The sequence below is a fragment of the Leptodactylus fuscus genome, chromosome 1 (genome assembly GCF_031893055.1).
Source record: "Leptodactylus fuscus isolate aLepFus1 chromosome 1, aLepFus1.hap2, whole genome shotgun sequence".
NCBI classification, from domain to species: domain Eukaryota; kingdom Metazoa; phylum Chordata; class Amphibia; order Anura; family Leptodactylidae; genus Leptodactylus; species Leptodactylus fuscus.
The window spans coordinates 308,754,772-309,043,129 of NC_134265.1; the positions used below are offsets into that span (position 1 = coordinate 308,754,772).

Consider the following 288,358-nt stretch of genomic DNA (forward strand, 5'->3'; position numbering starts at 1 on the left):
TTGTACATGACTATTAGGACATTGTTTTGTTTAGTGGCTTAACTAAAGTCTTGTGGGCCCCAATGCAATCTTTTGTCCGGGGCCCCCTACCTCATGCCTACAGTGAATTCTTGATAGTGATGGTTACGGGTGCTAAGTAGAGATGAGCGAACAGTTGTCATGACCTGATTGCGTGTGTGTGTTGGTGTATGTTTCTGTCAGAGATTCGATCCGGGCTTCTGTGATCTGCTGGTGGGTTCCCTACCATTGAGCCATCAGTGTGTACATAGTGTTCTGGCCTTCTGAACACACTTGAGGTTATAAGAGTAAACCTCAGGTGTTATGTATTGCCATCATCCTATGGAAGGAGTCTGGGGCCTTTATTAGGAAGAGGGCTGTCTCCACCAGTTGCCGGTTTTTGTGGTCCCAACCTAGAATTCTTGGCCTTAGGAGGAGGAGGAGTGGTTTGCTTGTGTTACTGACTAGAAAGGAGTTTGAGTGTGGTTTGTGTGTGAGTTTGTTTTTTTCCTCCACACTTCTACTCTGCCCTGCCCTTCACGTCTGTTTGTTTGGCACTATCTGGTTGTTTGAGGTGGGTTCCAGTTTATTTTACCCCAGTCTCGTGTTTACTCTTTCCTCACCTCTCCACTGTCCCTCTCCTCATTTTCTCTGGTTTTGTATTGTGTGCTGCGTGTCCGTTGTCCAGCACATCCCGTCCGCTTTGTTGTCTGCAGCTGCACCTTTATTTCTGTAGGGGTCACCACCATAGTATCCCCAGTCCCTAGCTCTCTTGCAGCTCTTGTCCTATCTGTCTGTTAGGTCTTTGTGCTAGAGAGCCAGGAGTTGTCGGGGCCAAGACCAGCTTGGGGACAGCTGACCACCACCCGTAGGCAGGGCCTAGCTAGCCACCGTAGTGCCAGGGATAGTCTCCTTCCCCTGTTTCCTTAGCGGTGCAATCTTCAGCCCGGAATCTGTGTCTGGACTCTGACACGAATGTGACAACTGTAAAATGCTCGAGGTTCGATATTCGTTTCGAGTAGCCCCTCAATATTCGACTACTCGAATCGAATATCGAACCCTATTATAGTCTATGGGGGGAAAATGCTCGTTTCAGGGGTAGGCAACTTTCGATCAAATTATACTTACCAAGTCCACGAGTGAGGGTCGGGTGAGAAGTCTTCTCCTTGCAGTGTCCCCGCGGCGTCTTCCGGCTCTTCATTCACTCTGCCAGGCATCGGGCCTGGGCAGAGCCAACTGCGCATTCCTGCACTACAAGCGGACATGCGCAGTCGGCTCTGCCCAGGCCTGATGCCTGGCAGAGTGAATGATGAGCTGGAAGACGCAGCGGGGAAGCTGCACGGAGAAGACTTCTAAAGGTAGGAGAAGAACCAGCGTTGATTGGCCGACTGTATAGCATTCAGCCAATCAATGCTGGTTCTGCATCGAACGTTTACATTCGAACAGCGAGTGGTACTCGATCGAGTACGAGTATTTCGAATACCATAGTATTCGATCGAATACCTACTCGCTCATCTCTAGTGCTAAGAAGTGTAATCCACCTTAGTGTGGTTAGGGTAATCTGTGGGTCTCCTTGGTTTATGGGCCAGCTGGAAGCTGCAATCCCAATACTGATGCCAGTGCTTATAGACCCCCTATGGCTCCAAGACCCCGGTGCATCCTCTGCACCCCCTCAAGTTACGCCCCTGCCTTTGTTGTCTTTTTCTAAACTAAATAACTGCAATTTTGATGATCTGGTGGTGCAGATTTCAAAAAGTTAAATTTTTTTTGTGACACGGCTTAATAAATGTAGGCCAATGAATTTAGGGCACAATCTTTGATGTCAGCATATAGCATCAAAGAAAACAGAATGATTGTTTCGCAGGTCACAAATGCTGGACTTGAGAGTTTTCTACGTTTCTATTTTAAGCCCCCTATTCTGTAGTATGTTCATAATACCTGCTGCCACACTAATGGATAAAATCAAATGACATATAATAATTGAAGAATATTGTGCATATTGTGTACAGGAAACAAAGGAAGGCCAACATAGGCCAACACAGGCTTAGCAAAAGAAGGTCAATAATAGGATTAGCATTGACATAGGAACAAAGAAATCTTATTATTATATATAAAAGTTATGTATAGCATGAATGAAAATGGCAGGTTCCTAGAAATACTAAAACTAGGTTATGAATTGTAGACAGGCTCATAATATGGGATATACTGGTCCTGAGAACAGGAGCTTTAAAAGCATTATATATATATATATATATATATATATATATATATATATATATATATATAGTTTGAAATAAGGTCACTGCTATATAGGACAGTAGTTGCACAGGAGCTCAGAGCTAGATTTTAGGGAATCTTTAGGGTATATATGATGTACTTGTTTGCAACAGGCACTGGAACAGGGAAGGTAGCCAAGATTGGGATAATGCATAATGCAATGACTTTAGTTTTATCCAATATACAAGCAGTGGATGTAAAATTGCTGATTTCTTATGTTAGGATTAGAGATGAGCGAACACTAAAATGTTCGAGGTTCGAAATTCGATTCGAACAGCCGCTCAATGTTCGTGTGTTCGAACGGGTTTCGAACCCCATTATAGTCTATGGGGAACAGATACTCGTTAAGGGGGAAACCCAAATCCGTGTCTGGAGGGTCACCAAGTCCACTATGACACCCCAGGAAATGATGCCAACACCTCTGGAATGACACTGGGACAGCAGGGGAAGCATGTCTGGGGGCATCTAACACACCAAAGACCCTCTATTACCCCAACATCACAGCCTAACAACTACACACTTTACACACTCAATACCACCTCTCTGACAGTAGGAAAACACCTTGAAACATGTGTATTTGGCACTTGCAGTGAGGAGAGCTTGTCACCAGCAGTGAATTTGGCCCTTGTAGTAAGTTGAGGTTGGCACCAACATTTGTTTTGAAAATCAGGGTGGATTGAGCCTCTAACCAGCAGAGTTTGGGCAAATTCATGGTGGAGGGAGCCTCTAAAAACCCCAGTTTGGACCAATTCATGGTGGAGGGAGCCTCTAACCAGCCCAGTTTGGGCAAATTCATGGTGGAGGGAGCCTCTAAAAAACCCAGTTTGGACCAATTCATGGTGGAGGGAGCCTCTAACCAGCCCAGTTTGGGCAAATTCATGGTGGAGGGAGCCTCTAACCAGCCCAGTTTGGACCAATTAATGGTGGAGGGAGCCTCTAACCAGCCCAGTTTGGACCAATTAATGGTGGAGGGAGCCTCTAACCACCCCAGTTTGGACCAATTCATGGTGGAGGGAGCCTCTAAACAGCCCAGTTTGGGCAAATTCATGGTGGAGGGAGCCTCTAAAAAACCCAGTTTGGACCAATTCATGGTGGAGGGAGCCTCTAACCAGCCCAGTTTGGACCAATTAATGGTGGAGGGAGCCTCTAAACAGCCAAGTTTGGACCAATTCATGGTGGAGGGAGCCTCTAAAAACCCCAGTTTGGACCAATTCATGGTGGAGGGAGCCTCTAACCAGCCCACTTTGGGCAAATTCATGGTGGAGGGAGCCTCTAAACAGCCCAGTTTGGGCAAATTCATGGTGGAGGGAGCCTCTAACCAGCCCAGTTTGGACCAATTAATGGTGGAGGGAGCCTCTAACCAGCCCAGTTTGGACCAATTAATGGTGGAGGGAGCCTCTAACCAGCCCAGTTTGGACCAATTAATGGTGGAGGGAGCCTCTAACCACCCCAGTTTGGACCAATTCATGGTGGAGGGAGCCTCTAACCAGCCCAGTTTGGACCAATTCATGGTGGAGGGAGCCTCTAAAAAACCCAGTTTGGACCAATTCATGGTGGAGGGAGCCTCTAAACAGCCCAGTTTGGGCAAATTCATGGTGGAGGGAGCCTCTAAAAAACCCAGTTTGGACCAATTCATGGTGGAGGGAGCCTCTAACCAGCCCAGTTTGGACCAATTAATGGTGGAGGGAGCCTCTAAACAGCCAAGTTTGGACCAACTCATGGTGGAGGGAGCCTCTAAAAACCCCAGTTTGGACCAATTCATGGTGGAGGGAGCCTCTAACCAGCCCAGTTTGGACCAATTAATGGTGGAGGGAGCCTCTAACCAGCCCAGTTTGGACCAATTAATGGTGGAGGGAGCCTCTAACCACCCCAGTTTGGACCAATTCATGGTGGAGGGAGCCTCTAAACAGCCAAGTTTGGACCAATTCATGGTGAAGGGAGCCTCTAAAAACCCGTTTGGACCAATTCATGGTGGAGGGAGCCTCTAACCAGCCCAGTTTGGGCAAATTCATGGTGGAGGGAGCCTCTAAACAGCCCAGTTTGGGCAAATTCATGGTGGAGGGAGCCTCTAACCAGCCCAGTTTGGACCAATTAATGGTGGAGGGAGCCTCTAACCAGCCCAGTTTGGACCAATTAATGGTGGAGGGAGCCTCTAACCACCCCAGTTTGGACCAATTCATGGTGGAGGGAGCCTCTAAACAGCCAAGTTTGGACCAATTCATGGTGGAGGGAGCCTCTAAAAACCCCAGTTTGGACCAATTCATGGTGGAGGGAGCCTCTAACCAGCCCAGTTTGGACCAATTAATGGTGGAGGGAGCCTCTAAACAGCCAAGTTTTGGGAAATTCATGGTGGAGGGAGCCTCTAACCAGCCCAGTTTGGACCAATTCATGGTGGAGGGAGCCTCTAAACAGCCCAGTTTGGGCAAATTCATGGTGGAGGGAGCCTCTAAAAAACCCAGTTTGGACCAATTCATGGTGGAGGGAGCCTCTAACCAGCCCAGTTTGGGCAAATTCATGGTGGAGGGAGCCTCTAAACAGCCCAGTTTGGGCAAATTCATGGTGGAGGGAGCCTCTAAAAAACCCAGTTTGGACCAATTCATGGTGGAGGGAGCCTCTAAACAGCCAAGTTTGGACCAATTCATGGTGAAGGGAGCCTCTAAAAACCCGTTTGGACCAATTCATGGTGGAGGGAGCCTCTAACCAGCCCAGTTTGGGCAAATTCATGGTGGAGGGAGCCTCTAAACAGCCCAGTTTGGGCAAATTCATGGTGGAGGGAGCCTCTAACCAGCCCAGTTTGGACCAATTAATGGTGGAGGGAGCCTCTAACCAGCCCAGTTTGGACCAATTAATGGTGGAGGGAGCCTCTAACCAGCCCAGTTTGGACCAATTCATGGTGGAGGGAGCCTCTAAAAACCCCAGTTTGGACCAATTCATGGTGGAGGGAGCCTCTAACCAGCCCAGTTTGGGCAAATTCATGGTGGAGGGAGCCTCTAAACAGCCCAGTTTGGGCAAATTCATGGTGGAGGGAGCCTCTAAAAAACCCAGTTTGGACCAATTCATGGTGGAGGGAGCCTCTAACCAGCCCAGTTTGGACCAATTAATGGTGGAGGGAGCCTCTAAACAGCCAAGTTTGGACCAATTAATGGTGGAGGGAGCCTCTAAAAACCCCAGTTTGGACCAATTCATGGTGGAGGGAGCCTCTAACCAGCCCAGTTTGGGCAAATTCATGGTGGAGGGAGCCTCTAAACAGCCCAGTTTGGGCAAATTCATGGTGGAGGGAGCCTCTAACCAGCCCAGTTTGGACCAATTAATGGTGGAGGGAGCCTCTAACCAGCCCAGTTTGGACCAATTAATGGTGGAGGGAGCCTCTAACCAGCCCAGTTTGGACCAATTAATGGTGGAGGGAGCCTCTAACCACCCCAGTTTGGACCAATTCATGGTGGAGGGAGCCTCTAACCAGCCCAGTTTGGACCAATTCATGGTGGAGGGAGCCTCTAAAAAACCCAGTTTGGACCAATTCATGGTGGAGGGAGCCTCTAAACAGCCCAGTTTGGGCAAATTCATGGTGGAGGGAGCCTCTAAACAGCCCAGTTTGGGCAAATTCATGGTGGAGGGAGCCTCTAACCAGCCCAGTTTGGACCAATTAATGGTGGAGGGAGCCTCTAACCAGCCCAGTTTGGACCAATTCATGGTGGAGGGAGCCTCTAAACAGCCCAGTTTGGGCAAATTCATGGTGGAAGGAGCCTCTAACCAGCAGAGTTGGTGGAAAGCAGGGTGGAGGGAGCCTCTAACCAGCAGAGTTGGGGGAAATCATGTTGGAGGGAGCCTAGTATTAGCAGAATTGTGCAACGCTTATGGTGGATGAGTATGAGGATGCGGAGGAATTGGAGAGGTTGAGTACAGACATGGAGTTTCATGTTGGGGTGCTTTACACAGGTGGGCACAAAAATGAAGGCTCTATCCAGTGGTGGTTCATTTTTATCAAAGTGAGCCGGTCGGCACTCTCAGCTGACAGACGGGTGCGCTTGTCAGTGATGATGCCACCGGCTGCACTGAACACCCTCTCAGATAGGACGCTGGCGGCAGGACAGGACAGCACCTCCAAGGCATATAGGGCAAGTTCAAGCCACAGGTCCAACTTCGACACCCAATACGTGTAGGGCGCAGAGGGGTCGGAGAGGACAGGGCTGTGGTCGGAAAGGTATTCCCGCAACATGCGCCTATACTTCTCACGCCTGGTGACACTAGGACCCTCCGTGGCGGCACTTTGGCGAGGGGGTGCCATCAAGGTGTCCCAGACCTTAGACAGTGTGCCCCTCGTTTGTGTGGACCGGTGAGAACTTGGTTGCCTACTGGAGGAACTGCCCTCCCTGCCGCCAACGTCACATGCTGGAAACATCTCCATCATATTCTGCACCAATTGCCTGTGGCAAGCATTGATGCGATTGGCCCTCCCCTCTACCGGAATAAAAGACGAGATGTTGTTTTTATACCGGGGGTCAAGGATAGCAAAGATCCAGTACTGGTTGTCCTCCATGATTTTGACAATACGCTTGTCGGTTGTAAAGCACCCCAACATGAACTCAGCCATGTCTGCCACAGTGTTAGTTGGCATGACTCCTCTGGCCCCACCGGAAAGTTCAATCTCCATTTCCTCCTCATCCTCCATGTCTACCCATCCGCGCTGCAACAATGGGACGATTCGAAGTTGCCCGGAAGCCTCCTGTATCACCATCACATCATCGGACAACTCTTCTTCCTCCTCCTCCTCCTCCTCCATTAAACGCAGTGAAGCGGACAGATGTGTGGACCTACTCTCCAGCTGTGACGGATCGGATGCTATCCCTAACTCCTCTGTGTGATCTGAGTTATCCCTGATGTCAATCAGGGATTCTCTCAGAACACACAAGAGCGGGATTGTAAGGCTCACCATCGCATCCTCAGAGCTCACCCTCCTTGTGGACTCCTCAAAGACCCGTAGGATGTCACAAAGGTCTCTCATCCATGGCCACTCATGGATGTGAAACTGAGGCAGCTGACTTTGTGGCACCCTAGGGTTTTGTAGCTGGTATTCCATCAAAGGTCTCTGCTGCTCAACCACTCTATTCAACATCTGAAACGTTGAGTTCCAGCGTGTGGGGACGTCGCACAAAAGCCGGTGTTGTGGCACATGCAGGCGTTGCTGGAGAGATTTTAAGCTAGCAGCGGCTACTGTCGACTTGCGAAAGTGGGCGCACATGCGCCGCACTTTCACCAGTAGCTCTGGAACATTGGGGTAGCTCTTTAGGAAACGTTGCACCACTAGGTTGAAGACGTGGGCCAGGCATGGAACATGTTGGAGTCCGGCAAGCTCCAGAGCTGCTACCAGGTTCCGGCCGTTATCACAAACGACCATGCCTGGGCCCAGGTGCAGCGGCTCAAACCATATTGCCGTCTCATCGAGGAGGGCATCCCTCACCTCGGAGGCAGTGTGCTGTCTGTCCCCCAAGCTGATCAGCTTCAGCACAGCCTGCTGACGTCTACCAACGCCAGTGCTGCAACGTTTCCAACTCGTAGCTGGGGTCAATCTAACAGCGGAGGAGGAGGCGGTGGCGGAGGAGGAGGCGGTGGCGGAGGAGGAGGCGGTAGAGGAGGAGGAGGAGGGGGGTGTTCTTCTCGTGTCCCTGCCAGGAATGTTAGGCGGGGAGACGAGGTACACCGGGTCAGTTTGGGAAGCAGTCCCAGCCTCAACTACATTCACCCAGTGTGCCGTCAGTGAAATGTAGCGTCCCTGTCCGCATGCACTTGTCCACGCGTCGGTGGTCAAGTGGACCTTTGTGCAAAGCGCGGAACTAAGGGCCCGCCTGATGTTGAGTGACACGTGCTGGTGCAAGGCGGGGACGGCACACCGGGAGAAGTAGTGACGGCTAGGGACGGCATAGCGAGGTGCCGCAGTTGCCATCAGGTCCAGGAAGGCGGGAGTTTCAACAAGCCGGAACGCCAACATCTCCTGGGCCAGCAGTTTAGCGATGTTGGCGTTCAAGGCTTGCGCGTGTGGGTGGTTAGCAGTGTATTTCTGCCGCCGCTCCAATGTCTGAGAGATGGTGGGTTGTTGTAAAGAAACGCCTGATGGTGCCTTTGATGGTGCAGGAGAAGGAGATAAGACAGGACCAGGGGAGGATGAGGTAGAAGTCAACAAAGTGGCGGAGGCAGATGAAGTGGTGTCCTGGCTCGTCCTCTGGAGTGCATCGCCAGCACAGTCAGCAGTGGCAGTGGCAGAGGCAGAGGCAGTGGCAGAGGCAGTGGCAGTGGCGTGAACGGCAGGCGGCCTTTGTCCTGCCGTTGCTGCCTGCCACTGATTCCAGTGCTTGGATTCCAAATGACGGCGCATTGAAGTGGTGGACAGGTTGCTCTTCTCAGAGCCCCTAATCAATTTCGAGAGGCAAATTGTGCAGACAACACTATATCTGTCCTCGGCGCATTCCTTGAAAAAACTCCACACCTTCGAGAAACGTGCCCTCGAGGTGGGAGTTTTTCGGGGCTGGGTACGAACTGGAACATCTTGGGAGATTCCGGGTGTGGCCTGGCTTCGCCTAAGCTGCTGACCTCTGCCTCTGCCTCTAGCTACCCTTTTTGGTGCTGCACCTGCCTCAACATCCACACTACTTTCCCCGCTTGACATCCCCCCTGTCCAGGTCGGGTCAGTGTCCTCATCATCCACCACTTCCTCTTCCAACTCCTGTCTCATCTCCTCCTCCCGCATAATGCGCCGGTCAACTGGATGCCCTGACGGCAACTGCGTCACATCATCGTCGATGAGGGTGGGTTGCTGGTCATCCACCACCAAATCGAACGGAGATGGAGGAGACTCTAGTGTTTGAGCATCTGGACACAGATGCTCCTCTGTTAGGTTCGTGGAATCGTGACGTGGAGAGGCAGGTTGAGGGACAATGAAAGGAGCGGAGAACAGCTCTGGGGAGCAGGGACAGTTTGGGTTATTGTTCTGTAAAGCTTCGGAATTTTGGGAGGAAGGAAGACAAGACTGTTGGGTAATAGGAGGAGAGGAGGCAGAGTCTGACTGGCTGCTGGACAATGTGCTGTAAGCGTTCTCTGACAGCCATTGCAAGACCTGTTCCTGGTTCTCGGGCCTACTAAGGTTTGTACCCTGCAGTTTAGTTAATGTGGCAAGCAACCCTGTCACTGTGGAGTGGCGCAATGCTTGCTGCCCCACAGGAGTAGGCACGGGACGCCCTGTGGCTTCACTGCTACCTTGCTCCCCAGAACCATTCCCCCGACCTCGCCCACGGCCTCGTCCACGTCCCTTTCCGGGAGCCTTGCGCATTTTGAATTCCTAGTTAGAAATTGGCACTGTATACCAGTAGTAAAAATTGTGGGTGCACGTAACCCCAATATATTCTTTGAATTCCCAGTCAGACACTGGCACTATATGGCAGTAGCAAGAAATGAGGGTATTTATAACCCCAATATATTCTTTGAATTCCCAGTCAGACAATGGCACTGTATACCAGTAGTAAAAATTGTGGGTGCACGTAACCCCAATATATTCTTTGAATTACCAGTCAGAAACTGGCACTATATGGCAGTAGCAAGAAATGAGGGTATTTGTATTCCCAATATACTCTTTGAATTCCCAGTCAGACAATGGCACTGTATACCAGTAGTAAAAATTGTGGGTGCACGTAACCCCAATATATTCTTTGAATTACCAGTCAGAAACTGGCACTATATGGCAGTAGCAAGAAATGAGGGTATTTGTATTCCCAATATACTCTTTGAATTCCCAGTCAGACAATGGCACTGTATACCAGTAGTAAAAATTGTGGGTGCACGTAACCCCAATATATTCTTTGAATTCCCAGTCAGAAACTGGCACTATATGGCAGTAGCAAGAAATGAGGGTATTTGTATTCCCAATATACTCTTTGAATTCCCAGTCAGACAATGGCACTGTATACCAGTAGTAAAAATTTTGGGTGCACGTAACCCCAATATATTCTTTGAATTACCAGTCAGAAACTGGCACTATATGGCAGTAGCAAGAAATGAGGGTATTTATAACCCTAATATATTCTTTGAATTCCCAGTCAGACAATGGCACTGTATACCAGTAGTAAAAATTGTGGGTGCACGTAACCCCAATATATTCTTTGAATTCCCAGTCAGAAACTGGCACTATATGGCAGTAGCAAGAAATGAGGGTATTTGTATTCCCAATATACTCTTTGAATTCCCAGTCAGACAATGGCACTGTATACCAGTAGTAAAAATTGTGGGTGCACGTAACCCCAATATATTCTTTGAATTACCAGTCAGAAACTGGCACTATATGGCAGTAGCAAGAAATGAGGGTATTTATAACCCCAATATATTCTTTGAATTCCCAGTCAGACAATGGCACTGTATACCAGTAGTAAAAATTGTGGGTGCACGTAACCCCAATATATTCTTTGAATTACCAGTCAGAAACTGGCACTATATGGCAGTAGCAAGAAATGAGGGTATTTGTATTCCCAATATACTCTTTGAATTCCCAGTCAGACAATGGCACTGTATACCAGTAGTAAAAATTGTGGGTGCACGTAACCCCAATATATTCTTTGAATTACCAGTCAGAAACTGGCACTATATGGCAGTAGCAAGAAATGAGGGTATTTGTATTCCCAATATACTCTTTGAATTCCCAGTCAGACAATGGCACTGTATACCAGTAGTAAAAATTGTGGGTGCACGTAACCCCAATATATTCTTTGAATTACCAGTCAGAAACTGGCACTATATGGCAGTAGCAAGAAATGAGGGTATTTATAACCCCAATATATTCTTTGAATTCCCAGTCAGACAATGGCACTGTATACCAGTAGTAAAAATTGTGGGTGCACGTAACCCCAATATATTCTTTGAATTCCCAGTCAGAAACTGGCACTATATGGCAGTAGCAAGAAATGAGGGTATTTGTATTCCCAATATACTCTTTGAATTCCCAGTCAAACAATGGCACTGTATACCAGTAGTAAAAATTGTGGGTGCACGTAACCCCAATATATTCTTTGAATTACCAGTCAGAAACTGGCACTATATGGCAGTAGCAAGAAATGAGGGTATTTATAACCCCAATATATTCTTTGAATTCCCAGTCAGACAATGGCACTGTATACCAGTAGTAAAAATTGTGGGTGCACGTAACCCCAATATATTCTTTGAATTCCCAGTCAGACACTGGCACTATATGGCAGTAGCAAGAAATGAGGGTATTTGTATTCCCAATATATTCTTTGAATTCCCAGTCAGACAATGGCACTGTATACCAGTAGTAAAAATTGTGGGTGCACGTAACCCCAATATATTCTTTGAATTACCAGTCAGACACTGGCACTATATGGCAGTAGCAAGAAATGAGGGTATTTGTATTCCCAATATATTCTTTGAATTCCCAGTCAGACAATGGCACTGTATACCAGTAGTAAAAATTGTGGGTGCACGTAACCCCAATATATTCTTTGAATTCCCAGTCAGACACTGGCACTATATGGCAGTAGCAAGAAATGAGGGTATTTGTATTCCCAATATATTCTTTGAATTCCCAGTCAGACAATGGCACTGTATACCAGTAGTAAAAATTGTGGGTGCACGTAACCCCAATATATTCTTTGAATTCCCAGTCAGACACTGGCACTATATGGCAGTAGCAAGAAATGAGGGTATTTGTATTCCCAATATATTCTTTGAATTCCCAGTCAGACAATGGCACTGTATACCAGTAGTAAAAATTGTGGGTGCACGTAACCCCAATATATTCTTTGAATTCCCAGTCAGACACTAGCACTATATGGCAGTAGCAAGAAATGAGGGTATTTGTATTCCCAATATATTCTTTGAATTCCCAGTCAGACAATGGCACTGTATACCAGTAGTAAAAATTGTGGGTGTATATAGCCCCAATTCTATTGCTAGGGGACTTGCAGGGTATTTCTGGGGTGAAGGTGGGGGGGCACACCGTTGGAACGGGTATCGGGGTATATATCGGGTATACGGGAATACACTGACAGTGTATTCCATTCAGGATCCTGGGAAAGCTGGGTTGCGGCGATTGAGCCCGTCAGTGCCACGTTACACTGACAAGCTTCTCCCTGGAATTTAGCTCTTACAAGAGCTGTTGGTTGTCTTCTCCTTCCTATCCTAGCCTGTCCCTGCCTACCCAGAATCTAAGCCCTAGCTAGCTGGACGGAAACCTCCGTCCTCGGTGAATTGCAAGCTCAGAATGACGCGAACCTGGGCGGCGCTGTTCTTTTAAATTAGAGGTCACATGTTTTCGGCAGCCAATGGGTTTTGCCTACTTTTTTCAACGTCACCGGTGTCGTAGTTCCTGTCCCACCTACCCTGCGCTGTTATTGGAGCAAAAAAGGCGCCAGGGAAGGTGGGAGGGGAATCGAGTAATGGCGCACTTTACCACGTGGTGTTCGATTCGATTCGAACATGCCGAACAGCCTAATATCCGATCGAACATGAGTTCGATAGAACACTGTTCGCTCATCTCTAGTTAGGATACGTACGACTTGGCAGCATTGAATTCAATTCAAGTGAGTGAGATGAGTCTTTATTATCCACACTGAGACGTGGTTTATAAAGGGAGAACCATATTAAAGGCTATCTATCTATCTATCTATCTATCTATCTATCTATCTATCTATCTATCTATCTATTTATCTATCTACAGTACCTATCATCTATCTGTCTGTCTGTCTGTCTGTCTGTCTGTCTGCCTGCCTGCCTGCCTGCCTGCCTGCCTGCCTGCCTGCCTGTCTGTCTATCTATCTATCTATCTATCTATCTATCTATCTATCTATCTATCTATCTATCTATCTACAGTATCTATCATCTATCTGTCTGTCTGTCTAGCTATCTATCTATCATCTATCTATCTGTCGGTCTATCTATCTATCTATCTATCTATCTATCTATCTATCTATCTATTTAAATAATACATTCACATTCCTTTACAAGAAACAGACTTGTGGAACCCATGGAAAGCTAAAGCTGAGCCTTAGTGTGTATAATGATTTCCCTCATATGAAATGGGGCACATCAGATATGACATTTATTCCTTCTGACCTCCCTATTCACATTCATACTAGTTTGGCGAACCAAAGGATCAGGCAAGCTGAGATCTGACATGCCCAATTCTTCTGTTCCACAACATCCCTCAGGAGGAGAGTTGGGAGGCCTCCATACATATTGGATGTCCATCTGATCCCACCAAAATCAGCTGACGTTAATCTTAGTATGGCTGACTTAATAAAAATGTTTACTCTTCTTCTTTTCTAAAACACAATACATTTTCACTATCCTGAGGTGAAATCTTTAAATCAGGCAATGATGAAGTACAATAAGCAGTGGTAATCCATGTGCAGTTATCATGGCACCATCACAAAACCTACAGGCACGCTAAAGCTCGGCATACATGGACGAACGATTCCACCATCAACAAAAACAATTAACTGACCAATAATGGCGCCAGTTTAGGGAAAAGCAAAATTATTCCAAGTTTACACAGTATGGCCAATGATCACCCAAATTTCACTGTTCTTATGTTCTTGGCTGTCCAATGGTCAAACATTTCCAACACGTCAGATAAATCTCTGTCACAGATATGTTTTTGTTTTTTTTTAAAGAATTTAGTGTCATTAAAAAATGTGAAAATCATGGATTTCTAGCTTTGTCCCCCAAATAAATGAGTATTTATTGATTGACGAATTGATTTACAAAAATGAGTTTCGGTCATCATAATATACAGAAACATAAATCTATTTAATCCAGTGTCCATGATGTAAAAAAGTGACCATGAATATTTCTTATTGAGTAAAAGTAACGTGTTTCTTCCAGTGGAGAGGCGCAGCAGTTTAGAGTTGCACCACAAGGTGTCGCTGGCGTTCCTCCACCATGGCTGCTGATGTGCTGATCTGGCACAACACTAGATGTCACCTGCAGCTGATTGAACAGTAGAGAAGGAGAGGCGATAGGATGCTATAAAAGTATCATCCCTGACACATGCACATGCAAACTAAAAACTTGGCAGCCAAGCTAAGGATGGCTTCTTTACCACCCTCATGTCAGCACATCCCCCCATCTTCTTTACATTGGGCAACAGGAGACTGGAGGCAAGAAATTAGCTAAAGTCCTCTGTACACCAAGCATCAAACTGTTAACAATCCAGAACTGAAAAAGCCAGGTAATAAGAAGAAAATGCTATTAAATGTAAGTGCATTGAACGGTTCTTTGCATATTCCCAAGGAGCTGGTATTGGATCGTCCTCCTTGGGTGGCCACAGCTCTTGCTGCCATACTTATCTTCACCATCATAATTGATATTTTGGGAAACCTGCTGGTCATCTTGTCTGTGTTCAGAAACAGGAAACTAAGAAATGCAGGTAAGTACCTGACTCCTTCTCCTATAGCAGAAAGTTAGAACTTGAGGCTTGATCCTTCTTTGCAGATAGACTTTACTTAAATAAGTCAATATTTTACTTTCCCAGGTGTCTTGGATCTGAGTGTTCTTAATGTGTTAAGAGTTGTGTGTTCTTGACTTAATACCTGGAAACAGAAATAAGATGAAAACTTTGTGTAACCAGTGGCTGAGCTGTTCTATATGTATAGTCACCTGTAGACACCTCTCTGGAGCTCAGGGATCAGGTCCTTATAGACAGAGACATCCTACAGGTTACAGACTAATGCTATGTCAGCTCCGAACATGTATATAAAGAGGAAAGGAAAGCCACGGATGTATATTATTTAATAGCATTCAATTATTATACCAAGTACAGTGTATGTCTGCTAATATCCTAAGCTGTCTCCTGTATGTGTCATGTACAGTACTACCGTGTAAGTATATCAGTAGACAGCAATAAGTTTATTCCTATGTTTATGGGAATAGGATGTCAACTAAGACACTCCTTCTGTTTATTAATGGCAATAATGAAGACGTACTGTAATAAGTGGAGGATGGGACAATGTATTGTAGACTATTTCATATACACCAGTGCATAATGGATTATATATTCTATGTCTTATTAGAAATTTGTTACTAAATAAATAATTCAAAAATAATAAATATAAAAGCAAACAACTTTAAAGGGGTCGTCCCATAACAGGCACTGACTGCCTATGTAACCAATGTGGATAACTGTCGCCTACATACACACTGTGGAGATTTATCACCTATGTATCCACTCTAGAGATTTATAACCTATGTATCCACTCTAGAGATTTATCATCTGTGTATACACTATGGAGATTTATCACCTATGTATCCATTGTGGATATTTATCACCTATGTATCCATTGTGGATATTTATCACCTATGTATCCACTATGGAGATTTGTCACCTACATTGTGGAACGACCCCTTAATACCGTAATCTGATTGCAGACTGAATGTGTAAATGTACATTTTGATCTGGTTATTCAGTGTCCTATTTAAGACTGCTGTAAACTCTGATATCTTCATGGTTGTCTTAGGTCATAAGGAGAAGTAGAATGTGCATAAACCAGATCACCTGGCTCAGGTATCATCCACTCACTGATAAAAAAAAAGATTCTGCCTCGTATTACATGCACTCTAAGGAATCTACATCAGAGAAATTGGGAAATGGGTTTGATAAAAAATCAACAGTACGTATTAGTGTTTACTGAGTTTACTGAGGCTAGGTTCCCATCTGCGCATGGGTTTCTGTTCTGCTTGGGGACACCCTGAACGGAAACCTAATCCACATAAAAAAGTGGTTACTTTAGGAAACCCACGGACCCCATAGGCTATAATGGGGTCCGCGTGATTTCTGTTCAGGTCCCGCATGAAAAGGGCAAAAAATGCTTAGAAAAAAGTGCTGCTTGCTGCGTTTTTCTCTCCGCATTATTCATCTGGAGTGGTGAATGGAATGCCTATACAGAGACTTGGCGCAGATGGGAACTGAGCCTAAGAAAGATGGATGTCAACCAAAACTCTGACAGGAGTCAACAGGACAACCCCAGCAGTATCCAGTGGAAAGACGAGAACTCAATGAACTTACTGATAATATATTTTGGTGTAAATATTTGCATAATATTTTGCTTTAAAATTCTCTCTATCAATATATGTCCAAATAGGACAGGATGACCTGGCAGCTGGGATTATTCCATTTGGGAACATGACAAACAAGACATGTCTTCCATAGGGATGTGTTGCTAGGAATGGTTGCACTACAATGCCTAGAATGCCTCTACCTTCAGAGAAAAGAGTAGAGAAAGAAGATTGTCATTTCTCAGAGGATCCACACTGCCATAAATCACATTAGCCTGTCAGCAATAAATCCATGAAGAGAGCATGCACTTTATTACTGCTGCTTCAGCAAACTCCATTTTCTGCACTTTAATGCTATAAACCGCCACCGCTAAGTATTTTCTCATGACATCAGAGCTTATAGATGGGAGTTCTTGACAGATGGTAAAATGAAGGTTTCCGATCAAATCAAATGTAAATTTGTGTTTCTCAAATTCAGTTTAGCGCTGGCCATATGACAACTGTGATGCCGCTATTTGGATCACTTAGATCACTTATCGTTCAGAGGGATTGATGGAATTGAGAAACAAGTCACATACTAGCGACAATCACTGAAGCTTGAGGGAAGTCGAGCGAACAGAGATCTTACAGCTCGCTTAATGTCCTGACAACTAGGTTTCAGCTCGGTGTTGAAGTGCAGGTGCCAGGATAAGTTAAATATATGTTAGCCTGTAGGTTAACAAATATTCCAGGGCTACAGGGTAATATACTTCATCCTTAAGAATTGTATGCTTCATATAAACCCTTTCCACATGCCCTATTACAGGATAGTATTCCTAGAAAACTCAGGAAGGTTCCTTTCATTGGGATCACCAGACTGCAGCATGTCAACCCAGCCCCGCAGATAGATAGGTTATGGTCAAAGCCCTTGTTACTCCAAAGAGTTTGTTTGCATATTGACAGATATGGTGATATTTTGGCTGCAGAGGAAAAAGGGTTTGATCCAGGTGACCCTAACCTATCTGGGTTGATATGCTGAGTTCTTATGACCCTTTCATAGGATTTTTAGGATAAATGATCAATTATGAAAAAGTTTTCCAAAGAAAGCAATTGGGTAAGCAAGACCAGCAATATAACTTGAAATAAATGTATAGGTAAATGGGTTGTCCCATGAGCTAGATGTATCGCCTAACCATAGGATCAGTGACAAGTCTTTCAGGGGGTCCCAATACTGGGATGAGAATGTCAGCCAAAAGTCCTCAGTGAATGCAATAGTAGTCGTCCATGTGTCACTGCATTCAAAGTCTATGGGACTGCTGAAGATAGCCAAACTAAGCTACCTCCAGCAATCCCATAGACAATAAATGGAATGGGAGCACGTATGTATGACTACAGATCCACTCAAAGATGGGACACAGGACCCCCAATCTTGTGAACAGTAGAGGTCCCAGCAAAGACCCCAAGCAATCAGATACTTATCATCTATAGTGAAGATAAGACTTGATTATGGAACAACCCAATTAGATTCTATATTACTTTTTTTTCCTTCAGTATATGCAAACATTATTTTTTAATGTGTCTGGTTTAAGAAAAACACTTCTTCCTTCACTTATGAGACGTCTCCTTCCTCCTTCCTAAAATTGGCTGTAACTTTTCAGAATCTGTGAACTGACTGAAAAAAAAAATAAATATATATATATATATATATATATATATATATATATAAAATTATTATTATTATTAATAATAATAATAATAATAATAATAATAATAATAATAATAATAATATTATTATTGCTATTATTATTATTATATATTATATTACATAGAGCAGAGAGCCTGTGCAAGGTATGGGGGATGAATACAGGGTAGAGGGTGACTTGGGATTAAGCAGTCAGGGCACATCTGAATGACAGTCATATAATACTACATATCACCTGCAGCAGCAATGGCAGCTCTGATGTTAGAGGGTTTCCTATGGGAAGATAAACTTTTATTTATTTTATCATATTGGTCCTTTTCATATGGCACATTTCATGTATATCATGGAGGAACTTTATGTATCTTGAACTTGCCGACTCTTGAAAAGAATTATAGAATTGCAAGCCTGCGGTGATGTAAGTAGAGGAGAGGAGGCAGTAGACATATAACTTAGCAAGACAATTCTGATTTTTATGCTTTTAGGCAGTGTAAAAAGTTGGCTGAAAGGCTGTAATGGCTACTATTAGTGGTTGTCACCTTTGGAATCTCAGCATCTGGGATCCTAAATCTGACATGATAAACCATAATGCCTACTATTAGTGGCTGTCACCTTTGGAAACTCTGCATATGCCAACAGTACTTAGAGAAGACAGAAGAGAATATTAAAATATTTTATGCAATAGGTAGGATGAGTCTTGCTACAATAGAGTAGGAGAAATAAGTCATTTGATGGAATACATAGCATATAAGGTAACCTTGAAGTTGCTTTTTCAATTTTTTTCACTATTGTGCAGGGGAAATGTTTGTAGTATATTTTAGCATACAGAAGCTGAGAATATCACCTTTTATATGCTTCCAAAATGGCAGTACTATCTATAATAAAGAAAGAAAAATCACAACTGGCACACTTTAAAGAGGACCATTTCACTACTGACAAATCCGTAAATGAATTAATATCTACTGCTCCACTGTTTCTTGCACAGTTGCAATTTTTTCTGTAGCCCCCACTATTCCCGAGCAATCAATGCTGTTAGATTTGGTACCTGATTTGCTATATAGTCTCTGTACTGTCAGGAAGGAAGTGTCAGGCAGGAGCAGACAAGGGGTGTGACTCTTGAGCTCTGACATTGGTTGCCTCTGATTGGAGCTCTGAATCTCACACCCCCTGCCTGACACCACCATTCTGACATTACAGAGCTTACATATCAGTACAATACATTACATCATCCTTATGTGGCAAAATCACGTAGTTACAAAATGGGCTGACAAAAATTCAGCCACGTTCACACTTAAAAACCAAAGTTTATACAGTAAAAGGCAAAACCTCCATTAATGGCAAAGGACCATTCTACCATTAGGGGGCATTCACACGGAGTAAAGTGGCGCCAATTCTAGCACAATAACTTGCGTAATAATCAGCGCTGAAAAAAGCCTCCCATTGATTTCAATGGATTCTGCGTGGAAAACGGAACCCATTGAAATCAAAGGAAGTCTTTTTATCAGTGCTGATTCTTACGCGAGTTATCGTGCAAGAATCAGCACCACTTTACTCCGTGTGAATGCCCCCTTAAGTAGAAAAAATTCCTTCCTTACCCTACTGGTGATCAGACAGGTCCCTGGAAAATATTCTACATTAATACCAATATCCCTGTATATCGTGGTTTACAAGGAAGATATGTACTATAGTCCTTTTTAGACTCCCACCATACTTTTGCCAGTACCAAATTCTGTGGTTGCATGTTCCATAATTTTACAGTTCAGACAACAAAGTAATGCTCCCAAACTTAAGGACAAACTTTGCACTTACTTTAACTGTAAGCAGTAACAAATAAGGGTATGTTTACATGCGGAAAATGGATTCCGCGTGTGAACATACCGCGTGGCTAGCCATGATGGAATGCCGATGCAGTGCTCCAGCATTCCGTCGCAGCATTTCACTCTGGATTAGGCCTGAATGGGCCTAATCCAGAGTCCGCGGGCGCTGCAGCTGAGTCAGTCGCAGAATTCGAAACTAGATTGGTCATCTCGCTTCTTTTTTCCACTACTAGCTAACGAAAAAAAGAAGCGAGTGGCTCTCATTGAAGTCACTGGGAGCCGTGTTGGCAAGCGGATTTTGAGGTGGATTCCACATCAAAATCCGCTGCCAAAAAATTCTGTGTGAACTAGCCCTTATCCTTCTCTTCACCAGACTAAATAAATGTAATTCACACACTTGACATCTTCCATGCAACGTAATAATTTGGTCACCATTCTCTGAACTCTCTCCGTGCCCTCTGATCTGTTTTTTTCTGATCTTTTTTAATAACTGGTAGCCAAAACTAGATGGTATACTCAAGATGTGATGGCACCAGAGCTTTATAGAGGGGTAAAATAATACTTTATTCTCTAGAAGACCTGCCTTTCCTAATACAGGACAGTATTACATTGACATTGAGGACATTGAACCTCATCAGAGCTTTGTGTTATTTGCAAATAGCAAGAAACTATTGCACCCAATCTCTGCATCATTTATGAATAGGTTAAACAGTAATGGTCCTAGTATAGACTACAGGAACTCCACGTATAATGTTAGTCTAGTCTGGATATGACCCAGTTATGGCTACTCTTTGAACTCTTTTAGGCGAGTTTGGATCCAATTATAAGTGTTATGGTCTAACCCAATGGACCTTCCCTTGTATAGTAACTGTACGTGAGGGAGATTGTCAAATGCTTTAGAATAATACAAGTATATGACATCTAATGGCTGCCACTTCAAGTAAATTGGTTTGACACGACCTTCCCTTAACAAAACCAATGATGCTTACTGGTATAATATTGTATAATCTCTTTCTGTAACTCTCATACATGTGAATGGAGCGACACCTGCTTGTATGTCCCCTCTCCATTCACTATCTAGAACAGACAAGGCTCAGCATCCCAGTCTATTATTTTGTTGACAGGTTCCTTTTCCTTGCATCTGAAATAAAAAGTGATGACATTATGGTCTCCATTTCCCAAACTTTGCTTTATTACAATAATTTATTACTTTATTTTTTTTTCTCCATTTATTACATTACAAATATGATCTATATGATCTACATTGTTAGTTATTAGAAGATGGAGCAAAGCCCTATTTCTAGTTGACTTCTGTACAATACGGTATCATAAAAACATGGCACACTAGACTAAGGGCGTAGAAAATGGTTTGAAGAGGGATTGAAGAGATGTTTTATTGTAACAGTGACATCCCGGATCAAAGTTTAGTTGCTAGCCATCTTTTCACAAGTATAAGTGTACCCCAGACTTTAACCGTGTGTGAACACATAGTAGACTCATTCATTTATACCGCCGTATGATAATACTTCCTTCAGTTCCTTTGAACTTCTCTAGTTAACGTATTCCGTTTTCTCTGTTTGATCTCCCTTCTGTCTGACTGTATGATTCAAGTCACCATGTGCTTCTTAATCCAAAACTATATAGGGAGTTGTGAACATTAAACATGTTAGGAAAGTTAGGGGTTAAATATATCTTTACCTTAGGAAAGTTCATTTTAATGAGGTTTTCCCAGGACATTAAACTGTACCTAGTGTGAGAAGGTGAGAGGCAGAGTGCTGGAGAACAAATATATCAGCCCCAGGTTCCCGACTTATGTGTGGTCCAGGGTGGGTCTGGAGTAGGCCTCAGCCAAGGTGGAGATCCTTGGCTGCATTACTACAATGCAAGAGCTGCAGCCTTTTTCTGGCCCAGTAATGAACCTGGCTGAGGCCTACTCCAGATCCACACTGGACCACACATATGTCAGAAACCTGGGGGAGATACAGTGGGGCAAAAAAGTATTTAGTCAGTCACCAATAGTGCAAGTTCCACCACTTAAAAAGATGAGAGGCGTCTGTAATTTACATCATAGGTAGACCTCAACTATGAGAGACAAAATGAGAAAACAAATCCAGAAAATCACATTGTCTGATTTTGTAAGAATTTATTTGCAAATTATGGTGAAAAATAAGTATTTGGTCAGTAACAAAATTTCATCTCAATACTTTGTTATATATCCTTTGTTGGCAATGACAGATGTCAAACGTTTTCTGTAAGTCTTCACAAGGTTGGCACACACTGTTGTTGGTATGTTGGCCCATTCCTCCATGCAGATCTCCTCTAGAGCAGTGATGTTTTGGGACTGTCGCTTGGCAACACGGACTTTCAACTCCCTCCAAAGGTTTTCTATAGGGTTGAGATCTGGAGACTGGCTAGGCCACTCCAGGACCTTGAAATGCTTCTTACAAAGCCACTCCTTCGTTGCCCTGGCGGTGTGCTTTGGATCATTGTCATGTTGAAAGACCCAGCCACGTTTCATCTTTAATGCCCTTGCTGATGGAAGGAGGTTTGCACTCAAAATCTCACGATACATGGCCCCATTCATTCTTTCATGTACCCGGATCAGTCGTCCTTACCCCTTTGCAGAGAAACAGCCCCAAAGCATGATGTTTCCACCCCCATGCTTTACAGTAGGTATGGTGTTTGATGGATGCAACTCAGTATTCTTTTTCCTCCAAACACGAAAAGTTGTGTTTCTACCAAACAGTTCCAGTTTGGTTTCATCAGACCATAGGACATTCTCCCAATACTCTTCTGGATCATCCAAATGCTCTCTAGCAAACTTCAGATTGGCCCGGACATGTACTGGCTTAAGCAGTGGGACACGTCTGGCACTGCAGGATCTGAGTCCCTGGCGGCGTAGTGTGTTACTGATGGTAGACTTTGTAACATTGGTCCCAGCTCTCTGCAGTTCATTCACTAGGTCCCCCCGCATGGTTCTGGGATTTTTGCTCACCGTTCTTGTGATCATTTTGACCCCACGGGGTGAGATTTTGTGTGGAGCCCCAGATCGAGGGAGATTATCAGTGGTCTTGTATGTCTTCCATTTTCTAATTATTGCTCCCACAGTTGATTTCTTCAATCCAAGCTGGTTGCCTATTGCAGATTCAGTCTTCCCAGCCTGGTGCAGGGCTATAATTTTGTTTCTGGTGTCCTTTGACAGCTCTTTGGTCTTCACCATAGTGGAGTTTGGAGTCTGACTGTTTGAGGGTGTGCACAGGTGTCTTTTTATACTGATAACAAGTTTAAACAGGTGCCATTACTACAGGTAATGAGTGGAGGAAAGAGGAGAATCTTAAAAAAGAAGTTACAGGTCTGTGAGAGCCAGAAATCTTGATTGTTTGTAGGTGACCAAATACTTATTTTCCACCATAATTTGCAAATAAATTCTTACAAAATCAGACAATGTGATTTTCTGGATTTGTTTTCTCATTTTGTCTCTCATAGTTGAGGTCTACCTATGATGTAAATTACAGACGCCTCTCATCTTTTTAAGTGGTGGAACTTGCACTATTGGTGACTGACTAAATACTTTTTTGCCCCACTGTATATCTGGACTCCAGCATTTTGCCTGTCACCTACTCACACTGGGAACAACCCGAATAAATAAGAGCAAAAACGTGTCGTGTTTCTTCAGTATTTTTTTCATTGAGTTTTTGCTGCATTTTTTTCTGCCTTTTTCCTTCCCTTATTAAATATATAGGGAAAATGCTTGGGATTCTGCATCTAAAAGTAACATGCTGCATTTTTAAAACAAAAATGTGTTTCTGGGGCCGCAGCTTATCCACAGTTTTTCTTCCCCACAACATGTGGATAAGGTGAAACTAAATCCCATTCTCTTTTCTGATACTGTAAAATGCAGCATTTTTTCCACTGTGTTTCCACAGCATAGTCAATGTGTTTCCACAATATGGAGTCTTAGGGCAGATTCACATCTGCACCCCGTTTCTGCTTTTAGGTTTCCGTCTTCTGCCCGAGAAACTGAACAGGAGGCGGAAACCTGCATCCATTTTCAAACCCATTCATTTGAATGGGTTTGCAAAGTGTCCGCCCGTAAGTGCCCGTGAGCGTTTTGTGTTCTCCGCGGCGAAACCACACACAAAGTCGGACATACAGGACTTTATGTCCGGTTTAAAAAAAAAAACGGTTTCGCCGTGGAGACCACACGGGCGGACACAGTCTGCGGGGTTTCCGTCTCCTGTCGGCAGAAGACGGAAACCTGAAAGTGGAGACCAGGACGCAGATGTTAACCCACCCTTAGGCTGACAGTATAGTGTTGGTTTATTACCTGAACAGGTTCCCTTTAAGAGATTACAATAATGGAGGTGGATTTTTGTGTATAACCAGGTTGGAGGCATAAGAATTGTAATTAGTATCCATTCACACCATGTACCTCGGATGCCACCAATGAGTATTCATGTAGGATCTGAACCAAGTGAAGAAATGAAATACTGAGCAATGACGGAAATTCCTGCTGTTTTACTCAGGGAATGGCCTCCAGCTAACAGACTGCATACAACAGGCATCTTTCCCATTCATAGCGCCGATTCAGTGATACATTAAAGTCTTTCCTTTTTATAATGGAGCTTGGAGTCATTCTGTATATTCTTCCTCTTCCTTGTAATGTCATCCATGGCAAGGTCATCATCTGTCTATGGGTGGAGAATGCCATTTACCTCTACTCTCCAAGATCTCTTAATTCTTAGACCTGAGCCGCCAGGCAGGGATATCTCCTGTATCTTTACTTTGATTTCCTTTACTTTTTGCACTTTTTTAATTGGAATCATCCTCGAGGATTATTATCCATCCTGATGCAGCTGTCTTAGCAGAGCTCTCTGTAAATTTCAAGCACCTCCACCACTTGAGCAATGCAATACATTTACTCTGCTGGGATATTGTGGTAGATCCATAGAGACACCTGCTGTATCCTGAATATGTCATCTGCAAATTTATTCAGGTTAATCAAAGACTGCGTAGAAAGCCCAAGACCATGTTAAATGCAGGAAGGAAATTCTTAAGGACAACCATCTGGTCTGGAATATGACAGGCTCCTAACATGATGATGTGTGTAGGGCACTTCTTGTGGTTGCCGATGATATCATAATGTTAGATAATAATTATATTAACAAAATTGTTTCCGTAGTGATAGGAATCCCGACTGTTTCTGTAATTGTTATTAACAATTTTTCTGCCCCAAATAATCTTCAAAGAGACTGCTAAGATTACTGGACTGAATTATTAGTGTATATTTACACATTGCAGATTTTATGATAACCTGCTCCATATCTTTGAATGAATTGTTTCTGAACTGAAAAAATTGATTTATTTCCCTACCCAATTTAATTGAATCAGGCAATTGCAGATATTTCTGGAGAAAACTTTCTGCATGAACATCTGCCCTTATAGTATATCAGGTGACTTTATCATGACTACTGTCATCCACGTGGCATTAGAAGACTACATGGTCTATCTAGTCTTTCCATTTGATCTTAGTACAGACATGTGGTTATCCCAGACATGCTTACAATAACTGTACATTTCCCAGCTGCATCTGTTGGACGTTTGTTGCAAACCTCACCCACTCTTTGTGTAAAATTATGTTTCCTAAACATTGGTCCTGAACCCCCAAATAATTTCAGAACATCTTTCAGATTGTCGTTACATGTTTTTATTTTTGTATGTTCTACAGTCATCTGCAGAGATGAAACACATAAAATAAACCATAAACTAAAACAATATTTGACAAGGATAAATAGCTTTATATACCCAACAAGCAGAACAAAACTGACATGAAAGACACTTTTTTAAAGATTTTACTTCCAATGGATAAAATCAGTCCATGATCATGTAATATACAGTCCATGGTCTTGTGATATACAGTCTATGGTCTTGTGATATACAGTCCATGGTCATGTGATATACAGTCCATGGTCATGTGATATACAGTCCATGGTCATGTGATATACAGTCCATGGTCATGTGATATACAGTCCATGGTCATGTGATATACAGTCTATGGTCATGTAATATACAGTCCATGAGCTTGTGATATACAGTCTATGGTCATGTAATATACAGTCCATGGTCATGTGATATACAGTCTATGGTCATATGATATACAGTCCATGGTCATGTAATATACAGTCCATAGTCTTGTGATATACAGTCCATGGTCATGTAATATACAGTCCATGGTCATGTGATATACAGTCTATGGTCATATGATATACAGTCCATGGTCATGTAATATACAGTCCATAGTCATGTGATATACAGTCCATAGTCATGTAATATACAGTCCATGGTCATGTAATATACAGTCCATGGTCATGTAATATACAGCCCATGGTCATGTAATATACAGTCCATGGTCATGTAATATACAGTCCATGGTCTTGTGATATACAGTCCATAGTCATGTAATATACAGTCCATGGTCATGTGATATACAGTCCATGGTCATGTAATATACAGTCTATGGTCTTGTGATATACAGTCCATGGTCATGTGATATACAGTCCATGGTCATGTAATATACAGTCTATGGTCTTGTGATATACAGTCCATGGTCATGTAATATACAGTCCATGGTCATGTGATATACAGTCTATGGTCATGTGATATACAGTCCATGGTCATGTAATATACAGTCTATGGTCTTGTGATATACAGTCCATGGTCATGTGATATACAGTCCATGGTCTTATGATATACAATCCATGGTCATGTGATGAACACACATTTGCACAGCTCATTACCAAGCAGATATCTGATTACCACACTCTGACTATAACGAGCTGTGCACCTGTGTGTGCATCAAATGATCATGGACTGTATATCACATGACCATGGACTGTATATCACATGAGCACGGACTGTATATCACATGACCATGGATTGTATATCCCATGACCATGGATTGTATATCACATGACCATGGACTGATTTTATCCACTGGAAGTAAACAATAAATGACAGCAAACAGATTTAGAAAACTGTGAGGAATTGATACAGAAAGTATATTGGAAAATTGTACAACTTTTCATTATACAAACAAGAACAATATTTGTCTGAAACTGGACAACTCCTTTAAGTCCCTCTAGGGTTCTTGACTTGATTGCTTGCATAATACACTGTGTGCAGTTGTGATTGTCAGCAATGAGGGGGACATAGTACTGGTGGTGGGTCCAAGCAGCTGATAATGGGGGTGCTGGGAGACAGACCCCCATCAGTTTAAGATTAATGATCCACTTTAACAACATCACTAACAATTTACATTAAATATGTCATTGAGTATTTATGTCATCCACCCTGCAATGGCTTTCCTGTATAACTTCATATGTGAGGCCACTCAACTGAACCAGGAATATGTTATTATGGATAAAGCTATTTAATTCTAGTGACAATTATTGGTGCTCTTAGCCCATCTATTCCACTGTTTCCTGTCTTCTTTTTATGAAAATTGAATAATTAGTTGTTTTTACATATGAAAAGGTAAGAGGGTGTCAGAACTCTAAAGTACAGAGCAAGTCATTGTCAGTGAAGATCACGCTTTTGTCAGTAGTGTTTACCACATGACCTGTCTCTTTTCCAAGAGACTCCCTATGGAGTGATAAAGAAATTACTGTTCTTATTAACATACATTTATCTGAGCATTAGCCTGGCTACCAATTAACACCCCAGCTAGTGACAACCAGGGGTGATTGCACTAAAATATGGCTGATATGTCCATAAATTATTATCATTAAAGGGGTTGACCAGATCATTTTTATTGATAACCTATCTTCAGGGTAGGTCATGAATAACAGATCAGTAGGGGTCCATCATGCGGGATCCCTACTGACTTACTGTTTGATGAGGAAGTGGTGCTTTTGTGAGCATCATGACCTCTGCACTGTTTACATTCTACATGGCGTGCAATGTTTTTACAGCCTCGTCCTATAGAAGTAAATGGGACAAGGTTGTCATTACATTGCACATCCACTATGAAATAGATGGTGTTTAATGTCAACAGTGAAGAGGTCACTGCTTTATCCATGCATGGTACACAATCTAACATAGTAGAATCTTAGTGTCTAACAAATACCTGATTATCATCTTGTGGTTCAGATTGTATAGCAGTGTGCATTTTGACATTGTGTTTTATGTGCAAAAAAAAGTCCCTCATTTATGACTTTATTTCTTTCTTCGACATTTTTTTGAGCCAAAGCCAAGAATGGCTACAAAAGGAATTGGTGAATATATAGGAAGTTATTATACTTCTACCTTCTGCTCAATCCACTATAGGATTTGACTCAAAAAAATGCAACAAAATCTGCAGCAACAAAATCTGCAGCAAAAAAAGCTGCGTTTCTGCGACTTGGGGCTTCAGCCTTACAATGCACAGGTTGAAACCTGGGTCACCTGCCTTAGAATCACAAATGAAAGCCCCAGCAAAATGGTATGCCCCAGCAATAATTAGTGATTTGGCAAGTTGCTTGGTGCTTATTGTTACCATAGATTTTGCTCATCAGTTATTGGTAGGGGTGTTTGCATATTGTCACCTGATGGTTGGCATGTCACAGGGTACCATGAGGAACAAACATGTATCTGTACGTTATTGAAATGGTTATCATCCAGTGTAAAAGTCCTATTACAGAAGATCCTGAATGCATTGATTCACAAACCTAGCACTAGACATTTGGAGCTTGTACATCCAAGTTTTACTGAGCATTAATATGGCACTGAAAGAATTTCTCCGAACTCTACTGTTTACCTTATATATATATATAATATATTTAATATTTCTATATATTTGCTTTCTATTTACAATGTTTAGGAATTTTCCAGTGACAAAATTTAACTGCTCACAAAGACCCCTGAGAGACCTGGGTCCCTGTACGTATGGGAAATCAAGACTTCACCTCTGGGGGTGATGCAGTGTTCAGCACATATATTAAAGAGCACAGTAAAACACAAACGGGTATCAGCCGTTTACCATGCCTTGGTACTCTAGATCAGTGGTTTTCAAACACTTCAAGGCAAATACCCTGAGTGAAAAAGTTCCAACTAAGTATACCAACATAACAATCAGTTATACATCTCCATTGATGTTATTTGATGGAATAAATAACACATAATAAATCACTATTATTCCCATCAAAGAAATGGACCCCATCATTAGACTGTTTCAAAGATGGGAATGAAAAAGTATGCCAAGCAAATGTTGTTTGTTTTTTTTTTCCTTCTGAGGGCACCTGTGGCTGTCACACACTGTTATAGGGGCACCAGTAATTGGCATGGGCTGTCATGTAATCATATGTGGATGGCATGTACTGAGATGGTCTCAAGTAGTCCCAAGTCTGAACACAGTGGCATAACTAATGTCTTGTGGGCCCCTGTGCTGCAGCAATATCTTAGATATTTGAAAGGGATAAAGCTTTAGTACCCACAACTGCAGTTATCAAGAATATGGTGAGTGAGCAGCGAAGTGCATGGAATGTAAACAATACTGGGACAGTATAATATGCTCCACAGTGGCCCCCACATAGTATATGCTCCACAGTGGCCCCCACACAGTATAATATGCTCCACAGTGGCCCCCACACAGTATAATATGTTCCTGAATGACCCATACAGTATTATATGCTCCACAGTGGCCCTCACAGTATAATATGCCTCACAGTGGCCCCACAAAGTATTATATTCTTCACAGTGGCCCACACAGTATTATATGCTCCACAGTGGCCCACCCAAAGTATAATTTGAGTCACAGTGGTGCCATATACAGTATACATAAATAACAGTTGAACAGTTATTCTTTGGCAGTGTGGTATGTGCTATTCACTATGTAGGTGCTGGGCAGTAGGTGTATCTTTATATACAATATATATATATATATATATATATATATATATATATATATATATATATATATAGCCTTTAGCTTTATATTTACCACAGTCTATACCAAGATTTGATATACTATACATATGGCCTTTTACTATCATTCATTTTCTGCCTGACCTTAATACCTATTATATACAGTATATGGCCTTTAGCTTTGTATTTACCATAGTCTATACCAAGATTTGATATATTATACAGTACATATGGCCTTTTACAATCATTCATTTTTTGCCTGACCTTTATACCTATTATATACATATTTACTACCACCCACCATAGTGGTTTACTGGCATTGTGACTTCAGTGTCCTTCCCCCTTTCTTATTATATATATGTCTGTTAGATGTTATGTGTATCTGTCTAGTTTTTAACTCTGATACTAATAAAAGTCATTAGTTTAACATACTTTTTTAAGTCCTGTTGTTTCCTATACAACTTTAAAGTTAATGCAGCAACATTGAGACTCACAAGTTGTAATGACCTGACGTGATGATTTCAAAATCATCAAACCATATATGTATGTGCGGCTGTGTGTATATATGCATACCCCTTTATATATAAGCATACACCAATAGAAGTATATAATATATACATACATATATATATATATATATATATATATATATATATATATATATACACAGAGACTAACATGTAGACTGCATGCAGCAACCAGCTGTGAGAGCATGCAGACAAACTGTGAAGGACAGCTGTCAGTGAGACTTGCTACGGTGGAGAACCATCCATCTTTCAGTCCTAATCTTACTTCACTAGTTTAGATTGGAGCCTCTTCTATGAGAGCAGTCTGTCTGCATAGACTGAAGCATCTCATGTAGAAAAACACTGGCTGAGAAGTCTAGACCGCCTTTTATAAAAATGGTCCCGCTGTGTAGAATGGACCGCCACCTGGCTGTGTAGAATGGACCGCCACTTAGTAGGAGGCTTGAGAATACAGATACACAATTTGTGGCAACCAGCTTATTTGTATTGTATTTATGACTAGGTGAAGATGTTGCAGGACAAAGCTTGCTAAGTTAAATCGATGTGCAATTGTTTCGTTTATATGCAAATGTACCAGGAATTTATTACTGATCCTGCTATAGTGAACCTATATGAACCTGTGTCGATTAACGTTGTGACATATATCTTATATTGCAACGCTATTACTATATTTATGTAACTGCGCCATTACAGTCTTGTTATTCTCTGCTGACATATGAACAATGAAAATCATTTGTGTCCAGTTTGGTGCAATGCCATTACTATCAGACATTATACAACCGTATACATATAACCACATCATTACTGTATAGTCTTGTCAGTCTCTGCTGCCATTTTTTTTTTTATTAGGATCATTCATGTGAAAACTGAAGTAATTTGACATTTCCTCTTTCGGAGCACAAAATCCAAACCAAATGCTAGAGATTTTATCTTCTCTTTATAATCCCCACCCGCAAATTCTTAAGCCCTGTTATTTCCTAAGTTATTTCCTGCTTTGACATTTTTGCTTTTAAATCCATATAATGATATTTCAATTATTTATTCTTATCTTCTTGCTCTTCGGGGCCTCACATTGTGGATAGGGGCTGTGTAATGTGAACAAAATAATGCAAAAGTCGATATATAATGGTTTTTTTTTGTTTTTGCTCCATGTGATAACGTACAGATGTCAGTTTTTGTGCTGAAATATCTTAGAGTATCTATTTTTCTATCTATGTAATGTAGACATGTAAAACATAAAAACATGGCTATTCCAGCTAGCTTACTGTATGAATGAAAGCTATATCATCTTTTTACTCTTGTGCACAGAGATCATGTTTGTATATCATATCTACATATATTAATATGTGAACGCTTTGACATTCGAGGTCATCTGAGGTAAAATGCTGTATGTACACCTCAATACAATGCCACCACCAGGTCTCACCTGGGTTCACCGAACAAATACTCTAGCCGTGGGCCAGTGGCCTTGCTTACCGATCTTCGTTCCAGCTCATGGGAACCACCACTTTCTTTTCAGCCTTCCGGGGGCCCCAGCATCTCATATCATATCACCGTCAGCTAAGTCTTGACCTTGTTCAGTGTCAGTGACGTGATATGGGATTCACAGGGCCCCCTGAAGAACAGAAGGGTAAGTAGAGGTGGTCGTGAGGAGGAACGGAGATCGTTAAGTAGGGTTGTTTACCTGCTGGGGTTCCTCTAATCCAATATGTCTGACCTGAGACTGCAATTATTATATCGTGGGGTTTCTTCAAACCCTCTGAGTATAACAATCAGAAGCCCAAGAGGGTGATCAAACATAAACACCAGTGTTACTTATCTCTCTTGCAGTTCGGCGTGGCTCCTTGCTGTCTTTGGGCTTCTTTAGTGTCATTACAGATGTCACGTAGGTCAAGCTACCATCACAACACATTATGACATAGGCTTAACCCATGTCTGTGACGTTATTGAAAAAGGCCAAAGATAGCAGAGAATCGTGCTAGAGCCCAGGAGAGGTAAGTGATGCTGGTGTTTGTTTGCTCACCTTCCCTGGGCCTCTGATCATTATCTTTTCACATCCCAGAGAACAACAAAAGTTGGTAGGTGGTGATCCCCACAAATTTGCAATGAACATTGTAGGGGCCACTGTGGGAAATTATACTGTATGGAGGCAGTGGGACATTATATTGTGTGGAGGGGCCACTATGGGAAATTATGGGAGGCACAAATCAAAACTTTGCTATGGGGCCCAGTTTTTGCTAGCTATTTCCCCGTTTTAAAGCTTTCTTACTTGGTAGCATTTTTCCCACACCTGCTGAAAACCTTTGCCCAACATTTTGTAATACAATCACATACATGTCTTGTAGCACAGTGACATATGGATTTTCTCTGAATTTGGTATATACTATATATAGCCCAGTCACATGCAAATTCTATAACAGCCTCATGCAGGTTTTCTCTATACCTGGCACATACATAAAACAGTTTTTAAATAATGGTCACATGAACATTTTCTTGAAATCCGGCAAATATAATGCATACGTTTTTCTTATCTTCCACAATTATTTAGTATAGGCGCATGCAAATTTAATAGCTCAGTCACATACAGGAATCTTTAAGTACACAGTCACTGTAGTTATGTCACACTGAGAATGCATGCCTTGAAAATACTCGATACCAGTAGGGGTGTACTGTACATTTGTACAAGAAATCATATACCCTACTGTGATTATAAACTAATACTTGAAGTTGAAGACTCTCTACTGAGAAATCTAAACATATCAAAAAATGTCCTTTCCTTTAAATTTAGAATGTTGTTGTTTTTTCTCCATGATTTATCTTTTTACATTTATGGCTGGTCATATAAATAAGGCTGCATACTGTATCATGTTATGGCCGCCTTAAGATTTTTTTCTTAGAGAAATCTCATGATGTTCCTCAATTCAATGTGTATGTTCTTCAAAGTCACATAATCCATTCTGCCATCTGATATTTACATTTCAGCCTCAGGACTGTATTTGACCCTTTTACTAAGTTGCTTTAGAGCTGGCACTGACCCTTGCTTTTAATAATACTTGTCTGTACTAAATCTCACATGTTTCTCTTGTGCTTTTCAGACATATCTATGATTCATATACATTGACATGCAGCTGTTAACCAGTCATTCTGTACAGATGAATCACACTGTTATGAGCTGTCTCTCTATTGATATACCAATATGATTACAAATCAGTCATATTTTTTTACAATGGTAGTATGAGAATTTTTTATGTTAGGTAAGGTGTAGGCTCAGCCAGGGATATTGTGATTGTGGTTGCAGGTGATGTAGCAGCAGTATCCCAGCTTGGAGGGGTAGGGGGTTGCATCACTATATTCTCCTTAGGAGAGCCTTCACACAGAGTAAACGCTCCGCGCATTCTGAACGTAAACTCGTTCAGAGTGAGCGGCGTTAAAACAGATCCCATTGATTTCTATGGGTGCCGGCATACGAGTGTATCACATTCAAAGCAATAGGGGAAAAAGCAGCCCATTCATTTCTATGGGGAGCGCGCGTATGCCGATTCTCATAGAAAGCAATGGGATGTTTTAACGCTGCTGATACGGATCGTGTTACACGTTCCGAATCAGTGAGCGTATACTCTGTGTGAAGGGGCCCTTAGAGGGTTACCTACTATTAACTGTGCTGTTGCACGTCCATGTCTGATGTCTGGCTGCCGGCTGCATAGGTATGTGATCGATGATGATGACGATGACTATTACTGAGTATGAAGTGATGGCTTTGGGTCATGCAGTACATAAAATACTAAGTATAATATAGAAAGCGGACTGATGAACTGCAGCATTTACACTAGACAGCGGACTGATGAACTGCAGCATTTACACTAGACAGCTGACTGATGAACTGCAGCATTTACACTAGACAGCGGACTGATGAACTGCAGCATTTACACTAGACAGCGGACTGATGAACTGCAGCATTTACACTAGACAGCGGACTGATGAACTGCAGCATTTACACTAGACAGCGGACTGATGAACTGCAGCATTTACACTAGACAGCAGACTGATGAACTGCAGCATTTACACTAGACAGTGGACTGATGAACTGCAGCATTTACACTAGACAGCGGACTGATGAACTGCAGCATTTACAGTAGACAGCGGACTGATGAACTGCAGCATTTACACTAAACTGTGTTTACATTAGATTGTGGACTAATCTAATCAGTGACTGCAGCATTAAACTAGACTGTGGACTAATGAACTGAAGAGTTCACACTAAATGGAGGACTGGAAAAGTGCTGCAGTTACATCAGACAGTGGCCAGGTGAACTGTAGCATTTACACTAGACTCTGGACTGATTATAATTCACACTAGACTGTAGACCATAATATGCCTAATACGTCCTATCATATGACAGGTGCCATTGTAAGAGGAAAAAAAAGTTTTTTTTCTATGACCAAAGGCATATTTAAGTTTTTAGACATTTAAATAATTACAAATTTTTTACACAGTTTTAAATTTCCTCTAACCATCGTAGTCAGTGGCGTAACTAGGAATGGGGAGCCCCGGGCCGAACTTTTGACAAGGCCCCCCCCCCCCCCCCAAGAGGGGTATTTGGGCGTGCAGGCTGTATGTGAACAAGAGGGTGATGTGGGGTTCAGGTTATGTATGAACAAGAGGGGGGAATGGGGAGAAAACTGTGTGCAATCAAGAAGGTGATGTGGAGTGGGGAACCTCACATTCCACCACACTCTTGCTCACCCACAGCCTGCACCATCCATTCCCCCTTCTTTCTCACACGCAGCCTGTGCCTCACGTCACCCTCTTTGCTGACACACAGCCTGCACACCCATTCCCTCCTCTTGCTCACATCGGGTGGAATGGGGGGTGCAGGCTGTGTATGAGAAATGGGGAATAGGGGTACAGACTTTCTCATACATAGCCTGCACACCCATGTACCCCTCTTGCTCACAGACAGCCTGTAACCCATTCCTCCTATTGTACACTGACCTGTACAATCCAGATAGAGTTGCCCACACAATATTTTCATTCTATCTTAGTAGGTTAAAGGACCTTTGATGATGTCATGACACAGGTCCTGTAACCCACTAGGATAGATGCCGACACAAGGTATCAGGGCTTGGGGACAGCAGGCAGGAGATAGAAGTTTAACCTGCCCACTGTCATTATGCAAGTGCCTGGAGGCAGGGGCCCGGACAGCAGGTGGTCCCTGCTTGGGTACAGTAGTGAAGCCAGCAATCACTACTGTTAAAAGATGGACTATAGAGGAGGCAGCTCCTCTCTACTCCCCATGCATCTTCAGGCAGCACATGGCGCTGCAGTAAATAGGGCCTTTTACCTGCTGGAGTTATTCCAGCAGGTAACGGCCTATTAAAAAAAATCTGCAGCAATAGCGGCTGCCATTGGGCCCCCTAGTGTCCCGGGGCCCTGTGGCAGCTTCTACAGATGCTACCCTGGTCTTAGTGATAACAGTCTGTAAGGCTATATGCACATGAACATTGAAAAAACATCTGTGAAAAACGAATAGACATGAGTCTAATGACAGATCCATAAAAATAGACAAAATATGACTTATGTCTTATTTTTTAATGATATGCTAAAATGGACCTTCAAAAAACAAGGAAATGTGAATAGCTCTATTAAAATCAAGCGGGCAGATTTATTAAGACTTGTGTATCATCTGTCAGGCTTAATAAAAGTCCCATCTGGCGCAGTGAACAAGTGACTTATGAAGAGGCTTCTGTCCCTGTACCAGAATGGAGATCTATGGCAGTTAGAAATACATATGTTGGGCTGAGGATTCCCTGCCCCGACTGCCCTATTCTGCCCACATCTGCACAATTTGATGAGTGAGGTGCAGAACACGGGCTGTGGTAGGCATTCGGTGCAAGAAAGAGCCTTGTGCCAAATGTGGACCATAATATCATCCCTCTGTGCATGAAAACTGGCGTAGAGGTTTTGATAAATCTCCCCCATTGTGATCTAAAACTGGCTGTATGACGGCTGTCTCAAAAATGGCCATCACATGACTGTTTTTTAATTTCCTTGTGCATGAGGCCTAAGGATCATTGCACGAAGAGACTTATTATTATAGTAATCTTATTTCTATAACTCAATCATGTTCTACATTGCTTTATGAATATAGAGATTACACACAAGTAACAAGGCAAGATTAATAATGACATGAAGGAGAGGTCTCGGCCATAGGAGCTTCCAATCTAAATGATGTACCGTACGGAGCCAAGTGCAGATGTTCAGCCCCATATATACAAACTGCTAGGGACTGGGTCCCTCCCATTTGTGGTAAGAACATTTATGGTACCCTTATATATGCCTAGATATTACTCCCTGAGACTGACGCATTTCACATATGAGCCTTTGGCTAATAGTCACTAGTTACATGGCAATGGCATATATTGTCTACTGTGCCCTGTATCCTGCCCAGCAATATTAAATTACAATAGAAATAATTACAATGTTACATTCCCCAGCAATTTGTTAATTGGTTTATCCTGTCATTTTATTAAAGAGCTTTCATTAGGTTTCCACAAAAACTAATTAAATTGTAGAATTAAGTAAAGCCATAGGGATAAATTGTAGGTTGCACTTTCAGGGTTAATGCTGTCTCACTGCAGAAGAAACAGCTTTATTCAGGCAGGTGTGAAGTATAGCCAAGTGGACGTCAATTCTCAGTTCTAGAAAAGAAACTTCTTCTCCAAAACTTCCTAAAACTAAAGTCTACTGAATTATATGGAGCTTTTATCCACCCTATTCTGTCAATGCACAAAAAAATATCCTCAAGTGACCAGATTAGGCGGGTTCACATCTGTGCCTGGTCTTCGTTTTGTGGGTTTCCGTCTTCTGCCCGAGAAACTGAACAGGAGACGGAAACGTTGCAGTCAGTCTCCACCTGTGAGCGTCTTCTGGTCATGCAGGACTTTGTGTCCGGTTAAAAAAAACACGTTTCGCCGTGGAGACCAGAAGACGCTCACTGTCGCTCACGGGCGGACACTTTGCAAACCCATTCAAATGAATGGGTTTGAAAACTGACTGCCGCTTTCCGTCTCTTGTCCAGTTTCTCGGGCAGAAGACGGAAACCTGCAAAGCGGAGACCGGTCGCCGGTGTGAACCCATCCTCAGGGAGTGTGAAAATGAATTACACTAGGTTCACACTAGCGCCTGGAGTCCGTTCTGAGCTTTCCGTCTTCTGCATGCAGAAGACGGAAAGCTGTCACACCGGGTCCGGCCGTGTGCGCCGGTGAGCGTTTTATGCTCTCCGCCGCGAAACCTTTCTTTTTTAAACCGGACACAGAGTACTGCATGTCCGACTCTGTGTCCGATTTAAAAAAAATAATGCTTTTACGGCGGAGAGCGTAAAACGCTCACCGGCGCTCACGGCCAGACATCTTTCAAACCCATTCAAATTAATGGGTATGAAAGAGTGCTGCAGGTTTCCGTCTCCTGCTCAGTTTTGTGCAGGAAACGGAAACCTGTATGAATGGAGACCGGGCGCAGATTTGAACAAGCCCTTATTAGTACTTGGATTAGGCTAAATTCACACCACACTTGTGATGTAGTATGTGGACTCATTGACCTGACCACATCCTTGCTTTTATTTTGGATTATTCCAATAGGTAATTTCCAATATTATCCTCCCCAATCACCAATGTTTGATCCACCTTAGGCTCACCTCCTGTTCGGATCCCAGCAACACCTTGCATATGTATAAGGCTCTGTAATGCAGCGGAAGGCTAGATTTGATTTTCACTAAGGGGGTATTATACTCTGTGGGGGAATTAAGGGGACATTACACTGTGTGGGGGAAAAGGGGGACATGTATGCTGTTTGTGGGTCAGTAAATAGGCATTATACTGTGCGGGGGCCAGTAAGGGGGCATTACAGTATACACTGTAGAAACACTAAAGGGAAATTTTTCTGTGTGGCGGAGCACTAAATGCTAAGGGTACATTATACAGTACTCTGTGCAGGCACTAAGAGGGCATTATACTGTGTGGGACCCACAATAGACCCTCCTATACTTACACATTATACCACTGTCATAACAAATTTCTGCAATTCTGAAAACCAAAGGAGATGCTATTTGATGGTTGTCTCTAATAAAGTGGCCAGTCGGTGTACAATATTTCCAACACTTTTATGCTCTGTATGGGTTCTTTTCCACAGTTTTCATATGTCTAACCTGGAATTGTCACTACCTTATGGCAATCCATCGGATTGGTAAGAAAGATGGAAGAAATCCCCTCCATTGTCTTCTATTGCCATGAAACTTGAGAGCAGATAGCAAGCCTACACCGGAAGCATGTACTAACATGTATAATATACAGTATATAATGATATAAAGTTCTCTTTACCTCTTTCTTTCTCTCTCCTTTCATTATATCACGTATTACACTGACATTGTTCCTCTATGTCTATCTCACTCTGATATCCCTGTGAAATAATAACTATACTGACTATAATCTGCGGCAATGGCAATATTATTATCTTCAGACAGTGTATCTATCACTGTATCTGGTGCTGACAATGGTTTGCTTTAATACTAATTTACAAGGTCAGTCTTATTGGAGGGGCCCTTCGTCGGAACTGTTATTCTCTATAATTGTCTCGTGTAAAGGTGCCAGTGACCAGACTAATAGATGGCATTCACATCTTTTACACAACACCTAAAATGGTCTTTTGTTGGCAGCCTATTACCTTTTGTAAATAGAGCAATGTGCTGAGGACAATGCACATTGTATAGGGATGAACAATTTGTCTCCTTACAGTAATGATTTCCACATGTGAAAGCAGCAAAGGAGTCTTTATCTCAGTCTGGAGCGATTCCTAGCATGGTCAAGTATGGTCCATAAAACAAGCAGAATATTGCATATGATCAAAAGAACATTCCTTTTAAGATGTTCTTGAAGTCTTGGCTTATCTAATATATGACTTTACAGCCATGTATTACTCTCTTACTACTGCTTCTTCTGCTTACCAAAGAGAGGACATGGAGGAAGTAATACTATAGCAGCAGGGTCAGGCTGCACATTGGTTTGTTGTATTGTGACACACAGGTTTGCTTAGGAGCTGTAGACACCCAATGGTAGGGAATTCATTCAACCTTAGGTGCACCATGCATCAATGGAGACATTAGAAAAGTGCACATATCCTTCATTACCAGGTTAAAAATATACTGGACTTGTTGGAGTCTGAAACTTAACACCCCATCAATTTGCTGTTCTAAGCGACTGTTGCACATCATATGGAGCAGGAAGCAGACAGCTCTGTTCTCTGTGTAGTGGTGAGACATGGTACTGCAGATCAGCGCCAATTCATTTGACTATCACGTAAACTGCAGTGACTCTGTTCAGTCACCACACACAGAATAGAACTGTCTGATTCCTGCTCCATTCTCTGTGTGTCCTCTGCTAATTCGGTTAGGGTGCCAGGTGTCAGATCTCCACAGGTCTGATATTAGTGACCTATATTTAGGATAAGTCACCAATATTTTTAGCCCAGAAATTCCCTTTACTTCTCCCAGCTATCTTTGCTTTTGGGCTGATAAGTTTATTGATTACATCATACACTGTACAAGTTGAGGTTGTTTAGGGTGTTTATGACTCTTCCTGGGGTCAGTGAGTACCTTTGGATTTGGGAAGTCTTCCTAAAAGTATGCTTCTGTATTTCACACAAAAACACCATAAAATGCCTGCAATTGCCCAAAAAGGATGCCTAACCTGACCTGATGCTTATAGGTTGGTTTCATAGCTATGAGGTCCATCCAGATTTCCCCTCACAGTCTGTGTCATGCACACCATTTCCAGAAAATACACGACAACTAATAGCCCATCTCCTGGCTGAGATATTGAATACTAGCCCTATCTTGTAGCCTACACTTAGGGTCAGTGCACGCACAGTTTTTTGGCGTTGATTTCGACGCTGAATCTGCCTAAAAAAATCAGCCTCCAAAACAGCCTCCCAATAGAACTCTATTGATAAATGTACCAAATTGTCAACTCCAACTTCCGTGGTTTAGCCTAGTTAACCCCTTCCCGCCGATGGCATTTTTTGATTTTCGTTTTTCGTTTTTGACTCCCCTCCTTCTAAACCCCATAACTTTTTTATTTCTCCGCTCCCAGAGCCAAATGAGGTCTTAATTTTTGCGGGACAAATTTTTCTTGATGATGCTACCATTAATTATTCTATATAATGTACTGGGAAGCAGGAAAAAAATTCAGAATGGGGTGGATTTGAAGAAAAAATGCATTTCTGCGACTTTCTTACGGGCTTTGGTTTTACGGCGTTCACTGTGCAGCCAAAATGACATGTCCCCTATATTCTGTGTTTTGGTACGGTTCCAGGGATACCAAATTTATATGGTTTTATTTACATTTTGACCCCTAAAAAAAATTCCAAAACGGTGTTAAAATTTTTTTTTTCTAAAAGTCGCCATATTCCGACGGCCGTAACTTTTTTATACATAGGTGTACGGGGATGCATAGGGTGTCTTTTTTTGTGGGGCCGGGTGTACTTTTTAGTTCTACCATTTTCAGGAAATGTTATTGCTTTGATCACTTTTTATTCAAATTTTTATCAGAATCAAAACAGTGAAAAAACGGCGGTTTGGCACTTTTGACTATTTTTCCTGCTACGGCGTTTACCGAACAGGAAAAATATTTTTATAGATTTGTAGAGCGGGCGATTTCGGACGCGGGGATACCTAACATGTATATGTTTCACAGTTTTTAACTACTTTTATATTTGTTCTAGGGAAAGGGGGGTGATTTGAACTTTTAATACTTTTTATTTTTTTTTTGCATTTATTAGACCCCCTAGGGGTGTTGAACCCCAGGGGGTCTGATCACTAGTGCAATGCATTACAATGCTAATGCATTGCAATGCATTGCAAAAAATCATCATCTCTTTTGCAGGCTGCATAGACCAGCCTGCAAAAGAGAGAATTTGCAGACCGGCTGGGAGCCTTTAACAAGGCTCCCAGCTGTCATGGCAACATGACGTCGGCCCTGGAGCATGCTCCAGGAGCCGGCGATCCCTGCCAAAATGGCGGCGCCCATGCGCCGCCGGGAAAATGGCGCCTCCGGCGCCTTTGACAGCAGCGCCGGAGGGGTTAATGCCTCCGATCGGTCCGGGGACCGATCGGAGGCATGAGAGCCGGTTGTCTACTGCTTAAAGCAGTAGACACCCGGCGGCTATGACGGCCGCCTGGCTCCCGGGCGGTCGCCATAGTTACAGACCCGACACGCGCCGTACTATTACGGTGCATGTCGGGAAGGGGTTAAAGTTACAGGAGATCTTAAAACAGCAGATGAAGCAAAATAATCAAAGGGGGTTAATATACTTATTAAATGTAAATTAATTCTATATGTAAAATGGTGATCAAATGTGAACTTACATTTTAAGGTTACATGGTTAAATGTGAACTTACATTTTAAGGTTAATTAGAAGAATTAATGCAAAAAACATGAGTAAATGAGGTGGAAGGAGTGACATATGCATAGTAAAATACTTGAATGAACAGCAGAGAATTTCCTTGCATACAAAATGTAAGACTTGTTAGTAAGCTAACCGGAAATTTATTGCATTTATTAGGCTCAGTTCACATTAGTGCCATGAGTTTGATTCATTATAGAAGCTATAACTGTGTGTATCCATCAAAAAATACCTAAGGCTGCCATTGACTACTATAAAACTGCATGCTGTATTCTTGTGGTCAAAAGTGACATTGGAATGGCAATGTGAACATAACCTTATAGAAGGCCTGCCGGTATTAATGAATACTAGTATGACAATTGTAGAGTATCTGTGGAGAATTGCTCAGGTAGATGCTCGGTAGCAGTGCAGGAAACAGGGATACAGACACTGGATTGCACACAGGTTCAGGCTTTATTCACATGTAACGCATATACTACCTTTGCAGAGGCACAGAATAAACAAAACCTTTCTCGGCTGAGAAACTAACTTAAATGTAAGGAAACTTTTCCCTGACTATACAGGAGACTGGCTACCAGTCTCTCACCTTGGCAATAACAATGGGTGGCACAGTACCTGCTTTGGAGGTCCGGTCTGGACAGGTCAGTTCTGTCAGTGTGGTGCCACCCTGCTAGTCTTCACACTCAGACTAGGGCCTGATTAGTCAGCTGACCTCCCTGGTGTGAATATTTACCAAACACCCTTTAGCTGCCTGGCTGAGACATACCTGTCTTCCCAGACCACACCCTTCACTCTCTCACAATCCATTCTTATAACGCTGAATTGTGCTGTCTCTCTAGTATTCCTCCTCGAAGTGTTTGAATAACTTGACAACTGGGTGTTACTATTCTACCTGTGAGCAGAGTGGGTCCCTATATAGCCAGCAATGGTTGGATAGCGTCAAAGTGGAAATTTATTTCTACATTTCTAGAAGGAATTACAGACAGACAGTATAACCCATTATTGCAATGCATTGTGGTTTTTCCTGCAGCACTGTACACAGACAGTCCGCAGAGGTTTTTTCTGTGGACTTTCTACTTCTATCATACCTATAGGGCAGTGATGGCAAACCTTTTAGAGACCGAGTGCCCAAACTGCAACCCAAAATCTACTAAATTATCACAAAGTGCCAACACGACAATTTAACTTTAATACTGTGCGGTTCCGCAACCGTGGACAATTACTGACCCGCAAAATCTGGTGGTGTGAATGGGACTTGACTGAGCTTTCAATTATACAAACAACCTTATACTTCATTTGCTATAATTTTGAACAAGTAATGTTCACTATTTACATCGCGCAGGATCTGTTTTATAGTGACCGTGTAATGTTATTACCGCCTATACTAATCTCACGTCTGCTATAAAACAGATACTGAGTGATATAAGTAGTGATGGGCTCCACAGTGGCCCCCATACAGTACAATTTGCTCCTCAGTGGCCCCCATACAGTATAATCTGCTGCACAGTGGCCCCCATACAGTACAATTTGCTCCTCAGTGGCCCCCACACAGTATAATCTGCTGCACAGTGGCCCCCACACAGTACAATTTGCTCCTCAGTGGCCCCCACACAGTATAATCTTCTGCACAGTGGCCCCCACACAGTACAATTTGCTCCTCAGTGGCCCCCACACAGTATAATCTGTTCCACATATGAGTGCCCACAGTGAGAGCTCTGAGTGCCACCTCTGGCACCTGTGCCATAGATTTGCCATCACGGCTATAGGGAAACCGCCAGAATTTTCGTAGGTATAATTAATATGCTGCAATTTCCAAAACCGCAAAGGTTTTAGATATCGCAGTGTTTCCGCTGCGCATATTTTCCTGCAAGGTGTGAATGGGATTTTCAGACACTGCTGTCAGGTTAATTGAGTTCCATATAATTGGGACCTAGTGTGTACAAGTGAAGAGAAATGATATTGTGAGTCCATTGAGGTCAGTGACAGGTGTCAGTGTTGTGGATGGACAGTACTAGCACTGAAGGCTACTAAAAGATCTCAGCCACAAGTAACTTTGGATTTCTTTATATGGCTAGAATCCTTACAAAACCCTATTATTCAGGAGAAGCCGTCTAGCTGTGATATGATTAATGGCACGTGATGCTAGAACTTATCCAGGTGTTACAGACTTGTTTGCTTGGTATAAATACAGAATTTAAAGGATCACAACACTGTACTATGACTGGCTATGGTTACATGCTGAGCTATGGAGCATTTATCCTCATAAAGCACTAGTGAATGTGACTAAACAGTAATTTCATGCATGCTAGCTAGGTAAACGTAGTTATTTCTTTTTTTGAATAAGTAAAAAATTTGCAGATTGTCTTGTATATATATGAGGGACAAAAGTAACAAGCAGAGATTTGTTAACCAAAGCCATAATAATAATGTATTCTTTCTTTCAGACTCCATCTACCCAGGTAGCCTGCCTACTATCCATTATAGTCAGTATTTAGGAGTAACAGTTGCATAATCCATCGCTGCACCACAGGATATACCGTCTGTGCTTTCCTTTATGTTTCTATAAAACGTTTATAACCCGGCTATTCTCTATGAGAAGAGGACTGCTGTTACCCCCCATTGTTATTACAGAAGTAGTAAGATCAGTATAGTCTTTTACACAGCTGTACAAGACTGGATGAGAATATTTAACTTCTCAAGGTGTCCAGAATAACACAAGTGCACTTCTTGTAATAATCGTTGTTAGGCTGTAAAGGACATGAGTGCATTCAGTTCAGCATCTTGCATTGTTAGGGTGCATTCACACTACGTAACGCCAGCGTGTATCACAGCCGTACACGCCGGCGTTACAGCAGAGCTGCCGAACACTTCCCATTCATCTCTATGGGAGCCGGCATACGAGCGTTCCCCATAGAAATGAATGGGCTGCTTCTTTCACTGCGAGCAGTCCCATTGAAGTGTATGGGAAGTGCCGGCGTATACGGCAAGCTCTGCTCATGCCGAGCCGTACACGCCGGCACTTCCCATTCACTTCAATGGGACTGCTCGCAGTGAAAGAAGCAGCCCATTCATTTCTATGGGGAGCGCTCGTATGCCGGCTCCCATAGAGATGAATGGAGCTGCTTTATATGCCGCTTATTCTGAACGTGTTTTACGTTCAGAATAAGCTTCAGTATACGTAGTGTGAATGCCCCCCTATAGTTTTTTGCATCATTGTATCTCTGAAACATGTTTCTAGACAGAGGCATTGAGTTGTGTGGAAATTACTTTAAAATTGTAAGATTTTCACAATGCAACTCCAGTATTTTCCCATGGTAAACAAGACAATTGAGGTCATTACAAAAATCCTAGACAGGCCAGAGCCCCATGCGGTGTTTTACAGTCCCTGCAAAGTAGATGGCGAATTCCATCCACACGTTGCATAAAAATATACGTAGTGAAAATGCTATGACTTCCAAAGCTACAAACAAAATTCAGAATGGAGTGGAATTAGAAGAAAATCCAATTATGCCATTTTATTTTGGGTTTCATTTTTATAGTGTTCACTGTACAGGAAGAATGACATATTACCTATTTTTTGCAGCCGATACAATCATGGTCATACCAAATTTATATAGTAGTTTTTTTTTTTTGTGTGTTTTAATACATTTACAGGAATTCAGAGCGTTGTAATACGCCACGGCTTTTGGTATTTTTCAATCACTGTAAAGTATATATAATTGTATAATTGTATAGAAAGTCCACAGGGTTTTACTCTACTTTCTCTGAAAAGCACTGCGGCCTGTTACTTGGGGTCTTAGCCTTAGCTGCTTTTTCCCCCATTTTCAATATGTAGAGAAAAAGCTTCAGATTAGAGATGAGCGAGTAGTGAAATATTCGAGATTCGATATTTGTTTCGAGTAGAGCCTCAATATACGACTACTCGATCGAATATCGAATCCCATTATAGTCTATGGGAAAAAATGCTCGTTTCAGGGGAAACCACTATTCAACTAAAGGAGAGTCACCTAGTCCACGAATAGCAGGAGAGTGTTTAGGAGGAGCTCTGTGCAGTTAAAGGACACAGACCCCATTATAGTCTATAGCAGGGGTAAGGAACGTACGGCTCTCCAGCTGTTGCAAAACTACAACTCCCAGCATGCATACTTGCTCTGGTGTTCTTGGAACTCCCATGGAAGTGAATGGAGCATGCTGGGAGTTGTAGTTTCACAGCAGCTGGAGAGCCAAAGGTTCCCTACCCCTGGTCTATAGGGTCAGTGCGCTTTAACTGCACAGTGCTTGCAGTTGCACTGATAAAAAGTCAGCTCCCTCGTAATAACAAGCTACCAGCTGTCCTGACTAGAAAGGACGAGCCTGCTGCAGAACCAGCGTTGATTTGCTCGTCCTTGTTAGTGAGATTAATGTAATCGCGTTCACTTTGCTGGTACTGTAAAACAGCATTTCGGCTATGTGGTTTACACCCTATGTGGTTTACCAATTAATAGTACTTATACTGTATCCACAGGATAACACAGGATAAGTGTCTGGCCACAGGATGTATGACTACTGAGAACCACAGTAGTCTTGGCAAAGACGGTCCCTAAATTCCTTATGTAAATGGAGTGACTGTCAGAGCAGAGACTGGACCTCCTTGTGCCAAAACACTTCTGCAATCAAAATCATAATAATATCAAAGACATGAAGATGTTGGTTTTAAGGGGGAATTTCAAATGTAAAAAAGAGAGGAGAGTATGGGAGTATAAGCTCATGACCACCTTTGGCACATTCCAGGGGGGGTTAAAGGGATCCTATCACTAAAACTGAATATTTTCTCGCTAATATGTCGGAATAGCCTTAAGAAATGCTATTTTTCTCCTACCTTTAGATGTCTTCTCTGCACCGCCATTCGGTATAAATCCCAGTTTTCGTCGATATGCAAATGAGTTCTCTTGCAGCATTATTATTATTATTTGTGTAACAGTAGTAAGTGCATAGCATTTACTGCTCCTAACATCCCACTTTTATGTCATTACAAATCTAACCCCCCCACCCCAAATCTCTTGTAATTCACAGTACTATGTGTCAGCTCCGTACCACAGTAACTGCAGTAACTGACAACGGACTTTAATATAAAGTGAATACGTTTGGAGACTTCACATCGATAAAGAATACGGATAATTTGTGGCATTGGTTTCATGTAAAAGTAACCAAATTACAGCACAAATAAAAAGTTCCAAAATTATATATTATAAAGTAGTTTGGTTTCAGTTCCTTAAAATTTCTCAGATTTGCTTTCAGTAAGGTGGCGTTCACACTACCATTGGTGTCCGACAGCTAGTGTCCGCTCCGCTGCTAATGTCCATTCAAAATCTTGTGCGGACATTAGCAGCGGACACTAGCTGTGTCCGTGACATTTTGCATTGATTTAAATGGACATCGGGTGCATTCTTTTACTGTCCGTGGGTGTCCTTAAGTGTCTGGTCACAAAGATGTCCGACTTTTCAAGCAGACAGCAAAACCCTACATATCGGGTTTTGCTGTCCACTTGAAAAGTCGTACATCTTTGGGAACGGACAGTTAAAGACAGGTGCGGACAGTAAAAGAAAGCACCCGATGTCGGACACTGACGGTAGTGTGAACACTCCCTAACAACATTTGTGTACAGCTAGTCCAGTATGCACATGCCCAGTATGCTCATTCCTTCTGAAATCATAGATGGCACAAGAAGCATGCGCAGTATTCTCAGCTATAACCCGAAGTGGCAGAGCATACTGCCCATACATGAGTGCCCATACATGAGACAAAGCAGACATCAGAGCGGCTTAGAGATACATGAAGACAAAGGGGGAAGGCTCTAAACTAAGAAGAGGATGGCGCCTAACAAAAATAGGCATAATTCAGCTAGGTACGGCTAGAATAGCCTTTATAAAGGCTACAACACAGTGTGAACAGTTAAAAAAAATTAAAAAATTTACAATGAAAGACTCCCTTTAACTTGACGGAAAAGGGACAAAGTGGTCCATCTGTGGTATAAATTGGGGCTGTATGCCAAATATTCACCACTTTTATGCCACCTGACATTTTGCTACCTCCATGTTTCTCCCTACACTCAGCTCTAGTACTTCAGTGTTTCCCCCCTACAGAGCTCTGCCACCTCCATCATTCCCCCTACACTCATGACTGTCATACTTCCATGTTTCCTCCCAAGTCACTTCCTGTTACCTCCATCTTACATCCACAAACTCACCTCTGCTGCTTTTATGTCCTTCTACAGTTCTGCTACCCTCACAATACTCCATAATCAGCTCTGCTAGATTTATCTTTTCCCATTACACTCAGCTCTGCTACCTCTGTATTCTTTCCCCTGTAGGCAGCCCTGCACAGTAACTACCATAGATAGAGCTATTGAACAACATGCTCAGCCGATGCATGTGACTGATCACGTGCCTCTGATATAATGAAAGTTGCTATTGCCTTGTATGGAAAGCATTGTCTGCAAAATACCGTACGTGACCATCAAGGAAATCTTGATCCACAGATTGGGAGAGAGTGGCCTAGATGATTTTTTACTCTGAACAGAACCACATGTAGGTCAAGGTTAGAGATGAGCGAGTAGTATTTGATCAAATACCTCCCCTGCATAGATATTGGTGTAAAAAAATCGCCAGGGAAGGTGGGAGGGGCTTGGAATTTTTACTGCGTTTACCACGTGGTATTCGACTGAGTACACCAATATCTATGCAGGGGAGGTATTCGATCATATACTACTCGCTCATCTCTAGTCAAGGTTTCAGCCATTGAGTGTAACCTAGGATATTTTCTTTTAATTTCCAGTATACATAGATCTTAAAAATGGGAAGAAACTGGATAACAAAATATGTTACAAAGTGGCAAGAGTTTACTAAAGCTGTTATGTGAGGAAGAAAAAATGTCAATGTAGCGAATCTACTGTAGACTGCCATACAAGTGATCTAAAGATTAAAAATATATAACTGAAAAGTTCACCTTTGTTTCGCCCCCCATAAAAATGTCAATAAAAAGCCATCAAACATCTGAAATGCCATAAATAAGAGATACACTTGGCCACTCATATAGCTATGTGAGCAGAAAAATAAAGGTATGGCTTTGGTAAGGAAGGAATATGGCTGCAGCAGGAAGGAGTCAAGTGGCTCAACTCATATTATGTTGGATTAATCACTATTAGAAATGAGCGAGTACTGTTCGGATCAGCCGATCCGAACAGCATGCACGCATTGAAATGAATGGAAGCACCTGGTACTTCCGCTTTGACGCCGGCCGGCCGCTTAACCCCTCGCGTGCCGGCTACGTCCATTCATTTCAATGCGTGCGTGCTGTTCGGATCGGCTGATCCGAACAGTACTCGCTCATCTCTACTCACTATATACAACTTCTTATCACTGCATAGATGAGGAACTCCAACTTACACCACTCCTTATGTGCCACAGGCTGTAGGTCTTCCCTCTAGTTTGATATTTGTGGACTGTATTTCTGTTAGGGGCCTCTAGTGTAATTGTTGTCTCTAATTCTCACTGGCTGGTGTATTTGATATAATGCTTTTAATCACTGGAATGACATTTTTTTTTTTATTGTTTTCCACTATGTATCCTTCTTGGTGTTTAAAGAGGACCTTTCACCATTTTGCCCACAGGCAGTTCTATATACTGCCAGAAAGCTGACAGTGCGCTGAGTTCAGCGCACTGTCGGCTTTCCCGATCTGGGCCCAGTGTGAAGAGCTTACGGTCCCGGTACCATAGCTCTTCTATGGTCAGAAGGGCATTTCTGACACACAGTCAGAGACGTCCTTCTTCACAGCACAGCCAATCTCGCTGTACAGTGTGAGCGGGGAGGAACGCCCCCTCCCTCTGCTCGCATTACTCATGCGAGTTCCTCCCGACTCTCACAGCACAGCGCGATTGGCTGTGCTGTGAAGAAGGACGTCTCTGACTGAGTGTCAGAAATGCCCTTCTGACCATAGAAGAGCTACGGTACCGGGACCGTAAGCTCTTCACACTGGGCCCAGATCGGGAAAGCTGACAGTGTGCTGAACTCAGCGCACTGTCAGCTTTCCGGCAGTATATAGAACTGCCTATGGGCAAAATGGTGAAAGGTCCTCTTTAACACCCAGTTATCTTTTCAGGTTTTTTCTTCTAGCTTAAAAGATTGATGTCAGGTACTGCACTGTGTGCTTTATCATCATGAACGTTGATACATGTAATTTCTGTGGCTATTTTTGGCAAGTTAAAGTAATACTTTACAAGTAGAGATGAGCGAACAATAAAATGTCCCGAGGTTCGATATTTGTTTCGAGTAGCCCCTCAATATTCGACTACTCATATCGAATATCAAACCCTATTATAGTCTATGGGGGGGAAAATGCTCGTTTCAGGGGTAGGCAACATTCGATCAAATTATACTTACCAAGTCCACGAGTGAGGGTCGGGCTGGATCCTCTGGGAAGTCTTCTCCGTGCAGCGTCCCCACAGCTTCCGGCTCTGAATTTACTCTGCCAAGCACTACAAGCGGACATGCTCAGTCGGCTCTGCCCAGGCCCGATGCCTGGCAGAGTGAATGAAGAGACGGAAAACGCCGCGGGGAAGCTGCACGGAGAAGACTTCTAAAGGTAGGAGAAGAACCAGCGTTGATTGGCCGACTGTATAGCATTCGGCCAATCAATGCTGGTTCTGCATCAAACTTTTACATTCGAACAGCGAGTGGTACTCGATAGAGTACGAGTATTTCGAATGCCGTAGTATTCGATCGAATACCTACTCGATCGAGTACTACTCGCTCATCTCTATTTACAAGCTAAAGTTCCAACTGAATATTAAAAATAAAAATTCATCCCTATTCACTATGTCTCAGCTCTAGTTAGAGACTATGGTCTTTGGATTTTTAGCGGTGGTATTGGCAGTGAAAAATCTGCACCATATTCAGTAGCAACAAAATGTATAAGACCTAATGTGAGTTTGTGACCAGAACTCTGCAAATAGATAGGTTAGGATTAGAGATGAGCGAACAGTGTTCTATCGAACACATGTTCGATCGGATATCAGGGTGTTCGCCATGTTCGAATCGAATCGAACACCACGTGGTAAAGTGCGCCAAAATTCGATTCCCCTCCCACCTTCCCTGGCGCCTTTTTTGCACCAATAACAGCGCAGGGGAGGTGGGACAGGAACTACGACACTGGGGGCATTGAAAAAAATTGGAAAAAGTCATTGGCTGCCGAAATCAGGTGACCTCCATTTTAGACGAATAGTGGATTTCAAATCCGGGTCATATGAGAATGTGAACTTTGTGACTATGAGACAGGGATAGCTGTACAGGCAGGGATAGCTAGGGATAACCTTTATTTAGGGGGGAATGTTATTAAAAATAACTTTTTGGGGCTCTATCGGGTGTGTAATTGTGATTTTTGTGAGATAAACTTTTTCCCATAGGGATGCATTGGCCAGCGCTGATTGGCCGAATTCCGTACTCTGGCCAATCAGTGCTGGCCAATGCATTCTATTAGCTTGATGAAGCAGAGTGTGCACAAGGGTTCAAGCGCACCCTCGGCTCTGATGTAGCAGAGCCGAGGCTGCACAAGGGTTCAAGCGCACCCTCGGCTCTGATGTAGGAGAGCCGAGGGTGCACTTGAACCCTTGTGCACCCTCAGCTCTGCTACATCAGAGCCGAGGGTGCGCTTGAACCCTTGTGCACACTCTGCTTCATCAAGCTAATAGAATGCATTGGCCAGCGCTGATTGGCCAATGTATTCTATTAGCCTGATGAAGTAGAGCTGAATGTGTGTGCTAAGCACACACATTCAGCTCTACTTCATCGGGCTAATAGAATGCATTGGCCAGCGCTGATTGGCCGAATTCCGTACTCTGGCCAATCAGCACTGGCTAATGCATTGTAATGGCGTGATGAAGCAGTGCTGAATGTGTGTGCTTAGCACACACATTCAGCTCTACTTCATCGGGCTAATAGAATGCATTGGCCAGCGCTGATTGGCCAGAGTACGGAATTCGGCCAATCAGCGCTGGCTCTGCTGGAGGAGGCGGAGTCTAAGATCGCTCCACACCAGTCTCCATTCAGGTCCGACCTTAGACTCCGCCTCCTCCAGCAGAGCCAGCGCTGATTGGCCGAATTCCGTACTCTGGCCAATCAGCACTGGCTAATGCATTGTATTGGCGTGATGAAGCAGTGCTGAATGTGTGTGCTTAGCACACACATTCAGCTCTACTTCATCGGGCTAATAGAATGCATTGGCCAGCGCTGATTGGCCGAATTCCGTACTCTGGCCAATCAGCACTGGCTAATGCATTGTATTGGCGTGATGAAGCAGTGCTGAATGAGTGTGCTTAGCACACACATTCAGCTCTACTTCATCGGGCTAATAGAATGCATTGGCCAATCAGCGCTGGCCAATGCATTCTATTAGCGTGAACTGAGTTTGCACAGGGGTTCTAGTGCACCCTCGGCTCCGCTACATCAGATTGCTACATCTGATGTAGCAGTGCCGAGTGTGCATCAGATGTGTAGTTGAGCAAAACTGACTCAGCACTGCTAAGTCTGCATTCGCATAGGAATGCATTGGCCAGCCTTCGGCCAATCAGCGCTGGCTCTGCCGGAGGAGGCGGAGTCTAAGGTCGGACCTGAATGGAGACTGGTGTGGAGCGATCTTAGACTCCGCCTCCTCCAGCAGAGCCTGCGCTGATTGGCCGAATTCCGTACTCTGGCCAATCAGCACTGGCTAATGCATTGTATTGGCGTGATGAAGCAGTGCTGAATGTGTGTGCTTAGCACACACATTCAGCTCTACTTCATCGGGCTAATAGAATGCATTGGCCAGCGCTGATTGGCCGAATTCCGTACTCTGGCCAATCAGCACTGGCTAATGCATTGTATTGGCGTGATGAAGCAGTGCTGAATGTGTGTGCTTAGCACACACATTCAGCTCTACTTCATCGGGCTAATAGAATGCATTGGCCAATCAGCGCTGGCCAATGCATTCTATTAGCGTGAACTGAGTTTGCACAGGGGTTCTAGTGCACCCTCGGCTCTGCTACATCAGATTGCTACATCTGATGTAGCAGTGCCGAGTGTGCATCAGATGTGTAGTTGAGCAAAACTGACTCAGCACTGCTAAGTCTGCATTCGCATAGGAATGCATTGGCCAGCCTTCGGCCAATCAGCGCTGGCTCTGCCGGAGGAGGCGGAGTCTAAGGTCGGACCTGAATGGAGACTGGTGTGGAGCGATCTTAGACTCCGCCTCCTCCAGCAGAGCCAGCGCTGATTGGTCGAGTTCCGTACTCTGGCCAATCAGCACTGGCCAATGCATTTCTATGGGGAAAAGTTAGCTTGCGAAAATCGCAAACTGACAGGGATTTCCATGAAATAAAGTGACTTTTATGCCCCCAGACATGCTTCCCCTGCTGTCCCAGTGTCATTCCAGGGTGTTGGTATCATTTCCTGGGGTGTCATAGTGGACTTGGTGACCCTCCAGACACGAATTTGGGTTTCCCCCTTAACGAGTTTATGTTCCCCATAGACTATAATGGGGTTCGAAACCCATTCGAACACTCGAACAGTGAGCGGCTGTTCGAATCGAATTTCGAACCTCGAACATTTTAGTGTTCGCTCATCTCTAGTTAGGATCATCTGAATCAAATAGTGCTTTACCTTTGAAAACTGGTGCAGCAAAATGGGTTACAATTTAGTAAACAATGACAGGGACATACCGCTGTCTGGAGGACTGCAGCCACTCATTCAGCTGTCTGATATTGATGCTACAACCACAGATAGCCAACAGTATCGAAGTCCTGGAAAACCACTATAACCTGACGCAGATAGATTTTGTTTTTACCAATTCTTATGCTTTAGCAATTAAATGATTTGTCCCTTTAAAAAGTATCATAATGTCCCAATAATAAGAATATCTTCATTTAACAGTGGATTGACTTGTGACTTAATATGTATAGGAAATTTAAAATGAGAAGCTCAAAGGGATTTTTTTCGGCTGTCCCGGAAAGCAGCCCCTTCATTGAAATGCATGAAAGGATAATTCACATCCTCTTCTAAGGAACAGCTTATTTTTGCATTTCAATACTAAGTGGCAGCTGGATTATAGAAGTCACATGATTGTCTGATAGAATAGATGCCAGCATTTCTACTTCCATTGTCTCTGGACCATTTAATATTTGCATATACTTACAGGTATTCAGACAATAAATACAAATGTAAGAGGTAATAAAACTGCTGTAAAATATGGCATTGGCTTATATGATTATTAGACCGAATACAGACTTGTATTTCTTTGGCTGAAAACATTATTAAAGGTGTGAAGATTCTTAGCAGATAGTTATTGGACATGAATAAATACAATGATGCAGCCTCCGTTTGTTTGAGCCTTGCTAGGATATCATGGGTGTGTCGAGGAGTATTAGTATTATATTACTTGATATTACCAGATTAACAAATATATACAAGAGTACCTATATGTGTCTGAATGGTCACTCAATGATGCCAGCATAGACAGGATTGATTGTTGTGAGTGGGATTACCAAAGGGAAAGACTACATTTTCTTATGATTGTTCTCCCTTCTCTCAGGCATTACAGCTACATGTAGTTTATATGTTTATAGTTTAGGTTCTTACTGGCTCATCTGCTTTTTTTTTTTTTTTTTTTTTTTTTGCTGCTCAGCTTGTGAAACATGATCCTCACAGAGACAGAGAATGAGAAGATAGTGAGCAGTGGCAATAACACTCCATTTTTAATAGTGTAATGCAGTGTAATTCAGTGTAGTATAAAGGAACCTGGTTATGAATAGCAATAGGCAACCCTGACAATAATAATAACAATAATAGTAATACATTTTATGTATATAGCACCAACCTATTCTGCAGCACTGTACAATTTGTAGGGCTCAAATATAGACAAAAAGATACATTACAAAGAAATAGTCATTTCACACAATGGGACTGAGGGCCCCACTCGCAAGAGCTTACAATCTATGAGGTAGAGGGGGTGACACAAGAGGTAGCAGGGGCGGCATTGCTCATACAATGGTCAGACAATTTTGTAATAGAGGTTACTGTCATTACACAAACATAAAACTGTATGAACTGTCACCAGTCATGTCCTTTAACATGTGGATGGAGCTTGGACATATAAAGTTATCCTGAAATGGCATCATATCGTGTGGGGTAATGTGGGAGCGTGAACAGAGAAGGATTCATTTTAGGGATTCTAATTACGGTAAAGAAGAGTTTATAATAGGAATTGTGATAGGCCTGTCTGAAAAGATGTGTCTTTAGTTTGCGCTTGAAGCTGTAGAAATTGGGAGTTAATCTGATTGTCCGGGGTAGAGTATTCCAGAGAAGTGGTGCAGCTCAGGAGAAGTCTTGTATACGAGCTTGAGAGGTTCTGATAATAGAGGATGTAAGTGTTAGATCATTGAGTGAACGGAGAGCACGGGTTGGGTGGTATACAGAGATGAGGGAAGAAATGTAGGGAGGTGCAGCATTATGGAGAGCCTTGTGGATGAGAGTGATAACTTTATATTGTGTTCTATAATGAATAGGCAGCCAATGTAGCGACTGGCACAGACCAGAGGCATCGCTGTAGCGTCTAGACTGATAGATGAGCCTGGCAGCTGCATTCAGAATAGATTGTAGAAGGGAGAGTTTAGTAAGGGGAAGACCGATTAGTAAGGAGTTACAGTAGTCAAGGCGAGAATGAATCAGAGAGACAATAATTGTCTTTAGTGTATCTCTGGTAAGGAAAGAGCGTATTCTGGAGATGTTTTTTCAGGTGGGGATGACATAAATGTATGATTGATTGGATATGAGGTGTGAAGGAAAGGTCTGAGTCATACACAACTCCAAGGGCAGTGGGCCTGCTGCTTAGGAGTTATAGTAAGGCCTGAGACTGCAATGGAAATATCAGAGACAGATCTATTAGATGGTGGAAACAGCAGTCGTTCAGTCTTAGAGATTTAGTTTCAGATAGAGTGAGGACATGATATTTGAGACAGCAGAAAGACAGTAACTGGTGCTCTGTATTAGTGCATGGGTGACATCATGGGACGATATGTATAATTGGGTGAAAAAATTTATTTTGCAAATATTTGCAAGGTTAGCCCACAAATTTAAGCTCTCAAACTGGAAGTGCCTATCATAATACTTTGGGGTCTTTTCAGACCCCAGACTATAAAGAGCAAAGGTCTGATCACCACCTGTAGGCTCTTACTACCGCTTTTGTCGCCTTTTCTCCTGGACACCACACACTACAAGGTCACTGGTAAAGCAGCATCATGACATGGCCACACCTCATGTGACCACTCTGGCCCAATTGCAGACCCAGTGACCCTGTGGGTAGCAGCCCTGGATGGGATTTTTTTTTTACTATGGTGGGTCACACCTCAGTGCAAGTGTGAACATTGCATCATTAAACAACTGGCTTCTGGTAGCAGGCGGATAAATAATGGGAAATGTAGCTTGTTCACAGATTTACTGCACGGTAAAAGGAGGAGGAGCAGCAAGTAAAATCAAGTCAAGCAAAGGCTGCACAAGGGAACACTCAGTATTTAGCACTGCTTCACATTTGCAGATAATTTTTGGAAGTTGGATAACCACTTTCATTCCAGAAAACAGATATGAGGAATGAGATGTCAGAAAGTGCAGTACTATAGGGTGAGAGTAAGAGTGAAGTGAAGGAATGAAATATAAATTGTATTCTGTAATAGAAGGGCAGCGGTGTAGTGAAGCAGGGTGGAAACAGCAATGTATCAAGGGAACATAATGTCTGACTGCTGCATTCAGAATAGATTGTACAGAAGAGAAAATCAATTGCTAGTACCTGACAGATAATATTTGTGTAATGGGAATAGGTTTGTAGCGTGTGCTGATCCTAACCTCGCTTTTTAAATAATTACAAAGCAAAGACTCAAAAACAGTTTAGTAATTCACAATACTAAGTGTCAACTCCATACTCCAGCTAGGAAACGCAGTGACTGACAACCGACTGTGATAGAAAGTGAACAAGTTTAGAGACTTTGGATCCATTAAGAACACAGATAGATCATTTGTGACATTAAAGGAATTTTCAGCTTCCTGTAAATCTAACTTGACAGCAAAAAGGAAAAGTTCTAAAACTTTATAATATTTAGTTCTTTTCTTTCAGTTCAATAAAATTTCCAAGACATTAGTTTTCTTTCACGGAACACATTCTGAGGTGTAAACCTATACATAGCTAGTCCTGCTCTCAGGTCTGAAGTGCATACAGTTGTATCCAGTCTCATCCGTGCTCTGTGAGCTGAATACAAGAGCAGCAGTTGCACAAATCTTTCTGATATATTGTTACAATATTTGCTAAATGTCTTATTCTGGAATCTATATAATTTAGCTGACTAGGGCATTGCCTATGCTGGAAACAAATGTATCTGTACCTTTGCACATGTATTTCTGGTCTTCTATGAACTATGTATGGCCCTATACACATCTGGATTCAGGTTTCCGTTCCAGGAGTTCACTTGGGGACCCTCCGAATGAAAACCTATATGCATTAAAAAGCGGTTACCTGGGAAACCCGCAGACCCCATAGACTATAATGTGGTCAGTGTGGTTTCCACACAAAACATGCGGAAAAGGAACTTTTTTATTCAAAATCTTTTTTTATTCACTGTATTGAGCTGTCATCTCCTTTAACACTTAATTTTGGTACTGGAAGGCTGATATACTATGTACAATTGTAAGCCTGGACAGTGGTATCAGGGGCTTTTATACCCGGGGTATACCTCAAATGGAAGCAAAAAGCTAAATATAAATAGAGTTTTATTTTTACTTTTCACTTTTTATGGGTTTAGATTCGTGCGTCAGAATGGCCCATTTGTGATGTAGCAGTGTCCTGTTGAGATGTCACAGTGCTCCTTTAAGATATCATAATACTCCTTGTTATGTCAGAATTCTCCACTGTGATGTCACAGAGCACCCCTGTGATGTTATAAAACACCATTATGATATCACAAAGCACCATTGTAATGTCACAATGTCCTGTTGTCATGATGCAATTGTTCGATCTTGTTTACATTATTTATACACTGTCTACCAATAAGTATTTGGACACCTGTGGTAGAATAGAAAACAACATTTATCCATATTCACTAGTTGGTAGAACCCAGCAGATGCTTCCTTATGGATGATATTGATGGACACAATACTCCCAGATGCCTGGTGAAACTCCTGGTGTATTTGAGCCATCAGTTGGGTGCGGTTTCTCTGTCCAGCACTCGTCGGTCTCTATCTCCCAGTTTCGGGGGTCTCCCGACTCGGGGCACATTCCAACAATCACCGTTCACCTTCCATTTTGTAATCACATAGGCCACTGTCAATTTTGGGTAATTCAGTTCACTTGCTATGTCCCTTAAGGATCGACCATTTCTGTGGTACCCCATAATTACCCCTTTCTCGAAGGCGAACAACTCTGCACTTTATGACATCTTGCATGCGACTAATCCCAATGTACCAATACCAATGCTGTTTCCTATATAACGGTGGAAGGCGTGACGTACATCATGACTGCAGATATCTTCATTTGTATGGGTGTCCAAATACTTATTGGCAGACAGTGTAGTCATGACATTATGATTAGGTGGCACATTCTGAATGGTTAATCTGGACCTAAGTAAATCTTATGCGGTAGCTGTACTTGATATTGTGAAAATGATGAGACCTTTCCCATAACACCTTGTATACTTATTATTTGCTCACCGCTAGGTACATTTATTAGACATGATTCTGGTAAGCAAGTGATTCTTATTTTTTACCATTTTTCTTTGTTTTTTTATATAATTACATCATGTCATCTCACGTTTCAAAGCTGTCATCTAGGAGACAAAATCAATAGTGTGATTCAGTAAAGACATGCTAGAATTTTAGTAAAGAGACAGTCAAATGACTAATGCATATTTAGAAGTGGTCTCTTATTAAGTGTAGAACAGTTTTATCTTTTATTTTATCTGAAATTGATCACCATGTAAATGTAACATTTCAGATGATACCATTCTTTTGACCACATAAACCACTATTAAAGCCATATAGCGGGTAAAATTATTCTAAACATACCCATTTGTATCAACAGTAATAAAACATACCTAAAGATGTCCATTAAGTGCTTTTTCACCAGGTAAGTGTCCTGTAATTTCAGCAGCATTGATGTCTTTGCAGGGGACAGTGTATACAGTTACAAAGCAGGTATTAAAGACATCAATCAGGCCAAGATAGAGTTATTGCCCCCTCATTCAAAGGATACTTGTCTGCTAAGAAAGTCAAGTGGACACTTTGTTTTTCGTGATGTTATCAAATATGAGTAGATTTGGAACAGTTAAAAGTAGGTAAAGTAGAGAGGGAGCAGATGGAAGATAAGTATTCTCGGACAGTATTGGAATATGGAGGCTGGCTGACCATCACAAAAGGATTCTGAGAAGGAGCTTGATGTCTTGGTTGATTTGTCAGATCTTGATCACTTTTAATCTCTATAAGACTGGATAGATTTCTTTGTAAAACTGGAGTTGGAGAAAGAATAACCAAAAGAATATTAAGAATATCTAGTTAGACCACTTCAGAAATGTATCTGATAATGGACTTGTTTTATACAGTTACAGTTTTATACAGTTATTCCTCCAGGGTTACACACTATAATAGTACATCCCTTTAAGTCCCGTCCCCCCAGTTTCCTTCTTTGTGCCGTACACAGTAACAATAACCACTCCTTGGAGCTCTCACAAACACAAATAATTCTCCATTAGTGCCCCCACACACTAATGATGTCCTGCTACAAAATTAGTGCCTATGTTATTGGTGCCATCTCACAGTATTAGTACCCCTGAGTTATGGGGGCAGAGGATGACCCCTACCTATCAGCAAGAGTGTTAGGTGTCCACCTTCCTTCCAGATTTCCTTACCTCTTAATTCTTCCTGTCACCACTACACACAATTTGTACTTCCAAGCTCAGGACCTGTCTTGGTTCTTCTTTCTTTCCTATTTCTGAGCAAAGCCTATGGCTCCCTGATCCATCATATTATTCCATTGTATTTGCATTCTCTGATACAGTCAACAATGGTGCTTGCACAGAGCACCGGCCAGGACACTGGGCTCCCCTGATATGGCTGCATTGACATTAGTTATGCCCTTACTTACACCAAAGAATGCTGTGCTTTAATAGGACCTTAATCTTTCCTTAGAGATGTCTACATGAAAGTAATATAGGCAATGTTCAAATATACAAGATATTTCAATGCACAAATATTGACCTTAAGAATAGAAAATGTTTTGTCTGGAACATCATTCTTGCATCTTTTTTAGAGAGGAGTGAGGATCAGTGTGTTATCTGATCCACTTTGGCCCCAAATTCCGCAATGACTGGGAATAACAACACTTAAAAATATAGTTCCATAAGAAGTCACTAAATCTGACCGTGCAGCCTGTGAGAACCCAGTATTTTGGCAAATGTCCTACCAAGCCATCAATTCAAGACAAGTAGGAATAGAACTGGGTTATTTCAGCTTTTCATAAATATAAGATGACTCTAAAATATGTGCTTTAGCTTCCATGTCATGCCATTCTTTTGTTAAATAATTAACAACCTGTAATATTAACCAAATGCGTTGGAAGATAAGGATAATGTGCAGAAGACCGCTGTGAAATTCTACCACTTTAATTAAGAATTTGCTGCCTTTTCCACCTTTTCTTCTCCGTTGCGACTTTTCGTACATATGACCTTGTAAATGTTTAACAGAATGAGACTATTCTTTAGAATCTCGCTTCAGCAAATGTTGAGTATAGCAGAATATGAATAGCTAAATGAAGTAAAACACCAGTAGCATGTCAAGTGGTTCTTTTCGTCTCTTGAATAGCGTGTTCCTAATAGATATTATCATAACCTATTATGGTCTCTTTTGCTTTCACTGTGTGTAGGTGTGAAGGTAGATTGCATAGGAGTGGCACACCCACTTCTGTCAAGCTTTGTCATCCGTGTTAATGATTTTCTGTCTCCCTAATTAAAATAGTATTCCTTCTATATGAAAAGAATCTCTTTCGATTATTGCTACATAATGAAAGGTAAATAGTGCCTTCACATCGGGCTCATCTAGGGTTGTAGGACTGGAGTACGTCAACTTGTACGTCAACTCTTATTGTCACTGTACGTTATTTAATAATATTACCCCAAGCTGAATTTCTAAGTAGCTCTTGACTTTGGACATATTAGTCTATGAATAGCTCTGAATTAAAACTCTAATGCAGGAACATAGCTACAAGTGATATAAAGTCTCTGAAACAACATCCATATTATATACGGTACATGATAAGTAGGGTCCCTGTCATAGAGTTTGCTTGGAAACTAGGAGATCCAAACTCCTTGGAAACTCAGTGGTGGCAGGCGTGGGTGTAAATAAAAAATGAAGTCATTCTCTCTGTTGTACAGTCCTGGACCCCTTTCACTCCCTTGCTGGTCACTGATATCATTCAGATATGTCCAGTGCTTAAATTGGGCTGGAATGCACTGGAACTCAGTTCCGCATAATTACAAAATATCTTTCAGTGTTCCGTAATAAATAAATGTGTCTGACGTGGAATTTGGAACATAAAAAACAGAGTTACTTACCTCTCCTGGCTCCAGAAGGCTTCAGGCCTACTTAATGACACCCAGACATCACATGGGCCATGGCTTGCGTCCTTATGTGTCACGACGCAAGCCCCTGCTCACATCCCGTACCTCATTAAAGATGGCCGACATCGGTGGGGAGATCTCCCTAAATTTATTTTCCCAATTTAAGCACTGGATATGTCACCAGTATCTCACCAGCGACCACTGAGGCCAATGATTGACTTCAGTGGTAAGATAGCAGGAAAAGTCCCTGCTTAGGAAGGAATGGGGACAAGACTGTACAATAGAGTGCTAGGGTAGATGAGTATGACTATTTTATTTTTTTTTTTTCTACACACAGTCTTGTTGTGATCCCCGTTGTAAAAATAATAATAATAATAATAATAATGTTGTAAAAAATAGAGATGGGTGAGTAGTATTCGATCAAATACTACGGTATTCGAAATATTCATACTCAATCGAATACGGCTAGCTATTCGCAGTAAATATTCAATTCAGAGCCAGCGTTGATTGGCCGAATGCTATACAGTGTGGAGACTGATGTGGTCTGATCTTAGACTCCGCCTCTTCACAGACGAGCCTCCGGCAGAACCAGCATTGATTGGCCGAATGCTGTACACTGGCCAAACAACGCTGGTCTATTCATTCCTATGAGAAAAAGTAAGCTTGCTCGTAACAGCAAGCTGCCAGCTCTCCTGACTAGCAAGGACGAGCCTGCGACAAATCAACGCTGGTACTGCAGCAGGCTCGTCCTTGCTAGTCAGGATAGCTGGCAGCTTGCTGTTATGAGGGAGCTGACTTTTTATCAGCGCAACTGCAAGCGCTGTGCAGTTAAAGCGCACGGACCCCATAGACTATAATGGGATCCTGCGCTTTAACTGCACAGCGCTTGTTCTAAACACTCTCCTCCTGCTATTCGTGGACTTGGTGACTCTCCTTTAGTCGAATAGTGGTTTCCCCTGAAATGAGCATTTTTTCCCATAGACTATAATGGGATTCGATATTCGATTGAGTAGTCGAATATTGAGGCTCTACTCTAACTGAATATCGAATCTCGAATATTTCACTGTTCGTTCATCTCTAGTAAAAAATAATATAATTATTAAACATTCCAAACATTGACTAAATTATTTAGCTTAACTATTATATGGTCAAGAATAGAGTGTAAGGGCCCATTCCCACGGGCACAGAGGGTGTGGATTATGGCACATAATCCATGTCATAATCCGCCCCCTCACAATGGTGGTCTATGTAGACCACCAGGCTACTTTTTTCCATGAGCGGCTGTCCTTTCTTCAGGCGTATTCCGTGGCACGTCAAACTGCGGCATCCGCCTGGCGGCAGCAACCTCCGTACTTGGCCCATTCATTTGAGCCGACTCCGGGGATGGGGGGGGGGAGGAGGGTTCAACTGTCGGAAGCCGTGACCCGAGAATGAGCTCTCCATATAACTTTCAGTGCCAGAATCTGTGCTTCTGCTCCCCGTGTGAGCTTAGCCTAATGATACCGAGAGTCTTCAGATTAAAATTTTTGCAAAAGCAAATATCTGGATAAGGCAACATTCACATCTGCATTAGAGTCTTTGTTGGAGATTTCCAGGCAGATCTGCCAAAAATTGGAGAAAAAAGTCCTGCATGGACTCCATGTGTAACCACAGTTTTAGCGGTCCACCTCTCCGTTGTTCACCCACCATAGTAAGTTGGTACTGGTGACATGATCAGTGCAGGATAGCAACAGGAAAGTTAAGTCAAAAATGTGGAAGAAATTTGATATTGTCAGGGTAAAGTAGCACAAAGTCAATTTAAATTGAGTTTAGGAAGCTGTTGAATAAAAGAGTTATTAGAGAACCAACAGAACATGTAAAGAGGTTGCAATGGTGTGTCCTAAATGATTCGGATATTGTGTCTCTTGGTTGACTTCTCAGGGATGGCAGAAGAAGTCAGGTGGACACAAATGTGAATGGGAGAATTGTAGAACTTTCTCAATAGGAGGTGATGAGCTTGAAACTTGTTACACAACGGTGATGTTTGTTACCCTCATGTGATGTCTGCAACACTTTACTGACATTTGGGACGCAAGCTGGCTCTTGCAACTCAGGATTAGAAGTCTTTATGGCACGCACGGATTAGCTGAAACATCCAATAGCATTAGTAAAAGTAAAAGGCCTCCCCATCTCCGAATGGGGTGGATGTGTGCTGAACCATGTAGTCCACAGTGGTAACAGCCAAGTCCAAACTTGTATTGGAAAGCAACATCACTGAGAACTCAAGTTGCCATAACTGATCAGTCAAACATGAGTCTGAGATGACCATGGTACATGTCAAGCAGCTGCTCAATGGGATAACAATATTGAGAGTCACACTGAAGTACCTAGTGTTTAGCTCCATGCAAGTATTATCTGAACCCCTTTCACCAATTCCTAATACTGTTCTGACACACATTTATCTTAGTAGTAGCTTGTTATCTAGTCCTTGCCTTGGATTCTCAGTACAGCGGCTCCTGTCAGCAGCCTGCTGAGTGGCCTTTGACTAGAACCCTCTTAGATCTGGGAGCCAGAGATTTAGGCTCATACAGTAGCAGGAAGGCCAGACAACCCCTCTAAATTGTAATACTTCAACATGGAACAGTAAATGTATTCTACATTGTCTTCCACACCCTATTAGATTCATAGATTTCACCCAGGTATTAGCTCGTCAGTTACTAGAAAATGCTACATTATGGTGGCTAATTTTTGGCATCACCAGCAGTTGTACCTGTGCCCCCTGCCCTTACTCTACTGGTTTAAATGGGGAAAACAAACCCCTTGATGTCGGGTGTGAATTCAGTTTATCAAGAAAATCCTGGTTTTTGTCTTTACAGTTTATTTAAGGATAAAGTTCTTTTTTGCCTGGAAATACTTTTTCCTAGTGTTAGTTGGAAAAGTTTAGAAATCTTTGTATAATTTCAGTCACTGCTTGTTTTGTGCTGCTCACATTTTGTGAACACGTTTTCCTCAATATAGTTTCATTTGCTCTTGTTACATACACTGGCAAATGTAACTGAAGGAAAAGTTGCTTAAGACAGTGCTTTGTGATATAAGACAACAAAATGAAAGATGATTGATGTGGAATTGACATGCTGTGGATTCAAGTGGTGCAGTTTTTGATGCCTATGCTGCTGTATTCATAGCATTAATAATGCTATGGGTTTGCCATAGGCTCTGACCTATAAATTGTAATAAATGAAATCCATGGTGAAATCTGCAACATACTGTACCTGTCCCTCCTGAACATACCTTAAAGAAGGAATTGTATGGATTTATTTAAGGGATACTAAAGAGGTGTTCCCATGGAGGTGTCAAGTAATATAGAGTGCATACTCTCCTATCTGTCCAGCCAGGGATCCAGCGGGCACTCTCCATTTGGGTCCCCGGTCTTTGTTTGCTTTATGTATGAGGACGATAACCAATCAATGGATGAGTGCCGATACTTTGTTTCAATGTAGCATAGCTGCTCAGTCACTGGTAGGGTTGAGCCGATCTTGAAATTTCAAAATTGTTTTTAAAATTTTATTTCCGATCATTTTCCCTTTGAACCCCATCGCAATTCCAATCCCAATGCAAGTCAATGGGATTTTTTTAATAATCGAAGATCGGATTTTAAAAACGATCCTATTCACTACACAGCATGTATTCCAAAAATTGTTTCAAGTACCCGCCCATACTCTCCTAAACCACAAGACCAGCCTTCTCCCAGCATCTCTATAATACTAGTCTAGGGAGGCGGGGGGCGCAGGGTGCTCAGAAGGCATGTGAAGAAGAGAGGACCGGACCAGAAGAGGGCAGCGGCAGCACTTCTGTGCAGATAAGTTGAGCGAAGTTTGCGAGTAGATACATACTACTGCACATTGACTTCTCTAGTAGATAGATTCTACTGTACATTTACTTGCCTATCTACTCACGAACTTGCCTCGTCATCCTCACAACAGCGCAGCACACAGTGATTTACCGCAGCTTGACACTCTTCTGCTTCGTCCCTGTTTTACCGTATATTCAGCTGAATATACGGTAAAACAGGGACGAAGCAGAAGAGTGGAAGGCTCCGGTAAATCCATAGGGATGAATGGACGCAGCCGGCATGCAGGGCGTTAAGTGGCCGGCCACTTCCATTCATTCCTATGGGTGCTAATCTTTTCCCACAATGTTTGGAAATTTACTCGGTCGCCAATCGGAATTCGAACATTTTCAATCCAGATCGCTCAACCCTAGTCACTGGTTGGCTGACGCACTTGTATTCAGGCCAAAGGTCAAGAAGATCGAGGATGCAGATGCTCCACTGGATGTGCGATGGAACAGGCAGATGAATATGCACTGTTTGTTATCTTAATGTTCCCATGGCTTACAAAAATGAATATGAAGATTCTTTAACTGATGACCATGTTCTCTGGTTCTAGATATGCGTTGGCTAAACATATATACATATTTATTATTAGCATATATAAACAAAAATGTCCACCTGATTATTTCTACTCCTTATAAACCCAACTGAATAAAGCCTCCATATGCCTGAAGTTGGTGGCATACAGAGCTACAGTTCTGCCAGCCAGACTTCTATGGGTGCCATGTTACAGCTCAGTACAACACGTCATATTATGGCCATGTACATGAACTCTGAATCTCTTGGTTCTTGCTTGCTTAGTTCTAGTTCATGCAGCATCTAAACTGGCATTAAATTACAAGTTTATTTATGTGTAGAATCACATGGGCTTACCAGAGAGTGCCGCCTGGAGCTACATCTATACCAGCACTTACTAAGCAAACAAGAATGCTGATGGCACATACAGACCAGCTGGCCCATTAAGCTTTGCAGTGGTCTATTTTTGGCACAGAACGCCGCTCATTCTAGGTATATTTTCAGTTGTATTTGTTCAATTAACCCTTTCAAGACCAAACGTCATTGATGCCCCAATGCCCAGGTCAAATTTAGCACTTTTGTATGCGTTCTTTACACATATCTTTTTAATGGATTTGCATATCTTAACTATTTTTACAACTTTTTTTTTTTTTCAGGACCCATTAGGCTTCAAATAACCAGACTTATTTGTTAAATAAGTGGAATATTTTCTTTCACTAGAAGTAGAAGATTGGTATAAAATGTGAAAAAAAAATAATTTTGTTTCTTTTACCTAATACAAAATTGTTTTGATATATAATATTGCACATACATGTTTTAAAATTTGCTTTCCTAGTTCTTCTGATCACAGGGGCTACACATTTATATAGTTTTTCTATAAAAATGAGGTTTTATATTCATCATGGCTTATTTTCTGGACCTCTAGTTCATGAGTAAATTACCCAGTAGTTTAGAATAGTAGAGGGCTGTGAACTGCTTGTGTAATCTCTTGCTAGGCTCCCTGCTGAAACAGAGCAAACATCCAGGAAGTAGATGATGGGAGGGGGTGGCAGGGGATCAAATTCAGCTAGTACCAAAGTGAATGAAAAGTCTCTTTCGCTTTACTATCATTACTATGAAATTTGGTCCATACATTGGCTGGATTGCATGGGCCAGACCCAATCAGGTATTGGAATTTCTTACATCATAATGATCTATGATACAAGAGTCCCGTGTCCTAACTAGGTTGGAATTGTGAAATCTGGCCAATGTATTGACCAAATTTTCCAATTTGGATTTCTCTTTGTGCATTAGGCCTTTGTGGGATCATGAACATATTCTTCTGTGAAAGTGCAATCTTGCTGCTGAGAAATACAACTTGTATTCCATATACAAATTAGCTTTGGCTAGGACCAAACCAGCTGGAACACCCTTTTCTTTAGTGGTCACTGCAAATGCTGTCCATGTCAGACATTTTGATTTAAGGACAGCACAGGGTGGCTTTCCTGTTGGCTGAACATGGTCAGATATATCGGTTACAAATCAAGATTTTCAAAACAGTATGATTTTGTAATATTCTGTCAAAAGGTCTCTATCTTATATGTGTCTGTGTATGGGTATGGCCATGTTGCTGGCATGTTATATATATATTGTATTGAATTGGTTTCATAAGAAATTGGAGCTAAGGGTAGACATGTCTGCACAATTGTAAGCTTTAATGTGTAGTTATGTCCTGGATAATGGACATTGATGCATTTTGCTAGGTGCCTGTTCATAGATCTTCTTGAATTTTGCTACCATTTATTGTTTTGTGATGTGTTCAAAGGATAGTGAGGATTAAGAGAGCCATATGTCTCTAATGTAAGTGATTATAATAAAGGAAAATATAATAAGCAATCAAGTCAAGCAAGTACAATAAAAAAAGGTGACAAAGAAAGGTCAGTCACCTGGGTAAGCTCATATTTTGTGTGTGCTGACATCTCAAGATATACAAGGCAATTCAAAGATAATAGGATCCATAGACGTCTAAAATCAGATGAGATGCGTATGATTTGCAGTCAGCCCCTCTCCCTAATATAAAGATAAGTATAGACCCTTCCAGAAGTTGATAGAAGTGTCTGTGTTATGTTTATGTCTTATGATCACTGGTTTGGAATGTGAACTTGCACCCCTTTATCACACTGTACTACACAGCTAAAACAAAGCTAGAATTAAAATGGTAAAAGCATTAAGACTAATAGAATTAACCCTTTCCAAAATAGTTATTTTCCATTTTGTACTGTTAGTGACTCCTATCTGCACATATTCCATGGAAGGGAAAATGCTGCTTAGCCTAACACCCGGGCCACATATGGACCATCTGTTCTATGAGCTTCCGGGTGCTAAATGGACAAGCGCCAAGTGTGCAAGTAATAGCCGCTGCTTTGCAGTTCACTGGAGCCACCACTATGCCACCCATCCACTAGCAGATTCTGGCACCCAGAGGCTGTTAGACAGATCATCCTGTGGGTAGGTCATCAGTATGAAAACTTGATTTGGGGCCAGAAAACCCTTTAAGTGTTCATTGTGCTGCATAATTCAGTAGTTTTAGTCTTAAGAATGCAGGAAGATTTTGTACAGTGTAAGAGAAAAAAATTTTTTTACGTAAAAGTAACAAATTATAATATTTTAAGTGTTTCTTATCACATATTAAGCCTTGCTGAAGCAGCACATGCATTGTTCCTCTAACCAGTCTGTGAATGATAACTCACATACAAATTAGCTTTAGTACAACAAAGTCTCATCTACAATACAGAGTTACTGAATATTTTGTATGTAAGTGGTCATTCACAAACTGGTTAGAAGAACAATGTGTGCGCTCTTGGGTAAAAAAAAAACAAAAAAAACAGAGAAATAAATAAACCTGGACTTCAGGGAGAAAATGATCAAAATAAAATACAGCCTTAACTTCAGGCAAAACAAAACAAAATCCTGCTCGTCTGAGCAACTAACTAAACGGTAATATTAACCTAACTATACGTGTGGCTTACTACCAGCCACACAAACAAAACAAGCTCAATATTGTCTCACCGGACTCATGGTTACAGGACAGAACTATACACCTCCTTTCACTTCATGGATCTGCATTGGAGTGCAGAATCTGCAGCCTTTTTCTGGCCCAGTAATGAGCCAAGGACTCACGCCGGGAGCTGAGACCTACTCCAGATCTACCCTGGACCACACATATGTCAGAAACCTGGGAGAGATATAGTGACATAGCGAAATGAGTCTGTATAATTGCAAGATATCCACATCACTGTCTGGTAATATTACTATTCACACTGTACCGCTCACTGCGAGCTGCTTAGCAGTGTAAACATTGTACAAAACAAAGTGGTAAACGGTGCAGAAATTTTTTGGACTATTGCCTTAGTGCTTATTATATAGGCAAAACTTTATTTTTTTCTTTTTTTACGTGGATAGAAATCAAACAAGATAGTGCTAGGTAATCTTAGCCTAGCTTAACTATGTATTCTTCTAGAAAAGTTGGACAATATTTTGGATCCCTTCCCATGTTATTGCAGAGACTCTGACATGTCTACAATTGACAATATGAACATATTGCTCCCATGGACATATATTTAAGGATTTCAGCGCCTTAACATTAATCAGTTTCTGCTTTACAGTCATTGGTCAGCTCAGCCCATTATCTTTGCACCATTCAACCTGTCAGATTTCATTAGCTTTCCGAGACAGAAAAGCTCCCTCTACAACCGATTGCTTGTTAATTCAGATCTCGCAAACACTTCATGATTTTCTTAAAAAGACATTTTAGAAAAAGCTCTTGATTTAAACTTCCTTTGGCACCACTTAGCTGAAGGTTGAACACACGTCACATTTTTACAGCTCTTGGAAGCTTCAAGAGGTTTTCAGTACAGGCTGCAGAATAAATCTATTTAAAACTCTCTGGCAGAAATTTGGATTTTTTTAAAATATATATATAAAAATAAATATTCTATTACTTGGAGAGTTCAGAAGGTCTAAGCAATGTCCTACTTAGTAAGAAGTCCAGCAACTTTCATAAAGTTACGTATCGCGGTAATTATTTTGAGTATAGAATACGACAATAAAAGATACTTTATTAACTGAGCCTTGAACTTTAGACTGAGAACAGAATGATTCAATTTCTAATATCAAATACATTAAATATCTAGAGAACTCTGCGTAACCTAGTAATTGAGTTATCCGATGTTCTTACTGGGACAGGATTTATCTGCAAGATTTATATATGTGCACTGGTATAAATAGACCAAAGAATTTAAAAGGAGTACATGGTACCTGCTGAAATATCAATGTAGATGTTATATTATAGTCTTAAAGCACAATTTCTCTCTCCATACTTGCCAGGTATTGCAGGTTCTTTATAGTAGAATGGATGGGTTGTACTGTGTCTTCCCGTAATGCTCCTCCTCCCCTCTTTGCCTCATTCTGCAACATCGAATTTGTGACTGCAGCTCCATGCCCCTCCTCCCTGTGTTTTATATAGTATTTGAGATTAGATAGACTTTTTTTTCTTTTACTGTGGAAATTTTGGAAAATTCTTATATATTCTATAAACAGCGGCGTTTACGAGCGCTCCCATTGAAGTGAATGAGAAGTGTTCGGCAGCCTGCCGTAGCGCCGGCGTGTATGGCTGTAATACACGCCCGGCGTTACTCCGTGTGAATGCCCCCTTACAAACATATTGTGCTAGAATATGACAATGCAAAGCAATTTTTTTTAAAACCATTTTATTTTTTTAAAGTAGTAAAACATTTGAAAGATGCCATTAGAAAATACAACTTGTCATGCAAGAAGTATGAGGCCGAATCAAATATGAACGGACTTTTGCTTTAGAACACTTATTGGTACATTAAATAACATTTTGAATACACCTTATTTTTCTATATGATCTCCTCTTTTATTCACACATTTTTCCCACCGAATCGGAAGTTTCTTTTAATTCCGTCATCAAAGAATGAATCTGGCTGCATCTGTAACCAATTGCACTCGAACGTTTCTACACCTTCATTGTCGTCAAAGTGATGACCTCCCAGTTCTTCTTTGAATGGCCCAAACGTGGTAGTAACAATATTATCCAATGAATTTTGTCCAATTTTTCTTGGGTTAATGCAGCTGTGTGTGGCCGCACATTGTCATGGAGCAGAATCGCACTTCGAATAGACATGTCTCGCCTTTTTCATCGATAGGCAAGTTTCACTTCATCAAGCAGTTGTCAGTAGTATACAGCATTAATTGTACACAGTATATGGAGAGAATCAATGAGCAATATACCTCTGCAATTCCAAAAAATCGTTGCAAGAACTTTCCCAGCAGAATCATGGGTCTTGGCTTTCTGCGGTGCTGCTTCTCCAGGTTTTCGCCACTCCTTTCTTGCCTGCTTAGACTCCGGGGTGTAATGATGCACCCATGTCTCATCACAGGTGACAATGTGCCTCAAGAAATCATCCCCCTCTGTTCGATATTGTGCCAAAAGGCTTTCACACATGGCAAGACGGTTTGCTTTCTGAACTTCCGTCAAGAGGTGAGGAACCCACCTTGCCGACACTTTTTGGTAACCCAGATCATCAAAAATGATTGATTGGGAACTCCCATATGATATTCCAATGTATGCAGCAATTTCCCATATTGTAAGGCGGCGTTCCCCATCAATCATCTCATGGATCACAAGAAAGTTCATGTCACTGGTGCTTTTCCGCGGTCAGCATTCATGGGTCTCATTTTGCACTGACTCTCGGCCATTGGAAAACATTTTGTGCCAGTCACAGACTGGGTCCTTGAAAGTATTTTTTCAGCGAACTATGGAGTTAGTCGACGCAAAATTTCGGCAGGTTGTACACTCTCCCGCAACAAAACTGTAATAATAATGCATTGCTCAACATAAGTGTACACTTCTTGCTCAGGCATGATGCTACTAACAGCCAATCTGCTCTGGCGAGGCGAACCGATTTACTCCCCTCCACTTTACATCCCCACCCGACATATATCAAGACGCCACGGTACTCACTTCACCTAGAGAGCATTAAAAAGAAAAGTCTGGTTCCTATTTGATTCACCCTCGTAAGTCCTCCTATGTTGACAGAAAAACAAAAAATTGATGGCACTTGGAAGATGGAGAAAAACAAACAAAAAATGAATTTCATCCTGTCCTGATGGGGTTAGTAAAGTTCAAATCCTAAAAAAGATCAATCAGATGTTGTCAAAACTGCTGGGCTTTGCTATATTTCTTTCTGGAAAAAGTAGATTACAACCAATGTGGGTTCCACTATTACCCCATAGGGTTTACCACCCAATTTCCTTAGACGCTTGAAGTGTGTGGATGTCTAATCATACAGTGAAACAAAGTGTATCAATTACATTCAGCAATCTAGGGAAGCAGAGTGGCAATACAAAGGAGTTACTATAATCTGGGTTATATTTGTCCATAAAACAAGGCTAATTCAGAGGCTGCTGAAAAAAAGGTAAATACAGTCCTATGAAAAAGTTTGGGCACCCCTATTAATCTTAATCATTTTTAGTTCTAAATATTTTGGTATTTGCAACAGCCATTTCAGTTTGATATATCTAATAACTGATGGACACAGTAATATTTCAGGATTGAAATGAGGTTTATTGTACTAACAGAAAATGCGCAATATGCATTAAACCAAAATTTGACCGGTGCAAAAGTATGGGTACCTCAACAGAAAAGTGACATTAATATTTAGTACATCCTCCTTTTGCAAAGATAACAGCCTCTAGTCGCTTCCTGTAGCTTTTAATCAGTTCCTGGATCCTGGATAAAGGTATTTTGGACAAACAATTCAAGTTCAGTTAAGTTAGATGGTCGCCGAGCATGGACAGCCCGCTTCAAATCATCCCACAGATGTTCAATGATATTCAGGTCTGGGGACTGGAATGGCCATTCCAGAACATTGTAATTGTTCCTCTGCATGAATGCCTGAGGATTTGGAGCGGTGTTTTGGATCATTGTCTTCCTGAAATATCCATCCCCGGCGTAACTTCAACTTCGTCACTGATTCTTGAACATTATTCTCAAGAATCTGCTGATACTGAGTGGAATCCATGCGACCCTCAACTTTAACAAGATTCCCGATGCCGGCATTGGCCACACAGCCCCAAAGCATGATGGAACCTCCACCAAATTTTACAGTGGGTAGCATGTGTTTTTCTTGGAATGCTGTTTCTTTTTGGACGCCATGCATAACGCCTTTTTTTATAACCAAACAACTCAATTTTTTTTTTTTATTTATTCTTTATTTATATTTATACACAAGAAAGTACAGTGACATTAGGTGTAATCAGTCAAAGATACAAACACCAATGATTTCTTTGAAAATTCAAATAAAACAAGTAAACAGAATCCAACAAATAAGTTGGGTATAATAAAACACATTATGTCAAAAGAACATACAGTTGTGTAGGTCATTCTGTATAAGTATGAAGTAACTACCTGAAAAAAAAAAAAAAAAAAAACTTCAAATACGAGCATAAGAAGGTAAGGGGGGGGGGGGGGGGGGGGGACAAAGAAAGGAGTGAAGAAGCAAGAAAAGAGGACCTGATTCCCAAAAGAAAGAAATCCCAGAAGGAATCACGATACCAGGTTCCACCACTTCTTCCAAACCTTGACATAGCGATCGTGAGATCTATCCTTCCAACTCACTAACTCCTCGAAACGAGCAATTTGGTGAGATTTCTCTAGCCATGCCTGAAAGGTTGGGGGGGAAGAACTTAACCAGTGTAAGGGAATCAGCGACTTTGCTGCGCCAATCAAGTGGAACCACAGCTCTCGTTTATGTGGGCTCAAAGAACCTGCAGGGCCCGTGAGAAAGACTTGATCCGGGAAAAGCACCTGTGATGTTTTGAAAAGTCTGTTAATAAAGTCTGATATCTCTCTCCAAAATGGTTCAATGAGATCACACGACCACCAGATGTGTAACATCGTACCTACTTCAGAATCACAGCGCCAACACTTATTAGAATCTTTAAGGCCATGTCTAAAGAGCCAATCCGGCGTGCGATACCACCTAGTTAAAACTTTATAGTGGAGTTCCTGTAAGCGCACACACCTAGATTGTCCAAAACTACGTTTCAAAATAAAATCTACATCTTCCTCAGAAAAGGTCAAGGCCAATTCTTTCTCCCAAGCAGAGACATAAGGGGGTTTGTCAATGTCAGCATAATCCTCAAGCATTCGTTTACAGCATGAGACCTTTCGTTGGGACGGTAATTTTGCAAGTAGGCCCTTCTCAAAAGCTGTAAGCTTACGACATGGGTTGGCAATTGATAGCAGTTTCTTAATAACACCATAAAATTGCGCGAAATGGAGGAAGTGAGGCTTGACAGAAGGAGCTAATGCATGAAGCTGTGTTTGAGAAATAGGTAAGCCGTCCTCAATTAAATCCTTAAGTCTAACTTCTTTCAAAACATTCCAGATGGAACCACTGAGTAACGGCGCGTTATGGGTTAACAGCGGAAGGAACGGAATGAGGTCTGCAGGCAAAATTGGGGAGGGTGTTGGAGCCAAACGTTCTTTATGTTTAAGCCAAACCTCGCACGGGCCCTTTAATAATAAATTTAGGTCTCCACGACAGTAAGAAGGTGTGGGGAACCAAAGAGGTTTGAAATAAAAGTCATCAAAGAGGCTTTGTGCCAAGTCCGTGACTAAAGAAATCTTATGAGGGAGAGCATAGTACATCCAGCGGGAGAGCTGAATAGCCTCATAACAGATTTGTAGGTCTGGTAGAGCAATTCCACCGTTTTGTCTTCGTTTAACAAGAAGTCTATATGGTAACCTAGGAGGTCTGTGGTTCCAGAGAAAGGCCGAGAAAAGCCGTCGAGTTTGGTGAAAATAAGATCGAGGTACAAAAATGGGTAACATCTGCAATACATATAGCATTTTTGGGACAATATAAACTTGCAAGAGATTTTTCCTGCCTAACCAGGACAAATATGGAAGATTATAATCCTTCAGCAGTGACATGAGTTCAGAGAGCAAGGGAACATAGTTTAGCGAGAAAACATCTTCAATATCAGAGGGCAAATGTACACCAAGATATTTCAAGGACTTAGTTTTCCACTGGTAGGGTGTGGAGCTTTGTAAAACTTTAATCTGGGAAGGTGGTATAGACACATTGAGAATTTCCGATTTCGTGTCATTAATTTTATAATTGGAAAGGGAGCCATAAGTAACTATAAGGGATTGAAGTTCCGGCAGAGACGTTACGGGGTCAGACAGCAGGAACAACACGTCGTCTGCATAAGCCATCGTGTGTATTGATTTATCTGCAAATTGGAAACCTGAAATATTTGGATTTTGTCTCACTGCCTGGAGGAAAGTCTCCAGGGAGAGGACAAATAGGGTAGGGGAGAGAGGGCACCCCTGTCTGGTCCCGTTGGATATATCAAAGCAGCCTGAAAAGGAACCATTAATCTTAATCCGAGCATGAGGTTGGGCATAGAGAGAGAGAACAGCTCTAACAAAAGGAGGTGGAATACCAAAAGCTAGTAAAGTTTCCGACATATAGTTCCAACTTACACGGTCGAATGCCTTCTCGGCGTCTACACTAAATAGAAGTAATGGGCTATTCAATTTTTTTGCCAATGCAATAACATGTAGCAATTTATGCGTGTTTTCTTTACCCTCTCTGCCTTTCACAAAACCGACCTGCTCCTCATGTACTAAAGAGGGAACTATATCTCTCAGTCTCATAGCGAGAACCTTAGCCCAGACTTTCAAATCACAATTCAGCAATGATATAGGTCTATAATTGCAGCATTGCGTCGGGTCTTTGCCCTCTTTGTGAATCAAAGTAATATGTGCCTCCTGCGACTGCCGCACCATAGATGAGCCTTTCAACAAAGAATCACAAAAAGAAGTAAGATGAGGAACTAGCTGAGACTGAAAAGTTTTGTAGTAAAGGGAGGGCAGCCCGTCAGGGCCAGGGCTCTTACCACTAGGAAAACTAGATAAAACCTCTTGTATTTCAGATTCTGTAATTGGTCGAAGCAAAGAGTCACTCATCTCTTCTGTAACAGAAGGCAGTTTAAGAGAGTGAAGGAACTCTCGAATACGTAACGTATCCTCCGTAGTCCTAACTGGACCATGAGGGTTAGTATCCTGTTGCTTTAGGTTATAGAGAGAGGAGTAATAATCTCTAAACTCTTTTGCAATTTCAGAAGTGTCATAAGTCAGAGAGCCATCTGTTTTCTTAATTGCTGCTATATGTGCTCTTGCTCTCTCCTTTCTCAGCATTGCGGTCATAATTTTACCCCCCTTATTTCCATGAGCGTAAATACGGGCTTTAGAGTGTAAGAAAGCCTTAGCTGAGGAAGCATTCAACAAATTTTTCAACTTTTCTCTAAGTAGCAACAGATCCGAGTGGGCAGATAAAAGGGCATTACGTTTCTGCAGTCGCTCAAGGGTGGCAATCTGAGCCATCAGGGAGTCAATCATTTTTTGTTTCTCCTTCTTCAGGGCTGAAGCTTTTGAAATAAAGAGGCCTCGTATAACAGGCTTGTGAGCCTCCCAAACTAATGCCGGAGAAACTTCCGGCGACACATTCAACAGGAAATAAGCAGACAATTCCTTACCTATATGCTCTCTAAACTCAAGACTGTCAAGTAATTGTTCATTAAGGCGCCAGGTCCACTCTCTAGGGGTCAGGTCTGGAAGTGCAAAGGTGGTAGAGACTGGCGCATGGTCCGAAACACTAATAACACCAATTTGGGACTTGGTAATATTATTAGCCAACGACTTGGAGCATAAAATATAATCCAAGCGTTGGTGTGAATTATGTGGCATTGAAAAAAAAGTATAATCTTTCACAGTTGGATTTACCAGTCTCCAGGAGTCTATTAGATTCAATTCCTGCAAAGCAAGGTGTAGTCTTCTAATAGCCTTCTGGGAAAGCGCAGATTTTTGTGAGGAGGAGTCTAAGAGGGGATCTAACAAGACATTAAGATCCCCGCCGATCAAAATTTCGCCCTCTGCAAACTGAGCCAGAGATTTCAGGATCTGTATTAACCAAGAGAGCTGACCATGGTTAGGGGCATAGAGTGAGGCTATAGTTAGTGGTCGGTTAGAAATGCGACCTTTAACAAAAATGGCTCTCCCTTCTACATCAGCATACTGTTGGGTGATAATAAACGGGAGCGTCCTTTTAATGGCGATGGCAACGCCTTTGGAAGAGGACGTCGGATGAGTTGAGTAGTACCATCGATCATATATAGTTTTATAAGGCTTAGGAATCCTGTCTGTTCTAAAATGGGTTTCTTGGAGTAACAAAATATCCGCATTAAACTTTTTTGAAAGGGACATTACCCAATGGCGCTTATTTGGAGAGTTCAACCCCTTTACATTAAAGGATGAGATCGTAAGAGAGGAGGGGGTTACAGAAGCCATAATGGTGAGGTAGGCTAGAAGTAAGAGGATATCTATAAAGAGTATAAACAAGACACGTATCAAATAGGGTGTGGATGCCTTCTACACAAAGAACCCTAGAGGGTATCTCGTAACTATCAGGTAGTAAAAGAATATAAGAGTATGCAGTACCTACACAACTAGAACTAGTCAAGAAGTAACCAAATACTAAACTAGTAGACTGATGGAACGGGGTTTTTCCTGATCGGAATGGGACCCTAAGGGTCGTCCTATAAAGAAAAAAAATTAGCAAGTAAAATACCTGTAGGAGGAACATAGACAGTTAACAACTGAACGAAGTTCGGGAAAACTAAAGAGCACTGTCAGAGTATTGTTGTACCGGTCACACTAAACATCAAGGTGCGATAAAGGATGAGTCCAAAGCCAACACGAGGTGATTATGGTATAAAAGGAAATGTCCCAGCGTCCAACTAAAATATACACAACTAGATAAGGCTAGACTCTTGCTCAAGAGATAGGCAGTGAGCACAATGTAAAGTTACCGGTAGATCCATGAACAGATAACAACCAGGGAAGTCCAGGGCATATTCAGGTAAATTCTTTAGTCCCTGAGAAGGCTCTTCCGAGATTTGGGTGACTTGAATTTATTAGCACCAGGCCCATGCGAGAGAGGTGGCAGTAGTGGTATCGGATCCAAATTCTGAGAGGGTAGCCAAGAGGGGATTTCCAGGGGGGATATATCCAAATATGACCATACAGCTGGTAAGTCCCGTGGAGTATGGACAACAATACGTCGTCCGCCACATAAAATAGCCAGTCCAAAAGGGTATAACCATGCATACTGTATATTCCTTGCTCTCAGTTCATCTAGTAAAGGCTTGAGCAATCTCCTCTTTGCCAATATGGAGGGGGCAATGTCTTGGTACAGAAAAATTTCAACACCCTCAAGCAAAATTTGGTCTTTAGCTTTAGCCGCAGTAAGGATGGCGTGTGTGTCTCTGAAGGAGAGGAGACCACATATTATGTCACGGGGAGGGTCCCCTTGTCTGGGCTTAGGCCGAAGCGATCTATGTATGCGTTCTATGGTCACCTGAGCTGCACGTTCCTGGCCTAACAGATCTGTGAAAATGCTGTTCGCCATTTTGGGCAAGTCCTCTGGGGAGTAAGATTCAGGGACCCCTTTCAAACGGAGATTGCGCCTGCGGTTTCTATTCTCCTGATCTTCTATTAGTAGCAAGGAGCGATCAAGTAGCTCTTCCTGTTGTTGGAGATGGTCTGACACCGCCCCAGCATACTCTCTAATGGACGAGTAAGACTCCTCAAGAGCCTGAACTCTATGAGAAGTAGCTTTAATCTCAGAGGAAATATCCGCCAGTTCAGCTAAAACTGGCGACATCGCATTAGTAATTGCTTTTTCCAAAGTTTTAAGAAAAAATTTCCGTGTGAGTTGCGTGGTATTTGCATCAGAAAGCTCACCTCCCGTTATGCTTCCAACTTCAGAGTCGTCCTCTGAGTCCACTTCCGGCTTAGACTCCGGCGCCATCTTAGGGAGAGTGTGAGGAGAAGTCCCGGCCTTTTTTCTAATAAAACGCTGCAAGTCCACCTGATGTTTGGGCATCCTAGGGGTGCTCGGAGCTTCCCCCTGCTTATCTCTGCCAGATTTGCCCATGTTCACCTCCAGGTAAGGCAAGACGACCGCTCAAAGTCCCCGGTATCACGGAGCTCTAGTGACTCGCGTCCACCATGCTGCGCGGTCAGGCCCCGCCCCCCCAAACAACTCAATTTTTGTTTCCAAAATGAAGCTGCCTTGTCCAAATGTGCTTTTTCATACCTCAGGCAACTCTATTTGTGGCGTACGTGCAGAAACGGCTTCTTTCTCATCACTCTCCCATACAGCTTCTATTTGTGCAAAGTGCGCTGTATAGTTGACCGATGCACAGTGACACCATCTGCAGCAAGATGATGCTGCAGCTCTTTGGAGGTGGTCTGTGGATTGTCCTTAACTGTTCTCACCATTTTTCTTCTCTGCCTTTCTGATATTTTTCTTGGCCTGCCGCTTCTGGGCTTAACAAGAACTGTCCCTGTGGTCTTCCATTTCCTTACTATGTTCCTCACAGTGGAAACTGACAGGTTAAATCTCTGAGACAACTTTTTGTATCCTTCCCCTGAACAACTATGTTGAACAATCTTTGTTTTCAGATCATTTGAGAGTTGTTTTGAGTAGCCCATGATGCCACTCTTCAGAGGAGATTCAAATAGTAGAAACTACAATAGTACAAACTATAGTAACAACTATAAAGAAATAACGAGAATAGTACGAAAGTACTTACCCATACTCTATCAGGATACCATTCTCACAGAAATTTTAAATGAAGGGTGCAAATTTGTTTCTAGGAATGGAAGGTCTTTATCAGACATGCTCTCCCCAAGTAATCTTCCAAAAATAACAACAGACAATAAGGATACATGGCTAACTCATCGGGGCTTCCACAAATGTGGAGCACCACGATGTCAGTCGTGTAAATATGCCAAAAAAGGTAGCTCTTTTGTCAATAAGGTTTCCCAAAAAAATTATACAATACGAAGTTTTTTGAATTGCAAGTCGGACCATGTAGTATATGCTATTTGGTGCAATGCATGTGACATGTATTATGTTGGATGTACCACTCGTATGCTAAAGGTTAGAATAGCTGAGCACATAGCAGATGCAACCAAAATAACTACAGGTAGTATTTCAGGTGCATCCAAACATTTTCACCAACAGCATCAGGGATCCCTGCAAACGTTCCAATTTTGGGCGATAGAACGCGTAGAAAAACCACTGAGAGGGGGGGACTGGAAGAGGAAATTATTAAAAAGAGAATTCTTTTGGATTCTTGAATTAGGAACAAGATTTCCAGCTGGTCTGAATTATAAAACTGACCTGTCATATTTCTATCAATAATAGTAATACATGGTGATATTTTGTAACATAAAAACAAAATAGAATAAAATAACACAAAAATATAAACAATAAAATGTACATCCTCAACAAAAGAGTCAGTACTTGCTTCTAGATGGAAAAGCAGTTAGATATAAAAAAAAAAAAAAAAAAAAGGGATCAGACTAACCTTTGTCAACACACATATTACGGTGGCACCTATTTTTACTTTTGGCATATAACAATAAGCTGTCCTGCAGGTCTCGCGGAGACATCAGAGTCGGTGATTGGTATCAGGATATGAGACATCACATGACTCATGTTTTACATGTTCCCATAACAACCATAGTCACGTACAAACCAAGGGGTAGGATACCACGTGATAGACGCAAAACGTGCTACTATAGCAACTAAATAAACGTCGTGGTAATACATAGTGAAGGACATGGATTGTTTTGCCCAAAGTGAGAGCGTTACTCCCAACAGAGATTCCACTACAGTAAGTAAATATAGCAGTGTAATAATGGAAGATGTAGTTTTTGTAGGTAGATATTTCTTATTTTACATATTCCCGTAATCTTATTTAATGGGGAAAGTCCATAATAACAGTTTTTTCGGCAAGTCCGATATGTAAAGCAGAAGTGTATTTAAAATATTTATATTCAAATGGAACACGGTTAAATTCAAGATATTTTATATGGTTTTTATGTGTATTACATAATTGTATCGATGTTGTATTGTGAAGTGTATATATGTTTTGTGGGTATGTTATTTTGTTGAATGACAACTGTGGCTAGACTACATTACAGCTGTAGCAGATACAGATTAATTAACATCTAACCTAGGAGAGGGTATAAAGCCACAGTTTCCTCATTCAGTCTTTACTTCGCCATGAGGAAGGGGCTTTGACCCTAAAACGCGTAGGCGGCTAAAGTTTTTTTCGTGTATCCATTGTCCTATGTAACCCAAGTATCGTCTATATGTAAGTGCTGTGTCTTTTTGCTATTTTTTACTGGTTTCTGGTGATTGTGGAATTGGATTGGTTGAGAAACTGAAGTCTTTACCCTTAAAGGGGCTCTATCAGCAAAATCATGCTGATAGAGCCCCACATATGCGTGAATAGCCTTTAAAAAGGCTATTCAGGTACCATAAATGTTATATTAAACTACCCCCCCCTCCCGTTTTAAAATAAAACCCTAAAACAGAATGTGATAAACTTACCGAACGTGCACGCTGGGCGGGCATTCAGGGTGCGCCGTCTTCTTAATCCACGCCTCCTCTTCCTCCAATGTCCTCCGGTCCCATCCTCCTCCAGCGCTCGCGAACTAACATTGCTTAAAAAAAATGGCCTGGGCGCCTGCGCAGTAGCCATAGTAGAAGCAGCATGCTACTGCACAAGCGCCCAGGCCATTTTTTTTAAGCAATGTCAGTTCGCGAGTGCCGGAGGAGGAGGGGACCCGAGGACATCGGAGGAAGAGGAGGCGTGGATGAAGAAGATGGCCCACCTTGAATGCCCGCCCACTGTGCACGTTCGGTAAGTGTATCACATTCTGTTTTAGGGTTTTATTTTAAAACTGGGGGGTAGTTTAATATCACATTTATGGTGCCTGAATAGCCTTTTTAAAGCGGCTCTATCAGCAAAATCATGCTGATAGAGCCCCTTTAAGGGTAAAGACTTCAGTTTCTCAACCAATCCAATCCAATATTATTTTCTAAATAAATCTTTGAAAGACTAAATTCACAAAACAACAAATGGGTGTAGCATTTTGCCTTGTGGCACAATATCTTCCCATCCTCCTTCAAGCATGCTGTTATAACTCCGCTATTGAAAAAACCCTCCTTGGACCTGTCCTGTGCTGCTAACTATCGACCCGTCTCTAACCTCCCCTTCATCTCTAAACTCTTGGAACGCCTGGTCTATTCTCGTTTAATCCGCTATCTCTCTGCTAACTCTCTTCTTGACCCCTTACAATCTGGTTTCCGCGCTCTGCACTCTACTGAAACGGCTCTCACAAAAGTCTCCAATGATCTCCTGACAGCTAAATCCAATGGCGATTTCTCTCTTCTTATTCTTCTGGACCTCTCTGCAGCTTTTTACACTGTTGACCATCATCTCCTCCTCACTATGCTCCGCTCAGTCGGCCTCAATGACACTGCGCTCTCCTGGTTCTCATCTTATCTCTCAGACCGCACTTTCAGTGTATCATTTGCGGGCTCTGTTTCCTCCTCTCTTTCCCTTGCTGTTGGGGTTCCTCAGGGCTCGGTCCTAGGCCCCCTGCTCTTTTCTCTCTATACAGCCCCCATTGGACAAACCATCGCCAGATTTGGCTTCAGGTACCATCTTTATGCTGACGACACCCAATTATACACATCTTCCCATGGCATCACCCCTGCACTCATACAGAACACCAGTGACTGTCTCTCTGCTGTCTCTAATATCATGTCCTCGCTCTATCTGAAACTAAATCTCTCTAAGACTGAACTACTACTGTTTCCACCATCTAACAGATCTGTCCCTGATATATCCATTGCAGTCTCAGGCCTTACTATAACTCCTAGGCAGCAGGCCCGCTGCCTCGGGGTCATGTTTGACGCAGACCTTTCTTTCACCCCTCATATTGAATCACTCGCACGTTCATGTCACCTCCACCTCAAAAATATCTCCAGAATACGTCCTTTCCTTACCAGAGATACACTAAAGACACTTATTGTCTCTCTGATTCATTCTCGCCTTGACTACTGTAACTCCTTACTAATCAGTCTTCCCCTCACTAAACTCTCCCCTCTACAATCTATTCTGAATGCAGCGGCCAGGCTCATCTACCAGGCTAGACGCTACAGCGATGCCTCTGGTCTGTGCCAGTCGCTACATTGGCTGCCCATTCAATATAGAATAAAATATAAAGTTATCACTCTCATCCACAAGGCTCTCCATAATGCCACACCTCCCTACATTTCCTCCCTCATCTCTGTCTACCGCCCAACCCGTGCTCTCCGCTCACTCAATGACCTAACACTTACATCCTCTATTATCAGAACCTCCCATGCTCGTATACAAGACTTCTCCCGAGCTGCACCACTTCTCTGGAATGCTCTACCCCGGACAATCAGATTAACTCCCAACTTCTACAGTTTCAAGCGCAAACTAAAAGACGCATTTTTTCAGACAGGCCTATCACAATTCCTAATGCAAACCCTTCTTGATGCCTTTTCAGCCTAACATATTTGTCCATGCTCTATCCACATGTTAAAGGACACTACTAGTGACGGCCCATAAAGCTTTGTTTGTGTAATGGCTGCAACCTCTATTACAAAATTGTCTGAACACTGTATAAGCAATGCCGCCCCTCCTACCTCTTGTGTAATCCTCTCTACCTCATAGATTGTAAGCTCTTGTGAGCAGGGCCCTCAGTCCCATTGTGTGAAATGATGTTCTTTGTTTTGTATCTGTCTGTATCTGAACCCTACAAATTGTACAGTGCTGCGGAATATGTTGGCGCTATATAAATAAAATGTATTATTATTATTATTATTATATTGTAAAATTAATATTGTCTTGAAAAGCTGTACATCTCACGATCCGCTTAATCTGGACATATTCAGCCAAGAGGACAGGTAAGAAAGGACAACTCCGTTTTTTGGAGTGGGTAGAGTGCCCTTTAATTCATGTTACATGGTGTTAAGTATCATGAAAATCTGAGTAGTGGAAGTTTGGGCTTTATATTTTATCAGTATAAGATTTTTAATGATGTACATGTATATAGCAAACCTTCTAAGGATGCTGTGCTCGCATAGAGTAGTATTGTCTCTGTTGATTTTATCAGCCAGTTCCATCACTGGCAGTAAAGAGAACCCCTACCACTTTTTGTTAAATAGCCACTCTAGTTTTATTCATTAGATTTTGTCTTTGGATATTGAGAACATTCACGCTGATTTTTTTGGTAAACTTTTATGTGTGGCAGCTAAAGGAATGACAAGTTAAGGAATAATTCTTCTCAGTGTCTTACTGATGTTCAAACATTGTCTTCAGATCTGCCCTATGGGAAGAGGAAAGTATCAAAAACAGAACCATGGTGACACTTTATGTAACAAAACATTCAATGTGAGTATCATGAAATGTATAATTAATATAATCCTCCAGCTCAACATTCAAAGCATTTTCTATGTCAATCTATTGATTTAAGCAAAAATGAAAACATCTTTATTCGCTCATTTAAATGTTTAATGCGGACCCCCGGCCGCTTCATGTTTGCAGGAAAAGTCTGGCTGAAAAGCCGAAAAGACATAAAACAAATGGTGGCGGCTGATAATACTTGGAGGAGTTCATTTCAGTGCGCTGCATCTTAGTTGATACACCATGGGTTCCACTAATAGCCGTATAAAAGGAGGCTAACTAAGGAAATCGAAATAAAAGCAAAAAATTATCCAGACTATACAGGGATATTTGCCAGCATTTTCTTGTCTGAACATGATTAAAAATTATTCTATAACTGAAGCCAGACTATTGCATAAAATAGCATGTAAGGCCCGGTTCACATCTGCATTCAGTATTCTGTTTGGGGAGTCCGCTTGGGGACCCCCCCAAAATGAATACCAAATGCATTAACAAGTGATGGGCTTAGGAAGAGCCCACAGACCCCATAATGGGGTCCGTGTGTTTTTCGCACAGTGTCCACACAAAAAATACAGAGAGAAAAGCACTTCATGAACTACTTTCCTCTCCACATGACTCGTGCGGACACCATGCGGAAAACACACGGACCCCATTATAGTCTATGGGGTCCATAGGCTTTCATAAGCTCAACGCTTGTCAATGCATTCAGTATTCCGTTCGGGGGGGGGCCCCATGCAGACTCTCCGAATGTTATACCGAACGTAGATGGGAACCAGGCCTAAAAGGGCCCTTGTCTGAACCATGAAATGTATGTAGGGTTTACATTCCTAAATGACAGATTTTATGACAATGACTAAGGTGTCATTCACACATCTATAACTAACACGTCCATGATACTCAAACACGCTACCTAATTTGTGGGTGGTGTGCTGTCTGTGATTCATCCCTTATTCATGTACGTGAATAACAGATGAATTTTTTTTAAAGAATTTCCTATACTTTTCAATTGGGTCTGTGGGCCTGTGATTTTTACAAAACTATAGGCTTTAATAGGACTCTGTGGTCCTCAAAATGGACCAAAGTGGACCAAAGTGGACCAAAGTGGAGCATGTCAGGGAAAAAGAAGACATCTCTGCATGCAATCATTAAAATAAATGGATGTGCATGCAGTCTGGGATTTACCTGGACCTCATACATCCGCAGATTGTGGACATGTGAATAAGGCCTGAATGTGATTGTGATTTTGGACCCACGCATTTTCAACCTTCTAATTTCTTTTAGGGTATATTGATATTTCTGCAGCTGTCCCATTCACCTGAACTTGGACTTGCTGAATCTTGGCTTGCAGAAATTAAATAGCTCAACATTGAACATTTTTTTTCTTACAGAAGTATCTGCACCAAATTTGCCACATTTGAGGATAGAGCTACACAAGTCTCATTAAAAGTTACACACAAGTTTGCTATGTCTGTGCTAGGTTCACACTTACGCCTGCTGTCTACCTGGGGATTCCGTTTCCCATTCCGCTTTAAAAATTTGGAGAGAAAGGTCCTGCGAGCAGTGTTTTTCTTTCTGCATTTTTTGCCCTTTTCTGGTGGAAACCCGGCAGACCCAATGATAGTCTATGGCCCGGGGATTTCTGCAGGTAACCCCATTTTTAAACAGATTAGGTTTCCACTTGGGGGGTACCCCAGCAGAAACCCAAATGGAAACTTCAAAGGATGTGTGAGTCTATCGTAACCTAACATATTGATGAAAAAATAAAGAGAAAAAGTTAAATGAGTAAAAGCTCCAAATGCATTTTTATTCTGATGACCTATGCACAGGATAGAACACCAATAGGTCCAGACCCCGTACAGAGAAGGTTTTTTGGCAGTCTCCGGGTGCCACCAATTACGACAGTGGATATGGGGAAGTTTTCCTATTGAAGTACAATCCCTTTAAGGATTTTCAGCTTCATATCTAACTGAATTGTATGTTCCTTCTTTTTTTGGCAGTTCCATAACAGTGTACATAGTCCTAAGATGTATTGCTGATACCTTGGGGAATAGCAAAAATCCCCTGCATGTTTTCATACAGTATTTCTTTAAAAAAAAAAATTAAAAAATAAAAATTCACACTTTAAATCATCTTATTCACACTGTATCAGACATATGCTGTCCATGGTGATCACAGGCAGCACTTGATCCTCTGGATTTTATGTTTGTGTTCTGTCTTTGGTTTATCCGTTTTTCATTTCTGTGAAAAGTGGATCAATGTTTTGTTTTAAAGTAATTTCTATCTCTTTCAATATCTATTAGTCTGGGGGAAATCCGACAGCACAAAATTGGCTTCCGTGTGCTGTCTGTGATTTTCAAGGACCCATACACTTTAATGGGCATCTTTAGTCTGAAAAATAGACCAAAATAAAGCATGTCTGAATTGCCCTTTAAAACTCTAGGGAACTGTGTGTTCTTATTCCGCATTCTAGTGATCTCTGCAAGCTGGCGCTCAATGAAACCACTCACCTGTCCTGATCATGTAGAGGCTAACCCTGGATGTGTGGGCGTATAACAGCTATCTGTATTCATACATGCGAATTCTGAGCATATGTTGTTTGTGCTTAATACATTTTTTGACTGAGAACAGCAGGGTAGTTTTTTTTGACAGACGCATAGACTCAATGGCAAAGCAAGTGTTTTGTGGGCCTGGTTGCAAACATTCGTCCCGACGAACCTGCTGAGGGCCTGTGATTGGTCCTCAGCGGTCACGATGGGGTGCACTGACGTCATTATGCTGTCACGCCCCATGTGACTGCCGAGGACTAATCACAGGCCTCAGTCACAAGACGGAAGATGCCAGAGAGGACCTTGATCCCAGGAGAGGTGAGTATAACGATTTATTATTTTAAGTCACTTCCCTTGGGCTAGTATGTATAGCGGTCTGAGAACCAGGCATTCCCCAATCACTGTCATAACTGTACAGCGCCATCTCCAGCTGATCGCGGACCCTGTACCTTGCCGGGCCAATCGCGGTTGCACTCCCTGTGGCCATGATTGTTACGCCCCTGCATAGATTTGTATTAATGTGATACATCTGTCGTACATTAGTGAAAAAAAAGTAACCAGTCTGTGTGTTTTGGGTTTTTTGGGGGAATTGATGGTCTATGAAAATTAAGATGTCTGAATGAAGACACTGAAATGAACGAATATTTACATTAAAAGCGGACGTGTGAATAAGCCCTTAGGCTTTGTGTATGTGGGATGTGACAGATAAGTGCCCAGTACCCAGAATGGTGCGGTTTTCCAATGAAGACTGTTTAAAGCACTTTCATTTTTAATGTCACTTCACAAATCTGTCAAGAGCTACATGGTGCGGCCATTAAATATGTAAGATTTTCAGCTTCATTCATTTAAAAACCGTGTCAATCTCCATGTCGACATGTTTTTGGCTGAATCCCAGTCTCTTGTGGGGGTCCGATAACACAATTTTAAGGTAATAACTCAGTGGGCCACATAGATGTCTGCTTAAAATAAAGCATATAAGTAAAGTAAGACAGTCAATGTGTAAAATAGCCATGACAAAGGACATCTTTCTTGGCTGTTTTGCATCTGTGGGCCATAGATTTTGGTAGATCCCCCAAAGATTTGAGTATATTGAAAGATCTGCAAAAAAAAAAAAAAAAAAAAAAATAGAACATGCCTTATTTTTTCATGGTCTGTTAAAAAATATCAGTCATGTTAATAGCCCCATTCACATTAATTCATTTTAATGCAGATGTGCAAAAATGCTCATCTGAATTTACTAATCCCTTCCTCCCCAAATCATCAACCCTGCACCTTTGTTAGGCCGGGTTCACATCTGCGTTTGGTATTCTGTACGGAGAGACCGCTTGGGGACCCCCCGAATGGAATACCGAACGCATTGACAAGTGGTGAGCTTATGAAAGCACACAGAACCCATAGACTATAATGGGGTCCATGTTTTCCGCACACCCAAGTGGACTCCCCCGACGGAATACCGAACGCAGATGTGAACCAGGCCTTAATCTTAAAAGTATGGATTTCACCTTCTGGTATATATAGAAAAAAAGGTTTTAATTTATTAATAGTGAACAAAAATCTAAAAACTAGGAAAGATTTGAAACACAAAGTAAAATTCCAAGTTCCACTATAAGGTAAAATGAATGCCGAAGTAAGATTAGAAACCACTTTAGGACCAATATAACATCTTTGTGTTTCTTCAGTCTCCGGAAGCATTGTCTAACTGAGATTAGAAAATAATACAAAGTCTATAAATATAACCCAGAAACATTATTTACTTTTTGCTCAGCGATTTTTAACTCAAAAGGGATGTTATTTTAAGGTAGAAATATAATAAATTATTCCGTAAAATGGGAAATGCTGGAAATCTGACTTCTATTTGTCACAGGCAAGGAAACACTGAAAAGAGAAATAGCAAGTTGAACTACAGGACAAATTGTGAGAACATAACAGGACACTGAGAAACTAGGACTTTGTATTAACAAATATTAACATCTCCTTTAGTTACAGCCACAAAAATGCATTTTATGTGAGTTTTCATGGTTTCAGGATATTTTTTTCTTGAGTATTTATGTTAGGTATGTACAAAGAATGTGGGAAATAGACTTGGGTTACTCCAGGATATGTGGAGACGAGCTAAGAAAATGACACCACACTAAACCTTTAAAAAGAGGCAGGAATTGGTGACACCTTTAAGCAGGGGTCTCAAAATTGACTGGGCAAAAGGGTCAAACAAAAGCTTTGAACTTGATGGCCCGTATTCTGCACAGTGTTCTTGTACAGTTTAATATCCCCTAGCAGTGGCACTCACAGTTTAATGTTCCTCAGTAGTGACCCAAGACAGTTTCCAAACAGTGGCCCCATAAATTTAATGTTTCCCAGCAGTGCCCCCAATATGTTTTAATGATTAAAGGAGTGAAGTAGAAGAGAGATAAGCACTAACTACCGAGCTGACCGAACATGTAGGCCATAGGCTCAATGTGAGCTGTGGCCTACAGAGTCGAAAACCAGAACCAGGTCAAGATTGTTTTCTCCTGGATTGCTGATGATCTGCTCTAATGGAGGTCTTAATATCTGATATCCAGAGGTTTCCTCACTTCACCAGGCTTATGATGTGCCTCTTATGGTTTTGTCTTCTCTATTGTACGACACAGTGCTTTTCATGACTGAATTATGCTCTCCATGAGCAGTCATCTTCTTCCCCATCTTCTGGCATTCTTAGGCCAAGTTCACTTTTGCACTGGGAGTTCTTCTGATATTACAGATGAGAAAGTCCTGCCAATACAACTTCTTTTTTCCTGGCAATGTCAGTAACATAATAAGGGATATTTGACAGACCCCGTTATATTCAGTGGGGTCTCTTGAGATTGGTTGTTGTCCATGATTAGACAGACCATCTTTCCATTCTTCTAGAATGGAAGGACGCAGAATTACAGAGACAAGGACGAAGATGTGAACGTACCTCAAGAAATAGGACCACTTCACTGGCATAACAGTTTTCTTTTTTTGTATACCAATTTTTTTTTAAGCTGACATCACCAAATCTCTTTACAGAAGAGTTTCTACCTGTATCCAGTATCCGTTGAATATGAACAATATTTAGACTGCAGTTCTTATCTTACTTGATCAAGTTGGACAATGCATGGATTTCTTTTTGCTTCCAAGTGTTCTATTAGATATTTATTTTTCAATATCCTTCATTGAAAGGAATAATATGGATACTGAGCCACAATACTTTCCATTTGTGTGCGCCAAGCCTCCTGGATCATATATTAGATGACTGTTACATTAAAGCCTTTGAAGTGAATTTAGAACTAGATCATGCTGTTCCTAATGTATGTAAAGCTGTCTGTATGAAAAATAACTCTTAACAATAACTTTATTTTATCAGTCCTTCTGTAAGAAGAGAAGTTCACTCTTTATTGTAGGTCTGGCAATACACATTGATTTTTACAGCAAGATTCCCAGCTCGGTTTCTTTGAAGCAAACACCATTTCCCTATAAGCAGGTTGGTCTGAAGCACAAGGTTGTAAATGTATCTTCAAATAATACCTGAATTGCTTTCTATTATAAGAAAATATTGAGGTTGCTACCCAGCAAAAAGTTTTCACATATGGATAATGGTATTCATTAACATGCTAGGAAGTTAAAGTCTATCTCTAAAGTCTACCTCTACAGCACCTACATGGCCCAATAGATTGATTTACATAGGACGAATGGCTGGAGATCATCCACTGCTGTCTTCTCTGCAGCTCAGGCCATTGGTGCTTTGTCAAGAGTCTGGAAATATTGTCTATATAACCAAGATAGACTCATGATGACCCATGTCATACTGCTTGGGAGAAATTCAGCGTCAGCTGGGGCTCACAAGAAGATGTTGGGAATCTCCAGATGAAAGTAGAACCTATAGGAGATCATGTAAGTCAACCCTATAAAATCTGAGCTTAACGTTAAACTGTTGCCTACCAAAATGCTCTCGGTAAATAATTGTACTTCAGTAATTGAATAGATAAGAACTAAACAGTGAATAGAAGTAAATAGTTATTAAAGGGGTTGTCCAATAGCTGATGTAGATCTTGTCCTGGCTGGATTCGAATTCTGGACTCAAGATCTGGAAGACAACAGGGCTAACCATTGAGCCACTGTGCAAGATGAAAGGGCTAAGCTCTAGACCACTGTGCTGCCTGATGTTAATAAGAAATTCCTGTAATGTAATTTTATTTTAGAAACTAAGACTATATCCACACTACCGTGTGCATATGTCCAGTCCGTGGTAAAATGGTATGGATAGCATTCATGTGCCTCCACTGCCTCCACAAACCCATTCACTTCACTAAAGTTAGCCTGGCCACTAAAGGCAAAGGTGTAAGACCTGTCTTGGGTTTTGTCCCAGGCTCACTGCCGCATACATGGGCATGTATATGGGGCCATAGAGATGAGTGGGCCAGTGTGATACATAAAATATAACACGGCTAGCATGTTGTTTTGTTAATAACTATCCTTTTCTTTTGCCACCAATGCAAGGCAAAAATGGCTGTAATTTTCTCCCTTCAACACACGATGGCGAATAAGCCACTTATTTTTTCCCCATTAATAAACGCCAAGAAAAGGCATTCTAACAGATAACTGTGAAGATTAATGCATAACAAATTGCAAAACAATACGTGCCTTATTCAAGTCTTTTCTACCACCTTCCTTAGCACCTGCAGACGTCTCTCCCTGCACTGAGCAAACTGGAAAATGCCTGGCTCCAAGATGGTGGAGGGTATTTATAGGGCTGTGATATAACAGTGCTGGCTGCTGATTGGGTGCATACATGGCATTGTAGGTTTTCCCAGCTTCCCAGAGTTCCTTGCCCCATGTCCTAACAGCAGCCATTTTACGAAAATATGCGATTTGTTACCATTAAACGTGAGGAAATCCGGATTCAATGTGAATCGAATATTTCTTGAAATTCGGATTGAATTCTACTTCGTCAGCTTTGATTCCCTCATCTCTAGTGTTAAGGAGGGCATATTCCTCTATGATATGGACAGAGGAGGTTGTCCTGAGCATTTATGCAGTTTGCTGAGTGACACAGTGCCACGAGGCAGGCATGCAATCCTATTATAAAACTTCACAAAACATACAGTATTGTGCAAAAGTTTTAGGCATTCATGAAAAAATGCTGCAAAGTAAAAATGCTTTAAAAATTAGAAGTGTTAATAGTTTATTTTTGTCAATTAACTCAATGATATCATATTGATATTTATTGTGAGCGCCCATCGCCTTTAAAACTGCATCAGGTCTTCTTGGTACACTTGCACACAATTTTTCAAGGAACTCAACAGGTAGGCTGATCAAAACATGTTAGAGAACTAACCACTGATCTTTGTGGATATAGGCTTGCTGAAATCCTTCTCGCACACTTCCTGTCTTCACCCCAGATAGACCGGTGGAGGATGAGATCAGGACTCCTCCTCCAAAGGGTGAAGGTTGATGTGATTTAGATTTCTCTTATCTTTATTCACTTCATTTTATGATGTAACAAAAATAAACTATTAACACTTCTATTTTTGAAATACATCCTACTATTGCACTCCAAAACAGGGACCGATTCACTAGGGATAATTTATTTGTTGTGTTTATTTCACATAGGGTAATACCCTCTAGACCACTATTTCAAGTTAACATGTGAGGCTGCCGATAGCTATATCATATTTAATAATAGTAAATCTCCTTCCTGTCAGAAGGTTTGGGGCTGTATTTCTAAGGCCCAGGAAGCAGGTAACATATCCAAGGGCCAGCTCAAACCTGATCCTTATTGAAAGCTCTTGAACCAAGATGTTGCTATCAATCTCTATCTATCTATCTATCTATCTATCTATCTATCTATCTATCTATCTATCTATCTATTATCTATCTCCTATCTATCTATCTATCTATCTATCTATCTATCTATCTATCTATCTGTCTATCTCTCTCTATCTATCTCTAATATATTTACTGTCACATTTGAAATAAACCACATCTCCATTTGCTTCAATATCAACTTTACTTTTAACTTTTTTGTTTCTGTTTTTCCAATATTCTCACATAAAATCCGAAGCACACTGCGTGGGCTGATACTCGTTTTTTTTTGGCTATATTAAAAGCAAGATTCCATCTGGGGAAAGTTTTCCTTCTGTTTGGTGCCGTCTATTTTTGTTTGGTCTTCATTGTCTATACATAAATATACAACATTACATTCTGGAAATTTGTTTATTATACACAAATCTAGAATGCTGAGTTTCTTATTGTCATCTGTAGATTTGTCATTGTCTGCTTTGATGACAGCAACAGCAATAATAAAATGCTAAAACATGTATTTGTGTCAATCATGGAATGAACAATGCAGTACTAAAAGTAGGGCAACATGGTGGCTCAGTGGTTAGTACTGCAGCCTTAAAGCACCAAAGTCCTGGGTTTGAATCCTACCAAGGACAACATCTGCAAGGATTTTGTATGTTCTCCCCATGTTTGCATGGATTTCCTCCCATTCTACAAAGACATACTGATAGGAAAAAAAAAAAAAGTACTTTGTGCGTCCTATATAGAACTCACAATCTACATAATAAATAAACTACTAAGAGTGTTCCTGGCTAGAGATGAGTGAACACTATTCGAAACATACTTTGCTGCCGGCCGCTTAACCACCTGCGTGCCGGCTACGTCCATTCATTTCTATGTGAGCGTGCTATTTGAAACGGCTGTTACGAATAGTGTTCGCTCATCTCTAGTCCTGGCAGTAGTAGTAATAATGGATTACTTTAATAGGGAACTACAGCTCATATCAATAGACTTAGAATCAGAGTAAGATCAGATAGTCTAATACTCAGCTGAATAACTTAGTAACTATCCTTCTAGTATATAGTTTCTGAACTGGAACTATTTTGTACGGACTAGTCATATAACATTAATGTGTGATGTCACTGAAGAGTATAATATATTAAAGGGGTTTTACAGCCCCAAATTGAATTTTCATATTAATTAGCTATCCACAGGATAGGTCACCATAATGTGGTCTTTTGTTGTCCGATACCTGAAGCCCACGCAGCTTAGCTGCTGCAGAACCTCCTGCTTCTGAAAGCTTCTTGTGAACAGGTGGTATGTACAGTGCCGCTCCTATACAAGTAATAGGTACGGTGCTGCTGTTCAGTGGAACCACCACTATGTGGTGGATGGGGTCGCTTCTATTACTTGTTTATGAACAACGCTGCGCTTGTCACCCATCCACTAGCAGCTTCCGGATGATCTATGTGGGGTCCGGATGTCGGACCCCAATAAATCACATACTTATGACCTAGATAGGCCTTCAGTATGAAAATTCAATTTGGTGCCGGACAATCCCTTTAAGCAAAGTTACAGATCAGGAACGATACAGTGTTGTGACAGTGTCAGTAATGTCATAGTACAGGGACAATGTACCCAGTGATGCAATAGTACTAACATAATGGACTTAGTGTTGTCACAGCAAAGGGAAAATGGACACAGTGATCCACAGTCAGTTTTCAATGTTATCTTTGTATTACCCATAGTCCATGCCTTGTAAATTAAACATATTAGTGGTAGTACCCATCATCGCAATGCGATAGCTTATTCTATTGAGAGAATACAGGCTGCTTTAAGTAATGTTGGCATTCAGTTATTATAATAATAAATATATTATAATGACAATATATTACAATACTGCTGCCTATGTACCTAGGCAATTCACCTACTAGTATGTTAATGACAATAATAACACATATTACAAAAATTCCCTTATAACCCTTGAGGTGACCTCAAGATGGTGCTTGACTGAAAATAGAATAGTAAAAAAATGCTAAACCTACCATATATGCTAATGATGATGATGTTAAACTTAGATTGTTTCTATTTCTGACTCACCAGATTTAGCGCCCTGTCTCTTGAATCAGATTTATTTTAGTAATACTAAAAATTCAAGTTGTTCAAGCATTATCTCATGCTATTTCCTGCTGCAAATGGATTAACCACCACCATCGGCTGTTAAATCTGATGGGATTAGAACAATTTCCTTCTGAGCCGTAGCGAAAAAAAAAATAAAAATAAACTCCAGTCTAGCGCTATGTAATGAGGGAAATAAATATATATTTTCTGCCATCATCTGCTGTCTTCGTCTATGTAGGATATTTAATTGCTTCTCTGCTGGAGGGCCTACAGTGTACTTCATTTTATCTGGATGCCAATTTATGAATGAATGCATTCTATGATCAAATGTCAAGGAAAATAAAATGCAGCAAGAGAATTTTTTAATGCTTAAGACATAAAATGTAATTTTCTTCTGGCTTGGTTTTCATTCCTTAGTTCTGCTTATGTTCGGAAGAATAATTCAGGGTGATGGCAGTGTACTTCAGGTCTTTACAAAATGTAACAATAGGAGAAGCATCTGGTACTGTGAAACAATCTGTGCTTACTCGGTGACTACGGCCAGAGTTTCTAGATAATCTGTCAGAAACAGGAAGAATATATATTGTTATACATCTGCTTACATAGATAAAGTGCACTTGGGCTTGGATTAACCTGTGTACAGTAAAGCCATTTGCCCAAGATTTTTTGCCAGATAAAACTTATCATGTCAGGCGGAAAAAAATGAAGCACATTTCAAGAGAAATATGCACAAGACATTGTTATGGGCAAATGTATTTGCGTTGCAGTGTCTACATCATCATTCCTTTATCATCGGAGACAGTATTATTTGTAACATTCTCATGGACAAGTCTACGCTACCTTGTCTAAATTCATTTAATACCCCTATCTTCATTGGGGCATAAAGTAGCGGCTCAAGATGACTATATATTTCAATTGTATAAATTTACAATATTTAATACATTTCTAAAATAATCTAACTGTAGAAATGTTACCAGTCATCAAAGTAGAGTTTACAAGTTTGGCCTATGCAAGTTTATAAGGAAATCTTTAACCCATTTCTGACGCATTTTTTGATTTTCAATCTTTGTTTTTGACTCCCCATAACATTTTTATTTTTCCATTCTGTTCATTGTACTTCATAATGGTGCAATTTAATATTCAGTTTGATGTACTAGGAAGCAGGAGAAAAACTGAGAATGAAGTGAAATTGTAGAAAAACTGTGTTTAAGGCTAAGGCCCTTGTGGCGTCCCGCATCGTGGTTCTTCTCACATCGCTTTTGACAGAAAGTTAGCAGTGGTTTCCTCTGAGGACTTTCTGCTTCCGTTATACCTATAGGAAAACCGCCCGCGTTAATGTGGGTATAACTGACATGCTACGATTTCCAAAATCACAAAAGTTTTGGAAATTACCGCATATCCACAATGCATTTTTACTGCAAAGTGGGGATGGGATTCACTAGAATCCTATCCACTTTGCTGTGACTGTAAAATGCAGTTTTATTTACTTTATTTTGGGACCCCATAGGGATATTGAAACCCAGGGGATCTGATCATTAATACAATGCATTGCAAAATTACAGCATTCTATTAAAGGCTGCTGTTATGGTAATGGATTGCTGGATCCGGATCTCCTACTAGAGGTCAAGAACCACCCCAAAATGGTATATGCAGTGATTATGGGCATTGCCACCTTTCCACTGTATAATACAGGAGAGATCCAGCAACTCCTGAGCATCCAGCATGTTTAAATACCCAACATCCACCATACTATTACAGATGTCAGGAAAGGGTAATAAATAGAGATGAGCGAACAGGGAAATATTCGAGATTTGATATTCGTTTTGAGTAGAGCCTCAATATTCGACTACTCGATCGAATATCGAATCTCACTATAGTCTATGGGAAGAAATGCTTGTTTCAGGAGAAACCACTATTCGACTAAAGGAGAGTCACCAAGTCCATGAATAACAGGAGGAGGGTGTTTAGGAGGAGCGCTGTGCAGTTAAAGCGCATGGACCTCATTATAGTCTATGGGGTCCGTGCGCTTTAACTGCACAGCGCTTGCAGTTGCGCTGATAAAAATTCAGCTCCCTCATAACAGCAAACTGCCATCTCTCCTGACTATCAAAGATGAGCCTGCGGCAAATCAACACAGGTTCTGCAGCAGACTCGTCCTTGCTAGTCTGGAGAGCTGGCAGCTTGCTATTACGAGGGAGTTGACTTTTTTGTAATAGGAATGTATTGACCAGCGTTGATTGGCCAGTGTACAGCATTCGGCCAATCAATGCTGGTTCTGCTGGAGGCTCGTCTGTGAGGGGGCGAAGTCTAATATCGGACCACAATGGAGACTGCTGTGAGCAATCTATGAGCACAGTCAGGAAGGTGCTTACTGTTCGTAAATAATATTCCATCTATAATCACACAGCCAGCCAAAAGTAGATAAATGTACCTTTGTAGATTTTTTTTTACATTGTAAGCTGTGAGATGTGCTGAGTGTTCAATGCAGCAATTTGCAGGCATATATGTGTGTTCGAATAGTTAGTTTCTCCCATCTGCATTCACTGTGTGAAAAGACAAGATGCTCCTCCTTTCACTCATTTTCTTAAATAATGTATCTATGGACAGGACTTCCCTAACAACAGAGAATGAACTTAAAGAGGACCTTTCATCAAATCGGGCACATGCAGTTCTATATACTGCTGGAAAGCTGACAGTGCGCTGAATTCAGCGCACTATCGGCTTTCCCAATCCGTGCTTGGTGTAAAGCGCTATCGGTCCTGGGACCGTAGCGCTTTAGTGTCAGAAGGGCGTTTCTGACTGTTAGCCAGGAACGTCCTTCTGCCTCGCGGCGCCTATCGCACTGTACTGTGGAGCGGGGAGGAACTCCCCCCTCCCACTCCTGATAATACTCGTCTATGGACGAGCTGTGTGAGCAAAGGGAGGGGGCGTTCCTCCCCGCTCCACAGTACAGCGCGATAGGCACTGCTGGGCAGAAGGACGTTCCTGGCTAACAGTCAGAAACGCCCTTCTGACACTAAAGCTTGTATCTTGTTGTGAAAATGACATTGAACTCAAAGGGTTTATCAGAACTTTAAAATTGAAGATCCCTAGAGTCCAACAACTCAGAAACCTCATGGATCAGTTAGATTATGCTTCTCAGGCCATGTAACATCACATCCATTGGTTCAGTGACTGGACTGAGCTGTACAAAGTTACAGCATTGTGCTTGGTAACTGCTGAAGAGGCTGCAATGCTCACACGAGCGCTGTAGCCTCATTAAACAGCTGATTGGCAGAAGAAAGGGTATCGGACCCCTGCTGATCTTTAATTGAGGACCTATCCAAAACATAGGTCAATAATAATGTAGCCTGGAAAACCTCTCTGACCAGCACAATCAGACAAGTGAAACTGCAGAAGAATCTAAGACTCTAGATTTCTACTATATTTATTATTAAACTAAGTCTGCCATTATGATTCAACCGTACAACAAAGAAGATGGTCCCCTGCTGTTAACGAAAAACCATGATGGGGTTTTATATTGAAAAATACAGCTTTGGGTCTCTGTAACATTTGTATCTGCAGTAAGATCACAGCGAATGGTGTCAAGGAATGTTTTGCTATGCGACAGCAATTATTTAGGTATCTGAGATACCTAAGCTGATGGTTTGTGGATATATGGAGTATGAAAAATATATCTAAGAAGCAAATCTCTTAATGCCACTAATCTTCCCAGTGTGTATCCAGTTTTACAGAAACTGTGAAAAATAGGAAAAGAAGTAAACACTTTAAGTTTTGTTTTAAAAAATCCAAAATGAAAACGGGTATTAAATGTTAAACATCTAAATTCACATATAGACTTATATTTATAAAGTTATTTTTGCAGTTTTGAAGAATATTATTGGCTTCCTGCATTTTTGTAAGGTTTTACAATTTTCCTTTGTGGTTACGCTTAACACCAAGTGGTCGGGTCCTGGTGGCCGTCGGAGGACCAAAATAATGGACAAATGGAATAACAGACACCAAAGGAGCCCATTGACTATAATTGTATATCAATTCTTTTTGACTGACACCATCAGAGGAAAAAGGAGTCTTTTTCATCCAGTGAGGCACTGCAATGGAGTCTCTGAAGAGAGACTATGACGCAGACGTAACCCTAGCCTTACTTGAGCTTTGCTATCATGGGTTATATTGCATATGTGAAAATAAAAACATTTTTTTGAGGAGTCTTCAGTAGTTGATACCTTTTTTAATGGCTAACTAAAAATGATGATATATTGCAAGCTTTTGGGACTACTAAAAAGGTCCCTTCATCAGGCAGGTCTGATGAAGGGACCTTTTTAGCAGTCCCAAAAGCTCGCAATATGTCATCATTAGAGATGAGCGAACAGTAAAATGTTCGAAGTTCGATATTCGTTTCGAGTAGCCCCTCAATATTCGACTACTCGAATCGAATATTAAACCCTATTATAGCCTATGGGGGGAAAATGCTCGTTTCAGGGGTAGGCAACGTTCGATCAAATTATACTTACCAAGTCCACGAGTGAGGGTTGGGCTGGATCCTCTGTGCAGTGTTCTCCTTGCGGCGTCTTCCGGCTCGTCATTCACTCTGCCAGGCATCGGGCCTGGGCAGAGCCAACTCCGCGCTACAAGCTGACGTGCGCAGTCGGCTCTGCCCAGGCCCGATGCCTGGGCGAGTGAATTAAGAGCCGGAAGACGCCGTGGGGAAGCTGCACAGAGAAGACTTCTAAAGGTAGGAGAAGAACCAGCGTTGATTGGTCGACTGTATAGCATTCGGTCAGTCAATGCTGGTTCTGCATCAAACTTTTACATTCGAACAGCGAGTGGTACTCGATTGAGTATGAGTATTTCGAATATCGTAGTATTCAATCGAATACCTACTCGTTCGAGTACTACTCGCTCATCTCTAGTCATCATTTTTAGTTAGCCGTTAAAAAAGGTATCAACTACTGAAGACTCCTCAAAAAAATGTTTATATTTCATATCCACTGGCTAACACGGTACAAAGATATTTTTCCTTACATGAGAAAATGTGATAAGAGCTACATAATCCAGATCAAAGCCCCAATGCTGGAAATCCTGCCAACCCTATGCTATTTGCTTGAAAGATAGACAATAACCAGACATTAAAGTATCCAAAGATATCTTCATTCTGTCACTTTTGTTCATTTACTAATAATAAAATGTGTTGTAATATATCATGGTGTCCTCAATGTGCTGGGAAACGTTTCTGTCTAACATAACATAACAAGCAGCAGATGTTATAATATACTGGCGTAATATGAATTGAAATTACGTTAAAGCCGAATATTGACCTTAGCTTAAGGAGAGCCTTTCATGGATTTGGGCACAGTCAGTTCTATATACTGCTGGAAAGCCGACATTGCGCTGAATTCAGCACACTGTTGGCTTTCCCAATCTGTGCCCTGGGTAAAGAGCTATCAGTACCGTAGCTCTTTACAGTCAGAAGGGCGTTCCTCACAGTCTGTCAGGAACGTCCTTCTCCACAGCAGCGCCTATAGCACTATACTGTGTGGGTGGAGAGGAACGCCCCCTCCCTCTGCTCACAGTGCTTGTCCATAGATGAGTATTATCAGGAAGGGAGGGGGCATTCCTCCCGGCTCACACAGCACAGCGTGATAGGCGCTGCTGTGGAGAAGGACGTTACTGACTGATTGTCAGGAACGCCCTTCTGACTGTAAAGAGCTACGGTACCGGTACCAATAGCTCTTTACCTGGGGCACAGATTGGGAAAGCCAACAGTGTGCTGAATTCAGCGCACTGTCGACTTTCCAGCAGTATATGGAAGTGCCTGTGCCCCGGACCATGAAAGGTCCTCTTTAAATAAATAGGATGAAATATGGTTTAATGTGATGTCAAAAAAATACAGAGGGAAAGAATTCAGATCAGAAAGTCCTCACTGTTTTCCAATCATAGAGAGAAGTGGCATTGTGAAAGCTTTGATGTAATAATGGGTCATTCCTGTATTGATCCCTTAAAGGCCTTTTACACGGCTCGATAATCAGGGCAATTATTGGGAGCAAGCGTTCCTAGGAATGCTCATTACATGATAATTGCCTTGTCTTAGGCTGCTGCCACACAATGTACTGGATGCAGCCATTCAGTCCTCGCAATGCCATTGCTTTCACTTCTCAGTAATTGAAACACTAGTTATTTTCAGCTATACCTCATTAATGGCCATACCATAACATCAAAACCACACAACCAGTCATGAGACATAACTTAAAATAATCTGTGCTTCACTTCCTAAGAAGTGAACATATCGGCAGCCTAAGGACTGAATGTGGCTATAGTTCCATCTGGTTCAAGATGTGGCAGTAATCTACTTGTACCGCTCATTAGAAATGAGCGAACAGTAAAATATTCAATATTCGTTATTTGTTTCGAATAGCCACTCAATATTCGACTATTCGATCGAATATCGAACCTTATTATAGTCTATAGGGAAAAATGCTTCGTTTCAGGGGAACCCACCATTCGACTCTGGAGGGTCTCCAAGTCCACTATGACACCTCAGCAAATTATGCCAACACCTCTGCAATGCAACTGGGACAGCAGGGGAAGCATGCCTGGGGTCATCTAACAAGCCCAAGTCAAAGTTTTACCCCACCATCACAGCCTATCAACTACAGACTTTCCACACTCAAAAAAAACTCTATCAAAGTGGGAAAATACCTGGAAACCTTCTTTCTTCCCCAAATGGATGGACAGACACCCAAATTTAAGCTAAAGAAACATTAACAAATCACGTTGCCCATGACAACCACAGATGGAATAGGCAATGGGAAATCCAAAAGCCCCCACCTTTAACTGTGATTGTGGATGTGTGTGTGAGATGTGGTAAGACCTTCCAAAATTCATTTTTCTGGCCCTTAATGTGAGCCCTTCCAAATTAAGTTAGAGGCCCTTAAGCTGTGCTACCAGTAGAGATTGAGGCCCTTTAGGATAATGCTTCCAGCTGCTTTTCCAGCAGCTGATCAGCCACTACCTAAAGTCGTGTTCATACCCAAGAGTTTGCCCCTCCTTCCTCCCAACATGCCCAATCTTCCCAAAAGACTCATCCACCCTTGCCCCCTACCAGGATCTCTTTCCGGGTCCTTTTACCATCTCTCCCTCTGTTGAACCACTTCCCGAATCCCAGGAGCTATCAGACAACTTTGTGTGTACTGATGCCCAAACATTGGAGCATCAGCCATCACCTGGCGATTTTGTGGTTGTGGACCCGCAACCAGCATTTTCCATCCTCAGTGATGATGAGACACAGTTGCCATCAAGGCATGCTGTTGTCATGTGCGGTTTGCAGTAAGAGGAGAGTGAGCAATTGGAAGAGGAGTTGGTGGACGACGAGGCCACCGACCCTAAATGGACAGGGGTAATGTATAGAGGGGAAAGCAGTGTAGATGTGGAGGCAAGGTAAGCAGGAAAAAAGGTGGCTACAGGCAGAGGCATGGACCTGGGTGATGTCTAGGGGTGAAAGCAGTGTAGATGTGGATTCAAGCGCAGCAGCAAAAAGGTGGCTAGAGGCAGAGGCATGTCCAGAGGTAGCAAAGCCAAAGATTTTCCGTGTACTAGCCACTCATGCAAAACTCACCCATGTTGCAAGACTAATTCCTCCAACAGGCTAACAACTGCCATCTGGTCCACACCCAGCAGGGGCACACTCTTCAAGGTCTGGGACACGTTAATGGCACCCCCTGGCCAAACTACCGCCACTGAGGGGCCTAGTGTCACCAGGAGGGACAAGTATAGATGCATGTCGCGGGAGTACCTGGCCGACCCCAGCCCTGTCCTCTCCGATCCCTCTGTGCCCTACATTTAGTGGGTCTCCAAGTTGGATTTGTGGCTGGAACTTGTGCTCTACACATTGGAGGTCCTGTCCTGCCTTGATGCCAGCGTGCTTTCGGAAAATGTCTTCAGCGCAGCTGGTGGCATCATCACGGATAAGCACAGCCAGCTGTCAGCTGTCAGTGCTGACCGGCTGATGCTGATGAAAATGAACAGCCACTGGATAGACCCATAATTTTCATGTCCAGCAGTGTCAAGCACCCTGACATGAAGTTTGATGAGTGTGCTCACCCTCTACAATTCTTCCTCCTCCTCATAATCCTCCACCATCAGCGTTGCACAATTCTGCTCCTACTAGGTTCAATTCACACTAATGCCCCCAAACTCTTCTGGTTAGAGGTTCAATCCACCCTGATTCCCCCTACTGTGCTGGTTAGAAGCTCATTATAAGTCATACCAAGTAACACACTGGCACACATGGCTGACTTCATGTTAGGTTGTTTTTCAAGAGACAAAGACATAGTTCACATCATGGAGAGCAAACAATAATGGATTTATGCAATCCTCGACCCCCGGTATAAGTTAAAAAGCTCATCATTTGTTCTGGTACATGAGAGGAAAAAATCGCACAAATGATATGTAAATATGGAGGCAGGCTAAGCAGCAAAAAAGGTGGCTACAGGCAGAGGCATGGACAGGGGTGATGTATAGCGGGGAAAGCAGTGTAGATGTGGAGGCGTGCTAAGCAGGAAAAAAGGTGGCTAGAGGCAGAGGCATGTCCAGAGGCAGCAAGGCCCAAGATTTTCCATGTACTAGCCACTCATGCAAAACTCGTCCATGTTGCCAGACTTATGCGAGATCTCTCTGTGTCTTTGAGGAGTCCACCAAGAGGGTCAGCTTTGATGATGCATTACTGATTTTAACAATCCTGCTCCTGTGTGTGATGCAAGAATCCCTCATTACCACCAGGGATAACGCATTGTACGCTGAGTAGTCAGGCATAGGAGCAGAACAATTCCAGCAGATAGTCAGTGCACACTCCTGTCTGCTTCACAGTGTATATTGATGGAGGAAGAGGAGGATGACAAAGTGGCAGATGATTTCATTGTCACACAGGAGGCTAGCGGCACCCCCTGGCCAAACTACCGCCATTGAGGTGCCTAGTGTCACCAGTTACATGAAAAATTTAGTGCGGTTTGCACACTTTGCAAGTCTATACTGAGTAGGGGCTCTGAAAAGAGCAACCTTATCACCTTTTGCGTGCACTGTCATTTGGAAGGCAAGCCCTGGGCTCAGTGGGAGAGAACAAACGCAGGACAATTGCCCAGCATTGCCGACACTGCCTCTTCCATTGTTTACATATATACAGTCTGGATACCTACACATCTGTCTCTGACACATTGGGGAGATCACCCTCATCCGCCCTTTTGGCCTGCACCATGATGCGCCTCTTCCCAGCTACTCCCCCTCTCCCAGGCGTTTCATTGCAGGCCAAAGTACAGCGCAAGCCACCCACATGCCCAAACCTTTAACGGCCTCATCTAAAAACTGCGGGCCCTGGAGATGTTGGCGTTTATGCTTCTGGATACCCAGGCCTTCCGTCACCAGATGGCAGCTGGGGCACCTCCCTATGCTGGGCCTAGCCATTACTACTTCTCTTGGTGTGCTGTCCCCGCCTTGCGCCTGCACGTGTTCCATAACATCAGTCGGGGACCAGAGTTCCGCGCTTTGCTGCAAGGTCTACTTGACCACCGACGCATCGACAAGTGCCAGCAGTCAGGGTTGCTGCTTATCTTTAATCACAGGCCGGGTGAATGTAGTGGAGTCTGGGCCTGGGGTGCAAACTGGGGTGGCATATCTCCTCTCCCAGACCAAACTTAATGGCAGGGGTTCTCTGAAAGCCTACTCCTTCGCTGCAACCTTCAACCCAACTACGAGCTGAAATTGCTGTACCACTGGCATGGGGAGATGTCAGCAGGCTGTGCTGAAGCTCATCAGCTTGGGGGACAGACAGCACACTGCCTCCAAGGCGAGGGATGCCATCCAGGATGATATGGCAATATGGTTTTCCCCGCTGCACCTGGGCCCACGCATGTTTGCGTATGTGATAATATATAGATATCAGAGGAACCGCACACTAATAAAAATAAGGATATGGGTGCTAGCAGACAAGGGAGTCCTGCGACTCATACATAATGTAAAGAAAAGCTGCTGCACACCGTAAATAGGTGAAAGGGTGAAACAAATTATTTATTTTAAGTACATAAATTTTAGGTACATTAGCGCCACGGATTGATTTGACAAGCATAAGAAGAGTACTAGATCAATAAATCAGCATAACGTTTCGGTCATTGTCGACCTTCATCAGATCAGATCTAGTATCCATAAAGCAGAGTACGCAGCAGGGTCATGGCGTACTCTGCTTTATGGATACTAGATCTGATCTGATGAAGGTCGACAATGACCGAAACGTTATGCTGATTTATTGATCTAGTACTCTTCTTATGCTTGTCAAATCAATCCGTGGCGCTAATGTACCTAAAATTTATGTACTTAAAATAAATAATTTGTTTCACCCTTTCACCTATTTACGGTGTGCAGCAGCTTTTCTTTACATTGCGTATGTGATAATGGCCGGAACCTGGCAGCATATCTGGAGCTTGTCAGACTCAACCACGGTCCACACATCCCCAACGTTTTCAAACCTGCACCATTGTGCTTGATATACTGATGAAAGTGCAGCCATTTTCGTAAGTGAAAAGTAGCCTCTGCTAGGCTGAAAACATTCAGAGCACACTCCTGTCATCTTCGCACCATTGGCTGGTGGAGGAAGACGAGGGGGTTGAAATGGCATTTCATGTCACTGTCCCACACGAGGCTTGAGGGTGAAGTTCAGTGCATCCCATTGCTTCAGCACGGATGGTGTGAAGGGGAGTGGAAAATGGAGGAAATGGAGAGTGACCCTTACAGTTGGGGGCAGCAAAGTCATGCCAAGTAACACACTGGCACACATGACTGACTTCATGTTGGGTTGCTTTTCAAGAGACAAAGGCATAGTTCACATCATGGAGAGCAAACAATACTGGATTGAACAAAAAATTGGATTGAGCTGATATAGTGTGACTGAATTTTTGTGTATCACACTTAGCGTTTGGGGGGTACACCCTTAAAAATTGGATTGACCATACATGGCCTGACTGAATGAACGGCTGTCTCCCACTTAGCTTTGGGGGTAGACCCTTAAAAATTGGATTGACCATATATGGCCTGACTGAATGAACGGCTGTCTCCCACTTAGCTTTGGGGGATAGACCCTTAAAAATTGGATTGACCATACATGGCCTGACTGAATGAACAGCTGTCTCTCACTTAGCTTCGGGGGGTAGACCATTAAAAATTGGATTGAGCTGATGATCTTTTGCACATTTCTTCCTATTTTTCACCATGTGTGTTTTGTATCATGTAAATTGATATTGCTTTTAAGGATCATTAAAGGTTAATTTTTACTGAGCCTGAAGGACTGTGGACCATCTGTCTTTTCAATTTGTCCACATGAGCTTATATAGCCTGATTGAATTGCTGTGTCTCCCACTTAGCTTTGGGGGGGATAGACCCTTAAAAATTGGATTCAACGTACATAGCCTGACTGAATTTCTGTGTCTCCCAGGTAGGTGTTGGGGTTACACACCGTGAAAAACTGGCTTGAGCGTACGTAGTCTGACTGAATTTCTGTCTCTCCCACCTAGGTTTTGGGGGTACACACCCTGGATATCTGGATTGAGCGTACCGAGCCTGACTGAATTTCTGTCTCTCCCACCTAGGTTTTGGTGGTACACACCGTGAAAAACTGGATTGAGTGTGAATAGCCTTACAGAATTTCGGTGTCTCCCACCTAGTTTTTGGGGGTACACACCCTGGATATCTGGATTGAGCATACATAGCTGGACCTAATTGCTCTGTATCCCTGTTTTGGGGTTACACACTGCCTGAAAAGCTAGTTTGCATTTATATATAGCAGGAGGTAACTGCTCTGTATTCCTGCAAATTTGTGTGTTTGGGGGGGACACCCCAAAGAAAAGCTGGTTTGCACGTATATAGCAAGAAGTAACTGCTGTGGATTCCTGCTATTTTGTGGACTATTGCTATTTTGTGGGGGGGACACCCCTAATAAAAACTGGTTTGCACGTATATAGTAGGAGGTAACTGCTCTGTATTCGTGCAAATTTGTGGGAGGGTGGACACCCCAAAGAAAAGTAGTTCATGAAGTACTTTTTTCTCCGCATGACTTGTGCAGAGACTGTGCAGAAAACACATGGATCGCTTTATAGTCTATGGGATGGGTGTGCTTTCATACGCTCATCGCTTCCATTCGGGGGATCCCCATGCAAACTTCCAAAAGTATATTGGAAAATTGTATATCTTTTTATTGTACGTTTGTTTGTCAATATTGGTCTGAAAGTGGCCAACCCCTTTAAGCTATTATATTAAAAGGGAGTATTAAAATAAATAGATATAAAACTGAAATAAATGGAAACAGAACTGGCTGTATACTGATCTAATTTCAATCCCTTGAAGCCTCAGCATATATTTCTGTTATTTTTACTCTGCTTTTGCTCTGTGCTCATCGTTTCCACATAATTTACCATAGACACAACATAGACAATGAAAAGTCTATGGGCACTGTCAGGACCTCATTGGCACAGGGTAAAAATAGATCAATCAAGCTGGATGTTCCCAGGTTATTACTATTGTTTCCTCTCAAGATTAATGTGTCTGGCGTCTACTCAACCCCTGTGCCTTCATAGAGATTAATATGCGCAATAGGCTAAGTGTAAGGACAGATTAGACGTATCCTATAGTGTCCTTGCTACAAATTGTACGTCTTTGATTTCTCTGCTTTTCCATGACTTGCAATTAACTCTATCTAGTTTGAGCTGCCATAACCTTGATCCTGCTTTACTATGTGTAATAAGATTACCATTTGTGATTTGGTCTTTCTAAATATGTTGGAATTCAATTTACACTCTAGAGCAATAGGGTTTAGGTGGTCTTGTCATGTATGTTATTGGGATGAGGATCTGTTCAGGGTTTGGGTACACTATATGTGTTCACTCAAGATGTTGTTCAAGGGAGTCAGCGGGAAAGCAGTATCAATCTAATGACTATATTTTGTAGGGTGGCTTCTACACTTTCCAAGATGTCTTTCTTATTTTGCATTTCATCTGCCATTTTATGATAATCATTTTTTTTTATTTTTGTGCAAATTATCTAAAAAGAGCTTTATTGGGGCATTTCTTCTTCTGTCAGGGCTCCATATAACAACCCTTAGCTATAGACAAAGTGGGAGGTTAGGGATAATTATTTAGAGAAAAGTCTCTTTTCAGCTAAAAGAATAACATTTAGCAAAGCTTCGTACAATATTAGATAATCCTTGCAGTATGCAGCACGGTATGTTCTCATATACTCGTATTGGAGAGCCCAGTGGTGATCCATGTTTAATAATGCTTCTTCAGGTGATCATATCCAGGGATCTGCTGATGCTTGGCATAATGGCTTTCTAATCCATAAGGAATGTGGCTGAGAGCTCCCATATTGTAACTTGCTGTTACAGCAGTATATAGTCAGTGTCACTCAGCTCATTTGTAGTATAATAAATGCATGAAGTACCATATGCTGCCCTCCTCCAGGGAAAGCTCCCATGGTCCAGGGGTATATATGCTGTATATGAGGCAGAATTAATATGCGACACACATTTTATGGTAAATCAAACTAACATGGCACTCCAAAAACAAAGTTTTCAGCACGCAGAAATGGTTAAACGATTGAAAGGTGTAACGTCTCTGCCTGTTCAAGTCTCTGCTCCACCCTCCGCTCGCAATGCTGCGGCGCAGAAGGTGCATTCAGTTTGATTTGTTGCTTAGTGTTTTTCGTTGCACTATGTGAATACTGCTCTATCTCAGTAATTGAATTTTCACCACACCCGTCTTCTGCACCTTGATTCCCTCTCACCATGTAATGGTTAATTCTAGCCTTGTCTGCCTGATTGACAGCTTGTCTACCATTCAGCTCTAGGGCTGGTCCTGGGATTTCTATATACAGGCCATCCGCCCACACAGACTCGATGGCTATTGAGACTCTATCTTGTGACTTTGTCCCTGCTAGGCTCTTCTTCTGATTCTATTGTATTGCTTACCTCTGAGCTCTGGCTTACCCTTGTGATTTCTCTCTTGGATTTTGATTCTGTACTGTGTTGCTTGACTGTTACGGGACCCTTGGCTTATTGACCTCCCGGTGTGTTGTTTGTCTAGTCTTAGGAAGGGCCCGTTGACCAGTTGCCACCTATTGCTTCGGATAGGACTCACAAGCAGGAAGGGACAATGGGGAGTTTCAGCTATGGGCTCACTGTCTTTTGTGCCTCTACCCCCAGGGTTCATCAGCAGCTACCGGGAAATTGCTGCTCTAGCAATTCCCTTACAAAAGGTGAGTTTTATTGCAAAATTAAATCCATGTGAATACAACACACTTTGTAACGTTTCAATCCGTTAAGGACCTTCCTTAGACCACTGGATTTTCAGAATAAGAAAGGGTTGAATGGGTTAGTGAAATGGAAGGTCGGAGCCACTGAGGACTCCTGAGTTACTGAGGACTAAGTATTTGTTAATAGGCGATGCTCCACTGATTCCAGCACAGTTTCTTTTTTTTTTGCTCCCACCATTCTTGAGCAATTATTGAAGTTAATTTTGGTGCCTGGTGTTATACTTATATCTGTACTGCCAGGTGGGCACTGCCAGGCAGGAGAAAGGAAAGGGGCATGAAAACGGGCTTAGTCAGAGTGTCAGAGACAGGGTCAGAGTCATACAACCCCTTGCCTGCTCCTGCTTGACACCACCGACCTGCCAATACAAAACTTACATTTCATCTTGGGCATCAAAATTGACATCACTCAAAATGTGGGAAGCTACAGAAAAAATTCCACCTGTGCCAGAAGCAGTGGAGAAACTCCTATTAAATACTGCAAAGAGCTGGACAACATATTAAACAGATTTCTTAGCTATTTTACCACAATGTTGTATCAATTATTTGCTTTTTGTGCCAAAATAAGAGAGAAGCGATAACAACTATTGTTTGAGAATTGAAAGATGTTGAAGCATTTTATTACATCCACGTGCCCCTCACCTTATTGAGCTGATGAAAATCACAAAGCCACAGTTGACTAATACACACATGAGTGGTTTTCAGATCTTGGCGCTTCTTGCATTTCAATGAATTATTGATATTTTTATATTTCCCATAGGTTTCCTGTAGGATTTCTCCATTGTTCTAAATGACAGAATAAGAAGCAAAAATTGCAGTGCATGTCTTTGATCATCTGTATTGTCTGTTTCTGAAAAAGACTAATTTATCCAATATGTCAAGGATTTTCACTGTTTTCAAGGGTGTATTACTTACACTTTCAAATGGTGTCATTGCCATGCATCTGTGCCTTGAATGTCTTCTAGAACATTATCTTAATTGGGTATGAAGTATTTCAGGATAAGAAGACAGTATTATGGAATGGTATAAGCTTCTATGATATGTTATATATTCCTAATAAGTAAGTGCAAAACTGTTCTACATGAGAAGAGAGAATTTCACGTCTGATCATACTAACCAGTGCTTAGTGGTGGCAGACATGTTTCTTTACTGAGAACAATAATCTCAATTCTGTATTGAGAAATATACAAAACCTAAGCAAATACCGATAGCATAAGTATTAGGGAAAGTTGCAAACAAACCGTACTCTAAGGATAACTAAACTTCTCATTATAACAATTTGCTGCCAGACTAGGACTTTCCGTTGCCTGAAGATCTAAGATTACCATCTGGTAGCTCCTTTTATTTGTCCTAATTTGACAAGCAAAACAGTGGAGTTGAGAATGAGCCTTAAAAAGAGACCCCATTTGGCAGATATGACAGACTATTGAGTGTTAATGATGGTACCGTCTGCTTCAATCATAAGAACAATACTGTTTCCATGGAACACAGAATTATCTTACAGATGGTTATCAGTTCAGGTGGCTTGGTCCCAAAATTGAAGATTCTTTATGTAATTTGTTGTTTCTATGGCAGGAGGAGAGAAATTTATTTTCAGCAATGATTCTCCAAATGTTAAAGGGATCCTATCATACAAATGTTTTTTTTTTCTTAGTAACACGTCAGAATAGCCTTAAGAAAGGCTATTCTTCTACTACCTTTCGTTGTCTTCTCAGCACTAATACTGTGTAAGCGGCCATTTTCTTGTGGCCTGTGGGAATGCGCAGTCTGCTTTCCCGGAGGCCCGAGGCCTAGAAGTCTGAAACCTGCACCGGAAGAAGAGGATGAAGAGGACATTACTGACGAAGATGGAGGTGGCGCTGGAGAGAGGGGACGCCCCCAGTGCTGTTTGAGCACTGGGGCCGACCCCCAGTGCTGCGAGAGAACTCATTTGCATACTGTTAAAAACAACGAAAGGTAGGAGAAGAATAACCTTTCTTAAAGCTATTTCGACATAATCATGAAGAATTGGCCTGGGGTTCCTTGGGTTCTCTAGGGAAAATTATTGAGGGCCCACTATTTAATGTCCTCTTTTTAATGCATTGTAATCTTATCATGTGTAACATATTAAGGGATACAACGGTATTGGATATAGTAGTTTAGAAGGTTTATTCCCATATTAGATATTCTATAAATGTTGGACAAGTGCTTATCCAACTATTTTAGAATGAGGGTCTCCCCAATTCCCGATCTTGCTTGCTACTGTAGCCACTGTGAATGGAATGGATCCTGCAAAAGCTAACTTGAAATCTCCACAAAAGTATCTCCAAATCTCCCATTATAGACAAGTATAAGATATATGCCATAATGTTATCTCAGCAGTGGGATCAAGAAGTCTACTCCTTGCTTTTGTGTATGTCTCCTTTGATTTTCTTTGATGGTGCATTGAAAAAGTTTTGTATTGTGAAGATTTTATTGTGACAACCTTCAATTAGTGTATTGCAACAAAGTGGTGCTTGGATTGGATGTGCAGCCCTTAGAGACTGATGGACGCAACTCTCCCTGTCTAGCTCAGGTGCTCGGGTGAACAATTCATAGAAAAATAAAGAAATTGAGTTTATCACTTTAAGTAACATAGCAAAAATAGGAAATCCATCTTTGGATTGTTCTGCCCATTACCTGCCTCGCTTAACATATTAAGTAACCATGCTTAATTAAGTCTTCAATGCCATATGTGAACATTGGCAGAAGCTTATAATAAGCCTGAATAGCTGTCTAATCCTATTGGCCTCCTATGACGATATCATTAAAACGTACCCTATTGGAGGTACCTAAGCTTTAATTCTGCACTCCAGGATCCAGGCTGCTGCATGTTATTTCCTTTCCATCAAGCAGGAAGGTTAGCCAGAAAAATCAGCAAATATGTTTATGTGTATGTATGCAACTCTGGGATCCATCTTTATCTGCCAAAACTTGTGTAAGTCCAGAATTAGATCCTCAATTCTGCAGTGAACTATAGGATGAGGATCTTACGCATAGTTAGAAACATATGTTTATCTATACCTGTGCAGAAAGGGGGAAAAAAAATCACTGTAAACCTGCATTTTTTTTTTTTTTTAAATGTAGATTGTGAACCCCACATAGAGCTCACAATGTACATTTTTCCCTATCAGTATGTCTTTGGAATATGGGATGGAAATCCATGCAGACACGGGGAGAACATACAAACTCCTTGCAGATGGTTTTATGCCCTTGGTGGGATTTGAACACCAGGACTCCAGCACCATGTGGCCCCTTTTAAACCTGCATTTTAACACACACACACACACACACACACACACACACACACACACACACACACACACACACACACACACACACACACACACACACACACACACACACACACACACACACACACACACACACACACACACACACACACACACACACACACACACACACACACACACACACACACACACACACCATACTTTCACCTTTTCCCGGTGCTCCATTGCCTCCCAGCATGGGCTGGTCCTTCCGGTACATTGTTATCTTCCGTCAGAAGACTGCTGAGGCCAATCAGCTGCCTCAACAAAAGGGCACATGACGCCATTACCTGTGGCTTCTTGGGGTCTCTTCCTGAGGCCACTGAAGTCACTGATTGGGCTCAGCATTCACGTGACCACTGAAGCCACTAATTGGCTTCATCTGAAGGGATTTGGAATGTGAAAACAGCTCAGCAGAAGGATTGGACCTGCCCTGGAAGGACTAGAGAGCAACGGGGACAGGTGAGTATGACTTTTTTTTTTCCACCTCTATTTAAAATATAAAAGGTTTGCCTGGACAACCTCCTTAAATAAACAGCTAGCTTGAAGAACCAATCATGGGTCAGATTTCATTCTCCTACAACACAGTATACATCTGAAAGGGCTGCTGTCTCTGCGCTACCCCACCCTGCGCTGTTTCAGTAAAGCGGAGCACAGTTTTCTAGCCTCTCTCTCTATTTTTTTGTGTACAGTACCCCCTTTAAATAAACTCACTTAGAAAGATTCATGGGTAAACTGGTGTAATGTAATAATAAAAATACATTTTATTTATATAGCCCCAACATATTCCTCAGCACTGTACAATTTGTAGGGTTCAAATACAGACAAAAAAGATACATTACAAAGAAATAGTCACTTCACACAATGGGACTGAGGGCCCTGCTCGCAAGAGCTTACAATCTATGAGTTAGAGGGGGTGACACAAGAGGTAGCAGGTGCGGCATTGCTTATACAGTGGTTAGACAATTTTGTAATAGAGGTGACTGTCATTACACAAACAAAAAAACTGTATGAGCCGTCACCAGTCATGTCCTTTAATGTGCAGATGGTACCTGGACATATAAAGGTAGTTTGAAACAGCGTCATATCATCTGGGGTAATGGTGGAGCGGGAACAGAGGAGGGTTTTAGGGATTCTAATTACGATACGGAAGGGATTACATTGGAATACAATACAATATACAATGTAATATTGAAAGATTTATTGCCATGGTAAATTTGCATAATTTGTAGTAAAAATGTGGCCACCTTGATCCCACTTTCCATACTAGGTTGCCTAGAAACTTTGGTAATCTGAGTGTACAGAATCTTGTAAACTAGCACTCACCAGAACGTTGCAGTCCCTTTAAGGGGTTTTTCCTATTTCAGGAAATTACTGTCAAGATGGGAATTACTGACCAGGAACAGTTGAGCAGTATCGCTCTATTCTGTTCCCATAACTTCCATAGAGGAGAACGGGTCTGTGAAAACTGAGTTACACTGTTACTGTAGCTTTGCCATTATAGAAACAGCATAGGTAGATCTACTACGCTGTTTCCTTTGCTCCTGCTCTCCTCTATACGCTGCTCGGCTGTTTCTATAAGTCTCCCCCTAGGGGTCAGAACAGGAATTAGTTATTCCCATCTCAACAACAATTTGCTGAGAAGAGTAAAACTCTTCCAATAGTTAATGCCAAGTGTCAGACCCCAACTGAACTAAGATTGATGGCATATGCTAAGAATTGAACCACCCAAGGCTAACACCTCACGTAATGAAACACAGCTAAAAAACACTACAAAAGAAATAGAGCAGAAATGCTTGCAATTCCGCAGCTGAAATTTACTTGCCGCATGCATGCTTTCCCACAGCTCTCTTCTTCTACAATGTGTGAATAAGATTAAACAAAATCTCATTCACTTTGCTGGTTTTGAAAAACGTAACATTTCCAAAGTGGTCAAAATCACTAAATTTCTTAGTCTTACGGTTTATTCCCTGAAATGCTACGTAATTTCCACCCTGTAACATTTCACAGTAGCAGTAAAGTGGATGAGAATAGAAGGAAAAATAAAAATGATAACAATGTAACACTAAGTTCACACTAGCGCTGTGGTCTACGTTGTTCCGATGCTCTGGGGAATCCAAACGATGGAGAGTCGGATCCCTAAAACAGCAGTTACATACGGATCTCAGAGACCGGTGGATTCCATTGACTATAATGGGGTCCGCAGGATATCTGTGGGGGTCTCCACCGTTTCAAAACTGAAAGTGGAAAAAAAAATTGTCCCGGCAGGACTTTTCTCTCTGCCGATTTTCCAAAAGAGACTCCGGCACAGATGTCAACCCAGCCTTGGTATTTAGTGGATTAACCTAAGGTGTGGATTTCTTTCATATTTGTGCAAATATTTAGCTAAATATTTCTCTGTAATTTCATTTAAATGGTTTTCAGTATTTCCAATAAAAAAAACACAAAAACAAAATAATGGGGAATTAAATGATTGCTATATGATACCATCCCGGGGTTATAAAACTTAGACCCATCTAAAGCCTGGTTCACATCTGCGTATGTATTTTGTCTGGAAGGAGTCCGCATGGAGACCCCCCGAACGGAATACTAGAACAATTGCAAGCGCTGTGCTGTAAAAGCACACGGACCCCATCATAGTCTATGGGGTCCGTGTGCTTTTATAGCACAGCGCTTGCAATTGCGCTTGTATTCCATTTGGGGGGGGGGGGGGGTCTCCATGCAGACTCTCCCTGGACGGAATACAAATGTTAATGTGAACCAGGGATCAGTGAACAACGTTCAGTTCCTATACTAGACACAATCCCTTAGTGGTGCTTTTTCTAGAAGAAGAGATCCAACATGATTTTATATTCTCTTCTAATTATTTCTATTGATTTAAGACAATTACAATATTGATGTATGTAAAATAATTCTGCGCTTCACTCAGTAAAAAAAAGTTTAACGTCTGCAAGAAAAAAGAACAAAAACCCCTTATGTTAGCCAAATACAAAGCGTGACAAATGAAATCCTCTTACATTGCCATGCTTCTAAATTCTTTTCCTGCATACACTACAAAATTTCAATAAAAAAAAGCAGAAAATGATGTCATTCTGTACAAAACGAAAACGAATAGAGATTTGCTCTTAGCTTTCACTCCCTCGGACTGTCACATTATGAACCGCATCAGAAAAATTAATCCAGCGTTTCAGAATTGATTTGCCTTTGGGAGATTTTGAGATCTACGGCTGTCCAGTGGCAGCAGAATATAGAGAGGCTTCTGCTGTCTAGTACACATTGGTATACACTGACTATGGTCGCTGACTGCTTACAGCAACATTTAGCCCTGGAATATACTTTTAATGAGCAGATTCAGAATGTCATGCACTATATTCTAATGGTATTTTCCTGAATGAATGGGATCTCATGGTTTTTAAGTACGTTAACATCAGCTTCAATCTCAATGTATAACCTTTCTAAAAGTGACAGTAGAATTATAGAAACACTCCAGGCAATACTTAGGGAATGTATGTGCAATGCCTAGTGCAGGGCCTGAGGAGGTGGGGAATGGCACAGGGGTAAAAGACCACCATAGAGTCTCTGCACTGGACGTAGCAGCGTATTAGGTTTGATAGGGTGTTCATTGCATATTATTGGGGATCTTTAAGGTTACATAATGGCAGAGAGAGTAGGGATCCACTATACAGAGAAGGGTCTAGTGGGCTTAGATCCCTTGATCAATATCTATACTAAGAACCTCATGTTCACTTTGTAGAATTTGCTGGGAAGCATAAGATCAGTGTATAATATTGGGATGCGTGATCTATGTCTTTCCGAAAAACGTTGACTTTTATTATACGCTGCCCATGTTAATGTTTAACAGAACCATAGTAGTGACATCCCTGGGAGCCCTCAATAGCCTCCTGGCTGTCATGGCAACTAATTGCCGCCCTTTGATGACATTTTGGGGGCAGCTATGATTGAATATGCCCATATCCATAGCCCCTACTAGGCCAAGGTGCATATTTGTTTACTTTTTACAAACTAAGCAAATATAGATCTTGGCCTAGTAGGGACCAAGTGGACCTTACTGATCAGGCCTGGAGTGGAGAAGATAAGAGGCTTTAAAATTCTAAATTGCACAGGCATTAGCTAGAGCCAGGGACACTTGGTTGCCATCAGTCCCCAAATGAAGTGTGAAATGTGTTCAATGCTGCTAATGCAGCCCTGGTAAGTCACTAGAATGAACGCTGGTACAGAAACATTAGGTGTAGGTTATCTCCAGCATTATTAGGTGTAGTTCAGTCTCAGTATTACACTGGTGGAGTTTAGGTAATGGAGGGAATGTATTGTGTACCCACTGTTGGTGGGCCACCCTATCCCCCTCAGCTGTGGACTCCCTGTAGAAGCCTGATCATGGTATTTAGGATTAGCTATTGTTGCCTAAATATTTAAGGACATTTTTGTTCATTGCCCCAGATTCTCTCATAGAGTAGGCAGCATATATGCTTACATACTGAGGATGCGTGTACCTCTACAGAATGACACTTCTGTACATTAATAGTTTGGCATGTTTGACACATCCCCTGATTCTGTTAAGAATGAATATACTGTATTTCCATTGGCGAATTGTTCCACAAAGAAACAGACCTCAAAGATCCAGACCTTCCAGTGTTAGGGTTTACTGTACATATGATGCATGCATACTAAAGGCCATGTCACAAGTGATGACTATTACCTAGATAACTAGTGATTGTCCTTCTATAGAGCACTTGAGTGTATTTTCCTATAATGAGAGTGAGTAAGGGCTCTTGAACTGTTATATTTGCCGTTTTTACTACTGTGCTCCTTCTGTATTTGTCTTCCTAAGGCTGTTTATACTGTATTCAGGTTGATTTTACAGAAGCTCTGATGAATTATCTTATTCATGTATATAGCCCCTCGCCATATAATCTAATCAGTATGTTTGTTTGGAGTGTGGGAGGAAATCAGAGAATACAGAGGAAACCCTTGTAAGTGGCAGAAGGGATGTTACACTTGATAGGTTTTAGCTACAGTACCACAGCATTGTATGGTAACCGTGCTAACCTCTGACCCACCATTTTGGATAGCATTGATCGGGTGTATAAATGTTTTATAAGAAGGACAAGTTACAAAAGATAGATATTATATTGATATTCATACTATCATATATATATATATATATATATATATATATATATATAAAAAACGTGTGTGTGTGTGTATATATATATATATATATATATATATATATATATATCTCAGGACCAGGGGCAAAGTGGTAGAAGTAGTATACATCTCTCCCAGGTTCCTGTCATCCTGTCATATATGATCTAGATGCAGCTGGGACAGCTGTGTTCTTTGCTGGAGACCTGGTAAAGGTCTGGCTACTGGAGTGGAGAGAATTGGGTGTGTCTGTACTCCATTCAGCCACTCCAGGTTTTTAGACCCCCTCCCCACCTTCCCCAGGGGCTCTCTAATCTCAGGGGGTCTGAACAATAATGCATTGCAATCCATTGTAAAATTGTAGCATTTGTACTACAGGTTGCATAGAGCGGCATACAATACAAATCTATGCCAGAGAAGCATGGAAGCCTTCATTAGGTTCCCAGCTGTTTATTGTAATGGAACGCTATCCCTGGGTAGAATAGAATCAGTTTTTGAGTGGTGAGATTCTTACTGCCAGGACCAGCAGTTTCCCTGTTTTCTCACTCACCATACTTAAACTTGAATAGGACAACAGCTGTAATATTCAATATAGCCACTATTAAAAGTATGGCGAGTGAGTACTATAGATTATATACTGTATATATATATATATATATATATATATATATATATATATATATATATATATGGGAAAACCGCTAATCTCCTTGAAGTCACTATGTGCCCTAAAAACCATGTGGCCAAGTTATCCACCACTGATTTCTATTGCACCATGAAAAGATAATTGTTAAATGCTTGTGGCTTTACAGGTTTGTGGGTAGCCCTGTGTTTTCCACTTGGTCTAACCTTAAACAATGTCAGCTTTCCCACGATGGGGGCTCTGGTATGTGGCATTTAATAACTCATTTATGTCTCCCATAAATTCTGACTCCTAAGTAACTGCAGTATCTACAGTAATTGTATACCTCTAGACCATGTGAGCTTTCCCTGGAGGAAGACAGCATGTGGCAGCTGGTGCACAAACAGTATGATACCATATATGAGCTGAGTGAAACTGACTATATACTGCAGCAATGTTACTGTACACACCAATTTGCATCTGTATAATAGTATATTATATGGGAGCTCTCAGCTGAACTCCCTATGGACTAGACATTATGTCCAGCAGCAGTCACACCCAGGGCATGAGCAATTGGTACAGCAGTATTAAACATGAGTTCCTCTAGGCTCTCCAAAGTAAATGGATTAGAAACTGGAAGATATGTTCGAGATAATTTTACTTTATACCTATACACACTCTGTACTTCTGGACTGTAAGTAGTAAGAACAGACAGCAGGCATTGTGGGAACAAGCAGAAAAGAGGAGACAGGGTCCAGCTTATCCTCCTCCTCCATCTCCACATGGAGGACAGAGCTACTTACTGACCTCTGGGAAGCCTGAGGGAGAAAGGAGTCCTGTCCTGTTCTGTCCGCTCAATAGAAAACTATAAACCTCCATTACTGGCAATATGTACAGTTTGTTGTAGTCTTTGAATAGATTTTTGATAAACAGATAGGAAGTTGAAAGAGAGATCCTCCCAAAGGTGGTATTCTTTGGATTTGGTCTAATGGTAGTCATTTTTTTAAGACTGTGAAATAGACAAAGCCCTTAAAGTTGACATAAGCTGTAACTTTTTGACTAGAATTACCCTTCCGCTGTAAGTCTTGCACGTTATGTATTGACTCTGTTAAAGGGATCCTATCATTAGAATCCCTTTTTTTTTCCATTTTCCATCTTTACGTAAATGAGTTCTCTCGCAGCCCTGGAGGTGGGCCCCAGCACTCAAACAGCACTTGGGGTGAGAGAACTCTCCAGCACCGCCTCCATCTTTTTCAGGAACCGGCCACTACGCGTCGTCTTCCGGCCTGGCTTTCAATCTTCTATGCAGTCAGCTCTGGCAGCGGGCCTCGGGCAGAGCCGACTGCACCTGCGCGCGGCCATTTTTTTGTGGCCACTTACGAGAGCTCTTGTAGTAAAAAAAGATCTATATTTTTTCTATCCAACATACTGTACATTCATATAGTAAGATCTCACTCAGAATACATAGTAAACATTATGTCCCCACTGAACTGTGCAGAATAGACAGCACCTTGCGAGATAATTTACACATTTTGTTGATGAAATTCAGAATGAATGGATTGTTAATACCCAAAGGCGGCCGACTTCACTAGCAAATGCATTGGTAGTAATTTAATGCATTCCCCTAATAAAATGATCCCTTTTATACTTAGGGAATATGAAAACACACCAAAATCTAATTCTATTTTTCATGTCTGTCCAATTGCACATTAATATCAGAATAGAGAAGTGGGTTATGGCGCCAAATCTGTGTATTCCCTGTAGTCTCAGTAAATATACACTAGTTTTGCCTTGTATATAATTGTCTTTTATAGAGTATTTCCTCGTGCAAGTGTTAAAATATGGCACATTTCACCCTGTCACATATTCTAGAAACATTTAGATTGATATTGCCATGTTCTTAGAATATTTTCATAAATAACACCTGCTATTTATTGACTGTAAGCCTAGAAAGGCAGCTGCTTTATTCTACGATTGAAAACATATTGTCATAACAATTCACATATACTGTAGGCTGGTGGAGGCTTTGTGGGTGAGGATAATGCAGTACAATATATCGTTTCATATAAAATAGACTTTGTTTATGTGTATAAGATACACATACATATAAAAGACATACAATGTATTACTTTGTACAGGAATGTACACAGGATTTTTCCTGTTCCTGTTCCACTGTTCCAACGGATTTCAAACCCCATTATAGTCTATGGGGGGAAATGCTCGTTTCATGTGTATGCAAAATTCGATAAAATCATACTTACCAAGCCCACGAGTCATGGTCGGGCTGGATTCTGCTTGAAGTCTTCTCCCGGCGCAGGGTCCCCGCGTCTTCTTCTGGGTGGAATTCACTCTGCCCAGGCCCGATGCCTGAGCAGAGCCGACTGCGAATGCGCGTGCATGCCCGCGCATGTGCAGTTGGCTCTGCCTAGGCCGGATGCCTAGGCAGAGTGAATTCCACCCGGAAGAAGACGCGGGGACTCAGCGCGGAGAAGACTTCGGAAAGGTAAGAGAAGAACCAGCGTTGATTGGCAGAATGTATAGCATTCTGCCAATCAACGCTGGTTCTGCATTGAACCTTAAACTTCGAACAGATAGTAGTGTTCGATTGAGTATGAGTATTTCGAATACCGTAGTATTTGATCAAACACCTACTCGATCGAACACTACTCGCTCATCTCTAATTACAACCACTGTGTGACAACACATTGACATATAGTCATCATCCTTGGTGATGTTATGACATCATGATGCTCTACATAACCATGTGACAGCTATGGTCCAATCACAACCCCCAGCGAAGACCCCGGGTACATGACATCACCAGGAGAGTACTGGACGCTGCGAGGAGGCCCAAAATCAGAAAGGGAAAGTGAGTCTTTAATACTCCTGTATCAGTTGCTTGGTGCTAGCTTTTATTCACTTTGTATGCTAAAAAGGGAATAATCTTCCCATTTACTATACACCCCAACCAACAATTCAGTTGTGTTCTACAATCAATGATTTTTGCTTATTGTACAACTCATTGTTTATTAAGCTTGTATTTATACTTCTGCAAAAAAAAAAAAAAAAGCCAAAAAGCAACATATGAACATGTAAATGCCTCCTCACTGACCCATTTGTGTCATATACCTTCTTAGCCAAATACCTTACCCTTGTAGTACATCACTGATAATAAAAGGAAAAAAAATAGGGAAAAATCTAGTTACACCATACCTTGAATGATACAAAAATGTATTTTTAAAATGCTACAGCGCACAAGACGTGTCCGACTATGATTCTTTTCTTTAGGTTCTTCTTGTTCTGTCTGAATACTGTCCTATTCCCTTACTTCTGTAATTGATTTTCCACTATGCCCATCTCTTTCACCTTGGCTTCCCTCTGCCCTTCTAATAGTTAATCTTAGCACCTCTGTGATTGACAGCCTATCTTCCTATCAAGTCTGGGGTGGGTTTTTCCTTCCTATTTAGTGTTTTCTCACGTTCACCTTGGCACTTGCTATTGCCTTTTGTGTGTGCTGACTTTCTCTGTTTGTAATCTCTATACATATTTCTGACTTCTGGCTTTTCTTGTGACTATTCTCTCTGATTTTGATTATGTACTGCGCTGCTTGACTGGTACTGAACCCTTGGCTTGATGACCTCCAGTTCTGTGTCTTGTCTGCTTTCTGTATCATCACTTATATCATAAGAAGGGACTGTCACCCAGTTGTCTTCTGTCACCTTGGGCAGTGAGGCAAGTAGTCAGTGACAGGGGGGTTCATCTTAGGACTCATAGTCTTGTCGTGCCCCTCACAAGCAGCTACTGGGGAATTGCCCTTCTAGAAGTTCCAGTATAAGTGGCAAGTGTAATTGAGAAAGCAGTGCTGTAGAAAGAGTGACCACTAACTGTAGCTCTACTGTATACCATTTGTAGTATAGCAGACAATTATGACAAGTTCCTAATAGTGAATAAAAGCCCTTTAATACAAACAGGCTTTCATAGGAACACTTATTCCCAATAATTGACCCTTGTCAATGTGCCAGCGATGAAGCCTTTGTGTATCAGATGATCACAATTTTATCATCATTCATTGGCAGTACATTGCCTTGTGTAACATGTGTGCTACCATCATAATGGAACTATATGGAACACAAACAATCAGAGCAGACTGAAGTATGCGAGCGCCAGCTGCAATATCATCGATCGACGCTTGTTCTGTCCAAACTTCAACAGGGCACTTAGTAAGAATATGAGAATATGTTGTATAAACAGAAGAACTTCGCATGAAGAGGCTTCACATTGCTATTGCACATAATGAACACTGTGAAATGTTATCTCTACAGGTATACTATAATAGTGGGTCTATTATACCAGAACATATGTCCGCTTTCTAAGAACGCTCAGATTGTGAGGTGCATAGGTAATGTGATTTGCATTTCATTCCGATCCGTTGTGTAAAGCTGGTTATGTAACATTTTCCTTTCTAATTGTATACTCAAGCATTAAAGTAAAATGTGTGTATGTCAGGATAGGTCAAATCGCTTTCTCATACAGATACAACTTGCGTGTTGCCAGCATTTCTAAGCTCAAAGGCTTTTTCCCTTTTCAGCAGAATGTCTTTGGAAGATATTTTTATTCTATGTAATCATTTAGCGCGGTCATAGTGTTGTAGACTAGAGATGTGGACGTTCTATCTAGCAAGTAGTTTTGTGAAATGTAATGTTGTGAAACTTTGACCTAAATAACAAGTAAACTGTAAGAAAACACTTAAAGTGACACTCCAGCTTTGAAGACATTTGAGTTATGAAGTGACAATTACGCTGTTAGAATAGTTCTGTATATGACACCGGAATAAAACAGGGAAAAGTATTTGAGAGTCCGATTCTTTTGCAGTAACTGTGGGCACAATATAGATTGTGATCCCATTAAGTTCCTTTTTAGATGAGCGAAGAAATGGAAGTCCTGTAGTGCTAAATTGTCCATTGACTGTAAGCACAGGTTGGAGTATGGGCTACTTATATATACTTATAGTTGACCTGCTGGCTCTCTGAAGAGTATTTCGTTCAGTATTCTGTATGCCTTGCAATATCCTGATAGTCTTCCTTTTAACTGGCTTCTTAGTTGTTAGAGATCTACAGAAAATTCACATCTTTTTTGTGTATCTCACATCATTTGTACGGTGCACAATATACAACACCTCCTACAGTGGACAAGCAGGTGAGAAGAAGCTATGTCTTTTTACCTATGATCTGCAGAGGTCCCATCGGTGGACACCTTAATAGCACATCTCAAATACACTTGTCATCTGTAACAATAAGATACAGCTCCATGATTCAGAGACTAAAAGTTGTGAAGAAACCACAAGTGAAATACAAAGAAAAGGTTAAATAGCACACATGGTGGATGACAGAGAATAAGTATGATAGATCAGTCTAAGATGCATGGATCAAAAAGTAAAACATATATAAGGGGCATTGCAAAGAAAGAACCCTGGAGAAATGTGTAATGGCTTCTGTCAAGCATGGCTGAGAAATGTCATAGTTTGGGGCAGCTTTGGTACTGGTAAGGTGTGAGATTTATACAAAGTGTTAAGGATAATGAGCCAGAAAGGTTACCACAAGGTTACTATTTTACAGCACCGTGTCATTCATAGTAGTCAGAATCAAGATGCTATGGGAATGTCAAACAAGACAACCACTAAATTCCTCTTAGCTATGGAGAACTTGGTAAAAAATTACAACGCACATTTCTACCTATAGTCTGCTGACTGGCATCATTTCCAAATCTTTACTCTGTAGAATGACCTTCATAGGGTCAAGGGAAAATTCCAAATGAAGATCTTGTGGTAATTTTTTTTTCTCTATATCCTAGTATCAAATGAGTGTAAACTGTGATGAATAGGAAAGTAACAAACTAAAAATATATTTTCAACAAGCAAAAATATCTTTTTTGCAGTGGCCTTCTGGGGGAGTTGCATACCAGCCAGGGACAGAAATAGACTTGACAGACTGGTTAGAAGGGCCAGCTCTGTCCTGGCGAGCCCCCTGGACCCAATACAGGTGGTGGGTGACAGAAGGATACTGTCCATGGTGAGCTCCATGCTGGAGAAGAACTCCCATCCCATGTATGCAACCATGGTAGCACTGGGCAGTACTGTCAGTGACCGACTGCTTCACCCCAAGTGTGAGTAGGAGCGCTATCAGAGATCCTTCCTCCCAACCGCGGTCTGGCTACATAATCTACATCAGACCAAGCGAAGATCGCACTTTTTTCTTCTTAGTTGCTATGACAGTAGTATCTTTTCTATCTGCTATTTTGAGGTTGTACAGTATGTGTTCTTTTCTGATAATATATTACTGTATTATCCATGCTACGTTACACACTGAATTTCCCTATGGTGGGACTAGTAAAGGATTATCTTATTTTATCTTATCTTATCATCAAGTGCATATGCTTATGTAGGCAATGGATTAAACACAGTTAACCCCTTAACAGTTACATTAAAATTGCAAAAACTCTCCTAACAATGTCACTTTTTTTTTCTTTAGATTTTAAATTTATGGCTCAAGTAAATATGGCTGACATATAACTCTGGTACCTTATGTACACTTATTCCTTTCATGAACAAACACATTTTAGACGTAGAAAGATAGCATTTTATCCCTCTTTGCATTCCGGCTTTCTACGTTTTGTTTCAATGTAGCTTTACAATACCTTGTATTTTGTGGATACATAAGACTTTTTGATCAATTTTTATTACTATTTGCAGCTCCACTTTAACCAGTGATATCCAAGATCCACAGGCATGATCTTGTTCTTATTCTAAAGTTTCAAAGTTAGAGCCATTCAAAGTAACTGCTTCCTTTGCAGTCTCCCTTAAAGAGATATTCCCATCTCAAAGATCCTGGTAACTTATGTAAATAAAATACTTTTCCTAAATATATTGCTTTTGCAGTGCTGCTTTGTTTTCCTGCCATGTGAACTTATTCCTCCCATTGTTTACACTGCGTTATCATAACGCAGGACCTGTGTCATAGGACAAGTCACTCACTGCTATGCCGGCAGGGCAATCAGTTCAGCTAATTGCAGTAAGCCAAGTCTGTTATCTCTGTATGTAAATACACAGATAACACTGAGTCCATTCTCTACAAACTTGTGCATATTATTTGATCTGCATTTATATTAGATTTCTAGTAATCATAAGTATTATAATACCTCATAGTGTCCTGTTCAGCAAGCTGGGAGGATGCAGGAAGTGAGAAGAAGAGACAGTAGGAAAAGCTACTGAAATAAGGAGATGAGAAAACCCCTTTTAATGTATCCTTTTCAGGATAAACTGTGATAAACTTTGCTCAAACCCCAAGAATTGGAGGGGACAGGGGAGGGAATTAAAGTGGTTTTCTGTGATTGTGCTTTTAATAGCCAAAAAAATGTACTGGAATACATTTTTTATCATTGAGACCCTATAAAATGTTATTTTAGAAATGCTTCAAGGGAGTGTCCAGTTTCACCAGATAAATTATATTTATTAATCAAATGAAAAATCAAATAAAAAAAATCTCCAATTTTCCAAAATACTTCCAAAATACTTTCTGTATAAGTTCTTCACAGTTTCTTAGATCTCTGCTTGCTGTCAATTTTTTTTTTTACTTTTAGTGGATAATGTGATGTACATGTGATGTACAGTCTGTGATCATGTGATGGACACACAGGTGCACAGCTCCTTGCCAGGCAGATGTCTGATTACTGTGCTCTGACTGTAATGAGTGAACCTGTGTGTTCATCACATGACCATGGACTGCCTTTTTTTTTTTTTTAAATTGAATCACGGCAAGCAGAAAACTATAATATTGTGAGTGATTGATAGAGAAAGTATATCAGAAAATTGTATAAATAAATTGTATAAAGTTTCATTACACAAACAATAGCATATAAGATAATCCTTTAATAGTCCCACAATGGGGAAATTTCAGTGATACATACTATTTCATGGATGGTACAGTAGTATATTACAAGAGAGAAACACATACAAGCTCATGGCAGATAGAGAAATCCTAGGAATCATAGCAACTAAAAAAGAAAGAAACAGACACACTGCAGGATCATTTAGTTCTCTGTGTGAAGTGATGTTGATAATACAGCTGACTGTGGTTGGAGGACATGAGGAGGGGGTCACAGCATGTAGATATAACAGGTAGGAAGGTTTTTTGCAGAGGTGGGGGATATATGCAGCTATTACGATAACATGTGGTAGTTCTTTGGTAGGTGGCGAGATCTCCTGCTCACAGCTGATAGTTTGGTATCTTGCATCAGCATTATTGTCCATTAACCACAAAAAATGTCCCAAATGTCCTTCATCACAAGCCCCCCTCCTTTCTTCTTACCACTGTGTTCTACTGCCCAAAGAAGTCTGAAGCCATCCAGGTAGACAGGGTTCTGCTCTCTTGCCAAGCTTCCATACACTCATGGGGTAGGTGGGTGATGGTAGGTTCCCAGGCTGTAACAGAGTCCCACGTGTCTACAGTAAAAGAAAGAAATACCAGTCAGCTGCAGACATCTTCACACATCAGCAATAGATGCCAAAAATCATCCCCTTGAAAGAAGAAGTCCACACTTCCATGCAGGTTTCTCCTCCATGCTTTGCCTGCCTCACAGTGACCATGCTGTCCTTAACTTGTGGGGGGATGGTAACAGGCACATGTACACAGGAAATTCCAGCTCATCAGGTCTTGAGTCTTGTCCATGCTTTAAACAATAGAAACAAAAGGAAAAAAAAATACTCCACAGGGTCTTACATTCGATTTATAGCTGCTAATTCATAGTGCTAGTTTTCTTGAGTAGAGGATTCTTGAAGATACAGACAAAAAGAAGGAAAAGATAAAGGTTGCTCTCAGCTTGGAGCTCTGTATCGAGGCTGCCACTCATGCGGCGACATCTTGAAAAAAAAATATGTTTGCTGAAACTGGAAATCCCTTGAAGATAAGTATATGCAGTTTATGAATGAAGTATCTCACATACCATATGTACATAAAAAGGAAAGTTTAATTACATAAAATATTTGTATCCATCACTTGGTGGGTGTCATGGCTCAGTTGTATGATAACATAGGTATTAATCTCCCAAAGGCTGTATTAAAGGATTGTTCTCTATCATAACATATTCAGAGCGGGAACTGTGGCACAATGTGCATAGACTGATAAAACAGATTTGTAAACTGATGGCTGCTCTTCAAGTATTTGCCTTCTAGCTCCAAGAAAATATTGCAACAAGAAACTTTTCTTTTGTATTTGTGAATATAGTATACAGCAATAATATGGCTTGCTGGTTATTGAGAGAACAAGTAAAACCTCAAAAAATAATCATTTATGTTTTTCTCAAAAATTGGATATTACTGTATATCACTTTTGCCTGTTGTGCTCGCTAGATAGTAAAACAGAATAAGAATACAGTTGGAACGCAACGGCGTGCTGTGCCGACAGGAAACAATCTTTGGCTTATATTTATTGAAAAGCATTTTGAGAAGGGACGGTGCATTCTTAAAATTCAATATGTATTAGGGTTATTGAAAAAAACAATATATATAACCCCGAGAGAGGATGAACAGAACACAAAAACACAGAAGAAGACTTTTGCCACTATTTTTTTGGAAATTAGAGAAGTAAAAGGGGTTACAATTATGTATTAATTGGATTGATGACATATAGTAGTAGTTGTCAGGATTACTTCTAGAACCGAACATTAAGGTGGCAAAAAATATTTTAATAAAACTTCAATATTTTATTGGGATACTTTAAAAAACATATATATGACAAACACAAAAGGTTACTTCTGTTGATTTGTATCCCCAACTTAAATTTGGACCGTAAGTCTGGGGAGCACGGAGTTAACACTAATTCATTCCCAAAGTGACCTAAATAAAGTCACACGGAATGCAGATAAAGCAACTCTCAATTGCAGGCATAAACTTATTGAGCATCAGTTAGCATACTGCATTGAATTTCAATCAGCTCACTAATATTATGACTTAGATGTCGGTATTGTGGGAAGAATCCTTGCTATAATAGAGAAATATAGAGTAAATTGGTACACACTTCCCAACCTTTACAGTCTATTAGCTCAGTATTCTTAGTTAAAGGTTGCTTTAGAGAATGTACACAGACCCTCATATGCCACAAGATACATTGTCTGTGCTAGCTTCCTAAATTAATGATACTGATGCTCAATGGGTCACAGCGCCTTTATAGCCCATGGTTGTATGCTGTGTCCCACCAAATATTTACATATAATCAGGGGTCAGAAAAAGACACATTGTTAACATCAAAGTATCGGCGTCCACCATCAGGGCGCAGAGAACTGCGGTTCTAACCGCATTCTTTAATTTTGGGGTTATCTGTTAACAATTATTACTCTCCTGATGACACTAGTGTGAGGAGTACGCTAGACGAAAAGCGTAGAGAGGAAATTTATAGGGCTTCATTAACGATAGGTGGTGTGCTAACTATACTGGGCTGCAATTCATCTAGCTTAGGCTGTGTACCCGAGTTAGACACACCCGGTTAGCCCAATTGAATAGAATAGTGACGCTGTAAGAACAATGTGTCTTTTTCAGATTTGAGCTAAAGCCAAGAGTGGCTTCAAAGGGAACGGAAAATAGAAAGGAAGTGCTAAAGGTTCACACTACTGAATTTTTGCATTGGAATCTGCAGGAAAAACTCTGCCTCACAGATATTTCAATGGGAGACAGATACTTCTTTTAATGCAAGGTGAAAAAATCAGAAAGTGAAAAAAGAAGGAACCTGCCTGATCTTTAGATGGATTCCATTGGAACCTCCTATCGAAATGAATGGGAAAAAGAAATCTACAACATAAACTTACACTTATATTTCTCCCTTCTGATAAATCCACTCCTCCTAGATTTTATTGAAAAAAAAAATGCTGCAATATCTGCAGCTCTTTCCCAATATATGCATTCAGCCTTAAAGATGTTTTTCTCTTAAAGATACATATCCATTATTCCAATAAATAAGAGTATGAGATTACCATTCTGGAAGTCCAGCAGAAGTGAATGAAGTGGTGGTCACAAATGTTTACCACTCACATAGGTCCCTCGGTTGCTCTTGTGGCTCTGACATTTGCTACCTCTGATAGGAGCTCTGAATCACTCCCCCTGTTGGCCTTCTGACATTATAGAGCTAGTACATCAGGCACCAGAACTAACTGCGATTGTTGCTCTGGAATGGTGGGGGCTAAAGAGAAAATTGCAATTTTTCCATGTTTTTGGTTTTGGCTAAATAAATTATATAAGTCATTAGTTCCTGATCATAGTTGACAAAGAACTTACTAAGTGAAACAAAATTGCCTTTAAGGACAAAAGAAATAGCTTTAACAGTGAGGAAAATGTTGTAGAGCGATGATGGAGCTGATCTTTAAAATTTTGCTGGAGATTAAGGGCTCACATACTGTACTGGGCTTTGCTGACTCGAGCCACTGATGTTCAGTAGTCTGATAGGTAGGACCCCTGTAGATCTAATATTCATGGCCTATCCTAAGCATAGACTCTCAACATTTCTTTTAAACCAGGCTTGTGCCATGCGTTAATAGGCTTAGGCAGAGCTGTAGACATTTGTTAGGGTCCAAGTATCTATGATAACCCATCAACAGTCTGTTCTCATGTTGTGTAGTGCTTAATGGCAGATAAGTAAAGTCCAGTTACTCAGTCAAGCTCATTAGATGCCGCAGTTGCTCTTGACTGCAGCATCTAAGAGGTTAAAGAAAAGGGAACAGAGGTTTCTCTGCCTATACACAATACAAGACAGATTTTAGCTTTAGGCCAACTTTACTAAGACCATATTTGTTCCTTTTTTCCAGTAGGAATTCTGATATATTTTTATGTGGAAAAAGAGCAAATTTGAGATGCTAGCAGTCAGCAAATGGGAGAAAGTAAATTTGTGTTTGTGTGGAGTATTTTATAAAATCATGTTACTGTTTCTAAAATTCCAGCACACTTTCAGTGTAGTATTTTAGTGGCATTTTTCATTTAATTTCTGGTCTCCCCATAGGTTTATACAAAAACATATACACTTTTTAACATATATTTCTATAAAATTCTTTCTGGAAAACAGTTTCTTTCTTAACATAACAATGCCTGGACAACCATAGCAGAAAATCTGACCTTTTCACCATGACCATGTGGCTACTACTCTAGAAAGAAACTTATTGAATAATGTATAGCTTCTTGATATTGTTGGTAGTGTTGTGTTACATATTCACAATCCACGTCTGTTTTGTCTTTCCTCTATCTTGGCACATTTTGTTTCTTGGCATAAGATTAATAATTGTTGGTATAAAAACATAAAGCCATGGTAATGAGTAGGCCATTTACTGAGAATTGTTCTATAAAACACTTGTATCTACTTTGTATTGCTGGGAGTCTGGGGATTCAATTGTGAGCGCCACTTACATGACCCATATTTATTCAGTGAAGAGGTGTATTGTACCTTGAATCATTCTTCAGGCAAGAATAATGAAAAGACCTTAAACCTCATGGCACTCCATGCTATATTTATTTTCCTTTCATTGAAAACTTAATGTAACTTTTTCCTGAACTTTAGACTTTATGTACTTTTATAGATATGTAGCAAAGACTTACGCTACACTTACACTTATCCGCATAAATTAAAGGATATGTAAACTTTCAACTCATTTTAATAAATTGACTAGAGAAAGTTTCCAGGGTTTTCCGGGTAGTCAGGAAGATAACCTGGTAGCTACTGCCCTTCTTCAAGAGTTGTGATTAAAACTTTTATATGTGCCCAAAATAGCATAGGATACAATGGGAGAAGATTTAAAGTGGTATAAATTGAGGCAGAGGCCCATAGCATCTAATCCAGCTGTCATATGTCCAAGGCTCTTTTGATATGAGGGTACTAATCTAAATGGTTATTATAGAGAACTGCTCCCATATACCTTCCTATGTAGGATTATGTTACATAGTCACATAGTAGATGAGGATGGATAAAATAAGAGGTCCATCAAGTCCAACCTATAACACTACAGTGTTAATCCATAGGAAGACCATGAGACAATTGTTTTCTTTCCGACACCAGATCTGACAATCAGTATAAAACTCTGGATCATGTAATATTTTTCTATTCAAGAAAGGCATCCAGGTCTTTCTTGTACTTGCACAATGAATCAGTCCAACTCACTGCAATGGGAACTAAACTGATTGACTCTGTCCAACCAATACATAAAGAATGGTGCTGTCCGCTTCCTGCTCCACAGCTGATTGATGGCAAGCCAGGTGTGGGACTCCCAACAAATTTATATTGACCATTTCTTAACATAGGTTATCAATATATTTAACCCGGAAAGCCCCTTGTAACGTCTCCGCCTGTTCTGGTCTCTGCGCCACCCTCCACTCTTATGCTGCGGTGCAGGAGGCGTATCCAATTTAATTCTTTGCTTAATGTTTTTCGTTGAGCAGTGTTCACACTGTGCAATATCTGTAATTGATTTTCCACCACACCCATCTGCCTTCACCTTCATTTCCCTCTGCTCCTCTAATAGTTAAGTTTAGCTTTGTCCTGTGATTGATAGCCTATCCGCCTATCAACTGCAGGGCGGGTTCTTCCTCCCTATTTATTCTTGGCTCTCATTCACATTGGTGCTTGCTATTGCCTTGTGCTTGCCGGCATTTCTCTTGCTGTTTATTTACTTGTATTCTTAATCCTGACCTCTGGCTTTCACTATTGGCTACTCTTTTGGATATCGATTTTGACACTGCATTGCTCGACTGTCACTGGACCCTTGACTAGCTGACCTCTCTTTGTTGTTGTTTGTCTTGTCCACGTTTTGTGTTTCACGTATATAGGAAGGGATTGTCTCCAAGTTGCTGCCTATTGCATAGGATAGGACCAGGCAAGCAGGAAGGGACAGTAGGGGGGCTTAAGCTTAGGGCTCAGTGTCTCTTGTGCCCCTTTCCCAGGGTTTCCAGCAGCTACTGGAGATTTGCTCCTATAGCAATTTCCTTACACCCTTTTATTTTTTTCTACAGGGTACATAAAATCATAGCAGTATCTGGTGTAGTCTTTTAACAGAGTTTGTTGAGTAGAGAGTGGCAGTGGGCCCCCCTTCCTCTCATTGGCCCGACCATCAACAACCCTTCTCCTTCCTGATAATTGTACTGTGAAAATGAAATTAGAAACAAGTTCCGATCATCTTGCTAAAAATCAATAGTTACTTATTATGGACAGAAATCTGCTTTTGTTAATAGACCCCAAGTCAATCTTAAATTGTGGCACCTTTCCTGTAAATACATAGATGCTTATTTTTTTGCATACCATATTTTTTTTAACATGAATTCCATTTTTATTATGCAATATTTTACATCAGCTTACACCTCATATAAAATGCTACACACAATGAATATTCAGTTCTTCGAAAACCAAAGCTGGCAGCTTAATTCTCTAATTAATTTCATAGAGTCATTGTATTAGAATTTACTCCTCCAATATTACCAGGTTCTCTTTCTTCCTTTAATCCTACAAAGCTACACTTCTCAAAAGACAACAATAAATTCTTCGTACAGAGAATTGGTGAGCCTAGGCATGTGTGAAATGGTATTACATCAAACACAAGGGCTAAATAACTGCATTTTGCCAACTGTAATTTTGTGTTTTAACTTAAAAAATAAAAAAAAATTAACTCTTTTGCTGCCAAGGATTTCAAGACACTTTTGAAACACATAAATAAAACTTGCAGAGTTATTTGCAGGATCATAGAAGCGGGGACGCCCTGGGCTGTAGCGTCCTGCATGATGACAATGGGACAAGCCTCCTGAGTATACTTACTTGATGGGTTCAGCCACTGGAGATGTGCGGAGAGGTACGCAACATCATGAGGCCTGCCCCTATTATGTGGTGGGCTCTGATTGGTCCTTCCTCAGTTGTGGTCAGTAAGTGGGCAGTCGCTTACCTGTAGAAGCCGCTCCAAGACCTCAGTTCAGTGATCCGCTATTATCAATGTTGACATGCTGCTAGAGTGTGGCTGTATGATACGGTCTCTAGGTTTGGTGTAGTCTATCTGACCCCCGATTAAACTTTTCGCAGAAAAAGGAACCCATTGAAGTCAATGGCAGGTTTTTTTCAGCGTTGAACTTCCACACCAATTTCCTCACCATTTTCTTCCGTGTGAATGGACCCTTAGGTGGACTTACTTCAGGAGACCTCGTACTTTGGCTGGGAAAGCACCAGTTGGTTAGCATATACTTTGGGCTTATTCTTTGGCTGCCTATGTGCATATGAGAGTCCAGCTCTGCTATATCATAGGACTGGTCTCCTCTGGTAGGTTTTACTATTTTTTCTGACACTTTTGTTTTGAGAACATATCATATTTATGTTTTATTGGTTAATTTGATAAAAGTTATATTTTATTATTTTTGTGACCTATGATTTTAAGACCTATGATTCTATCCTTATGTATTTTGTAAGTCAAACTTTAAGAAAAGTTTGACTTGCAATGCATCTCCCAGAAAAAAAGCTAAATTTATGATATTTACCATATAGTCTTACATGCCGCTGTATGTGCCTACATACACATACAGGTGTAGCAGAGTTAACCCAAACTTCTGCAACTGGTTAAACTGCTGCTAGGGTTGAGCGATCGTGTTCGGAAAAGATCGGATTCCGATTGGCGATTGAGAAAATTTCACGATCGCAATCAGAATTCCGAACACGATCTTTTTATGTGGGATCGAGATCGGTGATCTTTTCCCACAATGCTTTGCTTAGCCTTCACACTGAGTATACGCTGTATACTCAGTGTGAAGGCTCTGCTGCAGTTCCATAGGAATGAATGGAAGCAGCCGACACACAGCCTTAACCCCCTGCGCCCGGCTTCTTCCATTCATTCGAATGGGAGGCTAAACTAAACATCTCTAGCAGCTACTTACCTCTAGAGATGTCTGCTCGGGTTCGAATGAAAAATTATCGGAAATCGGATTTGAAAATCGATCCTGAAAAGTCAAGATCGGCTCAACCCTAACTGCTGCAGCACGATATCTTATCACAGAACACAACAAAAGCCAGTGAAAGTCATTTGGGTTAACTATGCTACATCTGTAACTTGGCATGATCACCAGAAGTGACAGAGCCAGAAATTTGTGTGATCCAGATGCTGGTAAAGTCCACAATTGTTCTAATTAGACTCAGGGGATACCGAAATGTGCAATTGTTCATCTTCTCACCCCATTAGTAGGAAAAAGCCCCTACAGTGTGTATGTGACAATATGAGTGCACATATCCTCACTGATAGGTAAGGAAGGGTGATAATATGAACATAAGTATTACCCTCCTGGGGTCACTAGAAGGTTATACGAGGCTGAGATGACAGTGATGGACTCGAACAGACACTTGTCATACCTCAATAAACAGTTAACTTTCTGTCCCGCATGCTCTTTAATCTGATGCATAATGATGTATTCTTATAGCCCTGTATCGTGTGGAATCGTCGTCATATGTTGGTGTTGAGACTATATCCTATATCATTTTGAGAAGAATATTTTTTCTCCATAGGGATTTTAAAATTGGGTTCAGCTATACATAAGATTGACATTTGGATGCAATGAGTAACCTGAGGGACCCATAGAAGACTTGGAATGGGGCCATACAGAAGAACAGGCATATCCATACCAGCTTTTCTTAGACTTTTATTATTCCGAGCAAACATTTCATTGAGGCATTTCTTTATTTCTCAAAGATGTATTTGATGAAAAATTAAATTCCACTATAAAACTGTCTGCTTGAGACTTTATGAGGAACAGATTTCTCTTTTTTTCTGGGTCATTCCACTCCCAAGAGCTACAAAGAAGATGTGTCTTAGCTGCCAGCACATGAATGAAGACATATTTAAACATTTATATTGTTATGCCAGTCATTCTCACCCCATACTGTGACGGCTAATGAATATTATTATCTAAGTCAATGTAATTAGTTATAGTTGGTATAGTAGAACTGTATGTTTAATACTACATATTGTATATCGGATGAGAAATATACAGGTCATGGCATCTATTAGACAAGGTTGTTATCGCTGTAGTAAGATCTTAGTGATGTAAGGATGAAATAAAACAATAAGGCAGGTTGCACTACTGGCCTTATAGTCTGTTCCTCTTATTTGTCATAGGATTACAGCGGTGGGTTTGAAACTGTGATAGAATATACATTGGTTATGGTTTCCAACATCGGTAATGGTCTGTTGGTACAATGACACTTAGGTTTTCTCGCATACACCTTTTGTGACTCTTACAAGTTACTGTATCAGTTGTGACAGAATGACTGATGCAGACAGAGCCCCCTCCATCTGCCTTTACTGTAATGTAAAATACATTATGCAAGGCGTCTTTAATGGAAGAAAAAGTGCAGTACTTTTTCATTTGTTCCAAAAGTAAACAAACATGACAGTCATTCTATCGTCATTTATGTTTCTTACTCTCAGCCTATGACGGATGAAAGCAATGGACTATAATATCACTAGTGTGAACCTACCCTAAACTTTGCATAATGTTCTAAAAGGTCTAGTAAATACATTCTGCACCACTTGAGGGTAATTTGCATTAAAAGAGTCCAATTGATTCAGCACATAAAACTTAGAAAAAAATTCTTGATATATATTCTAAAAAACTAGAGTGAATAAAAAACACCATAACAAGATATCTTAAAGGGGTTGTCCAGGAAAAAAGTTTTTATTTCCTCTGGAGACTGGGAAAGGTGAAAAATAAAACATACCGTATATACTTGAGGATAAGCCGACTTTTTTAGATTTAGATTTAGTTTTTATGCTGAAAATTCCCCCCTTAGCTTATACTCGAGTCAGGCAGCATAGGACTGCAAGGACATGCATAAATTAAGTGGAGAGGGAGTGTCCTTCAGTGGTTGCTACAGTAATGACATAGGACACACACCCTTCAATAGCAAGAGAGATGAAAGCCCGGGAGGCGGCAGGTCCCTGCTCCTGTGTCTGCATCGAGGAAAGTTCTTACTGTAAAGTGAAAGTAAAACACACAGGTACATACTGGGGTTACAACTCCTATTAATGTCAGGGATTTGTAGTTATTAATTTAGTTTTAGTAACTCCATGTGCTTCACATTAATAGCAGTTAACCCCATCATGTCCCTCACATTAACCCCTGTGTGCCCCATATAAGGGTTACTAATATATGAGACATATGGAGGTAATAATAAAGTGCCTTAATAATGTTTAATAGAATAATTATTACCTTCATGTGTCTCACATATTAGTAACCCTTATTTGAGGCACACAGGGGTTAATGTGAGGGACATGATGGGTTTAACTGCTATTGCTATGAGGCAAATGGAGTTACTAAACTGTAATAAACATGACCAGAAATTTTATCTGCAATGGTGGATAAAATTATGGATTATTTAATTTCAACGGGCCCATACACATAGATGCCGTCGCTTTTGCGGCTGTGTGTCTGGGCCAAATTGAAGAGCTGAAACTTATGGAGCATGTCCTGTATGAGTCCTATACCTTTCCTATATGTGTCTGCATTTGCAGCCCTATCAATTAATTTTTAATGTAAAGATTGGTGATCAGTTAATGTAATTTTATTGGTATCTAAATCTATTTTAATTTATGAAATTTTCCATTAGCTGCTGAATTTTCCCCCCTCGGCTTATACTCAAGTCAATAAGTTTTCCCAGATTTTTGTGGTAAAATTAGGGGCCTCGGCTTATATTCAGGTCGGCTTATATTCGAGTATATATGATAGTCATCTGTTCCAGATGCTATAATGGTGCAGCTTCTCTTTTATTTTTGCTGTATGTCTTCCTAAAGGAACGGAACAGAATTTTTATTGTCAATTGGTTGCATAAGTCATGTGTTCATGGACAGCCTGTCAAAAAAACAAAAACAGATGGACACGCAAATCTTGACATGCTGTTATGGCTCAGTCAGGTGTTTATTAACAAGGTACACAGTACCAGTGGTACTAGAAAAGTGAAAATTGTAAGCAGCAAGAATATTACCGTTTACAGTCTAGTTTTAATCATTTGGAGCAGGCTGAGGCTGCTATAGAATTAAAATCTCCCTTAAGATAAGATAATCCTTTAATAGTCCCACCATGAGGAAATTCAGTGTGTTACAGCAGCATGGATAATACAGTAATAATAAAAAATACAAAAGCTCCACAGTAGAGGCATTACAATGACAGTAGGTACAGATAAAAAAGATAAAGGTAAAAAATAGTAGGAGGGATATCACAACTTAGGAATCTTTCAGTTCTCTGTAAGGAATGATCTCCGCTTAGCTTGATGTTGATTATACAGCCTGACCACGGTTGGGAGGAAGGATCTCCGATAACGTTCCTTCTCACACTTGGGGTGAAGCAGTCGGTCACTGACAGTGCTGCCCAGTGCTGTCGTGGTCTCATACATGGGATGGAAGTTATTCTCCAGCATGGAGCTCACCACAGACAGTATCCTTCTGTCACCCACCACCTGTACTGGGTCCAGGGGGCTCCCCAGGATAGAGCTGGCCCTTCTTACCAGACTGTCAAGTCTTTTGTGTCCCTGGCTGATATGCTGCTCCCCCAGCAAGCCACTCCGAAGAAGATGACTGATACCACTACAGAGTTGAAAAAAGCTCTAACAAGTGCCCCCTGGACTCCAAAGGCCTTCAACCTCCTGAGCAGGTAGAGCCTGCTATGACCCTTTCTGTGCAGCATATCCAGGTGATCTGCCCGGTCCAGCTTATTATTGAAGAGAACATCCAGGTAGTTATAGATGTTGGCTATCTCAGTGCCCGACCCCTGGATGTCCACTGATTTTGGAACACTGCTTGCGAAAGTCCATCTCCTTGGTCTTCCCAGCATTAATCCCAAGGTGGTTCCGCTGGCTCCAATCTACAAAATCCCGGTTCAATTCTCTATACTTACTGTCATAAGAATAGTCATCAGAATACGTCTGTAAATAGCAGCTAGATGAGTTGCACCTAAAATCTGCAGTGCACAGTGTGATGAGGAAAGGGGCAAGAACTGTACCTTGTGGTGCACCTGTACTACAGATCACAGTGTCAGACACAGAGCCCTGGGCTCTCATACACTGAGGTTGGTTTGTGAGGTAATCTAGGATCCAGTTGGACAGGTGATGGTCCAGTCCAACAAGGGCCAGCTTGTCCCTCAGTAACCCTGGCTGTATGGTTTTAAAAGCACTGGAGAAATCAAAGAACATTATTCTCACAGTTTAAGGTGAGAAAGAGCTCTATGTAGAAGGTGAATGATGGCATCCACACCAATGCCTGGCCGATAAGCCAGCTGGAGGGGGTCCATAGCAGAGCTCGCTAGAGGGTGGAGATATGTGAGAACCAATTTCTCTAAGACTTTTATCAAGTGGTCATGGTCAATTATGAAGGATTAAAGGAATTTTGTGGGATTTGACCTAACTGACTAGTCTTTATTCCCATGCAAATCAATGAGACTTGGGTGCCTAAGAGCCTATTCTGTATTGCAGATGCTCCGACCCAGTCATTTGGCTATCATTCTACATATCATGAACTGTCTGTTCACTTCCTTCTTGATATATTCCACCATTTGACATGGACAAGCATAATAGTAATGGGTGATTATGCCTATGGTTTGTGTCATTTTACCAAGAACAGCTCTCAGAAGATCGGAGTGAAAAGTTTTTTGTTTTTTTATAAAAAGCTAAAACCTACCAAATCTGTTCTTAGCTGCCACCATATTGACTGTATAAAAATGTAATTTGTGCATGTAAGCCAGTTGTTTGATCTGGAATTTAAAGTCTACCATTGTTCAAAATATTATAATCCAAACATACCGTAGATCACATCATAACATTTGGTCAAATTTGCAGCATATTGTGCAGGTATACTGTATAGTATGTGTACATCAGCTACAAGAGTAACATACCCTACAGACAACCAGGACAACTCCTCTTTGTAAAAACTTTATGGCAGTGAATTACACAATTGCAGAGAGAAGCTGCGCGGCCCACATGGACGTGACTTCTTTGTCATTGACTCTCCTTTACTCTGTTCCAATCAAATAAGTTTTGGTCTATTTTTATCTTTTTTACAGTTATGGCACATGATTCGGAGATGTCTTGGCTTTTACCTAAAATTAATTCTATAAAAACAATTGAAAGAACTCGGAGTGAGGAGACATTAGGTTAGTCTTTGACAGTGGCTGCAGAATTATAAAAGTTGGTGATTCATAGAAGTGTCCTGTCTTCTCATAGTGTGTCTATAGAACACGTCACTTCCAGGGCAGACACAGTATTAACAAAAGAAACCCTTAACTGCAAGATTTCTATAATACATTTTTTGTAATTAGTTTTTATTATCTGATTGTAGATTTTTTATTCCGTTTGATTATATGGGCATTCTTCTTGCCCAAGCTGCTACTCTGCTGTTATCATCCATAGATACTGTAAGATCTGGTTCACATCTGCGTTCGATATTCTGCTCGGGAAGTCCACTTGGGGATCCCCCCCAAATGGAAAACCAAACGCATTAAAAGTGGTGAGCAATTAAAGCACACAGACCCCTTAGACTATAATGGGGTCCATGTGTTTTCGGCGTGGTGTACGCACAAGTCATCCAGAGAGGAAAGTAGTTTTTAAGTACTTTTCTCTCCAAATGACTCGTGCAGACACCATATGGAAAACACACGGACCCCATTATAGTTTATGGGGTCCGTGTGCTTTTGTTGCTCAACGCTTTTTAATGCATTCAGTATTGTGGTCTGGGGGTCCCCAAACAGACTCCTCGAATGGAATACTGAATGCAGATGTGATCCAGGCCTAAGCTTTACAGCAGCCATATGAACTTAATGAACTGGTGTCTGGATATTGAATATGGGAGAGAATACGAGGCATGCTATGTGACCTGTATAGAGAGGGGGAGAGGGTGACGTGACCATCATCTATTGTCATTGGGGTTTTTCTATTGAAGTTTGCTTTTCTTGTACATCTGCTTGTGATGATAATGAGATTTCATGGATTTCTGGTTGAGGTGTGAATCGGCAGGTCAGGCTGCCAACTACATGACTAGGCAGGGAACCAGTCAGGGACTGAATAAAACGTAAGTGTATTGTCCTTTTACATCAGTATGCCCTGTCCTATAGGACTACGGTATATTAATATTACTGAAGAGGGGCTTTAAGCATTGAAGTGATATAACATTGCTAAGCAGAGTAAAGCAGAGCAATATTACATAACAATAGGATCTATAATGAATATTTAAAGCCTTGAACCGGCAGCATGTTGTATCATCACTTGTTTTCTCCAAGGATAGATGTTATGGAAGTGTTAGAGAAGCATCAAGAGAAATAGCAAAAAAATGAGTGAAATGAATATAACAAGAAAAGTTATGGGAAGAAACAAATATTGATTAAAAAGTTTTATAAGAAGTAGAAATAGACCATAAGTTGTGACTCTCTTGTACAGTGTAATGAATATCATTTATGCATAGCTGGTTATTCTACAGTTCCCTGGTCTGTTAACGTTTGTCCCATAATGTATGCCTAATGATAGTTATAATGAATATAACATGCAGTATAGTAACATACAGTGAAACAAATCAGAGCTGCAGTCTGCTACAGTGCACATAGTGGTCCCCAAAGCAGCTTTAAGTGCTTTGCATATTTTATATTTCTTTAGGAAAACTGGAAATGTCTTCCTATGTATTTCTATTATGAAATCTCTTTCAAATGGCTTCAGACGGAATACTTTTGAAATATATATTAAAAACTACAAAGTCAAATATTACATAGTGTAATGATTTAAAAAACCTTTGGACTGTTCCTTACAGCTTTGTCTAGTACTAATGATGTCTGGGGTAATACATATTTCATTCTATCAGGAAGGAACATCCTGCATATTTTACAAGACATCGGAAACTATCAAGAGACATAAACAAAGAAATTACTTGTAGCCTGGAAATTATTTGATGGCCCCCCAACATTTGTCTCTTTAATTTTTAATATTAAATTTTATGAGAAAATCTTTCCATATAATACCTTTATGCCAATTGTTCTGTAAAATCTTGGACGTTGTACACTACTGAATCAACAGGCTGATTTAAATACATATATGAAGTTTTATAGGGTTTTTCCAGGGACAACACATCCATATACAGTCCTATGAAAAAGTTTGGGCACCCCTATTAATCTTAATCATTTTTAGTTCTAAATATTTTGGTGTTTGCAGCAGCCATTTCAGTTTGATATATCTAATAACTGATGGACACAGTAATATTTCAGGATTGAAATGAGGTTTATTGTACTAACAGAAAATGCGCAATATGCATTAAACCAAAATTTGACCGGTGCAAAAATATGGGCACCTCAACAGAAAAGTGACATTAATATTTAGTACATCCTCCTTTTGCAAAGATAACAGCCTCTAGTCGCTTCCTGTAGCTTTTAATCAGTTCCTGGATCCTGGATGAAGGTATTTTGGACCATTTCTTTCTACAAAACAATTCAAGTTCAGTTAAGTTTGATGGTGGCCGAGCATGGACAGCCCGCTCTCAAATGATCTGAAAACAAAGATTGTTCAACATAGTTGTTCAGGGGCAGGATACAAAACGTTGTCTCAGAGATTTAACCTGTCAGTTTCCACTGTGAGGAACATAGTAAGGAAATGGAAGACCACAGGGACAGTTCTTGTTAAGCCCAGAAGTGGCAGGCCAAGAAAAATATCAGAAAGGCAGAGAAGAAGAATGGTGAGAACAGTCAAGGACAATGCACAGACCACCTCCAAAGAGCTGCAGCATCATCTTGCTGCAGATGGTGTCACTGTGCATCAGTCAGCAATACAGCGCACTTTGCACAAATAGAAGCTGTATGGGAGAGTGATGAGAAAGAAGCCGTTTCTGCACGTACGCCACAAATAGAGTTGCCTGAGGTATGAAAAAGCACATTTGGACAAGGCAGCTTCATTTTGGAAACAAAAATTGAGTTGTTTGGTTATAAAAAAAGGCGTTATGCATGGCGTCCAAAAAGAAACAGCATTCCAAGAAAAACACATGCTACCCACTGTAAAATTTGGTGGAGGTTCCATCATGCTTTGGGGCTGTGTGGCCAATGCCGGCATCGGGAATCTTGTTAAAGTTGAGAGTCGCATGGATTCCACTCAGTATCAGCAGATTCTTGAGAATAATGTTCAAGAATCAGTGACGAAGTTGAAGTCACGCCGGGGATGGATATTTCAGCAAGACAATGATCCAAAAAACCGCTCCAAATCCTCAGGCATTCATGCAGAGGAACAATTACAATGTTCTGGAATGGCCATCCCAGTCCCCAGACCTGAATATCATTGAACATCTGTGGGATGATTTGAAGCGGGCTGTCCATGCTCGGTGACCATCTAACTTAACTGAACTTGAATTGTTTGTCCAAAATGCCTTTATCCAGGATCCAGGAACTGATTAAAAGCTACAGGAAGCGACTAGAGGCTGTTATCTTTGCAAAAGGAGGATGTACTAAATATTAATGTCACTTTTCTGTTGAGGTGCCCATACTTTTGCACCGGTCAAATTTTGGTTTAATGCATATTGCACATTTTCTGTTAGTACAATAAACCTCATTTCAATCCTGAAATATTACTGTGTCCATCAGTTATTAGATATATCAAACTGAAATGGCTGTTGCAAATACCAAAATATTTAGAACTAAAAATGATTAAGATTAATAGGGGTGCCCAAACATTTTCATAGGACTGTATATATGGTCCTTCTCCAATCACTGTATTAGAATGCCAGAGCGCTATACTTAGCTATATGTGTCAGTCCCATAGAAGTGAACGCAGTGATGGTGACACTTGCACAATACCGCTCCATTTAAGCAGAGGCCTTAGAACTAGAGAACTCAGATCAGCTCTTGAGTATAGCTTACTAGGCTGCATTCTTTCTTTAGGCTGAGGCCCCACGTTGCGGAAACGCAGCTTTTTTTTGTTGCAGATTTTGCTGCATTTTTTTTTTTTTAACCAAAGCCAAGAATGTCTACAAAAAGAATGGGAAATATATAGAAGGTTCTTTACTTATATCTTCTCCTAAATATACTCCTGGCTTTGGCTCAAAAAATAGCAGCAAAATTGGACAACACGGTGGCTCAGTGGTTTGCACTGCAGCCTTGCAGTGCTGGAGTCCTGGGTTTGAATCCTGTCAGGAACAACATCTGCAAGGAGTTTGTATGTTCTCCCTGTTTTTGAATGGATTTACTACATACTACAAAGACATACTGATAGGGAAAAAAATGTACATTGTGAACCCCATATAGGGCTCACAATCTACATTTAAAAAAAAAAAAAAAAAAACTGCAGCAAAATCTGCAATAAAAAAAAAAGCTGCGTTTCCGCAACATCGGGCCTCAGTCTTAGGCCGGGGCCCCACCGGTCGGAAACAACGTGATTTGCCCGCGGTGGAATTGCAGCATTTTACAGCAACTGCAGAGTGGATGGGATTCTTGTGAATCCCATGCCCACTTTGCGCTAAAAAACGTGGTGCAGACACGCTGCAATTTCCGAAACAGGCATGGTTTTGGAAATCTCAACATGTCAATCATATCTACGGAAACGCCAGCAGCTTCCCCATAGATATAATTGTAACAGAAAGTCCACGGAGGGAAAACTCCATGAACTTTCGGTTTAAACCAATGCGTTGCTGCCAGGGTTTTTCCCACAGCGCTTTATAGCTGTGTGTCGTACCATGGGACCCTTAGCCTTAAAGGGGTTTTCCAATCTCCCTGTTTCAGCAGTTTTGCCTTCTGTCTCTTCTTCTTACTTCCTATATTCCTTATCAAAAGTAAAAAAAATGGGGTCCACCAGGTGTCTGGGGTTTCCGACGGTTTGATACTGAAACCAGCAGAGAGAAAATTCCTCTGTGCTTGACTTTTCTTTCCAATTTTTGGCGGAATCTGCAACAAAGTCTCTTATAGATATGAATGTAGCCTAAGGTGGAAAATAAGGATTTTATTACCATTTTGAAAATACTGTAATTTTTTAGAATATCTGATAGAAATCCCAAAAGATAACATTATGCATATAATAAGATAACATTATGCATATAATATGTTGTGGCGTAGAGTAATAATTCCCCCTATAGATTTGTTTCTGTGATTAAATATAATACATATGACTAAGTGTATATCTTTTCCTATGTGCAAATACTAAACGTATCTATTTTTATTTTTGCAGGGAACATATTTGTTGTAAGCCTGGCTGTGGCAGACTTGGTGGTGGCCATTTACCCATATCCTTTGGTAGTGACATCAATATTTCGAAAAGGATGGAATCTCGGATACCTTCATTGCCAAATTAGTGGATTCTTGATGGGAATAAGTGTCATAGGATCTATATTCAACATCGCTGGGGTGGCAATTAACCGCTATTGCTACATTTGTCATAGCCTGAAATATGACAAGTTATACAGTGACAAAAATTCATTGTTCTATGTGATTCTGATCTGGGTGCTAACATTCATTGCCATTGTGCCAAATTTATTTGTTGGATCTTTACAGTATGATGCTCGGATCTACTCCTGTACATTCACACAGTCTGTTAGTTCAGCATACACCATAGCAGTGGTGTTTTTCCATTTTATACTCCCAATCACCATAGTAACTTTTTGCTACTTACGCATATGGATCTTGGTGATTCAAGTGAGACGTAGGGTAAAACCAGATAACAAACCCAAACTGAAACCTCATGACTTCAGGAACTTTTTGACAATGTTCGTGGTATTTGTGTTATTTGCCGTCTGCTGGGCTCCACTGAACTTTATAGGCTTGGCTGTTGCTGTGAATCCCGATACGATTCTACCAAGAATCCCAGAATGGTTGTTTGTTGGCAGTTACTATATGGCATATTTCAACAGTTGCCTTAATGCTATTGTATATGGCCTCCTGAACCAAAACTTCAGGAGAGAATACAAGAGAATTATCATCTCCATTTGTACTGCGAAAATATTCTTTCAAGAAAGTTCTAATGATGGAGCAGAGAAGATTAAAAGCAAACCATCACCAATGTTAACAAACAATAATCAAGTCAAGGTTGACTCTGTATAGACGTGGATTGTGTGTATGTATATATGGAAATATTATTAAATGGGAACTCCAGTTACACTTTTTAGGTATACTTTGTGAATGGGACCGTAAACCTATAGTTTTCCCACCATTCTTTAAGGTTTCCTGGTGTACTCAGTCCATAGAATTTGAGTGTAGACATCAACTAGATGTCAACAGCTGCTACATTACACTACTTTGGGGTCTCGTAGGACAAGGGCCACCACTAGAAATTTAAGGGTTTCTCAAGGAAAATGGCTGGGGCTTTCTTCAACTCTGCTTAGCACTGTATTCCTCTATCTGCTCTGTCCTGATCATATCCTGATAGTCAAGATATGATCATGACATGATGCAGATCGTCCCCAATATGTTGTATAGGAGTTCTCATTTAATACATATTTTATAAATCTAGAATTAAGAAGTATTACTTGGCATGAACAGCCAGTAAACCATGTTATCTCTCATAATGCAATACTATACCTCCAATAAAGGATTCAGGGCACGTTAGTAGATGTCTGTACATTTTATTTCTATGTTGTAGTTATGAATTTACCCGTTTACTATTAATATAAAAATGTAATGTATATTTAACTTCACCTAGTTCTATATTTGTACATTCAGTTATTGACACATGAAAATGAACACAGACACAGATGTACGCTATGTGTCAAAGTGCAGATGGAGCAAACTTCAAATGAACATTTGGCATTGGCACTCTATGGCATTAAACGAAATGAGTGATTTTACCAAAATTCTTTACAATTGAATTGGTCTCAAGATTCGATTTGGCACAAATACATTCAGGCTAACTCAAAATTGTCCCAACTGCGCTGAATAGTCATGTATGACACTCTGATATCTCCTAGAACTGTATCCAACCACTTTCTAGCTTTCTAATGCAAAAAACGTAATGTCAAGATATCTGACAATGGGTACACAGATGGTATCTGCAGCTAAAAACACGCAGAGGGCGGGTTCACACCTGTGCCAGGTCTCCTGGACAGGAGATGGAAACCCAGCAGTCAGTGTCTGCCCGTGAGCGTCTTCTGGTCTCCGCGATGAAACAGGTTTTTTTAACCGGACACAAAGTCCTGCATGTATGACTTTGTGCCCGGTTAAAAAAAAAATGGTTTCACCACGGAGGGTAGAAGACACTCATGGTCGGTCACTTTGCAAACCCATTCAAGTGAATGGGTTTGAAAACTGACTGCCGGTTTACATCTCCTGTCCAGTTTCTCGAGCAGAAGACAGAAACCTGAAAAGCGGAGACCGGGCGCTGGTGTGAACCCGCCCTGACCTGTTGGATTTTTTATGGGATTTAAAATTAAAATAACAGTCTGCAAATGATCCCTTTTTGGTTTCAGATATCTGTGGGTGCTTATACATACATGGTGCTAACAGAAAAGAAGCGGCTTTTTAACAAACAGTTTTTGGGGACAGATGTCTGCCCGTTTTTATACATGCAGTGATATTGGAAAAAGCAATGGCCCTTTGACAAGCAGTACAGGGGTGACTAAACTTGGTCGGTGAGGTAATGCATGTTCCTAGGCACATGTACAGCACATGTTGCATCATGTTCATCAACCCCTATCGGCTACTGCTGCTTTTGCTATTTATTTGTTGTATCGCGAGTGTTAATAGCGGTCATGGAGGCAACGGACAACTGTGTCCTGCTAATATCGTCTGGATGGCGGGAGCCGGCAACACTAATCTGCTCTTGCTACTTGCTCTTCAGCTTTACTGGTAGATGATGTGGCATGGGTGTTTCCTCATACATTACCCATCCATTGCCACTCAGACTTCTACCAGACATCTTATTTTTGAAGGTGGCACCTTTGATCCTGTCCTGGTTATTCTGATCCCTAGGCTTTTAGTTATGAATGGAAAGAATTCTGAAGTTATACAGTCTATTTCCTAAAAGTACACTGCATTCTTGTTTGTTGCAGCTTTTACGGTAGAATAAATTGACACTGCGGGTGCCAGTAGTATCAATATAGAATTATATATTACCGGGCAGTAGCAGGTTATCAGCACCTGGCTTTACATTTACAATAAAATGTATTAAAAAATGTTACTTGGGTACAGACTAAAATATAACACTGTACAAATTGTCATTGCAGAACAATATGCCAATTTTTGGTGGCACCTTTAGCTATATGCAAAACAACGATTGATGTTGCATCCATCTTAGAAGATAATGGCATGCTATCAGCACCGAGATTTGGGAATGATGTGATGAAGATTATTCAGTCACAAATTATTGTTACACTAGGTTCATACTAGCATTTGCATTTTCTTTTTTTTTTTTTTTTTTCCTTTTAAATGTAGATTGTGAGCCCCACATAGAGCCCACAATGTGCATTTTTCCCTATCAGTATGTCTTTGGAATATGGGATGGAAATCCATGCAAACATGGGGAGAACATACAAACTCCTTGCAGATGGTTTTCTGCCCTTGGCAGGATTTGAACACCAGGACTCCAGCACTGCAAGGCTGCAGTGCTAACCACTGAGCCACCGTGTGGCCCCTAGCATTTGCATTTTCTGTCCTTCAGGTCCACTTGGGGACCCAAAAGACTGGAAACCCTACCCATTTAAAAAGTGGTTACCTGCGGAAACCCATGGATCCCCTAGAAATAAATAGGGTATTCGAGGTTTCCACTAAAAATGGTGGAGAGTAAAGTCCTGCCTCCTATTTTAAGTGGAATGATGGATGGAATGACTCAGACGATAGTGTGAACCTAGCATAAGACTTGTATGCAGTAGTTACAACGATACTCACTCACAGCAATGGCCGCCTGCCTGCCTATCACACTGACATTGACTGAATTCCATTTCTTAATCTATCAATTTCTTCTACATGTAACTATTCTCTTCAATATGATCATCCTTGCTAACACTAATCAGATATCTATATTCTTTAGTTTCTCTCATTCTCTGCCTGGCATTCTCTCTCTTCCTTCCATACATCCTGGTTGGACTACTCTAAAGCAGCTCCACTGACTAGTCACTGACTAACACCCGGTAGTTCCCCATAATTGGTTATGGTAGAGAAAAGCTGCTTGAAAAGCATTACGAAAAAAAGGCCACTGGTTGGCATGCAAGGTCAGGTGTTCTTAACTATCTTCTTCTGATCTGTAAAATGGTGGCCTGGAATGTGAGCTGTTGGTTCGGGATAACTCCCGTGGCTATTTCACGTGACTTGCCCCATCGGGATGCCAATGCAGTGCATCGGCAACCCGTCATGGCATCCCGCTCCTAATTAGGCCCAGATTAATGGGCCTAATCTGGAGGGAATCTGCAGCCAAAGACGCCGCAGCTGACTCAGCCGCAGAATCCATGTGAAGATAGGGCATATCACATTTTTTCTGCTAGTTGAAAAAAATCACTAGCGGAAAAAAACTGCAAGTGACTCCCATTGAAATGAATGGGAGGTGTTTTTGCAAGCGAATTTTGGTGTGGATTCTGCATCAACATCCGCCTGCAAAAAACTCAGTATGAACATACGCTCATAATACTAAATGAAAATTCTGCAGGCACCCATTGCCGCCTGCCTAGTGTACCACCAAGGTTCATTTGATTCTTGTTACATCTATATACACCCCACTGACACTACGTTTCTTCCATTAGCACCATTGAACTAAAATAGCCATTGTCAATGTGTCTGCTACAAGGGCTACATCTGTGTGTGTGTCTATCATTGTGTGAACCGTCCTGTACAAAACCAGTAGAATGTACTGAACAAAATGCTGGTCTTATGCTAAGCCATGAATATTTATACAAAATTTACATTAACCAAAGTCTATTCTAAGTATTTATTCTGCACTTGATATACAATAGGCAGACTGGAAGAACAATATTATTTTCGTATATGTGTGTAATTCTTTGTTTCACGGAAAGAAAGAAATATCTGAACACTACAACACTGATTGTTGAAATGTATTGACTGTATATATATTTTTTTTCACAGAGGCCTAACCACTGCTTATATGAACTTTACAGACTTTGCACTTTATCTGCTTGGACATATTTTACATAGATACTTGAACATAGGAATAAAATTTGGGCAGCTATGGTACGCTGTAGAGAGAATCATCTTAAAGAACCTATAGGTGCGTGAGGACATTGAGAACTTTTCATAGAAATTTTAGGTATTTTGAAATGCATGCCAATACATTGCCAAGGATCTTACTAATAATAACAACTGTTTACATAGAACACTCAGACATATTGTGTACATAGACTACCATCACGTCAATCTAGAATTGGTTGTCCTCTGCCTTTTCTATACAAGTTCCGACCTTATCATTAGTGCTAAGAATTTGCTTTTCTTGCATTCAAAATTGTAGAATTCCTGCTGTTTTCCATTGTTTAAGTTGTCGATGTTTTGTTTTGGGTCATTTTGCCTTATTTGAGAGAAGATGTTATTCTACGAGTATTGATATTTCTCTGACTCAAGATTTTGGCAGGTTTATATTTACTTGCCTTCAACGACTTCACATTCTCTGTAACAACAAATGTGAAAGCCTTCAAACTGTGATGGAAGTTGACTTTGGAACGGTGTGAGGAATTTTAAGTTGTTTTTGACCTTTTTTTATCAAGTCAAGTGCTGCCATGTATTTTAAAATGCTTTTTATGCAATAAAATGCTTTATCATGCTTCAACCCATGTTATAAGCCTATTTATTGATTTGAGAAATTAAAAAAAAAACATTGAAATATTTATGACTTTTTTATTCTTTCATTTACTGCATTATTTATTGAATTTTTTAAGGTATCATTCACAAAACAGTTGAAAACATCCATATGATGTACCCACTGCATCCATTTTTAAAGTTTAACACTCACATACATGTGGCCTTAATCTTAAAGACCTTTCATGTCCTCAGACACATGCGTATTTATATACCGCTAGAAAGCCAACAGTATGGTGAATTCAACACACTATCAGATTTCTCGTTATGTGCCTCCAGGTCCGTTATAATAGCACCGATTTCTGCCCACTGTCAGAAGGGAGTTCCTAACAGTCTAGCTTGGATTGTGAGGAATGCCCCCCATGACAGTACTTGTCCGTAGCCCTGTACTGTCAGAGGGGGCGTTCCTTACCGCTAAGCGATGATGCTAAGCTGTCAGGAATACCCTTCTCCCCCCAACTGTACTCATCCATAGATTAGTACTGGTGGGCGTTCTTTACAGCTTAGCATACAGAGCTATGAACAGTGATTGTGATTGTGGGGGCCAACATGAAGTCCCGATACTTATCTGCTGTATGGGACTGCTTCTCTTGCTCATACTATACACAACACAGGACTGGAAGCAGTTACCATTCCCTGTATAGTGAAATGCCTCTAAAGTCCATTTAAGCTAATTTGCCTAATGATAAAATGTAAATTTTTATGAAAATGTAACATCAATGCAGAATAAGAGAGTAAAAGCCGCCCTACAGGGTTCTGTCATTAGTTTGATACAGACTCCATGCAAATACATGAATACATTTTACATCCAAACATACAGTATCCATACATACACAAAATGAATGTGATATATTTTTACATCACCTGGGTGCAGTCAGCCTAAGTGAAGGGTCATATTTGGCGTTGAGCTGCTGTTGGATAAGCCTTGTCCGATAACTATGCAGTGCGATCTGCTGTAAACAACCCATAAAATAATCCTCCATTACTAATGTTTGTCATGAAAAAGAAACACCAGATCATGTATAGGGTACAGTTATGGATTGGAATTGAAGGACTGATGTCTTCATCCAACCTCATCTACTATGTAACTATGTAACCAGGAGAGGAATCCAAGTTTAGGAGGGTCAAAAACAATGGAAATTAAGTTAGAAGGAAAAAGATTTGGGTTAAAATAAAATTACTTAAAAAAAAAAAAAATGCTGGAATAATCCTTTAACTTCATCATAAATAAAATGGATGATGATACTTGACAATTTCAAGGAGGTACTGTATTATAATACAGTAATTATATATGGATGTCAAGATAAGCAGCTGTTACTGCACCTTATCTGAAATATTCAATGCAAACCAGTGGCGTAACTACCGGGGTAGCAGGGCTAGCGACTGCCAGAGGGCCCGGGACATTAGGGGTCCGGCGACATCCGCTACCGCTGCGTTTTTTTAATTTTCTTAATAGGCCGTTACCAGCTGGAGTATCTCCAGCTGGTAATGGGCCCCATTTACTTACCGATCCTAGCAGTGGCCGGGATTGGTAAGTGATGCAACGGGCCCCACAAACATCATTATTATACTCAAGGGTCTTTTCAGACCCCCGAGTATAATGATCGGACATCCAGGAGAGATAAGGTAACATAAAAAACATTGTTACTTACCTCTCCAGACAGGCTTCGGGCCTGCTTCAGTGACTCTCCCTGACGTCAAATGACCGGGGCCTACGTCCCAGGTCATGTGGCGTCCCGGAAGTCATTGAAGATTGCTGACACCACTGAGGACTGCAGCAGAGCCGGGGATAGGTAAGTAACATTGTTTTTTATGTTGGTACCCCCCCCCCCCCCCCTTTGGTCTCTGATTATTATATTCTGGGGTCTGAAAAGACCCCAGAGTATAATAATTGTTCATGGGTATCCACAGTGGGGCATAATACTGTGTGCAGGGGCCACTATGGGGGATAATACTGTATGTAAGGAGTCACTATGGGACATAATACTGTGTGTAGAGGCCACTATGGGACATAATACTGTGTGTAGAGGCCACTATGGTACATAATTCTGTGTGTAGGGGCCACTATGGGACATAATACTGTGTGCAGGAGCCACTAAGGGACATAATACTGTGTGCAGGGGCCACTAAGGGACATAATACTGTGTGTAGAGGCCACTATGGGACATAATACTGTGTGTAGAGGCCACTATGGGACATAATACTGTGTGTAGAGGCCACTATGGGACATAATACTGTGTGTAGAGGCCACTATGGGACATAATACTGTGTGTAGGGGCCACCATGGGGCATATTACTGTGTGCAGCGGCCACTATGGGACATAATACTGTGTGCAGGGGCCACTAAGGGACATAATACTGTGTGCAGGGGCCACTAAGGGACATAATACTGTGTGTAGAGGCCACTATGGGACATAATACTGTGTGTAGAGGCCACTATGGGAAATAATACTGTGTGTAGAGGCCACTATGGGACATAATACTGTGTGTAGGGGCCACTATGGGGCATAATACTGTCTGCAGGGGCCACCATGGGGCATATTACTGTGTGCAGTGGCCACTATGGGACATAATACTGTGTGCAGGGGCCACATGTGGCATAATACTGTGTACAGAGACCACCCTGGGGCAAATTAGTGTGTACAGGGGCCACTATGGGGCATAGTACTGTGTGCAGGAGCCACTATGGGCATAATACAGAGCGCAGGAATGCGCGCGGGGGGGGGGGGGGGGATCGGTCAGGGTCTTCAGCAGGCGTCAGTCGGGGGGGCATGTCAAGAGTTCGCCATGGGGCCCCGCTGTTCTTAGTTATGCCACTGACGCAAACTATTGATTTTTAACCTACATTAACTTCCCAGGACTGATCTTTACTTTGTAGTTTTTAGTTAATGTCTAATTTTCCATTTGTATAAGCTGTATAATACATCAGTGTTCGATAGTGCCTCGATCATATAGATTTATGCCTAGAAGTGAAAACTAGGAGGAAGCAGCTGACAATGCTGGATTTTCTTTGGCCTTTGTGACTCAGCAGACTGCAGAAGTGCTGAAGGCCATATAGCAATGATGCACTGGAGGACAGTTGGTGATGATAAGCACTGTCCTCTGGAATTCAATAAAGATATTGCATCCAGACCTATGTAACCAACCCATGAATATAACCATATTGAGATTTGTAGACAATTAAAAGTTGAACATTTTGCAAATATAGTAATTACACATTGCGCAGAGTTTATCTCTAACCATCTTAGTAGTGATATTCTATTGTCTTGATGGTTGCCAGTGGATTCAACCAAGAATTGCAGGAAATCACTATGGACTTGACTTGTCAGAAACCCAGCCATGATTTCCTTATTTTGGTCGGGTTATCTCCTGTAAATGTAGTGACCCTGCCTGATATCCTGTCTATAATAAGGGCATCATGGCTGAGTTTCTGACAAGTTCCAGACCATAGAAAGCTCCTGCATTTATGATTATATTCATTGGCAACCGATCAAGACTAAGATGGTTAAAGCAAGTCTTTAAAACTCTGCAGAATTTTTAATTATATTTTAATTAAATATCAAGATGTAAAAAAGTTTGAATTGTCAATAACTGACAATGATATCACTAGGGATGAGCAAACTGGTTCACAATGAATCAGATTCTACCCAAACTTCACAAAAATTTCTGGCATAGAAAATTAATTATGGGTATTTTTATTACTTGACTAACTAGACAGGGTCTTATATTATTCTTTTGCTCCAAAAGATGGACTAGGGCTAGGGTTGAGCGATCGGGATCAGAAAAGATTAGATCCCAATCGGCGATTGAGTAGATTTCACGATCACGATCGGGTTGCGATCCTGATTAAAAAAAGATCGGGAACGGAATTCCGATCCCGATCGCTCAACTTACCTGCACAGAAGTGCTGCCGCTGCCGCTCCCCATTCTTCTTGCTCCTCTTCTTTCTTCTTCACATGCCTTCAGAGCGCCATGCACGCCCCTGCCTCCCTAGACTAGTGTTAGAGATGCTGGGAGAAGGCAGGGATTGTGGCTTAGGAGAGTGAGGGCGGGTACTGGGAGGGGAGACGTGAGTGATGAAGCCACAACAAGACCTGCCTACTCCCATCATCTCTAACACTAGCCTAGGGAGGTGGGGGCGTGCACGGCGCTCTGAAGGCATGTCTATGAGAGAGGACTGGACCGAGAAGAACGGGGAGTGGCAGCGGCTCTGTGCAGGTAAGTGGACACCAGGGTGGCTAAGTAGCTAATTTAAACAATTTTTGGACTCCATGCTATGTAGTGAATAGGATGGTTTTTAAAATCCGATCTTCAATAATTAAAAAAAATCCCATTGACTTGCATTAGGATCAGAATTGGGATCAGGATCGGGTTCAGATGGAAAATGATCGGAAATCGGATTTTAAAAATGATCCAGAAATTTCAAGAACGGCTCAACCCTATCTAGGGCTTATTTTCAGAGGATGTCTTATTTTTTCCATGAACAACAATCCACAAACCAAACCCCTTTACACCCAAAACAATTAGAGTCAACAAGTGTTAATGGTAGATGGGTTCTCACACACAGATCCGTGGGCTTAGTTTTTTAAGTATACTCCAAAAATGCTGAAAAACCATGATATAGTTTAATTTTATGGTAGGTCTTATTTTAGAAGAAACACAGTATATGGCGACTAGCTGGGGTTGGTGTGCACATGGAGACAATATTTTATGAATGAGGTTAACCAAACTTTTATTTTTTGATTTGCCTAGATCAGCTAAAATGGCTGCTGCCATGTGAAAGCATATGGAAAGCAGAAAAGAAGAATCCCATGACTTCAGGGACCAGACAGGTTTCCTTTTAATGCTTTGCAACCAGCCCTCATGAGAGGAAACAATCAATCATGAAGAACTAGAGATTTTAGGTATGAGTGTAGTATTGGAGAAGAAGAATTGAAAGAGGTAGGAGTCTCTTTGTCACATAAGGTCCTTTCTTGCTCCAAATGTGTGACATATTCCCTGTTTTCTTCCCCACTCACCACTTTCGATGAATGCGGGCAGAGCAGGGCAGGGATGCTTAGGCCAATATATTTATTTTAATTCTCAACAGTTTTCTGACATGAGTTATACTGGAAAAATATGCCATAGATCTCCATTCTGGTGCACAGGCATGACCCTGATTTATTAAAATGCCTCATAAGCCCATTGAGCCCTTTAATAAGACTGTCATACAATCTTATAAATCTGTCATACAATCCAATCTTGATAAATCTTCCCAATTCTGTGCTGTGTCCAAGAACAGATAATTTAGTGATGTCACATGGTATACTTTTTGCAGGGGCGGATCCAGGGCCGGGCGAGCCGGGCAACCGCCCGGGGCCCCGCGCTTAGCGGGGCCCCGCGGCGCAGCCGGGACCTAACAAAATGGTCCCGACCGTCCCGGTCGGCATGTCCCGACTCCAACTGAGCTCAGCGTTAAAGCAGGAGCTGACAGCTCCTGCTTTAAACGCCTATGTATTCGGCTCATCGGCGGTAGGACGGCATGACATTGGGGCAGATGAAGGGGGGAGAACGGCATGACACTGGGGCAGAGACGGGGGGAAATGAAACTGTGGGCAGATAAAGAGGGAGAATGGCATGAAACTGGGGACAGAGATAGAGGGGGGGGACATGAAACTAGGGGTAGATGAAGGGTGTATATGAAAATGGAGGTGGGATATAATTTACGGGTGACTGTAGGAGGATTATACTGTGTGGAATCACATGAAAATTGAATGAGAATGGGTGGAGTGAACATAAAAGTGGGCAGGACCTAATTTGCTGCTCTGCGCGCGCCGCACGTTTTATTCCCTCTTTCTACTCTTCAACTGTTGGGAAGTACAGGTTAGAAGTGCGAGACCCCCAGTAAGTAGGGCCACACCAAAGTCAATTGCCCAGGGCCCCGCAAACCCTGGATCCGCCACTGACTTTTTGTACCTGTTTTGCATAAGTTGTCTTTTTTTCTTACCAAAAGTCAATAGAGTTACACATAGTGCATCTTCAATTGATTGTTTTTCCCTAAAAGTTGTACTATTGAATTTGACCTATTTTTCCTTATTGAACACATACACATTCATACAAAAACAGAGGAACTTGAAAAAGACAAAAATATCACACAGTGCAATGTGTTTTTAAACAGGATATTTCTTATGGGCTGCTGTCACTTTCACATTAGTAAAACTGGATTTTCATTAGAGAACTAGAAATGGATTAGAGTCCTCGAAGCCCTCGGAATATCATATATGACACAAAGTTTTGGTCCGAACCAACGAACACAAACCTGGATCGATCTCAAAAAGGTTCACTCATCAGGCGTTGATTGCATTAAAAGAACTATAAAGAGGTTAGAGTCCTAGGTCACAATTATAAAGCCTGGGAACGAGTGATTATGAAGATAATCTTGTTTCCCTAAGTCCTAACAGCGGCACAATGTGGGGTATTTCTGCCCCTGTGTGCTGGTAGGACAGGCGGATATTTAATTAGCCAATAAGATGCGTGGCAGGCCCTATAAGAGGGCACAAGAACCTCCCCTCTGCGTGTAAATACAAAAGTACCTCCATAATATTTATATACAGCTTTTAGACATAAGATATGATTCCCAGGGTGGGAAATCTTGTGCCGCTGTTAGGACTTAGGGAAACAAGATTATCTTCATAATCACTCGTTCCCTGTCGTCCTCAACAGTGGCACAATGTGGGGATATAGCAAGCAGGTCCCCAGGATGGGTGGGATTAACCCATAACCGAACTTAAAACGGTATGGGCAAAAGCAGTGGAACCTGCCACTTGGTCCTTCAGGCGATAATGCCGGATGAAGGTAGATTCCGACGCCCAGGAGGCCGCTGCACAGATTTGTTCCACCGGCAAGGCACTCTTCTCAGCCTGAGAGGTGGACACTGCCCTGGTTGAGTGGGCATGAAGAAATGCTGGAGCCGACAAACCTTGGGTGGTATAGGCGATCTTAATAGTCTCGGTCACCCACCGGGATATTGTGGCTTTAGCGGCTTTGGCGCCCTTGTTTCTCCCCGAGTAGCTGACCAACAAGTTTTCAGTTCGCCTAAAAGGGCGAGTGCGCTGTAAGTAAATCTGTAGGCATCTGACCACGTCCAGTTTGTGCCATCTCTCTTCTTCAGCAGAAGAAGGGAAAGGAAAAAATACCGGAAGGGAGATTATCTGGTTTCTGTTTACAGCGGATGGAACCTTGGGACGAAAACCCGGGAGGAACCTAAGCTGCACATGGTCAGAGAAAAAGGTGGTATATGGCTCCTCAGCGGACAAGGCTTGCAGTTCACCAACCCGTTTGGCAGTTGTTACTGCCAATAGTAGCGCCATCTTGCCGGTTAATGACTTGAGGGAGCTTTCCTCCAAAGGTTCAAATGGATGAACACATAGAGCGTTTAGGACTGGAATAAGGTCCCATTGGTGGACAGGGGTGTTTACCACCGGTCTCAGCCTAGTTGCCCCTTTAATAAAGGTGCTCACTAAGGAATCTTGAGACAAACGCCTCCCCAGATAGGCGGACAGGGCTGCAACGTGTACTTTGAGTGTGGCCACAGCGAGACCTCTGTCTAGTCCGTCTTGAAGGAAGTCCAGGATCGCCTCCGTAGGGGGATCGGTGGAGTCCACTTGATGCTGCAGACACCAGGCATTAAAGATGTTACTTATTCGACGGTAGTTCTTGTTAGTCGAATCTGCTCTGGCGCTGGATAGGGTCTTCAAGACGGCTTGTGACAGTCCTCTATTTCTCAATAGGGACTGGTCAACCTCCAGGCTGTCAGGTTGAGTCTCCTCAGATCCTGGCATCTCAGCTCTCCTTGGGTTACCAGGTCTGGGAGTGGGGGAAGCCTCCAATATATGCCCTGACTCATTTGTATGAGCTGAGCAAACCAAGCCCTTTTTGGCCAGAACGGGATTATGGCTATTCCCGAGGCTTGGTCCTGTCTTATTTTTATCAATACCTTCGGTATGATTGGAATTGGAGGGAAAATGTAAAACAGCCTGAACCTCCAAGGGATGGACAGGGCATCCACTGCCAAAGGATTGTCCTCCTGGTACAGGGAGCAGAAGGTCCCTACCTTGGCGTTGAGTCGGGTAGCCATAAGATCGACCTCCGGGAGACCCCATCTCTGGACGATCTGTTGAAATACGTCTGGATTGAGAGACCATTCTCCTGATATGGTAATACCCCGACTCAGCTGATCCGCTACTATGTTCAGGGAGCCCTTTATGTGAACAGCGGACAACTGGACCAGATTCTTCTCTGCCCAGGTGAAAATGAGATTCGTCTCTTTCAGCAAGGTTGGTGACCTGGTGCCCCCTTGTTTGTTTATATAAACAACCACCGTCGTATTGTCTGACCGGATCTTGACTGACTTGCCTTTCAATTCCGGGGCAAAGTGTACTAGGGCCAGGTACACTGCTCTGAGTTCCTTGAGATTGGATGACCCCAGCTCCGGACATCTCCATCGTCCTTGTACAGTTTTGTCTTGACAATGGGCTCCCCATCCCCACTGGGATGCATCTGTTGTCAACAGGGTCCACACTGTCGGGACCGTGGACCTTCCGTCTTTCAGGCGTATCCACCATCTGAGGGAAAGACGGGTAGCGGGAGAAAGGCAGATCTTCTTGTGCAGTCCCCGTGGAGACCTGTTCCAGGTTCTCAACACTTCCATCTGTAGGGGATGCAAATGCCATAAAGCCCAAGGGACCGCCCTGGCCGAGGATGACATTAGGCCCAGAACTCTCATGGCGGTGCGGATAGTTACCTGCCGAGTGCGCAATAGGAATCGTGCACTGGCTTGGATCCTTTCTTTTCTCGGACCGGAGAGGAAGATCTGCATCGCTTCTGAATCCACTAAAAAACCGAGGAATTTCCTTCGGGTGGATGGAACGACTTCGGACTTCTCCCAATTGATAATCCATCCTAATTCTTGTAGGAAGTTGATGGCAAGATTGAGCTGCTGGAGGAGGGCAGCAGGGGACTGAGCTTTCAATAGCCAGTCGTCTAGATAAGGGACGATGAAAAGACCCTGAAGTCTGAGGGTCGCAGCGACCGGAGCGATCACCTTGGTGAATACCAGTGGGGCGGATGTGATGCCGAAAGGCAGAGCTGTGAACTGATAGTGCTCCCTGTGGCCTGCCATGGAAACGGCAATCCTGAGGAACTTCCTGTGGGAAGGAGCAATAGGGACATGTAGATAAGCGTCCTTCAAGTCGAGGGTAACCATCACCTCTCCTGGTTGAAGAAAAACAGCTACGGAATCCACGGTCTCCATTCGAAATGACCTCTTTCTGATAAACTGGTTGAGGTACCTCAGGTCTATTATCATTCTCCAGCCCCCGGTGACTTTGGGGACCAGAAAGACGGGGGAGTAAACTCCCAGACCGTGATCTGAGGTTGGTACCTTCTCCAGGGCGCCCTTGGTAACATAATCGGCGACCGAGGCTTCCAGACTGGACTGCTGAGAAGGTGAAAGGATTCGGGTGATGACGAACCGATCTGGAGGAGGAAGGTGAAAATCGATATGATACCCGTGCTGTATAATCTTCAACACCCAAGGGTCTTGAATGTGGGTGGACCATGCTTTGAAAAAGGAGGCGAGACGTCCTCCCACAGGAAGAGGGGCCACAGGGAGCTGCCCCACGTCAAAACTCAGGCTTCCTCTTGGCATCCTCCTTGGGAGCGCCACGTCCGGCACCCCTAGGGCGGTATCTAGAACGCCGCTGCTGAGCCGGGCGTCTATAATTAGAGGAAGAACCTCTGCCTCTAGAGGGAGCACGTCTGCCCCTGGATGCTTGAGGTAGGGACCTTCCCCTACCTTCAGCTAAACCCTCCATAATGGCATCCAAACTTTGGCCAAACACTCTTCCCGGTTCAAAGGGGAGAGCACAGAGAGCTGCCTTAGATGCAAAATCTGCACGCCAAGGCTTTAGCCACAGGGGTCTACGGGCAGCGGTGGATAACGCCATAGATTTGGCGGAGATCTTCAATTGATGGCGGGAAGCTTCCGCCAGATAATCTGCGGCCCTATGAACTCTCTTCATAGAGGACAGAATTTCGTCTCTATCCACGCCCGCATCTATATCCCGCTCCAAGGCGGCTAAACGGTTGCGCAGAAAGTCGCCAACTGTGGAGGAGGCTATGGCCACAGAGGCTTGTGCAGAGGAAGCGGAGTAGATCTTCTTTAGAGCAGAGTCCGCCCTGCGATCCAGAGGGTCTTGAAGATTGGAACCATCTTCTAGGGGCACCAGGGTTCTGCGGGACAGCTTGGCAACGGCCAAATCCACCTTCGGGGGAGGCCCCCAGGAATCCCACTGGGCAGTGTCAACAGGAAACAAAGTCTTGAAAATCCTGGAGAGAGTGTGTCCCTTCTCTGGCTGTTTCCACTGCTGCGCCATAAGGTCGGACAGCGTGGCGTCCGCATGGAAGGCAATATGTCCCCCAGAGGCAGACGTGGAGGCTTCCCCGTCAACATCTCAGCCCACTGTAGACCGGATGGACTTCAGCAGCCTGCCTGTTTGTTCATAGTGGAACACAGGTCTGCCGGAAATTACTGAGTCGTCCTCAGAAGAATCATCCTCTGCCACCCGCAGCAATTCCAAAGGTGGCAGGGAGGAGGAACGGTGCTCAGGGCATGGTCTTTTGGTAAGCTGAGACAAGGTGGCATGAATTCCTTTGAGGGAATCATCCTGCAAAACAAAAGGAGAAAACAAGCAAGGGAAAACCTATTTACCCAAGCGATGCCCAAACTCACCATCTCCTTGACCCAGGCCATCATATCTCTGGGAGAGGGCTCCTCAGGTGGAGGACCTCTACACCCGCGACAACGGGCCCATTCATAGCCTAAAAATAATAGGCAAGTTATAGGACCACAACACATGAAAGGGACCAACCCCTTAAGCCGCTACCTACCATCAGGGAGCGGTGTGTCGCAATTAAAACAGGAAAGGTGTTTCCTCTTGGCAGAGGATTTCCTCCTACCATCCCCAGGAGGGGTAGTAGAGGATGACATATCCTGCAATAAAGAGATAATAGACCATGCAAACTGTCACCATGCATCATACCATTGCACTTTTTTTTTTTTTTTTTTAAAAAAGGGTAGATCTTACCAGGTTCAGAAGACCGGATGAGTAAAGGTGACAGATAATAACCAGACTCAGGTTAACAAACGCAAACGCAATGCCAGTGAGACCAATAACAGACTCACAATAATAGCACAGCCTTCCAGATGCAGCAGGAAGGTACAAGTGACACGGCCGGCCTGACCTTTAACCTGGCCGGCCGGAAATGGGAGGAGCTAACCGCTCCCATCCACTACCCCAAAACAGGGGTTAATAAAGGCTACTATCTCCCCTCCCCAGCAATCCCCAAGCCAGGGGAACACTCACCCTCTCCTCCGCTAGGGCTCCGAACACTGGGAGTGGAGCCTGAAGTGAAGTGAAGGATAGTTTAGCTGGCCGTGCCGCCGGCCGGCCTGACCTCTAACCCGCGCCGCGAACTTCCGGTCAAAACCGGAAGTGAGCGCAAGCAAAGTGCGGCCGCCGCGAATGCAGCCATACAGAGGAGTTCCGGCTGCCGCACGGACCCGCCGTAACCACGGACGCAGTGGCGTGGTGCGGCTCTGAGGATCAGCGCTCAACAGACGCTGAAAGGGTAAGGAGGAGAGGGGAGGGAGCGGGGGAGGAGAAGGAGGATTCAGGGGGAAAAGCCAACGCAGGCTAACCAGCACCCTCTCCATAGGAAGAGGGTGATTTTGACAAAAACATCAAGCTCAACAGCTGAGCCCAGTAAGAGGACACAAGTCCTCACACCTGTCCTCTGTCCACACAGGACAGAAAAAAACACGCAGAGGGGAGGTTCTTGTGCCCTCTTATAGGGCCTGCCACGCATCTTATTGGCTAATTAAATATCCGCCTGTCCTACCAGCACACAGGGGCAGAAATACCCCACATTGTGCCGCTGTTAGGACTTAGGGAAACAAGAAAATACAGCTTTTTTTGTTGCAGATTTTGTTGAACTTTTTTAAACCAAAGCCAAGAATGGCAATAAAAGCAATGTGAAATATATAGGAAATTCTCATACTTCTACTTTTGCTCAATCCACGCAATCCACTTGCTCATAAAAAAGGCAACAAAATCTGCAACAAAAAAAGCTGCATTACCGCAACGTAGGGCCTTAGCTTAAGTGCCAGCATATTTGGAAACACTTAACAAAAAGCATATGGTAATAAAACAAATCATTGCTTCATCTGTACCCTCCAAGAGTAGGAGTGTCTGGAGGGTCCATTGGGTGCAGCAATATGCCATGAATATCTTAATGAATATATATACTAAGGCTGGGCAATTATTAAAAGAATAACCAAAATCAAAAGTCAGCTACATTGATCTTTTTGAACATTGATTATTTCAATTATTTTCCATCTACACCATTCTGTCTCACACTGCCATTGACCAAAGGATATGTCACTAACTGTATGCTATCCCATCACTATCAATGATATGTTAATGTTGCAGGGATATTGTCACTCCATAGGGAGAGACCACCAATTAGGTGTGTGGAGTCTTATTAAGCCATGAGCGCTCCACTGTGCAAAGGAACATGGGAAGAATATGCAAATCTGACTTCTATGATGTAATTAGGAAGCCAGTGCCTCAGGCATGCACACCAATAGAGAGCGCTCATAAGAATGTGCAAGTCTATCTTCCATGATGTAACTAGGTAGACAGAGTCTCAGTCAAGCAAACCAATAGAGGGCGCTCCCTTTAACATCATGCTGACCTTCTCAGAGGCCTTTGTTTGCAATGATGTTGGGATTATACTAGATAGTCTCTCAGCCAAGGACAGCTGTTTCAATGTTCTTGCATCTCATCAGCTTGGTGCAGCGAGGACTGACCTGACAGAGGTGAGAGGCTTAGACAGGGTTGAGGGGATATCGTCACTCCACATGGAGAGACCACCAATTAGGTGTGTGGAGTCTTATTAAGCCATGAGCGCTCCACTGTGCAAAGGAACATGGGAAGAATATGCAAATCTGACTTCCATGATGTAATTAGGAAGCCAGTGCCTCAGGCATGCACACCAATAAAGGGCGCTCACTGAGAATGTGTAAGTCTATCTTCCATGATGTAACTAGGAAGACAGAGTCTCAGTCAAGCAAACCAATAGAGGGCGCTCCCTTTAAAGAGGACCTTTCACCATATCTGGGCACATGCAGTTTTATATACTGCCAGAAAGCTGACAGTGCGCTGAATTCAGCGCACTGTCGGCTTTCCCGATCTGTGCCCGGTGTAAAGCGCTATCGGTCCCGGTACCGTAGCGCTTTACAGTCAGAAGGGCGTTTCTGACCATTAGCCAGGAACGTCCTTCTGCCTCGCGGCGCCTATCGCGCTGTACTGTGGAGCCGGGAGGAATGCCCCCTCCCTCTCCTGATAATGCTCGTCTATGGACGAGCTGTGTGAGCAGAGGGAGGGGGCGTTCCTCCCGGCTCCACAGCACAGCGCGATAGGCGCCGCGAGGCAGAAGGACGTTCCTGGCTAATGGTCAGAAATGCCCTTCTGACCATAGAAGAGCTACGGTACCGGGCCGTAAGCTCTTCACATCGGGCACAGATCGGGAAAGCCGACAGTGCGCTGAATTCAGCACACTGTCAGCTTTCTGGCAGTATATAACACTGCATGTGCCCGGATATGGTGAAAGGTCCTCTTTAACATCATGCTGACCTTCTCAGAGGCCTTTGTTTGCAATGATGTTGGGATTATACCAGGTATAATATGTTAATATGTTAATGACATTTATATCTGTCAACATATAAATAGGGGTTGTGGCATGTAAAATAGGAGTGTCCTAAATAAATGTTCATTAATTGTAATCTAGGAAAAATATTCAATGAATCAAGATTTTGATTTGGGTCATAATCGCCCGGCTCAAAATAAATACATTAATAAATGTATTGTATGCTCCATAATATGATTTAATCCTTTCCCTACATCCTCTGGGTGTCTGGTAAGTGTCTGCTACTTAAAGAGGACCTTTCATGGGTTTGGACACAGGCAGTTCTATATAGTGCTGGAAAGCCGACAGTGCGCTGAATTCAGCGCACTGTCGGCTTTCCCGATCTGTGCCCCGGGTAAAGAGCTATTGGTTCCAGTATGGTAGCTCTTTACAGTCAGAAGGGCGTTCCTGACTGTCAGTCAGGTACATCCTTCTTCACAGCAGCGCCTATCGCGCTGTACAGTGTGAGTGGGGAGGAACGCCCCCTCCCTCTGCTCACAGTACTCATCCATAGACGAGTATTATCAGGAGGGGAGGGGGCGTTCCTCCCCGCTCACACAGCACAGCACGATAGGCACTGCTTTGAAGAAGGACGTACCTGACTAACTGTCAGGAACGCCCTTCTGACTGTAAAGAACTACGGTACCGGCACTGATAGCTCTTTACCCGGGGCACGGATCGGGAAAGCTGACAGTGCGCTGAATTCAGTGCACTGTTGGCTTTCCAGTATATAGAACAGAATATATTTCAAATCAGACCCTTTTCTCTATCAGATATAAAAATAAATAAATAAATAAATAAATAAATAAATAATTTTAAAACTCATACACATTAGGTATACCTGTGTCCGAAAAAAATCAAGAGTCAAAAGCCTTTTTTCTCATTTTGCCTGCCATAAAAATTTAAACGAAAAGTGATCAAAACATCAGATGCTCCACCAAAATGGTATAAAAAAGTACAACTGGCCCCACAATAAAAAGTTTTTTTTAAAAGTTACAGGTGTCAGTATAAGGTGATTTATAGAAATAGATTTTGAAAGGTTTTTTTTTTTTTTAACTATATAAATTTGACATCACTGTAATTTTGCCTACCCTCAGAATTAAGATAACATGTCATTTTGGCTGAAAATGAACACTGTAAAAACAAAGATAGTCGCACAGACACAGTTTTGCTCTAATTCTACTCCATTCAGAATGTGTTTCCTTATTTAACTTCCCAGTACATTCTATGGAATATTAATGGAACCATTATAAAGGAAAATTTGTCTCACAAAAATTAAGACCTGGTATGGGTAATTGAATGGAAAAATAAAAAAAGTGATGGTTTTTGGAGTAAAGTAAGAGAAAAGAGAAAATCAGCTGCAATGGGAAGGGATTAATATAAGCATTTAAGTAAAAGTAGGGTACTATTCCACAAAAAAAGCCTAGGCTGTGGATGTCAGTCCCAGGTAACACAATAAGATACCCTGAACTACTAGGGGCATTGCAACTAATTTACTTTATAAATATTGTGGATAGTGAATTGGTTTCTTATGAAAGGTTACGATGACACTTCCGTATGAAATAAAAGCTCCGCCATTCACCCGCACAAACAAAAGTTTTCACGTTTCCTCCTAAACAGAAGCTTTATATCAGTACATAATATTATTTCTATTCCTCATTCTACTCTTGAAAATACAAATGTTCATCTCAAAGATCATCCAATAATGCTGTTAACCTGGTAGACTCCAACGACATGAAGGAAAAGCCTTGTGTGATCAAGGACGGATTGTTATACATGTGTCCCATTCTTACAGTATTATACCATTGCTGCTTCTGCTCAATCTTAAGTATTGTGTATGGTAAAAAATTCTACTGAACCAAATTCATTTTTTACTTTCAAATAGTAAATCAAGAAATGTACTTAGTGGGTACCGCTGGTTTTGTACAGCCGATCACGTTAAAAGTGAAAGGCAGACATGGCGGTCCAGTTACATATTTAACCTTTTGACATTGAAAGTCTCCTCTGGGAAGAACTCTGAATTAAGGCCTTATTCACACAAAAAATGGCCATGTCGCAGCTGTTGTTAAAACAGCCATGTTTGTATAGGATTACTCCAACACTCTATAGACATACTGATAGGGGATTTAGATTGTGAGCCCAATATGGGACAGTGCTGAGGAATATGTTGCTGCTATATAAGTAAGCTAAATAAACAAAATAATCAATCCTTCTGTTTTTAATGGATATAAATGGATTGTCATCTGTTACGTTTGTTAAAACAGATCAAAAAATTAAATATATTAAATGTATCTGTTATTTTCATTGACAGTTACAAAATTGGTGCAAAATGGATGACAATTGGCCATCAAAAATGTAAAAAGAGAACAGATGTAAAAGATACAGAACAGCAGATAAAAACATCCTGTAGTGAGAATAGGGCCTAGGCAACCAAATCATCTGCTCTCTTGACTACATCCCCAGACTTTATGTTTCACATTTGGTGGAGGAAGCGGTCAACCAGTTTATAACTGAAGACCCAATTTAAAGTCCTACATAAAAGTTATCTTACTATCATCATGTAACGGGAGTCTAGCACTACATCAGATTCCCTATAGGAATATACAGGGCAGCTGTTTCAGAAGTTAAGGTCCTACTAGATCAGTCCATTGTTCCAGAAGTTATGGTCCTATTAGATGATGTAATATTTCTGAATGAGCATTACCAGACTAGAAAATGTCCCGATTGGTGCTTATTCTGATTACACAGGCCAATGCAGAGGACAACCAAGGGGAAAAATCCCCGGCATCTGCTTTCTTTGTTCTTTGGCAGCAGAGCCCTTATTAGACAGGGTGATATGCTGCTATCCGACAGCAGTTTTCTGATATGCTGTAAATAGCCCATCATCTAATCAAATTGCTCATTTATAGGGCGATTGTCATTATTATTCAACAAGTGTTCCTTCCCAGCAATTTGCCTATCTAAAAGGATTTTAAGGCAAGTAAGCAAACACACAACTTGCCAGTCACAGTGTCACCAGGTATTTCAGGTACAACAGTCCTTGTGCGCAGCAGAAGTCATTGATAGCATTCTTAACAGTGGACTATAAAGCAACATAGAATTGCAATCCCGCAGCAGTACACTGCAGCTTTACTTCACGCACAAGACTTGCACAGATCTTGCTACTCTAGGCTCATGCTAAGGGTGGCTCTGCTGGCTTTTGGGTTAGATCCCTTCCTACTGTTGGACATCACAGACAGGTTTCCAGACCAATGACTAACCCCAAAAGGCATGAGGAAATTTTGTTAAAGGTAGAATTTTCCCACCCCCATTCAACAGAAAAGCATCAAGCTGCAGTAGTCTTGTATGATCATAGCAGCAGAAGGCTCCCCTGAACCAGGACGGAGGTCAGCAACTCAGGACACACGGCTCCCCACAACCAGGGGTGAGCATATGCCCAGCAATCTGTTTATATCTTCCCTAAGATCTTTCACTAGACTCCTGATAAATATCCTCTCCTTTAGAAGGATAGGAAACGTTTTGGGAAGGAGTTAAAATATCTACCAGCAAATAATAATGATAGATTGGGACTGTCCATATCAAGAATGGAGTCGTGCTATGGGGTTGTAGAGTAAAATAAGGGTAAGATTTCCTTCCCCCGTGTAGCCTGGTAAGAGAGTTCTTTTTTCAGAGCACTGGTGGGTTGTTTTGAGCACCTATCTATGTTCTTGAGACCACATTTTGGACTTTTATAAGAAGGGGCCGTTCACATAGCGTGAAATAAAGAGGAATTTCCGGAGGATGTCCACCTAAGACTACTCTTCATTTTACAGCTCCATTGCAGCTTTGTGCCACTGGTTAGGTCCAGATGAATGGGCTGAATCGGCAGAGAGTCTTGAGCCGTGGATCACATGGCTAAATGATCTGCGGCATCCGAAGCAAGGTTGAGCAGGATGCTTATTTTTTCCTACTGTGATCTCTGCCTCCTATAAAAGAACAATAGATGTTAAAATCTGGGTGGAATCCGTCCCCAAATCAGTATCAAATTACTACGTTTGAACACACCGTAACAGCTTAGTGGTCCCAAACACCATGACAGATTCTTTTTAAACTATGCTGTCAAAGAAATGAAAGACTTGTCTTCGGTGATAGAACTTACCAAATGCTACAACATATAGTGTAATCTATGAGTTCCACCTCTTGCTTAGGGGAGTCTCCCCTAAGCATCTTCATCAGTCACTACCATGTTACAGAGCACCTTACAGAGATCAACAACATTCATTGGCTATGTATATCGCTGTCATAGATTTGGAGCAAAACTACTTTTAAGTGAAATGCAAATTAGGAAGGTTGTGCTCAGGGGGGCCTTCATCTCCCTGGAGCATTGCCTAAGTTGCCAATTACACCCCTACCTTTGAGCTCCACCACGTGCAATGGAAGTTGATCCTCCCAGTACAAAGACATCACCCACTCAATTTTTATTTTTTTTTTGTAGATTACGAGTCCCATATAGAGCTTGCAATCTACATTTTTCCCTAGCAGTATGTCTTTGGAGTAGGGGAGGAAATCCACGCAAACATGGAGAGAACATACAAACTCCTTGCAGATGTTGTTCTTGGCAGGATGTGAACCAAGGACTCCAGTGCTGCAAGGCTGCAGTGCTAACCACTGAGCCACCGTGTTGCCCAGATCACCTATTCAAGATGAACAGCAAAAGCACTGCCTTCAGAGCCGAAGGCCCCGCCCTCAGTGCACCAAATGTCTAATTTGCATAACATCTATATACTCAAGGAGTCCTTTCTGTTACAAGGTTACTTTCGTATCACGTTTACAAGCCAAATGGAATTTCAGGCAGAATATCTTGAAAGTAAAATGGAATCACTTTCAGTGTAAATGAGACTATGATATTTTACATATATTCTGCCAGAATTGAGGAATATATTGCTCTTTTGAGATGACAGCTTGAGTTAGTATCCACTGGGAAAACGAAAAATCTTTGAAATCCTTTTATGTATCTCTTTAAGATACTGTTTCACCTCCAAAAACAACAGTGATACTAAATAGTATAATAGACTCTTATTCCCAATTTGTCATTTGTATGTGCTATTCACTTGCATTCCCATGCTGTGCACCCACAAAGGAGTCGTGATGAGTTCTGGGAAGTCTCCCCATTATATTGCTTGAGCTAAGTAGTCTTTTCTATGCATTTTCAGCCCCACAGCAGGTGAACACAAGTGAGTTGAAATATAAAAATTACTGATTCTACACCTTTCGGAGCCTTTCAGTCACTTTGTTTTACTAGGATTTCACTAAACATTGTGAGGGTGCAGATGTAGGTGAGATATACAAGGTTAGCCCTGGCATTGTTCAGTAGGACTGACTAGGTGTGGGTGATATTGAGATAGATAGATAATTCAATAATCTTATTTGCTGTAATATGTTGCCATTTTGGACATCCCCATCAATCAGCGGGCTAAGGAAAGCACATTACAGGTAATGTGAGTGACGTCTCGGTTCCATTTAAGCGATCAGTGGCCTCAATGGTCACGTGAGAAGAAGCAGCAGGGCGCTTTTTTTTTAACTCTTTTCCGGCCTACTTGTGGAAAACTGTATAACCTGAACAACCCTTTAATAAATTACGCACTTAATATGTAGCCAGGCTGCTTCTCCCCTTCCTGTCATAAAATGTCATATTGATCTTGCATGGAGTCATACAGCCTCCCCCTCTAGATGGGATTTATATTCTCAAATCAAATACATGTGGAATATGAAATACCTTACAGCCCTCCTACATAATTCCTTTGACAAGTTTCAAGCCTATTCAACCTATAAGACATGAAAATGAGTGGTACCAATTGCTCAGGATTGGTGGGGGTTAGAGAAATTGTTGCAGAATCAGTGAAACATATTAAAGCATTCAAAGAACAGGTTTTTCTAGGGGGGTGACGGGTCCTCTCTAAAATATAGTTGTATGTCTACTCCTATACTATGATTGTAATATCTGTGTATCACCGACCACCCCTTTATTCCTTTCTATATTTCCTACGTTTTTTCTTTTCTTGTTTTCTTTGAGAATGGTAACATAAATGTAATATGTGCACAAGCATACATACACATGCATATATTAGTTACAACACGCATCCACACACAGACAGGCAAACTTACCTGTGTGTTCACTATGAACTAACATAGGTGCATAAATTTGCACAAATATAACCTCAAAGAAAGTGTAGCATAAAAGTGTCTGTAGGGTTCATCCATTTGCCTCTTCACAGTGACCACTCCTAAAAAGAAAATATCTATCTATCTACAGTATCTATCTATGTGTCCTATCTATCTATCTATCTATCTATCTATCTATCTATCTATCTATCTATCTATCTATCATTATCTATTTATCTATCTATCTATCATCAATCATCTATTCTATCTATCTATCTATCTATCTATCTAGCAGATTTTCCTATAAATTTTTGTTATCTTTGTTATTCATTTTGTACATTTGTTTGTCTGCCAAGACTGGATGGAATTTATATTAATGTATTCCTCCTTTTACATATTACTTGAATGCAACCTTTAAAATGACTCAGAAACATTCATGTAATTCAGTTTCTTCATCAATAACCTACTATAGTGGTTTATCATCTAGTCTGTGCTATGACCTTATAAAAGACTACAATGCAAGACAAGCGCACAGGCCCTTAGGTTGTGCCACTTTTGGATTATAGCTCAGTGTCACAGTGCATTTCGTCTACCATGGACATTTGCTTTAATCTCTGCAAGTCGTAGGAAAAGCTACAGCATGCAAGACTCCATTAATGTATCTCTTGTCAAAAAGACAGAATCATCTTAAAAAGTCAGAGGATTGATTAGTTGCTTCGGAGTTGTGGAGTGGAAGATTTTCTTTCTCTAAATGATCGTGTGATTTCCTTTCAAGTGCGCTGAGTGTTTGCTTCTTGGGGAGAAAAATCAAAGAATAATTTAACATTTACAAATCATTCCAACAGCTGCAGCTTTTTTTATTCTATTGGCAACATAGACACCAAAATCTCTCTTACCGTATTATCCCAACTGCTCATATGGTCCATTTATGATTTCTTGATTAATGCTGTTTACGTATTTTTATTATATTTTATTAGATATGTCATTCCTACTACTGTATTGTTGTAATTTAGGTAGGATCATAGAAGTATCCATAGATGGGTAGATGTTACAATGTGTCCATTTTTTTTATTTATTTATTTTTTTGTTTGTATATTTCCACTCTTAAGTGGAGTCTGGGATAAAATAATCTTTCTAATCTAAGCTACCACTCCCCCCTGCCACTGATCTTCTAAATTACTTAAAGGGGTTGGCCACCTTCAGACCAATATTGACAAACAAATGTACAATAAAAAATATATACATTTTTGCAATATATTTTCTGTATCAATTCCTCACAGTTTTCTAGATCTCTGCTTGCTGTTATTCATTCTGTTACTTCTAGAGGATAACATTCTGACCATGGTCATGTGATTTATGGTCCATGGTCATGTGATTTACGGTCCCTGGTCATGTGATTTACGGTCCATGGTCATGTGATGAGTACACAGGTGCGGCTCGTTATAGTCACAGCACAATATTCAGACATCTGCCTGGTAACGCACCAGTGTATTCATCACATGACCATGGACCGTAAATGACATGACCATGGTCAGAGTTTTATCCTCTAGAAGTAACAGAATAAATGACAGCAAGCCGAAATCTAGAAAACTGTGAGTAATTGATACAGAAAGTATATTGGAAAATTGTATATCTTTTTATTGTACATTTGTTTGTCAATATTGGTCTGAAAGTGGCCAACCCCTTTAAATTACCAAAAATCTATATTTATTTAGATCACTGGGGCGGTCACATTACCGCACCAGGTGCATTTTACAATTTTACAGCGATGTTCTGTTTCCCTGTTTCCGGAAATAGAATGCCACCAATACTAAGCCACTCCGCCTACCCTATCATACTTACTTGTCTTCCTGTCTAGATCTTCTGGGCACGGGACATCACTTGTTCTGGGAACATGCTGTTACTCCAGCTCTATTGTGCAGTCTTCAAGAAGAGGAGGTGGCAGCCCAGAACAAGTGATGTCCTCTGCCCAGAAGATCCTGCCTGGAAGACAGGTAAATATGATGGGGTGGGGGGTTGAGTTACTTAGGAAAGCCTAGTAGTGGGTGGGCTAGCTAGAGAAACATGGAGAGGGTGTGTGTGAAAAACGGAGGGAGGATTGATAGGGGGCGAAGGTGTGAAACAGCTCTGAGTGAAGTGTAAGGCATCATGGTAGTTGTAGGAAAAAAGAACAGGAAGCCAACCATGTAAATAAGTGTAGAAGATGCCAGGAGCTCACAGAGATGAAAGTGTTGCAATTCCCCACTGAAATGTTGCAAACAAATTTCAAAATTGGATGGATAAGTGTGTAAAAACGCAAATAATTGCTAAATTTTAGTGCAAATAAGTTCAATAAAATCCTTAGTTTGTGACTTATTTGTACCAGAATTTTGGTGTATACTGCTGGATTTCCCTCCAATTTGTTATTAAGGAGATCAATAAATATTTTAACACATTCAATCACTATGGTAAATACATGAAGCAGGTGAGAAAATAGACAAATTCAGATCTACTAAATTCAACATATAGTTGGTTTGTATTTACCATATATTTAGTTGTGTCCTTCCTTACATGTCCTGATATTTGTATCATGAGATCACTGACTTTTTAAAACAATAGGATTTGGTAATATTGTATCACAAGGTGATATGCTAAATGTGTCTATGTGGGGCCACCCAGTGGTTGTGTTGTGGATTGCAGCCTGTCAAGAGTTTTTTTCAGTATATTGCAATAATGCTGTACATATACAGACTATTCTGTTAAACATTCCAAAATTTTAGCATTTATATACAGTACCCTGTAAGCCTGTCATTTCCATTATTTGCATTCATACAGTTATGTTGTCTAACACATTAGCGTGGAGACAGAAAGAGAAATATATTTTTGTATAAAGACAAGAGGCCTTGCTTCTGTAAACTTCCTTTAGACTTGCAGAGAATCATAGAAAGGCTCAAGTGCTTAGTTCTGTACCTCAAATGCACCTGTCACCATTAATTACCATGTTCACATTAAATAATACATACCAGAACCTATGCGGCTGTCATCCTTGGTATTTGCTGCAGTATTTCTCTGACTGTCTCCTCTTTTACAGATGGCATTTTAGCCGGTTAATGCCAGCAACTTGATTCTGCAGATGCAAGGCAGAGGAATAATTCAGGATTCCTTCCTAATGCTTGAAGAGAATGAAAAATTCACTAATATTTCATTACTATTTTGGGCACACAATGTCAGTGCTACTACCAAAGCTCCCCCCACCGGTAGTGAAGGCTTTACCAGGCTACAGCATGTGTGTTAGGAACCAGACCGGACCCTCCGCTACAGTGCACAGAGGCTGCCAGCCCGCTCCTCTGTCTGCGCCGGGTCCAGCGCTTGCGGGTCCTTCAGAGGGAGGACCAGAACCTTCGTAATAGTCTGCGGGGGTAGCCAGTCTCCTCCTGGAGACTGGCAACCCAGACTTCTGGGGTCAGGGAGTCAGACAACGAGCCGGGGTCTATTTATGTTTGACTGTGGCTCCGACTCGCTGCTGGTTATACAGATTCCCTGGTATCAGCTCTACTCTGTGTTCTTGTTTGCCCCTGACCTGGTTTCCTGCTCTCCTACTGTGTATCTGTTGTTTGCCTCCTGTGTATGTCACTGCTTGCCTTCTAGACCTCCTCTCCTTGACCTGTGACTCTGTACCTCGTGATCTCCTGTGTATGACTCGGCTTACCTGACTACCAATTTGCTTCATCATTCTGTACCACGTGACCTCCAGTGTATGAGCCAGCTTGTTTGACTATGTCCTGTCTCATCCCTGGAAACTACATGACCTCCTGATTACTGACTCGGCTAGTACGACTACTCTGCAGTGCTTCCGCCATCTCCTGTCGAACTTCTATTGCTGCACTCAACTCTGCTGACCAGCTTCATCTGCTTCTACACCAACTAAGGTGAGTGGTTTTGGGGTTTCTGGGTCCTGCTGTAACTTTGGGTGTACTGTGTGTTTCACGCTTGAATTTTATTCTCAGGAAGTGGCATCACATTTGTAGGTCACATGGTCATTTTGCAACTCAGTTCCATTCATTTTAATAGGTCTGAGTTATAGCATTGTCATGTGACCAACGGGCGTGAGGTCACTTCCTGGGACTAAGAAATAATCCACGTTTTCTAATCCTGCACAACTCCTTTAATTGTAATATATTTACCTCTTGACCAGCTGTGCAGAAAAAAAAATCAAAGTCAACAGCATAAAAAATGCCTGCTTTGTTATTTCTCCTTAAATGTTGTTTTATTATGTTTTATTTCAACATTCTAGGCCATTAGGCAGTTGTTGTATTTTTAACAAAGATGGAAATGGAAGAATGTCAATAACTTGGCACCCACTGGTACCCTGTTGTGCTGGGTCTATAGACATCAGCACTTGTCTATTCTAGTGTTGACAAATGGCTTACCATTCCCGTTTTCAAAGAATTGTGGCAATACACAATGACACTGTTCCATCAATACTGTCAGTATCAGACTGCAGGGATTCATACTGTAGACAAAGGTAATGGCAACACCCAGCTGACAATTATAATTGACGGAGACTTTTTGTGGAATGTAAATATTTATTATAACAGACATATCTCAAAAGTAACACAAATTCAGACCCGAAAATAACCTGAAACCCACCTGTTAGGGAATTGCAATAGAAGAAATTCCCCAGTAGCTGCTGGAAACCCTGGGAAGGTGCACAAGAGACAGTGAGCCCTAAGCCGAAGCCCCCCACTGTCCCTCCCTGCTTGCCTGGTCCTATCCTATGTAATAGGTGGCAACTTGGAGACAATCCCTTCCTATATACGTGAAACACAAAACGCAGACAAGACAAACAACAACAAAGGGAGGTCAGCTAGCCAAGGGTCCAGTAACAGTCGAGCAATGCAGTGTCAAAATCGATATCGAAAAGAGTAGTCAATAGGGAAAGTCAGAGGTCAAGAATAAGAATACACGAAAAAACAGCAAGAGAAAAAGCCAGCAAGCACAAGGCAATAGCAAGCACCAGTGTGAATGTGAGCCAAGAATAAATAGGGAGGAAGAACCCGCCCTGAACCTGATAGGAAGGCCAGCTGTCAATCCCAGGGCAAAACAAAACTAACTCTTAGAGGAGCAGATGGAATTGAAGGTGAAGAAGACAGGTGTGGTGGAAAAATCAATTAACAAGGTTAAGGAATAGGACAGTGTTCAGCCAATGCAACCAAAAACTCTAAGCAAGTTATCAAACTGCACACATCTCCTGCGCCGGAGCATGCGAGCAGAGGGTGGCGCAGAGACCAGAATAAGCAGAGATGTTACACCATCCCTGCAATATTTCTAGACCTCTGTGCCTATAGCAGTCCAAAATGAATTCTGAGGGGGCATGTCTAATAAAATATATGATAAATCTCAATAAACAGAGTAGGGGTAAGGGTTTAAGATACTTAGGCTGCAAGACATTACAAAAGATCAAAATTCTGGGAGGATTATTTATTATTATTATTATTATTATTATTATTGTATTATTATTATTATTATTATTATTATTGTCTATTTATAGAGTACCATTGATCCAATGGTGCTGTACATTATTATATTAATTCCATCTTTCTGTACATTATTATATTAATTCCATCTTTCTGTACATTATTATATTAATTACATGATGCTGTACATTCTTATATTAATTCCAGGGTACTTTACATTATTATATTAATTCCATGGTGCTTTACATTTGGGGGTTACATACGACACGCAAAATGTACAAACAAATATAATACTAACAATGACCGACTGGCACAGTGGGGTAGAGGGCCCTGCCCGCAAGGGCTTACAATCTATGAGGGAGAGGGGTAGAGACAGAAGGTGATGGGAGAGACTGTTCAGATGGTGGTGTGGTGACAGTAGTGTTATTGGGGGTTGTAGGCCTTACTGAATAGGAAGTCTTCAAAGCCTTCTTGAAGCCTGTGATTGTGGGGGTCAGTTTTATGTGTCTTGGTAAGGAGTTCCAGTCTATGGGAGATGCATGGGAGAAACTTTGGAGAAGGTTATGTGAAGAGTGGATAAGATCAAAGTGAAGTAGGAGGTTCTTTGAATGATCGGAGGTTACGTGTAGGCAGGTAGCGGGAGATTAGGTCAGAGATATATGGAGAGGACAGGTTGTGGATGGCTTTGTATGTCAGCGTTAGGATCTGCAGGCACGGTCTCTCTATGGGCCCCAATCGTCTATCCTGCCTAGTAAATAAGCTATTGGCACATTTCTAGCACTAACAACTGCAATACTCTAGTCTATAGAGAACATGGATAAGGTGGATATTAGGATTCTTATAGTATATTGTACAAAAAGACAACAATCATAAAGAGAACATGTGGCATGAAAATACTGTCTAATCTGCAGGTATCACTCTATGACTTTGCAGACAGAGGTAGCTGTCAGTCATTGTAAGGATCACCTACTGGTCTCAAGCATTCCTTCTAAGAATAGGAAAATAATTAGAAAACTATGTTATTTTGAAACTTTTCCCACATAACTATCAATTCGTACAGCACCTCCTGATCTGATACATGTTGCCTGAAGATTACAAACCACGTTCATAGTGACTGGTTGCCTTTAAGGATTCACCTTTACTATACATAGTGGAATTGTTATGTAGAGAAAATACTTGAACCTTTGTAAAGTATACATTTACAGTAACAAGTTGTCAGAGCCTTGGTAATAAAACATGTCAATGACAAGTATTTAGTGAATTGTCTTGGCATCTAATGCATTATTGTGCTTGATTGAAAACACAAGAAATGAGAATTACGGCCCCAATAATATGTCACCTTCATGTATCTGGTGTACAGTACACGTCACTTGTTGATAAACCTATTAATCAAAGGAAAGTGGTGTTGGCACCAGCGTGCTCTGGTGTCCTCTGGAAGGAGAAGTTTTGCTATACCATTAGTACAGTCAATCATACAAAAAGGGAACATCAGCAGACTTTACCTCAAATATTGACATTTATTGGAGGTTATAAAGTTTGGAAAGACACTAAATCAAAGGACAAACATTACGGACAGGATACAAAACTACAATATCTGCAGTTCTAGATAAGTACAGAAGTTCACTATGTCATTTTACACTCCAAATTCAGAAACGTACTCTCTGTTCTGCAAGACATACTGTATTGTAATTGAAAAGCAGGAGGAACAGTAACTAACATTAAGGGTGTATATGTCTACCCTTGAACACCAAGGTATAAAAATAGATACAGAACTTTAAATCTCAAGTATTGATAGAAATCATGGTTGAGTAACCTTTTCTGGTCTCAGAGCCACATTGTCAGACTGAAAGAATCCCAAGGGCTGCAGAAAACTCAAAGGGGTATTATATGTATCTGAGACATTTATAGCATATCAAAGGTCTAGAGAGAAAGACACTATGTATCAATGTATGTATGTGGCTCTCATTATTCTAGGCTATGTGAATTGCTGAAACAGTCAATTTCTTCACTGCTCCTATAAAACAATATTTAATATAGCCTAATTCATCTTTGGCTACCTCACCACTAGGGCTGAGCCACGCTTAGGATTTCAGGATCAATTTTAAAATCTGATTTCTGATCATTTTCCAGCCGATCCCGATCCTGATCGCGATCGTAAATTTGCACGATCGCCGACCGGAATCCTATCTTCCCCAATCCCAATTGCTCAACCCTATTAATGATATATACATGAATAGGGTTGAGCCGATCTTGAGATAACCTCTGACCTCGATCCCGACGGAAAAAATTGCGATTGGAATTTCAATCGCAATCGTGAAATTTACTCGATCGCCGATTGGGATCCGATCTTTCCCGATCCCGATCGCTCAACCCTACTCACCACCTCAGCTACTTCTTTCTGAAGTGTTATACATGAGTCAAGGGTCATTCTGAAGATGCTTGATACTTAATCCTAGAGGCAACCAAACAGTACACCATTACTACCTATCAGTTGCTGATTCTTTGCAATGGGCCAGTCCTTGAAAAATACATGTGAGTAGCCACAAGACATTGGCATGCAGATCTGTGACTACATGGTTAAAAGCAAGGACATAACAAACAACAATGGGTCCCCCTAGTAAAACATGTAATGGGACTCTACTCTACCATATCCTCCCTAAGCAGCAAGCTTACAACTTAAAGAAGACCTTTCATCACCTTCACCAACTCCAGTTCTTAGCATGTGTTAATAGGTGACGCTCCATTGAATCCAACGAGTTTTTTTTTGCCATTCCTGAACAATCACTGCAGTTGATTTTGGTTCCTGGTGTGCTAATTAGGCTTCTGCTCTCATGTGGGTGGTGTCTGGCACCATAGGGCATGATTTAGACCACCAATCAAGGTGAATAGTGTCAGAGCTCAAAATCACACCCCTTGCCTGCTCCTGTCTGACACCGTCCATCTTTATATCTTTATACAACAGATAATGCACATGATGATCTTTCAGTACAGATAATTCACAAAGTGGTGTTAGGGTACTGGGATAATAAACACTGTGATATCACAGTATAGAAATAATGCAAATAGCAATGTACATTATACATAAGTAAGGGACACAGTACTGGGAGAATGCACATAATAAGTTCAGAGTATTGGGATAATGTACAGAGTGATGTAATAGTACAGCGATAATAATCAGTGATGTCACCATATAGGGATAATACACACAGCAATGTGACTGCTGCACACAGTTATATCACAGTATTTGGTATAATACATACTGTGATGTCACAGGACAGTCTTTATGCACACAGTGATGTAACAGTAAAGATATATTGAACACCTTGATGTCACTGCCCAATAAAATGATCAAAAATAAACTTTATTAATTTTCCTTAAAAATACCAATGACTGGTGGTGACAACTGACTAAACAATGGCTACTGCAGCTTGTAGGCACCGAGGAGATACTCAACACTATTTGCACTAATACAGATTGTAATTAGCAACTATATGTTGGTATCTGCGTCAAGAATAAGCTGCTGTAAGACAGAACTAGAGTGTCACCGCATCCCTACTTCCAACTGACAACAGCAGTAACACATCACTGAGAGCCCCTCGAGCAATGCCTTAGGCTACAATCACATTTCAGTCATAGTCTCCATAGGGACTCCATTGCAGTGACTGTCGGAAATTGGTGGACAAAAAAGTCCTGCACACACAGATTTTTCATCCACTGCTTTCAGTTTAAAAACAACAGACACCCAATGTCCTCCATCATAGCCAAGGGGGTCTGTAGGGCTCCATATATAAATAGTCCCTGACTATACTCGACTTAGATACATATCTTCAGAACAACGCTGTTTTATGTACTAGTCCTAGTAGTGATGGAGAAGAGGTGGTCCTATCTGTTCATGAGAGGAACCTAGCTAGTGTTAGCTGGAGTGAACCAGACAAGTGTCAATATCACAGTCAAGAAGAAGATGAGTCATTTTTATTTGTTCTAATCACTCTTGGGACAGACCTCATAGCTACAACTAGGACCTTTGAGCCTCAAATAGTACGAGAAATCATCCAGCAATGAAACGAAAGTTCCTCCAATAAAAAGCTTTGCTTTATTTCATGTCCACAAGATAAAATATAAACACGCAGTCACAGGAAAAGACAAAAAAGGCTAGCGTCAGACGACGCGTTTCGGATCTTATATCCTTCTTCAAGGTCTGATCAAGACTGACAAAAAGCCTCCCCATTTATACCAGCATAAACAGATATAACACCTGCAATCAATATAAATCCATCTAAGCCGCTAGTGCTAGGTACAAATGGAGAGGTATTGCCAGCCTTTGTGTATACAAAACAAAAACAAAACACATAGACAACATGACATTTAAAAACATATGAAAAAATATATATACATATAAATGAGTTAATGAATAAAGGTATAAGAATGACATGGTCAATGTTTAATGGTATTTACAATTACTGTCGATTCTCGATACTTTGAAAGAAACAAAACGCAACATTAGAGCATGTCTGCATACCAGTATATGTTAGTATATATGCTGGTGTATACTAGTATATAAGCTGGTGAAAAAAAAGCCCATTCTGAAAAGAAACGATATATGCTGTTAAGTATGACAAGTTATACATATTACATATTAATACTTAGATTTACTGTTGATGTTCTTTTCAGAAGAAAAAGTTTGTCCCGTATTCAAATGATATTTAGTCACGTATTATTTGTTGTTTTTATTAGCTGGTCTACTATATGGGCATTTACCAGTAATAAAAATGGGTGCCTGACCTATATCTATCCATGCGCACATATTCAAATCAAGAATGAATGATCCTTCTAATATTGTTATCCACTCTTCAGTATGGCACAACAATTCAAACGCATCCATATTTGGATATTTCGATGCGTTGCCGATGTCCCTTTTCAGGAAAGAAAGATCTCCCATATTCACTAGGTGTTTGATCACGTGATGTTACTATCATACGTTCATTGGTCGAGATGGATGACTGTGTGGGCATTTGCCAATAGTAAAGATGGATGCCCGACCTGCATTCATCCATGTGCGCATGCTCCTATCGTGACCAAATTTCCTTCTCCATATGAAGTTGCTAGAATATCGTTGTTGATGCTCTACTATAAGGTAAGTGAAATACAATGAATTAATGACCCAAAAGAAAGAAAAAAGGAGAAAACAAACAAGAAAAAAGATGAAAGATAATTACATGGTCCATCAGTAAATACTGAACAACGATATACATCGTTGTTCAAAGCTTATGCTGACTCCAAGTACCAGATAAAGGTATAAAATACTGTACAAAACCACTGTTAGACCATATTTATAGGAAAACTATACCAGATATAAATTTGCTTCTAAGATTTGTTTTAGACTGGGTAAATATAAGACACATCGTTCCTTTGATTGAGTCCTTTTGGATGACGAGTGCCTATTTTCCATATCCAAAAAACCTCTCTTATTCTTAAATGGTGTTCCCAATTTCCTCCTCTATGGGATTTACTAACTGCTTCAATGCCTTTAAAACTAAAGCTAGATGTATTACCGGCATGTATACTTTTAAAATGACGTGAAACACCAGTGTTTCTGACATTATTCTCACTGTTGATGTCTTGTAGGTGTTCAGAAATTCGAGTTTTTAATGGTCTGACAGTACTTCCTATGTAATGTAAATTACATATGTCACAAGTGATCATATAAATCACATGGCTGCTCATGCAATTTATAAAGGATTTGATATTATATTTACACGTTGAATCCACATTCTCAAATTGTTTACTTTTTTTGGCCCATTTACAAGCACCACATCTATTTTGCCCACATTTATGAAAACCAACCATATGTTCTCTTGATTCCAATCTTTTTATATTGTTGTGCGTGTTGACAATACTGCTAGGTGATATATAATTGCCTATTGTTTTGCCTCGTGCAGAGGCAAATGAACAGCCTTCTTTTAGAATACCCCTTAGCAATGGATCCTGGTTTAGAATAGGCAAATTATTTTTTATTATATTTACAATTTTTTCATATTCCAAACTATAGCGAGTGGTAAAATGTATATTTCTATTATTGTTTTGCTCTCTGGACTTGGTTTCATATAGCAACGCATCTCTCTTTGTTTTGTTAGCTATATTTTTCGCTCTTGTGATGGACCAATTTGGATAGTTTCTCTGCTTTAATCTTTTTATCATTATTGCTTCCTCTTTATTATATGCATCACAGGTAGTGCTGTTTCTTTTGATTCGTAGAAATTCACCGACCGGCAATGCCTTTTTTGTGTGTTTGGAATGCATGCTGTTTGCATGTAATAAGGCATTACCAGCCTGTGGCTTTCTATAATTCTCGCAAACTACTTTCCCACTATTCTTATCCCCTATCAGGGTAATGTCCAAAAAATTAATTTTTTCTTTTCCGATCTCATACGTAAATTTTAGGTTATAACTATTGTTATTTATGTAATCAATAAACTTTACAACATCTGTAGTTTCTCCTACCCATATCAGAAGACAGTCATCAATATATCGACCGTAATAGTGAATTCTGTCCCTGAATGGATTCTCAATACTGTATAGGTGTTTCTCCTCCCACCATGCCATGGTGATATTGGCTAATGATGGGGAGAAACAAGCCCCCATAGGTGCCCCTTTGATTTGTAAGAAATATTTGTCTAGGAACATGAAATAATTGTGGCACAGTAAATACTGTACCACTGAAATTACATATTCATTGAAATCAGGGCTATAGTCAGAATAGGTATACAGAAAGTAGCCTAATGCATTAAGTGCCACATCATGGGGGATAGATGAATAAAGGGCTGCTACATCACAGCTAACCCAAGAGAAGGTTTCCCTCCACTGAAACCCATCGAAATTTTTGAGTACCTCTTTGGTGTCCTTGAGGTAACTGGGTGTATTGACCACCATAGGTTGCAATAACTGATCAACCCAATTACAGAGTCTTTCATTCAACGAATTGACCCCCGAAATAATGGGCCTCAGTGGAGGGGGAACCACCCCCTTGTGCACTTTCGGCAGTCCATAAAAAACGGGAGTTACAGGATGTTGCACTAAAAGATATTTGTATTCTTTCTCTGAAAAAATACCTTGATTGACCCCTTCCATAAGAATATTATCCAACTTTCTATGAAAAACAATAGTGGGATCTTCTTTTAACGGTCTGTATGTTTCCTGATCATTGAGAATGGATAAGACAGAATCTACATAGTCTTTTCTATTCAAAACCACCACACTCCCACCTTTATCCGCTGATTTTATTATTAGATTTTCATTATTTTTTAATTCCTTTAATATGACTCTCTCTTGTTTACTTAAATTATCCTGAATTGGTCCATTATTATGTGTTTGATGCAATTCTACTATGTCATTTTCCACTGCTGTTTGGAAGACATCCAATATGGGAATTCTAGCTTTAAGAGGGTAAAATAATGGATTTTTTATATCTATCGTTGACTTTAAACCTTCTAATCTAAACTCATCCTCCTCATTTAAACTGGCAAGTTCTAAAAGACTGCACTGTTCCCTGAATAAAAAGTCTTTAAACCTATTGGGTCTCCCCAGTAAGTCTTCATTACCTTTTGTTTTGATTTGTGTATCTGATTCTGCAAAATGGCGTTTCAAAGTTAATAAACGTACAAATTTATTTATATCAAGCAATGTATCAAACACATTAAAATGCTCCACCGGGACAAAATTTAACCCCTTGGATAACAACTCAAGACAAGCACTGGATAGTGGATGGGAGGACAAATTGATGACACTAGTGGTGTTGCTCTTTTCATTCATCAATGAGTCTGAATTAAGACTATGATCTAAGTCAAATTCTGTCGTGACTGGAATCTTGTTTTTCGTTTTTCTGTGTTTACGTCCTGCTCTCCGGATTTTTTTCTTTGTGGTATGTTCCTGTTTCTCTCTCTTTGTTTGTTCTCCTTTGATCCTCCTAAAAAATTATTATGTGAGGACGAAAAATCCCATTCTGAGCCATCTGAGTCTCTCTCTGAGGAGCTGAAAGACACCTTCCTCTTTAAATTTCTGTAAGCTTTGTATTTGGTGTCTTTCCTCAAAATAGACTTTGGTGTAGATTGTCTATTCGGCTGCCATCTATAAACTGTGTTTTCTTCATAATCAGTTTTGTCCCTTTGAAACTTTTTCTTTTTTAGATTTGCAATGTTTTCCTCCAATTTTTCCAAACGTGATTTCATATTATGGAAAAAATCTTCTTGTTCTTGATTCAGAGTAAATTTCTTAATTTCATCTTTTGTTTTTACGATATCTGTAGCTAATGTTACTAATTTTTTCTCTTCATTTTTTATTATTAGTTTCATTAGTTTAAACGAACAGTCTGATAAGATATCCTCCCATTCTTTCTTAAAATTGTCATCATATACATAAGTTGGAAATTTGTTTAATCGTAAACCTCGGGGGATCATTTGTTTCTCAATGTATGTGTTCAGAGTTTTATGATCCCACCAGGTCTTCATCTCTAAAGTCCTCAGTCTATGGAATTTGGACAATATGGATTCACAGTCACTACTGTTATGATTATTAGCCGCACCTTCACCAAATATCTCTAATAGTTTTTTCTTGCGGTTTGTTTCAAAATCGACATCTAAATCCATTATATTAGTGTTTTTTTGTAAAAAAGTATACAAAAATGCCTTTTTGTTATATGGTTTCTATATTCCTGTATATATGACTTGCGTGTAATAATGTATATCGGAAATGACACTATTTCATAAATTCCTGCCTTTTATAAAGGTTTTACGGCCTAAATCGGTCAAAAACTGCAGTTCAAAAAGAGCACGAGTATGCCAACAAAATATCACAGACTGGAAAAGGGAAAAAGGGAAGGATTATACTCAGCTCTCCTGCAGAAATCTTCAAGTGTATGTTATCCGATTTGAATACATATCCTTGGACTTGCCCGGATGCCTGTCTCCCTTGGCTGGGAGTGAAGTCCAGAAATAGTACGAGAAATCATCCAGCAATGAAACGAAAGTTCCTCCAATAAAAAGCTTTGCTTTATTTCATGTCCACAAGATAAAATATAAACACGCAGTCACAGGAAAAGACAAAAAAGGCTAGCGTCAGACGACGCGTTTCGGATCTTATATCCTTCTTCAAGGTCTGATCAAGACTGACAAAAAGCCTCCCCATTTATACCAGCATAAACAGATATAACACCTGCAATCAATATAAATCCATCTAAGCCGCTAGTGCTAGGTACAAATGGAGAGGTATTGCCAGCCTTTGTGTATACAAAACAAAAACAAAACACATAGACAACATGACATTTAAAAACATATGAAAAAATATATATACATATAAATGAGTTAATGAATAAAGGTATAAGAATGACATGGTCAATGTTTAATGGTATTTACAATTACTGTCGATTCTCGATACTTTGAAAGAAACAAAACGCAACATTAGAGCATGTCTGCATACCAGTATATGTTAGTATATATGCTGGTGTATACTAGTATATAAGCTGGTGAAAAAAAAAGCCCATTCTGAAAAGAAACGATATATGCTGTTAAGTATGACAAGTTATACATATTACATATTAATACTTAGATTTACTGTTGATGTTCTTTTCAGAAGAAAAAGTTTGTCCCGTATTCAAATGATATTTAGTCACGTATTATTTGTTGTTTTTATTAGCTGGTCTACTATATGGGCATTTACCAGTAATAAAAATGGGTGCCTGACCTATATCTATCCATGCGCACATATTCAAATCAAGAATGAATGATCCTTCTAATATTGTTATCCACTCTTCAGTATGGCACAACAATTCAAACGCATCCATATTTGGATATTTCGATGCGTTGCCGATGTCCCTTTTCAGGAAAGAAAGATCTCCCATATTCACTAGGTGTTTGATCACGTGATGTTACTATCATACGTTCATTGGTCGAGATGGATGACTGTGTGGGCATTTGCCAATAGTAAAGATGGATGCCCGACCTGCATTCATCCATGTGCGCATGCTCCTATCGTGACCAAATTTCCTTCTCCATATGAAGTTGCTAGAATATCGTTGTTGATGCTCTACTATAAGGTAAGTGAAATACAATGAATTAATGACCCAAAAGAAAGAAAAAAGGAGAAAACAAACTGCGTGTTTATATTTTATCTTGTGGACATGAAATAAAGCAAAGCTTTTTATTGGAGGAACTTTCGTTTCATTGCTGGATGATTTCTCGTACTATTTCTGGACTTCACTCCCAGCCAAGGGAGACAGGCATCCGGGCAAGTCCAAGGATATGTATTCAAATCGGATAACATACACTTGAAGATTTCTGCAGGAGAGCTGAGTATAATCCTTCCCTTTTTCCCTTTTCCAGTCTGTGATACTTTGAGCCTCAAGTCAGGCCTAGCAACTTTTAGGGACCTGTACCCCACAGCTTAGGTGATTGCAGGTATATTTGTTTTTGTGGAAGGGAGAACCATCTCCAAGTCTTAGACCAGTCAAGATTGTGCCTTCATTCTATGGAAGATTGATGATTCACTGTTCACCAGTCTTTCTTCAATAAAACTTTGAGTTTCTGCATGATTTATATTTATTTCCTGAGTCCTCAATCCTTTACCAACATCAATGGTGCCCCGGCTACCAATAGATCAGAGACTTACTAAAGGGAGTGCCATGTCTGTATTGCTTCAGAATCAGTGAAAAAACGAGATGTGCTTCAGTGTTCCATGCTTTCCATTTATGTCCTGAATAAACTCATTGAAATGAGTACATACTGTATAATGTCCATGAAAAATGTGGACACACGCGTACCTGATATGCTCTTGGGGAATGCACCAGAGTCCCTGGGGGTACCCGTAACTGACAACAATACTGTTCTGAAGAACATTGGGTGTGTGGTGAGTAAGGATTTATTATTCCCCAATCTGGTCCCTCTCTGCTCCAGGCGCCGAGCACAGATGTCAGAGAAACAGAGAAGAATCAGGGACCAAAGTGGTAAGTAATAACTGTAGCTCACGGCTTGCTCTCTGGTCATCTCTATACTGCATGTGGGGGCACTGAGAGGAGCGATTACACTGTCTGTGTGTGGGGGAACTGTTGGGGCCATTATTCTCTCCATCATTTTAATGGGAAAAATAGTGCTGCATGCTTTACTATTCTTCCCTTAAAGGGATCCTATCATTAACATGCTATTTTTTTCTAACACGTAGGAATAGCCTTAAGAAAGGCTATTCTTCTTCTACTTTTAGATGTCTTCTCTGTGCCGCCATTTGGTAGAAATCCCAGTTTACTTCGGTATGCAAATGAGTTCTCCCGCAGCACTGGGGGCGGTCCCCAGCACTCAAACAGTACTGGGAGCGTCCCCAATGCTGCAAGAGAAATCTCCAGTGCTGCCTCCATCTTCGTGTGGAACGACCTCCACCGTGTCTTTTTCCGGCGCTGGGGTCAAACTTCTACACAGTCGGCTGACTGCTCATGCCCACGGCCATTTTTTTGTGGCCGCTTACGTGAGCATACTGCACATGCGCAGTACGCTCCTGTAGTTCAACGGAGTACAGAGCGTAAGCGGGCACAAAAAAATGGCTGCGGGCATGTGCAGTCGGCTCTGCATTAAATGGCCTTATATCTTAGGAATGGCTGAACAGATTTAGATAAACAAAACACCAAAGGGCTTAGGGCGACAACACCTTGCAGAAGATGAATGACATTGGGCTTTTAAGACCCGGTGACTAGTCATTTTTAAGTCTTCCTCCACAATAGCGGACAAGGACAAGTGTTTCTTATACATTACATACTGCTGTTGGATGTGTATGCAATGGATAAAAGGTGACAAACACAAAGTTAGACGAAGACAACATAAATGTATTCAATATTTGCAGAGAAGATTCTGAAGCCGATAATTGCCATCCATCAGAGAAATGCTTTCCTGCAGGTAGTATTGATTTGAGAATATCCTTTTTTCTGCGCTGACCAATTACACCACATACACTTGTGGAAGAGATAATGAAACCATTAGTTTCTTACCAGGGTAATGACACCAGCTTAGTAATAAAAGGTCAGTAAAGTCGTCCTGACACCAGTTTTAATGGCTCTACTGTATGACATTTAACTACAGTGATTATTTAATAAGGCCATAATACTATTAGGGGAGGATTTTGTACAGATTGATTGCGGTGAACGCTCCTGGTTCTAATTACATGGTATGGTAATCATGTCATACTAGCTTAGCCTATACTTGCTAATGACAAAATTACATCCAATTTTCCAATTACAACTTAAAAATGTAGCATTAACTTTTCTCATACGCTTTTTAAGCAGAAAAGAGGTCACAGTTCTGTTCCCCATATACGTATGTACCTATGTTTTAATAGACTTGTCTCATATTTCCCAGGTACTAGCTGGTTAGTAAGAGTAATTAATGTATCCATTGTGTTGCTGAGCTACATCATTCATTACAAATCCCTTTCGACACAGTTAATTGTACTCTAAGAAGACCACAACCATAAAAAGATTCATGGTCCACAAACAGATTAAGGGACCTGTCGGGTGGTTTTTCCATCATAAACTGGCCCTATCATGTGTAGGATGACATAATTCCTTTTCCATTGGTGTCCTCTGCAATCTTTCTGTTCCAGCAAAGTAAGTTATAAATGTTTGAAAGCATGAAAAGCTCCAGCCAAGTCAAGAAATACTGACAGGCAAAAGCAGAAACAGAACATGAGAGCAGCGGAGGACGCAGAAGGTAAGTAATTCTCGTTTTGATGGTAACTCTCTTGCCATTGCTTACTTTTTATCTAAAAACATAACAACACCCTTTAATATAGGGTGCAAGTAGAGATGAGCGAGTAGTACTTGATCGAGTAGGTATTCGATCGAATACTACGGTATTCGAAATACTCGTACTCGATCGAGTACCACTCGCTGTTCGAATGTAAAAGTTCGATGCAGAAACAGCATTGATTGGCCGAATGCTATACAGTCGGCCAATCGACGCTGGTTCTTGTCCTACATTTAGAAGTCTTCTCCATGCAGCTTCCCTGCGGCATCTTCTGGCTCTTCATTCACTCTGCCAGGCATCGGGCCTGGGCAGAGCCGACTGCGCATGTCCGCTTGTAGTGCGGGCATGCGCAGTCGACTCTGCCCAGGCCCGATGCCTGGCAGAGTGAATGAACAGCCAGAAGACGCCGCGGGGACGCTGCAAGGAGAAGACTGCACAGAGGATCCAGCCCGACCCTCACTCGTGGACTTGGTAAGTATAATTTGATCGAACGTTGCCTACCCCAGAAACAAGCATTTTCCCCCCATAGACTATAATAGGGTTCAAGATTCGATTCGAGTAGTCGAATATTGTCGAAGTAGTCGAATATACTCGAAACGAATATCGAACCTCGGACATTTTACTGTTCGGTCATCTCTAGGTGCAAGAGGTCATGTTAGCAACTGCGTATAGCTGAAGCCCCATGTTGCAACAAGGCATTGTTTTTGCCGCTGCTGAAATGCTGTGGCAAGAAAAACATGTCTTAGGTTAAGGCCCCATATTGTGGAAATGCAGCTTATCTTGTTTCAGATTTTTTTTTTGGCGTTTTTTTGAACCAAAGCCAGGAATGGATTGAGCAAAAGGTAGAAATATAAGTGATTCCTGTATTTCCCATTCATTTTGTAGCCATTCTTGGCTTTGGCTCAAAAAAATATAATAGCAAAATCTGAAACAAAAAAGTTTCCGCAACGTGGGGCCCTAAACCTTACTGTACCTGCAAAGTGAATGGGATTCTGGCCAATCCCATTCACATACTGAAGAAAAAATCTGCAGCTATGTTTTCAAAAATGTCTGCTTTTTTTTAATAAAATTGTAGCATGTCAATTATTCTTGACGCTGGCAATTTCCATATAGGTACAAGAGCAGAAAGTCCACTGAGGAAAACTGCAAAAATGTAAAGAAAAATGCAGCGGAAAAAAATGTCATGCCTTTTTTTGCTGCATTTTGCTACATGGGGCCTTAGCCTAAAACAGTATTTCTGACTGTGAAGTTATTATTGTTTATTTATATACCACCATTAATTCCATGGTGCTTTACATTTGGGGGTTACATACAGTACACAGAATATACAAACAAATATAATATTAACAATGGCTGACTGGCACAGTGGGGTAGAGGGCCCTGCCCGCAAAGAGCTTACAATCTATGGGGGAAGGTGGTAGAGACAGTAGGTGAGGGGGAAGACTGTTCAGATGGGGATGTGGTGGCAGTAGTGTTATTGGAGGTTGTAGGCCTTCCTGAATAGGGGAGTCTTCAGGGCCTTCTTGAAGCCTGTGATTGTGGGGGTCAGTCTTATGTGTCTTGGTAAGAAGTTCCAGAGTATGGGGGATGCCCAGGAGAAATCTTGGAGACGATTGTGTGAGGAGCAGATGAGAGCAGAGCGGAGGAGGAGGTCATTGGAGGATCTGAGGTTACGTGTGGGCAGATAGCAGGAGTTTAGTTCAGAGATATATGAAGGGGACAGGTTGTGGATGGCTTTGTATATTAACATTAATAGCTTGAATTCTATTTGCTGGGCAATAGGTAGATTGCCAGAGGGGGCTGCCAATGAAGAATGGGAGGTGAGGTGAATTAAACGAGCAGTGCAGTTTAGGGTGGACTGGAGGCTGGAAAGGGTGTTAGCTGGGAGTCCATGAAGAAGGGTGTTGCAGTAATCTATGCGGGAGATTATGAGTGTATAGACGAGCGTCTTAGTAGTATCAGGGGTGAGGAAGAAGCAGATTCGGTGGATGTTCTTGAGTTGGAGGCGGCAGGAAGCGTTGAGGGTTTGAACATGCGAATTGAAAGATAGGTCAGAGTCCAGGGTTATCTCAAGACATTGGACCTGAGGAACAGGGGTGAGAGTGGTTCCATTATCTTTGATAGCTAGGTCAGGTAGGGGAGCCATGCGGGGTGGGGCGAAGATGATGAACTCTGTTTTTTCCATGTTGAGTTTGAGAAAGCGGGAGAAGAGAAAGGAGGCTACCGCCGCTAAAAAATTTGACTGACTTATTTTCAGATAGTTCTGTAATAAGCCTGCCTCATTTGGATATTTTGACTAGAAATACTGATGTAGCCACAGGCTGTTATTTAATAATAACATATTGTTTGTATACTAGATGATTTTCACCTTTACATGTAATGTATTCTGATGCCTAGATTAAAAATGACATTTATGTAAAATTTTCCTGTATTTTGCATGCTTTGTTATGTATTCTCTATCCATGCAGATACCATATTTGTCTTCTAGCTGTCCGTTGCATTTTCCACATGAATTCTAGTATTACACTCCCCTGTCAGATATTGCAATGATCTCATGTAGGAAAAACAATCTCTCCTAGAATGCATTGCAGTAAAGAATGCTGCATTATAAGAGCTCTGCATTGTCTTAGGAGTTCTGGTGCTTTTGACTGGATTCAGGGGTAACCTGCAGAACCTTGAATGCCTTTCTGTTGTATAAGGCATGATGCGCAAAGGCGCAGTGTGCAGGTGGTAGTATCCAAAAGCAAGGTGCGCAGGCTCGGGTGATTTTCATGAGATCTAATCACAAAGCAGTGATGTAATGCCACAAATACCACTTGCAACCTCATTAGCATATAAAAAATTATTTCGTCATAGAAGGGCCATCTTTTTGCAATAACAAAGGTAATGTTCAGTGCAAATGGTCCTACATGACCATATGTCATTTTCTATTGAGTTATCAAATATTCCCAAATGTAAAGCACCATGGAATTAATGGTGCTATATAAATAAACAATAATAATAATTACCATTAGAAAACACCAGAGAAATATTACCAATCCTGAACAACTCTTCCTGCCATTCTATATTAAAGACTTGGTGTACGGTTGTGTAAAGCCTTCTATAATTCATGTCCATTGCTATAAAATGACTCAGATATGCTTCACGAAAATCTTTGAACAGGCTCTAATCTGTTTGCATTTCCTACATTGAAAGTGGCAGGGTTTCTAAGAACTATAGACCTACAGGTGGGTGCAGTCACAGATTTTCCACATTGCAGTGTGCATTCAATACTTTAGGCCAAATAATGCTAGCTCAGTAACCACTGTACCTCCACATAAGATGGACTGTCAGAGAGGAGTTCGGGAAAATACCATAGCAACAATTGATAGTGATAGGAATCTCACACTGAATTTGATCACATAGAATACTTGTTGGGGAAGCAGGAGTCCCATAACAGACGCAGGAGAGCCAAATGTAGCTCTTGAGCCACCTTGTGGTCACCCTAGATCATTCCGTCCTGAGTGAAAAATCTCTTCATCTAAAGATGCATAGAACCACTTCAATCAATTGGATTTGTAGTTTGGTAAAGGAGATGATTAAGGGGTTAGATATATGAATAAATGAATGTTTCACTAGCCAGTGAGCAGTGCCTTAGTAGAGTTACATAGGTGTATATATATACTGTATATACAGTATATATATATATATATATATATATATATATATCTGTATAAATCTGTGTAGTAGCACTGTTCATCACAGACCATTTACCAAAATGTATACGTTATTTGAGCATTTTTATTCAAGTGGAACCTGTGCAGCAGGATCCTTGACCATAGGGTCCCTCAGTGGTAAAAGGCATTCAGAGAAAGGAAGGAAGGAAGGAAGGAAGGAAGGAAGGAAGGAAGGAAGGAGGGAAGGAAGGAGGGAAGGAAGGAAGGAAGGAAGGAAGGGAGGGAGGGAGGAAGGGAGGGAGGAAGGAAGGAAGGAAGGGAGGGAGGGAGGAAGGAAGGAAGGAAGGAAGGAAGGAAGGAAGGAGGGAGGGAGGGAAGGAGGGAGGGAAGGAAGGAGGGAAGGAGGGAAGGAAGGAGGGAAGGAGGGAGGAAGGAAGGAAGGAAGGAAGGAAGGAAGGAGGGAAGGAAGGAGGGAGGGAAGGAAGGAAGGAAGGAAGGAAGGAGGGAGGGAGGGAAGGAGGGAGGGAAGGAAGGAGGGAGGGAAGGAAGGAGGGAAGGAGGGAGGGAAGGAAGGAGGGAGGGAAGGAAGGAGGGAAGGAGGGAAGGAAGGAGGGAAGGAAGGAAGGAGGGAAGGAAGGAAGGAGGGAGGGAAGGAAGGAAGGAAGGAAGGAAGGAAGGAAGGAAGGAAGGAAGGAAGGAATTGCCACCAATAAAAAAAATATCCTGTTTTATAAAGCTTGATTCACACACTACATTTTTCAGCATTTTCGTGTACAGTAGAGTAGATCTATAGTTACCTAGTGTAGGGGCATGCAGAGGATTTGATTCCACCAAACCTCTGGCTCTCCTCAGTGAAAAGGGAGCCTGCATTTTGGACTGTGGTGGTAGTAGCTTCTCCCGAGGATCACTCTTTACTAAGTCTCCTGTTGATGTTGGTGTAAACTTAAAAACTCAGAAGATAGTTTTCAGCAAGGCAGTTGATACAACAATCTTCCACACAATGAAGGCACAACTTTAGAAACCATTGGGCTAGAATTAAATATTTAAGATAGTTTACCCAGATTCCAAAAAAGGTGACCAAGTCAGGCTTGAAGCTCATATGCTTGGTCACAGACTTATATAAGTTTACAGACAAACTCCAAAAGTGAGCAGAGAGATATAGCACATCTCAGCACTGACTGATAAAATAACACCCACCCACCAGCCTGTGGGTAGCCTAACTTATACGCTTACACGCTAACTCACCTCTGACTACAATGATCTTAGGTTGAAAATATCTACATTCCCATAGACTTTCTCCAGGTATAGTTCATCTGAAAGTCACATCAGGTTCTAAATAGCAAAACAACAACAACATGCAACAAAATACAAAAATACAGTTAAACCACGGTTAACCCTTTAGCAGGGTTCCTCTGAGGTACCGTACAATCAGTTGTTCTACTAATGATACAGCTATGGTGCCTCCTGGCTACTAGTCAGCATGAAAAAGAACAAAGTACCACAAGGCTGCCCTGTTTCAAATAATAGAGAACACAATGGCTGTGTTAACCTAGTGTTAGGATGGGCCGGGGCCTTCGCTGTGCTGCGGAGAGGCTCCTGGCCCACTCCGTGTCCAGAGCAGGAATGGCACGGCTGGCCCCGGTGCAGGATAGGCCGGAGGAGTCCACTTGAGTTGCGGAGGTTTTGGGTTTTACCCAGTGTCGGGACCAACACTTCCAGGGTTGGAGAGGTCAGTGGCAGGCCAGAGGCTATTTAGGCCTCATTCTGGCCCTGGCTTGCTGCTGGTTATTCATTTTTCATCTTCCTGACCTCCTGTGCATAACCTTTGGCTTCCTTCTGACCTCCCTTAACTGGAAACTGATTTGGCACCTTCCTGACCTCCTGTGCATGACCTCTGGCTTTCTCCTGACCTTCCCTATTTGAATACTGGTTTGGCTACTTCATAAACTTCCTGTGTATGACCCGACACTCCTGACTATGCTTATGCCCCTCCATTCTGCTACTACGTGACCTCCTGAGCACCAACTTGGCTTGTTTGACTATGTCTTGGTTTCCTTTGGACCCAGCTTTTTCTCTCCTGGATTGCCTACCTGCCCTGTATGTTAGTTCCTCCGAGATGACCTGCTCTCCTGAATTTCATCCACTGAGGTTAGTGTCTATGTTTTTCTGGGTCCTCCTACTTGGGGTACGTCGCTTTCTGGGTGGCTGCAGATCTGGGGCCCGGACTTTTACCAAGTCCAACTCCACCATCAGGTGCTCTGGCAAAGAACTCCGCGGCTTGGTTCCGCTCTGGTTAGGAGAGCGTAGCACACCCAGGACTGTTTTTGCCTCAGTGCTTGGGGATTCTAGTTGCCCAAGGCTTAGAGTGATCAGGTTCCTAACATCTAATTTAGGATGGGTTGCTGGCATTCATCTGTAGCCATTTACATTGAAAAACCCATGAATCACGGAAAAATCCTTTATCAGGTTTTTGGTTTGGTTTGTATTTATTCTGTGCCTGGGGTTTGGCACAGAATAAATACATGTCTGCTATATGACAAAATAAAAACCTTCACCAAAAATGCACAGATTGAATTGCTGAGAAATACTGGAAATTTCACATTTTTACAAGCTTTTAAACCACTGGAAAACTTAATATTTGTGAAAGACCTTAAAATAATCATCCAGCACAGATAATAATCTGAAAAATATATTTTTCACTACATTAAAGCCTTTCTTACCATTTATATATCAATAATACTGCAGTTACAATAGGTAGGACAGAATCATATTGACATCACAAGTCCTGTTATAACATAAAAGATACATATATATAATCTATATATAATCATATACATGATTGTCCTCTACTATATATTACATTATGTTTATATTATCCATATCTTTAATTTAGTAAGTTAATAGTTAAAACTGAAGCATAGTTCCATGCCAAGAATTGTTAGACTGATATAAATTGAGAGAGATTTGTTGACCTTTCTAGCTATATACATGGTACAAAGATATCTGGTTGTAGAAAGAGTATTGTTCTCTATACAGGGAAGGATGGGGCAGTGGAATCTGAATTACTATATATGTACTGTCCTAAGCCTTATACACCCTATTAACAGATACGCTTTACAGAAGAAAAAACGAATTGAACAACACATGAAACTGGACAGATTGTTAAAAAATAGGTCACATTAATTTACCGCGTAACATCCACCTCAGGGACATACGACAATGCTATATATATCTACTCTTTTATATGTACGCTCTGTAATTGCTTAAAATAACTCCACAGCTAAGCTATTTTTGGAAATCCGATTGAAGTGAATGAAGAAACTTGTTCATGCGTGGGCATCTCTGTCTCCAGTCACGACAGCTAAAGGAGAGGGTATAAAAAGCCCTGACCTGAAATGGTCTCTAACTTTTAGGTAACTTAGTCTCATTTAATAAAATATGCGGTCCTGGACAAAAATGTCATGCACTTTATTAAAAAATGTTGCTGTTTTCTGCCTGAAAAACCTGAGTAAAGTTGCTGCCACTAGCTATCTCTCCTTCTTAACTTGCTGTTCATTCCCTGTTACTAGGGAAGTTTCATCTTTAGATATAACAGGTTCAAAATGGAACAAAGGAAGTGGAGGGTCAGGTAAATCTTCACAGCCTCTACATGTTTACACAAAGCTTTTCTGCTCTGTGCTCCCTGCCTATAAAGGTAAGCTTCATACAGGGTTTTTTGGTCTGGAACCTGAGGCGGAGGCCGCCTCAGGTTCCAGACCAAAAAAGGGGTAGCCGCGACTGAAAGCCAGTGCACACTCCACTCCGGATTAGGACCAATGAATGGGCCTAGTCTGGAGGAGGGAGTGTCTTCGGGCCGAATCACGAGGTGAAACAACCTGAAGAACAAGCATCTTGCTTCTTTTTCTGGGAGCCAGAGAAAAACGGCTCCCGGAAAAAAGTCCTGAGTGGCTGCCATTGATTTCAATGGGAGCCATCTTTTTGGTCAGGATTTTGAGGTGGATACGGTCTCAAAATCCTGACCAAAAATCCCCATGTGAACTTACCCAAAGGAGTCAGCAGCTTCTTACAGCTCACAATGAGCATCTATCTACTTCTGACTATCTGCTTATGTTATTGCCAATGGGATGTTAGTCATAGACAGCAAGTTGCTTTCCTGATATTCAAATGTCGTTTGTTCTGTGTCACAGATCTTTTTAGCTGCATGATAGCCTGGATTTGGCCCTGTACCCCTGGACCTCCTATATTATGTTCACATGGTATTTTCTCAGATGTTTGTTTGCTATTTTACAATTATTTCTGACCTAATTATATGTAGAAAAAATAAGGGAAAGAGGGGGGGGGGGGGGACAGAGTGCTCTGTATTATACATGCTGCCTGCCTAAGAGAGAAATGAAAAATGTGCTGCAGCCATTATGAGCTTATTAGAAGCAGAAAACCTGATAGGACACCTTGTAGGAAGAGAACAGATTGCAAAAAACTAGTAATTCAGCATCCAGATCAAAATTGATTAGTAAAACATAGCTTTTAATAGAAAAAATATATTAAAATCCATTACCACACAAGATAATCATCGCCATGAGTAAGGGGCTTCAGCCTTGAAACACGTAGGCGGCATTCATGTTTCATTTGTCCTGTGTCTTTTCATGTCCTAATTGCGTTTTTTCGTTGTTTTTTTTCCTGGTTTCTTGTGTGATAATGGATTTTAATATATTTTTTCTATTAAAAGCTATGTTTTACTACCGTAATCAATTTTGATCTGAATGCTGAATTACTAGTTTTTCATTCTATGTTACATTTTGACCTGGACCAGGAGGTTGGTGGTTTTTCGTGCACCAGAATATTTGTATATATACTGATTAGAGATGAGCGAACACCAAAATGTTCGAAGTTCGAAATCCGATTCCAACAGTCGCTCACTGTTCGACTGTTCGAACGGGTTTCGAACCCCATTATAGTCTATGGGGAACATATACTCGTTAAGGGGGAAACCCAAATCCGTCTCTGAAGGGTCACCAAGTCCACTATGACACCCCAGGAAATGATGCCAACACCCTGGAATTACACTGGGACAGCAGGGGAAGCATATCTGGGGGCATATAAGTCACTTTATTACATGGAAATCCCTGTCAGCTTGCGTTTTTCGCAAGCTAACTTTTTCCAATAGGAATGCATTGGCCAGCGCTGATTGGCCAGATCGCTCCACACCAGTCTCCATTCAGGTCCAACCTTAGACTCCGCCTCCTCCGACAGAGCCAGCGTTGATTGGCCGAATTCTGTAAACTGGCCAATCAGCGCTGGCCAATGCATTCTATTGGCATGATGAAGCAGAGCTGAATGTGTGTGCTGAGCTCAACTATGCCGGTGGTGTAGCCGGGAGTTCAGTGCACGGCCAGCTCTGCTATGCCGGAGATTGAGCAGAGTAGCAGAGTGTGCACAAGGGTTAGAGCGTACACTCCGTCCGGAGATGTAGCCGTGCTGATGCTGTCAACACTGCTACATCTGATATCGGAACACAATGGAGACTGCTGTGGACTCCACAGCAGTCTCCATTGTGGTCCGATCTGAGATGTAGCAGTGTTGACAGTATCAGCACGGCTACATCTCCGGATGGAGAGTGCGCTTGAACCCTTGTGCACACTCGGCTCTGCTACATCAGAGCCGAGGGTGCACTTGAATCCTTCTGCACCCTCGGCTCTGCTACATCAGAGCCGAGGGTGCACTTGAACCCTTCTGCACCCTCGGCTCTGCTACATCAGAGCCGAGGGTGCGCTTGAACCCTTCTTCACCCTTGGCTCTGCTACATCAGAGCCGAGTGTGCGCTTGAATCCTTCTGCACGCTCGGCTCTGCTATATCAGAGCCGAGGGTGCGCTTGAATCCTTCTGCACCCTCGGCGCTGCTACATCAGAGCCGAGGGTGCACTTGAATCCTTCTGCACCCTCGGCTCTGCTACATCAGAGCCGAGTGTGCGCTTGACTCCTTCTGCACCCTCGGCTCTGCTACACCACCGGACCGCACGACCAACTCTGCTCAATCTCCGGCATAGCAGAGCTGGCCGTGCACTGAACTCTTGGCTACGCCACCGGCGTAGTTGAGAGTTCAATATCCGGCATAGCAGAGCTGGCCGTGCACTGAACTCTTGGCTACACCACCGGCGTAGTTGAGAGTTCAATCTCCGACATAGCAGAGCTGGCTGTGTACTGAACTCTTGGCTACGCCACCGGCGTAGTTGAGCTCAGCACACACATTCAGCTCTGCTTCATCACGCCAATAGAATGCATTGGCCAGCGCTGATTGGCCAGAGTACATAATTCGGCCAATCAGTGCTGGCTCTGCTGGAGGAGGCGGAGTCTAAGGTCGGACCAGAATGGAGACTGGTGTGGAGCGATCTTAGACTCCGCCTCCTCCAGCAGAGCCAGCGCTGATTGGCCGAATTATGAACTCTGGCCAATCAGCGCTGGCCAATGCATTCCTATGGGAAAAAGTTTATCTCACAAAAAACACAATTACACACCCGATAGAGCCCCAAAAAGTTATTTTTAATAACATTCCCACATAAATAAAGGTTATCCCTAGCTATCCCTGCCTGTACAGCTATCCCTGTCTCATAGTCACAAAGTTCACAGTCTCATATGACCCGGATCTGAAATCCACTATTCCTCTAAAATGGAGGTCACCTGATTTCGGCAGCCAATGACTTTTTCCAATTTTTTTTGATGCCTCCGGTGTCGTAGTTCCTGTCCCACCTCCCCTGCACTGTTATTGGTGCAAAAAAAGCGCCAGAGAAGGTGGGAGGGGAATCAAATTTTTTTGGAGTTTGCCACGTGATGTTCGATTCGAATCGAACACATCGAACAGCCTGATATCCGATCGAACATGTGTTCGCTCATCTCTAATACTGATATCCACTTTTATTCATATAGGCTGTGGAGCATGCTTTTTCCATAGAGAACAGATTGCCCAGCAAGAACCTGCACATATTTCAACTTTTGATGAGAACTCAACTTCCCATTAAGTTTGGTGTAGAGGTAGGTGTTAGTCCCAGAGATGGGGTCCACAATTATTGGACAAATCTGTGGAATATTTTATTATTGTTATTATTGTCACTGTTAAGCGCATGGTGTTGTACTTATGACGCTAGGTTCACACCTGCGTTTGGGGTCTCCGTTCTATGGTTTCCGTCTTCTGCATGCCAGAAGACGGAAACCATAGACCAGGTCCGGCCGTGAGCGGCGGTGAGCGTTTTAGGCTCTCCGCCGCGAAACCGGATTTTTTTATCCGGACACAGAGTACTGCATGTCCGACTCTGTGTCCGGATTATAAAACCCGGTTTCGCGGCTGAGAGCGCAAAACGCTCACCGCCGCTCACGGCCGGACAGCTTTCTCACCCATTCAAATGAATGGGTGAGAAAGACTCCTGCAGGTTTCCGTCTCCTGCCTGTGTTTTAGGCAGGAAACGGAAACCTAAGTACGGAGTGCCGGGCGCAGATGTGAACGAGCCCTGATCCTATGAATATGTCATAAATGTCTGAAATTAGAATACCGCTTTAATGACATCACCTAAATGTACACCTTGGCATCTCCAGTGCCCCATGATAAAATGTCATGTTACTGATATAGTTCGTGTAATAATAATTGCAACCTACACAGCTTGGTGGTGGTAAATACACAAAATATTAAAGGCAGATGGAGCTAAATGCTAAAATGCATGCAAAAGAATAGGTGACTATAACATACATGATCTCAGTGAGTGTACCATAGAACATGACTATAAGGGAATGGCCCTGAGCGGGGTACTTGACTATGCTGTTCATGATATATAATTGGGCATATGAACAGGGACTGTCATACTCAAGTGTGCAATTCTGTTTAGGTCACTTAAACAGCTTCCTTTTACTTTTGTGTAAAGCAGATAAATATTATTCTTATGTCTCACACTATATAATGGGAAGCTGTATATGGGATTTGAAGTGCTTTTTACTGTTTATTGCAATGAAGCCTTTGCACGCCTGATGCCTCAGAGCTGACCTCTAGAGGATAATGCTTGGCACGTGACATTTTCGAGCTGATTTGTGGTTGTATCCTCTATTGTTCAATCATTGTTCCATTTAAGTAAGGTTTTCTTCCATCAGTAAGCAGCTCATCTTTTAGCTTATAGCAATATAAAGCAGAAATTAATTCTTCAATGAGTTCATTGATGTTCCATAGTCACAGGCAAATTTCTCTGTTTTCTTTTTTCTCAACGTAGTTATAAAGCAAAAGTAATTTTGCCATATTAGGCTAATTTTGCTCGACAGATTCAGTTCATGCTTCAGCTGTCGGAACAACTGCTGCCTTCATCCTGTTAGTGATCTTGACATTCCTTTGAGCAACTGAAATAGCGCAGATCCAAGGTGCACTAGAAAACCGTGGTGTTTGTATCATGAATTAATATAAAATCAATCGCTACATCAAGGATGGTAAAATATGTCGAATATCATTTTTTAGAAACAGCGGTTCAGCAGCCATTTCAAGGTAGAGTTGAGAAGTACACAGCACATTGATGCTGATGACAATGCAAGGGAAGCACAATAAGCCCACAATGCAGCCCAAGCAGTTTTATGAAATAAAAATGTTGCTAAAAGCTTTCTTAACATAAAGGAAGCGATGCTGAGACACTTCTAGAATAAACTGGAAACCAACAGAAAAGACGAACTGTGTTCTGAATGTAAAAGTCAATCCAAAAATATTCAATGTTTAAGACTATAACCCCAAATACACGCGTGCACTAGTGCGTCCCGTAAACTACAATTCCGGGGCACATTTTCTCATGGCTTTAAAGCTGTTCCATCATTATTGCTCCTTGAGATGTAGAAATAAATTGACAACTTGATGTTTCTATTGGTTTTGTTAATGAGGTGTCCAATCAGTATGAAAATGTCATCTTGTGTAGGGACGCTGCTCAGAGGTTTGACTTTAGAATGGTAATTTTAGCTAAAACAGACATGTCAGAATTGTTGAAAAGTCCTTATTAATATAACTCATTTTTTTCAAACTTTTTTTGAGGTTTTTTTTTCTACAAGTCATTCCAAAGCCAAGTAATAAAGGGTGTTCTTGTTGTACACTGTATGTACACAGTCTTGTTAAAATGATGTATTTTATCAAAATGGTAATCCGATCGAACATGTACTTGATCAATTGCTCATCTCTAGTTATTATGGCTTTCTCATCTTTTGTGAGCATTGGTTACTCAACCTTATCTACAATTCCAGAATTGGTGGGAGCCATAGTTTACCTATAGAAGGATTGTACCAAGTATTGCATGATTTTACCAATCCTAACCTGGCCACACTGACATCTGAATTGGTAAGACTTTTAGACCATCATGGTCTCTGTGTTGTCAATGTTGGATTCTAATTGTTCTGGTAGATGACAGTGGCGTAACTAAAATTTTGTGGGCCCCAGTGCAATCTTTTGTCCGGTGTCCCCTACCTTATCCCTACAGTGAATTCTTGATAGTGATTTGTATGGGTGTTATAGAGTTTAATCAACCTTAGTGTGGTTAGGGTAATCTGTGGGTCTCCTTGGCCTAGGGGCTAGATGCAATCTCATTACTGATGCCAGTTGATACGGGCTCCCGAAGGGTCCTGGGCCCCGGTTGTTCAGGCGTTGGGTTCAGGCATGGAGTGTCTGGGCGGCATTTGGCGCGTGAATCACCTGATGCGCTGCAGGGGAGTGTTCACACTAGGCATGCGGTTCCTGCAGTAGCACTCAAGCATGGATCACATGATGAGTTGCCTTGTGGATCAGTGCTTGGTGTGTCTTGGCCTCTGAAGGGGTTAAGCCCTCTGTAGTGCTGAGGGCTATTACAGGCTGTGGGCGGTTCTGAGACCTGCTCTTCCTATTTATATCCGAAGGGCATGTTGTCTGATGCTGGTCTTAAATCTTCAGTGACTGGTCCCAGACATGGTCTGTTTGCCTGATGTCTGCAGTATCACCTGCATCTGAGCCCTGGCCCATCCAGTCCTTGCTGCCTGTTCACACTATCCAGATTTGGCTGAGTATTGAGTTCCATCTCCAAACATAGTGTTTGGGGTGCAGTGAACCCTAGGTTATTCTTGCTGTTTGGAGGTTTGGATTTTTTGTTAAATTTTTTTCTGTGTGATACTAAGTTCTGTTTATTCTGTCCCTTTGCTTTAGTTCAGTTTTCCTGTCTTTCACATTTATTTGCTCCACTATACTTTGTGTTCCCTCAAATTCACAATGTTCAGTTGGGAGTCTGTGGGGGGCTTTTTCTGTATCTGCTTCTCCTTCATAAATGTCGGGGGCTTCTGTTTCTCTATTAGGTTAGTTATCTCTCTGGCTGTGTCCGCGCCCACTCAGGCAATTTAGTCGGGCCCACGGCTACTTCTAGTTGTGCAAGGCGGGGTATAGGAGTATCCACACTAGTGTTCCAAATTGCTCATACTTCTGTCTTTTGTATGTTTTTTCTATAACCTGTCTGAGAAATCATCAGTCAGGGGCCAGTCCATGGTCAGAGATCCCCTGACCATAACACCGATGCAGCAGTGATATTATCTCAGGGGTTCTGTCACATGAATAAGTTTGGATATTAATGTATACACAATTGTTGTGGGTACTATTGTGACCTTTTAACAATAAAAGAAGTTACATTTTATTGTATTAGCTTTTTCTTTTTTACCTAAATTGTATTAACCTGAAATCTATGCCAGCTCCTAAAAAATGCAGTCTTAAAAATTCCCACATTGTGTTTTATTTAGGAGTGTAAATGAATCTACTACACGATGCAAACCAAGACCTAAAGAGTTCAAGTCCATTTCAGTCTAGCTATGTCTCTATCTCTCTAGCTGATATACTAGTTATAATTGTACAAGTATATAGAAGCAATAAATGGCCATGTGTAATGTACATGAATTATTATAGCCAGAGGAGATAGTAAATAACAGTAGCATTACCACTCGGTGAATATAAGGTTATGTGATGACTTTCAGTACGAATGGCTTCTACTATATAAGAGATAGGAATGGAGGAGTCTTTACTTTTTCGATCATGTTACTTAACATTTTGTGCAAATTCCGTGGTCCTATCTATAATGGTTTTTCATTCTCTATGCCTCATTTTCAGTTTAAACCAAGAAAAAGCTTGAAATAAATATTGTAATGAAAAATAATGAAAAATTCAGTTTAGAAGATGCAACCACCAGCACGTTCTTATGGCAACCTTACAGATCGTTTTAATATCTTCATTTCCATATCACTCAGCTTTTGGCAAAACTTTCAAGTCACTGCTTTGCTAGCATCTGGCAATAAAAGAGGAAATGGTTGAATTCATGAAAATCATAATTTGTTATTATGATACATCGGGAATGCTGCAGGGGAAAAATGACAAATTATTCATGGAAATGTCTACTAGCTACTACTAGCTGATAAAATGGATTATGTCAATTTGCTGCCAGCTCAGGAAGCTTGGTTCAAAATATTCTGTGCTTCAAATCATACCCATCTCCATGGCAAATGGCGAATCTGACAAGCTGTGCCCTGCATATTTACATACAAATGTAGAGTTAACACAAAGTTCTGCAATTAATTATAATGCTGCAGTGTGATATCAGATCAGATATCAGGGGTCCCCTGACAAAGCCCATGTTTGTATGGATGAAACGCACGTCGGGCTTCCTGACAGTGTAGATATTAGGGTTGAGCGATCGGGATCGGAAAAGATCAGATCTCAATCGGCGATCGAGTAAATTTCACGAGTGCGATTAGGTTCCGATCCTGCCTAAAAAAGAACGGAAATGGAATTCCAATCCCGATCGCTCAACTTACCTGCACAGAAGTGCTGCCGCTGCTGCTCCCCATTCTTCTCGCTCCTCTTCTTTGTCCTTCACATGCCTTCAGAGTGCCTTGTGCGCCCCCGCCTCCCTAGCCTAGTGGGCTTGTAGCTTAGGAGAGTGTGGGCGGGTACTGGGAGAGGAGACGTGAGTGATGCACTCACGTCTCCCCGCCCACATTCTCCTAAGCCACAACAAGCCCCACCTACTCCCATCATCTCTAACACTAGCCTAGGGAGGTGGGGGAACACACAGTGCTCTGCAGGTGTGTGAATCAGAGAGGAGAGGACCGAGAAGAATGGGGAGCGGCAGCAGATCTGTGCAGGTAAGCGGACACCAGAGGGGATAAGTAGCCGAGGGATTTTTTATTTATTTTTTTATTTTTTTTAATCAATTTTTGGACTCCATGCTGTGTAGTGAACAGGATCATTTTTAAAATCCGACCTTCGATAATTTAAAAAAATCCCATTGACTTGCATTGGGATCGGGTTCAGACGGAAAATGATCAGAAATCGAATTTTAAAAACAATCCTGAAATTTCAAGATCGGCTCAACCCTAGTAGATATGTGTTAAGCTTTTTATGGATGATTTTGGTGAAGTGGTGATTCTTTACTAACTATCCTATTATGAGTGTGATGATGTTATATACACTTTCATGTGTTATAGAGTTGCTCTGAATTTCTCACACCACACCATATTGTTGTATGATACTTTATTAACCTTCTGACCTACCTCTACACTGTTCTGGTGTACTGGTAAATTGATTTATTCCCCCATATGTATTGTGAAATTATTTATTCTTGTATGTTTCCTTAATTTTAGTGGCTATTAATAAATCTCATTATATTTTATTACAATTTTTAGTGTGTGGATAGTTTCTTTAAGGTTTATGTTCTACAGAAGGATATCTTCAGTATCTATTACATATGTATAGCTCTAGTAAAAGCAGAGATAGTAAATAGCACATAACGGTGTTGTGTTCTTTGCCCCTGAAGTTTACCATATTTTAGATTCTGATACATCAGTAGCCATGAAGACATAACAGTCTAAGTGAGATGTACTAATAGTATATGAAAGTGTGCGTTATATGATCTGCTACACTGAACACTGCTGGGTTAAGTGGTGAATAAGATTTCCGAGCTGATAAGGTCTTTGGATCAGGTATTCAGTCCTGGACACCCAGTTCATTAAGCCCAGACCCCGCTGTGTGGCATATTTGAAGTTTAGTTAGTTTGCTCTTATGACGAGTAAGATAAATTACTACAAAGTTTTGTGATGTGAGTCTGTTTCCTTGAGATCATATTTTGCACATCATGGAAGCATTGACACTACAGAAATTAGGTCAAGTGTTGGAGACAGAAAAGATGGCTGGCTGCTTGTATTCCAGTACTGTTAAATTGCTGTTCATGATGCTTTATGTTATGAGGTATACAGATATGCTCATGCTTTCGTTCATGTTTTTCTGAAAGTAAGACAATGTTTTATATTATTTATTCCCCCAAAAAGGGCTAGGGCTTATTTTTCAGGCATCGGAGTGAATCAGAACCTTTTAAAGTCTTGTAAAATGGTTAGGGTTAGTATGCCTAAATTATATTCACAATTGATGGCGTAGGGTCAGTGGGTCATAAACAGACTTACTGGCACTCTTTATCTCTCCATAGACTTTGTGTGGCAGTGGCACTGTGCCCGCTCTATCTCCTCTCCTTTACACTAAAGGGGAGGTGCTGTAGTGGAGGGGCTGCATCTGTGTGAGTGAACGAGGGTGGAACCTGACATCTGGCCACATAGATAGCCCAAAGTATAGTAGCGACCAGGAGGAGGCACAAGGGAGACAGGAGGTGGGACTTGGAGTGGTGGGTAAGCATATTTTGCCCTGCTGTGCCATCCAGGATGGTTGGGTGCTACGGTATGCCTATTCACACATGGTATAACCTAGTGCTGGAGGTGCTGACTGTTACTAGGGCTTATTTTTGGAGAAGGCCTTATATTTCAAACCTACTCCAAAAACCCTGCAAAATCAAGCTAAGGCTTATTTTCGGGGTTGGGCTTATTTTTGTGTTCTCCAAGTCTGTGTGTTTTTACTCAAAACAAAATGTCAGATAGTTAATGTAAACATTTACAACCAGAGTGGGTGAATACAATGAGGCAATAGTGCACAAGACATAAAAAAGTCACAAAAAGTCACCATGGCTTCAAGATTGTTTTAATGCAACGGTTTATACCAGCTTAATGTTAAATATCTTCCCATGGTCTACAATGTTTCATTTATGCTTTTGCTAAAGCTTCCAAAGTTCAAATTTTTTTCTGAAATCTGTCTTCTAAAAGTTTTGATATCATTATTCACTATATTTAAATGAGCACTGACCTTTCAATAAACTTTATATAAATCAATGGTGCAAGAAACTTTGTAATGCAAATGTAGCCATCTTTAAAGGGATTGTATCATTAGAATCCCGTTTTAAGCTAAACCCACGTCAGAATAGCCTTAAGAAAGGCTATTCTTCCCCTACCTTTGGATGTGTTCATGGTGCCGCCGTCCCTTAGCTATCCCGGTTTTCATTAAATATGCTAATTAGTTTTATTGCAGCACTGGGGGAGGTTCCCAGCGCTCAAACAGCACTGGGGGAGTCCCTTGTGCTGTGAAAAAGCTATCCAGCGCCACCTTCTTTTTTACACCTCCTTCGCCTCTTCTTTCCTGTTCGGCCACAGGAAAACGTCCAACTGCACCCACTGCGCATGTCCATCAAAAATTGCCTGGGGGAGGTGCAAAAATACTTAAGATGGCTGATCAGAGAAGGGAAGGCCAAGCGTAATCTATTCTTCAACAGATTTGACTACAACCCAACTATGCCCTCACCAGCATGTCAGTCAATTCCCCTCTCCTCACACAACAAGACTCCACCTCCATCGACTTGTACTCAATTGCCATTTGGCTATCTGATCCTCACAGAGTCTCAAGTGTGTAGGGAAATCCAAAGGATTAAAGCAGACAAGGCTGCAGGACCCGATGGGATAAGCGCAAGAGTTCTTAAAATGTGTGGAGACCAGTTGTGTTGTGTTATTATGCACATGTACAATATGAGTCTAAAGCTGCGAGTGGTACCACAGCTGTGGAAAACATATTGTGTGATACCAGTCCCATAGAAACCCAACCCGATGGACTATAACGGCTACCAACCTGTAGCAGTGACATCTCACCTGATGAAGGTCCTAGAGAGACTGGTCCTGACACATCTACGCCCTCTAGTGTTGTTATTATTATTATTATTATTGTTTATTTATATAGCACCATTGATTCCATGTTGCTTTACATTTGGGGGTTTACATACAGTACTCAAAATATACAGGTAGATATAATACTAACAATGACTGACTGGCACAGCGGGATAGAGGGCCCTGCCCGCGAGGGCTTACAATCTATGAGGGAGGGTGGATAGAGACAGAAGGAGAGGGGGGAGACTGTTCAGATGGCAGTGCAGTAATAGTGTTATTGGAGGTTGTAGGCCTTCCTGAATAGGTGAATCTTCAGGGCCTTCTTGAAGCCTGTGATTGTAGGGATGAGTCTTCGGTGTCTTGGTAAGGAGTTCCAGAATATGGGGGATACACGGGAGAAATCTTGGAGGCGGTTGTGTGAGGAGCGGATGAGGGCACAGCGTAGTGGGAGGTCGTTGGAGGATCTGAGGTTACGTGTGGGCAGGTAGCTGGAGATTAGTTCAGATATATATGGAGGGGCCAGGGGGTGGAGAGCTTTGAATGTTAACGTTAATAGCTTGAACTCAATTCGTTGGGCTATAGGTAGCCAGTGGAGGGACTGGCAGACGGGAGCAGCCGATGAAGATGGGGGGTGAGGTGAATTAAGCAAGCAGCGCAGTATAATGTGGACTGGAGGGGGGCGAGGGTGTTTGCTGGGAGTCCATGGAGAAGGGTGTTGCAGTAGTCTAAGCGTAAGATTATGAGGGCATGGACGAGCATCTTGGTAGTTTCAGGGGTGAGGAAGGAGCAGATTCGATGGATGTTCTTGAGCTGGAGGCAGCAGGAGGTGTTGAGGGTTTGAACGTGTGACTTGAAGGATAGATCGGAGTCCAGGGTTACCCAAAGACATCGGGCTTGTGGGACAGGGGAAAGTGGGGTTCCGTTAACTTTGATAGATGGGTCAGGTGGAGGGGCCATACGGGGTGGGGTGAAAATGATAAACTCCGTTTTCTCCATGTTCAGTTTGAGAAAGTGGGATGAGAGGAAGGAGGCTACGGCTGCTAAGCAAACTGGAATTCTGGCCAGCAGAGAGGTAATGTCTGGTCCAGAGATGTATATTTGGGTGTCATCGGCATAGCAATGGTATTGAAAACCATGAGATTCTATGAGTTGGCCCAGGCCAAGGGTGTAGATGGAGAACAGGAGGGGTCCTAGGACAGAGCCTTGGGGGACACCTACAGAGAGAGGGCGCAGTGAGGAGATGATGTGTGAGTGGGAGACGCTGAATGTGCGGTCGGTGAGGTATGAGGAGATCCAGAAAAGGTCCAGGTCTGAGATGCCAAGGGATGAGAGAATTTCTAACAGGAGAGAGTGGTCAACTGTGTCAAAGGCAGAGGAGAGGTCAAGGAGGAGGAGGACAGAGTAATGGCGCTTGACTTTGGCGGTTAGAAGGTCATTGGTGACTTTTGTTAGGGCAGTTTCAGTGGAGTGCCGGGGTCTGAAGCCTGACTGAAGTCTGTTAAAGAGCAGGTTGAACGAGAGATAGGAGGAGAGTTCGGAGTGGACGTGTTGCTCAAGCAGTTTTGAGGCGTACGGGAGCAGTGAGATGGGACGATAGTTGTCTGGAGAGGACGAGTTGAGGGACGGTTTCTTAAGTATAGGAGTGACAGTGGCATGTTTGAAGGCTGAGGGGAAGGATCCATTGGCTAGGGATATGTTGAAGAGATGGGTTAGGGCCAGAGTAATGACTTCAGTGAGCTTGGGGATGAGATGTGACTGGATCAGGTCAAGCGCGCAGGAGGTGAGGTGGGATTTGGAGATTAGGAAGGAGAGTTTTTCATCAGTGATAGTGGGGAAACAGGTCAGGGATGAGGAGTATAAAGTTGCATGTGCCTTTAGAAATTTAGTGGGTAGGAGGATAGAGTAAAGCAGAGACACGAGCACGAATGTACTGCTGGAGGTAACAATAAGTTTTCTTTTTTATGTAGATTTTGAGCCTCACATAGAGCTCATAATGTACATATTTCCCTATCAGTATGTCTTTTTTGGAATATGGGATGGAAATCCATGCAAACACATGGACAATATACAAACTCCTTGCAGATGGTTTTTTTTTGCCCTTGGCAGGATTTGAACACCAGGACCCCAACGCTGCAAGGCTTCAGTGCTAACCACTGAGCCACCGTGTGGCCCCACAGTAAGTTTTCTATCCTGCACAAATTGTATCATTCATATTAATACTGGCCAGTAAGAGAAACTAAGGATACATAGTCTCCTGTATTCTTTATGTTTGTTGTGGAGACTTCTTAGCATCTAGTCTCTGCCCTCTAGCTTATGGTCAACTGAGAATTAGAGATACAGAGGGAAAACTGCTAAAAAAAAAATGCATGATGAAAAGTTATTTAATGGCCATGAATAATGCTCATAGATACTCATACAGTATGGCAGCTAATTCTGAAAATTCAACTGAAATTTTTATTTTACTTTAACCTGATCTAGCTGAAGTTTTTATGTTGGGGTTAAAGAGGATGCAGTGAAAGTCTATAATGTGTACCTGTATACAACTGAAAAGAATATATGGTAGGATTATTACTATAATAATTATTATTATGATTATTATTAATTATTGTAAGAATAATAGTTATTATTGAAATTATTTCATTAAAAATGATTCTTAATATATAATTTTATATAAATATATATATATATATATATATATATATATATATATATATATACACATATATATATATATATATATATATATATATATATATATATATAAAATCATATACAGTCCTATGAAAAAGTTTGGGCACCCCTATTAATCTTCATCATTTTTAGTTCTAAATATTTTGGTGTTTGCAACAGCCATTTCAGTTTGATATATCTAATAACTGAAGGACACGGTAATATTTCAGGATTGAAATGAGGTTTATTGTACTAACAGAAAATGTGCAATATGCATTAAACCAAAATTTGACCGGTGCAAAAGTATGGGCACCTCAACAGAAAAGTGACAGTAATATTTAGTAGATCCTCCTTTTGCAAAGATAACAGCCTCTAGTCGCTTCCTGTAGCTTTTAATCAGTTCCTGGATCCTGGATGAAGGGATTTTGGACCATTCCTCTTTACAAAACAATTCAGGTTCAGTTAAGTTTGATGGTCGCCGAGCATGGACAGCCCGCTTCAAATCATCCCACAGATGTTCAATGATATTCAGATCTGGGGACTGGGATGGCTATTCCAGAACATTGTCATTGTTCCTCTGCATGAATGCCTGAGTTGATTTGGAGCGGTGTTTTGGATCATTGTCTTGCTGAAATATCTATCCCCGGCGTAACTTCAACTTCGTCACTGATTCTTGAACATTATTCTCAAGAATCTGCTGATACTGAGTGGAATCCATGCGACCCTCAACTTTAACAAGATTCCCGGTGCCGGCATTGGCCACACAGCCACAAAGCATGATGGAACCTCCACCAAATATTACAGTGGATAGCAAGTGTTTTTCTTGGAATGCAGTTTTTTTTGGACGCCATGCATGACACTTTTTTGTATGACCAAACAACTCAATCTTTGTTTCACAGTCCACAGGACCTTCTTCCAGAATGAAGCTGGCTTGTCCAAATGTGCTTTTTCATACCTCAGGCGACTCTGTTTGTGGCATGCTTGCAGAACCGGCTTCTTTCTCATCACTCTCCCATACAGCTTCTCCTTGTGCAAAGTGCGCTGTATTGTTGACCGATGCACAGTGACACCATCTGCAGCAAGATGATGCTGCAGCTCTTTGGAGGTGGTCTGTGGATTGTCCTTGACTGTTCTCACCATTCTTCTTCTCTGCCGTTCTGATATTTTTCTTGGCCTGCCACTTCTGGGCTTAACAAGAACTGTCCCTGTGGTCTTCCATTTCCTTACTATGTTCCTCACAGTGGAAACTGACAGGTTAAATCTCTGAGACAACTTTTTGTATCCTTCCCCTGAACAACTATGTTGAACAATCTTTGTTTTCAGATCATTTGAGAGCGGACTGTCCATGCTCGGCGACCATCAAACTTAACTGAACTTGAATTGTTTTGTAAAGAGGAATGGTCCAAAATCCCTTCATCCAGGATCCAGGAACTGATTAAAAGCTACAGGAAGCGACTAGAGGCTGTTATCTTTGTAAAAGGAGGATCTACTAAATAGTAATGTCACTTTTCTGTTGAGGTGCCCATACTTTTGCATCGGTCAAATTTTGGTTTAATGCATATTGCACATTTTCTGTTAGTACAATAAACCTCTTTTCAATTCTGAAATATTACTGTGTCCATCAGTTATTAGATATATCAAACTGAAATGGCTGCTGCAAATACCAAAATATTTAGAACTAAAAATGATTAAGATTAATAGGGGTACCCAAACTTTTTCATAGGACTGTATATATTTATTACATATTATATTAATATATAATTATTATTGATTATACTTATTATAATTGTATTATTATTATTATTATTATTATTATTATTATTATTATTGTACTATGAATGACTTTTGCATGCTTCAAGTACCGAACTGGCTCTGGGTTTATGCTGGCACATTGACAACAGAATCACAGATACAGTATATTTACCCAGATCACCATAGGTTACCTTCCAATCCATAAGTAGGTCTGACATCTGTCCGGTTATACCTACTGCTGACATCAGCCTTGCTCAAGTGCATTTTAAATCCTTGTACAGTCTACTATAAATTATACTGAAAAAGTCAGTATGTACCGTAACTAAAATATATACACAATATTGAGGCAGACATTCATTATTCCAATCAATCAAAAAAGTCTGCTTTTCCACTTTTACATAGAAGAAAAATACACTTTCTGTAAAAAGAACTTGGAAAGCAAACTAGTCAATTTTCATGAAGATGACTAAGGATGTTTCATTCTTGTACACGTTTAGTAGATTAGTAGATTTGCTCTCAACCAAGTACATGATCTCTTGGAACACAGAATCATTCTGAGTCTAACAAAATGTTAGACGATGCTATGGCAACACCGTTCTTTAGATGTAGAATAGATCTTAGATCTCTGACTTAAATTAGATGGAGGATTTTTGGGGGTTTAATATGCAAAAATAGAAAAACACGTATTGAAACGTTTAAAATGGCATCACGGTGAATTGAAAGGAATGCAAGTAATTAGAGCAAAAATGGTCTTACAAGAAAAACCTTACCCACTCTGTATCTTGTTTCAGCTGATGTTTGCCTGCAATTTGATATGTACAGTATCTTTGGGTGGTTCCATAATGTATTGGAAATATTAGCCATGTATACAGATCATCAGTATTACACATATAAGCAGATAAATCAATCTTTGTCTGACTCTTGAAATTATAGTGTAAACATTGAATTATTTAATGGACTCAAAGCTTGTATATCCTTCAAGAGGGGATAAGGGGTGTAATCTCTTACATGCATGTATAAAGAAAGACACATTGTATATATTCAGAGGGGAGGCAACATTTCATCCATGACCTGAAATTATAGATATGAGACAATGATGTTCTCATGATAATATACTAAACATTATACGAGACAACTCACGATGAATGTTTTCTGTCTATAGTTTGCAGAGCTAAAACTGGAAGTTTGGATTATTTCTTCTAGATATTTTGAGAATAACTTCCATCAAATTGACAAACATCAAAAATCTAATCTGCACAATGATACCCTGATCTCTCCAAGTGGAAGAAGCAAAATTCCTACATAGTAAAGTCCAACTTGTCCAATCGCATGGTTTCCTTCATAATAAGCAAAGCCAAAGGTGTCAGGGGGCATCTTACCTTCTCCTCTAAATCAGAACAGTAAGCATGCCTGACTGAGCAATTGTTAATCCAGCTGTCAAGTATCTCTTGCCTCATACCAGATTGACAACCAAAGTTAATCTCTTTTATTATCTTGAAATATGGATGTCTATGGAAAGGGCTCCATTATTAGTCAGAGCTGAGAGCCACAGTAAAGAGTAGGTTGAAAGGGGTTGTCCAGGGACTTAGTTATCATACAATTTACCTATTCCAGGTGTTTGTTACAGCTGGATCTGAGGGTTCTGGGCTGGTTCCTGTCTGGGGTCATGTGATTGGCACCTGGGTCACTATACCCCTTCCCTCCTCTCCTGTTTGCACAAGAAAAATTTACCAGGCTGTCACATTCATGATCTATTATTAGGGTCTTCCACAAATCAGTAGAAAAAATAAACAGTATTACCTGTTGGATCGCTAGTGTCTCTTCACAGTGACAATTGTTTGGACTGTGGAGGACGTCAGCTTGTGTAACCTCCATTTTGAATTCCAGGGCCATATGGTGTCATGCCTGCAGCCATTTTACACTCCTCTTTGTTTAGGTAGCTCACATTCCCCTCAGCATTTAATGGGATACGACTTCTCTCCAGTTTCTTCTCCAATAGCCACGTGCCAGAACTATTTTACAACTTTGTCACTGATCATGTTATGCTAAATATACTAGTCCAACCTGTCCTTTGTCTATACAATGTATTTAAACTACCTCTTTCCCTCCATTATTGCAGAACCCACTATATACACCATAGCTGAGTGTGTTTGTGTGTCTCTGTAAGCCGGCTTATACATCAACTTTATTAATTCGTACTCTATACGGTGATACTTAGAGCGGATGGCGCTCACAGGACCATGTTGAGTAAAGGGGCTACATTAAGTGGAAATCTTTAATGACAGACTATCAATGTAATTTTCTAAAAAAAAAAAAAAAAAAAAAAAAAAGAAAAACTTCTTATAGTTTTCTCTGTAATAAAAAGTCTTTTTCTTGGTGACTTCATAGCATAAATAACAAAAAAAGAATGCAAGCGTTTTAACATTGTCCACCACAATGTTATCATCGTCATCATCATCAAAATGAAAAAGAACTAAGTAAAAGTAGAAACTATTCCTTGCAGCATTGCTAAAGAATCTCTTTTTAGTCGAAATATACAAGAGCTGCATTTTCTTTTCAGGAATCTAACAACATGCCTTGCAATTTTTCCTGCGGTTAGAGGTAGAAAATCACTCTGGTCTTACAATTGCTGTTTTGAGTAAGGTGATTTGCCTTATGGTTATATTGCAGGGAAACATTGTCCCTGTTATTGCAGGAAGTCTGCGATCCTTTAGTTAACTGGAGCTTGATTTTCCATTATTAATGTGAACATCAAAGCGAGAATGACAGTGTCTTGTGATCTCATTCAGATTTTTGTGCACATACACAATTTGTAAGAAATGTATAAGCTCTTTACAGCCTTCCCTTCTGAAGCGTAAGCATTTTCTGAGATTTTAGCACACACTTTTTTTTTTTTTAAAATAATCTGAGAATTCTTTGTGTAATTGGAGTAAAATACTAAAGTCCCTTTTACTTTACTGCGCTCTGCTCTCATCCGCTCCTCACACAACCGTCTCCAAGATTTCTCCCGTGCATCCCCCATACTCTGGAACTCCTTACCAAGACACATAAGACTGACCCCCACAATCACAGGCTTCAAGAAGGCCCTGAAGACTCACCTATTCAGGAAGGCCTACAACCTCCAATAACACTATCACCGCACTGCCATCTGAACAGTCTTCCCCCTCACCTACTGTCTCTACCCCCCTTCCCTCATAGATTGTAAGCCCTCGCGGGCTGGGTCCTCTACCCCACTGTGCCGGTCGGTCATTGTTAGCATTATATCTACATGTATATTCTGTGTATTGTATGTAACCCCCGAATGTAAAGCACCATGGAATTAATGGTGCTATATAAATAAATAAATAATAATAATAATAATAATAATTGATGTAAACCATAGTTTTATGGGACGTAAAAGGGGTTTTCCTATGAACATAAATTTATTGAAATTTGTAGATAATTAAAAGATGAATATTCTGCCAATTATAAAATATTTTAAAAAAAAATGTTTTAAAGATGCTCCCTAATATTTTTTTGCCTTGACCAGTAGCCAATGGATGCAACCACAAAGTCAGGAACTTACTATGGTAAGGCAACTATCAGACACTCAGCCATAATTGTCTTTCTGCGGATTATCTTCTTATGCATATAGTCTCCTTGTCTGATAACCCAGTGACAATAAGGAAATCGTGGCGGGGTTTCTGACATCTTCCAGACCATAGAAGGTTCCTGAATCCATGGTCATATCCATTGGTCACCGATCAATACAAAAAACTGTCACCACTAGGGATGGGATAACAAATTTGTTACTGTCATGTTACTAGTGGTATGGAAGCAGGAGTCCAGTAGTCAGGCAAAGGAGGCTGGGGACAGCACACAAACAGCCCGCAGGTACATATAGATCGGGTAATAGTCTGTAATATCTCAGGAGCCGAATTGAAGCTATAGAGAGCTTGTGGCCAGCAAAGGGGAAGTTCCAAGGAACTGAAGACAATCTCCAGCAAGGAGATCTCCTGGGTGCACAGCCTGTTAAGTTGAGCTATTAAGTTGGTTGAATAGTTACCTGCTGGACTATTGAGTTAACCCTGATTGGACTGTATATATATATATATATATATATATATATATACAGTCCAATCAGGGTTGGGGTTTTAACAGAATTGAATACTTTGGGATTTGTTGCGAATTAACTAAAACGGCTGCCATGACATTAATTGAAAATACAGAGAAGACACGTGTTACATTTGCTGTGGTTCTGGCATCATCTCTCAGTCAATAATGAGCGGTAGGTGGAGATCTTACAATTCTGATGTCATAGACATAATATAAGATTTTATCAGAAGAAGACAGAGCCATTTTCGAGTCGGATCCAGCTGAGAGTCACATGTGCTATCATCATCACTGCATGACCCAAAGCAATTTTCTACTGGAAAAATACAGAAATAGTGCAATAAAACTGAAGAATAATAAGAGAAGGAAAATTAAAAGGAGGTTTTGTTAGATTTATTTTATTTCAGGCAGATAGATAAATCAAGGTCAAGGGAGGGAGAATGCAGTTTGCACATACACTTAATAGTTAACCTTTCATTGCTAATGTTCTAATGTTGTTAGGTCTTTTTTTGGAATAGAGACGTTTTTGTGATACAGTGTCAGATTGCTCTGTGACTATCCAAAGAGTGTCTTTACTTTAGTGTTTTTAATGACAAAGTCAGTCCTGTTAATGAAAAATATTTTTTTTAAGGGTTATTTCGGGCAGTAGTATTTTTTTCATTATATACATAAAACATGCCGTTCTAACAGTAAAGTTACTGATACAGCCTTTGGTAGTCAGAAAACTCTCGTTTTTTCTTTTTTAATGTAGATTGTGAGTCCCATATAGAACTCACAATCTACATTTTTCTCTAACAATATATCTTTGGAGTATAGGAGGAAATCCACACAAACATGTGGAGAACATACAAACTCCTTGTAGATGCTGTCCTTGGCAGGATTCAAACCCAGTACTCCAAGGCTGCAGTGCTAACCCCCGAGCCACTGTGTTGCCCCAGAAAGTTCTGTGTTTGTTATGGGATTTTTTTTGTTAACTAATATACATATAATTTGCAGGATGTGGGCCAGTGCGTGCCTGAGACCACATGGGATACTGGGGAATTTGTGCAGCTCGGCCACATGTGTACAAATGTGTTCACACTCAACTGATCTGCAGATCAGTTACAGACTCTTATTTGTCTTCAAACTAATTCAGCACAATATCATGACCTGCTAACAAAAGTCTTCCAAGGTTGTAATTCATCTTCCTCACCTAAGTGGTTACTCATAGACAAAATAGGGTGGAGGCTTCGGTATTGAATGTAAAAGCTTGGAGACTGGGGTGTACAACAAGCACCATTAGATCGGCTCTGTGACTGAATAGATTTTTTGTTCCTATACAGCCACTAAGGTATGAAGTTTGATGGGGAAATGAAGTTAATATTACCACCATGTGAGCAATGTTAAACCCTCCCTAACATCTACCATAAATGTAAGGCAGACATTCATTTTGGGACTTTACATATGGCGCTCACTCAGAAGCTGAGGAGGAGCCACGGCCGCAGGGTATGTGCTGTTTTACACAGCAGAGACCTGGCAGTAGAGCCTACATTCAAAGAGATAAACCACTCAGAGGCTGTTTGGTTGCTATGGCAACAGTAAGCAATCTGAAGGTTACATATAACCTGACAACAAGTCTAATAGAAACATGCAGCATCCTGGTACAAATATATTATCTTCTATCCCTCTCCTCTTAATGCACACCTACTCAATTTGGACTAAGCGCCGAGGCTGCTAGAATCACAGAACTCTATTAAATACCAAAATGTATGGCTACAGATATACAAACAGCTTCTCATTTACTGTTTGGGTAAATAAAATGCATCAATATATCTTCCAATGTATATTTAATATACATTATATATATATATATATATATATATATATATATATATATATATATATATATACAGTCCTATGAAAAAGTTTGGGCACCCCTATTAATCTTGATCATTTTTAGTTCTAAATATTTTGGTGTTTGCAACAGCCATTTCAGTTTGATATATCTAATAACTGATGGACACAGTAATATTTCAGGATTGAAATGAGGTTTATTGTACTAACAGAAAATGCGCAATATGCATTAAACCAAAATTTGACCGGTGCAAAAATATGGGCACCTCAACAGAAAAGTGACATTAATATTTAGTAGATCCTCCTTTTGCAAAGATAACAGCCTCTAGTCGCTTCCTGTAGCTTTTAATCAGTTCCTGGATCCTGGATGAAGGTATTTTGGACCATTTCTTTCTACAAAACAATTCAAGTTCAGTTCAGTTTGATGGTCGCCGAGCATGGACAGCCCGCTCTCAAATGATCTGAAAAGAAAGATTGTTCAACATAGTTGTTCAGGGGAAGGATACAAAAAGTTGTCTCAGAGATTTAACCTGTCAGTTTCCACTGTGAGGAACATAGTAAGGAAATGGAAGACCACAGGGACAGTTCTTGTTAAGCCCAGAAGTGGCAGGCCAAGAAAAATATCAGAAAGGCAGAGAAGAAGAATGGTGAGAACAGTCAAGGACAGTCCACAGACCACCTCCAAAGAGCTGCAGCATCATCTTGCTGCAGATGGTGTCACTGTGCATCGGTCAACTATACAGCGCACTTTGCACAAATAGAAGCTGTATGGGAGAGTGATGAGAAAGAAGCCGTTTCTGCACGTACGCCACAAATAGAGTTGCCTGAGGTATGAAAAAGCACATTTGGACAAGGCAGCTTCATTTTGGAAACAAAAATTGAGTTGTTTGGTTATAAAAAAAAGGCGTTATGCATGGCGTCCAAAAAGAAACAGCATTCCAAGAAAAACACATGCTACCCACTGTAAAATTTGGTGGAGGTTCCATCATGCTTTGGGGCTGTGTGGCCAATGCCGGCATCGGGAATCTTGTTAAAGTTGAGGGTCGCATGGATTCCACTCAGTATCAGCAGATTCTTGAGAATAATGTTCAAGAATCAGTGACGAAGTTGAAGTTACGCCGGGGATGGATATTTCAGCAAGACAATGATCCAAAACACCGCTCCAAATCCTCAGGCATTCATGCAGAGGAACAATTACAATGTTCTGGAATGGCCATCCCAGTCCCCAGACCTGAATATCATTGAACATCTGTGGGATGATTTGAAGCGGGCTGTCCATGTTCGGCGACCATCTAACTTAACTGAACTTGAATTGTTTGTCCAAAATACCTTTATCCAGGATCCAGGAACTGATTAAAAGCTACAGGAAGCGACTAGAGGCTGTTATCTTTGCAAAAGGAGGATGTACTAAATATTAATGTCACTTTTCTGTTGAGGTGCCCATACTTTTGCACCGGTCAAATTTTGGTTTAATGCATATTGCACATTTTCTGTTAGTACAATAAACCTCATTTCAATCCTGAAATATTACTGTGTCCATCAGTTATTAGATATATCAAACTGAAATGGCTGTCATAAACACCAAAATATTTAGAACTAAAAATGATTAAGATTAATAGGGGTGCCCAAACTTTTTCATAGGACTGTATATATATATAATTTTACTACATCTATATACCTTTCTATCATCTATCTCTCCACCTGCTGCTGACATTAGTAGGAAGAAAGTAAAGGACTGCAGTAATTCAAGTTTTCCTTTCCACTGTTGCAGCTTGAGATGGTGCTTCTGCTGGTCACAGTTGCCGGTGTTCTTACCTCTTTGAGGGTCACTGCTCTGCCCCTCCATGCTCATACTCCACCCCTTCCTTTATATCCATAGGACATGGACTTCAGCTCTTAAAGGGCCATAATGCACCAGATTATCCTACCCCAATCAATCCCTGAAGATTTGGTTCTATTTACATATTCTCCTCCATGTTAGGAGTATTTAGGTTCATTGCTTTCTATTTTTCTTACCTGGGGAGTTTTTGGCTGCGCAGTGTCTGGGGTGGCATCCTGGCGCTGCGGGGTTGTCCTGTCGTGGGTATTGGTGCACACCTTCTGACTTGCACGCGCGCACTGTTGGTAGGCAGCTTTATTTCCTGGTTGATTAGTCTGTCCTCCCATTTGCACCTGGGAGGAGTGGTCTCTACTCTGTATTTAAACCCATGCCTCCCATGGTTCTGTGCTGAGTGTTGCTTTTACAGAGCTAGGCCTTAGCAGGAGGAGTAGTTGGTTATCTTGGATAGAGGAAGTTCCGTGGTTGGTTTTTGGGAGGTTTGGGTGAACGAGTTGGTTTGTGTGTTTTCCCTTCTGTGTTCACCAATCCTCCCTCTGTGTATAATTGACTGTGTGAGTGAATTGCCTTATCCTTTGATTTCTACTCAGTTTCCCTGTGTTTGTTTCCTAGTGTAAGGTTCCTTCCCATATTGGTTTGGGGGAATCCTTTCCCACATTTTTCCTGTGTGCTGCTTGTGTTGTTAGTCAGCGCACACCCTTGTCAGTCCCTGTCAGTAGCAGCTTCACTTGTTCGTTAGGGGTGACCCCTTTAGTCTCCAGTCCCTAGAGTTCTTATAGGGCATTCCTTCTTCCACTTCCCTCTAGGCCTACGGTATCAGTGAGAGAGGAGCCGTCGGGGTCAGGCTTAGCCTGAGAACAGCCGACCCACACCCGTGAGGCAGGGACCGGGATAGCTAGTGGGAGTAGTGCAGGGCGAGATTCCCTACTGCTATTCCTTAGCCCCATTGCAGCTACCTGGACTGACATAACAGTACACTCAGCCGTAAAAAAAAAAAAAAAAAAAAAAAAAAGGAAAGGTTCGTTTGCATTATGACGGACCTGAAACAGTTGTACCAGGCGGTGCAGCAGATTTCCACTGAGATGGAGGGGATCAAGCTACGAATGGATGCCATCCAAGCTTCTGACGTATCTCAGTTACAGCAGTTGGCTCAACACACAGCCTCTCAGGTGGAGGGCATACAGAGGCAGGTGAGTAGCGCCCCTGTGGGTCGGCCTCTGGAGCCAAAAGTCAGCTTACCTGAACCCTTCCGAGGTAAGAGGTCAGATTTTTTCCGATTTCAAAAGGACTGTCTTTTGTATTTCCGGCTACGGCCGTTTTCCTCCGGTTCTGAGGTACAGAGAGTTGGGATTATTATTACTTTATTGAGAGATGATCCCCTCATCTGGGCACATTCGTTACCAGCCGACTCAGCTTGCTTACTAACAGTAGAGGCGTTTTTCTCCACAATGGGGTTACTGTATGACGACCCAGACAGGGTACGCACGGCTGAGTATAACCTACGACGTTTGGTGCAAGGGGATCACGCTATAGAGAAATATTGCACAGAGTTTCGTAGGTGGGCAGCAGAAGTACACTGGAATGACCCTGCTCTACTTAGTCAGTTTGAGACAGGACTCTCAGACCAGGTTAAAGACCATCTAGTTTCTCACCCTGTTCCGGGAGATCTAGATGAGGCCATGCAGCTGGCAATTAGAGTTGGACGGCGCCTCCGGGAGCGTGGAGACAAGAGTCCTGGGGGGGTTAGCCCTCCTCAATTCTCTGTTTTTAGAGAGGACCCGGGGGACCAACCCATGCAGATTGGGGCCACTGTGCGAAGTGCTAGACCCAAAAGTGAAGGGTCCCGCACAGTACGCTGTTTTGTGTGTGGAGGGATGGGACATGTAGCAAGGGTATGCCCCTCCAGAGAATGGTTCGCCAAGGAGAGTAATAACTCCAGGTCTATTGAGGGTAAAGGGAGAAAACCTACTAAGGAGGGAGGTGTGTATGTTTCCTGTACTCAGAATGCCGGGTTGACCCTTGATGGATGGGTAAATGGGCAGAAGTGCCGGATTTTGGTTGATTGTGGTTCGGCAGTCAACCTTATTGACTCAGAGTTTTGCGAGCAACTAAGGGTGAGTCCTTTGGTCTTGAAGTCTCAGATACCGGTGTGGGCTATTGATAAGACCCCTCTACAGCAAGCTGTCATCTCCAAACAGGTGGAGGGTCTGGAGTTTATTGTGGGTGGCCACAGGGAAGAGATTAACTTGTTCTTATTGTCTAAGTTACCAGCACAAGTAGTGTTGGGGTGGCCCTGGCTGAAGCAGCATAACCCTATTATCAACTGGGAGACCGAGTCAGTAGTTTCTTGGGGGCAGGGGTGTAATGGTCGATGTCTGCCCATATCCGTTATGTCTTTGTCTATAGACAATTTGCCTCAAGAAATATGTGCGTTCAGGGAGGTCTTTGAGGAAAGGGCAGCCAAGACATTACCACCACATCGCACCTATGATTGCTCAATTAAATTTATACCAAATGCAGTGTTACCCAAGACAAGGTTGTACAATCTCACTATTCCGGAGAGGGAGGCGCTCAAGGAGTATATTGAGGGGAGTCTAGAGGTGGGGCATATTCGCCCATCTAAGTCCCCAGTAGCAGTGGGGTTTTTCTTTGTAAAGAAGAAAGATGGAGGGTTGCGCCCTTGTTTGGATTTTAGGGAGATTAATAAAATCACGGTGCGGAATCCCTATCCCATCCCGTTGATCTCGGATCTATTCAGCCAGATTACGGGAGCTCGCTGGTTTAGTAAAATAGATTTACGTGGGGCGTATAACTTGCTGAGAATCAAGAAGGGGGATGAGTGGAAAACAGCGTTTAACACACCCCTAGGACACTTTGAGAGTCTGGTGATGCCTTTTGGTCTAACCAATGCGCCCGCGTTTTTTCAGAATTTTATTAATGATGTACTAAGTGCCGTCATAAGGAGGGGGGTTGTGGTCTATCTGGACGATATACTCATTTACACCCCGGATTTGGAGACTCATTGGGAGAGAGTGAGAGAGGTTTTAGATCTCCTGAGGGTTAACCAATTAAGTGCTAAGCTGGAGAAATGTGTGTTCGCGGTCAATAAATTATGTTTCCTTGGCTATATCCTATCGGACAAGGGGTTCGAGATGGACCCTGAGAAGGTCAGGGCAGTCTTGGAGTGGCCGCGACCTGAGAACCTAAAGGCGGTCCAACGGTTCTTGGGATTCTCCAACTATTATCGCCAGTTTATTAAGGGATTTTCTGAGGTTGTGAAACCCATCTCGGACTTGACTAAGAAGGGGGCTGACTGTGCTAAGTGGTCGCCAGAGGCGCTAGCCGCGTTTGAAGAATTGAAGAAGCGATTCTCGTCCGCTCCCATTTTGAGACAGCCGGATGAGAGGTTGGCCTTCCGAGTGGAGGTGGATGCCTCCTCGGTGGGGGTGGGAGCAGTACTTTCTCAGGAGTTCGAGGAGGGTACGCATCCCTGTGCCTTCTTTTCTAAGAAATTCTCTACCTCTGAACGGAATTATGACATCGGAGATAGGGAACTACTGGCAATAAAACTAGCGTTCGAACATTGGCGTCATTTCCTGGAGGGGGCCAGAAGGCCAGTCCAGGTATTTACTGATCACAAGAATTTGGTTTATCTTGGGTCGGCGAAGAGATTAAATGCACGGCAGGCCAGATGGGCTCTATTTTTTGCGCGGTTCCACTTTACAGTGACTTATGTGCCAGGTTCGAAGAATGTTAAGGCTGATGCTTTATCCCGGTATATGTCGACCGAGGAGGAACGAGAGGCGCCTGCCACTATTCTTGGGGATGGAGTGGTGGTAGCAGTATTGGGCGCGAAATTGGAGAAGGCCTTGATCGAAGCGCAACACGCTGCACCTTCCAAGATACCTAGAAACGAGCTGTTTGTTCCAACTACTCTCCGACAAAGTCTCCTGAGGGAGTGTCACGAGTCGGTTCTTGCTGGTCACCCGGGGGTTTCAGAGACCATGAGATTGGTGTCTAGGAATTTTTGGTGGCCAGGGTGGAGTAGGGATGTCTTACAGTTTGTTCAAAATTGTTCGGTCTGTGCAAGAGCCAAGGCGTCGCATACCCGTCCCCACGGTCTTCTACATCCATTGGAACCTCCTAAGGCACCTTGGACTCATCTGTCTATGGATTTCATCACGGGCCTTCCGGTGTCTAAGGGTTTCACGGTCATTTGGGTAGTCGTTGACCGCTTCACGAAAATGTGCCATTTGATCCTGTTTTCCAGGCTGCCATGTGCCAAGACACTATCAGAGGCATTTATTAAAGAAATTGTAAGGTTGCATGGTCTTCCTGAGGAGATCATTTCGGACAGGGGTCCGCAATTTGTGGCTAAATTCTGGCGGGCTTTTTGCAGCAGGCTGGGAGTTACACTGTCGTTTTCCTCCGGGTTTCACCCGGAGTCTAACGGGCAAACAGAGAGGAAGAATCAGGATGTGGAACAGTTTTTGAGGTGTTTTGTTCGAGAGAATCAGAATAATTGGGCTGACTTTCTTCCCCTGGCAGAATTTTCCCTAAACAACCATGATTCCAACGCCACAGGTACCACACCTTTTTTTTGCTCCGGTGGTAGACATCCTGTTTTCGGAGTATTTTCTTCCATTTCTTCCCCAGTTCCGGAGGAGGAGCTATTTTCTAAAAAGCTGCAAGGGGTATGGTCCCATATCCGAGAGAATCTGGTGCGGGCGTCGCACCAGGCTAAGGTCCAGGCGGATAGGAAGAGAGGAGAGTTGCAGTTCTTCCCTGGTGAGATGGTTTGGTTGTCCACCAAGAATATCAGGTTGAAGGTTCCTAGCAAGAAGCTGGGTCCCAGGTTTGTGGGTCCTTTTAAGATCATCAAGATGGTAAATGAAGTGGCGGCGCAGCTGCAACTACCTAAAAGGTGGAAGATAAACCGGGTCTTCCATGTCTCCTTGTTAAAGAAGGCCAAGTATGGAACGTCTCCAGTTAAGGTTCCACCAGTTTCTGAGTCCGGGGAGTATGAGATATCCCGAGTTCTGGATAGCAAATATGTTCGGGGGAAGCTACGGTATCTGGTGGCATGGAAGGGATACGGTCCTGAGGATAATTCTTGGGTTCTGGAGTCGGATATGTCAGCCCCCAGACTCGTGGAGAAATTCCACAAGGAGTTCCCGAAGAAGGATGCTCCTAAAGAATCCGGAGTCTTCTCCTTGAGGGGAGGATCCTGTTAGGAGTATTTAGGTTCATTGCTTTCTATTTTTCTTACCTGGGGAGTTTTTGGCTGCGCGGTGTCTGGGGTGGCATCCTGGCGCTGTGGGGTTGTCCTGTCGTGGGTATTGGTGCACACCTTCTGACTTGCACGCGCGCACTGCTGGTAGGCAGCTTTATTTCCTGGTTGATTAGTCTGTCCTCCCATTTGCACCTGGAAGGAGTGGTCTCTACTCTGTATTTAAACCCATGCCTCCCATGGTTCTGTGCTGAGTGTCGCTTTTACAGAGCTAGGCCTTAGCAGGAGGAGTAGGTGGTTATCTGGGATAGAGGAAGTTCCGTGGTTGGTTTTTGGGAGGTTTGGGTGAACGAGTTGGTTTGTGTGTTTTCCCTTCTGTGTTCACCAATCCTTCCTCTGTGTGTAATTGACTGTGTGAGTGAATTGCCTTATCCTTTGATTTCTACTCAGTTTCCCTGTGTTTGTTTCCTAGTGTAAAGTTCCTTCCCATATTGGTTTGGGGAACCTTTCCCACATGTTTCCTGTGTGCTGCTTGTGTTGTTAGTCAGCGCACACCCTTGTCAGTCCCTGTCAGTAGCAGCTTCACTTGTTCGTTAGGGGTGACCTCTTTAGTCTCCAGTCCCTAGAGTTCTTATAGGGCATTCCTTCTCCCACTTCCCTCTAGGCCTACGGTATCAGTGAGAGAGGAGCTGTCGGGGTCAGGCTTAGCCTGAGAACAGCCGACCCACACCCGTGAGGCAGGGACCGGGTTAGCTAGTGGGAGTAGTGCAGGGCAAGATTTCCTACTGCTATTCCTTAGCCCCATTGCAGCTACCTGGACTGACATAACACTCCAGGCACCAGCTTGCTACTTCCTGCAAGAGTGTTATGTTTGGCTCCATTCACACGGAGTAACGGCAGGCGTTTTTTGTGTGCTTTTTGCACATAGCGCCGCGTTAACGCCGCGTTAACGCCGGGCAATGCCACCGCTAAATAGCGCGGCGTTAATGCGGCGTACATGCGGCGTTAACGCGGCGCTACGCGGCGTTAACGCGGCGCTATGTGCAAAAAGCACACAAAAAAACGCCTGGCGTTACTCCGTGTGAATGGAGCCTTTGTCTGTTTTGTCCTAGGTTGGCTCTTCCACGTATGAGCCCGGCTTGTATCTGATCTATAAACCTGTGCTTTTCATCCCGACCTTCTGCTTTTTTTATGAATGAATACATTGTGCCAGCTCCTGACCTTGGTTGGTCCTTGACCATATGCCTGACCCCTGCTACTTTGCATTGCTGTATCTTTGGCAAGCTGCCACATACTGTATACCAGGACCACTCTGAAAGGTAGTGACCTTGTAGTCTCCCCAAATCAAAGTCTAAATTCCCATATTGGAGTTAGAGGGTGAAAACTGGGGAGTTAAGGTCAGACTCCCACTACTGTTATAAAATGTCCTTTGCTCCCATCTGTCATGAGGAAAACTTTCTTCCATCTTGTTTTTTTACTTTTTTAACAGGGCTTTTTCTGTCATTGCAAAAGTAAAGAAACATGTTGGAAGACAGTTTCCTTCATGATTTCTATATTATAGTCAATAACTGGGGCTCTGTCTATTACTCCACTACAGTTAATGTCCATTGCTGTAATCCTATGGCTTCAATGGACTGTAATAACGGTAGTGTGAACATAGCCTAAGGGACAAGGTGGGTCTAGGGTCACAAATTGAGATAAATGGAGTTTGCAGCCAGCAGGCAATGCACATCATATAGGTTTTTTAACTATAGGTTTGAAACTAGAATGTACACACAGAGATATATATTCTTATTAGTTTTTAACTGGGTTAAAGATGTTAGAACTTACCCCCTAGCTATGCATCTGACATGGATAGTTGTTCAACGGTACTGTAGATTCTTGCGTGGAGAACCTGTAGTAATGTTCTGTACAACTGCGGTATACAGGTTATTTTTTACACTCGGTTAAGTAAGGTTATCCTTCCGGTGTATTCATAAGGTCAGTCGATTGCTTACGATTTATGCTTTACTACAAGAACAAATATGCGTAATATCATAACTGACATTGACACTGAACACTTAGATTTACATTATTTCATTACAAATACATGTACTCCTATTCTATGCTGTTGCATTTTTCTTTTTTTCAGTACAGTTGCATTGTACAATAGTAAAGCAGTGTCTCCTTTTCTTCCCACGTTTAGCTTGGTATTCCTAAATGTCACATACCTAGATGATGGCGGCTTTTATTCTTCAAGGGCCAGTTTGTGAGGGCTAGTAACTGGTTCAGAGCATCCTCATTATGGCAGGTGATTTTGGGTGTTCCTGTTATGCAGTAGCTAGTACCTACCAAAAGTAGGCATGGCGTATGCATGGGAGAGTGAAGGCTAGTCCTTATGGTCTGGTACCACCGACCATGGTACTGTATAGGAAAATGCTTAAAAATGTAATGCTGGTCATTACTAGAATACCGATTCTATGTTTTCATCATACCCTGTTCTTCATTTCAGTAACTTCTGCCATTGTTTGCAGTACTGTTTAAAGACAAAATGGATGTCCTCTCGCATGGTGGCTCAGTGGTTAGCAATGTTGCCTTGCAGTGTTGTAGTCTTAAAGGGGTTGTTCCATCTCAAGAATCCTATCTATACTGCTAACTTATGTGGATTTATGACTTTTCCTAAATACATTGCTTCAGCAAAACTGCTTTGTTTAGCTACTATCTGAGATTATTCACTTCATTGTTTGCACTGTGTTTCCATAACCGCGGACCTGGGGATGATCTTATCTCTCCACCCAGGACAAGTGACGTAGCTCCCTGCTCTCAGGAATAGAGGGGCAGCTGAGTGCTCGGAGTGAGCTTGTATTTCTGAGCTGTTTATCTCCCTCTTCCAGATATCAGGTCGGCTAATTGAATTTTGCTGATAAGGGCTGAGCCAGGAAGTCTGTTACCTTTGAATGTTAACAGACCTAAAACTGAGTTTTTTGTACGCTGACTTTTGGTCCTGTAGCATGTAAATGTGGGATTCTCATCACCTATCACATCCAGCTCTGCTACATCAGCTTCATATTTTGCATCTTCCGGTGATACTGTGCTAATTTATTTACCACCATCCCTCATTACTTATTGCAAACATGTACCGCTATGAAGAGAGCTAAGCAGAGCTGGCTTTGCCTGTGAGACAGCAAGTGAAACCCCACCCACCAATGTACCGAGAAAACCAGGAAGTGAACAAAGCATACAGCCTGCAAGTTGGTGAACAGGCGAGTTGGGAAAACCCCTTTAATTTTGAACCCAACCAAAAAAGCCACACCTACATGGAGTTTGTATGTTTTCCTCCCACACTCCAAAGACATACTCATTGTGAGCCCTATATGGAAAAATGTAGTTGACAATGTCTGTAAAGTGCTGCAGAATATGATGGTGCTATATAAGTAAGCAAATGAATTAAAAAATGTATACCATTAATGCTCTTTCTATGCTTGTAATAATGCTGCACACTTTGGAAGTTTCTGAAGTCCATGCCTTAATGTAGCAGAGCTTTCTCGGTGACATGATGGTGATCTACACAATATTAATTTTAATGTTATAGTTGATTGGTGTATTTTTTCTTATTCTATTCGTTGTATACACATGACCATGAGTCCTCCCACCAGGATGTACAGTATAATGTAAAGTCTATTGTATGTACTAAACAATGTCAAGGATTAGAGCTGACATGACTTGTTCAGTGTTTCAGTAGATTATGGAGCATTATGTATTAGGCGTTTTCTAACTTATGCTCCAATTTATGTCATTCTAAGTCTATATCATACATTCATGTGCCTGCAAAATTTTCATCTCTTTGACGTCAAGGAAATTAATTCCTGATAGAATTAAGGTTAACATGCTGTATGTACTGGCTCCAATACTGCTGACTCTTGACAGCCTTAGGCTTAGCATTATGACGTGGTGCCTTGAATAAAAAGATCACTTCAGTAGTAGGTCAGGTGAGTTTTCCTACAGGAAGTCCAGGAGAGTAGCAATTACCACGTACTGCGAACGCTCCACGGAACCCATAGAAAAGAGAAACAAAAGGTGGCAAAGAAAGGCACCACATGCCACTTATAGATTTATAAGATAAAGTGGGATCCATTTTATCTTTCAGATTCTGGTGTATGAAAGGAACCATTATTTCCTTGTTATTTTACAAACTTACCTTGGCAGTCTTTTATGTCAATTGTGTCTTGGGAAGTTTTTATTCATATTAGCCCAACAAATAAAAGAAAATGGTTTGTTCGCTTGAAAAGGAAGTAAACAAAGGCTACATGGGTTTATGTGCCGTCTCTTTCCACATTGTACATTAGAATTTTACATTGATTGGTGCTTTTCTGGTGAAAGCCTCCCCACGGGTGGTATGTCTTCAAGACATCTTCTTCAAAGGATAACTGATCAGAATGACACTTTGAAACTACTAATGAAATATATTTTTGTGCGTAATAACCGAAGTTCCAATTCGATCTACACAAACGCATTGACTGGTGAATGCACTGTCCAGAAATATTTTTGTATTAAGATGTAAAGATTTCTATGATATTTATAGATATCACATATACATCAATAAATCATTGATGATAACAAAAATGTTATCGTTTATAGATGGTGCTTTCATCGTTTCGAGGTCATTGTTTTGTGGTATTCATGCATTTTGTTAAGTCTTGAAGTAAAGATAACTTCTTCTATTAATGTAAATATTTGATGGCGGAAGTTTAGGACTAATCTTCCTTCAGTTATGATGCATCTTCATGGAGCCCTGCTCTACTACCACATGTTACAGCTTTATATTTTGCTCTTTAATATCATGGGCCATCTCTAAAAACTGTACTAACATTTGCCTAAATATCATCTGTCTGCCTCCTTGAGCCTTAGCCTGGATTACTTCTACCTACAAGTCAGAGATCTTTACAAACATACATACTGTTTATTAACATGGTACCCTGAGCGATGGTTGTAATTTTGGGGGATCTTCACACACCCTCATGTTCTTGACCATTACTCATGTTAGACCCAGACTGACAGAATACTTCCAGCACTTGGGTCATGGTCAGCTTATTGTTTTCTTTTAGCATCTTCCTCAAGAGTTTATATGACTTCGTTGACTTCTGTCAGAAGATATTTGTGGTCACGCACATTGAGCCTGAGGGAAAAAAATTGATTGTGTCAGGAAACTCTACTTTAAAATTTGGAGTTAGCTTGCCCTGATGGCTGAACATTTGGTAGTAGGGAGTGTATTCTGTGGAGCAGTGGATGTTATCGTTGCAGAGATACACCATCAAAATTAATATAATGGCAAACGCATTCAACTTTTTGATCTGGAAACCATTGGTTGTAATTTTGTTTTTCTTGTATTTTGAAAGGCTTCTTTGCTTTTGTTCACAGCACACAAGACGACTGTAGCACTGTGTCCCTTTAAAATAATATGGGAAAGTAGGCCGAACAATGTTCTGTAGCTGGTCAAATCAAAATGTCTGCAAACCAAAAAGAAAATTGCTGAAATCTTGATGTTTTATGCAATATGAGACATAGCAGCATCTATTTATTGAGCTTTGTGGTTACTGTGCGACATAAAGTGTTTGTAAACCATGAATTAGACATACAAAATAAAAATAATCTTGAAACCGGATTGTGAATTGATGAGACGATGACGGTTATAGATGCCCAGGTCACAGTGACATGAAAACATCAACTACATTTCTGAGATCAGTATAAACAAGGATATTCAAGCCACAATAACATTACATTGTGGCCATAACAGGAATTACTTACAGCACGGAAAAGAAAGTTTGGATCTACAATGGATGTGGAACTACTACTACTAGCATAATTCACTTCTATGGTAGTTTATGAGAGAGTTGAACAAGTTTGTAAACTATGATTTGTGGTTTTGCAACATCACATATGTGTATCACTTACATGATACATAGCAATGCTCACATATGTGACATGATCTGTGGCAATTACCAAGGCTAATGGCAAAAAAATATGCTCCAGCATCATTTCCATATATGAGTGTCTAATGTGTATGTGTGTATACAGTGTGTGTGTATATATATATATATATATATATATATATATATATATATATGTGTGTGTGTGTGTGTGTGTGTATGTATGAATACAGTCAGTGGCATAACTAGGAATGGTTGGACCCCAAAGTGAACATTTGACATGGGTTCCCCCTCCCCGATCCACTCGCACAAACTCATTCCTGCACACATTATTGTGCCCTACAGTAGCCCCTGCACACAGGATTTATTTATTTTATTTAAACGTAGATTATGAGCCCCATATAGGGATCACAATGTACATTTTTTTTCCTATCTGTATGTCTTTGTAGAATGGGAGGAAATCAATGCAAACACGGGGAGAACATACAAACTCCTTGCAGATGTTGTTCCTAGCAGCATTTGAACCCAGGACTCCAGTGCCGCAAGGCTGCAGTGCTAACCACAGAGCCACCGTGTTGCCCCTGCACACAGTATTATTGTTATAAACCTGATGCAACAAATAATTCAGTAAGTCTTGAGCAACTACAATCCCCAAGCGCTGAGGCAAAAACAGTCCTGGGTGTGCTACACTCTCCCAACCAGAGTGGAACCAGGCCCCGGAGTTCTTCACCAGAGCTCCTGATGGTGGAGTTGGACTTGGTAATGTCCGAGGCCCAGATCTGAGACCACCCAGAGCAATGCACACACAGTGAATCCCAAGTAGGAAGACCCAGAAGGACCCAGACACTAACCTTAGAGTGAAGTCCAAGAGATCAGGATGGACTGGAGTCGCAGGTGATCAGGAGGGTAATCCAGGGGAGTCACAAATATACCCAAGGAACAGATTTGTGGCCAAGCAAGCCGAGTCGATAACCGGAAGTTGAGTGGTTGCAGAAGGTAGAGGCAGAAGCGTGCTGTGTGTGTGAATGGGTTCCAGTGTGAACAATCTTTAGTTGGCCTTAGCTAGAATTGCCCCTGAGTCAGTTAAACCATTGTTAGTTGGGCAGTGAGCTGCCTTGGTTTGGTTGCACTAGTAACACACACTGTATTGGTCTCTGTCTAGTTCAGAAGTCCTGACTAGACTGACTTGTTTGTAGTAGCGGCTGCTCTGAGCTGCATAGACCTCCTCTGTGATTTAACAGAGTGCACCCGGTTTGTGTAGTGGGCTGGCAGTGACGCTAACTGCCAGACTTTGTTCACACCAGGGTGTTCCTGCAGTTTAGAGCCCAGTAAGGCTCTGCAGTGATTTTGTTTATTAGTTTTTTTTAATAACCCTGCTGACCATAACAGTTGGCAAAAATGGGGGCAGTATACTGTGTGCAGTCCAAAAAGAAGAGGAGGGTATTATGTTAAAAAAAAGTACAATATTCTGTGTGAGAGGCAGTAAAGAGGGCAATATACTGTATGGGGATCAGTAAAGTGGGCAATATACTACGTGAGTGGCCAAGAAATGGGTGTGAGAAGGTGACAGGCAGAGTACTGGAGTTCATATATATATATCAGCCCCAGGTTTCTGACATATGTCTGGTCCAGGGCAAATCTGAAGTAGGCCTCAGCCCAGGTGTAGATCCTTGGCTCATTATGGGTCCAGAAAAAGCTCCAATGCAGTTCCATGAGGTGAAAGAAAGTATATGGTTCTGTCCTTTAACCCTGAGTCCGGTGAGACAATATTGTGCCTGTTTTGTTCATGTGGCCGGAAGTAGGCTACATGTATAGTTAGGTTATCACTTCTGTTTAGTTTGTGGCTCAGACGAGCAGGTTTTTATTTTGTTTTGCATATTTTTTGTCTGAAGTGAAGGTTTATTTATTTTCCTGGTTTTTATTTCCATATAAACCAGTTTGCTGCACATTTTGTGTCCCAGTCTTCACTGTTTGAGTCCTCATCCTGCTTCTACCGAATTCTATCCTATTAATGTTTGAAATTATTTCTTTAAATGCGCTAAATTCTGAAGATCTCTTAATTGCTTAATTAAAAGATAGTAAAAGTCAGCCTTTGCTTTTCCGTGATAAAAGAATCCTACTTATATTTTCAGTGATTTGTACGTGTGATACCAAGCTGCATTGTTTAATAAGGATCAGGGCTATAAACCTAATAGCTCAGTCTCTGTCATGTGGAGATGATTATTGAAAGTACATAAAAAGTGTTGTTTTGCCACATTGAAAATAACAACCTTTACAGATCAGACCTCAAATGTTTTATGGAATGCTGCAGGGTTATAACATCAAGTATTTCCTCTCTTCAAAGATATAGTGCATGCGTTCTTCTGATGTAGTTGTAGCTACATGACACCTTCTCACATTTGACATTTACAGCATTATTTATACTGAGAATACTCATGGCCATCAATATCTGCTGAGTGCAATGTGTCCTGGTGTCAACACCACTGAGAACAAGATCTGATCACACCAGATTGTAATAGTAGACCCTGGGGTTAAGCACTTTGGTCATGGACACAGCAGGCATCATCATTTATTGATTCAGATGGAAAAATAAATATCATATCCTTTTTTCTTATAGTAAATCCAAATTTTTTTAGTTGGCTGCCCCAGGCCTAAATGAAAACTTGACCATGCTTCTAAACCCTTATGAGATATGACTGTGTAGTAATTCTCTTGTAAATCCAACCATACTGGACCTCAACATGGGTGCCAGGCATAGAAATAATGGGGGATTTACAAATATATGTATGCCAGTTTTCTCAAGTGGACGTGGGTGTAAATGGAAATCATGCATCAAAGATCTGTGATTGTTCCTTTCATGCCCCGCTCAAATAGAGAGCAAGGCGGGTTGAGTGGAACCACTTCAGTCTGATCAATGTATTGTAACTCACCCTGAAAAAATATACCAGACTTCCAAGCCAGTCCTTGACTGGTGCAGATTTCTGTCGTGATGTGTCTGAATTATTAGTAGGCGGTATCCTCTTCATAATTAAAAATTAATCATTTATGATTTTAATATGGTCTGTAACACGGTGGTGGCTGTATAAGATGCTAGGAGCATCAACCAACCAAGCATCAGCCATCTGCCAAGCCAAAACCCCCAACATGCCCTGAACAAGGCTCAAATAAAAGGAGTAATTGAGAGGGACAAAGAGCGGTACATCGAGGAATGGAGAAGAGCAATAAATAACTCCAAGAAACTCACCGTGTACCAGTCACTGCAAAGAGACTACACCATGGCCACCTACCTGGAGAGAATATGCCACCCCAAACACAGACAGACCCTGAGCCGGTATAGACTGAAGATGGAGACGGGGCGACACAGGAAGACGTACAAGCCACGGGAGAACAGACTGTGCCAGCACTGTGACCAGGGAGCCCTAGAAGACGAGACCCACTTCCTGCTACACTGCACCAAATACTCAGCTGTGAGGGTCATCTACTTCCAAAGACTCTCTGCCCACAACCCAGACTTCATATCTGCAGACGAGAAGAGGAAACTCTACATCCTTCTGGGAGAAGAAGAGGCCACTGTGGAGATCGCTGCCCAATACATGTCCAGCTGTCACCAAACAAGAGGAAGCTCAGACCCCACTGACTGTTATACCCCGAACCACCCACCCCACCCCACCTCCCCATATAGCAGCCACCAACTAAGAGGAAGATAAGACTCCACGGACTGTTATACCCCAAATCAACCCCCCCACCCCCCCATACCCACCACTCCCTCCCACACACTTTACTAGCTTTGGCGATGCCAAATATCTATTCAGACGTGCCAATAAAGCCTGTTTGATTTGATTTGATTTGGATTTCAATGTGTCATGCTTGACAAGCTGTAGATTGAAGATATTGAACATTTGTGCACCAAATAAGCAAATCAAGCCAGCCCCACAAATAGATAGGTTAGTCTCACTTGAATCAGATGGTGTTTTCCCTTGAATTGGTGCCTCAGTTTTTATCAGGATGCAAATGAGCTTGTTTGAGCAATGAGGGCATTGCCATTCTCCAATACCCTCATTGCTCCCAAGAGCTCATTTGCATTTTGACAACATTCCGATACCAATTCACAAGGGGAAAACAACACAATTGATTCAAGTGATCCAAACCTATCTATCTGCGGGATTGGGTTGATATGCTGGGAAGCTCTTTGTATGTTCTGTATGCTGTGAGGGAGAAAATCCATTTTAATAATGTAGTTATATATACATTGATTAATGTGACAATGTTTACAAATAATGTTGACAAATGTGTTCTAGAATTAAAGTTATGCCAAAATTGTAATGGCAAGGGCACCCATGATGTGACTACTTAATGATATTTTTTATTTTACTTATAGTTCTTATATACATTTTTGACTTCAAGCCACACCCTGCAGGGCGATGGTGTCAAATGGTATTGTGGAATACTATGTAGGGACTAAATATTTTGACACAGTTCATTTTAACTCAGTTTACTTATTTCTGGTCCAATTTAAATCATTCAAGCGTAGTCTATGTAAACTATCATATCAAGTGGCTGTATTTTCCCAGAAATATAAAATAAAAATCTATGATCATTTCTTAACTTGCACACGGAGATAAAAGTATGAATGTGTATTCATCACACCAGTGTAGAGTACACAAAAGAAAAGCAGATTACAAATCCTCAACAGGAGACTGTCACCTTTTCTCAAATTATAGGAACATATAAAAAATGTGATTTCAATGTTGCAGAAAGAACAGCATAAAGTACAGCGTCATATAAGTAGAAGTGATACCCTAAAAATATACATTAAAAATACAATATATCAAATTTAGCATTTTATGAAAGTTATTTCTGTCATTATGGATTAGATTTGGCTCTAAGGCTCGGGTCAGGTGGGATCGGGCCCCATTCTTGAGTTGAGTTGGATTGGAGGGTCATTGACAACTCTGGATGCATTGTGCATTTCCCATCTCCCTGGAGCCATTTTGCTGTTGCACCACACCCCTAGTTTGATAGTAACCAAGGGATCTAATCGTTTATTCAAAAGTAGAGTTAAAGAGGACCTTTCATGGGTTTGGGCACAGGCAGTTCTATATACTGCTGGAAAGCTGATAGTGCGCTGAATTCAGCGCACTGTCGGCTTTCCCGATCTGTGCCCCGGGTAAAGAGCTTTCGGTGCCGGTACTGTAGTTCTTTACAGTCAGAAGGGCGTTCCTGACAGTCAGTCGGGAACGTCCTTCTTCAAAGCATCGCCCATTGCGATGTACAGTGTGAGCGAGGAGGGACGCCCCCTCCCTCTGCTCACACAGCTCGTCCATAGATGAGTATTATCAGGAGGGGAGGGGGCGTTTGGCTTGCTGACTCCTCTTCAGTGTTGTTTGTCTTGCCCTGTTCTGTTTAACACTTATTCAGAGAAGGTACTGTCGCTCAGTGTTCAGACAGAGCAACAAGAACCAAAAGCAAGAGATCATAACTGAACAGTGGAGGGTAGCGTAGAGACCACAGTCTCCACAGTCAGATCTGCAGTTGGATACATCTTTTGCTTATAGTAAAAAACTGGTGAATAAAAAGTTTTGCCTTTTATATTTTGTCAATAGAATCCTGTTGTATTACACAAAACTTTTACAGTATTTTAATATTGAATATCTTAATATATTGCAGATCTAGTTACATCGGTCGGATAGTGTATGCGTTGAGTTCGACAGCTCATTAGTAATTTATTGCAGCCATAACAATATCTCACAAGATCCTTTTTGCAAATACAACCAGACTGGAATGTAACTGTTATTCATCTGTGCAGAAGTCCTGACATCCGTAGGCTTAATATGGTAATACGCTAGAAACCAGTGACAGTTCTGTAAATGGAGGATGCATGAAAGGTCTAATGGTTAAGCAGCTGGTTATACCAAGTATTCTAAGTTATGGCGAGCTCATTTACATAATAAGATTTATGCCCTTCAAAATATATATCTCCATAATTGACTTATTCAACCATTCTGTAAACCCTGATTTGATATTATTAAATTGACAGGTCCTAAAGAAGCTGACCCTGATAAAATATTCTAACCCTCAGAATCAATTTTCAATAAGACGCACCTCTGCAGGATTGTGATTAACTTGCTGAAAACATCAAATTTCGTGGTTCTAAGTGCTAAAGTCTCAGGACTTTACATAAAGCAGACATCTAGAAGATATATATATATATATACAGTCCTATGAAAAAGTTTGGGCACCCCTATTAATCTTAATCATTTTTAGTTCTAAATATTTTAGTGTTTGCAGCAGCCATTTCAGTTTGATATATCTAATAACTGATGGACACAGTAATATTTCAGGATTGAAAAAGTATGGGCACCTCAACAGAAAAGTGACATTAATATTTAGTAGATCCTCCTTTTACAAAGATAACAGCCTCTAGTCGCTTCCTGGAGCTTTTAATCAGTTCCTGGATCCTGGATGAAGGTATTTTGGACCATTCCTCTTTACAAAACAATTCAAGTTCAGTTAAGTTTGATGGTCGCTGAGCATGGACAGCGCGCTCTCAAATGATCTGAAAACAAAGATTGTTCAACATTAGAGATGAGCGAACACTAAAATGTTCGAGGTTCGAAATTCGATTCGAACAGCCGCTCACTGTTCGAGTGTTCGAATGGGTTTCGAACCCCATTATAGTCTATGGGGAACATAAACTCGTTAAGGGGGAAACCCAAATTCGTGTCTGGAGGGTCACCAAGTCCACTATGACACCCCAGGAAATGATACCAACACCCTGGAATGACACTGGGACAGCAGGGGAAGCATGTCTGGGGGCATAAAAGTCACTTCATTTCATGGAAATCCCTGTCAGTTTGCGATTTTCGCAAGCTAACTTTTTCCCATAGAAATGCATTGGCCAGTGCTGATTGGCCAGAGTACGGAACTCGACCAATCAGCGCTGGCTCTGCTGGAGGAGGCGGAGTCTAAGATCGCTCCACACCAGTCTCCATTCAGGTCCGACCTTAGACTCCGCCTCCTCCGGCAGAGCCAGCGCTGATTGGCCGAAGGCTGGCCAATGCATTCCTATGCGAATGCAGAGACTTAGCAGTGCTGAGTCAGTTTTGCTCAACTACACATCTGATGCACACTCGGCACTGCTACATCAGATGTAGCAATCTGATGTAGCAGAGCCGAGGGTGCACTAGAACCCCTGTGCAAACTCAGTTCACGCTAATAGAATGCATTGGCCAGCGCTGATTGGCCAATGCATTCTATTAGCCCGATGAAGTAGAGCTGAATGTGTGTGCTAAGCACACACATTCAGCACTGCTTCATCACGCCAATACAATGCATTAGCCAGTGCTGATTGGCCAGAGTACGGAATTCGGCCAATCAGCGCTGGCTCTGCTGGAGGAGGCGGAGTCTAAGGTCGGACCTGAATGGAGACTGGTGTGGAGCGATCTTAGACTCCGCCTCCTCCAGCAGAGCCAGCGCTGATTGGCCGAATTCCGTACTCTGGCCAATCAGCGCTGGCCAATGCATTCTATTAGCCCGATGAAGTAGAGCTGAATGTGTGTGCTAAGCACACACATTCAGCACTGCTTCATCACGCCAATACAATGCATTAGCCAGTGCTGATTGGCCAGAGTACGGAATTCGGCCAATCAGCGCTGGCTCTGCTGGAGGAGGCGGAGTCTAAGGTCGGACCTGAATGGAGACTGGTGTGGAGCGATCTTAGACTCCGCCTCCTCCAGCAGAGCCAGCGCTGATTGGCCGAATTCCGTACTCTGGCCAATCAGTGCTGGCCAATGCATTCTATTAGCCCGATGAAGTAGAGCTGAATGTGTGTGCTAAGCACACACATTCAGCTCTACTTCATCGGGCTAATAGAATGCATTGGCCAATCAGCGCTGGCCAATGCATTCTATTAGCTTGATGAAGCAGAGTGTGCACAAGGGTTCAAGCGCACCCTCGGCTCTGATGTAGCAGAGCCGAGGGTGCACAAGGGTTCAAGTGCACCCTCGGCTCTCCTACATCAGAGCCGAGGGTGCGCTTGAACCCTTGTGCAGCCTCAGCTCTGCTACATCAGAGCCGAGGGTGCGCTTGAACCCTTGTGCACACTCTGCTTCATCAAGCTAATAGAATGCATTGGCCAGCACTGATTGGCCAGAGTACGGAATTCGGCCAATCAGCGCTGGCCAATGCATCCCTATGGGAAAAAGTTTATCTCACAAAAATCACAATTACACACCCGATAGAGCCCCAAAAAGTTATTTTTAATAACATTCCCCCCTAAATAAAGGTTATCCCTAGCTATCCCTGCCTGTACAGCTATCCCTGTCTCATAGTCACAAAGTTCACATTCTCATATGACCCGGATTTGAAATCCACTATTCGTCTAAAATGGAGGTCACCTGATTTCGGCAGCCAATGACTTTTTCCAATTTTTTTCAATGCCCCCAGTGTCGTAGTTCCTGTCCCACCTCCCCTGCGCTGTTATTGGTGCAAAAAAGGCGCCAGGGAAGGTGGGAGGGGAATCGAATTTTGGCGCACTTTACCACGCGGTGTTCGATTCGATTCGAACATGGCGAACACCCTGATATCCGATCGAACATGTGTTCGATAGAGCACTGTTCGCTCATCTCTATTCAACATAGTTGTTCAGGGGAAGGATACAAAAAGTTGTCACAGATTTAACCTGTCAGTTTCCACTGTGAGGAACATAGTAAGGAAATGGAAGACCACAGGGACAGTTCTTGTTAAGCTCAGAAGTGGCAGGCCAAGAAAAATATCAGAAAGGCAGAGAAGAAGAATGGTGAGAACAGTCAAGGACAATCCACAGACCACCTCCAAAGAGCTGCAGCATCATCTTGCTGCAGATGGTGTCACTGTGCATCGGTCAACAATACAGCGCACTTTGCACAAGGAGAAGCTGTATGGGAGAGTGATGGGAAAGAAGCAGTTTCTGCAAGCACGCCACAAACAGAGTCGCCTGAGGTATGCAAAAGCACATTTGGACAAGCCAGCTTCATTTTGGAAGAAGGTCCTGTGGACTGATGAAACAAAGATTGAGTTGTTTGGTCATACAAAAAGGCGTTATGCATGGCGTCCAAAAAAAAAACAGCATTCCAAGAAAAACACTTGCTACCCACTGTAAAATGTGTTGGAGGCTCCATCATGCTTTGGGGCTGTGTGGCCAATGCCAACACCGGGAATCTTGTTAAAGTTGAGGGTCGCATGGATTCCACTCAGTATCAGCAGATTCTTGAGAATAATGTTCAAGAATCAGTGACGAAGTTGAAGTTACGCCGGGGATGGATATTTCAGCAAGATAATGATCCAAAACACCGCTCCAAATCAACTCAGGCATTCATGCAGAGGAACAATTACAATGTTTTGCAATGGCCATCCCAGTCCCCAGACCTGAATATCATTGAACATCTGTGGGATGATTTGAAGCGGGCTGTCCAAGCTCGGCGACCATCAAACTTAACTGAACTTGAATTGTTTTGTAAAGAGGAATGATCCAAAATACCTTCATCCAGGATCCAGGAACTGATTAAAAGCTACAGGAAGCGACTAGAGGCAAAAGGAGGATCTGCTAAATATTAATGTCACTTTTCTGTTGAGGTGCCCATACTTTTGCACCGGTCAAATTTTGGTTTCATGCATATTGCACATTTTCTGTTAGTACAATAAACCTCATTTAACAATCCTGAAATATTACTGTGTCCATCAGTTATTAGATATATCAAACTGAAATGGCTGCTGCAAACACCAAAATATTTAGAACTAAAAATGATTAAGATTAATAGGGGTGCCCAAACTTTTTCATAGGACTGTATATATTCTACTTACAGTGGTTTTGGGTTCTTTCCAAAATCTAAAGTTGATCACATTAACCCCTTCCAGCACTACCTATTTTTGTTATTTTACTTCCACCCTTTCAAAAGCCATAACTTTTTTTTTTTTTTTCTATTCACAGAGACTTATGCGACCTTATATTTTGTGGGACAAACTTAGCTTTGCAATGGCATAACATACAATTTCCTGGGGAGCTGGAAAAAAAATGACCATGAAGTGGATTTGGGGGATAAAAAAAGACAATTGTACTATTTTCTTACAGGGTGTAGCATTTATTTTGTGTTAAAAATGCTTTGTTTATTATCTGGGTTAGTACAATCATGGTGAGTCGGCCAGTCCAGCTTATTGTCTATGAAGATCACCATCTCCTTGGTTTTGTCAACATTCAGCAGTAGACAATTTCCGCTACTCTGCGCAATAAATTTCTCCAATAACATTCTATATTCCATGTCGTCCTTGTCAGTAATAAGTTGCATGACCACAGAGTGATAATTTTTTTGAGGAAGCAGGAACCTAAATCATTATTGAAATCGGTGGTGTTTGCCATAAAGAGGAAAGGTGATTGGACAATACCTGGTGTTTAGAGATGAGTGAACAGTAAAATGTTCGAGATTCAATATTTGTTTTGAGTAGCCCCTCAATATTCGACTACTCGAATCGAATATCGAACCCTATTATAGTCTATGGGGGGAAAATGCTCGTTTCAGGGGTAGGCAACATTCGATCAAATTATACTTACCAAGTCCATGAGTGAGGGTCGGGCTGGATCCTCCGTGCAGTCTTCTCTGTGCAGCTTCCCTGCGGCATCTTCCAGCTCTGAATTCACTCTGACAGGCATTGGGCCTGGGCAGAGCTGACTGTGCATGCCCGCACTACAAGCGGACATGCGTAGCTCACTCTGCCCAGGCCCGATGCCTGGCAGAGTGAATGAAGAGCCGGAAGACACTGTGGGGAAGCTGCACGGAGAAGATTTCTAAAGGTAGGAGAAGAACCAGCGTTGATTGGCCGACTGTATAGCATTCGGCCAATCAATGTTGGTTCTGCATCAAACTTTTACATTCGAATAGCGAGTGGTACTCGATCAAGTACGAGTATTTTGAATACCATAGTATTCGATCGAATACCTACTCGATCAAGTACTACTCGCTCATCTCTACTGGTGATGTCTATGTATGGCCAAGAAAGTTGTGGTCGACAAGGTAATCCATTGTCCAATTCACTAGGGGGTTCCAGACATTCAACCTTCTCATTTTTTATGCAAGACCAGGCCTGCTGATATTGAACACGCTACTGAAGTCAAAGAACGCCATCCTGACAGATCCCCCTCTACCTTCACATTGGGAAGACGCATAAAAGAGGAGTATGTCCCTCAGTTTTCTATTTCCATAATTCAGCAACATCACAACTAGGGTCCAACTAGAGAACAAGACCTGATATCAGAGGATGGACATTGATTTTTTTTCCCATGCCATCATGCAAGTATTTATTTTACAATTTGTATTGACATATAGATGTAATATTTTATCAGATTAAAATTTGTATTTCTTGTCTCCATAGCAGCATTCATTGTCCACGAGCTTTTGAAAAAGAAGGAAAACATACATATGACTGGTTGCCATAGATATCAAAAATAGGTTTTCCTCGGTAGTTTTTTGAAATGGCGTGCTTTGTGTTTAAATTACTTCTTTTTTTTTTTGTAGAAAATGATGTGAAAAATTGGTCAGCACAGGTTTCGCAAACATGTGAACCAAACATTATAAACCAGGATTAAAGGGATGATGCTTGCTTTTGAACTGGAAATAAAACCGTCTATACAGCTCCACAAGCAATCATTCACCGTCTCGTATTCACAAAGGAGAAAAATTGTAGCCGAGTAATGTAGTCCATGCACATCCTGTACACTTCTTCTAGCAGACTATTCATCCAGGAGTGTAAGGGTGCATGCACACTACGTAACGCCGGACGTGTATGAGAGCCGTACACGCCGGCATTACGGCAGACTGCCGAACACTTCCCATTCACTTCAATAGGAGCGCTCGTAAACGCCGCTGTTACGAGCGCTCCCATTGAAGTGAATGGGAAGTGTTCGGCAGTCTGCCGTAATGCCGGCGTGTACGGCTCTCATACACGCCCGGCGTTACGTAGTCTGAATGCACCCTTAGGGTGCATTCACACTGAGTAAACGCTAGCTTATTTTGTAGAGTAAAATTACACTTGTAAATTTTGCTATCCCATTGACTTCAATGACATTTTACAGGCGTATTTTTACAGGCGTATTTTTTACAGGCGTATTTTTTACAGGCGTATTTTTACACTTGTAAAAAAATATCATTGAAGTCAATGGGATAGCAAAATTTACAAGTGTAATTTTACTCTACAAAATAAGCTAGCGTTTACTCAGTGTGAATGCACCCTTAGATGTATCCAGTATGCAGAAGTCCGCATTAGCCTCTCAAGTTCCCTGCAAATGGATGAGTGAGAGAGAATAGCGCAGTATCCGCCACAGCACAGGTAAATGAAACTATAGCCATATACTTACAATTTTAAAACCATAAGTACCTTTTTACTTCTTTGAAAACTGATCTTGGCCTGATCCTTGGTTTTTCAGCTTGTTCCAAGGCTTGTTCAGCTTGTCCACTTCTTCCCATACTATAACTAATCATGCCCATTATGAATTATTAGCATCACACTTGTCAAACAATAAAACATTTGGGCAGAGTTCACACTGTGATTTTGCTTTATTTTTAATGTGTACTTGTTTTGGTGGATTAACTGCTATTAATAAATGTATTCTTTTTTTATGTTTCAACTAAACAAAGTCAGACATGCAGGACTTTTTAAACTGACCCCCGGAAAACTGTCCCCATGCCTGGCTTTTGACAGATTCATAAAGAGCGGACAGCAGCGCTAGTGTGCCCCCCTTATCATCACAGAAACTGGAGTAAGGGTTAGTTCACATGTAAATAATGTGTGGCTTATTTTGACACCGGAAAAAAAAAATCTTCCTAATTAGGAAGCTTTTTTTTGGACCTTGCCAAGCTTATTTTGGAGCTTTTTTTTTTTTTGTAAAAACAGCTTTAAAAAAAAGCCAGGCTGTTTTCCCCTCCTGTAAAGTGAATGGGCTGAAAAAACCACATCACGTTTTTTCCACGTGTTTTTTGCAAAAAAAAAAAAAGCATCTCTTATTTTGGAAAAAAAAACGTGCGGTTTTCGTCTCCCATTCACTTCTATTGCTTTCTTCAAGTAGAAAACACCTGAAGAAAGGTCATGTCGCTTTTTTTTCTCTGCTAGCAGAAAAAAAGAAAAGCTAGCAGTCTACATAGACTAACATTGTGTGGAGGAGGATTATGATGTGGATTCCGCTGTCAAAATCCTCCTCCATGTCCCCGAGTGAACTAGCCCTTAAAGAATAATTGCTCCCCAAGCTCAATTCTAACCAGAATCCACAATATACTCACGATGTAGATCAAATCTGGGAGGGTAAATCAAGAGAGCAAAAGTGTCCTAGACAAAATTAAGTCTAAGAGTTAACGTCAGAGCCAAAATCAGAAAACAAGCAGATCTCCAGTAACATGCCAAAGGTCAATATTAGTACAGTCCAGCACAATCAGGTATGGGAGCCATTCAGATACAGGCAGTGTGTAAGTGTGTAATGTATAAGTGTGTATCATGTAGTATTCTGTCTTTCATTGTTTATGTAGGATGTATATATAAATGGAGGTGACTTTTACTGCAAATTTCACTGAGGAATGGTAAAAAGAGTAAAACACCCCAGTCAGTAGTCAGTAGTTGGGTCACAATATTTTGGCCAATATTTCAACCACAAGGGAAGTCAGTGACTTATTGCTTTGATGTAAACAAAATGAAGACTTGAAAGAAAATGGGTTGAGGCAATATTTTTTTTTTAAAGAAATTACATTTAAAGTGGTTGTTTTTTCGCTTTTATTCGGTTTGTTAATGAAATTTTCAGGAAAATTTGCATAGGCATATCAGCATTGGGTGTCATATTGAAAGGCAAATGTGCCAAAATCCTAACTAACATCTACGTGATTCTGCATTGATTTACCTTGTAGATTTTCGTATGGTTTTTTCCACAGCGTATCCAACAAATGACTCATCCTTAGTCTAAATCACTAAAATGTATAATTTGTGGAATGTCTGATTTCATATTTGATAAAATTTGGTAAACATAGTTTATGCATTTCATTAATTTTTTAGAACAGATACACATATTTAGCCCAATTCTTATTAGTTTTTGGGATATCATGAAAAAGCATTAGTACAATAGCTGCAACCACAGTGTTTCCCATGCTGCCCTATTACATGTGCCGTACACTATGTTCAACTGACCTGATATATGGATTGAGATTTTACTGACAAACTGACCCCAGATTTATAATTAATGTCACAGCGTGAGGAGGTAATTAACCTTTACACTTTCACTTACATTGATGTGTGAGGAGAAAACACGTGGTACTGGAATGTTACATGTTACTCTTTTTCTTTTTAATTTTTAGCAGGACATACATGGTTTAATTAGTCCCTGTATGCTGAAAAGTATTTTGATAAAGACAAGTCCCCTCAAAGAGTACATTTTCTGACTCATGTCTATGACAACTCACCCAGCAAATGTCCTTTTTGCTAACAAACGCGTTTTGGGATCAAACTTCCTTTGTCAAGTGCATAAGTACAATGTATCATGCAATTCAGGGCTTGTAAATCAATAGCCCTTGACTTGCAAGCCCGGATTATCACGGTACATCTTTCTTATGATTGTATGCACTTGATAAAGGGAGTTTGATCCCAAAATGCGTAGTGCTCCTTGCTTTCGATTATAGAGTGATTCATCACCATATGAAGTGAGATTTTATTGTCTACTGAAGTGCGTGGCCTCCACTATTACAATTGTGGGTGATCCACCCCAATTCTGCTCCCAATCACTATTGACACAGTTGACCACTCCCTCCTGTTAGAAATTCTCTCATCCCTTGGTATCTCAGACCTGGCCCTTTCCTGGATCTCCTCATACCTCACCGACCGCACATTCAGTGTCTCCCACTCACACACCACCTCCTCACCGCGCCCTCTCTCTGTAAGTGTCCCCCAAGGCTCCGTCCTAGGAGTGTCCCCTCCTGTTCTCCATCTACACTCTCGTCCGGGGCCAACTCATAGTGGTTTTCAATACCACTGCTATGCCGATGACACCCAATTATACATCTCTGGACCAGACATTACCTCCCTGCTGACCAGAGTTCCAGACTGTTTAGCAGCTGTAGCCTCCTTCCTCTCCTCCCGCTTTCTCAAACTCAACATGGAGAAAACGGAGTTTATCATCTTCACCCCACCCCGTATGGCCCCTCCACCTGACCCATCTATCAAAGTTAACGGAACCACAATTACCCCTGTCTCACAGGCCCGATGCCTTGGGGTAACCCTGGACTCCAACCTATCCTTCAAGTCACACATTCAAACCCTCAACACTTCCTGCCGCCTCCAACTCAAAAATATCCACCGAATCAGCTCCTTCCTCACCCCTGTAACTACTAAGATGCTCGTCCAGGCCCTCATAATCTCCTGATTAGACTACTGCAACACCCTTCTCCATGGACTCCCAGCAAACACCATCGTCCCCCTCCAGTCCACCTTAAACTGTGCTGCTCATTTAATTCACCTCACCCCTCGATCTTCATCGGCTGCTCCCCTCTGCCAGTCCCTCCACTGGCTACTCATAGCCCAGCGAATTGAATTCAAGCTACTAACGCTAACATACAAAGCGATCCACAACCTGTCCCCTCCATATATCTCTGAACTAATCTCCCACTACCTGCCCACACGTAACCTCAGATCCTCCAATGACCTCCTCCTCCGCTCTGCTCTCATCCGCTCCTCACACAACCGTCTCCAAGATTTCTCCCGTGCATCCCCCATACTCTGGAACTCCTTACCAAGACACATAAGACTGACCCCCATAATCACAGGCTTCAAGAAGGCCCTGAAGACTCACCTATTCAGGAAGGCCTACAACCTCCAATAACACTACTGTCACCGCACTGCCATCTGTACAGTCTCCCCCTCTCCTTCTGTCTCTACCCCCTTCCCTCATAGATTATAAGCCCGCACGGGCAGGGCCCTCTACCCCACTGTGCCAGTCGGTCATTGTTAGTATTATATCTACCTGTATATTTTGTGTACTGTATGTAACCCCCAAATGTAAAGCACCATGGAATTAATGGTGCTATATAAATAAACAATAATAATAACAAATAATAATAATAATAATAATTTAGGTCATAAATGAATTAGCTAAAGAGGGTTAGTAGATTATCTACTTACATAAACTGCTCATTCCTCGTAATATTATTATTCCTGTTATTAGTCTAATTAGACTGAATATTACATACAGTATCAAACATATTATACATTTCTATCAACATATGTAGAATCTACACCCCATCATTGTATTTACTTGTCACTTTATGTGTAATATGCCATATTATATGCCATATTAGTTCTTCATAGAATGGAAACCCATATTACACAATGTGATATATTAATGTGCCTAAGACCTTTCTGTCATTCAGTGATAATTACTTGTATTAAATGACAATTTCCTATTCAAGTACATGGAATAAATAAAGATTTCACATATAATGTAGAGGCTATGAAGTCTTAGTGTAAGCTTCACGTATTTACTAGAATGAGTAATGTAGTTGTAATATATAATATATAGAAGTTACCTTGTTTGACAGAAAATATTGAACATATATTGTAATCTTCAGGTTTACATTTCAATGCATTGTAGAATGTAGCTCAATACAGTTAGTATGCTTGCTTTGAGAACTTATATTTGCATGCGCAGTATATAGAAAGACATAGCTGTGGCCTTTACAAATAGAACAACATCTATTGTTAAAAAAAATTGCTGGCTGCGTTCAGAGAACTATAAACTGGTATAAAATAGAGATATGGTTAACTTTATTTACTCATATGACTAATAAAAAAATATAATATGAATAAATATGAATAAAATAATAATATGAATAAATTAATAAAAAAAAACAGGCCACACATGGTAAGTATTGTGTGTAAACCACACTGAATATTACTCTGGGTACTAAAAACGCAGGGCGTGTATCACAGCCGTACACACCGGCGTTACGGCAGACTGCCAAACACTTCCCATTCACTTCAATGGGAGCGCTCGTAAACACCGCTGTTACGAGCGCTCCCATTGAAGTGAATGGGAAGTGTTCGGCAGTCTGCCGTAACGCCAGCGTGTACGGCTGTGATACACACCCGGCGTTACTCTGTGTGAATGCCCCCTTTGGCTGAGGCCCACAATGCAGAAATGCAGCTTTTTTTATTGCAGATTTTGCTGTGTTTTTTTTAGTCAAAGTCAGGAGTGGATTGAGCAGAAGGGAGAAGTATAAGAAATTTCTCATTCTTTTTGTAGGCATTCTTGGATCAGGCTCCAAAAACTGGAGCACAATCAAAAAACAAAGAAAGCTGCATTTCTGCAACGTAGGACCTCAGTCTAAGGGTATGTTCATATGGAGTTTTGATCAGGCTGATTTTTTTTTTATTTTTTTATAGCAGAATCAATGACTACTAGACATGTCTGTACAACACACTCAAAGACATGTTGTCCAGTGAGAGGAGATGCATCATTGGGCTGAGAGAAGCAGGATAGTCATTCTGATGAACTACCCATCATCTAAGCTGTTAGGTGGTGTTAGAGATAGGGGTTATATGAGGGCACTCACACATGGCAAACAGGACCCAAACAGCCCATGTAGACCACCAGCAGATGGGATCTACTGGTAAGCATGAGCAACTCACACAGTTTCCTTGTCACCATTTAGACATAGGTGGAGCTTTCATTACACACCCGTCTCTTCTGAGAGCCTTTCCAGGCCCTTACCAATGAAAATTTTGTATTCCAGCACACATCACATGTCCTGCCAATGACAGCCACCATTGTCACTTTTGTTTTAAGCTGTGTCGTAAACAAGAAACATGGACTACTTGGAATGAAAGTGTATCGTCTTTACAAATAAATTCAGGTTTGAGGTCCAACAATAGTCAAGTTCAAGTATGGAGACATTGTGGTGGGTGCTTCAATACTGTGTTAACTGTGGAGCAACATACTTCCCCAACTACTGTTGTATTGGCCTGGGGAGCTTTCACATACAACAGTCGGCCACCCCTAGTAGTGATAGAACAGACATTCATAGCATCACATGTGTCCACGTTAAGACTTAAAAATGGCATTTTCTAACAGGATAACACATGTTCACATATAGGAACGGTTTCATAGGAATGCCACCAAATTGGAACACTTCCTTAGCCTGCCCACTCACCAGATTTATTGCAAATCGAGTATTTATGGGGCCAGCTGGGAAGTCTGCTTCACAATGTATGAGTCTTCAGGATCTACAGGCCTGGGTACAACATCTGGATAGGTGTGCAGGAGGATACCATATGGATCTAGAATGTCTCCATGTTCAAAGATATCTCATCTTATATTCAGCCAAGAGGAGGCCCAACAGGGTACTAGAGCCTCCTTTCAATTGTACTGTTTTCGTAAAAAAAAAAAAGTATAATTTTGCTCTAATATTTGATCATACACACATAGAAAGTTTCATATGATTCCATAAACTCCTTCTTGGGATGTTATTTTATTGTCAGTGAATGTATTGTATGGGCTTATTTTAAAATATTAGAAGTAAAGCTATGTTTTAAGGCCCATTTTTATGATTAATAATTGCTGCTTATATGACTAATAATAACTGTCATAATTATTAGAGATGAGCGAACACTGTTCGGAACAGACATTCGCTCACATAGAAATGAATGGAAGCGGCCGGCACGCGGGGGGTTAAGCGGCCGGCCGCCGGCAAAGTCTGCGTGCCAGGTGCTTCCATTCATTTCTATGGGAGCGTGCTGTTCGGATCGGCTGATCCGAACAGTGTTCGCTCATCTCTAATAATTATGTTACATTACCCCTACCAGATAACACATATATTCATTATATATTATCCCTACCAGATAACACATGTAGATGAAATTTACCTTATGAAATTTGCATTTCCTGGAGTCTGGAGGCAGTACACACATGGGATATTATTCAAACGATTCCAAACTGAAGAAAATCCAGCATCCAGCAGGCGAAATTCTTAAAATTCCAACTTTATTAATTCATTTAAAATACCATCACAGGTTCATCCAAGAGACATGCCGTTATTGTGGCATGATAAACGGCTGCGCGCTTCGGGACTGCAACATGTCCCTTCTACTTGGCATACTGCTATATACACACCTGTGTCTTAAATATCATGAAGGCTACAAAACCCCACCCCTAAAAATTAACTCCTTGATGGTAACTTCACCTAAATCACATACAGTATATCGACACTAATCATTATATCAATGTCACTCTGTTTTTTTAAAATAATAATCCACAATATGTCTTATCTTCACATGCATGATTCCAATATTTTACACTATTTCTCCTAACCTTTTATTACTCCTCAATTAATATACTATATTCATTTAATCCCATAACCTCATGTGACTGTTCACACCTAGCGATGTTATTCCAGTGCATGCGTTTCTTTTAAAGGGCCCACCACTCTAATTACATACCTGTTCAGACCATTCAATACTATTGCGTTTTTATATATTATTATAAACTTATCAACCTCATGTCACTGTTCACACCTAGCGATATTATTCCAGTACATACATTTCTTTTTAAAGGGCCCACCACTCTAATTACATACCTATTCAGACCATTCAATACCATTGCGTTTTTATATTCCATTATGAACTCATCAACCTCATGTCACTGTTCACACCTATCAGTGTTATTCCAGTATATGCGTTTCTTTTATACCTATTCAGACCATTCAACACTATTGCGTTTTTATATTCCATTCTAAACCTATCAACCACACTCATATACTGTATACACTGCCATATTGTACTGGCTATTTAAAGTGACCTGAATTATTTTATCCTACCCCATCAGACAACATACAAGGAATACCACTACTGCATACACATGTATCCGTTCATTCCGGTCATGTGATACTGATACCCATAATCCTGTGCGTCTGTGTCAGCTATCACTAACAAACCCCGCCCTTATTTATTTCTTGAATGGGCAAATTTGGTATTCACTTACTACTGCCCATTCAAGAAATAAATAAGGGTGGGGTTTGTTAGTGATAGCTGACACAGACGCACAGGATTATGGGTATCAGTATCACATGCGCCCCCCACTGAGAACCAATCACAGGCCTCAGCAGGGACATCTACATACATTTCCCCTACCAGATAACACATTCTTTCTACCTAATTTTCTCTCTATCTTACATATTATTTGACACATCCAGAATTGTAGTTTCCATTTATAGCAATCTTGTTGAAATATTATTTAGCTTGTCTTTGAAGATATCGAATTAAATAGGCATCAATTTTCCATTGTAAGCTCTAGTTTATTTTCAAAGTCAAAAGGAAGGTTTCTTGGTTTTAACCTCTCACCTTTAAAGTTGTTTGTGAATGTACAGTGACTTATATAAGCGTCATAGGGGCAACTGATCATTTATCCCAGACAATGTCTCCTCATGTCACCATCATCCCGCCACCTGTATTACATGCAGCACTGACCTCTGACTAGCAGAAATGTCAGTTCATTTCACTTTGCGTAATATTTACAATTCCGCTTTATTATACAATTATGAAAAATCTTTTCAAGTGTTGCTCTGTTCGTTGAAATTTTTTTCATAGAACAATCAGCAATGTTAAAGTGTAACTTCAGTTATAAATGAATAGTGCATTTAAATATAAGAAACCTTGTAATGCTAGGTTCACACTGGCAACCCAAAACTCTTATGGTAGAGTTGGAAGGGACCTCAAGGGCCATCGGGTCCAACCCCCTGCGAGTGCAGGTTTTCCTAAATCATCCCAGCTATATGTTTATCCAGATTCCGCTTGAAGATTTCCATTGATGGAGCGCCCACCACCTCCCGTGGAAGCCTATTCCACTCTCTCACTACCCTCACTGTCAGAAAGTTTTTCCTAATGTCTAATCTGTATCTCTTTCCCTTTAGTTTCATCCCATTGCTTCTTGTACTTCCTTGTGCTAATGAGAATAGGGTAGATCCCTCTGCACTGTGACTACCTTTCAGATATTTGTAGACTGCTATTAAATCTCCCCTCAGCCTTCTCTTCTGCAAACTAAACAATCCCAGTTCTTTTAGCCGCTCCTCATAGGACATGGTTTGCAGACCTTCCACCATTTTGGTTGCCCTTCTCTGGACTTGCTCCAATATATCGATGTCTTTCTTGAATTGAGGCGCCCAGAAACTGTACACAGATGGAAACCCTATCTACTTAAAAAGTGGTTACACTCAGAAACCCCAAGACTCCATAGAATATAATGGGGTGCACCAGGTTTCTCTTCCATTTTTTTTTTTTTTTCATTAAGGATTTTTGTTAAATTTTTAGTGAATTCTCAAACAGTGCAAGAAACAGAAATTCATCCAAACAAAGCAACAAGAGTACAGGGATAACACAGTCAATTGGGTCGAGAGAGAAGCGAGGGGGGGGGGGGAAGGGGGGGGGGACAAGTGATGAAGGGTGACTAGTAGTAAACATACTTAATAACATGGTAAGAAAAGAACAGATGGAAAGGAGGCAGCTGACAGGGGGAGGGGAATGCGGACAACATCAAGAGGTCACAAAAGGAAAAACAGACTGAAATTCAGCGGAATGATGGAAATGCTTCCAAAGGAGCTATGTCTATTGACGTGCTCTATTATTATGCTGCAATTCAGCAATCAGACTCTCCATACTATGTATACTGAGTATTTCCTTAAGCCAAGACATGAGAGAGGGGGGTGTCGGGGATTTCCATAATCTAGGAATGACAGATCTCGCTGCCACCAGCATGAAACCCAGGAGTCTACAGGTATGTTTCCGAAATTTACATGGGAAAATGGAGAGGAGCAGAGAAGCTGGGTCATCTGCTAAATCAATGCCAGGGCCCATCTAAGTAACTTGGCATACCTCCATACTAACGGGATGTGACAGTGTACATCCCCACTTATTTTCCAATTTTAAGTTGAATCTGGGGCAGAGAGGCTTGAACACTAGTGTGAACCTAACGTGATATATATATATATATATATATATATATATATATATATATATATATATATATATCCTTTTAAGGAGATATATCATTCTCCACTTTTTAAGCTGTTCTCGTTATCTTCACTCTGCTTTTTTACATATTCGTCTCCCTATTCAGCCTCAACTCTATGGAGCAGGGAGGAGTTTAGCAAGATTCTCCTCTCAGGGAGTTAATTGACCTCATTCTGTGCACTAGTAGCCTCTTATCTACAACCTAGCAGCATTAAATATGCTCATAATAGCAGAATGTGAAAGCAGAAATTATTCTGTCTTTTTTTTTTTTATCCCCCCTTCCCTCTTCATAGACTAATATGAAGAAAATAACTACCTGAAAGCTAGCAAACAAACATATTTCTTTAAAATAGATATATTGCAAAAATATATATATATATATTTTCACCTGTTCTATTCATTTATGAAAAGTTGTATATAACTGGAGGTGCATTACTTTTTCTTCAGGCTCCCTCTGGGTTTAGCTCTGAAAGACAAACATTTTTAGCTCATTTATATTACAAGTTAAACAGTTACAGCACGCTTTAACTTGACTCTTTTTACTAGTTTTCAATGGCTTTTGTTGTGTGATATTGCATTGCAGCAAGTTATCATATTAAAGTTAAAGACTGCTTCATCTCTATGGTGCTCTGCCATTTCCCAAGATGTCACTTATCTGAACAGGGTCTAATCAAGGACCTGCACTTGGCAGAAATCACAGGCTTCGTTATTGCAGCTGGCTAACAGTCTTTGCATGTTTCTGTCTTTACGATGTAGTTTACACTATGCCTGTAGTTCAGTGATAATTTTGGTTATTTTTAATGCAGAGTACGTTTGACATTTTTCCAAACATTCAATAATATTCAGGGGCTGTGAAGGCCAAAGTCAAACATACAAGCTATACATTAGATATAAAATTCCAATACAATGCAATAGGTGCATATAGGCAGGGCCGACATCAGGAATTTTGGGGCCCCATACAGCCTACGTGTCTGCCCCCCCCCCCAACGCGACAAATTTAGCCCCACCCACTTTTCTGTTGACTCCGCCCATTCATTTTTCATGTGCTCCCACACAGTATAATCCTCCTACAGTCACCTGTAAATTATATAACCGAAGAAAATAAGATATCCAGCGCCAGAAAGATTTTTTAAAAATTAAAACTTCACTTTTACTTCATGAAAAATAAAAAGATTACAAAAATGGATCCACTGAGTAATAATTAATTAATTAATTTTATTACTCAGTGGATCCATTTTTGTAATCTTTTTATTTTTCATGAAGTAAAAGTGAAGTTTTAATTTTTAAAAAATCTTTCTGGCGCTGGATATCTTATTTTCTTCGGTTCCATCATCGTGCATTTGCATCCTCTCCAGTCGGGGATTTATCCGCAGCAGCCTTCAATCAAGTATGTTTCCATTCCTTTCTATTTAAAGGGGTTTGAGCGGTTCTTTTGTTATATCTTCATTGTAAATTATATACCCCCCTCCATCTCTCCCCAAGTTTCATATACACCCTTCCTCTGCCCCCAGTTTCATGTCCCCCCTCCATCTCTGTCCCCAGTTTCATGCTGTTCTCCCCCTTTCAACTGCCCACAGTTTCATGTCCCCCCGTCTCTGCCCCATTGTCATGCCGTTCCCCCCTCATCTGTCCCAGTGTCATGCCATTCTCCCCCCCCTTCATCTGCCCCAGTGTCATGCCATTCTCCCCCCTTCATCTGCCCCAGTGTCATGCCATTCTCCCCCCCTTCATCTGCCCCAGTGTCATGCCATTCTCCCCCCTACATCTGCCCCAGTGTCATGCCATTCCCACCCCCTTCATCCCAGTGTCATGCCATTCTCTCCCCACCCCCTTCATCTGCCCCAGTATCATGCCATTCTCCCCCCTTCATATGCCCCAGTATCATGCCATGCTCTCCCCACCCCCTTCATCTTCCACAGTGCCATGCTGTTCCCCCCCTCCCCTTCATTTGCCCCCCTGTTTCATGGGCCCCTTCACTTACCTCTTCCATCGCTTCGTGTCACCCGCCGCTCCGCTCTCCGCTCTCACGCCACTGAAATAATTTAGGCGCGATGTGATGACGTCATCACATCGCGCCTACAGACGCCGAAGCCGGACAGCAGCGTTTAAACCAGGAGCTGAGCTGTTACAGCTCCTGCTTTAATCTCGTAAGTATTCAGCTCATCGGCGTCCGACGGACGCCGATCAGCTGAAATCGGGACCGGCAAGTGCTGGGGCGGGCAAGTGCCGGGGGCCCCAAGAGGCTCTGTGGGCCCCGGCACTTGCCCGACTATGCCCTGCGCTGACGCCGGCCCTGAATGACTGGTGCAGGCGCCAGGGGGCCGGCACACGGTGGCGGGCCAAAACCGGGCCCCCACCAGTTTTCAATTTGGCCGGGCCCCTGACGCCAGTACCTGTAATACTGGCCTATCGGCGGCCCTGCATACAGGCATGTCAGAAAGAAACACAAACTTGTTATATGACATTGTTATAACAACAATCATGAGCTCTGTAGCATTGCTAGTTTACGTCATGTTTAAATCTCCTTGAGATTGTCATAGAATAGATGGCTTTTACTAGCGAACCTGGTTTGTTTCATGAATATTTGCTAGGTTTTCCCGCATATTTAGTTTCAAACCAAACTTGATCAGTCCAAAGCAATAGGGCAGCTATTATACATTCAGGTTTATTCAGATCTGAGAGTATAAATATTCAGAAATAAAATAACAAACTTCTCATACCTGGCTTCTTCAGCTATTCCCATTGACATCTTTCCGGGTCACCACTGAGGCCTGTGATTGGTTCTTTCTGGTCATGTAGGGGACATCAACATCATACTATGATACTGCCCTCAATAAGTTGATCCCTCCCCCCCATGACTGGTCCTCAGCAATGACCCAGGACCCTGGGGGGCGTCAATGGACAGAATAAATTAAACCAGAAACTTGGAAAATTTGAGGAGGAATATGCATCAAAATCTACCTCAAATTCCACTTGAAATTAGCCTCTAATTCATTTCAATAAATAATATTTTTCAGCTGGAGGGAAAAAAAATAAGTGTCCTGCTGATTCCTCAGGCCAGATTCTGCCTGAGAACTCCCATTAAAGCGGCTCTATCATTGGGGAAAGTCATTTTTAACTAAGCACATCATTGCATAGGCTTTAGAAAGACTGTTCCACACATACCTTTTGTATGTAAATCGCCTCAGTGGTTTTTGAATGAGCCCTCTTTTATTCATATACTAATTAGCCTCTTCATGCACCCCTGAAGTCCCATCATGCACTCCTCTCTGCTATTCTTTCCTATGCATGTGTACAGCACAGGCTGCTGATGACTTCCTGCTTGAACACACACAGATAGGAGAGAATAGCAGAGACGAGTGCTGCTGAGAACTTCCTGTGCTGGCTGGGCGCTAAACATTAAAAAAACACTGAGGCAATTTACATACTAAAGGTATATTTGGAATAGCATTTCTAAAGGTTATGCAAGGATGTGATTAGTTCAAAATGACTTGATAGAGCCCCTCTAAAAGGAATGGGAGGCAGAAAATACACTTTTACTATCAGCTCGGAATTTAACTAGGAATAGGTTCAAAATCCACTCATGAAATTTGGCCCTGCCCGATAACGGTAAAATACAGTAGCACTCGTCTCCAAATTTTACTTCAAAATCTTCAAATTCAGCATCAGTTTTGTCAAGCAGGAAAAAAACTGGTTCAAATTCCTGAAGCAAAAATTTTATGCTTGACAAATTCAGTGTCAAATTCCGAAGAAGATTACAGTGGTATAAAAGGCGCAATACAGGTAAGGACATTTATGGTAGAAAGGAATCTGGCAAAATTCTAGTCCAAAAATGGATCCCGCCTTCAGAAAGTTTGGGAGCCAGTAATTTATGTGAATACTGTAACAGGACCATTAAAAAAAATACAGACCCCAACTCCAAATAACTAATACAGACCCCAACCAGACAGCTTATCCCAGACCAGTTAAATATAGACTTCTGATAACCACAGAATAAATACAAACCCCATAATAGACACGAAAAACTCACACTCTTCCTCTCTCACTTCCTCCCCCTCCTTTCTCACTCACACCCCCTCCTTGTTTCCCTAGCCATCCCACTCACTACTAGCTCTTCCTAACCAACTCAATCCCCCAACCCATCATACCTGTCTTCTGGGCAGGACCTTCTGGGCATGAGACGTCACCTTTTCTGGGCGGCCAGCGTCTCCTCTTCTTGATGTCTGCTAGCCACCCACACCTGTGCGATGACCTAGAGGGAAGTGACGTCCTGTGCCCAGAAGGTTATTTCCAGAAGACAGGTAAGTATGATATTGTGGGGGTGGATTAGTATAGGTGATGTTCAGTTTCTGGAAATTGGGAAATGGAATATCACCTGAAATGTGGAATTTGTGACTGCACCGGCTGTCTAGGTAAATATAGATTTTGGTACACCAAGTCATTTAGAAGGTAGTCAGGGGGTATTAGCTTAGATTAGAGAGCTCAATCCTAGACAACCCCTTTAACTATGAAACTTTTAATGCTACATCCTGCATCCTATGATGAGCTATATAAAGAGACTGAGGCTTTTATACTGTCGTCACAAAACATACAATGTAGTTACTTACTGTACTTTATGTTTGCAATTTATTCAGTATACCGTATTTTTCGGACTATAAGACGCACTTTTTTCCCCCAAATTTGGGGGGAAAAGAAGGGTGCGTCTTATAGTCCGAATGTGGCACCTGGCATCCGCTGTAATAGAGAGGCGGAAGCCGGCAAGTGATAGACGCCATTACAGGTGCCGGGGCCTGCGACATCGCTGCGCTCCTCTGCCCTGCATGAAGCCAGCAGCGGGAGGAGTGATGCTGCTATTCCGCTCCTCCGTCCCCCCGCCACTGGCTTCATGCAGGGCAGGGCAGCGATGTCTCAGGCCCCGGCGTCTATCCCTCCCCGGCATCCGCCTCTCTAGTACAGCGGATGCCGGGTCAGTATCGGTGGCCCCTTCTCCCCCGGGGCTGGTCCCCACCGGCCTCGTATCTGTAAAGTTGCAGGCCGGCTCCTGCGCGACGATATCGCAGGAGCCGACCTGTTCGGGTGACAGCCGGGAGCCTAATGAGGCTCCCAGGCCTGTCACTGCTGTATTAGTATTGCGGCTGGTCTCTATGACCAGCCATAATACTAATAGACAGAATGTCCCATAGACGGCAATACAGTTGTATTGCCGTCTATGGGACTTGCAATCAAGTGACCGCAGGCTCAAGCCCCGGGGGGGGAATAAAATAGTAAAAAAAAAATAAAAAAAAAGCTTTAAAAATATATAATAAAAATATGAAATAAATAAAAGTTCTAACTCACCTCCTGTCCCTAGAATATATATATGAAAGTAGAAAATCATATATCATAAACCACCGGTTTTTTTTTTCAATAAAAGGTGGTCTAAGAAATAGATATTCCCCAAAATGGTATAACTAAAAAGTACATCTGGCCCCGCAAAAAAAAACACTCTATGCATCCCCGTACAGCTGCAGGGTCACCTGTCAATGTGGCAAAACTACAACTCCCATATATTAAATATTTTACCAGTTTTTGCTTCAAAATTTTTTTTCCCTATTTTCCTCCTCTAAAACCTAGGTGCGAAAAATACGGTAAATGATTTTATATAAAGACAGAGCAGAATATTTACAGCAGAATATTTTACATTCTGCAAACGTTTATCCTCCAATCCGTTATATATTTATATGGTAAAATTGCAGCGCAGTCTCATTAATTAATTTACGTAGTATTAAGTGATTGTGCTGTGTGTCCTGGGGCTCGGGGAAGACTTCAAACAAATTTCCAGTTTAATATTGTAAATAATATATATGTTTCTAAAATCTTTATTTGGCATTTTAAATCTATTTTTACTTACACTGACTAGCAAACACTGCTGTGCTTGTGGCACCAGAACTGATGGACCTTGCGATAAGCTGAATTGTTGACTCCACTACTTTGCCTGGACTTCCACCTCTTGGCTTTTGAATGGCTTGCTGGATTTCATGTTGTATTCTTCCACCATTGATGGGCTAATATCAATGTGTACACCATTAGACAAAGGTGTTATGGTGATATAAACATTAGCGATATAAAAACCAAGCACCAAACTGATAAAACATAAAAATCTATAATTTATTGGAATATATTGATAAAATTACAAAGAAATGTTAATGCAGTACAAACAACAAGACCACAAAAATCCATATAAGTTAATGTCAGGTACTATCACATATACATCAGTATGGTTTGCATAATGCAACACAAGTATCAAGCATATATGAAAGCAGAACTTACTTGAACAAAAAATTGCAGCACATGGAACAGGGGAAGATAGGACACACCCCGATGTGCATTTTGCCTTATGAAATTTTTGTAATTTTATCAATATATTCAAATAAATTATAGATTTTTATGCTTTATTTGATGCTTGGTTTTTGTATCTCTAACTCACATGATGTTGTATGGCAATCAATGAACTGGATGATGCTGTTTCTCTTTTCTTGGGAAATCTTCTTCATGGCTGATTCTCAATTTGAACCAGTGACCTTTCACTTGGGTATCAATCTAATAACACACTGAGATATTAGGGAATGTGAGAACAAGGTGTAACTTGTAGCAGACCAGAAGAAATAGACTTCTCTACCACCAGGAAAAAAACAGTAACAATGCAGTTACATAACTAGTCATAACTAGTCATATGCTAAATAGTCGCAAATCAAATTTATGTATAACTAGTAGAATACCCGCGGCTTTGCTCATGGAAAATATGTTAAATTGTTGGTTATGCTAAAGTAAAATTTTCAGTGTCACACTAAAATTGACACTTTCAGAGCTGCAGTAAATCTTTTTTTCCACTTTAAATTTTTATTACCTTGGTATTTTACTAATTTGTCGTATCATTGATGTAAACAACTTTTTTTTTTAAATTTCAACATTTTTATTGATTTTACATATTATTTAGTACTATTGTACTACTATAACTATTACAGCTATTTCTTGAACAATTTTTATCAAAAATTTTAATTTATGCCCCTTACACAAACATATAAAACATTTCCACCCAATTAACAACATAGTACAACCCTTCCCCCCTCCCTCCAGTGCAATATATAAGTAGTTAATGGACCAAAGAGTAAAATTGATTTCCAGTTACACAACTATCTATTGTAGTGCTTTTTTGGTAATGAGTGTTTCTGGTTTTACCTTTAGGTGCTTACCTGTATATGAAAAGATTTTCGGAGGTTACCCACTAAAGAACAAGCAACGTACAACAGTCCATGTGAAAAACGCGGGCTCTCCAAATTAATGCCGGCTACTTTAAGTGATTTAGCTTATGCTTTGTTTATAGTCATAGCAAATGCAAGTTGGATTGGGAACAGCAGACGCTTAAAATTGAAGGACATGTCGCTTGGTAGCAAAGGAATACACTAAATGAAAACATTTGCTCCCTTAGAGTTTCCCATAAGAATAGCAGCTTCAATAACATTGGGCATGAGACTCTTAATGCACAATCTTGTGCCTTTATACATTTTTGGTTGGTCAAGGTTCTGAAGCAAAATGATTGTGGCTCCTATTTTTAAAGTGAGTTTATGCGGTGACATCCCAGGAGACTCCAAAGAGTCAGGAACTCCAATGGATACATTACGGCTTGTTCACTCTCCATGACTGAATCAATGGACACGTATTTGGTTGGTAGACCAGGCAGCCTTCCCTGAATTAGTAGATTTATGGAGCTAACACTATCATTTTTAGGTGCAAGGATTGCATGTTCACAAAGCCACTGATGGATGATAAAATTGTTACAAATATCAGGGAAAACTTGGTCAATAAGCTCCATTACCGAAGATGTCATTTCACAAAAATCTTCTAGAAAGGAAATGAGACCAATAGTGGAAACGTTTGGGAACCTGTAATTTCCAAGACATAGCAGCTGGTGTGTAAATTTGTCTGCAGTTGTATTTCCCATCAAATGAACCCGCATATTAGTAGTAAGAGTTTGCTTCTGAACGTGCATCCACAAATAAGACTTTAGCCAGGCGTTCTGCTTATCTGCTGGTGTTGCTCCCTTAAGAACAGGTAACGTCTGGCAGAAGTCACCTGCAAAAATTACAACAATTCCCCCCATTAAACAATTGGTTCCCTGAAGATCTTTCAAGGTGCGATCAAGGGCCTCGACTGCTTTCTTGTGCGCCATGGTACATTCATCCCAATTACTTTGCAAGTTTGTAATACCTTAGCTTTCCCAGAGCCCTTAGGCTGGGTTCAGACAGGGTTTTTTGGACCAGATTTTGACACAGAAGCCGCCTCAGAGTTGGGTTAAAAAAAAAGGCTAGCAGTGACTGGATGCCAGTGCAGTGCATACAGTGCACCGGCAGCCAGTCGCAGCATTCTGCTCTGGATTAGGCCCAAATGAATGGGCCTAGTCAGTTGGGAGTGTCGTGCCATGGACGTCCGTGGCTGAGTCAGCCGCAGAATCCATGTCAAGAAAGAGGATCTTGCTCGTGGAAAAATTAACCCATTCAATTCAATGGGAGGTGGTTTATTTTAGCCAGCTTTTGACGTGGATTTCTCATCAAAATCCAGAACAAAAATCCCTGTCTGAACCCAGCCTAAGTGATATTATGACAGGAGTTTCTGACAGCGCTAGATTAAAGGGCAATCCTAGTGCTGAATGAGCCGTGCGCCCTCCATCTAAAAGAGTGGCCGTAATCCCAGATGATGCGTTGTTTAAGCGAATTTCTGCAAGCAGTAAATTAATTACAAATGTTTTACCAGTTCCTCCTGGTGCATCTAGGAAAAATAGTCCCCCATTTCCCCTGGAAATCTGAGCCATAATTCCCAAAATTCACAGCTTTGTGTGCAAAGAAACCTATGGAACCGACAAATCGATGGGCGAACAGCCACTAAGGATACCAGACGTGTTTTGTCAGTGCGTATGTGTATGTGTGTGCGTGTGATCCATGTGTATGTGTGTGTGCATGCACATGTGTGGTCCGTGCATATATACATATACACAGACCACACATGTGCATGCACACACACACATACGTGCACATTATGTGTGTGTGCATGCACATGTGGGAGAGTAATAAGGAAGTGGCTCACAGTGTCTTAAAAAACTACGATACAGTCTCTGGACAGTACAGTCCAATTGTCTTTAAAGAGAGGGACAAACCAAATATGAGTGAGAACAATCTATGTATGGAGCTATGGAGTACGGGAATACTGTATATTAACACGATGCAGATAAAGGAGAAGCAAAAAGACTAAACTACATACAGAAGAAACAAAATAACAAAAAATTCCCAGCAACTGACACTACAGAGAGTTACACATTGTATAGGAGTCATAGGAAAACTGTAGCATTACTGCAGCCTCAAGGATTCTCTTTGTTAAGAAAGTCAGCCTTAGCCACACAGTCTGATCCATAGTGGAGATACAGTACCTACTTAGCCATTATACTTGGTTTGGCTTGTTTGGAATCCTAGACCTAAGGCTGACATTAGACTTTTAAATCAACCTACAATATAAAGCGGTTCTGTCAGGTCTCCTGTGCTACTTTATCTTAAGAAGACAGTGTAAGTTAGTATAAGAAAGAGGTGGGCTGAGCTTGGGGATATAAAATTTTCTATAATTCGATTTAGTATTTTCATGTGTAAAGCTGTATAATTGCTTCTGGGGCTCATAGAGAAATCCTGTATCTTCCACATCTTCCACCCACACAAAGGGCAGAGCTGTCAATTATGTGTCAATCATTCTAAGTAAATGGGATAAACCAGGAATTACAGGATTTCACTATTTTATACTGACCTCAGATACTCTGAGATAGCATAGAATACCTAAGAGATCCACTTTAATCTATGGAAACTATGCATGCTCCTTTCTGAAACATGTGCAACGTGAGTGACTTACTTGTTCTTTTTGTTAACTAAATAAAGTCTGTAAGAAATTCAATTTATTTTATTCACCATCCCCCTCAATATATATATATATATATATATATATATATATATATATATATATATATATATATATAATCTATCAGCTAAATGACTAAATAGACAACAGTTATCCTTTGTCTATTGTGGGAAGATGACAGGCAGAGTGCTGGAATTTCGCTATATCTCCCCTAGGTTTTTAACATATGTGTGGTCCAGTGCAGGTCTTGAGTAGGTCTTAGCTCCATATGTGAGTCCTTGGCTCATTACTGGCCCAGAAAAGGCTGCAGATCCTGCACTTCAGTCCGGTGAGGTGATATTGTGATTGTTTTGTTCGTGTGGCTGATAATACGCCACATGTATAGTTAGGTTACCATTACTGTTTAGTTAGTTGCTCAGGCAGGATTTTGTTTTATTTTAGCCTGAAGTTAAGACTGTATTTTATTTTGCTCATTTTGTGCCTGAAGTCAAGGTTTATTTATTTTTCCTTTTTTTTTTTTCTAAATAAACCTGTTTGCTGTATATTTTATGTTCATGTCTTTGACTGCTCCACAATTTTAACAATAGCCTGAAAGAATGAGAATGTCTCTGCCATTTTAGTGACATTTACCAATGTCACTAGTTGGAAGTCAGTGCTGGGAAGCTAGCCTTTTCATCAGGTCCTACCACTATATACTTTCTATATGCAAAATGCAAATACATTTATAAAATGTATACAATGTGGTTTTCTGGATTTTTTTTTTTGATATTCTATCTCTCACTGTTAAAATGAATCTACCCTTAAAATTATAGACTGTTCATGTCTTTGTCAGTGGGCAAACTTACAAAATCAGCAAGGGATCAAATACTTATTTCCTTTACTGTAGCCTGTGACTGCCCACCTGACAGTGGAGATCCTATTTAGGATGTTGGGTGTTGAAACTAGAGTCAAAATTGATTCTAGAGTATAAACATAAAAATGTGTCCACCCTTACCCTAGCTTAAATTTAGATCAGGACTCCAATTTCTCATTAAATAAATTCAGTGCAATATCAAAACATGCTAGCAAAATCTTGAACATCATAGACTATCACAAAATCATCATTTAATTGTATTTTTTTAAACTGGCGATCTTGCACTAGTCTTCTCAGAGTATGTTGTGTCAATGGTAAGTTAAGGAAAATAATGTATATTATACATATCGTATATGTATGTAACATTATTTCCTTTCATTCACTGTCTTCTTCTTATTCTGGCTGGCTACTGGCTGAAGTCCGCACAGTGTTCCTTGTCTCCCGGGGTTAAGGACTCAATATAATCCATATGGTGAGCCGAAAATTACTTTTTCTTTTGGACTAGTCTTCTTTTAGTTTTCAAACTTCCACTTTTTCAATCTTATGTTACTCTTAATGATGAACCCCTATCGACTTTGTGCCCCATTGGGTAAGGTATGCAATTGGATGCAAACATTCAGTTCACATTCATCCTCTTAAGATTCCTGTTCATTTCAATGGCGAGAAAAACTTCAATAGCAAACAACCTTTTAATCACTGAATTTGTTAGAAGCTTCTTTACATGTGATCATTTCTGTTTGATTTACTCAAACTCATTAGAAATCTTCAATTAATGTTCTTGATATCATACCAAATTACATAATCTGTCAGATTTAATCTAATTTAGGAATGTAAAGATGAATGAAGACATCAATGTATCCAAGGTCTCAAGCGCTTCCAATAAATATATACTACACTAAGTTTTGTTTCATTTATACTTTTTGAGCTTATCTTGGCTTTAACAATAGCCTGAAAGAATGAGAATGTCTCTGCCATTTTAGTGTTGAATATGACTTCAGAGTCACTGGCGTCCACAATAGAGGAAATGGTATATACTGCATATATTTTTCTTTGACAAAGCTATCCTATTCAATAGAAAAGCATCCTATTCATCTGTTTCATCTTCAGCAAAATTCCATGGTCAACCTTCTGTAAGAACACAATTTTAAATTGGTTTTTCCTTCTATTAGATGTAGAAAATAGCTAGAATATTTTTCTAGAAGCATGTCCTCGGCTGGTTTAAATATAAATTCTGACATAAAGATGTCTTAAGGTTATAGTCATGTTGTGTATCTAAGCCAATACAGAAACCAATGATGTAACAATATTGCCTTACATTTTGGTCTATGCTCAAAGTCATACTATTGTGTATCTGAACATAGACCAAAATTTAAGTGTAACATCTCTGCCTGTTCAGGTCTCTGCACCAGCAGGTACTTGCACTTTTTGGAGCAGGAGACATGTTTAATTTGATCCTTTGCTTATGGTTTGTTGTTGCTCTGTGAGAACACTGTTCTATTACCTATCCTCTGTAATTGAGTTTCCACTACACCCATCTCCTGCACCTTTTTCCCTCTGTTCATCTATTAGATAATCTTAGCCTTGCCTGTGTGATTGACAGCCTGTCAACTAATCAAGTCTGGGAAAGGTCCTGGACTTCCTATATACAGGTCAATACAGTTTTTTTAGGTATTGAGACTCTGTCCTATGACTTTGTCCCAGTTAAGCTCCTCTTTCTGCTATTATTGTATTCTGACTTCTTACCTCTGCTTATCCTTTGACTGTTCTCTCGGATTTTGATTCTGTACTGCTTTACTATACTGTTACCGACCCTTTGGCTTGATCACTCTGCTTCTGTGTTGTTTGACTTGTCTTGTTCTGGGTTACAATTATTCAGAGAAGGGACTGTCGCCAAGTTGCTGTCTGTCTAGGGAAGTTCTGGCAAGTAGGAAGGGACGGAGGCTGGGTTGAGTTTAGGACTCTTTCTCTGTGTTACCTTCTTCCATTGTTCCAGCAGCAGCCTAGGCAATTGCACAACTAGCAATTTCCTTACAGTAAGGTAGTACTGTTTCATCACCAGTTTCTGTATTGAAACTGAAATAGTTCCCATTGATGTTGGGTTTATAAAAATCCATCCATCCAAACAATCCCACCCCGTGGGTATTTGGAAAAAGTTAAATCTTTAGAAGTTCTAGAACATCTAACAATAACTACCATCCACCAATAGATCTAAATTACAGTGGAGTTGACAGTTCTTCAATCCAGACACTATAGATTTCCATTTTTAACATATTGTTAGTAGTAGCCTAGTAATGCTTTACAAAATACACCTATATGGTATAATCATGAATTTTATCACCATAGTTGGATCTTGTGCTGCCAGTTTTTATTATTACAACATCACTACAGAGTGCAACTCTACAAGTGTATGACAGTGATTTAGTTTGGCATTAATATTTGTTGCTTCTAATGTGAGGTGTCTTGAATAGATCTCAAACAAAGGCTGAAAATGTCAAGAACGGCTTGAAGGCTTTGACGAGATCCTTTACCTAAGCAACACAAAATAAATCACTGTTTTTGCTTGAATATTTTTGCTACACGTATATCAAAATAGGGTAAAGTATTAATTATGAAATTGATTCCCCTTTAATCGATCTTCATATAACAAAATGCTGTCATAAAGTAGTTGAAAGAATTTTATGACCACAGGGAAAAGATTTGTATATAATTCATATAATTCATGATGAAACCTAGAGGCCCTATTAGATGCCAATAATGTCTGATTAAACACATTAGAATGAATAGGTATGTATAGTGTCAGGGAAAACATCAGACTCCATATGTACATGAAATGCGGACATGTCAGTTCAAAAATAGAAGTGTTAATAGTTGATTTTTGTCAATTAACATAATGAATTGAATGAACAAAAGAGTAATCTAAATCCCATCAATATTTGGTATGACCGCTCTTTGGAGGAGGAGTTCTGGAAGTGATCATCCGGCCCCTATAGAGCCCTGACCTCAACATCATCCAGTCTCTCTGGGATTACGTGAAGAAACAGAAGGATTGGAGCAAGCTTACAACCACAGAAGATCTGTGCTTAGTTCTCAAACATCAACCTCACTGCCAAGTTCCTTCAAACACTGTGCATTAATGCAAAAGAATTGATGCAGTTTTAAAGACAAAGGGTGGTCACACCAAATATTGCTGTGATTTAGATTTTGTGTATTTATTTAATTTGGGCCTAAACATTTTGCACATAACTATATATATATATTTCTTGGACAACTTGGACTACATCTGCCAAATTTACTCTAGGGTAGCGCAAATCCTGTAACCTGAATCCAGATGTGAATGTGATGAATTTGGATTTGTGGCTATAGGTTGTATATTCTGCCCTTCCTTGTTTTCTATCTGAAATAGTTTCCAAAGTCTTCTCCCCTAAGTATGTTACCTTTATATTCTACAACAGTGTTAAGTTCTTGAAATGTTATGCATTTTTAATTGTACTGCTTGTAGTGTAAAGTATATAGTGCCAATAATGTATTCAGGGTACATACAGGATGAGCTTGCTCTTTGTCTTTGATAAAACTTTCCTAAACAGTTCTCAAAATTGAATTAAGCATTAATATTTATACATTGACATTATTCAAGTGTGTCTGTAAAGTAAAAAAAATAAATCTATGAAATAAACCATCGAGGTATAAATAAATGAAAACAAGCATAGTCTAAGAGATGAAAAGGAAGTGTTGAGCTTAAAGGAATGTTTCATGTTGTCAGCGGAGTGGGAATGACATTGCCTTCGGTTACTTATTAAATCCCATCTTCCATGATTGTAATTCTTTAATGAAACAGAAATTAAATGAAGTGAATTCTGCAAATTACTTCACCATGCTAATGTAGGATGAAAGTCTTGAGCATCGAGTGCTTACTTTGTCATGACACCCTCAGCAAGTTCATTGAAATCATGCATCATCTCTGATTTCTTTCATATGTTTCAACGTTGCGAGCAAATATCCCCATTAAGAATGTTAACATAAAATACAATGTTTATTATTGAATCTATGACATATTATCTTGAGGGCTATAATACTGTAAGACATCGGAGGCTGGAGACAATTTCCTGTTTATTGAATTCTATTCGTTATATCTAAAGTCCTGTTTATCGGTTTGTTTATCCTTTTGGCGGTCTGTAATCAGATATCCATTTGTGGACATGCATACCAAGGAGGGAGTCTGTCTTTCTCCATTGCTTTTCCTATCCGGTCATTTTCAATTATTAACTGCTTCCTCACAGATGTCAAGCACTGCCATCTTGCGGGTAGACAGTAACAGCATCACGATGAGTATAGAGTATTTGTCATGGGGATCATTTGGGTACTGCTACTGTGTCTGCACAATCAGAAGTAGGGAACTGGTCATAAGGCTGCAATCTGATATTAATGGCAGAGATCAGAGAAACCTCTTGTTTCCATTGAAAGATTAATGAAGGAATCCCCATACACACATGGAATATTGGCCCCATTCAAAGTACAAGCCCCTATCACTGCCTCCATACATTATAATGGCACCCATCATAGCTCACTACAGTAAAATGTCTCTCATTACTGTCCCATACACTTTAATGGCCCCCATTAGTGTCCCCATACAGTATAATGACCCCATAAATATCCCATACATTACAATGGTCCCATCAGTGCACCCCATAGTAGTCCCACCAGTGTCCTCATCAGTTTTTCCCAGTAATGATGAGATCATTATAATGTATGGGATATTTATAGGGTCATTATACTGTATGGGTGTTTGAGGACACTAATGGGCGCCCTTACATTGTCCTCCATCAATACAGAGGTGGATCAGCTTATCTGGAGAGGACCTGCTGAATCCCACCACTGGAGAAGATGAGGAAAGACAATGTCTGCAAACCAAGGAAATGTTAATGCCTATAATAGGTATGGGATTTTTTTTTTTGCTATGATTCCTGTAATTTCATATGATCAGTACTGACATCTTTGGTGATAATGGAGTGGGGCACACTTCCTGAACAGTGCAAGGCCCATGGTACCCTTAATCCACTCCTGAATAGAGGCAAATATGTTCAAGACCAACATTGGCTTGGCTTAGTACCCACAATCAACTGAAGGGAAATGGAACAATATACGAATTATACTTCTGCATTAGTCATTAGCACCTCAAATTACAGATATAAAGTGCAAGATGACAATGCATATGGTATAAGATATCATGGGAGGAGATAGTGTACTCTAAGGTAGCCATGGACAGACATGTTGATGTATCCTCAGTTCCAGCTCGATGTACAAGGAAAATTTCATGTAGTGGACTAAGATAATTGTAGTTACTGTAGATGATAAAATAGAATAGATAAATTATATGTATTCTTTAGTTTTCTGTAGATCAAATATAAATCTAAAATAATGTAGGGCAAGGTTTTTAAGACATTAGTGTTCTTCTTCAGGCAGAATTTTAGACAAAAGTGTATGGCATTGCTAAATATAGCTCAAGGAAGGAATGAAGTGTATTAACCAATGATTCAAAATCACTAACGAAACAAAAATGCTATTAATAAAGTCTTTAGTACTTGCCCAATAGTAGCTGAATATAGAATTTCATTATACATAATTTTATACAGGTCAAATCTGAGACATCTGGGAAATCACATCCATATTTGCTGATGAAAAACCAATATTATGACCTTTTAATCCACAGGGGTACTGTTATAGAATAATGGTGTCCAGTCCAATCATATACAGTTTTATGCACTTGATGTGGCCAAAATAGACAAACTCACTAAATAGAAGAGGAGCCCTCTTACATTCGGCCAGGTCGTGTCAGATAACTTAATGGGGTTGGATAACTCACAGAGGAGGGCAGGGAAGGTGAAAAAGAATAATATTCAATTGTCCCTTATGCTATGGTGTCCATTGACACTGTTTGCTCATTAGTGGTGTGCCCTTGTAGTCTGAAGTCCTGTGCCACACGTGACTTAGTGGCTACAGGAAAGGACATGGTTATGTATGTGAATAACATGACTGGGTCCTGTCCAGCTATTGGGTCCTTTCCATAATCTATGGCACAGGACTAATGCCAGCACAGGCACAATGCGCCAAAAAAGCAGAGCAGCGGCAGATACCGGATCACCGGGGACAGATGAGTATAATTCTTTTTTTTTTTTTTAATTTCACCTGTGAGCCATCCAATTCCCAGACAACTCCATTAAGGTAATCAAAAATATGGAAGGTGGTAGAATATTACAGGGGGAGCTAAGGAATCTGGAAGCATGGGCGGAGACTTGGCAAATAAAGTTAATGAAGACAAATGTAAGGTCATGCTTAATAGTAAATTACTGGATAAGACTGCCACTGAAGTATACTTAGGGATTTTGTTGAACAGTAAGCTTACCTTTAGCAAACAGTGGCAGGCAGTTGCCGCCAAGGCAAATACAATTATGGGATGCATCAAAAGAGACATAGATGCTCATGACAAGGACATAGTTATACCTCTACACAAATCTCTGGTACGGCCACACTTAGACTATTGTGCGCAATTTTATTCCTCAATGTACAAGAACAAAATTGATCTAGAAAGACTGCAGAGAAGGGCAACCAAGATTATTAGGGGAATGGGTGGACTGGAGTACAATGATAGATTAACAAACTTGGGGTTATTTAGTTGGGAAAAAGACTTTTATGGGGAGGGCTAAGAACAATGTACAAATACATGAAGGGACAACACAAAAAACTTTCTAATGATCGTCTGACTCCTAGGCCAGCTACGGTGACAAGGGGATATCCTCTACATTTAGTAAGAAATGATTTCACCAGATGTAGATTCTTCACTGTAAGGGCAGTGAGACTACGGACATCAATTCCCAAAGGACGTGGTGATGGTGGGTTCATTGTGCAAGTTCAAAGAGATCCTCAAAGCCTTTCTTGAATGGAAAATATTACAGATAATGTGTTCTAGATTTTGGTAAGGTCAATGTGATCCTTGGTTTTATACTGATAGCAAAATTGGAGTTGGGAATTTTTTATCCTGACATGGGGCAATTGGCATAAGGTTTCTGGGTTTTTTTTTCCTTCCTCTGGATCAACACTGTAAAGTCCACGAATTTCATGGACCTGTGTCTTCATCCAACCTCATCTACTATGTAATTATGTTTAATGCTTCCTCGTGGTTCACAAGTAGTTCCTATTACAATACTATAGAGAAGAAATATTCATTTGCTTTGACGCACATCTGCGGTATAAATTGTGTCATAGATCTCTTTTAAATGGGGACTATGTTATTTAAATTTACAACCCTGAACCATTCGCACTGAGCCAATGCCAATGTAGTTACGGAATAGCTCAAAATATTCACTGTATAATATGTGGTATTAACATTTCTTCAAAGTATAATATTCCTCTGAGGTATCTCTGAAGTCAATATAAAAATGTATAATGCACATGCTGTGAGGGTTTTAGCTCCCCAACCTGGCTGATCTATCAAACTGTCCTTGAAATTATATTCCTAATATGAAAATGCTGAAAGGTATGTAATCTGTTACTGTAATCTCAATGGACTAATTAAGCGGTAGTGTGTATGTTTTCTGGTTATCATATGATGTATAGCTATATATGCTGTATACTTATATACACCATACGGTATACATAATAGGCCGCAAAATTGTGGGTACCATGCTGAAAATATCTGATGCAAAATACTTTTCTTCTAAAAAGAAGAAAATGTTATAGGTTATACTTTGGAGGTACATTCAGAGCTTCCATTGCAGATTCCATCATATAGATATTAGAGATGAGCGAACAGTAAAATGTTCGAGATTCGATATTCATTTTGAGTAGCTCCTCAATATTCGACTACTCGAATCGAATATCGAATCATATTATACTCTATGGGGGGGGAAATGCTCATTTCAGGGGTAGGCAACGTTCGATCAAATTACACTTACCAAGTCCACGAGTGAGGGTCGGGCTGGATCCCCCGCGAAGTCTTCTCCGTGCAGTGTCCCCGTGGCATCTTCCAGCTCTGAATTTACTCTGCCAGGCATCGGGCCTAGGCAAAGCCGACTGCGCATGCCCGCACTACCAGCTGCCGTCAGGGCATTCAGTTGACCTGCACATTGTGCGGGAGGAGGAGATGAGACAGGAGTTGGAAGAGGAAGTGGTGGATGATGAGGACACTGACCCAACCTGGACAGGGGGGATGTCAAGCGGGGAAAGTAGTATGGATGTTGAGGCAGGTGCAGCACCAAAAAGGGTAGCTAGAGGCAGAGGCAGAGGTCAGCAGCTTAGGCGAAGCCAGGCCACACCTGGAATCTCCCAAGATGTTCCAGTTCGTACCCAGCCCTGAAAAACTCCCACTCGAGGGCACGTTTCTCGAAGGTGTGGAGTTTTTTCAAGGAATGCGCCGAGGACAGATATAGTGTTGTCTGCACAATTTGCCTCTCGAAATTGATTAGGGGCTCTGAGAAGAGCAACCTGTCCACCACTTCAATGCGCCGTCATTTGGAATCCAAGCACTGGAATCAGTGGCAGGCAGCAACGGCAGGACAAAGGCCGCCTGCCGTTCACACCACTGCCACTGCCTCTGCCACTGCCTCTGCCACTGCCACTGCTGACTGTGCTGGCGATGCACTCCAGAGGACGAGCCAGGACACCACTTCATCTGCCTCCGCCACTTTGTTGACTTCTTCCTCATCCTCCCCTGTTCCTGTCTTATCTCCTTCTCCTGCACCATCAAAGGCACCATCAGGCGCTTCTTTACAACAACCCACCATCTCTCAGACATTGGAGCGGCGGCAGAAATACACTGCTAACCACCCACATGTGCAAGCCTTGAACGCCAACATCGCTAAACTGCTGGCCCAGGAGATGTTGGCGTTCCGGCTTGTTGAAACTCCCGCCTTCCTGGACCTGATGGCAACTGCGGCACCTCGCTATGCCATCCCTAGCCGTCACTACTTCTCCCGGTGTGCCGTCCCCGCCTTGCACCAGTACGTGTCACTCAACATCAGGCGGGCCCTTAGTTCCGCGCTTTGCACAAAGGTTCACTTGACCACCGACGCGTGGACAAGTGCATGCGGACAGGGACACTACATTTCACTGACGGCACACTGGGTGAATGTAGTTGAGGCTGGGACTGCTTCCCAAACTGGCCCGGTGTACCTCGTCTCCCCGCCTAACATTCCTGGCAGGGACACGAGAAGAACACCCCCCTCCTCCTCCTCCTCCACCGCCTCCTCCTCCGCCACCGCCTCCTCCTCCGCTGTTAGATTGACCCCAGCTACGAGTTGGAAACGTTGCAGCACTGGCGTTGGTAGATGTCAGCAGGCCGTGCTGAAGCTGATCAGCTTGGGGGACAGACAGCACACTGCCTCCGAGGTGAGGGATGCCCTCCTCGATGAGACGGCAATATGGTTTGAGCCGCTGCACCTGGGCCCAGGCATGGTCGTTTGTGATAACGCCCGGAACCTGGTAGCAGCTCTGGATCTTGCCGGACTCCAACATGTTCCATGCCTGGCCCATGTCTTCAACCTAGTGGTGCAACGTTTCCTAAAGAGCTACCCCAATGTTCCAGAGCTACTGGTGAAAGTGCGGCGCATGTGCGCCCACTTTCGCAAGTCGACAGTAGCCGCTGCTAGCTTAAAATCTCTCCAGCAACGCCTGCATGTGCCACAACACCAGCTTTTGTGCGACGTCCCCACACGCTGGAACTCAACGTTTCAGATGTTGAATAGAGTGGTTGAGCAGCAGAGACCTTTGATGGAATACCAGCTACAAAACCCTAGGGTGCCACAAAGTCAGCTGCCTCAGTTTCTCATCCATGAGTGGCCATGGATGAGAGACCTTTGTGACATCCTATGGGTGTTTGAGGAGTCCACAAGGAGGGTGAGCTCTGAGGATGCGATGGTGAGCCTTACAATCCCGCTCTTGTGTGTTCTGAGAGAATCCCTGATTGACATCAGGGATAACTCAGATCACACAGAGGAGTCAGGGATAGCATCCGATCCGTCACAGCTGGAGAGTAGGTCCACACATCTGTCCGCTTCATCGCGTTTAATGGAGGAGGAGGAGGAGGAGGAGGAGGGGGAGGAGGAAGAAGAGTTGTCCGATGATGTGATGGTGATACAGGAGGCTTCCGGGCAACTTCGAATCGTCCCATTGTTGCAGCGCGGATGGGTAGACATGGAGGATGAGGAGGAAATGGAGATTGAACTTTCCGGTGGGGCCAGAGGAGTCATGCCAACTAACACTGTGGCAGACATGGCTGAGTTCATGTTGGGGTGCTTTACAACCGACAAGCGTATTGTCAAAATCATGGAGGACAACCAGTACTGGATCTTTGCTATCCTTGACCCCCGGTATAAAAACAACATCTCCTCTTTTATTCCGGTAGAGGGGAGGGCCAATCGCATCAATGCTTGCCACAAGCAATTGGTGCAGAATATGATGGAGATGTTTCCTGCATGTGACGTTGGCGGCAGGGAGGGCAGTTCCTCCAGTAGGCGACCAAGTTCTCACCGGTCCACACAAACGAGGGGCACACTGTCTAAGGTCTGGGACACCTTGATGGCACCCCCTCGCCAAAGTGCCGCCACGGAGGGTCCTAGTGTCACCAGGCGTGAGAAGTATAGGCGCATGTTGCGGGAATACCTTTCCGACCACAGCCCTGTCCTCTCCGACCCCTCTGCGCCCTACACGTATTGGGTGTCGAAGTTGGACCTGTGGCTTGAACTTTCCCTATATGCCTTGGAGGTGCTGTCCTGTCCTGCCGCCAGCGTCCTATCTGAGAGGGTGTTCAGTGCAGCCGGTGGCATCATCACTGACAAGCACACCCGTCTGTCAGCTGAGAGTGCCGACCGGCTCACTTTGATAAAAATGAACCACCACTGGATAGAGCCTTCATTTTTGTGCCCACCTGTGTAAAGCACCCCAACATGAAACTCCATGTCTGTACTCAACCTCTCCAATTCCTCCGCATCCTCATACTCATCCACCATAAGCGTTGCACAATTCTGCTAATACTAGGCTCCCTCCACCCTGATTTCCCCCAACTCTGCTGGTTAGAGGCTCCCTCCACCCTGATTTCCACCAACTCTGCTGGTTAGAGGCTCCCTCCACCCTGATTTCCCCCAACTCTGCTGGTTAGAGGCTCCCTCCACCCTGCTTTCCCACAACTCTGCTGGTTAGAGGCTCCCTCCACCCTGATTTCCCACAACTCTGCTGGTTAGAGGCTCCCTCCACCCTGATTTCCCCCAACTTTGCTGGTTAGAGGCTCCCTCCACCCTGCTTTCCCACAACTCTGCTGTTTAGAGGCTCCCTCCACCCTGATTTCCCACAACTCTGCTGGTTAGAGGCTCCCTCCACCATGAATTGGTCCAAACTGGGGTTTTTAGAGGCTCCCTCCACCATGAATTGGTCCAAACTGGGGTTTTTAGAGGCTCCCTCCACCATGAATTGGTCCAAACTGGGGTTTTTAGAGGCTCCCTCCACCATGAATTGGTCCAAACTGGGGTTTTTAGAGGCTCCCTCCACCATGAATTGGTCCAAACTGGGGTTTTTAGAGGCTCCCTCCACCATGAATTGGTCCAAACTGGGCTGGTTAGAGGCTCCCTCCACCATGAATTTGCCCAAACTGGGCTGGTTAGAGGCTCCCTCCACCATGAATTGGTCCAAACTGGGGTTTTTAGAGGCTCCCTCCACCATGAATTGGTCCAAACTGGGGTTTTTAGAGGCTCCCTCCACCATGAATTTGTCCAAACTGGGCTGGTTAGAGGCTCCCTCCACCATGAATTTGCCCAAACTGGGCTGGTTAGAGGCTCCCTCCACCATGAATTGGTCCAAACTGGGGTTTTTAGAGGCTCCCTCCACCATGAATTGGTCCAAACTGGGGTTTTTAGAGGCTCCCTCCACCATGAATTGGTCCAAACTGGGCTGGTTAGAGGCTCCCTCCACCATGAATTTGCCCAAACTGGGCTGGTTAGAGGCTCCCTCCACCATGAATTGGTCCAAACTGGGGTTTTTAGAGGCTCCCTCCACCATGAATTGGTCCAAACTGGGGTTTTTAGAGGCTCCCTCCACCATGAATTTGTCCAAACTGGGCTGGTTAGAGGCTCCCTCCACCATGAATTTGCCAAAACTGGGGTTTTTAGAGGCTCCCTCCACTATGAATTGGTCCAAACTGGGCTGGTTAGAGGCTCCCTCCACCATGAATTGGTCCAAACTGGGCTGGTTAGACGCTCCCTCCACCATGAATTGGTCCAAACTGGGGTTTTTAGAGGCTCCCTCCACCATGAATTGGTCCAAACTGGGGTTTTTAGAGGCTCCCTCCACCATGAATTGGTCCAAACTGGGGTTTTTAGAGGCTCCCTCCACCATGAATTGGTCCAAACTGGGGTTTTTAGAGGCTCCTTCCACCATGAATTGGTCCAAACTGGGGTTTTTAGAGGCTCCCTCCACCATGAATTGGTCCAAATTGGGCTGGTTAGAGGCTCCCTCCACCATGAATTGGTCCAAACTGGGCTGGTTAGAGACTCCCTCCACCATGAATTTGCCCAAACTGGGCTGGTTAGAGGCTCCCTCCACCATGAATTTGCCCAAACTGGGCTGTTTAGAGGCTCCCTCCACCATGAATTGGTCCAAACTGGGGTTTTTAGAGGCTCCCTCCACCATGAATTGGTCCAAACTGGGCTGGTTAGAGGCTCCCTCCACCATGAATTTGCCCAAACTGGGCTGGTTAGAGGCTCCCTCCACCATGAATTGGTCCAAACTGGGCTGGTTAAAGGCTCCCTCCACCAGGAATTGGTCCAAACTGGGGTTTTTAGAGGCTCCCTCCACCATGAATTGGTCCAAACTGGGGTTTTTAGAGGCTCCCTCCACCATGAATTGGTCCAAACTGGGCTGGTTAGAGGCTCCCTCCACCATGAATTTGCCCAAACTGGGCTGGTTAGAGGCTCCCTCCACCATGAATTGGTCCAAACTGGGCTGGTTAGAGGCTCCCTCCACCATGAATTGGTCCAAACTGGGCTGGTTAGAGGCTCCCTCCACCATGAATTTGCCCAAACTGGGCTGGTTAGAGGCTCCCTCCACCATGAATTGGTCCAAACTGGGGTTTTTAGAGGCTCCCTCCACCATGAATTGGTCCAAACTGGGCTGTTTAGAGGCTCCCTCCACCATGAATTGGTCCAAACTGGGGTTTTTAGATGCTCCCTCCACCATGAATTGGTCCAAACTGGGGTTTTTAGAGGCTCCCTCCACCATGAATTGGTCCAAACTGGGCTGGTTAGAGGCTCCCTCCACCATGAATTTGCCCAAACTGGGCTGGTTAAAGGCTCCCTCCACCAGGAATTGGTCCAAACTGGGGTTTTTAGAGGCTCCCTCCACCATGAATTGGTCCAAACTGGGGTTTTTAGAGGCTCCCTCCACCATGAATTGGTCCAAACTGGGGTTTTTAGAGGCTCCCTCCACCATGAATTGGTCCAAACTGGGCTGGTTAGAGGCTCCCTCCACCATGAATTGGTCCAAACTGGGCTGGTTAGAGACTCCCTCCACCATGAATTTGCCCAAACTGGGCTGGTTAGAGGCTCCCTCCACCATGAATTTGCCCAAACTGGGCTGTTTAGAGGCTCCCTCCACCATGAATTGGTCCAAACTGGGCTGGTTAGAGGCTCCCTCCACCATGAATTGGTCCAAACTGGGGTTTTTAGAGGCTCCCTCCACCATGAATTGGTCCAAACTGGGTTTTTTAGAGGCTCCCTACACCATGAATTGGTCCAAACTGGGGTTTTTAGAGGCTCCCTCCACCATGAATTGGTCCAAACTGGGGTTTTTAGAGGCTCCCTCCACCATGAATTGGTCCAAACTGGGCTGGTTAGAGGCTCCCTCCACCATGAATTTGCCCAAACTGGGCTGGTTAGAGGCTCCCTCCACCATGAATTGGTCCAAACTGGGCTGGTTAAAGGCTCCCTCCACCAGGAATTGGTCCAAACTGGGGTTTTTAGAGGCTCCCTCCACCATGAATTGGTCCAAACTGGGGTTTTTAGAGGCTCCCTCCACCATGAATTGGTCCAAACTGGGGTTTTTAGAGGCTCCCTCCACCATGAATTGGTCCAAACTGGGCTGGTTAGAGGCTCCCTCCACCATGAATTGGTCCAAACTGGGCTGGTTAGAGACTCCCTCCACCATGAATTTGCCCAAACTGGGCTGGTTAGAGGCTCCCTCCACCATGAATCTGCCCAAACTGGGCTGTTTAGAGGCTCCCTCCACCATGAATTGGTCCAAACTGGGCTGGTTAGAGGCTCCCTCCACCATGAATTGGTCCAAACTGGGGTTTTTAGAGGCTCCCTCCACCATGAATTGGTCCAAACTGGGGTTTTTAGAGGCTCCCTCCACCATGAATTGGTCCAAACTGGGGTTTTTAGATGCTCCCTCCACCATGAATTGGTCCAAACTGGGGTTTTTAGAGGCTCCCTCCACCATGAATAGGTCCAAACTGGGCTGGTTAGAGGCTCCCTCCACCATGAATTTGCCCAAACTGGGCTGGTTAGAGGCTCCCTCCACCATGAATTGGTCCAAACTGGGGTTTTTAGAGGCTCCCTCCACCATGAATTGGTCCAAACTGGGGTTTTTAGAGGCTCCCTCCACCATGAATTGGTCCAAACTGGGGTTTTTAGAGGCTCCCTCCACCATGAATTGGTCCAAACTGGGCTGGTTAGAGGCTCCCTCCACCATGAATTTGCCCAAACTGGGCTGGTTAGAGGCTCCCTCCACCATGAATTGGTCCAAACTGGGCTGGTTAAAGGCTCCCTCCACCAGGAATTGGTCCAAACTGGGGTTTTTAGAGGCTCCCTCCACCATGAATTGGTCCAAACTGGGGTTTTTAGAGGCTCCCTCCACCATGAATTGGTCCAAACTGGGGTTTTTAGAGGCTCCCTCCACCATGAATTGGTCCAAACTGGGCTGGTTAGAGGCTCCCTCCACCATGAATTGGTCCAAACTGGGCTGGTTAGAGACTCCCTCCACCATGAATTTGCCCAAACTGGGCTGGTTAGAGGCTCCCTCCACCATGAATCTGCCCAAACTGGGCTGTTTAGAGGCTCCCTCCACCATGAATTGGTCCAAACTGGGCTGGTTAGAGGCTCCCTCCACCATGAATTGGTCCAAACTGGGCTGGTTAGAGGCTCCCTCCACCATGAATTGGTCCAAACTGGGGTTTTTAGAGGCTCCCTCCACCATGAATTGGTCCAAACTGGGTTTTTTAGAGGCTCCCTCCACCATGAATTTGCCCAAACTGGGCTGGTTAGAGGCTCCCTCCACCATGAATTTGCCCAAACTGGGCTGTTTAGAGTCTCCCTCCACCATGAATTGGTCCAAACTGGGGTTTTTAGAGGCTCCCTCCACCATGAATTTCCCCAAACTGGGCTGGTTAGAGGCTCCCTCCACCATGAATTGGTCCAAACTGGGATTTTTAGAGGCTCCCTCCACCATGAATTGGTCCAAACTGGGGTTTTTAGAGGCTCCCTCCACCATGAGTTGGTCCAAACTGGGCTGGTTAGAGGCTCCCTCCACCATGAATTGGTCCAAACTGGGCTGGTTAGAGGCTCCCTCCACCATGAATTTGCCCAAACTGGGCTGGTTAGAGTCTCCCTCCACCATGAATTGGTCCAAACTGGGGTTTTTAGAGGCTCCCTCCAGCATGAATTGGTCCAAACTGGGGTTTTTAGAGGCTCCCTCCACCATGAATTGGTCCAAACTGGGTTTTTTAGAGGCTCCCTCCACCATGAATTTGCCCAAACTGGGCTGGTTAGAGGCTCCCTCCACCATGAATTTGCCCAAACTGCGGTTTTTAGAGGCTCCCTCCACCATGAATTGGTCCAAACTGGGGTTTTTAGAGGCTCCCTCCACCATGAATTGGTCCAAACTGGGGTTTTTAGAGGCTCCCTCCACCATGAATTGGTCCAAACTGGGGTTTTTAGAGGCTCCCTCCACCATGAATTTGCCCAAACTGGGCTGGTTAGAGGCTCCCTCCACCATGAATTTGCCCAAACTGGGCTGTTTAGAGGCTCCCTCCACCATGAATTGGTCCAAACTGGGGTTTTTAGAGGCTCCCTCCACCATGAATTGGTCCAAACTGGGGTTTTTAGAGGCTCCCTCCACCATGAATTGGTCCAAACTGGGCTGGTTAGAGGCTCCCTCCACCATGAATTGGTCCAAACTGGGGTTTTTAGAGGCTCCCTCCACCATGAATTGGTCCAAACTGGGCTGGTTAGAGGCTCCCTCCACCATGAATTGGTCCAAACTGGGGTTTTTAGAGGCTCCCTCCACCATGAATTGGTCCAAACTGGGTTTTTTAGAGGCTCCCTCCACCATGAATTTGCCCAAACTGGGCTGGTTAGAGGCTCCCTCCACCATGAATTTGCCCAAACTGGGCTGTTTAGAGTCTCCCTCCACCATGAATTGGTCCAAACTGGGGTTTTTAGAGGCTCCCTCCACCATGAATTGGTCCAAACTGGGGTTTTTAGAGGCTCCCTCCACCATGAATTGGTCCAAACTGGGGTTTTTAGAGGCTCCCTCCACCATGAATTGGTCCAAACTGGGGTTTTTAGAGGCTCCCTCCACCATGAATTTGCCCAAACTCTGCTGGTTAGAGGCTCAATCCACCCTGATTTTCAAAACAAATGTTGGTGCCAACCTCAACTTACTACAAGGGCCAAATTCACTGCTGGTGACAAGCTCTCCTCACTGCAAGTGCCAAATACACATGTTTCAAGGTGTTTTCCTACTGTCAGAGAGGTGGTATTGAGTGTGTAAAGTGTGTAGTTGTTAGGCTGTGATGTTGGGGTAATAGAGGGTCTTTGGTGTGTTAGATGCCCCCAGACATGCTTCCCCTGCTGTCCCAGTGTCATTCCAGAGGTGTTGGTATCATTTCCTGGGGTGTCATAGTGGACTTGGTGACCCTCCAGACACGGATTTGGGTTTCCCCCTTAACGAGTATATGTTCCCCATAGACTATAATGGGGTTCGAAACCCGTTCGAACACACGAACAGTGAGCGGCTGTTCGATTCGAATTTCGAACCTCGAACATTTTATTGTTCGCTCATCTCTTCTACTTAGCTGATTGTGCATGGTGTGAGCCATCATTAAAATAAGCTAAACTAACAAACCTGATGTTTTTGTTACAGATGGAAGGACAACAGATGTGATGAGATCTAGAATAAATTTGCTGTAGAATGTGCAGTGTCCATGTTAGACTGAGTTGTGTCAATGACTGGAAGATATCAATTCCTGATAGAGACCCCAATAGCATAAACCCCTCCCAGCAGTATATCCAGAAATTGTGTTTTTAAGCTGGATATTTCACGCTATTAGTCTTTTGATATATTGAGCCAAGAGGAAGGATGGGGGTAAGAATAGATACATCTATATGTTATAAAATCTAACCCAATGAGATTATTGAAGAATCATTATACAGATGAAAGATGTATAAACACTTAACATAGTGATTTTCAACTTTCTTTTTTTTAATCTTGACAGTTGCAATTTCTTGAATTTCTTGCAGACACTATAAGCCTCCTCCTAGACCTTCATGACATTCTTGCTACTTGTTTGCATCTCATCTTTTTATATCACACATACTTTTTACATATGTTATTATCTGTGCACTCTTGGAACTGTCTTCATGCTTATTTAATACCAAATGCTCATATTAATTTTATATGTAAATGATGATGTCTACAGTGTTTCCTTTAATTAAATTTTAATTACTTCATATACAGAATACATTACTAGTGCTAGAAATGCAATTCTGATCCTTAACCTCACTAGAATATGTCACCACTTCTGATATACTCTACTCGTACACTGTATGAAATAAATATTCTGGACCCCATTTTATCTGGCATCTGGGCATTACCATTCATCTTTTCAATAGGTTTTTTCCCTACATATTGGCATTAATTGGACAATATCCGGAAGTTTTGGGGAAAAATACTCCTCGAATGTAACACCCAGTTGGAAATTTTTAGGGGAAATTAAAGATGAACAGCATGAAAAAACAAGCTCTAGAATTGGAATTTTATTATGAATACCACTATTTACTAAAATTGACATATCAGTAGAGGTAACAGATCCTCTTGAAGGGTTTTTTTCAGCCTCAAATTCAGTTTTCAAACTGTGGATCGGCCATCAGTATGTGATCCAGGCCTGGGCAATGTATGGCTCATGGGCCACATCCGGCCCTCTGACTGTTTCTATCCAGCCCACATAGCTAGTGGAAGTTTGTTCAAGGACCTGTGATGATGTCATGGGAAAATTAATTGCCCACCCCTGATGTGATCTGTGACATCTGGAACCTGGCCCTTGCACGTATCAGCTGTTGAATCAGCCTCCAATTGCTGGAACCTACTAGTGTTCAGGGAGCATGTTCAGCACCACTCCTATTGGAGTAATGGGAGACATGCTGCAGCCCTGTCCACTACATAACAGTGTTTCTGGGAAACTGCAGCTAATTTCTATTACATGGTCTGGTTGTCGAACTCCAATAGATCACATACTGTTGATCTATCCTGTTAATAGGTCATCAGTATAAAATATCAATTTCACAGTGGGAATCCCCATTAAATCTATGTTTGCATTATCTTCATTTTCCGATCCATTAAAAGTTCAGAACAAAGGAATGAAAAACTAATATAATGCTGGATGCAGATCGAGCACGTTCTGTCTGTATTTGTCATCATTCACTGTAATGAGTAAACTAGACAGAAGTTTTATTCTGTCTTGTTTGTTATTGTTTTAGGTGGAAGATAAAATGTTTCTTACAGCTGAAAAGACATAGTACAAGAAAACTTCCAAAGCTGTAATTTTACATTACAGTGAGTGATGATGGGTGCAGACAGTATGAGCTCCATAGGCATCCATCATTACATTCGTTTTTCAGCCCGTTACTTTGATCCTATAAGAGATCAGAGCAATGGATAAAAATGATTGCAACTTACCCTAACGTATATATGTGTTTAACGCCTTCATGTAAAATAACGTACATTTACATGACTGGGTGCGAAGGGGAGCATGGACAGAGCTCAGGATTTGAACAATCTCCATACAAGGCAGGTGTCAGCAGCATCTAAAGTGAACAGGTGCTTTGGGCACCGCCATTTTTCCCAATTGCCACCCTCCAGAATGACATCGGAATGTGATTGGTTTTCAAGAAAGCCAGGAGCCTATTAAAGGCTCTCAAGCTTTTTGTTACATTAGATCTATCACACACTACGAGAGGCAGCTTATAATAGAAGTATTGGGATTCCACTATACACTGCAATACATTAGTATTGCAACGTACAGTATCAGCGATCAGACCCCCTAGGGTTCAAGGTCCCAAGGGGGTCTTTTCATAAAAGTAAAAGAGAAAAAAAGTTTTTAAAGTACAAAAAAACACAAACGTTTAACTCACCCCCCCCCCTTTTCAACAGATCACTCCTAAAAATTAAACCCATAAGAAATTGGCTCAAATGCATTTTTTTTTTCCAATTCCACCTCAGTCTGAATTTTCTCCCAGCTTCCTAGTACATTGCACAGGATATTGAATGGCGCCATTACAAAGTACAATTTGTTTCCAAAGCAATAAGCCATCATGTGGCTATGTGAACAGAAAAATGATAAAGTTATGGCTCTTGGAATGGGGGAGATAGAATACTGGAAATGCAAAAATGAAAATTGGCTGCGGCATGAAGGGGCTAATGAATATTGCTTGCAAATAATAACAAGTGGAAACTGGATGATTCCATTTTAATTCATATAGATATAAGAATATAACATAAGATAAGATATAAGAATGATCTCTAGAAGTATGTACAGCTACCGTATATACTCGAGTATAAGCCGACCCGAATATAAGCTGACCCCCCCTAATTTTACCACAAAAAACTGGGAAAACTTATTGACTCGAGTATAAGCCGAGGGGGGGGGGGATGCAGCAGCTACTGGAAAATTTCAAAAATTAAAATGTTTTTTTTTTGGGTGCAGTAGATGCTGGGAAAGGGGAGGGGGTGTTTTGGTTGTCTGTCTGCCCCTTCCCTGAGCTTGAGGACTGTTTTATCTTCCCCCACTTGGAATTCAGTCTGGCTGAATATAGGGTATCTGCAGTGCTCCTATTAACCCCTTCCCAATGGAACAGGAGCACTGCAGATCCCCTATATTCAGTAGACTGGGCACTTTCAGACGCAGGGATACCTAATGTGTTTGTGTTTCACAGTCATTTTCTACTTTTGTATGTATTCTAGGGAAAGGAGTGATTTAGAACTTTTATTTCCTTTATTTTTTATTTTCTTGCTGACTCGAGTATAAGCCGAGGGGGGCTTTTTCACCACAAAAACTGTGCTGAAAAATTCGGCTTATACTCGAGTATATACGTAGTTATCTAGTTTCCTGGTACCAAATCTTAGACTCTTACTATTTCACCCATTATAAACAATTACGAGGTCTATGTATAGATATATGTACGGACACACCCTACTAACAATGGCAATAGCAGCAGTTAGTTTTTAATGTATTCATTAGTCCATTGAAATACTACTGTATTCTACTGTAAACTATTGTAATGGATTAAATACAGGATATAAAACTGATGCAGTTGACGTTACACATGTATGTTAATATATGTATAGATAGTCAGGTGTTCAGTATGTTCTCCCTTTAAATACATTGCCTAAGCTTTGCTGGGACACTTCCATAAGACAGTCCTGTTAGAGTCTGTATTCAGTAACTTATCTGTTGGCTCATATGTTACCTGTCTGCAGCTTTGGAAAATTGGTTGCCTTCTGACATTATATTTCGCACATCTCTTTCATAGCCTAAGCACTTATTTCTTGAGAGATTCCTAGAATTCCTCGGAACAAATGCAATGTACAGGGGGCAATCGCTATGTCCATCATTCTTAAACGTTAATCAATAATGTCATTTATTGAGTTAGGACAGAAACTGCTTTTTATTTTTGTTTTTTCAATAGCAGTATATCAAATGGACCACATCTATACTGCAGCCATACAATTTAATGAACTACACATTATATTTTCCTAAGAAACACTGGATTTTGTTTAATAGCATTGACTTCATCTTGCTTATCTTCTTATTTTAGCCCATACATTAACCCCTTGCCAACATCCACTGGACATTGTACAGTAGATGTTAGTAGATTAAAGATGGTGTCTGCTCAGCTCAAATATGACCGAGTTATCAGATTACCTGCACTGCATTCCTATTGTCATGTTTAACACGATCCAGGGGCACCATTTAAATCATCCAAAACAATCACATACCAATTCCATATACCCAAATCCAAAAATGCCAGAGTTAAAACATATAAAAATATTTTTCCTGTACTGTGCACATAGTATAATTTGAATAGAAAGCATTCACAATGTCAGATATTCCCCAAAATAGTATAACTAAAAAGTACACAAATAATATGCTTTACCCAGTCCTGTGTACAAAAATTACAGAATATGTTAGAATATGTCAGTCTCTGCGCCACCCTACACTTGCATGCTGAGGCACAGTAGGCGAGATCAGTTTGATTCCTTGCTTAGTGTTTTTCGTTGTACTGTGTGAACATTGCTCTGTCTATCTCTGTAATTGAATTTCCACCACACCCATATCCTGCACCTTGTTCCCCATGTCCATCAAATAGTTAATTCTAGCCTTCGCTGTGTGATTGACAGCATGTCTACCAATCAAGCCTAGGAGGAGTCTTGGGCTTTCTATATACTAGAGATCAGCCCTCATAGACTTGCTGGTATTATGACTTGTCCCTGCTAAGCTACTCTTCTGCTACTATTGTTCTGCTCTCCTCTGACCTCTGGCTTACCTTTTGACTACTCTCTTGGATTTTGAACTGCGTTGCTTGACTGTTACTGGACCCTTGGCTAGCTGACCTCTCTGTTTTTGTTGTCTGTCTTCACTGCATTCTGCTTTGTCACATATATAGGAATGACTCATCAACCAGTTGTCACCTATTGCTTAGGATAGGATTAGCAAACAGGAAGGGACAGCGGGGAAGGGGGGGGGGCAGGGTTCAGCTTAGGGCTCATTGTCTATTGTGCCCCTCCCCCCAGGGTTCACCAGCAGCTACTGGGGAATTGCTCCTATAGCAATTCCCTTACAGACTCCAAGAATTTTATTTTTCAAAGTTTGGGATTTTAGTTAAATTGCTAAAACGTAACAAACACTAAATTTGAATCCAAAAACAATCATTTCCAGCATGGAGAGGTTTCCATATAAAACGTCCCCTTTATTCACACCATTACTGGAGTTTGTTCTTACGTATTTCGGCAGACAGCCTAATTCATAGCATACCATACTGACTTATGTGGATCTCTTTATAGGGCCACTTCCCATAGTCACAACCTATGCACAACTCTTCCTCCACATAAATCAACTATTGCAATAAAACTATAGAAGCTGTCATACAGGACGGAATTTTCCAGCAATGGGTCCACTTTAAGCGTCATGAAGCGTGCTTTCTATTTGTCCTGAAGTGTTATTCCAGGTTAGGTCTTTGTATTCAATGCTGATTACATGTACTCTGGTAAATCACTCATTCAGATGAGCTTTCGTGTATTATCACCTTGGATGTAATTCTTACATAATATTATGCAAGAGTTTAATTGGATTGAACAACTTTTCAGTGATGATTTTAATTAGTTAAAATGAATCCAAGCACATTCCCAATGTGAACTTTACAGTACTTAACCTCTTGAAGGCCGGTAAACCTTAAGTAATGAAATCATTTTCAGAATTGTGTTTCAATACATTTCTGGTTCATTTTTACCACACTTGTTCAGACTACTCAGTTTTGTTTTTTACTTGGATGAATTGGGTGACAATGTTCATATTTTAATGCGATTGTATAAGAAGACAGATCTTTATCATAGAGGTACAATAGATTATTTTTTAGTTGTATTTTATTTTATATACTTGTATGACTGACTTATCGTTGCTGACTTATGGAGTGTTTTAAGTAACTAAAAATGTTGTATTCTCAAGCACAATAGTGTATTGTGTCAGGGCTTTTCATATGTCTTTATTTCATATATGTATAGTGTTTGTATTTTAATGGACGGATTACTGATCCATTAATTTCAGTGTATTCAATCATGCATTCCTTTCTTTCATGGACCACGGGTCTATAAAAAAAAACACAAAACGTCTGCCTGTTTGTTTTTTTGTCCCAGATGTGCATGCATCATGCCATTGCCAGTTTATGGGTCCATGCACTGCACTTTAGCTATCTTGGTTCCGCTGTCTGAAGGTACATCAGTCTAAAATAGATTTTTCTTCAGATAGGATTTTTTTCATTATAATTGGTAATTCCACTTGTGCCAACCCCCTTTATCATGCCTAAACACGGGACCACTGGGAAATAATCTATAAAGGAATTGGCAGAATGTCTTAAGGCTGGGTCACTTTTGTGTTCTGTATTCTAATTCTGATAGTTATGATTGGTAAACCTTGAAAATGATAGACCACTTATTTACAGATTGGCAGCCATCTCTGGATGTGCAAGCAGTCAATGAGTGATATGGGCTCGGAATCCAGGAGAGAAGGGATTTCATTCAATAAATGACATTATGTTGAATGTTTCCTACAAAACCCTATATCAAGAGTGATGTTAGATTTAATCGCTTTAAGGTTGCCATGCCAAGCTTTCACAGATTCTGCAGCGAGTCAGACACTGAACCAATCAGAGTGCTGCCTCACTCTCCAATCATCAGCTGAGGAGGGATGCTTAAAACTATTCAGCACTACTCCTATGTCTGCATTGTTACTAGCTAGGTTCCTATTTTCAGTATATAGCTGCATTATTTGCTGAATTCTTGGTGACTGACTGGCTCATTTACTGGATATCTGCTTGCTTACTGGTTTGGCTTTTACTATGAACTGTCAGATTTGACATCAGCTTGGGCACATTTCTGATTTGGATATTTTACACACCCATGGTTTAACCTAGTTTGTCTTTCTGTGTTTCCTGGTCTTATGTCAGTTTGTACAGCATCTATTTTTTACACTACCTTATCCAGCCTCGCAGTAGGCTCTGGTGAACATGTTAGGGCAGTGTATGATTTAGGTAACCTGTTCTACTGTTCTCTGTTATCTGCCAGTTTCTGAATTTTTGGGAATTGCTTTAGAGGCAAGTCCATAAAAGTGAATTGCATCTATAGTAATAGGCTCTGCACAGGAATAAGGGACTTTGATGCTACAAATAGGTGCATTATAGCTATATTTTTCATAGTTGTATTGTGCTCTGTATATCTGTTGTATTGACATTGTGCATTGTGCTGTATTTGGTATGCATAGTGTTTATATAGTGTTTATATATATGATGTTGCTTTAGAAGGTTCTGGTCATCGCATGGTCAGTCATACTGGTGGTTTCTGGAGACTGTAACACATGATGACTACTTAGAGGTGGGATGAAGTTGGACCTATGAGTTACACAGCAGGAGAATTCGTTTGATATTCCCCCTTAGGCTCCATTCCCACGGAGTAACACGACACTCATCCGCTCGCTACACATTGATAATATAAAAATAAAAAAAGACATCACCCAGTTCTTTTTTATGGATGACACAGATGGCACACGGATAAGACATGGATCAAACATGTACAACTTTGTGTTTTTATAGCCAGCAAAATGAATCATTCAAAGAGAAGCAGTAAGTTTTCAAAGGTGCAAAATATCCCAAACCCCCTGACAGCAAAGTGATCCAGTATGCTAAACTATCTGCCGATATAAACTGATGTACAGTATAGAAGGAATATTATTGGTACAAATGTTAAGGCCACCAAGGCACCAGCATGAAAAAGACATACCAATATATGAGTAGATCTAATGCTATATTTTAACACCTGTTTCCAAAAAAAGATAGTATCACAAAGTGGCCCTTAATTGAAACCTTTTATTCCTAGTATTATTATTTATATTCATAAATATATCTTTCCAATGGAATTCTGAAGTTGTTATATGACCTGCTATCAAGTACATTAAACCGCATCTCTATCTAGTTCTCTAAGACTAGTGCTATCTCCTAGATTTAGAGATTAGCTTTCAGTATAGATGTAGGCAGAGTATATCTTCACCATGATACTTAATCTGGCCCGTGTACTATCAAGGACGTCTTTGTGTGGGTGGGTGTGTACGGTAAGTACAGTATGCTTTCAGCTACCTACTCAGCACTGGCACATTTATTACAAGAAAGACTGTTTGAGTGTAGGCTAGATGAGAAGTTCACGTCTAACCATGACCTATTCTCAGCATGGCCTTGTGAATTCCAAGAACATATACTATATGTTTCCCTTTGAGTGAAAAGAAAACCATTTTGGGCGGTAGAGAACCATTGCAAGACTTCACATAATGTAGTTTCATTGACCTGGAGGAATAATTAAATGTGCCTTGTTTTCTAGAATACAACTTGTTTTAGTGATTTGTGATATTATTTTCA

General features: G+C 41.6%; 1 protein-coding gene across 1 annotated transcript; it reads left to right on the forward strand.

The window, feature by feature from the left end:
* Positions 1 to 14,313: 14,313 nt before the first annotated feature.
* MTNR1A (melatonin receptor 1A) lies at positions 14,314 to 145,228 on the forward strand. Its single transcript, XM_075259087.1, has 2 exons — positions 14,314 to 14,698; positions 144,287 to 145,228. The coding sequence occupies exons 1-2, from the start codon at positions 14,515 to 14,517 to the stop codon at positions 145,153 to 145,155; spliced, it is 1,053 nt and encodes a 350-aa protein (XP_075115188.1). The 5' UTR covers positions 14,314 to 14,514; the 3' UTR covers positions 145,156 to 145,228.
* The last annotated feature ends 143,130 nt before the right edge of the window (positions 145,229 to 288,358 follow it).

Excerpts from the sequence above, each read along its gene's own strand:
- MTNR1A (XM_075259087.1), top strand. The coding sequence starts at position 14,515 with ATGCTATTAAATGTAAGTGCATTGAACGGTTCTTTGCATATTCCCAAG. Across the intron at positions 14,699-144,286 it reads CAGGAAACTAAGAAATGCAG|GGAACATATTTGTTGTAAGC; the intron begins GTAAGTACCTGA and ends TTATTTTTGCAG.